Source organism: Phascolarctos cinereus, unplaced genomic scaffold (assembly GCF_003287225.1).
Source record: "Phascolarctos cinereus isolate Bilbo 61053 unplaced genomic scaffold, phaCin_HiC Scaffold_726;HRSCAF=1367, whole genome shotgun sequence".
In the NCBI taxonomy this organism is placed as follows: Eukaryota; Metazoa; Chordata; class Mammalia; order Diprotodontia; family Phascolarctidae; genus Phascolarctos; species Phascolarctos cinereus.
Genome location: NW_027556098.1, coordinates 403,743,162 through 404,031,519, shown reverse-complemented (window position 1 = coordinate 404,031,519; position 288,358 = coordinate 403,743,162). Strand labels below are relative to the sequence as shown.

Below are 288,358 nucleotides of genomic sequence, written 5' to 3'. Positions count from 1 at the left end.
AAAGGTAAAGAAACTGAGGCTTAGACTAATACAGAAGAGGAGTATATACAACAAGCTCACGTATCTGAAATAAACCCCCTAATTATGAGGATTTTTTAAAAAAGCTTTCAATTAATGACCAAATATAAAATAGATGTCCAATGAAACAAAGGATGACATATACTAGCACTGTTATTTTTATGAAATTATAGCAAACTTTTCTACTTTCCCTAAAATTGAAAGTTATAGTGGAGTTACTACACAGATAGTTTTTGTTATACCCAACAGGCATATACTTTATAGCCGCCTTATCCTTTTGCCAAACATGACCTGCTAGGACAAAGCTAGGAAAACACACCCGTATACACCAAAGAAAACAAGGCGCACAATGTAAGCAAGTACAATATGACAAACTTTATAACTCTGAGTGTTCTAGGTTTGGAATGCTTCACATTCTAAGTATTCCCTCAGCTTCAACTAATTCATTTTTTAAGATAAAATAACTCTTTATCAATGGTAGGGCAGTTTCAGATGTATATTCAATAATGCCTCAGAGAAACTTGATTCTGCCTTTTAAATCAATAGGATTTTACAAATAAGTCTTACTAAAAATGAATATTTTAGCTACTTACAAAAAAAAAAAAATTAAGAACACTGTCTTGATCACTGTGGCACCTAATGGTGGAGACACTGCTTACAGGACAGCTCAAAGCTTTTTAAAAAAGCTTTTAATATTCTACTAATCTGTGGCTGACTCAAATTTCGACAAATTGCCTGTATCTCTAAAATGAGGCTTTGCTACTAAGCAAAACTCAGCTCTTAAATCCTATCCCTTGTCCAAAACCAGTGAATGTGAAGCTGTACTTTGGAGAAGATTTTAATTTCAGTGACTTTTAAAAACCAGAAAGTTCTCTTGGGTGAATTAGAGACACTCCTTTGAACCAAGGTCTGTCATGACTTTTTTCTAAAGCCTAGAATCACGGACACAAATACTTGATGATTCCTATCGGCATATATTATACTTTCTGATCTGTCAATGCCCCATATCTGTCTACTCGAAGCAATATCAAAAGAAACCAACACCAGTTTTCTAAGAGTAAAAAGTCAAAAAATGGCATGGTCGTCTAACACTAATTCAGCTGTATGACCACAGGATTTTTGCTTTTAGTCTGGTCAAAATTTAACTAGTGCTAAAGGCTTTAAAACAATATGGCATGCCATATGGCCAAACCTAGATATTAATACTGAGAATATCAATTACCAATCCACTAAAGCTGAAAAGCTAAGAGTCCACTGTCAGTAAGAATTTAATCCAATTTAGAGGCCAACATGAGCCAAGCTCATCAGGGGAGGAAAAAACCAATCATTTGAAGATGACTATATAATGCCAATACTGTAATACTAAAATAAAATATCAGCATTACTCATTAAGATATAGAGTGTCTTAAAAAGTCAACTTAATTACATAACTTGGACAGACATGGTGTCACTCTATGAGATATCTTGGAGCTAACCTTTTTCCAAAAGAAAATAATACCCATTAAGAGAAGTAAAAAGAATAACTTTTACAAAACATTACAATGTTTGAGAAACTATAAATGTATAACAATTTCTAAATTTAGATGAAAGCCTTAAAAACATTAAACACCTACTAAAGCAAGGCATGGTGATGCATGGCCATTGTAATACAAAGTTACATTGCCCATACAGAACAATCTGACCAACGTGAATTTATCAGACAGGCTCAGACCTGCAATTCAGCAAGAATCTACGATCATAAGAAAAGATGGAAAAAAGTTGTAAAATCAGATACTGCATAAACAGGGATACTTCCTTCAAGGCTATAACATTTCATCAGTGTCTACGAAAGCAGAGAAAAACCTCTCTATACTTTAGTAGCTGGTCCCCCCCAAAATCCATCACTTGGTAGCCAACCTTCTGGTGATGAGCCTCCAAATTTAGCAATGCTGGTCCTCAGATGGCAGACATACAGAATATTGCTGGGTTCAAATCCTTTGTAGGCTGGTAGACCTGTCACAGCTTATGTTCCACTGGTATACTCATGCAGTTTTGCTAAATAGGTATGTACACAGAAGAAGGCAGCTAGGTGGCAGCAGTGGATTAGAGCACTGGGTCTAGAGTCAAGATGACTCTGAGTTCAAATCTGCCCTCAGACATGTTCTAGCTGTATGACCCTGGGCAAGTCACTTCCCCCTGTCTGCCTCCGTTTCCTCATCTGTAAAATGAGCTGGAGAAGGAAATGATGAACCAATCTAGTATCTCTGCCAAGAAAACCCTAAATGGGGTCATAAAGAGTCAACTATGACAGAAATGACAATGATACAACAACAAGAAATAAGAAACTGTTAATACTTCAAGCATTAAACTAAAGGGTCAGGGCCAATTTCCTCAACAGAAAGGCATGATTTGATTCCAGCAAAATATCAATGAACTTTGAACGCTGGGTATTAGATTTCAAAACCAAGATGCTATACGCCAATCTATGAGTCGGTATTAGTAAGCAAAGATAAATGAGGCGGTTTTAGCCGAAAAGACAGAATGCTACTTTGCTCTTCCAAAGTCTTACCTTCAGAGAATTCCTACATAGCTAGAATCACAATCATCTTGGCAAGAAGAGATCTTGGAAACCATCTAGTTTAGAAGAATCAAACTCACAGCGGGCAGGATCTGCTCCAAACTCCCAAGTCTGGTCAGAACCAGATTAAAGTTAACTGGGAAATGTGTAACAAAATAAATTCAAAACATACATAATGTTAATTTGTGGTTTTCTAAACCAACGAGCAGCTGCAGGGATCCATTTCTATTGGAGTTTGACACCACGGATTGAGTTCAGCCCCTTGTCTAATTCAATCTATGTAACAGAAACACGGGATTCTTCAGCTTCAGAAGGAACGTTAGAGATCTTCCAATATAACCCCTTCGTTTTGAAGAGAAAGATTTGCCTGAGGCTCTCTATCCCTGAACAATGGGTGTCTAAGTCACAAAGACAGCCCCCATTCTATTTGGGGGACACTCTAATTCTTGGAAAATTCTTATACTGAGTCAAAATCTGGCTGCCTGGAGCCTCCTCCCCTCCACCCCACTGATCCTGATTCTGTCCTTTGGAGCAATACAGCCCAGATCAACTTCAAGCAATTTCATCCCCATCAACACACAAAATGCTAGTGTTAAAACGGAGCGATGCCCCCTCCAAAAAATTTACTCATAAACGCTAGTTCATCTTAAAGATCCCTATAACCCCACCTCTGTACATACTATGCCTTTCATAAGTTGCACTCTAAATCCTTACTCTCAAACAAGGGGCTGGGGCTATCTCACCCACTCATGCCAGAAAAGATACTGTATTCCATCATGCACTATGAACCAATGTAACATAAGCAATGAAAAATAAAGAGAATAAATCAGGTAGTAGGGGTCAACCTGAACATTTCATAATTGTGAAAATGTTCAAAACTATTCTCAGTTACTTTAACAATAAAGTTGATAAACAAGGCTGTTTTATTACCCAACGCTATTTCAGATTACTGAATGTCATATTCCTTTGCTGGGTATAGAAAAATTCATGACGTGCTCCCAAAATATAAACAATTACCATTTTCCTTCACTGAATGAAAACTATCCACAGAAACATGTTTGTTCAACCACAATTTTAAGGCTTTTATAAAGTTTCCCAAAAGATGAGCGACAGAGTACTAGCAACAAGTAGATTAGGTGGAAATAATTCCATTTTTGTGCTGTTAACAAATTTAGTATGGTTGAGCTCTGAGCTAATAAAGTATTTTAAGAGCTAATGTGAACAAAACAATCAGATATTATATAAAGAAAATCGTCTAAATAATACAGCGGGAGGTAAAAATTCGTATCATCAGATCTTCTAGTTACCACCTAGGTGGAATTTTCAATTGAACTATTTACTCCTCCCACTGGTCTTCAGTTTGAAGAGAAGCCCTTCAAAAAATAGGAAGAAACCTAGTCACTTCCCTTCTACCCTCCCTCTTTTGAAGTCTCCTCAAACAATGCAAATGAAAACTAACAAATGCAAAATACAAACAAATCCTCAGAGCATAATTTAGTAAAGCGGGGATAAGAAGGGAGCTTTTTGAAAAAGAGAAAGCTACTGCCTAGGTGGAAACGCCATCTTGTAGCAGTTACTGGGCCCAGGCACAGAAGGACCCATTCATTCACAGCAAGGGTGAGGGGGAAAACTCTCACACATTCACTCTGCCGAGGCAATCTGCACTGGGCAGAACAACTGTCCCGTTATGACTGCCCCCCAGACTAACCCTGGTGTCTATCAGTTAGCATGGAGAATGAGATCCAAACCTTTTTTAAGTGTTCAAAGTTCTATCCTTTTAAACCTCAGACCTCACGAGATAACATTGTATTCTGAATCAGCTCTATGCTTAGCAGAAAACCCAAATGATGTGGGATAAATTTTTCACTAGGTTAAAAACACTACTGCCACAAAATGTTATTTCTTGACTTGTCCAAGTTCTTTTGTTTCTGTTTTAAATCCCCTCCCTTCATTTTAGTCAGCTGCCTTAAAACACACACACACACACACACACACACACACACACACACACACAGAGTTTACTAGGTTCTCAGCTTCCTCATTTTATTCTTCCTCTCTTCTTTAAATATGCATTCAGTATCTAAAAATTGTAATGTGGAAGTCATAGGTAAAGGAAAAATGCATCTTAAAGTAAGCGTTTTGTGTCCCAAGTGATGTTGTTACAAAAATTTTAAAGCCACATCTGCTAAAATCTCAACGAATCCCGTACAAGTGACAAACTGGCATCCTGAAATAACCTCTATTAAAAAAAAAAGGAGGGGGAGGTGGGGAGAAGATAAGGTCTTGTTAAAGAAACGTTATTCCCAAGTATTTACTGCTTTCTATGCCTTTGTTTACTGACTTAAAATCAGAATAACATTTCTGATATAGAAAAACCTCACTTTCTAAAAAGAATCTTGAACTTTTCACAATAGGCTGTTTGGGTATTTTTAACTCCATATTCTAGCAATGATTTCCATGGAGACTTGCTCCCTTACTCTGTACTGGCACACATCCTCCATGATCTTACATATTCCACTTACATGCACCCAAAAAAAAAAATGCACCACCCTACCAGATGCAGAAGGAAGAAATTCACAGAAATGCATATGGTACCAAATCCTTTAAGCATGCTTTCTGATAAAATACAGTCATTTCCCCCTTCGGTAAACATCAGTTTCATCCCAAATCTACCTAAGTGCTTCTTTTTCTGGGTTAGGGTTTGGCAACAGCAGATAACCCCCTTTTTATTAATCTATTCTCCACCATCACACTACACACAACAGCAGTCTTGAAAATCCCTTTAACTCTCCTCTTTTGGGATTAATTTTCAAGTCCTTCTCTCTTCTTGTTCACAGTTAAAAACATCACACACTACCTATTTCAAGACAGTCTAAGTGAAATTACGATCAAGAATGGAACCCCACAATAATCAGTACTGACCCTCCAAATGTACCCAAGAAAACACTCCCTCTTCTCATTCTCCTCCTTTTCCTCCCCAGCCGCGTAAGCACAAACCCACCCACTTTTTAGGGGGTAGAGAGATTTGAACGGGGTGGGGGGTGAAGTGCTGAAATCGAATTTCACCTCTGTATGTGTCTATTTTTACCGAGAAAGAGGCAAAATGCAGCTCTACCTATGTGCAAGGGTGGCCGCACACGACCCCCTCCACTGGCTGCAGGTCCAGCCAGCTGGGGAGAGCCCAGGGAGGACGCCTCGGGGCCCCAGCGCCAGGGAAAGGAGGGGGAGGAAAGGGAGGAAGGAAGGAAAAAAACAGGGGGACACTGGGGAAGGATGTTGGGGGCAGGAAGAGAGGAAAATGAGGCAGAGGGCAGGGAGGGAGAGAAAGAGGAAACATGGAGACAAGGATGCTGGAGGACCCGAAGGAGGGCGAGGACTCGGCTGCTGGGGGGGGCAGGATTCCGAGGGCCTGGATGGGGAGGGGGCGGGAGGAGGGCTCCAGGCAAGCAGGGATGCCGGGGGTCCAGAGCGAGCAAGGAGAGAGACAGGGAGGGGGAGGCCTGGGACAGGGAGATGCAAAGAAAGGAGGGGCCGGGGAGGAGGCGCCGAGGCGGGGCCGGGCTGGGGGTCAGGAGCCCCCGGCTCGGGATGGGGGGCTGGGGTCGGATCGAGAGGAGCCCACGAGGCTCGAGAGAAGGGTTGGGAAGCCCCGGGGAGGGGGGGGACGAGGGGCCTGCGCGAGAGCGTGTGGAAAGGGGTACAGGATGGGGGGGCACGCGAGACGTCGGGCGCCGAGCAGACGGGGGGGCTCCCAGAGACAAGGTGGGGTGCAGACATGAGGAGCACGGGGGTCTGGAAGGGAAGCCGAGCAGACGAGCGGGTGGCCATGAGCCGGTGAGGGATGGGGGAGGGGAGCTGGGCAGACCGTGCGGGGTGCAGGGCGGGGGGCCTGCGAAGGGGCCCGGGCAGGGCGGGGCGCTCACCTCGACGGGGCCGCTCATGAACGGGCGGGGGCCTCCTCCTGCTCCCGGGCTCGGGCCGCCGCCGCCGCCGCTGCGGGGGCCTGGGCCTCCTCCTCCTCCGCCGCCGCCGCCGCCGCCGGGGCTGGGCTGGGCCGGGCCGGCCGGGCTCCCGCGGGCCGGGCAGGGGCTCCCGCCGTCGGCGTCGGTCAGTCAGTCGGTCCGCCGGCCGGCCGCAGGGTCCGCGGCGGGTGTCTCGAGGCCGCTGCTCCGCCGCCGCCGCCGCCGCCGCTCCCCCGCCCCGGCTCGCGCCGCTGCCCCGGCCCTCGCGCTCCCGCTCCCGCTCGCGCTCTCGCGCTCGTCCTCTCGCGTCCGCCCTCGCGCCCCCGGCCTCGCGCGCCCGGCCTGGCTCCCGCCGCTGCAGCCGCCGCCTCCGTCCGCCCCTCAGATCCCTCCAGCCATCGGGGATGGGCGCGGCGGGGGCCCCTGCCCGCAGCCTCGGGAAACCCCACGCACCGCCCTGCCCGCCCCCGCCCACCGGCCCCCTCCCCTCCCCCTCCGCGCGCCACCGCCCCCGCCCGCCCGCCCCGCCGCAGGGCGCATGCGCCGCGCGCCAGCCAGCCAGCCAGCCGTCCTGCCTCCTGCCTGCCGGCGAGGGAGCCAGCGCTCTTGGGCTGCTGCTCCTCGTCCATTCTACGTCTTCGGCCCGCCCGGGAGCCCCTTCGGCCATCGCCCCGGGCTCGGGGAGGAGGAGAGGCAGGGCACCTGCTGGGACACCCAGCCCTTCCTCTCTTTTGTTCCATACGGTGCAATCCAACCGGCGTTTACGAGGCACTTCCTCTCTTCTGTTCCATACAATCCCACCAGCATTTATTAAGCACCTTCTCTCTTCTGTTCCGTACAATGCAATCCAACAGGCATTTACGAGGCACCTCTTCTGTCCTGTTCCACACAGTCTAACCAGCATTTATTAAGCACATGCTCTCTTGGGTTCCGTACAATGCCATCCAACAGGCATTTATTAAGCACCTACGGTCTTCTGTTCCACACAACGCCGTCCAACTGGCAGTAATTAAGCACCTACTCTCTTCAGTCCCATTCAATCCAACAAACTTCTGTTAGTATGTTAGTCAATGCACATTTATTAAACTATTGTATGCCAGGCTCTGTGCTAAGCTGTGGAGACAAAGAAAGACAAAAACACTCCCTTCTTTCAAGGAGCCCTCAGTTTTAAGGGGAGAGAGAAGATGCCAGCAAGTCTGAAAAAACAGGATATATATGCAGGATGATACGGAGGTGATCGTTAGAGGGAATGCAGGCACATTGTGGGTGACCACGAAAGACTCCTTGTAGAGATTTGAGCTGGTACTGGGAGGGAGCCAGGAGGCAGAGAATTCTGGGCATGGGGGAAGAGCCAGAGAAAGTGCCCTGGGAATGATAACTGTAGTTATTCGGTCAAGTCAGGCTCTTCCTGAGAGTGAATGTTGCAAAATTATAAAGAAGGAGGGCCAACGGGAAGAAAAGATAGGAGAAAACATCTATCCACTCCCTTTTGCACGTGTGGTAGGTCCACAGGTGCGGAACATGGCATGTATTTTCGGACTTTTTCAATATGTTGATTCTTTTTTTGCTGATTTTTTTCCTTCTTCATCTTTAAAAAAAATTATTTATGTGGAGGCTCTGAGAGAGGAAAGGAAGAGATAAAGGGACAAATTTAAGCAATGTAAAAACAAAATATATCAATAAAAATTTATTTATTTGGGAAAAAAAAAGATTGGTTGGAACCAGATTCTGAAGGTGTTTTTTTTGTTTTGTTTTTGTGAGGCAATTGGGGTTAAGTGACTTGCCCAGGGTCACACAGTCAAGTGTCTGAGGCTGGATTTGAACTCAGGTCCTCCTGACTCCAGGGCTGGCGCTCTATCCATCGCACCTCCTAGCTGCCCCTATGAAGACTTTAAACACTGAACAAGAATCAGGATTTTCTTTGAGGTGGGTTAGTAGAGCTGCTTTGCCTGGAGACAGGAAAAACTGAGTTCAGTCTTAGCTAGCTATGTGACCCTGGGCAAGTCACTTAACTTCTACCTCAGTTTCTTCAACTATAAAATAGAGATTATAATAGCACTTGTCATCTAGGGTTGTTCTGAGGATCAAATGAGATAATATGTATAAAGCACTTAGCATAGTACCTGATCCACATATAAATGCTAGCTATTATTATTATCATCATTATTTGTTGTTGTTATCTACATGTTCCTAAGGATTAGCTTTTCCTTGCCCAATTCTCACTTGATCAATTTGGGAGAACTATTTTATTCTGTCAAAAAATACTAGTTCCACAAAGACAAAAAGAAGTCATATGATTCTAGGTGATGGAGCTGGGAAGGGCCTTGGAGGATGTCTATTCCAAATCTCCCATTTTACAAAGGAGGAGACTTAGGCCCAAAGAGGAGAAAGGGCTTGTTCAAGATTACATGCAGAGAGTGGCTGAACTAAGGCAAGAACATAAGTCTCTAACCCCAGCCCTTGGCTTTTCAGATTCTACTGGACTATATTTTCTGGGCCTTTGTCTTGGACTTAGAGGAACCCAGTGTTTTTTTTCTTTCTGTGTGGACAAGAAAGGGCCCCGTTATCAGTTCCCCAGAGCCCTCTGGGCCTAAGAAAGGATGTGCTCGAAATGTATCCAATGTAGGGCAGTCTAGCCATACCAGATCTCAAAGTGTATTATAAGGCAGTGATTATCGAAATGATCTGGTACTGGCTAAGAAATAGAGTGATGGATCAGTGGAATAGGTTAGGTACAAGTTACATTATAGTAAATGACCACAGTAATCTAGTATAAGATAAACCCAAAGATCCAAGCTTTTGGAACAAAATTTCATTATTTCACAAAAACTGTTGGGAAAACTGGAAAATGGTATGGCAGAAACTAGGTATATAGACCAGCATATCACACAGTATACCAAGATAAGGTCAAAATGGGTACAGGATTTACACATAAAGTATGATACCATAAGTAAATTAGGAGAGCATAGAATAGTTTATCTGTCAGATATAAGAATAAGGGAAGAATTTATGACCCAACAAGAGATTGAGAGCATTATAAAATGTAAAAATAGGTAATTTTGATTATATAAAATTAAAAAGTTTTTGCACAAATAAAACCAATGCAACCAAAACTATAAAGAAAGCAGGAAACTGGGGGAAAATTTTTTGCAAGAAGTATCTCTGATAAAGGCCTCATTTCTCAAATATATAGAGAATTGAATCTAACTTATAAAAATACAAGTCATTCCCCAATGGATAAATGGTCAAAGCGTATGAATAGGCAGTTTTCAGACAAAGAAATTGAAGCTATCTATAGTCTTATGAAAAAATGCTCTAAATCACTATTGATCAGAGAAATGCAAATACTTATTGGATTGGCTAATATGACAAAAAGAAAAATGATGGATGTTGGAAGGGATGTGGGAAAACTGGGACACTAATGCACTATTGGTGGAGCTGTAAACTGATCCAACCGTTCTGGAGAGCAATTTGGAACGATGCCCAAAGGGCTATAAAACTGTGCATACCCTTTGATCCAGCAATACCACTGCTAGATCTATATCCCAAAGACATCCCCCAAAATACCTATATGTACAAAAATATTTATAGCAGCTCTTTTTGTGGTGGGTAAGAGCTGGAACTGAGGGGACACCTATCAATTGGGGAATGGCTAAGGAAGCTGTGGTATATGATTGTACTATAAGATGAATATTATTGTGCTATAAGAAATGATGAGCAGGTGGATTTCAGAAAAACCTAGAAAGACTTACATGAACTGATGCTGAGTGAAGTGAATAGAACCAAGAGAACATTGTACATAGTAACAGCAATATTGTTCTATGAAGAATTGTGAATGACTTAGCTCTCCTCAGCAATCCAATGATCCAAGACAATCCCAAGGGTCTAATGATGAAGCATGTTATCTGCTTCCAGAGAAAGAACTGATAGTGTTTTAATACAGATTGAAGCATGCTATTTTTCTTTCTTTCTTTCTTTCTTTCTTTCTTTCTTTCTTTCTTTCTTTCTTTCTTTCTTTCTTTCTTTCTTTCTTTCTTTCTTTCTTTCTTTCTTTTTCTTTTATTTAAGTCTTTTTCTACAAAATGGCTAATATGGAAACGTAGATGACTGCATATGTATAACCTATATCTGACTGCTTACTGTCTAGGGGAGGGAGGAGGCAAGGAAGGGAGGGAGGGAAGAATAGAATTTGGAACTCAAACCTTAAAAAAATTTTTTTTAATTGTTTTAATATGTAATTGGGAAAAAAATAAAGTATATTTAAAAAGAAAGAAAGAAATCCAGAGAAACAGAGAAACATCTTGGAAGCAGAGAATCAGAAAACTCAACTAGTTTGACTAAGACATCAAACACAGTGTGGTTCAACTAAGCTTAGCATTGCAAGCATCAGTACAGAAGCAACCCTCTAGGAACTTTAATGGGTAGCTCCTGAGAGAGAAAGATGGCACCAAACTTGATACTTCCAGAATTGTAAGTTGCCCTAAATACATGCGTTTTCCATATTCATATGCTTCCCTGCCAGGTTTCTAAATGAGCATTCCCACTCTTCTTCTCTACTGATCCGAAAGTGTCACCCAGGTTTGTGTGTATAATATTTATTCTTCCTGCATGTTCCTTATTGGAGGATCTGTGACGTTATTGCTTTCACCTTATTGTTGAGTAAGTGGTTATGTTTACACTCTGATGTATTATTATTTAAAAGAAATATACCCCCTGTGCAGAGTTGGGGAAAGGTCACCCCTCCCGAGCCCCTCATGGGAAGCCACCTGAAGAATGTAAGGAAGAATAGATGGGGTCGATTCACCCCCTTTAAAAGGTCCACTGACTCAGTGGCTCTTCTTGCTTAGTGGCTAAAATGGGGTCTGCTTCATTATCTCAAAGCACTAAGCCATTTCAAAATGAAGTCATGTGTGTCCCTGGAGCATTCAGACTTTCCAGAGGAAACCTAGAGCACATTTCCATGGGTGGCCCATATAAGTCCATTCCTATGCATCCTCCATACATCACAACTTCTGATAGATACAAACTACTTTAAAAAGTATGTGTAATATATACTTAATACGGAATAATAGATCATATGTGATATATAATATACAATTATAAATGTACAATGTATCATATATAACATGTGCTACATGCTATCTTATAACATAATCATACCATATATTATGTAGCACATAGTGTTATTATGTAATTACATACCCTAATTATATAATATACTATGTAACATTATATAGCACAGAGGTATCAAACATGTGGAGCTTGAAACAGATTAAAATGCAACTGTGAAATACTTAACAAAATAAATGAAAATATAATGGAACATAGATGATGTTAATATGTGATTTTCTAAGTCTGTATTTGGCCTACGGGGATCCTTATACATGGTTTGGTGGCCCTCATTTCTATTTGAGTTTGACTCCACTAATATAGCCCATAATAATACAAAAATGTAAATATAATATAAAAATTAAATATGATATCATAAATATACTAATAAAAAAATTTATAAAAAGTAATATAATACATCATATACTATCTATATACACAGCTATATAGAAGTATCTACATAGATATCCACACTCATATGTATCTACATACACACATATATTACAAATGATTTATCGGTTCTCTGTGTTTGCTCCCTCTTAGAGACAGCTAGGTGATATAGTCAGCCTGGAGTCAGGAAGACTTGAATTGAAAACTGGTCTCAGACCCTGACTGTATGAGCTTTGATAAGTCACTTACCTCTGATTCAGTTTCATCAACTATAAAATAGAGATCGTAATAGGACCTATTTCAAAGGGTTGTTGTGAAGAATAACTCAGGTAGTAGTAACAAAGTATTTAATACAATACCTGGCACATGTCTGTTGTTCAGTTGTGTCTGATTCTTCATGACCCCAGTTGGGGTTTTCTTGGCAAAGATACTGGAGTGGTTTGCCATTTCTTTCTCTAGCTCATTTTACAGATGAGGAAGCTGAGTTAAAAAGGATTAAGAGACTTGCCCAGGGTCACACAGCTGGGAAGTATCTGAGGCTGGATTTGAACTCAGGAAGATGAGTCTTCCTGACTCTAGGCCTGGTACTCTATCCACTGTGTCACCTAGCTGCCCATACATGGCATACAGTAGGTACTTAATAAATACTTATTTTCTTCTCTTCCCATGCCAATTGCAATGAAATGTCAAGTGTAGATCCCTCCCTTAAAAAAAAAAAAGATAAAACCTACCTCTCCCTCACTTGGAGGAAGCTTCCAAGCTGATGAAATCACATGTTCATTAGCACATTTGAGGCTTTGCAACAGCAATGTGTCATAGAAAACATTGGCTATGATTATCACTGGGACATGATTCCTCATTCCTCCCCATCTGAAAGTTTGCAGAAAGTTTAAGAATTCTGAGCCTTCCCAACTCCACCGAGCCTCCACTAACAGGCAGCTTGACCTGGTAGTTTTCTCCAGGCTGCACTTCTAACTCTCCGGGTTTTCTCTACTAGCCACTGAAATTGTTGCACCCCTGGACTTCTCACACTGGAAGTACCCTGCTGCCTTCCCCTCTGATTGGCTGCTTCCTCCCAGAACATCCCTTTTAAGAAGGATACCCAGGCTAATCTTGTCTTCATTCCTGTCCAAGGCTGTACTCTTAACTCTCAAGACTTTCTCTACCATAACCCCATCCCTTTTCAGCTGCATTTTATGTGTTATCTTTTCTCATTAGCAGTAAGCTTCTTGAGAGCTGGACGATCTTTCTTTTTGCTTTCCATTTGGAATATTTGTATTCCCAGCACCTAGCACAGGGCTTGGCACATACTGAATGTTTAATAAATGATTGTTAACTCGGAAGACCTATATGAACTGATGCAAAATGAAACAAGCAGAACCAGTAGAACATTGTACACAGTAACAGGAATTTTTATACTATGATCAACTGTGCTGTGAATGATGTAGCTACTGTGATCAATACAATGATCCCAAGGCAATTCAGAAGGACTTAGGATGAAAAATGATATCCACCTTCAGAGAAAGAACTGATGGAGTCAGAATGTAGATTGAAGCATAATTTTTTCACTTTATTTTTAGGGTTGGTTTTTTTTTTTTGGCCACATGGCTAACATGGAAACATGTTTTTCATAATTTCACATGTATAATTGATATTTCTTGCCTTCACAAAGAATGAGAGAGGGGTGAGAGGGAGGGAGAGAATCTGGAACTCAAAAATTTAAAAAATAAATATTAAAAATAAATGAATAAATAAATGAATGAGTGAATGAATTGATAAATAAATATACAGAGATAGCAAGTTTTTATAAATACTTGCTGATTTGAGAGAGACCTCTGGATTTGGATCTGTTCAGCAGACATGGCTTTGTGTCTCAGCTCTGACCCCTCCCCTTTTCTGGGCCTCGGTCTTTTCTTCTGTAAAATGAAGGCTTTGAAAAAATAACAGTTCCCTCCACTCCCGCCCCCACCATTTCCAAGGACCCTCCCTGCTCTGGATCTCAGGGAGGTTTCTCCAGCTCCAGTCCAAGTTCACATTTCTATGGGACTGGCAGCTATCAGTGTTTAGGTTGATGTCTTGCCCTTCCAGACTTTATTGGACTCTCTGGAAGTTAAAAATGCTAGGCATTTAATACTTTAAATCTTTTTTTTGGGTCTGATTCTAAGCTGGCAATTTGCAGGGCTGGCCTGGGCCTAAAAGGGGGAGCCTGGAAAGAGTATGGCCCATGAAGGGATGAATTGGTTGAAATTCTAGGGGAAACTTGGGGGTGTAACTCAAAAGTGTGAAGGGGGAGGTTTAATCCAGTTTGGTCAGCTGAGTCTTAACACAAAATTTCTTTATCTCCCTCGTTAGAATGTAAGCTCCTTGAGGGCAGGGACTATCTTTACTTTTTCTTTGTATCTTCAGACTTTAGCACAAAGTCAGGCCCTTAATAAAGCTGTTAAAAAACTTTTGGCCTTGGGCCCAATTTACATACCAGGATCAGTCCTATAGGTACAAAGTCCCTATCTTTCCAGCAGGCTCAAGAACTGGTTCCCCCTAATCTGGTGATCTCTTTTCACCCTGTAGAGTCTTCTTCCATCCCTCTGCCGATCTTTGTTGTTGTTGAGTCGTTTTAGTCATGTGTGACGCTTCGTGACCCCATTGGGGGTTTTCTTGGCACAGACACTGGAGTGGTCTGTCATTTCCTTCTCCAGCCCATTTTACAGATGAGGAAACTGAGGCAAACAGGGTGAAGTGACTTGCCCAGGGTCACACAGCTAGTCAGTGTCTGAGGTCAGTTTTCAACTAGGCCAGGCGATCTATTCACTCTGCCGGATAGCTGTTGCCTTCCTCTCCCCTGACTGCCACAATGTTTAGTGATTAAACAAAATCATTTTTTTTTTAAAATAATCAAAGTTTTATTGCTGTCTTCTGTTTTCACATTGCAGTCATTTCCAGATATATCCCAGTTAGTACCCCACACCACCTACACAGTGATCCTCTGTTGGGAGCAAGGTAAAACAGTTAAAAAAACCCAAACTGATTCAGAAGCAATTTCTGGCAGCATATGCCACATTCTGAATCCCTAGTCCCCCCAGCTCTTCAAGGATAGGAGGAAGATTCATTGCAGCATTTCTGTTCTGGGGCCAAGATTAATCACTGTAGTTTCATAGCATTGACCTTCTCAAGAAACAAATTCAACAAACATTTATTTGAGTGCCTACTGCAGAAATGTGCCTTGAACATTGTAGGTGCTTAATGGAGACACTCTTTATGGGCTTTATACTCTTCAGTCCTCAACCTCTCCCTATCTGTTGGCTCATTCTCCCCTGCCCACAAACATGCCCGAGTCTTCCTAGCCTCAAAAAACAGCCAGTAAGTGTTTGAGGCTAGACTTGAACACTGGTCTTCCTGACTGTAGGCTGGGCGCTCTATCCACTACACCACCTAGCTCCCCTCATTCTCCTCTTAACTCTCTACAGTTTGGCTCCTGACATCATCTTTCAACAGAAACTGTTCTCTCCTGTTAATAAGAATCTCTTAATTGCCAGATCTAATGGCCTTTTCTCAATCCTCACCCTTGACTTTTCTGCAGCCTTTGATACTGTCCCTTTATACTCTGTTTACTCCAGGTTTTAGGGAACACTGAATCTCTTCTGGTTCTTCTCATTGTCTGACTGCTCCTCAGTCTACTTTGCTAGATCTTCGTCCAGTTCACACTCCTCTACACTACTTCACTTGGTGATCTTGTTAGCTTCCCCGGATTTAATTATCGTCACTCTGCAGGTGGTTGTCCAACATTAACCTCTCATCCCTAACTGTGTCTAATATGTGTCTTAAACTCCATATATCCAAAACATAACTTATCTTTCCCTCCAAACCATTCACCCTTCCAATTTTTTCCTATTACTGTAAATAGTGCCACCATCCTTCCAATCTCTCAAACTCACAACCTAGGAGTCAACTAATATGGTGCTAAAGCCTGTCACATCTGCAGCATCTCCCCAGTGTGCCCTGTCTCTCCTCTGACACTGCCCCCGCCCTGGCGCAAGCCCTCATCATATCATACCAGTACTATTGTAATAGCTACCATGGGATCTGCCTGTCTCAAGTCTCTTCCCAGTCCAATCGACCCTTCATTCAGCCAACCAAAGTAATTTTCCTAAAGCCCACGTCTGACCATGTCACCTTGTACTCAATAAATCCCAGTGGCTCCCTATCGCCTCCAGAATAAACATAAAATCATCTTTGGCATTTCTAGTCCTTCATAACTGGCCCCCTTCTATCTTTCCAGGCTTTATATTTTCTTCCTTTCCCAGTACTCTTTGATTCATAAGGTCTCCTCCACAAGATCCACCATCTCCCAACTCAGGGTGTTTTCTCTGGCTGTCCCCCATGCTTGGAATGCTCTCACTCTGCCACTCTGCCTCCTGGCTTCCCTGGCTTCTTTTGGTCCCAGCTAAGATCCCACCTTCTGCAGGAAGCCTTTTCCAGACTCCCTCAATGTGAGTGCATTGAGTACGATTTCCTATTAATCTTGCCTACAGGTTGCTTATACACAGTAGTTGCATGCTGTCTCTTTCTGTTAGACCAGGGGTGGGGAACCTGTGGCCTCCAGACTACTGGTTCTCCACCCCTGTGTTAGACCATGACTTCCTTGATACTAGGACTGTCTTTTGCCTTTGTTTATATGCCAGCACTTAACACAGTGTCTGGCCAATGGTAGGTGCTTAATAAATGTTTGACTAAGTAGAATACTATTATACCAAAAGAAATGATGAAAAGGATTGCTTCAGTGGAAGCTGGGAGACTTGTATGAACTGATGCAGAATGAAATGAACAGAACCAGGAGAATAATTTATACAATAACAACACTGTAAAACAAACAAACAAAATGAGGCCTTGCAAAAATGGTAAGACTTAGGACTTCTATTATTAATGCGAAGATCCGTCATGACTCTAGAAGACTGATGATGGTACTCACTATTCACAAAAGCTGTTTTTCCTTTTTTCTCTTTTTTCCCCGCAGTGGTGGGGAGGGGAAGGTGGGAAGAAAGAAAATATATTTTTCTTCATTGAAAAAAATAAAATTTAATTTAAGAAAAAATAATATTGGGAGAGAGAGCCCTACCAATTGGGGGAGATCAGGGAGGTCTTATGTATGAAGTAGTACCTGAGTGGGACCTTGAAAGATGCTAAGGAGGGTAAGAGGAAAAGGGGAAGAGGGAGTATATTCTAAGCATGGGGGACAGACAGCCTGTGCAAAGGGAACACTTAGTAGGTCAGTTTAGCTAAGACATAGAACCTATGGAGGGGAGGAATAGGAAATAAATCTGGAAAGGCTGGCAGAAGCCATACTATGGAGAGCATTAAGTCCTAAACCATGAAGATTGTTGTTTATCCTAGAGGCAATCAGGGGCCCGTGAAGATTTTTACTGAAAAGAGTGACACCGTCAGAACTATGCTTTAGGAATATTAATTATTTAAATCAACAATTAATTAAATCAATCTATTTAATTAATTAAATTGCAACTGTGTAGAAAATAAAAAGGAGAGAAACTGGAGGCAGGAAGGCCAATTTGGAGGCTATTGCAATGGGAAGAAGGTGATGAAAGCTTAAATTGGGGTAGTGGCCATGCAATGAAGAGAAGGGGACTGATGTGAGGAACGGGAAGATAAAAGCAATAAGGCCTGCCCACTGATTGACTATGGAGAGTGAGGGAGGGGAAAGTCAGGGGTGACCTTCACCTCTCTCTACATCACTATTGACCAGCCTCTCCTCCTGGATAATTCTCCTACCCATAAGACTACTCCTTAATAATTCTTTGCTGAACATCATCTCAATCTTGTCGCCTCCCCGTGAGTGTCCCTGAAAGGCTTTTTCCAGGCTCTCCTCTCTTTCTCTGTTTCTGTCTCTCTCCCTCATTCTCTTTCTCTTTCTCCCTCTCCCATTCTCTCTTTCTAACTTTTCTAACTCGCTCTCTCTTTCTCTCTCTCCTCCCTTCCTCCCTCTCTCTCTGTCATCTCTCTCTTTTTCTCTCTCATCTCTCTGTTTCTCTGTCTCTCTGTCTTTCACTTCCCTCTCTCCCTATCTCCACCACCCCCTTCTCTGTATCTCTCTGTCTCAGTCCTCTCTCTCTCTCTCTCTCTCTCTCTCTCTCTCTCTCTCTCTCTCTCTCTCTCTCTGTCATCTCTCTGTTTTTTTTGTCTCTCTCCCTACCTCCATCATCCCTTTCTATGTGTTTCAATCCTCTGTCTCCGTCTCTTCTTCTCTCTGAGAAGATTAAATAGATCCTGCATCATTTTTAGTTGATCCTATTTACAATTAATTGATTTTGTCCTGTAACTGCCTAAATCATGGTTCTCTGTCTCTGAATTTAATTCAGAATTCAGCTGGCATGGAATGGGTTAAGTTTAGAAATCTAGTTCTCTTGCTAATATTTACTGTTCTATTCCTTCCCCAAGGACTTCTGCTAACTTGAGAGGATGTGGCTTGCCATAAAGGAGTTGGGCCTAATATCTTTCCACCACTAAGCTATCCTTCAAGGATGTCTGGTTTGTTCTGCAAAGACATCTGGGCCACTATCTTGCAGGCAGACTCAAACAACGATGCTTCTTAGTCACAGGAGGAAAGGAGGGGATTGTTCCTAGCCCCCATTACCAACTTCTAATCAATTGTGCTCCTCATGCCTCAGCTACAAAACCAATCATATTGTCCTCAACCCCATGATGTCTCCTACCCTGTTCTGTTCTTTGATACCCAAAACGTATGAAAGGGGAGCTGTTCTTCTGCCCAGGGTCTTTGGCTAGAAACTGAGGTGGCCATTGACCCTTTTATTGGCAGGTAGCATGACGCTGTTAATAAAATATCTTGCTCAGAGAATCATGCCTTCATTTGCCTTTTTGTTAAATTTCACTTGTGACTTTTCTTTCCCTCTCCTCTTCCTTCTTTTTTTTCTCTCTCTCTCTGACCTCTTCAGTTCCTATGGGTGCAATTAATATCTCTATACAGATGACTCTCAAAGCCATATATCTAACCCCAGTCTCTTTTTTGGTTTCCAGTCTCTCGTCACCAACCGCCCATTGGATATTTTGAGCTGTATGTTCCATAGACATCTCAAATTCAGTGTCTAAAACAAAACTCATTATTTCCCCCCTAAGCCTAACCTATAGAGAGGGTGCCATATTCAGTCATCCTGATCTATATCTTGCCACTGGACCCAGATGGCTCCAGAGGAGAAAGTGAAGCTGGTGACCTTGCACAGCCTTCCCTCACTTAAATCCAATTCACTTGCAAAAATCATGACATCACCTCCCTGATGTAAAGGACAGATTGCAACCTATGGAGAAGGAAATGGCGAACCATTCCAGTATCTCTGCCAAGAAAACGCTGGATGGGGTCATGAAGAGTCAGACATGACTGAAACAACTCAACAACGATAATAACAACAAGCCTATCCCCCTTCTGAAATGAGCTATTCTGTTGTGGACACCACCATTGTCTTAGCCTCACGTTATTTGTGACTTTGTTGGCAGATGTAAGCCACTGACTTTCACTTACCTCATACATCCTGTTAGTTTCTAAATCTTGTCATTTCTGTGTCCCAGCATCTCTTGCATCCATCCCCTTCTCTTCACGAGCACAATCAGCACTCCAATTCTGGGCTTTATCATCTCTTGCCTAGGTTATTGCAGTGGCTCCCCTAATTCATCTCCCTGCCTTGTTTCCCTCCTCTCTAAATTCAACCAGCCACTAAAGTGACATTACCAATTCACAGGTCTGACTATGTCACTGCCCCATTCCATAAACTTCAGTAACCTCTAAGATCAAATGCAAACTCAAATCCTTCAAAACCTGGTTCCAACCTACCTGTCCCTCCACCTATTCTGTGGTTCAAGGCCTTTATATATATTAACTTATTTGATTCTTGTAGCAACCTTCTCTGGTAGGTTCTAATCACACACATACACACACACACACACACACACACACACACACACACACACACACCCTTTACAGATAAAGAAACTGAGGCAATCAAAGGTTAAGTGACTTGTCCAGGGTCACATGGCTAGTGATGGTCTGAGGTAGGATTTGAACTCAGATCTCCCTAATTCTGAGTCCTGTGCTCTATCTACTGCACCACCTAGCTACCTACAACCTGTTACAAGAGACTTTTCCTGCTCCTCTCTTCTGGGAGTGACTTCCTCTCTAGGGTTGCCTTCCCTCTACTGTCTATGTGTCTTGTATTTGTGTATTTAGTGAGATTCTGGATTTATGCTTTTAACTCAGACTAGCATGAGTAGGTCAGGTTCTAGAGCAGGAATACCACATCTCCCCCATGGGGTTCTAGAGTTACCACTGATGGGGGGTGGGGTGTTTTCTATAATGCTATTAGTTTAAACCCCCCATTCTGGTGAGATAATATTTGTAAAACATTTAGAACAGTGTCTGGAACATAGTAGGTACTTAATAAATACCTGTCTTCCTTTGCTTGTTCCTTCCCCGATATTGGTCACCCCATTGGTTACTACCCCAATATCATTTAACTCATTGACATCAGCTAGTTTTTATGAAATAATACTTGCTGAAAAGATATAACCAAAACAGAAATATGTACACATAGACACACACACACACCTCTGAAGCTAGAGGCACACTCACTGCCACCTTGACCGTTAAAGAAAGAGTGGACTCACACTTCAAGGGTTGCCACAAAGCATTTGGCTACCACAATTCACTTTTGGATATGACATAGAAGCTGGAAGAGACTGCCTGCTTCCTAGTTATGGAACACGGAGTCTTGGCTACCGGGTCCTCGGTTAATCCACCACCGAACTGGGTAAAGCAGATAGCTCTTCAAGGTTGTGCTGGTCCACTGGGCTCAGCTGCCAGCACATGCTGGTATAGTCTCCCACCCTGAAACATGGTCATCTACCAAGGCCCTTTATGAAAGGAAGGAAGACACAGATAAGAAATACCCCTATTTGAAACATATGGGCTTGCCAAGGAGGCTCTGCACCTATAGACCAGCCCTCAGGTGGTCAGAGACCCATTTTTATACTTTTCAACCAACAGGAAGGAAAGAGAAAGTGTGTTTCCTCTATCTGATCCGTTCAAAATGTATTAATTGCCTATGATATACCAAGCGCTATGCTTAGCACTTAGAATACAATTAATTAAAAAAAGAAAAAAAGGTGGTCTCTACCCTCAATAAGCTCACAATCCAAAAACGGTGATAACACACAGAAGACAAGAAAGGGGAGTTGGGCCAGGGCATCACATCGGTAGAGTTGAAACCAGGTAGGGTAGCAGATGTGAGGTGGAATGACCTCAGAGTCCAGTTTCTTCCTTTGATGAAGGAAGGCATTGAGAGGAGTTTGATACTCTCTCCTCCCTCCCCGCCCCCCTCCATGCACAGAGAGAGAGGAGGCTTGAGCTGGCAGCATGGTGGTGAATCCAGAAGTGATGATCTTATCCTGGCAGGGACATCTTGTCCGGGAGAGTTGAAACTCTGCAATATGGCGTGGGGCCTTGTTGTATGCATTCCCATTTCATCTCAGCAGACAACCAAAAGGCCTTTTTCTTCCCCAAGAAGCAAATAGACAGGAAACAGACACTAAAAGTAGCGAGCCTGGTCGCCGAATTCTACTTCATTGCAAACTCCCAGAAGTCAGTTCACCAAAAGCTCATTCTCCCACGACGAAACCCACTTGGGCATCTCCCTTCCAGTGATCCATGTCACACTCATTTGAACAGAAGCTTCTTGAGGGAAAAGGCTATTTTTTGCTCTTTGTATGCCCAGCACCCACTGCAGCCCATGTTGTTCAGTTGTATCTGACTCTTTGTGACCTTGTGGACTATAGCACATCAATACTATCCGTGGGGTTTTCTTGGCAAGGATGCTGGGGTGGTTTACTGTTTCCTTCTCCAGTGGATTAAGGCAAGAGGTGAAGTGACTTGCCCAGGGTCACACAGCTAGTAAGTGTCATATCATCCTGACTCCAGGTCCGGTGTTCTGTCTGTTGAACCACCTAGCTGCCTCAAAATAAAAAAAGGTCTGATAACCAAGATATATAGACAACTAACAGAATATATAAGAACAAAAGCTTTTACCCAATAGAGGTCAAAGGGTATGAATGTTAGTTTGCAATTCTTTTGAGTACTGTATGAAATCTCATGCTTCTAATCACTAACGATACATGAACTGCATATCAAAGCACCCCCAAGTGTCTGAGGCCAGATTTGAACTCAAGTCTTGGTGGTGCAGTTGGACAGAGTATGGGCCCCAAGTCAGGGAGACTCATCTTCCTGAATTCAAATCTGGCCTCAGACACTTACTAGCTGTGTGACCCTGGACAAGTTACTTACCCCTGTTTCCTTATTTGTAAAATAAGCTGGAGAAGGAAATGGCAAACTACTCTAATATCTTTGCCAAGAAAATCCCAAATGGGGTCATGAAGAGTCAGACACGACTGAAATTACTCAACAACAAACTTCTTGACTCCAGGCCCAGAGCTCTACCCACTGAGCCACTTAGGTACCTCTAGGGCAAACAGAGGTTAAGTGACTTGCCCAGGGTCACACAACTAGTAAGTGTCTGAGGTTGGATTTGAACTTAGGTCTTTATGAGTTCAGGCCCAACCCTCTATCCGCTGAACCATCTAGGTAACGCCAAAGAGTTTAAGTGACTTGCCCAGGGTCACACAGCTAGTAAGTGTCTGAGGCTGGATTTGAGCTTAGGTCTTTCTGACTCCAGTCCCAGAGCTCTGTGCACTACAGTGCCATCTAGCTGCCTAGCACAGTCCATAAGAAGTGCTTAATCCACGCTTGGTAATTGATTTTTGTCTTTGTATTCCTAGAACCTAGCATGGTTCCTGGCACACAGTAGGCACTTAGTAGATGCTTAATGATTGATTGATGACTGAGATTGCAAGCCTTTGTAAATGGAAGGATGATGGTGTACTTAACAGAAATACAGGGGGTCTGGAGGAAGGCCAGGTTTAGGGGAGGAGGAAAATAATGAGTTCCATTTTCAATGTATTGGATTTGAGATGTCAGTGGGATATACAGATGGAAGTATCTAGCAGCTATGCAGTATTATAGCACAGGAGAGGCATAGGGGCTGGTTATATGGATCCATCTGGAAGTCTAAATGCATCAAGCTATCATCAGCATCAAGATGGTAACTGAGCTCATGGGAGTCAATGAGATCTCAGTGAGAGAAGACAGAGAGAGGCTGGTGAAGTCCCAGCACAGAGCCTTGGTGAGTACCCCTAGTCAGTGGATGCTGGGCCAGCACAGATCACTGAGAAGAAATTGAAAGTAGAATGCCCCAAGAATAGTCACACAGAATGTTCCAAGCAATGGAAATACAAATACCAGCAAAAAGAAAAACTGTCCTTGCCCTCAGGAGGTTTATATTCTAACAGAGGCAGATGACTCATAAAAGAAAGCGGAGAATTAGGAAGGACAGGCACAGGGCACAGATAGAAAGATCTGGAGGAACAGAAGGGAACATGGCACTTCCTCAGACGGAGATTCCAGGAAGTAACTTACCAATCAGAGAAGGGAGCTTTTGGAGTGGAGGCAGCTCCCATGGGAGAATGGGGCCAGGGAAGAGTTGAAAGAGTCCAGAGAGTCAGGAGCTGAACCAGGTTAGAAGGAAGTGACCAAAGAGGGCTGAGGGAAAGCAGTGTCTCTGAAGCCAAGGAAGGTGAGCTTCTCCAGATCTACAGTGTCAAAAGAAGGCAAGGAGGTAGAAAGAGGTATACTTAGTAGCTTTGGGAAGAGCCATTTCAATGGAGGCATGAGGTGAGACACCAGGCTGTATGGAAAGAGGGGAAAGAGGGAGAGGGGAACAGGTGTTAAGTCTACACAAGTCTTTCAAGGAATTTGGACTGAAAAGGAGAACGCATATGTGACAGTTGTTTGAGGGGATGACAAATTCAAGTAAAAACGTCCTCCTTTGAGCTCCTGTTACAATTATAAATCTTTTGGTTAGTTGCTGCCTTCTGGTGCTAATTAAATACAGGATAATGAATGTTCTTGTTTCCGGATTGGATTGGAGTGTAGTGTAAAAAATGCTGCACCTGGTGTCTTGATCTTGGATGGGAATCGTTCCCCTGGTACTGCCTTCTTGCCCCCACTTAGAAACCCTGACTTTCTTCAAGAGTATATGACCATTGATGAGGTATTTGCGCTTTCTTATTAACCTCTTCTGTTAGGAAGATTAGATAAGATAATTGATGTAAAACTCTTTGTAAATCATAAAGGCTTTGTTCATACACATAAACTATTTGAGATATTTTAATTTTTTGACCTAACTGCTTAATAAAAGGTATTTCTTTTGGCTTAGAGATGCTGTGATAAAATTGTTGTTTTATTGTTCAGTTGTTTCAGTTGTGTCTGACTTTGTGACCCATTTGGGGGTTTTCTTGGCAGAAATGCAGCAGTTTGCCATTTCCTTCTCCAGCTCCTTTTACAGATGAGGAAATTGAGGCCAACACGGTTAAGTGACTTGCCCAGGGTCACACAGCTAGTAAATGTCTGAGGCTGGATTTGGACTCAGGAAGATGAGTCTTCCTGACTCCAGGCCTAATGCTTGATCCACTGTGAACCAAGAATGTTTGGGATCCTCTGCCTTAAAGTCTTACATCTGCCACTTATTACTATAATTAGCCTCTTCAAGGGACTTTAGAAAACATCTACACTGATCCCCTTATTTTATAAATGGGACAACTAAGGCCCTGAACAGAGAAGACACTTTCCCAAGGATCTGCCATGATAAAAAACAGAGAGCTAGGATTTGAACCCAGGTTCTGTGACTCCAAACTTAGCTCCTAGTACACCGTATCTCTTTGCATATATATATCTACGTATATAGATATATATATCTTTATATGTCCCAGCACTCAGCATACATAGTAAATGCTCACTGAATATTTGTAAACGATACTACCCAAATTTGGCATTTTATCTTCCATTTCCAAGCCTTTACCCAGGATGCTCTACCACTGCACTTCGAAGCTTTCTTTGGGACTTAGCTGAGACACCATCTGCTATAGGAACATTTCCTGATTCCTCTAGTTGTTAGTAATTATTCTGTATGCACTTACCTGTGAACAGGCGATATGTTGCTATTAGAATGTAATCTCCTAGAAGACATAGACATCAAAGAAAACTTGCCAGCAACTCCAAGAGTGACTTGTGTATAGCAGGTGATTAATTAGTATTTGTTGAATTGAATTGAGCTCAATTTCAGGATCGACTGGAGCTAATAGTGAAGCCACTATCGTGCCTCATGGTAGATGCTTAACAAGTGTTTATGGATGCTGCTGATGCAGTATGGTACAACAGAAAGAGTGTTAAACCAGAACCCTAGGACCTGGATTCAAATCCTGTTTCTGCCACTTCTGAGCTGTGTGAACATGGGCAAGTCACTTTCCCTCGCTAGACGTTGGTTTCCTCATCTATAAGATGAAAGGGTTGGGCTACACAAATTTGAAGCTGAAGCTCTCTTCCAGGGCTGGATCCTATAATCCTCTGGATGAGATGTGTATGGGACATCCACATTCAGCATAAAAGAATCTCAGAGGATGCACAGGTATGCTGTGACTATTTGTCTCCTCACTGTGGTGAGGTCAAAAGACTGGCTTCTGAGCCAAAAGTTGGTGCATGCATAACATTTATTAAATACCTACTATATGCCAGACACTGTGCTAAGCACTTTAGGAATCTTACCTTACCTTATCTTATCCTCACAAGAACCCTGAAAAGTAGGTGTTGTTATTATCCCCATTTTACATTTGAGGAAATTGGCAAACAGTGGTTAAGATCTTGCCTAGGGGCATAAACCTAGTAAATGTCTAAGGCTGGATTCAAACTCAGGTCTGACTGGGGTCCAGTGCTCTATCTACTGTGCTACCTAATTGTCTTCTTTCCCTTGGTACGTGCTTTTGTGAGACTTTGAAAGGTTGTAGAAACAGAAGTTCAATGACAGGAGTCTAGGACAGAGCTGGCTGGCAGCTAAGTCCAGCGAGGATTGGCTGGCTTGACCCGGGGTAGCATTGGACTGATGGCATTCACAAGGGAGGCTCAGCCCTAGTTATGCTATGTTTGGAAGTTAATTTTGGGGAGGGGGCTATTGCTTTGTAGAAATTGCTTTAGGTTTCTACAATCTACAATCTACAACAAACCCTCTCTCTCTAGTACCTAGAGGGGTTTAGGGAGAGTGTGAACTCCCAGGTGTTGACAGGGAGTGCTTTGTAACTTCTCTTCTCATCCAGCATAGTCACCAGAAGAAACTCTCCTCTGAGGCAGGATGTGTCTTGGCTGCTATAGAGTCATTGCCAGTCTGGGTTGAGCTGGCTACTGGTGCCTCACCAGGCTCTGCCACCAGCAAACTCTGGAACGGACATAGGTTCCTAGACCTCTGGTAGGTCTGTCTTCCAACCTTTCAAAGCTCACAAGGGCGAAACCATTTCCAATATTCCTTCACCTAAGAATGGTATACAACAGATGCAACAAAGACAGAAACAACAGCAGAATCAGATACTCACATCTTCCTATCCACTGGATGAGAGAATTCAAGGTCCCTCCCCTACCTAGAGGCTTACAACTGTTCCTCTCACTCCAACAACACAGCCAGAGAGGGAAGAGATTGTAGAACTCACCCACCCAAGTCTTTTGTAGGCACATTCAGTTCTGTTTTAGAGCCAAAGAAAATGCCTTTCACACCATAGATGCTCCTGAAATGGGGCACAGGGTACTTTCAGAAGCAAGTTAACAAGGTCTTCCCTTCCTGCCCTACACATGGATGGACTAGCACTGGACAGAGCATGCTGTGCAGGTTATGAGAACTGGGCTCCCACTGGCCAATCCCCCTTTATGGAGGTAAATACATAAGAGCGATCTAGGCAAACCACTAGAAATATGAGGAAGGAAGGACCCCAACTACCTGGTGACAATGGGGAGGTTGTCAGGTGAGGCCTCATGGAGGAGGTGGTAACTGTGCTGAGCCTTGAAAGGATGGAAGTACAGACTTCAACAAATAGAGAAATGGGTCTTCAAAAGCTAGGGTTTCCAAATGACACATAGATATAACCAATCTTTTCCCCTCCCGATTTTCCCCATTTGTTCTAGCCTGAAGTTATGCACTGTGAGCTAAAACTCATGACTCTCCAACGGCAATTAAGATACATAGAACAACTTTAACCAAATCTATGCTTCTCCATCTCTGTCCTGGGTGCAGTGGAGTCTTGGGCCCAGGTGGACAGCTACTAGTACAGGGTGTCCAGCTGTGCTCCTGCTTCCTTTCCTCCCAGGTCAAAAGAGACGAGGTGAGGATTCCTCTGTGAACTCGTGCTAGGGAAATAGGCAGGAATTCCTCCCTGCTTCCCCAAACAGGAAATCCCATCTCTGGTTCCTTTCCTAATTGAACATAGAAACCACTGCCCTTGGGTCTAGTAACTGAAATCATTCTTTCTCTCTCTGCTGTTACATTGTTCCTGCTTAGGTCAGATACTATATTGTGACATACATTACACAAAATTACAACAACCGGTTTAAGCTTTCTTCCTGTCTTCTTTCCTTCCCTTCTCTCTCTCTCCTCGTCTTTCTTCCTCTTCTCCCTCTCTGTTTCTCTCCTCTCATACTCTTTCAGTCCCTTCTCCCCTTCCCCCTTTCTTTTTTCTTTCTTTCTCTCTTTTTATCTTTCTTCCTCTTTTTCTTTCTCTTTTTAATTCATCATTCTTCCTTTTTTCTTTCTCCACTTTCTTTTTAATTCATTTTTTCCTCTCCCTTTTTAATTTATTTTCTTTCCCTTTTTAATTCATCTTTCTTCCTCCCTTCCTTTCTCCTTTCTTTCCCTTTTTAATTCATCTTTCTTCCTCTCTTCCTTTCTCTTTCTTTATTTCTCTTTTTAATTCATTTCTTCCTCTCTTTCTTCCTTTTTTTAAATTCATCTTTCTTCCTCTCTTTCTTTTTCTTTTTAAAAACAACTGTTCAAGTAAAGGATATTGAGTTTACTTTTACAGCTGCCCAGGCCAGCCAGTTCTGTTACATCCTCTAGCTGGCCCGGATATCATATGACTGCCTGCCAAATGACTTGTACAGAATCTGTGCTGTTCCCGAGCACATCCATTTTTATCCATTCTGCTCACATGAGCAGAAATTTCTTAAGGTGTCTCCAACAGAAACTTCTGGTTAGCAAGCTTATGCAAAAACGAATTGTCTCAATGTGGTTTTCAGAATACCTCTGGCCCTTTCGGTCCCTGTATCCAGGGCTGCTTGGGAAATTGGTGGTGTCTTAAATATTTTAAAACTGCCATTGCTTTTTAGCAACCGGATCTGGGTTTGCATGCTGTTTTCTGGCTGAGTGTCCTTGGTGGAAGGAGGGAGGGACGTAATCTTGGGAGGGACTCGTGTGTCACTGGGACAAACCACAGCCTGGCTGGCTTGAGACTTTCTCTGCCCACACAGCAAGCTTATAGTAGGGGAGAGGTCACAGGAAGTGGCTTGACCAGGGTCTGTGCCTTGGAGTTTGAGCCAGTGCTTCTGACTAGCTAAACAATGAAGCAAGGGCCTAGGGAATGACAGAAGCACTCATTCCCATCTGATGATCCCACCAAGGCAGGCCAGGAGCTAAAATGTGCACTCTCCAGAAGGGGCCAGAAGGAAAGACAACATGGTACACACACATCTTCAGTCCTTCCAGTGATAGAAGGGGAGGCATGGTCTGGCTCCATAAGCATCTTATTCTGACTATGGACAGAAAGGAGGAAAGCAGGATGAATGGAAATCTCTGGGGTTGTCTTCAGGTTACTGAACATTCAAGAACCCCTGACTGGACCTCTTTGATGGACTCCCTGCAAAGAACATCAAGTCTACTGTTTGTCGGCCTTCTCTCCTCTTGTTATCCTTGGGCAGACAACATGGTATGGTGACCTCTGAATTCTGAATCAGAGGACCTAGGTTCAGTTTCCAGCTCTGATAACTCACTACCTGTGTGACCTTTGGCAAACAACTTAACCTCTCATGGCCTCAGTTTCCTCATGTGTAAAGTACAATTAGGTGTTCTTCGATCCTTCCGGTTTTAAATCTACACTCTTACCATCCATGAATTTATATTATATTTATCTCTGTATAAGTCTTAACCTCACTCCTACTAAATTCTAAGTTTTTTGAGGGCAGACTCCTTTGTTGTGGATCCTCTTTCAGGACCCACAATCAAAGACAGAATATTGACATATTTTCAATCATGCCAAAATTGATGGGGACAGCCATTTGACAGTGGGAGAGAAAGTGGCAGTAGCCCCTATGCCTAGGGTAGACACATGTATAGTTATGCTTATGAGGATGGGATCTAGACCCCAAAAAGGAAAAACTCTGGACTTTCCCACATGGCTAAATCTTTGGGTTCGCCTGAGGCTATAATCCCATCAACTGGCCTTTCATTGTGGCTATGCCCAATCTCTGTTACCCTTAACCTAGCCTGGCCCTCCATTGTCTTACCTCTCCATGGCACCCCACCCCCCCTTCCCTCCCTTAATCCTATCTAGGCTCCATTCTCCCTTGGTCACCCCTGAAGTTCTATTACCTCATAGACTACTTGACCACTCCTAGACCTCTCTCATAGTCTTTCTGTGTATAAGGTCCATCTCATCTCCATTAAGATGCTCGGATTCTTATAATCTAGCCTTGGCTCAGATTCCTAAAATCTAGCCACTGCCGGGATTCTTATAATTTAGCCATGGCTCAGATTCCTAAAATCTAGCCACTGCTGGGATTCTTATAATCTAGCCGTGGCTTACTCTTGTTCAGACTCCTTAAGAGTCTGCCCAATATGACGGAGGATCTAATAAACCTTGTCTTTGGCTGAAAGAAGGCTTGGGTTGAATTCTTTCAGACAGGAACCACATGATGTGATTTTGGGGTCCCAGGACCCCTAAACCCCTAAACCCCATCAGTGCCATTTTGGAGGGAAGGCATGGTAACCTAAGCCCAGCTGCATGGGCCAGCTGGGCACTGGAATGGTGAATCACTGTGGGAGGAAAGCACACCTTGCTGAATGTCAGCATCCAGGGGCAAAGCCCCATTTGCCAAGTGCTAGTTACTACTCTGCCTTTCAGTGTGTTATGCAAAGTGCTTCATGAATATTGGTTGAATAAATGAATAGTCTTTTGGCTTTCTGACTATTTTTTCCCCCAATCTTAAACCACTCCTCCGATCATTTAAATCAGGCTCGCACAAGAATCTTCAGTATCAGACTTGTATGGACTGATTCAGAATGAAGTCAACAAAACCCAGGCAATGATAACAATGTCAATGAAAATAACACTAAAAATCATAAGAACTCAAATGAATCGAAGTGACTAATTCTGGAGAACAGATGATGTAACACGCTTTATTTGCTCAGTTAAGAGGCGAAGGGCTGTGTGTGTGAAATGTCATATATATTGTTTGCATTTTATAGAGCTGTGAGCCTGAATATATATATGTGAGCAAATGACTAGCATAAAAAACAAGACCATTAAAAAACTTGAAAAAAATCCCAAATGATTTTTTGGTAGAGATTCCTGATCCTGACAATCAAGACCCAGTCCCCCCACAATCTGAATTTGGTGTATCCATCTCATACTATTTCTTTAGAAAAAATCAATCAATCAATAAACATTTATTAAACTCCTATTACGTGCCAGGCATTGTACTAAGTGCTGGGGATACAAAAAGAGGCAAAAGATAGTCCCTGCCCTCAAGGAGCTCCCAATCTAATAGAGGAGGCAACATGCAAACAAATATAGACAAAGCAAGTTATATACAGGATAAATAGGAAATAATTAAAAGAGTGAAGGGGTGGGGAAGGCTTCCTCTAGAAGGACTGCACCCTTTTGTGTACTCTTTTTCAGCAGAACTGGGCTACTACCCCCATTTTCTTTTCTTTTCCTGCCCTCTCCTGTCCTTGTGCCTTAACTCTAAAATGGACTCCTCTCATCTCCATCTGTTGAAGATTCTTGCTTCCTTCAAGGCCCAACTCAGATGGCACCTCCTGCAGGATGCCCTCTCTGACTTCCCCATGATTCCTTGACGAAAGTAATCTCTCTCTTCCCACATTTTTCACAGGCCCTTTCCTGGATTGCTCCTTTGTGCTTGTATCAGAGTTATTAGTATACTTACCCTTTCTGTCTCTCCTCATTAGACTGTACACCCCTTGAAAGCAGGACCTGTACCATATGTAGTTTTGCATCTCCAGCACAAGGCCTTGCAATGCGTATTCATAGACATAGATGTGCTGGTAAATGGTAAAAGACTGAGTCTCCAAGAAATGTGCACAGGACATGCTCTGAAGTTTAATGATTAGCTTTTCAAGCATTTAATTATTTTGTCTATTTAATTATTAGCTCAGCATTATTAACATTTTTCTCCATCACTTTCTTAAGCCTAGACAATCAACAAAACAATAAATCAAGCCCTGATTTGCATAATTTGCTAGAGTCTGAGGTGCAAATGCTCACCCTGAAAATTTAACATTAGGTTCCAGGGAGGGGAGCACTCCTGATTACCCTCATTACACAGGTAATAAGTAAATGAGGCAGGATTCTAATCCAGGTCATATGACTCCAAATTCTGTCTTCTTTTCATCCCTCCAGACCACCTCCTCCAACTAAACTTTGCTACAAATCCTAATCTGGTGAATTGGACTGAATGCTTTGCCTGAAGCATCCAAGAATGAGAGTCATTGGTGTGGGAGTTGGTAATGCAGAAGAGTAGGTAATGGAAGAGAGAAATGGCCAACAGTGTTGGAAGAACTATGGAAAGACAGGCACCCTCCCTCCTACATGGCCAGGTGGAGTGGTGTATTCATCATCCTTTCTAGAAAACAATGTGGGATTAAGTCACAATTAAGGTTTCTGTCCTTGGACCCAAAGATCCCACTCCTGGACATTTACACCAGGAATGTACCAAAACTGTGGCCCTTTCTGTGGTAGCTGAGAACCGAAAACAAAGTTGGTCCCTTTTGATTGGGAAATGGCTGAACAAAATGTGGCTTATGTGTGATGGAATATTATGGTGCCCTAAGAAATGACAAATTTGAGGGATTCAGAGGAACTTGAGAAGGTTTCTAAGAATGGGTGAGGAGTGAAGAGAGCAAAAACAAGGGGAAAAAAACTGTGTAGAGTGAGTTCTAATGCTGTAAATGGAAAGAACAATGACAACAAAATACTGAGAATGACCAATGTTGGTCCTCCCCTCCTGAAAAACCACAAACCAAACCAAAAAAAAATGACAAGAAGATGCCCCCTCTTGCTTTTTTGCAGAAATGGAAGACACCATGGGCATGGGATATTATATGTATACAATGTCTGACTTTCTTGATATGTTGGTTAATTCTGATGAATTTTCCCCTCTTTCTTTATAATAAGAGATGCCTCTCAGGGAGGGGATAGTGGTGGAGGGATACAGTGAGAAATCTAAGTGGCTGTTAAAGATGTCATTAAAAATTTATTTACGACATGCATGATGGCTGTAGTATCATGAAAGAACAGAACCAAGCATGAAACCTAACTCTGAGGGATTATGATGACCACTCTCGGCCCTGGACAAGAGATGATGCCGTGCATCTCCCTCCTTTATGTAGAGAGGTAGGGTGGGGGGAAGGGGCTGCTGTGGATTGTCTTTGTGTGGCTTCCACTCATTTAAGTTCTTTGAGACATATTTAGAGGGGATTTGTATTCAGGTACTAGGAGCTGTCCAACTAGGGTCCACGGACCATAGATTTCATAGATTTCAAGGGGTTCGTGAACTTGGATGAAAGAAAAAAAAGACATCACTTCAACTAAACACTAACTGAAATGTAGCTTTTCTTTCCATTGTGAATGTAGGCAACACATATGATTCTGAGAAGGGGTCTGTGGACTTCAATTCCTGCTGACTGCCCAAGGGGTCTCGGACACAGAAAAGGTGAAGAACCCCCTGGACTTCCAAATGTAGGATTCTGTGGTCTTCTGAAGGGAGAATACTTATTGGATTGGGGGGAAGTGGGTCCATCTGGGGTGTAAAAAATAAAGACCTCAATAAAGAAAATTGAAAATAAACACTGATGCCCACCTGATGCTCCAATGGTTGCCCCAGTGGTTGGGGTGCACAGGCCACCACATGTGCTTGGGTCCCAGTTCTCTGTCCCTAGCCTGTCCCTATTTAGAAGCTCCCAGTCCCATGGGCCCTTGCTCCCCACACTCTCATTCTCACACAGCCAATGGAGCTGTGAAAATCATTGTTTCCAACGTCCTCAGCACAAAAAAAAAAGGCCCTTTGTGTGGAATACAAAAGGCCTCCTTGTTCAAATGAGGAATATTCAACATAATATCGCAGCCTCAGACTTTCTCAAAGAGGGGAACAATGGCTCCTGTGCTGTTTTGTTTGTCAATCTAGCCTCAAAATCCAAGGCCATTCTAGTTCAGCCTTGGCTGGGGGTAGGGAGGGGGCAGCTCCACACACTTGGAAGGAGGCTGAGCTGCCTCCAGCCTCCCGCCTCCCACCCACCTTCTGCTCTGGCCTCTGGAAGGGAATTTTGGGCTCCTGTATTGCCCCAAGACGTGGATTCTAATCCTGGCTCTGACACCTACCCCCTGGGTGAGTTTGGGCAAATCACATCACCTCTTTCAGCCTCAGTTTCCTCATCTGTAAAAGGAGAGGGGTTGAATTCACTGGGCTCTTAAGGCCTTGCTGATCATGATCCTAACACTTAGCTTCCCTTCCTCATCTGCAGAAAGATTGGGTTGGACTAGATGGTATCTGAGGTCCCTTTCAGGTCTATATTAAGACTGTATGTTTCTTCCCCATCCAGAATGCTGTTGTTTCTCCTGAACAGAGAGAGGGATGCCATTTCTCAGGTGTTTTCAGAGAATCACAGAATCTCAGAACTGGGAGGGAGATGGCCACCATGGAACCGGACCTGAACTGGAGCAAAAATCCCCACAATAACACACGGACAAGTGTTCGGTCATTCAGCCTGTCCCCACTACCCATGCTCCTGGTCTTGCTCTCTGGGGCCAAGCAGAGCAAGACTCATCCCCCTTCCATGTGTTAAAAACTGGAGCACAGCTGTTTCCCTCCCTTCTCCATCCTAGGCTAAACCTTCTCTGCTTCTGGGGGGGCGTCATAAAGTTAGAGCAGAAAGGGATCTTAGAGATCCCCTAGTACAGGGGTCTGGAACCCAGGGGTGGGAGCCAAAAAAACAAATCACACATTTCTTGGCATGAACCCATAACTAAAATTTTGCATTTCCTTCAGTTATTTAGAGTGATTCTGAGAAGGGGACCCTAGGCAAAGAAAATGAAGAATCCCTTTTGTTGTTTAGTTGTGTGACTCTTTGTGGCCCCATTTTGAGATTTTCTTGGCAGAGGTAGTGGAGTGGTTTGCCATTTCCTTCTCCAGCTCATTTTACAGATGAGGAAACTGAGGTAAACAGGGTGAAGTGACTTGCCCAGAGTCGCACAGCTAGTAAGCATCTGAGGCCAGATTTGAACTTAGGTCTTCCTGACTCCAGGACCAGCTGCACTGCCTAGCTGCCCTGAAAGAGCTTTGGACTTATGCAATGCTAACATTTTATCGCTTATAGCATCATAGACTTAGAGCTGAGAGGTCATGCAGTCTAACTCCCTTATTTTACAGCTGAGGAATCTAGATAACTTGGCCAAGGTCACATAGGTAACCAGTGGCAGAGCTGGGATCTGAATCTAGGCCAGAATCTAAATCTGACTCCAAATCCTGCTGGCTTTTTCCATGCCCTCAATCCTCACCTGGCATAGTCTTGGGACCCTTCACTCTACCGGCTCCCCTCTGCATGATGCAGAGAGGTTAGGTAGGGTAATGTGCTGAAGCAGCTCCTGGACTGGCCTCTCCTCCCTGGCCCCACTTGGGCTGGGTGACCCGGCACAGAAGACTTCTCATCCTCAGATTGCCATGGGTCTGAATTATTCATGTGGCTGAAGTGCTCGGAGATTTCTGAAACCAAGGTACTCAATTTAAGAAGCTGGCCAGTTGAAAGGATGCCGGGAAAGCTCTTATTGACACCAAAGCCGGAAATTTGCCCTGCCTGTGCTCAGTTGACTGGGGAGAGGAAAAACTCCTGAGCCCCACGTTCTCCAGGCCTGGGTGCCCCTATCTCGATATCACATGGTGTAATCAAGCTAGATCTTAATCGCCACGAGGCAGTGTTGGGGCAGCTTGGGGAGGTTGGTGCCAGGTACCAGAGAGGAAGAGGCAATGTGGAGCCGGAGAGTCAAGCTTCCCATTTACTGTGTGCAAATCATTTCTTTTTGAACCTCTGTTTCCTTTTCTGTAAAATGAAGGACTAGATGCCCGCTGTGGGCTCCCTTAATCTATCATCCATGATCCTAAGTTGTAGAGAATTGGCATTCAGCTGAATGAATCAGTGAATAATTATTTATTGAGCACCTACTATGTGCTAGGCACAGTGCTAAGCACTGGGAATACAAAAAGAAGCAAAAGATAGTCCTTGCCCTTGTGAAGCTTACAGTCTAACAGGAGAGACAACAGACAAACACATATGTACGAGGCAAGCTATATGCAGGATAAACAGGAAATAATTAACAGAGGCAAGGCACTGGAATGAAGAAAGGTTGGGTAAGGCATCCTGTGGGAGGTGGGATTTTGGTTGGGAGTACCCTATAACATCTCTGTAATTGTCCTAGCTAGTCTTTTTGTCTCCATTACTTTTGAAACTCTGCTCCAAGGAGGTCTCCCCTCCCTTCTCACTTGGGATAGAAGGGCTGCTCCTGTCCGCAGCCCCACTAGGTAATGAAATAGATTAGTACACAGTAGGCACTTAATAAAATGCTTGTTGACCTGATTAGATCTGCCCTGTTCCTTATTCCCAGAGGTGGCACAGGGGATAGAGTGCCAGGAGTGAAGTCAGGAAGATTGGAGTTCAAATCCAGCCTCAGACCCTTACTAGCTATGTGACCCTGGGCAAGTCGCTTAACCCTGTTTGCCTCATTTGTAAAATGAGCTGGACAAGGAAATGGCAAACAACACCCAAGAAAACCCCAAAGGGCATCATGAAGAGCTGGACATGACTGAACAACAACAAAAGAGTATTCAAATTTGGATTTAAACCCAGAGTCAAGGAATCATAGATTTAGAGCTAGAAGCAACCTTAGAGTCCATAGAAACCCGTCACCTCATTTGACAGATGAGGAAAGTCAGGCAAACAGAGATTAAGTGACTTCTTCAGGGTCACACAGCGAGCAAGTGGCAGGCTGAATTTGAAGCCAGGTTTTACTGACTGCAAGTCCAGTACTCTATTCATAGTGGCCACTGGGCCTGTCAGAGTTCTTTGACTTCAGATTTCTTGAATGTGTCCATCCACTAAGAAGGATACGTAGCCTGACCCCTCCCAGAAAACAGTCTTAGGAACTCCAAAGCCATAATAATAATAGATTACATTTACAATGAGCTTTAAGATTTACAGATCATTCCCAATATGTTCTCTCATTTGAGCCTTACAACAGTTCTCCAAGGCAGGTATTATTAACCCCATATTATCCCCAGTATCTGAGGAAACTGAGGCAAACAAAACTGAAGAATTTTCCGAAGGTCACACAACTAATAATGTCTGTGGTAGGATTTGAGTCTGGAAAGTGTCCATTATATAATCTGGGCGAGCTGTTCTATGGGAAAGATAAAGGCAGATAAGGCAGCACGATGCAGTAGGAAATGGGACATATTTGGAGGATGAAGATCCAAGTTTGAATCCTGACTCTGCTACTTACTACTTATGTGACCTTTGGCAAGTAAGTCCATTCCTCTCTCTGTGCCTTAGTTTCCTCATCTACAAGATGAGGGTGGGCTGGGAATTCTCTAAGGTCTCCTCTAGAGCTAAAGTCATGCAATCTTTTTTCCACTCTTTCCTTTTTCTCATCTCCTCATATCGAACTTATTGCCAAGTCTTGTTGATTGTATTTCTGGGATGTCTCCATATCCATCCCCTTCTCGCCATTCTATCACCACTGCCCTATTTCAGGCCCTCTGGACTATTGCAATAGTCTTCTAATTGATCTTCTTGCTTCTGGTCTCTCTGACCTCTGCACAGCTGCTGAAAAAATAGCCCTAAAGTGTGAGTCTAACCACATTACTCCTTTGCCCAAGAAGTTTCAACAACTTTCTGTTGCCTCTGGGATAAAATACAAACTGCTGCCTGCTCTTAATAACTTGCTCCAACCTTTGCTTCCAGACTCATCACTTATCGGTCCTCTCATACATGTTAAAATGATTACCTTCCTCATAGAATCCTTAGCTTTCTTCAAAGCACAGCTCAGGCGGTATTGTTTCCTGCAGGAGGCTTTTCTTGTCTCTCCAGTGGTTAGTATTCCCCTCCCTCTGGATTACTTTGTATTTTCTTTATATGTATTTCTTTTGCTTCTCTGTGCATGTATTGTTTTCTTGTAAAATTTGAGCTTTTTGAGCACAGATAGGGGTTTTTTTTTGTACTTTTATCTCTTGTCCTCAGCCGAGTGCCAGGCATGGAGAAGGTCCTTAATAGAAGCTTGTCGAATTAATTGAATTGAACTCTGGGTCTTAAGAAATAAGAGGATTCAGTGGACAACGATTACAAAGGAGCCTCAGGCGACCCTGTAAATCCCTAGCTTGACATCCACAGGTAGGGCTATCCTGAGTGAACCTGGAACTCAGGTGGGCTGAGCAGCTCCAATGTCTTGAGGAACTAGGTCCCTTCCTGGGTCAGGAGCCTCAAGAAGCGTATACTTAGAAATAAGCTGGCCTAAAGAGGTCCCTGGAGACAGGGAGCCTTGGAATATTCATGTCCTTCTTCCTTCTCTGAGAGCGAAGTATGGGAGAAATTGTTGGGCACTTTGACTCTGGCCAACAAACTGGTAGAGCAAAGTAAAGATGGGTATGGCAACAACAAACTCACATTTCTTTTTAATAACTTTTTATTGGTATCTCTTATTTTTAAACCAATAAACGCATTTTATAAATATATTTTATTAATTTCTTGTTTTCACATCACTTTCATTTTCCAATACATCTCTCACTTCTCTGCCCAGAGAGCCATTCCTTGTAACAAAGAATAAAAAAACATGGAAACTGCACTCCCCACCCCCCAGTACAACTACCTTAACACATTAAAAAATTTGACATTATATGCAGTGTTCCACACCCATAGGCCACCTCCCCCAACACTGAAAAAAAAAGGGAGGGGTAACTTCTCATTTCTTTTCTTTGGGGCTAAGCTTAGTCATAATTTCACAACATTCAGTTTCAATTGCTTTGTTCAATTAACAAACATTTATTAAGGCCCTGTTTTAGGCACAGATGATGAGGGCAGTGCCTGCCCTCTAGGAGTTTACAGTCTTTTGGGGGGACACAATATGTACGCATATGAATAATACAAAATAGACATAAGGTAGTTTTGTCAGAGAGGAAGGAAATAAGCATTTATATAGTGCCTATTTCGTGCCTGGCACTGTGCTAAGCACTTTACAAATATTATCTCATATGATCCTCACAGCAATCCTGGGAGATAAGAGCTATTATTATCCTCATTTTACAATTGAGGAAACTGAGGCAAATAAGGGTTAAGTGACTTGCCCAGGGTCACACAGCTAGTAAGTTTTTGAGGTTGTATTTGAACTCAGGTCTTCCTGAGAAATGGAGAATGGAGGCGAATGGGTAAAGGCTCTCCCCATTTAACTTTGTAGGGGATGGGGACTACACCTGGGCTTTCATTGCTATGGGGAATTCCTAGGTGAGGAAACTCCTTTTGCCAATGCATCTCAACACTCAGCCTTAGAGAGCTGCCATTGAGAGAAGAGCCAAGAGCAAACATGTTAAACTCAAATAGAAAAGGGGAAGCCAAGGGCAATAAGGATCCCAGCAGGCCACGTATTGACCTAGAAAGCCACAAATTAACATTATCTATGTTTTACTGCATTTTTATTTATCTCATTAATTACATCTTCATTACTTAATTAATTACATCTTCATTACTTAATTAATTGCATCTTAATCTGAGTTGTCACCAAATGTTTGAAGGTTGTGGCCTAGAGCACAGAGATGGTTAGGATGGTGGGGTGGAGAGGTCACGCAGTCAGTGTATGTCAGAGGTGGGTCTTAAGCCCAGCTCATCCTGGAGCCAAAGCCAGCTCTCTCTCCTGTTGCCATAATGCCTCCCTTGTGACAGAAAATCAAAAAGAAAAATAGTTCAGCAAAACCATCCAGCATGTCAGCTGAGTCTAAAGGTACTTGCCAAGTTACACAGCCAGAGGGGGGTGCACACTCCTCAGCTGCTCTTGGGAATAAGCTTGGGCATTGTGATAACCCACCCCTCTCAGGTTCACACTTTTGTTCCTTCTATTGACATTATCGCCTTCATTGTGTGTCTTATTTTCCTGGTTCTACAGAATTCACGTTTGGGTCAGTTTGTGTGAGTTTCCCATGCTTCTCTGAATTCTTCATATACCACTCCATTTACCCATGGCTCCCATTTGCATCTGTCTGTTCATTCTATTATCTATCTATCGTTCTATTACCTACTCACTGTATTATCTTCTAGCTATCATCTATCTGCTGATCTATCTCTCTATCTATCATCTATTCATTGTATTATCTATCCACCTATTGATATACCCATCCACTCATCCATCCATCCATCCGTCTGTCTATCTCTGTCTGTCTGTCTGTCTGTCTGTCTGTCTGTCTGTCTGTCTATCTATCTATCTATCTATCTGTCTGTCTATCTATCTATGTATCTATCTATGTATCTATCTATCTATCTATGTATCTGTGTATCTATCTATGTATCTATGTATCTATGTATCTATGTATCTATGCATCTATGTATGTATGTATGTATGTATGTATGTATGTATGTATGTATGTATGTATCTATCTATCTATCCACTGGACCACTTTCTCCCAATGTCTCTGTGAGAGGCAGGTCATGAAGGTCTTAAGACCACCATCTTCCAATAGAGGAATGACTTGTGGAGATTTATACAGCAAGTATCTGAGTATCTAAGCATCTGAGGCCAGATCTGAACCCATAATAACACCGTAGGGTCATATTTCTAGAGCTGGAAGGCATCTCCAAGGCCACCCAGTCCAACCCTGTCATTTTTTTGATGAGAAAACTGAGGCCCATGGAGGTTAAGTCACTTGCCCAAAGTCATACATCTACTAAGTGTGCAAGGTGGGATTCAAGGCTAGGTCTTCCTGACTCCATTGTCTAGAGGAAGGTAAGTGGTGCAGTGGGTAGAGTGCCGGGCCTGGAGTTGGGAAAAATCTGACCTCAGACTCTTATTAGCTGTGTGACTCGAGACAAGTGTCTTACCCTCTCTCTGTCCCAGTTTCCTCACCTGTAAAATGAGGATAGTAACAGCACATACCTCCCATAGTTGTTGAGAAGATCAAATGAGACGATATTTGTGAAATGCCTGGCACATGGTAGGTGATATATAAATCCTTATTCTCTTCCCCTTCTGTAGGAAATGATGAAATGTCCAGTTTCAGAAGAAAGTGGGAGATCTCTATGAGCTGATACAGAGCAAGGTGAGTAGAACCAGGAGAACAATTTATATAAGGACAACAACATTACAGAGAAAAAATAACCAATGAAAGGATAAGCTCTGAGTTCAGCAGACTGAAGATAAAGCATGCCACCCACTTCCTACCCAGGCAGGGGATGGATTTAAAAATACAGAAAGATAGACATTTTTGGCCGTGGCCAGCATGGGAATTATTTTGCTGGGCTCTGCACATTTGTCATGAGGGCTTTCTTTTTTCTTTCATTTTTTATATTCGACTGGGGGAGGACAGTGGTAGGGACAAAGAATAAAGACTTTAAAAAACAAATAGTTAAACCAATCAGTACATTTAAAAGAAATGTTTGTAAAACACTTCTCATTATAATATTAACTGGAATTTATATGAGACTTTGGTATTTGCAAAATGCCTTATATTTATCCTCTTTGAGCCTTACAACAATCCTATGAAGTAGGTCCTAAAGGTATGATAATTATAGCTAATATTTATGCTTCATTTTTAGGTCTGCAATTGATCATATAGATGATGAAGCAGAATTTTACAGTAGTTATGGCTTGCCTGTGGTCACCCAGCTAATAAATGTCAGAGGGAAGACTGGAACCCAGCCATTCCTGACACCAGCTCCAGTACTCTCCTAGAGGTATTTTTATTCCCACTTTACAGATGAGAAAAGTGGGGCTCAGAGAGCTTAAGCGATTTGCTCACAGTCACACAAACAGCAAGTGTTGAAGGTTGGATTTGAACTCAGGCTGCTAAAGTCTACTAATCTTAGAAGAGGGAGCCCAAAGACAGAGGGAAGATCTCAGACACTAGCAGGAGTATATTATCACTACTACTACTAATAATTGCAGGTTGTATTCTAATTGTAAAGTGCAAAACACTTTACATATGCTGTCTCTCTTATTTGATCCTCACAACAACCCTTGGAGTGCTATTATTATCCCCATTTTACAGATGAGGAAGCTAGGCCTTAGGCTAATGACTTGCCCAGGGTCACACAGCTAGGCACTGCAATGATCAGGCACTAGCCCCTGATGTTAGTTCCCTGAGACCAACCTATATTGGCCCTGTGCTAGTTCGTCCCTACTTTTGTTAATAGCTCTGCTTGCAGACTTCTCCTCTGCTTGAGGGTCAGTGGAGTCTTTGAGATGAACTCAATGCTGTTTGGGTCCAGGCCTTTTCTTCCTGCCTACCCCACCCACTTCAAGACTAGTCTTTGGGGAGCTAGACAAGGCATGGAAGATGAGACCCTCTGTGAACCTTGCAGGGTGTGGTTTGGAAAATTCCCCTCCAGACACCAGAAAGAAACCCTGAAGAGCAAAAGCGAGGCCAGAGCCCAGTTCCCATGAAGAGAAAGAAAGGGTGACTCTCATGCCCCCTGATTAATTCCTTCCTCAAACTGGAATCCCTGGTGTGTGGACATGATCTCGTTTCCTTTCCCAAACCAGCAGCCAGCAAACATCCAGGGCCTCACTCTAGTCCCCGTCCCCCTCCTCCCCCCCGCAACCTGGGCCTGATGCGCCCAGCCTGGACTTTCTCCCATCATCAATGAAAGATAATAAAATGCCCCTTGTACTTTGTCTCTTCTCAAGCCTGAAGCATGGCAGGCTGTGGCTGAACTTTGATCTTCCTTATAAAAGATGTTCCAGCCCTGGACATCTGGGAAACAGAGTCTTGAAACCATGACATGGGTGGGGAATTAGAGTTCGTCTAAGATCACTGGCCTTGGAGTCGGAAAGACCTGGGTTCAAATCCAACCTCTGATGCTTCCTGCTTGTGTCACCCTGGGTAAGTCACTTAACCTCCGTCTGCCTCAGTTTCCTCATCTCTAAAATGGGGATAATAAGAATGATACCTACCTTCTAGGGTTGTTGTAAGGAGATCAAATGAGATAATATTTCTAAAGTGCTTTGCAAACCTTAAAGCTTTATATAACTGTTAGCTATGGTTATTGCTGTTATTATCAGCAGCAGCAAAATAAAGGAGTTAGACTGCATTGCCTCCAAAGTGACTTTCTGCTCTAGTCATTGGGTAGGTTGCTTTCTCAACTCGACTGACTTCATGCTACATTAGATAGGCCTTCCATCTCTAAATCTATGATGCTATAATCTCCAAATTATAGAACTGTAGATTTAGAGTTGGAAATTACCTTAGAGGTCATAGTACAGCTCCTTTGTTTTAATTAGAATAATAATAAAGGTAATAATAATAATAATAGCTCTAACATTCATTGGCATAGCACTTTGCTCGTTTTCCCATTTTCCCTCCACAACAACCTTGGGAAGGAGGCTCTATTATTTCCATTTTACAGATGGGGAAATTGAGGCAGACAGATGTGAAGTGACTTCCTGAGGGTCACATAGCTAGTTAGTGTCAGAGGCTGGATTTGAACTCAGGTCTTTCCTACTTTAGGTCCAAAGCACTGTCCATTGTACCACTGAATAGAAGAGAAAACTATCTAGTATAAGCCTTTTATGCCGTAGATGAGGAAACTGAGACCCAGTAGGGTACATGGAACATCACAGCAGGAAAGGCCCTTAGAATCCAAAAGGAGAGTCTGTGAGCCATCTTTCCACTTGAGTAGCTTTATTCTCTTGATTTTAGAGTGAGGATACGGGATTGGTACAACTTTATTCCTCCAGAACGTCAGAAGCAGCCCCTTGGGGGACATTTCCAAGCATTTCTGTTGTGAGCTGTGGAGTCAGAGGATATGGGCTGAAACCCTGGCATTGCTTCATGCTACTTTTGTGGTCCTGGAGAGGTCACTTAACCTCAGGGCCAGAGTTTTCTCATCTGTAAAATAAGAGGACTGGGTGAGGGGACATCTAAGATCCCTTCCTATGGTCCTGTGAATATAAAATAGCAAAGCTGGGAGGGCCCTTAAAACAGGGAGTGTCAGAGCTGGGAGGGCCCTGGGAAGAGGGAATGTTAGAGCTGGGAGGGCCCTGGGAAGAGGGAATGTTAGAGCTAGAAGAAACTTTAAAATGTGGAACGACAGAGCTGAAAGGGCCCATATTCCATAGCTTTCAGGGGGCTTTATGAACTCAGATGGGAACATACATACATATATACATACATACATACACACATATAATTTAATATATATTATTTAACACATATATCACTTATTTAAAAACATGATTGGGGGCAGCTAGGTGGCGCAGTGGATAGAGCGCCGGTCCTTGATTCAGAAGAACCTGAGTTCAAATCCTGCCTCAGACACATAACACTTACTAGCTGTGTGACCCTAGGCAAGTCACTTAACCCCACTGCTTAGCCAAAACACAAAACAAAAACAATAAAAACATGATTTGATTCCTAAGTAGGGATCCCTAGCCTTCACCAGACTTCCAGATGGCTTAGGACACAAAGGAGGTTAAAAAGTCCTGTTCTAATCTAATCTAGAAGTGGCACCATAGTGGATAGAGTGCTGGGCCTGGAGTCAGGAAGACCGGACTTAAAATCTGGCCTTAGACACTTACTAGCTGTGTGACCCTAGATAAGTCACTTTACCTGTTGTTTCCTCATCTGTAAAATGAGTTGGAGAAGGAAATGGCAAACTGCTCCAGTATCTCTGCCAAGAAAACCCCAAATGGGGTAAATGATCTCACATAAAAAAGCTTTTATAGTAGAGGAGAACAGGGGGAAGGTGTGGAGGGGAGTGTATTAACCTTGCTGTCATCAGAATTGGCTCAAGGAGGGAATAACATACACCCACAATTGGGTATAGAAGTCTATCTTACTGCTGAGTGAAGTGAGTAGAACCAGGAGAACATTGTACATAGTAACAGCCACACTGTGCGATAGTCAACTTTGATAGACTTTGCTCTTCTCAGCAATGCAATGATCTTAGGCAATTCCAAAAGATTCATGATGGAAAATGCTATCCACATCCAGAGAAACAACTATGGAGTCAAACCATACTATTTTCTCTTTTTTTTTTCTTTCTCAGGATTTTTCCCTTTTCCTTTTTGTTTTAATTCTTCCTTCACAACACGAGTAATGTCGAGATATGTTTAATATGATTGTGCATGTATACCCTATATCAGATTGCTTGCTGTCTTGGGGAGGGAGAAAAATTTGGAACTTGAAATGTTATAAAAGTGAATGTTAAAAACTAAAAATAAATAAAAAACCTAATAAAAATGAATGTTAAAAACTAAAAATAAATAAAAAACCTAAATAAGTACAGTAAAATAATAATAATAAAAAAGAAATCTGTCTTACCCTACAGTAAAGTAGGAGGGGAAGGGGATAGGAGAAGAGGGTGGGGTGATAGAAGGGAAGGCAGATTGGGGGAGAAGGTAGTCAGAAGCAAAATACTTTTGAAGAGGGACAGGGTGAAAGGAGACAGGGAATAGAATAAACATGGGGGAATAGGATGGAAGGAAATACAGTTAGCAACAGTAACTGTGAAAAAAAATTTGAAGCAAGTTTCTCTGATAAAGGCCTCATTTTTCAAACATATAGAGAAATTACTCAAATTTATAAAAATAAGAGCCATTCCTCAATTGATAAATGATCAAAAGATATAATCAGTTTTCAGATGAAGTAATCAAAGGTATCTATAGCCATATGAAAAAATGCTCTAACTTGCTATTAATCAGAGAAATGAAAATTAAAACAATTCTGAGGTACTACCTCATACCTATTAGATTGGCTAATAGGACAGAAAAGGTAAATGACAAATGTTGGAGGGGATGTGGGAAAAACGAGACTTTAATGCACTGTTGGTGGAATTGTGCACTGATTCAACCTTTCTGGAGAGCATTTTGGAACTATGCCCAAAGGGCTATAAAAACCGTGCATACCCTTTGACCTAGCAATACCACTACCAGGTCTGTATCCCAAAAGAGATAAAAAACAAAAAGGAAAATTACCTATGTACAAAAATATTTATAACAGCTCTCTTCTGGGAGCAAAGAATTAGAAATTGAGGGGATGCCCATCAATTGGGGAATGGCTGAACGAGTTGTGGTATGTGATTATGATGGAAATTTATTGTGCTATAATAAATGATGAGCATGATGCTCTCAGAAAAACCTGGAAATACTTGCATGGGCTGATGTAAAGTGAAATGTACTGTGTACAAAGTAACAGCAATATTGTAAGGTGATCAGCTATGAATGACTTAGCTATTCTCAGCAATACAAGCTATTCTTGACAATCCAACACAAGTCCAAAGGACTTATGATGAAAGACACTATCCATCCTTGGAGAAAGAACTGATGGTGTCTGAATACAGATTGAAACATACTTTTTTGCCTTATCTTTCTTGAGGTTTTTTTTTTGGTCTGTTTTCTTTCACAACATGACTACTATAGAAATGTTTTGCATAACTACATATGTATAACCTATATTGAATTGCTTGCCTTCTCAATGAGGTGAGGTGAGGAGGGAGGAAGGGAGAGAATTTGAAACTCAGAAGTTTTAAAAACAAAAGTTAAAAATTGTTTTTACATGTAACTGGGGGGAAAATAAATACTAAATAAATTTTAAAAAAGAAAAGAAAACCCCAAATGGGATCATGGAAAGTTGGACATGACTGAAATGACCCAGCAAAACAACAGCTCGCGTCTAACCAGATTTGATAAAATTTGATAAAATAATCATAGCAAATAATTGATAGTTACAACATGATCTTATTTATTCTTTCCTTTCTTCCTTCCTTCCTCCTTTCCTCCCTCTCTCCCTTCCTTCCTTCCTTCCTTCCTTCCTTCCTTCCTTTTCCTTCCTTCCTTCCTTCCTTCCTTCCTTCCTCCCTTCTCCTATCTCTTTCTTTCTTTTCCCTTTCCAGTTTCTTTCTCTCTCTTTTTTTTTTTATCTCTTTTTAAAATTTCTTTGTGTGACAACTATGCTTTGGCCTTACAGGGTTAGGCTTGCTACATCTTCCCTTCAGGATGCTAGGGAGTATTGTAAGGTGCCCCTTTTCTCTGCCATCAGCTTGAGCCTTCCCTAGCTATGTCCCACCTCCCCCCACCCAAGTTGTTAGGAGCTGTGACTAGCACCCCAGCTGTATTTCATCACTTAACGTCAACAATCCAAAGGATGTCTACTTCAAAGATACAGCAAGAACAAATGTACCAACAGTTCTCCTGGTACCTCTGCGCCATATTCTCTGCAATACCTCTACGGTCTCTGGGGAAGTAGGCTCAAAATTCAGCTTAGGCGCTGCACAGCACGTTCCCATCCAAAGGAGGCATGAGTGTTGAGTACTTCTGCTGAGCCAGAGTCTTTAACTCCTGGGCATACCAATGCTTCACTGGTTATGGCTGCCACACTTGGCCCGGATTCTCCCTTCCGGATTTAGTGGGTCTTCATCCTGACAAGGATTGGAGACCACTCCTTTCAGCTAGAATGGAGAAGGACAAACCAAAATGCCGAAGAAGCCCCATTTTTGGTGGGCCACATGGCCTCAGAGGTAGTAAGCACTGTTCCCTTAAAACGTGGTCTCTCATTGGACACCATGAAAGAGTCACCAAGCTCCCTCGGATGCAAATGAAGCAAAGAGAGCTTGCTGAAATTGAATGAGGCTGATGCTCTGGTTATGGAGCCAGTGGAAAAAGGTTCTTTCTAACCATGTAGTAGCCACTCAGGGCAGGGACTGTCTTTTGCCTTTTTTTGTATTCCTAGCACTTAGCACAGTACCTAGCATACAGCAAGTGCTTAATAAATGTTTATTGATTGGTTACTACAGCATATCTAGACTCTCCACAGACTCTCCAAAATACTTTCTTTATACGTGATTGGTATTTTGGGAGCCATCTACCTAGTATCTTCCATGTGGAAAGATTGTATCAACTGGACTATGGATGGGCCAGACTTCCATTACACTATCCTTCCTGTCTGAAAAACTTTCAGTAACAGGTAGAGGTGCATTCTGAATGCGTGGTCCAGGCGCCGGGTCTAGGATGGTCTTCTCTGGGGAGGCATGAGCATTGTCCTTTCAGTGGCTTCTCCCGTGCAATACATAAAACAGCCTCAAAACAGTAGATGCAGCCAGATTTTATACCGTGTCATGTGTATGGGGGAAAATCACAATTGTCTCCAGAGACAAAGTTTTCAGATTCAACAAACAAGGAATATGTCACAAAATTTGCTGAAGGTTACTGTTTCTTTCTCCACGATTTCCCAACAGCCTTCTCAGTCTGGAAGATGCCTTCATTCACACTAGCTTTCTCGCCGTGGGAGATCCCACAGCTCCTGTGGCCCCTTCCTTTGACTGCTCAGTTCTTCCTGGAGCCTCCGTTTGAAGAAAGTACCCAGGCCTTCCACGTTCCCTACTCCATTCTTCTATTGGCTCTACTCTTGACTTCCTGGATGATTTCTCTACCATAATTCCATTAGGGCGCTTTTGCCTTAGACTGTAAGCTCCTTGAGGGTAGGGACTGCCTTTTTGCCTGTATTTGTATTCCCAGAGCTTAGCACAGTGCCTGGCATGTAGTAGGTGCTTAATAAATGCTTGTTGACTTTACTGGTGCTTAAATGACCTTCCTCAACCCCAAATTAAACCGCAAGAAAAAGCAATGAAAACTGACTTCCTATCTCTGAAGGAAGCCTGGTCCACACAGAGTTTTCCAGATCAGGTGGAGCTGCCTATACAAGGGTTTAGGATCTGGGGGAAATTAAGCACAACCTCCTCACTCTCAGATGAGAAACTAAACCAACTTGACTTGGTACCCATAGACCTCCTCAGGGGAGGTGTATGCTGCTAAACGTTTAACAACCAGCTCTCCAGAAAAAAAAATGTACACACAATGCACTTTTAGGTTTAATCTGCGTTATTATAATTTTCTCCATCACTTTCTTAACTTTAGCCATAGGTTCCCAAAGTGAACGATACTGCCCCCTGAGACTTGCTGGAACATCCAGGGGGCAGTAGTACCCTCAGGGGCAATTGGGGGGTATTGAATAAAAATAAGGGGGGAGGGTGGAAGTATAAGGAAAGAAGAGAAGAAAAATTTGAAAAACCATTCATATATGTTCTACCTGTTGTATGACAGAGTTAAAGCTGTAGTGATTACATTATTTTCCAAATAAACACAAAATGCAGGTTATAACCAATCAGTGGTCAAGTCTGCTGATGGGTTTTAACAGACAAGTGTTGGCAGGTGAGCATTGTTGGAAACTGCAGCATGCATTGGCAGGATTATGTGCGTGTCATGACTTGTTTACAAATACATTACTATACGGTTACATGATGCAATATTGCATCATCAAAATTTCAATGCAAGAAAAAACCCACAAATTTACACTAAATTATTAAATTTAAGATGCATCATTTAAAAAATACATATTTTTTGAAACGATGCAAATTTTTAAAAAACCTGCTAAAGAGTTAAAGAAAGTAGATTTCCAAGGGGGGCATTGAATAATTTTTTTTTTTGAAAAGGGGGCGGTAGGCCAAATAAGTTTGGGAACTTCTGATTTAGACAATCAGTAAAACAATAAATCAAGTCCTGATTTGTAGCATTTGCCAATTTTTGAGGTCTACATGTGCACACTGAAAATTTAGTAATTGATTCTTGCCAGCTTGTGGGAACTGGTTCCAGTATACCCCTGCCTCAAGCACCATGGACCCACAATGTTAAGAGTGAGGCCTGAGCAGACACATTACATGTGGGACCTTGTCTTTGATAAAATTGGGCCCTTTGAGGAACCCCTAAAGAGAATCTCTACCAGGAACCTTAAATTTTGGATGATCCAGCTTGAGGGATCATAGGGAAAGTAGGTATATATGTGTGTGTGTATATAAATATATGTATATGCATATAATGTATATACATATATATGCACATTGTTATTGTTTAGTTGTTTTTTAGTCATGTCCGACTCTTCCTGACCTCATTTGGGGTTTTCTTGGCAGAGACACTGGAGCGGTTTTGCCATTTCCTTCTCCAGTTCATTTTACAGATGAGGAAACTGAGGCAAACAAGGTTAAGTGACTTGCCCAGGGTCACACAGCCAGTAAGGCCAGATTTGAACTTAGGTCTTCCTGACTCTAGGCCCAGCACTCTATCCTGACGTGTATAAGCTATAGTTATGCAGCATGTTCCCTCAGTGATTCCACTGAGATTATCTTGCAGACTGCTGAATTTGATTTGTTGAATGTATAAATAGAACATTTGCTGTATTACTGAATCTTCATTGATATTGAGTCTAATGTTCAAATCTACCATCAGACACTTAATGGCCATGTGACCCTGAGCAAATCACTTTACTTCAGTCTGCCTCAGTTTCCAAATCTGTAAAATGGGGATAATAGTAGCAGCTTCCTCCCAGGGTTGTGGTGAGGATCAAGTAAGATATTTGTAAAATGCTTCGCAAGCCTTGAAGTGCTGGATAAATGCTAGCTAGTATTATTATTAGCTAGCTATTATTAATGTGAAGAAAAATGAAGTTTGCATCGTGAGAATAATAATAACATAAAAATATCTAGCAGTTATATAACACCTACTATGTGCCAGTAACTACGCTAATATTATCTCATTTGATTCTCACAACAAGCCTTTGAGGGAGGTATTGTTATTAGGTAGCACAGTGCATAGAGCACTGGGTCTGGAGTCAGGATGGCTCACCTCCCTGAGTTCAAATCTGGCCTCAGACACTAGCTGTGTGACCCTGGGCAAGTCACTTCACTCTATTTACCTCAGGTTCCTCATCTGTCAAATGAGCTGGAGAAGGAAATGGCAAACCACTCCAGGATCTCTGCCAAAAAAACCCAAAATGGGGTCACAAAGAGTCAGATACGACTGAAAACAATTGAACAACATTATTATGAACCTCATTTTACAGTTGAGGAAACTGAGGCAGACACAGGCTAAGTGACTTGCCCAGGGTCACACAGCTAGTAAGCGTCTAAGATGGGATTTACATTCAAGTCAGAATGCTGGTGCCTAATTGAGAAATGTTCATGTTTTTCTTTTTTGTGTAAACAGACCTAGCTAGAGTGCTTGCCTTACTGTGAGATCCTTCTACTCTGCAAATTTATGGGGCAGAGCTTGCTTGTGTGCCTAGAAACTCTAAGTAAACAATGTCTAGTGCCTAATTCCTTTTCTTGGGACCCTTATCTATTTGGGGCTTAGCTGACCTCATTTTGGCTATTTTTCTTCCTGAACCTGTCCTGTCAGGTGAGTTTGCAATTCCATCTGGACTACCCTTACAGCAACAAGGATCTATTGAGAAACATTTGGAAGTGTCCTTTGGAATGAGGACCCAGAGGAAATTTCCATCTAGTGGAACTAGGAGAGGGTAACTTCTGTGACTTCAACTCAGCAAAAGGACTCATCTGGCAATCACGCCCCATCTGGGCATGAACTTGGGTGAGGCAATGCTGTGTTGGGACAGAGCTAAATTTCAAATCTATTTCCCTAGAGACTGAGGTGGTATAAGGGAATGCATGCCCTGGAAGTACTGGGGGAAATGCCTGCATTTTTGTTCTTTCTATATCTTTGAAGTCAGTATCAGACTCAGTTTCCTCATCTGTAAATCTGTAAAATGAGGATAATGATGGCACCTACCTTACACAGTTTTTTTTTTGGAGGGGCTAGGCAATGGGGTTAAGTGACATGCCCAGGGTCACGCAGCTAGTAAGTGTTAAGTGTCTGAGATAGGATTTGAACTCAGGTCCTCCTGACTCCAGGGCTGGTGCTCTATCCACTGTGCCACCTAGCTGCCCCCACAGTTGTTTTGAAGATCTAATGAAACAACACATATAAAGAGCTTTACAAATCTTAAAGCATTATATAAGTGCTATTATTGTTATTTATTGTCATTATTATTCTTTTGTAAAAGCCAGTTGACATTAAATGGAACTGGAGTGCTAGACATAGGCTCTTAACAAATAGCAGGGAACACAGCCAAGACTCACAGAGACACCCCAGAACCTGGGAAGGCTCCTCTGCAACCCTGAGGGGACATGGAGCAGGTCCTGACTGGGGTTTGTTTGTTTGTTTCACCTGAATTCTCCTGATTGGCTCTCCTCCTCTCCAGAATTCATCAGGTAAATGCAATCCTCACTTCCTTCTGACTAGGGCAGAGATCATAGCTCACATGTCACTTTCAGCCTCTATGAAGGGAATGCTCTTTGTGCCCAGGGGAACATTGCAGGTTCCCAAGGGAAGAGAGACAGAACTTTTTAGCTGGTGAATCTCATTACCCAAGCGGTCTTAATCCATCTGAAGTGAGCTGTCTACCCAGGGGTGGGCTGACAATGTACAGACTTGTTTGACTTTTAAAATTCAATCCCTAGTAAAATAGGGACCTGACTCTCTCCATCAAAATAAGCAAAAGTGAGAAGGAGTGAGATTAGAGTTTTGGGGGACAGGGAATTTATGCAAGCCAGCCATTTGTTGTTCAGTGGTGCCCAACTCTTCATGACCCCCTTTTGGGGTTTTCTTGGCAGAGACACTGGGGTGGTTTGCACTTTCCTTTTCTAGCTCATTTTACAGATGAGGAAACCGAGCCAAACAGGGTGAAGTGACTTGCCCAGGGTCACAAAGCTAGTGTCTGGGGCTCTCTATCCACTGTGCCACTTAGCTGACCCATCTAGCCATTGGAAAATCCTTAATTAGTTCCTGAAGTTGATGATTCTTTTTTAAATTAATTTATTTTAATTTATCAATAATCACTTCCATAAGCTTTTGAGTTTAAAATTTTTCTCCTCCTCCCTCCCCACCTCCCTCCCCAAGATGGTGTGCAATCTGGTATAGGTTATACATATACATTTCTATTAATCATATTTTCACATTAGTCATATTGTAAGGAAGAATTAGAACCAATAGGAGGAACCACAAGAAAGAGGAAATAAAACAAAACAGAAGGAAAAAACTTGCAAGTAGTATGCTTCGATCTGCATTCAGACTCCATAGTTCTTTCTCTGGATGTGGATAGCATTTTCCATCAAGAGACTTTTGGAGAGGCCTTAGATTCTTGCATTGCTGAGAATGGCTCAGTCTATCAAAGTTAGTCATCACACAACGTGGCTGTTAACTGTGTACAATGTTCTCCCGGTTCTGCTCGTTTCATTCAGCATCAGTCTATACAAGTCTTTCCAGGTTTTTCTGCTCATTATTTCTTATAGAACAATAGCATTCTATTACATTCATATACCACAGCCATTCCCCAACTGATGGGCATCCCCTCAATTTCCAATTTTTTTTTTGCCACCACAAAAAGAGCTGCTATAAATATTTTTGTACATGTGGGTCCTTTTCCCATTTTTATGGTCTCTTTGGGATGAAGTTGATGATTCTTGGAAAGGACTTGTTTTACCTGTGGTATTGAGGGCCTTAAATTCAGGCTAAAGAATGTGTATTTTATTGTAGAAGCTATGGGGGCTGTTAGGGGTTTATAATGAGATGATCAGGCTTGTGTATTATTAGGAAGATTTCTTTTTTAATTAGTTACGTGATGAATAAGTTGGAAAGGAGAAGACACCTTTCTTTCAATAGACAGTTGGGTAGCACAGTGGGTAGAGTCCTGGGCCTGGCATTAGGAAGCTGTTGTTCAGTTGTTTTTACTCGTCTGACTCTGTGACCCCACTGGGAGTTTTCTTGGTAAGATACTACAGTGGTTTGCCATTTCCTTCTCTGGGTCATTTTACAGATGAGGAAACTGAGGCAAACAGGGTGAAGTGACTTGTCCAGGATCACACAGCTGGTAAGTGACTAAGGCCGGGTTTGACCTTATGCAGATGAATCTACCTGGTACTCTATCCACTGTACCACCTAGCTGGCCTGGAGTCAAGAAGACCTGAGTTCAACTTTTGACACCTACTAGCTGTGTGACCTTGGGTAAGTCACTTAATCTCTATCTGTCTTAGTTTCCTCAACTGTAATATGGGGATAATAACAGCATTTACCTCCCAGGGTTGTTGTGAGAATCAAGTGAAATGAATATTCTTATTTATTTTTAGTTTTCAACATTCACTTTTATAAGATTTTGAGTTTTAAATTTTACCCCAAGACAGCTTGCAATGTGATATAGGATACACATGTACAATCACATAAAATATAGTGAAATAATATTCTTATTATTTAGGTTATTATTATTATTGGTTGCTTAACATGGTACCCGCCACATAGGAGGTGCTGCATAAATGCTATATGTTATCATTACCCTTTCTCAGTATTGGAGAGGGGATGTGCCTTTTTGAGGGAATTAGAGATTACAGAATCTCAGAATTGGGAGGAACCTTAGAGTCCATTTCTCCTAAATCATTGCTGGAAAAAGGATTTCTTCTCTAACAAAGGGGTCATCTAATGTACAGATCTCAAATGAAAGGGAACCCATTATGTCTCCAGGTGGTCATTCCCAATTCTAGACAGCCCTAATGGTCAATAAATTTTTGCTGACATCGATCCCCAAACCTCTGTCTCTTAGTTGTGCCCTCTGGGACCAGATCAGGCTAATTCTCCTTCCAAAAGCCAATCCTTCATCTGCCTCCTGGCATTGAACTATGGCCTGAACACCCTCAGGAGCCTAGCCAGAGGATAAATCACCCTCCAAGTCAGGACGGATTGAAGAGCTCACAGAGGGTGAAGTCAGCAGAACCAGGCGAACAATTTATACCGTAACAACGCTGAAAAACTGAACAATTTTCACAGATGCAAGAAATCTGATCAACCCAATGATCACCTATGCTTCCAGAGAGCTGAGGAGGAAGAAAGATGATGAAGAACGTTGCCCATCTCCTGCCAGAGTCGTAATGGACTAAATATATAGAATGACATACATATTTTGGGATGTGGCCAATTGGAGAATTTGTTCTGCTTGGCTACGCACGTTTGCCTAGTAAGCATACTCTGGGGTACTCTCCCAGAGACAGGCTGGCGACATTTCTGTCTCAGGTTGTTGGGGTATCCCAAAGGTACTGGGGAACTGGGGAAGGTTTTACTGCCATTGACTTGAACACCCATGGAATGTGTTCCTCTCATTGTTAGGGGCTAGAGACTACCATCTCAGTTCTATTTAGCCATTTAATATCAGCTGGTTTTTTATGAAGGAATAGTTACTTCAAAGACATAGCAAGAACTGAGCACAGAATAGCAAGGACATTTACTCCCGACGTCTTGGGGGCATACTCTCCCTTACACCAGCTTGGTGTCTGTGGAGAGTAGGCTCAACCTAATTCAATGCCTCCATAGCCTTGCCACCACCGTTCTTGTTGAGATGTGTCATGACCACTAAACGAGCCCAACTCTCAACAGCCACTGTTCCGGGGCCTTGAATGTTGTTTTTGAAGGTCAGTCCTTACAGTTGGGAGCATCCTGGCCTGGTTGCAAACTGGAGGACTCTGGAACTTTGAGATACCAAAGCACCCTCTGTATCTTTCAAACTCATAGTCTTGGAGACTCCACTCTTTAAAGCTAGAGAAAGAAACAAAAACCAAAAAGCAACCCAGATGCAGAGGCCTCAGAAGGGAGAAGACCCTAAGCTCTTTATAGCATGGTTTCTCACCGAGGTCCCCCAAGAGCAAATGAGGAAGTGGCAGAGGGGGATAGTCCCTTTTGAATGTCCCAACTGAAGCCAACTGAAAAGCTTCCTTTTTAAAACTGATCAGAAACACAGAACGCCCACGAATGGTCCAGGGTACTCTTCAGAGTAGTCCCCTTATATCCTGTCAGGTTCCTTGTTACTTCCAATATATAGAAAACTCTCTGTTTGGCTTGTAAAGTCTTTTATAACTTAACCTCTTGCTACATTTCTAGTCTTCTGGCACTTTACTGCCCTCAGTGTTTCTGGCCATGAGGGTCTTCCTCTCAGTTTAATTTTTTTTTTTTTATTAAAGGGACCATCCCTCGGCTCACTTCTTAAAACAGCCCTAATCACTGAATGAGCATTGCCTCAAAGTGAGAACTTGGAAGGGCCTTAGCTTAAAAAGGCCAAGGTTTCCCACTGCATCTGGGACCATCTCCAGTCGTGCTGATCTGTATCTGGCCACTGGACCCAGCTGGCTCTGGAGGAGAAAGTGAAGCTGGTAATTTTGCTCAGCCCTCCCTCACTGTAATCCAATTCACTTGCAAGTCATGGCATCATCTTCCTGATGTCATGGTCCTTTCGAGAGCGAAGGACAAACCACAGAAGCCCTCTGTCTACATTGTGATCCTGTTAGACTGTAAGTTCCTTGAGGGCAGGGACTGTCTTTTGTCTCTTTTTCTGTCCTCAGTGCTTAGCACAGTATTTGGTGCATAGCAGGTGCTTCATAATGTTTATTTGTTTACTGATTTTTATTGATCCAGTGACCTGGCCACGTGCTGTTCCTCAGACATCACCATCATAATCATAATGACGATGATGATGATATTAATGTTTATAAAACTCTTAATATGTGCCAAGCACCATGCTAAGTGTTTTATAATTATGATCTCATGTGATCCTCACAGCAGTGCTGGAAGGTAGGTGCCATTATTATCCTTATTTTACAAATGGGGAAACTGAGGCAAACAGATTTGCCTAGAGTCACATAGATGGTCACACCTCTCACTGACTCTAGGCATTTTCACTGTCTGCCACCCCATGCCTAGAATGTTCTTCCTCCTCATTTCCATCTCCTGGCTTTCCTAGCTTCCTTCAAATCCCAGCTGATGCCTAACCTTCTGCCAGAAGCCTAGTTCTCCTTAATCTTAGTGCCTTTCTACTGAGACTGCTTTCAACATATCCCTTCCATATCTCACTTGTACACAGTTATTTGCATGTTGTCTCTTTTCCTAATAGACTGTGAACCCTTTGAGGGCAGGGGCTGTCTTTTGCCTTTTTTTTTTGTATCCCCAGCACTTACCATAAGGCCTGGCACATAGTAGGTGCTTAATAAATGCTTGTTGACTTGTCAGGGCCCAGCTGCTCCACATAGAGAATTATATCAGCTGAGCAAGTTGACAAGGCCTTCACATGTTCCAGACCCCAGTTATATTTGTTACATGGGTTTTGGTGTGGTTTTGGTTGTTTTTTGTTTCTAGGGGTGGGGAAGGAGGGATGTGGGAGAGAGAGAAAAGAAATGCTAGTTAATTGAAAAGAAAATGATTGTTTAAAAGAGTGCTGATAGAATCACAGAATCGCTGAATTAGAAGGGACATCAGATGCCATCTTGTTCTACCTGCATCTGAACAAGTGACCTTCCTACAACATGCCTGCTGAGTCTGGTCTTCCACCAAACCCGAAAGAGTATATGACATTTCCTGACTTAAAGATGCTACAACTACATTGGGAAATCAAAACATGTTTAGGAAAATTTATTGCATGTCACAAGGCAGTGTATCTGATGATTTGATTCAATTTAAGCATTTATTAAACGTTTATTTTTGCTTTGTTTTCAAGAATGGGTCTCTCTATCTCCACCTGCCTGAAAGTGCAGTGGCCACTCATGGGCCCAATCCTAGTACTGATCACCATGAAAGCTCTGATCTGCTCCTTTTCTGACCCAGCCCTCTTCACCCCTCCTTCAGTGGTTTGGTTGACCTCTGCCTTCAAGGGCTCCCAATATCGGGGCCAGATTGAGGGCAGCTGCCCAATTAGCTTGGCTTACTCCAGCTCAGAAGTCCAGAACAAAAGCGACCCATCATCCTCAGCCTTCTTAGCATGCACAAGCACAGGTGTGGACATCCACACCTGGCTTAAGGACCTATCGTAAGTATTTCTCAATGCAGACAAAGGTTCCATGTTTAAAGAAGACATGATTCCTGCCAGCATGGAAATGACAGACTAATAGAGATCATGGCATCATAGCCATAGAGATGAAAGTGACCTACTGACTGTCTAGTACAACTTTCTTATTTTACATTTAAGGAAACTGAAGAGAAAAGTAGTATCAGAAGTGAATATTTGAACATTTATTCTGTCTATACACCTATGTGTTGCCTGCCCCATTAGAATGTAAGGTAGATAGTACATTGGAGAGAGTCACTAAGTCTTGATTTCAAAGCCAGCCTCAGATACTTCCTAGCTTATCACCTTGGGCAAGTCACTTAACCTCTGTTTGCTTCAGTTTCCTCATCTGTAAAACAGGAATAACAAGAGCACCTATACCTCCCAGGGTTTTTGCAAAGATAAAATGAAATAATATTTGTGCAGTGCTTTGCAAACCCTAAAGTACTATACAAATGCTAGCTACTATTATTCCATATAGGGATTGTTTCATCCTTTGTTTTTGTAACCCAAGCATCTAACATAGCTCCTGGTACACAGTAGGTACTTAATAAATGCTTGTTGATTGATTGAACTCAGGTCCTCTGACTAGAGCCAGTGTTCTTTCCAAGAATTTTGATCTCATCCATGTGGAAGTCCTGTCTATCTATATAGATTTCCAATCCCAATCCCAATCTTGATTCCAGCGAGTTTGAGAAATTGATCAACCCTCCAGTGACATGTTTCCTTACTATAAACTAGGCTAGTCCTTGGAAAGGGCAGCTAGATGGTGCAGTGGATAGAGTGCCAAGCCTGGAGTCAGGAAGATGTGATTTCAAATCTGGCTTCAGACACTTACTAGCTGTGTGACCCTGGCTAAGTCACTTCACCCTATTTGTCTCAGTTTCCTGATCTATCAGATGAGCTGGAGGAGGAAATGAAAAACCGATCCAGTATCTTTGCCAAGAAAACCCCAAACGGGCTCATGAAAAGTTGGACACGACTGAACAAAAACAAAGTCCCTGGACAGTTGAAGCTGCCCTTCAATAGGCAATGGGATCATTAATTTAGAGCCGGAAAGGACCGTGGAGGGTGTGACCTGAACCCTTTCCAGGTAATGATGATGATGATGACGATGATGATGATGATAAATAATAATGATTGACATAAAACACTTCAAGGCAAGAAAGCCATTTAGTAGCCTACTCCAATAGCCAAAATAAGGAAGAATAAGAAGTGAAGAGTAGGGGATGGATATAGGAGATGTTGTGGAGGCAGAATCAGCACTCAGTCACTTGGATGATCAAGGAGTCAACAACTAGAATCCTTCCAGTAAGATGGAGAACCTCCAGCCTTCCCATCTGCCTGCCATGTCACCATGAAGACCTTCGGGCAATCTGACCTGCTGGTGTACTCCAAGTACCCGATGGTCTTGCCGTCTGCCCCACATCTGAATCCTGAAAACTTCTGGGCCCTTCCATCCAGTCTGCAACCGAAGCCTTCCTATGTATTGGCTCCTACAATTAGAGTATAAGCTTCTTGAAAGACCTTTTCTCCACTGTGCATAGTAAATGCTTACTAGGTGTTCATTCATTCATTGAACACGATTCATCATCTGATTGAATGGAGAGAAACAGAAAGAGAAGGAGAGGGAGAGAGAGAGAGAAAGAGAGAGAAGAAGAGGAGAGAAGAAGGAGGAGAGAAGAAAGAGGAGAAGAAAGAGAGAGGGAGAGAGAGAGAGAGGAGAGGAGAGAGAGAGAGAGAGAGAGAGAGAGAAGAGAGAAGAGAGAAGAGAGAGAAAGAAGGAGGGAGAGAGAGAAAGAGGGAGAAAGAGGGAGAGAGAAAGAGTGAGGGAGAGAGAGAGAGAGAGAGAGAGAGAGAGAGAATGAAGGAGGACTCCAAGGCCACAAAAAATTGATGAATCAATCTATCAATTGACAAATATTACTAAAGACCAGCTATGTGACAGACATCATACCAGGTGTTGGGCATACAAAGATAAAAATAAAACAGATTTTGCCCTCAAAGAGCTTGCATTATTTAGGGGGAGCTCATGGTGGTGATAATCTCAACAGAAATAGGAAAGTTTGGGGGAGGAAATATTCGGGGCAGGAAAATGGTGATAAGTTCAGTCTTGGATATGTTGAATTTGAGATGCCAATGGGCCGTCCAGATGGAGATCTCCAGAGGGCAGTAGGAAAGGTGAGACTGGAGTACAGGAGAGAAATAAGGGTTAGATATGTTGATCTGGAAGTTGGAGAAATGATATTTTAAATCCATGAAAATGGATAAGGTCTAAGAGAAAGTGTTGAGAGAAAAAAGGAGAGAATTCACAGCAAGCTGTTGGAGACATTCATGTTTTGTAGGAAGGAAGGAAGCTACGGGACCTGTGAGATAGAACAGGAAGCAGTTAGGCAGGTAGGAGGAGAGCCAGGTGACAAGAGTATCATGGAAGTCAAGAAAGCAGTAAGTTGGTGCATTAGGTGGCACAGTGGGTAGACCTCTGGCCCTAGAGTCAGGAGGACCTGAATTCAAATTCAGCCTTAGACGCTTACTAGCTGTGTGACTGTGGGCAAGTCATTTAACCCCCAATTGCCTCAAATGTTCTTCATTCACGCAGCCACCACCTTGATGCAGGCCCTTATCACCTCAAACCTGGACTATTGCAACAGCCTTAGAATGGCTCTCCCAGCTCAAGTCTCTCTCCTCTCCAATCCATCCTCCACTCGGCTTCCCAAAGTGATCTTACTGAAGCAGAGGTGTATCCCGATCACCCCCCACCCTTCCTTACTTCATAAACACCAGTGGCTCCCTATTATGTCCAGGATCAAATAGAAAATCCTTCCTAAGCTGGTCCTTTCCTCCCTTCCCAGTCTTCTTCCCAATGCTCCCCTTCAAGTAGCCCATGATCCAGGGACGCTCTCTTGCTATTCCTCCAACATGACTCTATTTTCCACCTCGGTACCTTTTCACTGGCTGCCTTCAGGGTTCCGTGCCTGGAATGCTCTTCCTCCTCACCTCACCTCTGCCTTCCTTCAAGACTCTGCCCAGGTGTTCTAGTCTCCCATCTTCTAGGACCTTCCCTCTGAGATTATCCTTCCAATTACCCTGTCTTACCTTGTATATACATAGCTGGCTGTGTGCTATCATCTCCTGGATAGAAGGAGCTCCTTGAGGGCAGGGATAATTGTTTTTTTTTTTAATTTTCTTGGTATTTCCAGCACAGCTTTTGGCTTGTTGACGGACTGGTCAGCAGTGCAGAATGCAGCCAAAAAGTCACTGGGGGTGAGGATTGAGAAAAGACCATGAGAGTTAGCAGCTCCTGACTTTTGAGAGGGGCTTCAGGAAAGTAGGTCAGAAAACAGACTGTATGGGGTCAAGGAGTGAATGTGGGATGGGGAAATAGAGACAGCTAGTGATGACTGTTCTTTCTAGGATTTTCTTGGGAAACAGAAGAGAGCTACAGACTCTTGAGGGAAATAGAGAGTGAGTGGAACAAAGAGAATTAGAGAAAGGGGAAAAAACAGTGGAGCAGATTCCAGGTGGACCAAGGTGGGATCCTGGGCATGGAATGGCCAGGTTAGACTTAACAAGGGGACCGGCAATCCCATATTCTTAAACTAGAGCAAAGAAGGAGAGGATAAGAGAAGACGCAGAGAAGTGTTTGAGGTGCGTGGGAGGGAAGCCGAGGGAGTGCATAATAATGGCCTCCGTCTTTTCAGTGGAATACTGGAGGAGCAGAGAGAATCTGCATACAGGGGAGGCAGGGATGGAGCTGGGGACTTGAAGAGAAAAACTTTGGAATGGCTGTTATTGGAAGTGTAGACGCCAACCAGAACCGAGGTAAAGGATTGCTGTGTGCTACTGGGGGTTCATTTGAGGTTAGATCACATCAATTTGTAGTGGGCCCAGAACATAGAATTCCTCAGCTATCCAAAAGAAAGAGCAGGTAAAGAGGAGGGTAGGAGTGAGCCAGAGCTGGGTGAACCAGCTCTGGAGTCAAGAGGACTTGACTTCAAATCCAGCCTCAGATACCAGATGTGTGACCCTGGGCAAGTCACTTAACCTCCATTTGCCTTCAAAAAAAAAAGAAAAGAAAAAGAAAAAAGAAAAGCAATTGAAGCAGATGACATGGGGAAGCTGGAAAGTATTTGTAGAGGCTTATTAAAACAGCAGGGGCAGCTAGGTGGTGCAGTCGATACAGCACCAAGCCTGGAGTCAGCAAGATCCAAATTCAAATCTGGCCCCAGTTGTGTGACCCTGGACAAGTCACTTAACCCCTATTTTGCCTCAGTTCCTCATCTGCAAAATGGGAACACACTGGAGAAGAAAGTGGAAAATCACTCCAGTATCTTTGCCACATAGAGTTGGACACAACTGAATAACAACTTAAATGCTTAAAAAAACCCAACAGTGCAAACAATGAAACGACTAGAGGTCAGGGGGTTCAAAGGTGGTGGATCCCACCTCGTTGAACTGGTGAAGGGAAGAAGATGAGGTTCTAACAGAAGGGATGAACTGTGGGACCAAGAAAATGGTTAGGATAAATGAGGGAGAGATGGAAGATGGCAGAATATTGAATATCACGTATGATTAATATCAACTGCCCCAGCTTCCTTCGGCTCCCAATTCAAATCCCACCTTTTCTGGGAAGCCCTCCCCAGACCCTGTTCATTCAGTGTCAGCTCTGTTAATTATTTCCTACTTATCCTGTATATAGCTGTTTGCATGTTGTCTTCCCCGTTAGATTGCAAGCTCCTTGAGGGCAAGGCTATCTTTTGCCTCTTTCTGTAAACCAGTTTAGCAGAATGCCTGTCATGTAGTAGGCACTTACTAAATGTTTATCGATTAAGTGATTGCCGGAACCTAGAGCAAGTGGAGAGGAGCGACATGCCGCAGACCTGGAAGGGAAGGCAGGAGCCAGACGGGCAAGGGCTTCGCATCAGTAATTGTGTGTTTGTTCTGAGGGACCATTCTGTGGGGACCACAGAAGTTGGCCAGGGGAAGTCTGAGCATCTATCCGGGAATGATCGGTGTAAAAAGCAAAACAAAAAGAAAACTTTGAAACTAGGAAACCCACAGCTGCACGGCCTCCTCCAGATGTGTTCTGACCAAGGCAGGATAACAGGATGAGGATGACTTTCCCTGATCTGGGCCCCACATTTCCTCTAGTACAGCCCAAGATTACATTAACTCTAGTGGTAATAGTGCACCTGTCCCCATTAAAGAAGACCATAGGTCTGGCTTTGTCGTTGCTGTTTTTTAATAGAAAACATTAGAAATAATAGAAAACAGGATCCATGTTCTCAACAGCCAATGTTATCTTATCCTCCTGGAGTCAATGTTGAAAGACATGCAAATCATGGAGATATATACATAGTCAGTCAGTCAGTCTGTCACTAATCATTTGTTCCGCACCTACTATGTTCCAAGAACTGTGTGGAGTGCTTTACAAACATCTCATTTGACATAACGAGACTAATAAACAAGCATTATTGTCCAACTCTTTGTGACCCCATTTGGGGTTTTCTTGGCGAAGATACTGGAGTGGTTTGCCATTTCCTACTCCAGCTCATTTTGCAGATGAGGAAACTGAGGCCAACAGGGTTAAGTGACTTGCCCAGGGTCACCCAGCTACTAAGTGTCTGAAGCCAAATTTAAACCCAGGAAGATGAGTCTTTCTGATCCCAGGCCCAGTGCTTTATGCACTGTACCTACTATGGGCTTTCTATGTGCCAAGCACCATGGGAAGAGCTTTAGAAACATCATCTCATTGTAGATAGTGAGAACTAACAAACAGCCTTTATTGTGTGCCTACTACATGCCAGGCAGTGTGGGAAGTGCTGTAGAAACGTCATCTCACCATAGATAGTGAGAAGTAATAAATAGCTTTTTTTACGTGCCTATCATGTGCCAGTAGGAAGTGCCAGGGATGCCAAGAAAGGCAAAACCATGGTCCCTTTTCCTGAGGAGCTCATCTTCTAATGGGGGAGACAACATGCAAATAACTATGTGTCTATAAGTTATACACAGTGTAAATGGGAAGTGATCACAGAGGGAAGGCATTGGCAGTGGGGGAGGGGGAGGTGATTGGTAGAACCTTTTACAGAAGATGAGATTTGCCCTGAGTCGTGACAAAAGCCAGGGGAGTTGAGATAAGGAGGGGAAGCACTCCAGGCATTGAAGACATCCAGTGAAAAGACTCAGAATTGGGTGGTAGAGGGCTGTGTGCAGAGAATAGCAGAAGGCCAGATTATTGAGGTAGAGCATGTGTGGAGAGGAATAAAGTGTGAAAGGACTGGAAGGCTGTGGCTAGGTGAGGAAGGGCTTAGAAAGCCAAACAGGATTTTATGTTTTATTCTGGAGATCATAAGGGCCACCGGAGTTTAGGGGAGGATTACATGGTCAGACCTGTGCTTTAGGAAGATGGTTTTGGTAGCTGAGTGATGGATAGACTGGAGTGTGGGGGGGTGACGAGGTGGGGAGGAGGGTGACAAGGCAGGGACACCAATCAGACCGCCATTTGCAGTGGTTCAGGTGTGGGGTGATGAGGGTCTGCACTAAGGTAGTGGCTAAGCGAGGAGAAAAGAGGAGACATATACGACCAATGCCATGAAGGTAGAATCTACAATATTTGACAACAGATTGAATTTGTGCTGTGTGTGAGAGTAAGGAGTCAAGGATGCTGAGGTGCTGAACTTGGGAGACTGAAAATATGGTGGCTTGATGGCTGTAGGAAACTTGGAAAGAGGAAGGGTTTGGATATAAAGATGAGTTCTGTTTTGGACATGTTGTGTATGAGATAACTATGAGATATCCAATTCAAGATGTACTAAAGGCTGTTGGTGAGGGGAGACTTTAGCTCAGGAGAGAGATATGAGCTGGATAAATAGATCTGCAAATCAGCTGCACAGAGATGATAATGGAACCCAGTGGGAATTGATATGATCACTAAATGAGATAGTATAGAAGAAGAGAGGAGGGCCTAAGACAGAACCCTGAGGGACACCTATGGTCAGAGGGCATGATTTGGAAAAGAATCCAACAAAAGAGACAGAGAAGGGATGGTCAGAGAGGTAGGAGTAGACCGGGGGGGGGAAGAGAGAGACAGAGACAGAGAGACAGAGAGAGAGAGAGAGAGAGAGAAGAAGAAGAAGAAGAAGAAGGAAAAGGAGGAGGAGGAGGAGAAGAAGAAGAAGAAGAAAAGAGATGGAGAGAAAAAAGAGAAGAGAGAGGGGAAAGGAGTGAGGGAGAGTGACTTTCCCAGGGTCATGCAGCTCATATGTGTCAGGGATAGAACTTGAACCCACGTCTCCTTGGCTGGCTCTTTATCCACTATGTCTCAATGTCTCACTTGGAATCTTCCAACAAGAGGAAGCAGGGAGATGGAGGTGGGATAGTTCCATGGCTTCCTGTAGCAAAGGGTTCATGAGGGGGCATAAGAACAGCTGACATTCTGATGCTTCAAGTTTTTGTAGTTTTTATATGGATAGAGAAAATGCCTGTATTAAATGCTTACTCTATGTTCAACACTGTGCTAAGTGCTGGGAATGAAAATATAAGCAAAAAAAAACCTGTGTCTACAAAATAATCAGTGCCTGCCCCCAAGGAGCTTACATTCTAATGGGGGAAGACACACATAAAAGGGAGATGGAAGGAGATATTTTGCACAGGGGCAAAATGGAAAAGTTTAGAGAGTCAGGAGCTTAGAGGAGACAAGTGAGGATGGATGGCCTGGGTACTTCCTTAAATGGTGGAATCAATGGATCCATTGGTGGTCCCCAATGGTGGTCCCCTTAGATCCACCAGTTGAATAAGGGAGTCATAAGAGTGGAGGCATCTCCATGGAGAGAAGGCTGCTGGAACAGAGGTGGAAAAGTCAGGAGATTCAAGAGCAAAGCAGGGAGAGAAGTGAGTGTACACACACATTTCACATTACTATAAAATATCTCATGTTTTCTTCTATTTTTTCAGTCTTTTGACTTTGTTTTCATGTATTGGATAGAGCGCTGGACTTGGAGACAGGAAAGGCCTGGGTTCAAATCCTATCTGTGTGCTGGTATGGTAAATTACCATATTTCTCTGTAAAATTAGAAGGTTGGGCTCAAAGTCTTCTGAGGTCCTTTGCTACCTAAATCTTCCATCATTTGAGCCTCAAAACAACCCTACGAGGGAGGCAAAACAGGTGGTTTTATTCCCATTTTACAGAAGAAGGAAAGTGAGGTTAGAGCGGCAAGGTGGTCCCACAGATTAGCAGCTCCAGAGTCAGGACTTGAACCCTGCTCCGTGAAAGCTGAGGAGCTGGGGCACTTTCCATGCCCATCCCTGACACTCATGGGATCGTGGAGCCAGCAGAGAGACATTTTTTCTTTTTTTCTTTTTTTCTTTTCTTCTCTCTCTCTCTCTCTCTCTCTCTCTCTCTCTCTCTCTCTCTCTCTCTCTCTCTCTCTCTCTCTCTCTCTCTCTCTCTCTCTCTCTCTCTCTCTCTCTCTCTCTCTCTCTCTCTCTCTCTCTCTCTCTCTCTCTCTCTCTCTCTTTCTGTCTCTCTCTTTTTGCATATGGCCACAGTTGGATTAAGTCAGAAGCTGTGGGAGTGCCTAGCCTCACCTGCCCAGGCTGTTAGCTCTGCCAGCAGGCTCCAAGAGCAGCTGGCCATGCACACTCTCCTGTCGATAGGTCAGGATTAGCACCCCAGGCTTGCAGATTCCAGCTTCCCCTAGTGCCAAGCTCAGGCCGGGGATGAGTTAGCAGCACCGCTCACGGCTCACGGCTCACTGCTGCCCCAGTAGCAGCCTGGCTCCCCTGCATTTTCTAAAAGGAGCCTCATCCTTCCCTCCGAGCATCCCTTTGACTGGGTAATTGTTTCATCGTGAAATTCTGGCTTCAAGCATCTGGAGAGACAAAAGACCTGAGCACCAGCTCCCGGCGCAGGCTCTTCACAAAGACTTCAATTAGACACTTTGAAACTTCATTACCCTGGAAGGTGTTAGACAACTTTCATTTAAAATGTGTCCCTTTTTAATGAAGTGGGTGGCAGGAGAACAGAAGAGTAATCACGATAAGGAAATGAAGATTTTCCACCAGCTATAAGGTTACATTAGCTAGGGGCATGTGTTTTCTCAAGGGTTCCTTCATGTGCTCACATATCCACACACGTGTACCCATCTACCTGCTCATATATGCTTATGCCTCCGGCATAGTATATATCTTTATGTGTGTTCTTATATGTTCATACACATGTAATCCATACATGCTCACACAGGATCATAGATTTCTGGCTGGAAGGGACCTTAGAGGCTGTCTTGTTCAATTTTACAGATGAGGAAACTGAGGTCCAGGAAGTGAAGTGACATTCTAGGTTACATAGGTAGGAAGTGACAGAGGTAAATTTTGAACCCAGACCCTTTGGCTGCAAAATCAAGGAGTGTTTTGGTTTTATCACTTTACCTCAACATGGACACATGTACTTACACATAGTAATCTTTATAGTGTACTTAGAAACAGCCATACATCTACACGTATGCACATGTGTATTTACATATCTATCTATCTATCTATCTATCTATCTATCTATCTATCTATCTATCCATCCATCCATCCATCCATCCATCCATCCATCCATCCATCCATCCATCCATCTATCTATCTATCTATCTATCTATCTATCTATCTATCTATCTATCTATCTATCTATCTATCTATCTATCTTTCTATTATATGTCTATATATCTCTATGCATTTAAATACACATGTTCAACCAAGCATTTATCAGGGGCTGCTAGGTGGCTTAGTAAATACAATTCTGGACTGGAAGTAAGGAAAGTCTCAGTTCAGATCCTGCCTCATACCAGTTGTATGACCCTGGGCATGTCACTTAACCTCTGTTTGCCTCAGTTTTCCCATTCGTAAAATGGTGATAATAATAGCATCTACCTCTCAGGGCTATTGCGAGGATGGAATGAGATAATGTTTGTAAAGTACTTTGCAAACCTTAAAGCAAAAAGTAAATGCTAGCAATTATTATTTCTATTATTATTAGAAACAATAATAACATCACTTATTATCTGCCAGGCATTTAGTACATCAGAGTCAGAGGAAGGGAACGTCAAAGATACCTATTTGTATAGCACATATTAAAACATCTACACCAAACGTATTTATACATTTATACACGTATTTTGATGTATGAGTGTATACTCAAGCAATGCATTTCTATACACATTAATGTATTACTGCGTGCATAATTACATGTGTGTTTACACATCTACTCAATGTACTTAGTTACACACAGGTGTACCTTCACATATATTTACATATGTACTTACCCATAGGGGAGGTAAGATAGTGCAATGGAAAGAGCTCTGGCTTTGAAGTCAGAGGCAAGGCCTGGGTTCCAGTCCTGTCTCTGCCTCGTGCTAACTGTGTGACCTTCAGCAAGTCATTTCCCTTCCTCATCTGTATAATGAGGGAGTTGGACTCAGTAGCCTCTGAGATCCCATCTACTTGTGATTTACACACAGGTACCTGTGTACCTGCATCACCTTCTCACACAAACACATTAATCAATGTGTTATCAATGAACACACATTAAGTTAATCAATAACATTTATTTAGCACTTTTTATGTAACAGGTTTTGTCGTTCAGCTGATTCAGTATCTGATTCTTTGAGACACCATTTGGGGTTTTCTTGGCAAAGACACTGGAGTGGTTGGCCATTTCCTTCTCTGGCTCAGAAGCAATTGGAAATATATGACTGTGGCTCAGGAGAGAGACAAGGACTGGATATATAGATCTGGGAATCAATCATTTGCACAAGGATGAAAATGGAACCCATGGAAGCTATTGAGATACCCAAGTGGGACCGTATGGAAAGAGCCTTGAGGAATGCCGTAGTCAGTGAGTGTAAAATAACCAGCAAGGAAGAAGAGAGGGAGTAGTCACAGAGGCAGGAGTAGAATCAGGAGAAGGCACTGTCATGAAAAGCTAGGGAAGAGAGACTCTTCAGGAGAAGGGGATCAACAGAGCCAAACTGAGAAAAGGCCACTGGATTGGGCAATTAAGTAAGAGCTCATTGGTCGCTTCGGCGGAGAGGCCAGCATCAGTCTGAATGCTGCAGTCAGAAGCCAGGCTGCAGAGAATTTGGAAGGGGTGGAGAGGAGAGAAAGTGGAGACGTCTAATCAGTGTAGACAGCTTTCTAAAGAAGTTTATTTGAGAGGGGGAGGAGAGATCTAGGACCGTGAGCAGTGGGAAGAGTAGAATCAAGCGAGGATTTTTATTTGCAGGGGAGATAGAGGCATGTTTGTAGGCAGCAGGGAATGAGGAGAAGAGAGAGAGAGAGAGAGAGAGAGAGAGAGAGAGAGAGAGAGAGAGAGAGAGACAGAGACAGAGAGAGAGACAGAGACACACATGAAAGATTCTTGATAGAGTGGAGGTGAGGAAGGGGGCAATTTGCTGGAGAAGAGGAGGAAGGGTGGGTTCAAGGGTGTATGTAGAGGGGTTGGCTAAAGATAGAAAGCTGGCTAATATTTGCCATTAAGGGACAACTAAGCAGTCAGCACATGCCTTCTTTGTTCACCCACACGTCAATTGCCAGGATTAACTGCTGGTTTAAGTCACGTCTTTGCTTTGAATACAGCTGTCAGACCCAGGACATGTTTAATAAGCCTGGATTCCTGATGTGAAACACAAAACTCAAGGACATGCAAATCCCTTTTGTTTGCTAAGGGTCAGGATGAAGGCAGAATACTTCCTTGAGTTAAAAAAAAAATAGACTTTGGGGCAGAAATACAATTCCTGCATGCTCTAATTATTCTTCCCTGCTCTGACCTTTGGCTATTAGCAGGAGTTTGGTCTGACCTAGAGAAAGCCTCATCACAGCCTAAGTCCAGCCCCCCCCCCCCAAGTCCTCCCTGTCTTGGGGGAGCCTGGGAATTTTCTATTCCTTCCTCCTTGGTGAAGGGGAGGAGGGAGGAGGGGAGAAAGGGCTCTAGCCCCTTGGATCTCCTTGCCTCTCTCCTGGTACAGTGGAAAGAGCAGAACACAGCTTCTGGAGGTAGAGAACCTGGGTTCAATACTGCCTCTGACACTTGTGACTTTGGGCAAATCACTTCCCCCTCCTTGGGCCTCGGTTTTCTCATTTGTAACAAGGAGGGAGATTGAACTAGTTGGTTTCTGGGGTGCCTCCCAGCTCTAGAACGAGTCCTAGCATCCTTCCCCTCCCCCACTGCCACCCATAGCACCCACTGCTCTGTCTTTCACGTTCCTCCTTTCCCTGCTTAGTCTCAGCGGGGTGCCTGGCAGAGTGGAAGGGGATGGATGGGGGTGGAGAGGGGAGAGGGAGGTGGAGACAAGCCGGAGGGGCAGAGCCGGCTCCCCGAGCATTTGCCTCTCTATTGATCGGGCTCCATCTGCTCCGCGAGACCACTACCTGTGTGCAGAACAATACACCAGCGGGCCCTCCCTGAGCCCCAGATGGCATCGGTCCAAGGCACCATTTCGGAGCCCTTCTGAGAAGAGGGGCCGAGGAGCTTGTTGGCACAGGCCCCCAGCGTCCTCCAGATGGTGTCGGGGAGGTGTGGGTCTCCCGGCCCGCCTCTCCCTCCCGGCTTCCTACCCCACCTCTCTCCCGTTTCCCCTCCCTCTCTATCCCTGTAAGAAGGAGGACGTCTGAGGCATCAGCGCCAACTTGAAATAACCCAGCTCCTCCGCAGGGAAGGGCTCGCATTTCCTGCCCAGGGCTTGCCAGAGACTCCCACAAGGGGCGGCTCTCTTGGCCCAGGAGCAGACAATTGTTTGGGACCGGGGGCTGTACTTCCTTTGTCCAGTCTCTGCAGAAGGCCGGGGGCCAGCAGGGGCCCATTTTCCCATCCTTCCCACTGCTTCCCTGGGGCCCAAGCAAGGTGGGGGCTGGGCAAGCTCTGTTTCCAAAGCCTGGCCAGACTAGCAGCCTTGTCCGGTGAAGAGTGGGGGAGGGGAAGGCTGACATCCCCTCCTCCTCCTGGAAGAATCTCTGAGAAGGGCAGGGCAGGGCAGGTGGGTGTCAAAGCCTCAGGTCTCCTTAGTTACCCTGGAAGTTATTACAGGTTGCCTTCTTCTGGTGGAACAAAGGAGCTATTTTAGAAGCTCCCTGAAAATAGAAAATTCAGTTCAGGAGGAGGGGGGCTGGTCCTGATGCCTTTTTCCTTCTTCCTTCTGCCTTCTTCCCGCGGATGGGGCTGGGTCCAGGTGAGGAGAGAGCAGGGGTGGGGGTAGGGGACTATGCAAAATGGTATGTTGGATTTGTAGAGTGACTTAATGTCAGGAGGACCCTAGTGGGAAGCCTATCCTCAGATGCTTACTAGCTTGTGTGACCCTGGGCGGGTCACTTAACCTGCTAAACCTCAGTGTTCTTATTCATAAAATGGGGATAATGACAGCACCTACCTCCCAGGGTTGTGGAGAATCAAATGAACTTACATATGTAAAACCCTTTGCAAACTTTGAAGTGCTATGTAAATATTAGCTGTTAATCGTTGGGCCTGGGCATGGATCTCTTTTTATTAACCAAAGAGTCTCTCTTCCTTCTCTTGACCTCCAGAGTTCCTCCGTTCTTCCCTATCTGTCCTCTTCTCACCTTGAACCTGGGATGGCCAGGACAGAGCCTTGGGGGAAGCCCTCAGCTAGTGAGTTAATGGGTATGATACGGATGATTCATCAGCAAAGGAGATGGAGAAAGAGTAGGGGGTAAAGATAAGCATCTCCTAGGGACCCGATGAATTTTTATGTGAGACATCAAGTACAGGGCTTTCTTGGGGTACTACTCTTTCTTGGACTTCTGATTTCTTCTTCTGAACTTCTACTTCCCGCTGAGGAATACTCCCACATGCCAACCAACCCGACACGAGCAATGGGGCTTGTATCCGGGACATAAAAGAAAGCTGCCCACGAATGGTCATAGTGTCTTCACATGTGGAGCTATAACTAGGGTAGGGTGAATGAGGCTTTACCCCAGGCTCTGACATTCAGGGTGGGTCTCTTCCCGCTCACAGCGACTATGGTTCCTCCCTCTCATCTCAAGGTCTTCTGCTGTCTGGCCACCCCCAGGTTCTCATCATCATGGTGCCCCTCTCCTTGGACCCACCAAAAGAGGAAGTCTGGTGTAATAATGATAAGAAGAGCTAGTGGGGATTGTTTCCTTCTTTGTTTTCACATCCCTAGAACTTAGCACAGTGCCTGGCACGCAGAGGACATTTAATAGAAGTTTTTTGTTATTATTGCAAACACTATATAATGTATTGGAGATACAAAGAAAAAAAAATCCTCAATCCCTGCCCTCAATGAGTTTGCATTCTACTAAGAGGTTACAACATATGCTTTTTTGTTGCTGGGCAACAACCAGAGGGCCGCTAGGGGAGCGCCAAAGTACATAGAGCGCAAGGCCTGGGGTCATGAAGACTCATCTTCCTGAGTTCAAATCCAGCCTCGGACACTTACTGGCTGTGCCACCCTGGGCAAGTCACTTCATTCTGTTGGCCTCAGTTTCCTCATCTGTAAAGTGAGCTGGAGAAGGAATTATCTTTGCCAAGAAAACCCTAAACGGGGTTACGAAGAGTTGGACAGAACTGAAATGACTAAACAATGTGCCAGGCCCTGGGCTCAGTGCTGGGGTGCAAGGAAAATCAAAAAACAGCCCCTGACCTGTTGAGTTCTCAGTGATGGAGGAAGCGACCTGGAAATAATTACGTACAAACATGCTATACCTGGGATAAATGAGAATAGAGGGTGTTTAGTCTGCAGAAGAGCCAACTGCAGGAGAACGTGACAGCCGAGAGCCTGTACTTAGAATCCTTAGGAATAAAAGGCACAGTCACATAGTGAAAAAAAAAAACAGGTTTTTTTTTTTTTTTGGTGAGGCAATCAGGGTTAAGTGACTTGCCCAAGGTCACACAGCTGGTAAGTATAAAGTGTCTGAGGCTGGATTTAAACTCAGGTCCTCTGACTCCAAGGCTGGAGCTCTATCCACTGCGCCACCTAGCTGCCCCCCTTTTTTTATAAGGATGGGTTTTTGAGGCAGGGAGTAGTTTTCTATGATTGGAAGAATCCATTTTATGCCTTGCAATTAAGGATGAGAGATTTTTTTTTAAAAAAACAGTCATTTCTGTGGGTGCATCTCTCAGGGACACTTGCGCCAAATTAACATGTACATGGTGGATGCCCAGTTGGACAAAGGGTCTTCAAGGACCAAGAGGCGATAAATACAATGAGCCTTGGGATTCCTTCCACCTCTCAGTCACTTACGTTCAAGATGGTAGAATCGAAGACTTAGAGAATGTTAGAACATAGAACGAAGGACTTTTGAACATAGAATATTAGACCAGGAAAGGATCTTAGAGCGTGGGACGTTGGGACACAGAACACAGTGTCAAAGTGAGAAGGGCCTCAGGACATGGGATATTGGGCAACTTCAAAACTTGACCCTAAAGCCAAATGGTATCAGAGTTGGCCACTGGGCATGGCTGAATACAAAAGACAAGGGAAGAAGCATCTTTCTCTTGAAATCAGGACCCTCTAGGAAAGGCTATGAAGTGTGCAATTCTTTTTGCTAAAACTTTTCTTGCTGAATTTTCGGAGCTTTCATCCCTGTTGAAGGGAAAGCAGACTGACACCCTGACCTCTTTCCTTTCTAATCCTGCCAAGCCTTTTCAACCTCCCTCAACCTTTAGTACTCTTTAATATGGCATGACTTTTTATTTACTTAATAATAATAGCAAATATTTGCATAGTGCTTTAAGGTTTGCAAAGAACTTTATTTATTATAAATGTATTAGTATCTGATTTAAGCCTCACAGCAACCCTGGGAGATAGCTGCTATTATTATCCCCATTTTACAGATGAGGAAACTGAGGCAGAGATTGAGTGACTTGCCCAGGGTTATACAGCTAAGTAAGAATTCCAGTCTGGATTTTAACTCAGATCTTCCTGACTCCAGCCATATGACTCTATCAGCTGTCGAAGTCACAGTTTTAGGATGATAAAGGGGCCTTAGAGATCCTGTAGTACTCGTCCCTTGTTTTATAGAGGAAGATGCTGAATTCAAGGAAGGTTAAGTGACTTGTCTAAAGTCACACACAGGTTGCAATAGACAGAATCAATACTTGAACACAGGCGCTCTCGCTCCTTACAGTGGATAAAGTGCTAGGTTTGGAGTCAGGAAGACTTAAATTCAAATCCAGCCTCAGACACTTACTAGCTGTGTGACCTTAGGCAAGTCACTTAACCTTCCTTGAACTCCATATCCTCATGTGTAAAATGAGCTGGAGAAGGAAATGGCAAACCACACCAGTATCTTCGTCAAGAAAATCCCCAAAGGAGTCATAAAGAATTGGACTCAACCCGAAACAACTGAACAACAAAAGTCACCTGCAGAGAAAGGATAATTAAACCTTTGGGAGGTGATGAGATCTCTAAGGCAGAGAGTGTAGAGAGGAGAGAAGAGGGTATAGGAAAGAGCCCTGGGGAACAGGTATGCTTAAAAGACAGAAGGATGATGAATCAGTGAAAGAGACTGATACATATGTAGTGACCAGGATGGTGGGAGGAGAACCAGGAAAGGCAGTGACAGGGAAGTCAAAGGCGGATGAATCATTAAAGAAAATACCCATCGGTCACTTTGAGCAAGCATGAGTTCATTAAGAATTGGGCAGGGCAGACTAACCTCATAATCTGATTTAATGGTGTTCCAGATCAATAGCTCAGGGGAATGCGGGAGCTGGATTTTAGAGAAGTATTTGATGATATAACTAATGAAATCTTCATGAACAAAAGTGGAGGGCAGCTAGGTGGTGCAGTGGTTACAGCACTGGGCCTAGAGGCAAGAAAACCTGAGTTCCAATCTGGCACTTAATAGCTGTGTGACCCAGGGTAAGTCACTTCATCGCCGTCTACCTCAATTTCTTCAACTGTAAAATGGAGACCATAGTAGCACCCACCTCTCGGGGTTGTTGTAAGGACCAAATGAGGTCGTATTTGCAAAACTCTTAGCACATTGCCTGGCACATTTGTTCAGTTATTTTTCATCATGTCTTTCTCTTCGTGACCCCACTGGGGATTTTCTTGGCAAAGGTACAGGAGTGGTTTACCATTTCCTTCTCCAGCTCATTTTACAGATGAGGAAACTGAGGCAAACAAGATGAAGTGACTTGCCCAGGGTTACTCAGCTAATAAGTATCTGAGTCTGGATTTGAACTCAGAAAGATGAGTCTTTCTGAGTCCAGAGACTGTGCTCTATCCACTTTAACACCTGGCTGCCTGGCACATAGTAGGCACTTGATAACTGTTAGCTGTTGCTGATGGTGCTGCTACTACTATTACTACTACTACTACTGCTACTGCTGCTGCTACTACTACTACTACTACTATTAGAGATGATGGTGCAGTTAGGGATTGAATTGAATATTCTCCAATAATGGACTGATATCAACTTTAATAGAGGTCTAAATGTATCACGTCCTAGGGATCTGTCATGTGCCCTGTGCCAGTCAGCCTTTTTTTTTTTTTTATCACTAACTCAGATAAGAGGATAGGTAGCCTACCCATCACATTTGTAGATGCCACAAAGCTGGGAAGGATAGCCAATACATTGTCCAGTAAAGTCAGAATCTAAAAAGTTCTCATTAGACTAGAACGATGGGGCAGGAAGCTGAATAGGAAGAAATGTAAAGTCCCATGCTTGGGTTCAAAAAATCAATTACCCAAGGACAAGCGTTCATGTGAAAATGTATAAGCTCAACAAGACCCAGCTGTGGGATGGGGTAGCCAGGAAAGCTCACTTGATCCTCATTTTCCCTAATACAGGCATGGTATCTAGGCAACATCCGTTTGAAGTAACGAATTCAGTTCCAGGTACCATATTTTAGGTACCATAGTTTTGGTCAGGACATAGACAAATCCTGAATGAGGCAACAAAAATGTTGAAGAGGCAGGGAATCTGGGGACTGTTTAAAGGAGCTGGAGGACAGAAGACTTAGCAGGGGCAATGTGCTAACTTCAGGTACAGGATGACCTCAAAGTCCTAGTTTTAGGTTATAAGACTTTGGGGACACCCTGTATTAGAAGGGCTCTCACATAGAAGAAGAGGCCGCTAGTTTGTGTAGCAGATAGAACGCTGGTCCTGGAGTCAGGAAAACCTGAGCTCAAATCTGGCCTCGGACTAGCTGTGTGAAACCTGGGCAAGTCACTTCACCCTATTTGCCTCAGTTTCCTCATTTGTAAAATGAGCTGGAGAAGGAAATGACAAACCACTCCAGTATCTCTGCCAAGAAAATCCCAAATGGGGTCATGAAGAGTCAGACATGATTGAAACGATTTAACAACAACAATACATGAAAGAAGGGCCAGACTTTTCCTTGGCTTTTATGGGCAGAAGTAGAAGCCATAGATGGAAGTAGATTTAGGTTCTGTTAGGTTTAGCCACTAAAGCTATCCCAGAGTGGCCTGGGCTGCCTCAGAAGGCAGTGAGCTGCCCTTCACTGGCGGTCTTCAGGCACAAGATGGATGGCCACTTAGCGAGGATATCACAGGGGGATTCTTCTTTGAGTACAGGTTAGATTAGATGACTTCTGGGGCTCCTTTCAGTGGACTCCCATCCATCAGCCTCCATGTTTAGGGTCCTATGCCATCCCTGCTAGGGAGATGCCAATAGGCAGAATAGGGCAGTCCTTACCCTCAGGGGAGACAAGACAGGGACCTGAGATAACCTTGGTTCGAGACAGGGTGTGATGTATGCCCTAGGACAGGTGCAGACATAGTGCTGCAGAGAGTAGAGTGTGGCATGGTGGAAGGAGAATTGGGTCTTGGGTCAGAGGTGCTAGGTTCAAATCCTGCCACTGTCACTTATACCACCAATTTGACTTCACTTCTAAGGGCCTCAGTTTCTCCATCTGTAAAATGATGGCCTCTTTGGTCCTTTCCCACTTTAAATCTCTGGTCCTCCTTCTGACTAGGGACAGGGGGAGATCAGGGAAGGCTTCATGGAGTGTTTGAGTGTTTGAGATGGTGTTTGAGCTAGCACTCAGGATGCCCTGGTTCAAATCCTAGGCTCAGTGTGTGTGTGTGTGTGTGTGTGTGTGAATGTAAGACAATGACTGAGCTAACACTCAGGACACCTGGGTTCAAATCCTAGTGGGCCATCTGATCAGCGCTGTGACTTTGAACAAGTCTTTTCTCCAGGACTCTTTTATAAGATGAGGGGCCTCGTCGAGCTGGTTTCTGAGAGGTTTTTTTCCAGCTCAAAATTTACGGACAAACATCTCCCACCTGAGAAACTCCAGAGGTGACATGGAACAGCTCAGCCTCCAACATTTACAGGATGTCAAACAAGCCTCCCGGCTCAGTGATGTTTCCCAGGCTGCCTCAGGGGCTGGAGGAGGGCAGCACTGTCCCTTCCCCCCAAAGCTTTGAAGGCCTGGGGGCTGTCTTTCCCTTCTCTGGTCATTTGTTCTTCTTCTTGAAAGGCTTCTAAGCTCTGGGAAGATTTTCCTGGGCCTCTGGGCTGCAGGATCCCAGAATGTGAGAGTGGGGAGGGACTTTAGAAGGCCAGGCTCCAACTGGCCCCTTCCCATCTTTCTAGTCTTCTTACCCATTTCTTCCCTCCAGGAACGTGGTTGATCTGTGGTCCAGCTGCCCTGGCCTCATCCATGCTTCTCCCATCTCCCTGCCTTTGCACTGGCTATCCCTGATGCCCGGAATGCCCTCCCTCTTCGTGTCCATCTCTTAGAATCCCTGGTTTCCTTGCCACCTTCTATAAGAGGTCTTTCCTTCTAATACTACCTTTTATCTACTCTATGTCTGTCTTATAGAACGTAAGCTCCCTGGGGGCAGGGATAGCTTGTGCTTTGTGTTTGTGTCTCCTGCTTAGTACAGTGCATGGCATGTAGCAGGTGCTTAATAAATGCATGTTGCTGATGATAAAGGGTCATCCAGCCTCAGCATGAAGGTCCTCTCATCTCTCTCCTTACTCCTCTCTCTTCCCAGGTCCATTCCATTTGGGACAACTCAGAATGTTAGAAAGCTTTTCCTTCCAGCAAACCTGTTGCTTCTAGGCCTACCCTTAGATATTTGAAGGCAGCCATCATACCCGCCTTGGTTTTTTCTTTTTCCAGACTGAACATCTATAATTTAAAAAACATTTTTTTTTGAGACTAGGTCTTCCTACATCTCTCAGATGGGTAGGCGCTGAATCTCTGGCCTCCTCCTTTTCTGATCTGGGCCAGTCCAAGTCTCTCCATTCCTGGGGGCTCGCCCTCTTGGTGCCAGATTTAGTGAGAACACCTAATGAGCTTCAGCCCTCCTGCAGCTCAGAACTCCTGAGCTCAAGCAAGCCTGTAGACAGCCTTTCCAGTAGCGGGGACTGTACATGTGAGCTACCATGCCCAGCTTCAATTCTTTTTTTTTTTTTTACATATCCTCTTATGGCATGATCTTAGGACCCTTCATGATCCTGGCTGCTCTCCTTTGTATGTTTTCTAGTTTATTGACACCCTTCCTAAAATGTACAGAGCTGTAAACAATCCTCTACCTGTGGTCTGACCTGGGCAGAGCTGAGAGGGACTTCTCTCTTCCTTATTCCTGAAGAGGACACATTTCCTAATGCAATTTACATTGCTTTAGTTTTTGTGGGGCTACTTCATCACACAGCTGAATCCTACTGAGCATGGGGTCTGCTGAAACCTCAAGATCCTTTTCAGGCAGAGTTCACTAACCAAGTATCTCTCATATTGTTACTAGGTGGCTTCTGGTCCCTGCCAGCTCTGGATGTTCCAAACATCAGCCTCTCTTCCCTGGGGTGTGAGACTCAAGGGCGGGAGGCCCTTGTGATTGCTTGGGTTACCACAGTGGCTGGGCCCAGGAGATGGGGGAGAGGGGTGGGGAATCTGTGTGACTTCAGCAAAACAATCCCAAGATTCATGAGACAGCTGTTGTCTCAGCCCCAGCCTGGCCCTGGGAGCTCTGGAGACCTGCTGTTGCATCAGCAGAAGATTGTTTTGGGAACACCCCTTCATCACACCATTTAGTGGCTTGATCCCGCGGGACACATGGATTATGCTGATCTGCAGGGGGTCCTCAGCCTCCCTGGCTCTGTAAGGGCTCCTCTGCCCCTTCCAAAGCCTAAGACTCCATTCCTGTTGTTGTTCAGCTGTGTCTGACTCTCTGTGACCCCGTTTGGGGTTTTCTTGGCAAAGATCCTGGAGTAGTTTGCCATTTCTTTCTCCAACTTATTTTACAGGTGGGGAAACTGAGGCAAATAAGCAACTTGCCCAGGGTCACACAGAATTTGGTGTTGAGTTGCTTCAGCTGTGTCTGACTCTCTGTGACCCTGTCTGGGGTTTTCTTGGCAAAGATCCTAGAGTGGTTTGCTAGTTTCTTCTCCAAAGGCTCCACTCTGGTGGGAAAGAAAGGAAGGGGAAGGAAGAGAAGGAAAGACAAGGGAAAGGAAGGAGCTTCCAGGGGCATCTGACATGATCTTGGACTTTAGAGTTAGAAGTCATTGACACCAATCAACCCTTTTTTTTGACAGAAGAGGAAGCCCAGAGAAGGAAGTGACTCTGCCCCACAGGGCCAAGTTGGGATTCAAACCTACATCCTTCCATAATTGTCTCATTCTAGATCTGCCTCCACCTGGCCCCCATCTACTGGGGAAGGCCAGGCAATGCAGTGGAATGAAGCTGGGTTTGTATTCTAGCTCTGCTACATGCTACCTCTGTAACCTTGGGCAAACCATTTCCCTCTCTGGGCCTCAGTTTCCCCATCTGTAAAATAGGGGGTTATCCTAGCTAGACTCAGAGGTCCCTTCCAGCTCTAAAGCTATGGCCCACTTGTTCCTAGTCTTGGCCCACCATCTCTTATTTCCCTTGCCTTGGCTCTACTTCTGCTCCCCACCCTCCATTCAAGTGAAAGTGGTCCCTCTTTCCACCAGTTTCTCAATGTTATCTCTGCTACGCTGGAAGCTTCTTGAGGGCAGGTTCATTAATCTTTGTACACCTAGTGCCCAGCAGGGTTACTGGAACACAACAGACACCATGTTTGTGAAATGTAACTGACCTTTCACTGACTGCTCCCAAGTCTGGGCTGAATGATCAGAACAGAAGTCCCCTGACTTCCTGTCCAGGAGGGCTTATTCCAGAGTCTGGGTGTGGACAGACTGTGGGAAGGAGGGAGAAAAGGGGGGGGGGCAGAAGAGATGGAGAGACAGAGAGAGGGAGGAAGGGAGACAAATAGACAGAGACATAGAAAGAGGGGCTGTGAAGGATGGGGTCTAGAGACACAGACAGAGACAGAGATTGAGAGAAAGACAGAGACAGAAAGAGACATAGTGAGAAGGGCAGTGGGGGGTGGAGAGAGAAAGAGATAGACACTGAGAGAGAGAGAGAGAGAGAGAGAGAGAAAGAGAGAGAGAGAAAGAAAGAAAGAAAGAAAGAAAGAAAGAAAGAAAGAAAGAAAGAAAGAAAGAAAGAAAGAAAGAAAGAAAGAAAGAGAAAGACAGAGTCAGACTGGGGGTGGGGTGGGAAGCAAAGTAGCCTCAGAATGAATGAATGGATGCAAAGGCATTTATTAAGGGCTTATTGTGCAGTGAGCTGGAGATACAAAAATAAAATATGGTCCCTGCCCTCCTGGAGTTTACATTCTAGTGAGGGTGAGGCAACCCTAGAAGGGTATCTGAATTTTCAACAGATATTCTTGTTTCCTTGCTAGATTTCAGGGGATGAGGATCCCAGTTTTTCTTCTCCCTGCTCCCTCCCCTATGCTAGCTCTGGGTTAGCCCGCTCATCTGGAAGATCTCCCTCATCTCCCTCCTCCTCCCAGACTCCTCTTTGGGGTCACAGATTGTTAGAGCTGACAAGGGTCCTTAGATCCCCCTCCCTCCATTACCTTTTACAAAAGGGAAAATGGAGCCTTGGAAAAGTGAAAGGACAAGGCTAAAGTCCCAACCACAGAAGCAAGTCATGGCAGGGGTGGGGGGTGGGGGTGGGACTGGGATGGGGACTGGAGAACTCTGGGCTACGGATCCCCTTTGTCTGTCCCCCCCCCCATCCATTCTCTAGCACCTCTCGAGTTCTCAAACACCTTCTGAGCCCCAGGGCTCACCAATTAGAACACAGAACCCTATATTTCCTGAAACACAGAAGAGGAAGGGCCCAGAAAAGCATCTCCCCTCAACTCCTACATAAACACCGTCCAATTGATGGAGCCCTTCCAGGAGGAGGAAGCAGGGCTTTCCTAGAGAAAGGGGTCTTTAGGGGTCAGGAGAATGGGGAGGGGTCTCGGTCCTTAGGTTATTTCTAGACCTAGTAGCCCTGCTCCCTGGGAGCTGGCTCAGTCCTCTGGTCCTTGGCGAAATCTAGAAGGAGCAGGCATCCCCACAGGCTGCAGTCTGCTTTTGTAAAGAGAGTCTTTCCCTGAAGGTAGGGCCCAGGTGATGCAACCTTCGCCTGATTCCTGAAATGGAAGAGGCTAGAAGAAGGGCTTCCAGCTCAGAATTGTTGAGTCCTGCAGACCTCCCCAAGCCTTCCAGCGCTCCAGCTCCAACACAACTATGAGCTGTGCCACCGTGAACTGGTCACAGCACCTCTTCTGTAAAGTGAGGATAAGAATGCTTGAACCAGGGGCAGCTAGGTGGCATGGTGGATACAGCACAGGCCCTGGAGTCAGGAGGACCTGAGTTCAAATGTGGCCTCAGACACTTGACACTTACTAGCTGCGTGACCCTAGGAAAGTCACTTAACCCCATTGCCTAGCCAAAAAAAAAAAAAAAGAATGCTTGAACCACCTCCCATGTAGAATAAGGTGGGAGGAAAGAGCTTTGAAAGCTCAAGTCCCATCTTGGGTTCTCAAGAGCATTGCCTACCGAGCCTGAACACTGGCAAGTTCTACCAAATTTTAACAATCCTGGATTTAGAATTTAGGACATTAGAGGCCATGGAATCTACCCTGAACCCCTTTTACAGATGAGGAAACAGCCCAGCCAGACTTAGGTACTGACAATGAGCATGAGAGGCAATCTTTGAACCCAAATCGCTGGACTTGGAATCTGGGAGAGAGCTAGGTTTGAATCCTACCTCGGCTCTTTACTGGGTCTGTGACCCTGGGCAAGTAACTCAATCATTCTCATCTGAGAAGCGGGGATAGTAACAGCACCTACTTCTTATTGCAGACATGGTGGCTAGAGGCCTGTGGCCCTGAAGGCAAGAACAGCTGGGTTCATGTCTTGCCTCTGACACACACTGGCTGGGTGACCCTGGGAAGTCACTTAACCTCTCAGTGCTCAAATGTTCCTTCAGATTCTAAACTGCAGAGAAGTCGCTAACCTGCATCTGTGGGGGGAATTTCCTTGTCCGGGAGTTCTCAATACTAATGAAATCACAGACCCCATCCTTACTGTTACTACTATGACACTATACTTACTGCCTCTCACAAAAGCCATCCCCTGAAGAGGTCTAGATCAGCGTCAGTGAGGGAAACAGACACTCAGATAAAATCACCGATTCTTGAAATATTGAAGTCTAAAATATTTTTAGACATGGCCAATACAGGAATTTTGGGGGGGATTTATTTATTTGTTTATTATTATTTGTTATTATTATTATTTGTTTCAAGGGTTTTATTTTTCTTTTTAGGGGGAGGGTAGGGAAGACTAAAAAATAAAATTTTTGATAATAGAAAAAATAACTAAAATTTAAAATTATTGAAGTCAATTGCTTGCCTTTCAATGAGGGAAGAGAGAATTTGGAACTCAAAATAAAAAAAAGTGTCAAAAACTGTTTTTACATGCAATTGTAAACAAATATTAAAAATTTTTTAAAATGAAGTCTGTTATTCCTAGTAGCAGCTGATTGGGCTTGGATCTGGGGGATGCAGTCAGGGAACCCCTGACAGTTCAGGCCAGAATCCCAGGGTATCTGCCCAGTGTCAAGGGGCCAAGGTCCCTATGGCCAGAACCATAGCTAGGGACTTGGGCCCAGACTGAAATACGCCTTCAACAAACAATGACCTCTCCAATCAGCTTCATGATGAGGCTGTAAAAAAGAATATAAGAATAGATTCAGATAAATTCAGTTGGGCAGAAGGGAGGATTGTTTCTCTAAGGGCTTCTAGCTACTGAAGAAATACATGGGTTAAATTTTTGCATCCTCTAATTGTGGTGCCCTGGGGAAAATGCTCTGATTGCCCCTCCCTAGTTTCAGCTGTGCCTGCTGCTTTTTCTCCTCTTGCAGAGAGAGAGAGGCCCATGAAGCAGTATCCCCGGGGAAGGAGGGAGCCAGTGGGTAGGAGAAGGAAGGAGACTTGGAGCCAGGTTGTGGGGGGTGGTGGTGGGGAGGCTGGGATGCTGGCTGTTCCTCATTCAAGTCACCTTTTTACTGCCTGAACACATTTACTGAGGCAATTAAGGAGCTGCAGGAGGTGGTGAATGAGACCAGGCATGGGGTGGTCGGTCCAGCTGCTTCATATTGAAGACAATGTTGGTCAGCTGCCAGGACCTGTCAGAAACCATTGAGCTCAACCAGCAGGCTGTGGCCAGGCTGCATGACCTTGCTGTTTATCTTCTCTGGGCTTCTATCTACACCCCCTGCCCCTGCCATGGACCGGGGTGAAAGGTTTGCCCCGCACCTCCACTTTTCCCATCTCCTAAGTGAGCTGGGGATAAAACATCAGCTTACAAATGGGGCATTGTTTTGGAAACTGACGCTCTATGCCAACATGGAAGCCGTGGGGCTAGATGGGATCCCTGGTGGGCCAAGAGTACCCAGTAGCCTCTCTGGGTGACGTCTATGAGAGTTGCAGGCCTGGCCCCGTGGGCTCTTCAGGTAGACCACTGGGAGTATCTGCCCTCATGGGTCATGAGTGATGGAATTATGCCCCATAGAGGCTTAGGTTTAATGGGACCACAGAGGCAATTGAGTCTAACCTTCTCATTTTACAGAGCGGGAAACTGGGGGCTGAGAGAGATGAAGTGATCTGCATAGGGTCACATAGCTAGTGAGTGTCTATGGTGAGATCTGAACCAAGAGTTCCCTGGTTCCAATGTTAAAGCCTTATATTCTACGCCATTTGGGCATCTCTCTCTTCCAGCCCTATTAACAGTACCCTTATTACCCACCAGGTGGACTGTTCATTGGTTGCTAATCTAGCCTCTACATAGCTTTGTTAGACGGTTGACAAAATAGACTTGCTATGGCCAGTCTGACCAGGTCACTTCCCTCCTCAAAAACCATCTGCTCCATGTGGCTAGTATGAAAATATATTTTGCATGACTTCACATGTATAATTGATGCCATAATGCTTGCCTTCTTGAGGGATGGAGGGAGAGAATTTGGAAATCAATATTAAAAAAAATGAAAGTTAAAAATTTTTTTAAAAATGTAATTGGTAAATATTTAACATGGACAGCTAGGTGGCACAGTGGATAGAGTACTATGCTTGGAGTTAGGAAGACCTGAGTTCAAATCCAGCCTCAGATACTTACTATCTGGGTAAATCACTTCATCTCACTTGGCCCTCAGTTTCCTCATCTGTAAAATGAGCTGGAGAGGGAAATGGCAAACCACTCCAGTATCTCTGCCAAGAAAACCTCACATGAGGTCACAGAGAGTCATACATGACTGAAATGGCTGAACAACAAAAACAACAAAATTAATTAAATTTCTTTTAAAAAATCTGCTCCCTTAACCTCCACCTCTTGGTTCCTGGACTTTATTCAAGATCCAGCTCTAATCTCACCTCCTACATGTTCTGGTACCTCCTGGTGCCTCTCTTTTTCCTAGCTTCTATCTACTCTGTGTGTGTATGTACATATGTATATATATATATACACATATATATCATATATACCTAATTATTTACATGTTGTCTTCCTTATCAGACTATGAACTCCTTGAGGGTAGATACTATCTTTTGCCTTTCTTTGTATTTCTGGTGCTTAACACTGTACCTGGTACACAGTAAATTCTTAATAATAAATGCTAGTTGATTATTGGCTGACTAAAATTACATAGTTCTTTAACTTGATACAGAAGGTCCTCTGTGGTTGCCTGATGCCAGCCTCCCCAGTCTTGTTGCCCATTATTCTACTCTGTACCCTAGGGGGCAGCAGAGTGGATCAGGTGACTGGAACCAGAAAAAACAGGGGTTCAAGTCTCACCCCAATGCATACTGGCTGTGTGACCTTGGACAAGTCACTTGGAGTGCTCCAGGCAGGTCTCTATGACTATAGGTTGCAGAAGATGCCCATTGGCATTGCTAGAAGAAATCTCCCTGTAGCAATGAAATCATGAGTTTAGCTCCTTTACATTCCAGCCAGATGGATCTCTGGCCCTTAATTTAGCCTTATCCCTTCTGACCTTCAGGGTCCTCACCTGGAGCACTCTCTTACCTTATCTCAACCTGTTTTAGCCTTTTTTCCCTTTGCTGCCACGTCTTCCAAGAAGCCTTCTCCGATCCCCTCCCTGAGTTCAAAGTGATCTCTCCTCCTCCAATTTTTCCCCATCTTTTTGTCTAGATTTCCTCACTGGCTGCCTACCATGTATTATACTTATCTGTATATATAGTGTGGACTTCCTTCTCTCCCTTCCTGCAGTAGATTGTAAGGTCCTTGAGGACAGGCACTGTCATTTTTCAACTTTGCATCCTCAGCCCTGAGCACAGTGCTCTGAACATTTTGATCCTGACCTTCGAGAAGCAATGTGGCATGGTGGAGAGAGGGCCAGTCCTAGAGCCAGGAAGACCTGGGTTCAAGTGTCTCCTCTGACATGTACTGGTTGGGTCACGGTAGCTCGGGTATTTAACCTCTTCATACCCCTACATGACTCTAGCACCAGAGCAGGGAGGTGCAGACCTATACTGATGGAGGGAGTTCCATAGATTTAGGAAATCACAGGGCTGGGCCCTCAATCTGGGAAGCTCTCAGTTAATGCTGATTAAATTAAAATGAATCAGGGGCCTTCCCTCTTCCTTGGTTCAGATGCTGTTCTTGGAAATTCTGTTCTTTGGACCACTGTAGGGCATCTGGATTGGGCATCAGAGGATATGAGCTTCAATCCCAGTTCATACATGGACTGCCTGTGTGACCTTCCCTTATCTGTAAAGGTCTAGACAGGCTAGATGACCAGCTCTAAATCTAGAATCCTGGGGTGGGGGATGGGAGACTTTGCTGGGGAAAAGGAGATTGCTGGTCTGAGCCCTGAGACATTGGGTGTCAAAGTCCAGCTTCCTGAGACCTGACAGTCTGGCTGGGTCTTCAGAGGTTTGCTGACCCTGATCCTAGCTCTCCCACCATTCTGCTCCTGTAGCCATTCTCAGAACACAGGTCATTGGTAAGCGTTCAGTCCAGGATTCAGGAAGCTCAGCCCTGGCACTTGGCATCCATACCAGCAGAAGGGGGTGTGTAAAATGTTTGCAGTTGTCTATGCCTGCCCCATTGTCCCATTGAGACCCAGGGGGCAACCCTGAATCAGGGGCTAAGTTTGAAAGAGGCCTCTAGGAACGTGCATAGGGAGAACTCAGGGCCCAGCCAAGGAGCAGCAAAGGGGATTTGCTAGAATGTGAGTTTATGGAAGGTCTGAGCCTGGAGTCAGGGCTGTGAACCTATGGAAGGAGTCGGGGAGAGGGCAGGTGGAGAGACGTGTAACTAGCAAGGTCTCTTTTCCCCCATCCCAACCACAACCCTAGCCCTTGCTTTTTTGCTTAATCTCCCTCACCCAGTATCCAAATGAGCATGAAAACATAGGGAAGTATTTGGCTGCAGGTATCAGAGGGTGCGGGCAGTGCCAGGATCATATTGTGGGCATCTGGTAGTGGTGGTTTGTCTAGTCCCCTCACCCAGGCCAGCCCATCCCTGCAAGCTCTCCTCTGGCCCTCCTCTGTGCCCACCTCTCTTTGTCTACCTTTTTCTCTGTCCACCCCTCTCTATATCTCCTAGAGAATGTCTCCACCCACCTCACTCTACTTCTCTCCATCCATTCTATTTCCTTTTGTTTACTTTCCTCTACCCACATCTACCCATCCATCTCCCTCTGCCCACCTCACTGTGTCCACCTCCCTTTGACTACATCCCCTTGTCCACTCCCCTCTGCCTACCTCCTTCTACCTCCCTCTCTCTCCTCACTTCCCTGTGCCCACTCTTCCATATATCTTTGTTCTTTCTCACTATGCAGCCCCTCTCTATCTCTCTCCATGGGGCAAATCACTTAATCTCTCTGGGTCTTAGTTTCCTTATCTGTAAAATGAGATTGTGGGAGTAGATCAGAGGTTCTTAAAGTATTGTGTGTGTGTGGGGGGGGGAAGTGTAGCACACCCATGTTACCATGAACCCCTGGGGCAGTGTCTGGTGAAGCTTATGGATCCTTCCTTAACATCATGTTTCTAGATGCATAAAAGAAAACCCATAGGATTACAGAGGAAACCCATTGTAATGAAATACAGTTATCAAGATATTTTTAAAAAACAGGCTCTTAGCCCCGGTGAAGAGCTCCTAGATTAGAGGGTCTCTGAGGTGTCAGTGATCTCTGGCTGTGATCTGGGTCTCTCTGTGTATGTCTTCCTCCCCTTCCCCTTTTCAGATTTTCCTGCCTTGCTAGGCATGCAATTCTGCATGGGCGCTGCTGCTGACCCAGAACCTGGTCTCTCAGAAAGAAGCCAGGGTTGCAAGATTGGGACCCGGGAGCCCCCGTAGCCTGACATTCCCATCAGAGCCCCTGAGGCTGTCAGGCCCTCTGAGCTCAGGTGTAGTATCCCTCTGTAAATGACACTGAATCATGGGATTATAGATTCAGACCTGGAGGAGACCTCAGAGGACATCTAGTCCAGTCCTCCTCATTTTACTGGCAAGAAGGAGCCCGGAGAATCTAAGTATCTTTCTCAAGGTCACACATTGGGGAATTGTAGGATCACAGACTCAGAGCTGGGTGGGACCTCAGGGGGCCATCTGGCTCAAACCCCTTATTTTACAGATGAGGAGATGGAGGTCCAGAGAAATTAGGTGACTTCCCCAAGGTCATCTAGGTACTAAGTGGCAAAGCTGAGTGGTTTAGGCTCAGGTCTACTGCTTGCAGGTATCCTGGAGAATTCCATGGGGCTTATTGAGTACTTGTGTAGGGGAGAAAGGGAGAGAAAGACAGAGAGAGACAGAGAGAGACGGAGGGACAGAGACAGAGGAGAGAGAGGCAGAAAGACACAGAGAGAGACAGACAGAGACACAGAGAGAGAAAGGAGAGAGAAAGAGAGAGACAAGAGAAGAGACAGAGACAGAGTCAGAGAGAGAGAGAGACAGAAGATTGAGTCATAGAGACAGAGGAAAGAAAGAGAGAGAGAGAGAAGAGGAGAGACAGGGACAGAGACAGAGAGGAAGAAGGAGAGGAGAGACAGGGAGAGATGGAGAGCCAGAAACAGAAAGAGAGAGAGAGAGAGAGAGAGAAGAGGAGAGGAGGGAAGGGAAGAAAAGGAGGGGAGAGGGAGAAGAAAGGGAAATGAGGGAGAAGAGGGAGAAGGAGAAGAGGAGAAGGAGAGAGACATCTATTCTCCGAGCTCCTGAGGAAAGTGTTCCACTAAACTCTGGGGGTTGGATGGAAGAGGGGAGGCCAAGGACAAAATGGATCCTAGTATCATAGATTTAGGGCTAGAAGGTATGTTAGATGATGACTGGCATCACCTAAATCACTGCTTCATTTTACATGTGAGGAAACTGGGTCCTACAGAGGTCAAATGACTTTCCCAGAGTCCCACAGCTAGTGAGTATCTGAGCAAGGATTTGAACTCAGGTCTTCCTGCCGTCACATCCCCTACTCTAACCAGCGCACCTCACTGCCTGTCAAGGATGTCACACCCAGCAGCCCAGGCCTCCATACCCACTTTCCTCAAGGGTCTGGGCTTCCTAATTTAATGCCTTTAAAGAGACAGGAGGAGAGAAGGACTTGGCCAAATGGAGAGAGTCTCCCTCGGGCCTCTAAATGGAGCAGAACAGGCAGAAGAAAAGCAGCTGCAGGTGCAAAGTGTATACAAAGCATATGCAAATCTATGCAAATCACCTAAAGCAGTCCAGCGGTTTTGACTAGCAAATTACTTCCATCCCCACCCTGTTTGTACTGGGGCAGGAACCCTCTTAAGAGGGGCGTGAAGGTAAATAAGGGGGTTATCCTTATTTGGACCCTCAAGATTTCTTTTTTAACCCTTTTATACCCAGCCAGCAGCATGGGATAGAGAGAGCCTAGGAAATAGGGCTTCAAATCCCGTTGGTGGCACCAGTTGGTTGTGTGACCCTGGGCAAGTCACTTAACTTCTCAGCTGACTTAGAAGCAATTCCCTAAGACAATAAATAGTCATTGTAGGGAGGGTGCTGACCCATACTGGAAGAGGGACTTTCCTCACCAGGTGCTTTCCAAGGCCAGGGAAATCACATGTCCAGGCCTTTTATTCCTAATTATGCTCACGTTACCTTTTGATCATCAGGAAAATCCCAGGATGGAGACCAGGTTGTTTTCTCATCCTGGACTGGGGAGAGGGGGCTGCCTCATTACTGCCTGCTCTTAATAGCGCTGTTTACCTCTCTCTATTCATCTCCATGGAGGCATTATAATACAGTGGAAAGAGTGCTTCATGTTGAGTGAAAGGCCCTGGGTTCAAATCTTGATGCTGCTGCTTGCCACTTGGGTGACTTTAGGCAAAAGAAAAGCAGAAACACAGTCCTAGCTCTCAAGCCACTCACATTTTATTGGGGGAGACAACACACAAATAGCTAGGCATACAACATTGATAGATCTATCTATCTGTGTGTGTCTATCTATGACTGTTTGTCTGTCTGTCTGTTTATCTATTTCTGCCTGTCTGTGTCTGTCTAGCTATCTATTTCTCTCTATCTATCCAACTGTCTGTGTGTCTGTCTGTGTCTGTGTGTCTATCTATCTACCTACATGTCTGTCTGTCTGTCTATCTATCTATCTATCTATCTATCTATCTATCTATGTCTATCTATCTGTCTGTGTCTGTGTATCTGTCTATCTATCTATCTGTCTCTGTGTGTGTGTCTCTCTGTGTCTGTGTGTCTGTCTATCTCTCTACATTTATTTCTGTCTATCTGTCTATCTATCTGTCTGTCTATCTACCCATCTATCTAGTATATATACACACACATACGTATGTGTATCTGTATATATACATACATGGTAATATATAAAATATATCAAAATATAATATATAAAATATATACATATATAACATGCATATGTAGTATAACTCATTTTGAGGCTGGGGGAAATTTAATGGTTCCTAAGGTTTCTTACTTTAAAGTACTAAGGAATTTAATTTAGACAAACAGTCACAAGTTCAGTCATGATTACTCTGAGCCCCCAGTCAGGAAAATTCCTGACATTTAGGCAGAGGTGGGCTTTCTGTCTCCCATTACACTTCTATTATCTCTAGTTAACCCCTGGCCTCTTTGTGGTTGAGGCATAATTCAGTTTACTGGAAATGTTTAGGTAATGAAACAGCAGATTTCATTACAGTTTCTGTGGATAGATAGGCACCAGGAGGGGAAGTTAGGGGAAAGAGTTGGTCTTTTTGGGGACTTCCCCTAGTCTGTGTCTTCTGCTCTAAGTTGCCTCCAGAGACCCTCCTCAATTTATACTCCTTGTTTGCCACAGCTCTGTCTGCCTTTGCATCTTAAAGCTGTCAGTCAATGAAGCAGCCAATCAGTGTCTTTTACGTGCATCAGGCACTACGCCGAATGCTGAGGATACGAAAAGATAGTGCCTGACCTCAAGGAGCTCCCAGTCTAATGGTGTGCTGGAAAGCCACATGCTCTAATTTCTGGAATTACTTCTCATTCTGTGCTTATATACAGGACCCAGAGGTCCTGTATATAATAACATCTTCCAGCCAGTCACCCTGTCCAGTGTCTTTCAAAGACTTTTCATATTTAGTCTGAAGTCTTTTGATCTGTAGATCCTTGTTCTCTCACACAGAAAGGGATGGGAGTGCTTTTTACTCCGCCATCTTGGCTCTGCCCCAATGGGAGTGGTTTTTAACCCCAGTCTAACCTAAGGTAATCTCAGAGAGAAGTAGACTAGCAGTGAGAAGGTCCAAGAGAAGACTCAGGCAGAATTTGGGATTTGAGGGCCAAGTGGAATGCAATCAGACCCTCTTCCAGTAGCTAAGGGCTCTTCAATACTTGAAGAAAACTATTATATCCTCCCACCAAACTAAAACCCCCAGTTCCTTTAGCCCCTCTTCATATGGCAAGATTTCAAGGCGCTTTCCCATCTAGGATATGCTTCACTGGATACTTGCCGGCTTATTAACATAAAATGTGGCATCCAGCACTCTTGACAAAGAGCAGAAGAGGGAAGGGGTATGGCCTTCCTACTTCTGGACGTTTTGCCTCTCTTTAATTCAGCTTATCCCATAAGCTTTCCTGGCCTCCCTCATGTGGAGTTTGTGGTCCACTAAAACCTCCAGATCTTTTTTTTTTTAAGACAAGTCCCCTCTGCCCCCATTTTGTAATTTTAAAGTGATTTTTTTTTAACTTGTATAAAACTTTGTGCTTGGTCCTGCTGGATCTAGCCCAATGAGATCATTTCAGATCCTGATTCTGTCATCTGCAAGTGTTAACTTTGCCTCTCCACTTAGGGTTAGCAGGAAATTGGATGAGTATACTTTCTAGGCCTTTATGCATTGATAAAATGTCGACAGACACCTGGCCAAGCACAGGTCCCTGAGGCTTTGCAGCACTGAGCACTTCCTTCTAAATGGACATCTAACCATTAGCAAATACTCTTTGGGTCTTTGGGGATGGCCATCTGACTACTTCTGAATCTACCTAATTGTGGCATCATTAGCCTGAATCACTCCATCTTGTATGGAAGATAAGCTCTAGAGGCTTCGTGAAACGCTTTGCTAAAAACCAAGGTGAACCCATCTGCAGCATTTGCAATCTACCCATCTAGTTACTCTGTCCAAAAAGAAAAAAAAAGCAGGTTAGTTTGGCACAGGGGTATGCTTATAAATATTTAACAACCAGCTCTCCAGGAAAAAAAAGTGTGCACAACACACTTTTAAGTTTAATCTGCATTACTAACATGTTTTCTTGTGTCCAACTTGTTGTGACCTCATTTTGGGGTTTTCTTGGCAAAGACACTGGAATGGTTTGCCATTTTCTTCTCCAGCTCATTTTACAGATGAGGAAACTAAGACCAACAGGGTTAAGTGACTTGCTCAGGGTCACACAGCTAGTCAGTTTCTGAGACTAAATTTGAACTCAGGAAGATGAGTCTTCCTACTCATCTTCCTGAGTTCAAGTCTGGCCTCAGACGTTTACTCAGACTCCAAGCCCAGTGTTCTATCCACTGTACCACCTAGCTGCTAACATGCTCTCTATTGCTTTTTAAAGTCTAGATCAGTCGTGCCTAACTCAAACAGAAATAGCCACTAAACCATATATAAGCATCCCTCTGGGTCATGTATTGAGTTAGTTTTTAAATGTTATATTATCTATGTTTCATTGGATTTTTGTTTATTTTTGTTAGACTGTTCCTGATTATATTTTAATCTGGTTCAGCCGCATTTGGGGAGTGTTGTGGACTCCCATCTCCCCTGGCCCTGTGTTTGATGCCTCTGGTCTAGACAACCTAAAAAAATAATGAATCAAGCTCTGATCTGCAGTATTTGCCAATTTCTGATTGAAAACTTCACAAACATACCTTTGCTCATGATCTGTTCTTTTAAAAAAAATTTTATTGATACCATTTTTTATATCACCTATATCTTCCCATATATTTATCTCCCCTCCCAAAAGGCCATCCCTTGTAACAAGGAATTTTTTTTTTGAAGGAGACCAGGGACTTCCCCCCCCCCCCCACCACCATTAGTCATATTGTAAAGAAGAATTAGAACCAATGGGAGGAACCACAAGAAAGAAGAAACAAAACAAAACAACAATAACAAGAAAAAAGAGAGAGCAAATAATGTGCTTCTATCTGTGTTCAGACTCCATAGTTCTTTCTCTGGATGTGAATAGCATTTTCCATCATGAGTCTTTTGGAGTTGACTTAGGTCCTGGCATTGCTAAGAGCAAAGTCTATGAAAGTTAGTTGTCGCACAATGTGGCTGTTACTGTGTACAACATTCTCCTGGTTCTGCTCACTTCACTCAGCATCAGTCCATACAAGTCTTTCCAGGTTTTTCTGAAGTCTGCCTGCTCATCATTTCTTATAGCGCAATAATATTCCATTACATTCAGATACCACAACTTCTTCAGCCATTCCCCAATTGATGGGCATCCCCTCAATTTCCAATTCTTTGTCACCACAGAAAGAGCTGCTGTAAATATTTTTGTACCTGTGGGTCCTTTCCCCATTTTTATGATCTCTCTGGGCTACAGCCCTAGAAGTGCTGTTGCTGGTCATGATTTATTCTTGAGGAAGCCAGGTTGGATCTGTGATCCCTCCTTCCTTCTCTAGGTGTCCACTAAGAACTGTTAATAATGCCTTTCACAATTTCTCAGGGCATCAGATTTGAGCTCACTGGCCTATAGTCTGCAGTCTCTTTCTTCTTTACCCTCTCCCCCTCCCCTTTTTGAAAATCCAGATAAGGTTTGCCCTTCTCTGATCTCCAGGATTTTTCAAAGACTGCTGACTGGGGCTCAACCATCACATCTTCCAGGTCTTTCAATATTGGAGAATGTAGTTCATTGGGCCAGAGGACTTGAATTCATAAAGGTAATCTCTTAACTATCATTCTCTTGATCCTGAGTTTCAACTTCCAAGTACCCCCTTCCCCCTATTCTTTCTAGTCCAAAGATCAATCTACTTGGCAGAGAAAATGGAACCCAAGTAAGACTGGAGCAGGCTGTCTTCTCTCTTTGATCAGTTAGCACCCTCCCATCAACCTCTAGCAGTGGTCCCATCCCTACCCTGATCCTCCCTTCCCTTCTTTGCCATAACCCCCAAATCCACTGCTATCTGGCCTTAGACTCCCTTTCCATGCCCAGCTCATTCCGACATTATCCTACCCAAAATGGCTCCAGGCTACTGTACTCATCTTCTGTTCCCTCCCTTTGCTTTCATCTTCTGTGCATTTGGAAACAAATTTGAGTCCATTAGTGAAGTTTCCTGCGCACCCACATTTGTTTCTTTAGGCAATGCTCCTCTTCCAACTCCTCCTAGTTGTTTTTCTAAGTATCTTTAGAATTTCATTCTGGAGAGGTTCCTAGTACCTCAATTCGAGGGACTGTGTTAGCCTGCTTTTCTTCCCTCCATCCCAGATTCTAAGATGGAATGGCTGTTCCTCTCCTTCCCCTTCTTTTCCTTCTTCCCTTGGGGTCTCTGGCAGCCTGTTCTTTCTTCTTAGTGAGAGTCAGATGAAGAATAGTTGGCTCCTCCACCTTTTTCAAGAACAATGTGATAATTAAGGACAGTCAAGAAGTTATTTTCTACTCTGCTTTGGATAGAGGGATGAGAACCTCCCATTTTGACTATACCATACCTCTGTGGTCTTCCCCCAAACTCTTTTACTTAACATTTTGTTTATCCTCTGCTAATGTGTCATATAATGTTACGTATTACAGTTAGCTGTATGCATCGTATTCAGGGATGTGCTGGAGAAAGTTTGCAAGCACGTGCAACTCAGAAGTTGAGAAACACTATTAATAGGGGCTTGACTGATTACCTAAACTTAAGAAAGTGATGGAGAAAATATTAATCATTTAGATCCCACTTTGAAATGTCTCACACATACAACTTTTTTTGAGAGCTGGTTATTAAATATTCACTAGCACACTGCTGAATTGCTATCTGTCAGGAGGTTGTGGATTCTGGGAGGTCAGTGTCTTATCTAAATTTTATATCTCCCCCAGCCACTAGCAGAGTTGGCTTGAAATAAACACTTGTTGGATTGAATTGGATTGAGGACCAGAAAGGATATCTCGTAGTTTTCTAGAATGTCACAGCTGGATGCACATTTAGAAATTGTCAAACTCAATCCCTCTCCTTACATAGGTGAGGAAACTGAGACCCAGAAAATGAGATAAACAGGATAGTAAGGCTACATGGGAAGCCAGTGTCAGAGCCAGGCCTGGGACCCGTAGCCTCAAACCCTTCTGGCCCTTCAAGAATTGGCAAATGAAGACGTGCCAAGGTGGCAGGGTGCCACCAAGGGCTAGGGTGAGACTCCTGACACTCTCAGACTCTTGGTTATTGGACCTGCCCTCCCGGAGCCTCCTCAACACCTAGCAGCCTTGAGGTGCCTCACCCTGGGCTTCTGTTCCCTAGTTCCTGCTGGGCTGGGTGTTCTCACCAATAGGTGAGGAGGGGCTTTCTTCAATTGCCGTTTTTCTTTCTGCCTAGTTAACTCTAGGCTATGGCTAAGGCACACCAGTGACATCTCGTGGTATCGGTTTGGAACTGCAGCCTGGCTGGTGCCCTACAGCCTCAGACCAAGAATGAAGAGGATGGGGGGTAGGGAAAAGCTGATCTGGTGGGCTCTTTTTCCAGCGCTCCATTCCATGATCACCAGGGACCTAGGGACATGGACCCATAGACTGTTAGAACCAGAAGAGGTGTTAGGGTTTTATTTTGGTTTTTTTTTCCTTAAAAAAGTAATTTATGTTCTCTTTTCCCCCATCGCGAGGAAACACCTTGGTGGCTTTTTGGGCCAAGCTTTCATTTTGCAGTTGAGAAAACTTTCAATAGATTTCTCTCTCCCAAGGGTGTGCTGGAGTCAGCTCCAAATGGAGAGCTGATTATTAAATGTTCAGCGTGAGCTGAAAATTGGCAAATGCTACAAATTAGGTCTTGACTTATTATTTTTTTTACTTGAATAGACTGAAGAAAGTGATGGAAAAGATGTTAGTTAAACTTAAAAGTGTGTTGTGAATGCATTTTTTCAGAGCCGGCTGTTAACCATTTCCCAGCATACCCCTGGCTTCTCCTCTTCCTACCAACAGAGACCTTGTAATACAGAACAGAATAAAAAAAAAAGAGGGGAAAAAGCGTTTCAGCAAAGCTCATTAATACATAAGCAGCATGGTACTTCAGAAATATCAATGGTTTTGGAGTCAGAGGTGGTGTCCTTGAGTTATTTCAATTGTGTCTGACTCGTAGTGACCCTATTTGGGGTTTTCTTGGTAAAGACACCACCATGTTCTTCTCCAGTTCATTTTACAGATGAGGAAACTGAGGCAGACAGAGGTAAGTGACTTGTCCAAGGTCACATAGCTAGTAAGTTTCTGAGGCTGGATTTGAACTCAGGTTTTCCTGACTCCAGGCCTGGCACTCTATCTACTGCACCACCTAGCTGCCCCTAAAACCCTATATAAAGGCTAATTATTATTATCCCCAGTGCTCAGAACATAGTAAGTGGCTTAATAATTGCTTGTGGGATAAATGAATGAATGAATGAATCTAGTTCAAACCATTCCTTTTATAGAGGGGGTAACTTAGGTCCAGAGTGAGAAGGGACTTCTCCAGGGCCACTTAGAATAGTGGAAGGCTATGATAATCAGTATATCAATCAATAAATTTTTATTAAAGTGCCATTGGATTTTTATTATTGTCTCATTATTTATTTATTTATTAGTAAAGACCATATTGTAGGCACTGTGCTTCGTGGTGGAGGGACCAGGTAAAAATGAAATGAGGGGGAATCAACCTCCCCTTCCCCTCAGCCTGCTGACTTTCTCCCTCGGACCCTTTCCAACTCCCCAGCTTCTTGCCAGCTACGAAAGTCGGGGGATAAAGTGTCTGCAGTCATATTGAAAGCCGCCTCTTCTGAGAGGCCCTTAGCCTGGGTAAGGGGCCAGACTGACCACTTTCCCAGCCCTGCTAGATAAAGGCACCATCTGGAGGAATTGGGGGAGGGGCCATCCCCCTGGGGGATGCTTGGACCCCAGCTGGAACCCCTCTCCTCCTGAATGACTTATATTGTTTTCATTTCCCAGCACAGTTTCTGGGATCTTATTAGTATAAATTTCCTGCATCAAGGCTGAGCTGGACAGTGTCTCAGGAGGCCAGACAGGAGGCCTGCAGCCCCTCCCTCCTCTTCGTTCTGTCCCCCCTCCCAGTTTCAATTTGGACACTGCTGCCTGCTGAGCCCGGGAAGGGGAGCTATGATTTTTCCGCTAGGCTTGGCGGAAAATTGATGCCTGGCCCCCAGTCTGGGCTGGAAGGGACGCTAGGGAGGGTCAGCTCCTAAAGTTTCCCTGGCACAGGGACCTTGAAGCGGCTGCCTCCAGCTGGATGAGGGCAGGGTTGGCCAACTGGGCCAAGGCAGGGAGGAATAGAGTAGAGAGAGGGGAAGAGAAGGGATAGATCAAAGCTCTCTGCTCTCCTATCCCCGCTGACCCTGGGGTTAGGGGCTGAGCCCCTTGGAATCAGCTTATGTCAGAGCTGGGAGAGCTCTTAGAACACAGAATGTCAGAGCTGGGAGGGCCCTTAGAACACAGAATGTCAGAGCTGGGAGGGCCCTTAGAACAAAGAATGTCAGGGCTGGGAGGGCCCTTAGAACACAGAATGTCAGAGCTGGGAGGGCCCTTAGAACCCAGAATGTCAGAGCTGGGAAGGCCCTTAGAACAGAGAATGTCAGGGCTGGGAGGGGGACTTAGAACAGGTTATGTTAAAGCTGGGAGGAATCTTAGATTAGGAAATGATAGATTATATAGCATTGAATATTATAATTTTGAGGTACCTTTGAAATCATCCATCTAAATCCCTCATTTTACAAGAGAGGAAACTGAGGCCCAGTCAAGTTAATAGCTAATAGCTAACATCTAGTACCCACTATGTGCTAAGCATTACATGAAATGTTTCACAATCCTATTATAATTCTAGGAGGCAGGTGTTATTATTTATCCTCAATTTTACAGCTGAGGAAACTGAGGCAGGCATTAATGCAGGGACTTGCCCAGCTGTGGAAGCCAAGGGATAAACTTACTAGCTATGTGAACATCCACGGATGGATTTGAACTAGACTTTTCGGATTCTCTAAGCCTTCACCTCTCTACATGAGTGTATATGCATATAGTCACGTACGTACCCCAATTCAGTGAAATCAACACTTGATGGGTGCTTACTACAGGAAAGGTGCTCTATAAAGTCCTCTTCCATGGAGGTGACCCTGGATTTGGAAGGCCGTGCTAGCTGGGGATGGGCTCTGGCAGATTCTGCCGAGCTGGAGGAGCATCTGGGACACTTTGGTCAACGACTCTGCCTCTATCTGAGGAGCATCCTAGCTGTGTGCTGGGAGGTCACTGCAGTGGATGATAGGAGGGGATAGCAACAGTACCTGCCCTCAAGGAGCTTACACTCTCCTGGGGGGTACAACTTGTCCCCAGATAAATAAATTCCAAACAGCTTGAGGAACAGGAGAGTATTAACAACTGGGGGAACAGAAGAGGGAAATCATAGTAGGTGGTATATGAACTGAGCTTTAAAGGACCCTCAGGACTCTTAGATGCAGAAGCCAGGAGAGAGGGTGCTCCAGGCTTGAGAAACAGCTTGTGCAAAGGCAAGGAGGTGGGAGATGAGTTGTAAAGTAAGGAAGAAGAAGCAAGTTGGCCAATTTGGCTGAAATGTAGAGTGTGTGAAGGGGAGTAATGTGAGAGAAGGTTGACGTTAGGTTCAGGAGTTTGTATTTTTTTAGAAACAGGGAACCAAAGAAGATTCTTAAGAGGAGAATGACTGGGTCAGACCTGTGCCTTGGGAAGATTATTTTGGTGATCGTGCGGAGAACAGTTTGGAAAGAGGATAGACTGAATACAGGCAGGCCAGTTAGGAGACTCTCACAATAGTCTAGGAGAAAAGAGATGTGGGACCGAGCTGGGGACAAGTTGTGTGAGTGAAGAGGATCCCGGGCTGGACTTGAAGTCAGGAAGACCTGAGTTCAAATCCAGCCTTAGACACCTACTAACTGTGTGACTTTGGGCAAGTCTGCCTCAGTTTCCTCAACTGTAAAATGGAGATAATATTTGTAAAATGTGCTTAGCACATAGAAGCCATATAAATGTTAGTTATAATATTCTTATACTGGGACCCAAGAGATTAAAAAGATATTTGAAATTTCAGAGGAGTGACAGAAATCTCTGTGGCCTGTGCTGGGGTGGGGTGGGAATCAGGAAAGGAGGTGGTAGCTGGGCTAGGCTTTGCCGAATGGGTAGGATGGACCCCAATGTGACATTCCACTCCTGGCCCTCTGGAGATCTTCAAGCACAGCCCCACTCACCCATGAAGGATTTCCACACCTGTGAACACGGGCACACAGAGAACACAGGTACAAACATATATGTATAGACATGTTGGGCAGGGGCTGGGATCAGGCCTGGGTGAGTGGAGCTGGTACCATCTTGTATTCCTGCACTGATCACACTGCTGTCCCTGTAGGGCCTTGGCTTCCTCCCAACTTAGCCTCTCTTGGGGCTTAGGGGCCTGCTCCATCCTCCCCCTTACTTAGGTTTCTGACCCTGGGGATGTTGGTGTCCTACTTTGGAGATGGCTCATTTATTTGTTCATTCAACGTGTCTGAGCTCACACTTTCACAGGTGCAAAAGGGGCTAGGAAGACATTCCTCAGGGAAGTTTTCAGTCTAACAGGGAGCCTGGGAGGGTGGCACAAGACAGACTGGGACCAAAGGAGGGGGAAAGAAATTTGGAAGTTCCAAGGGGGCTGTGGGCTAGAAGAAGAATCTGGAAAGGATGCAGTGGAGGAGGCAGTGGTCACCTGAGCTAGGCCTAAGGGATGGCTAAGATTTCACTAGGAGGAGATGGAGGGAGAGAGGACATTCCAGGCAAGGGCTGAAGAATGTTCACTGCTCCCCCCTCCCCCTGACCCCATTAGTGCTAACGCTTTCTGCATCAGCAGGTTTCAGCCTTGGGCCAATGGTCAAGTGAATAAGCGTCTTAGCAGCTTTTTATATCCCTAGTGGAGAGTAAGGCCTGCTCCCCTTATATGGGGACAAGAGGCCTCACCTGTCATGTCAATAGCCCCAGAGCCCAAGGCGACCAGAACAGATATCCAGCCCCATTCTCTTCACCCCCATCTGTCATTCCTTTCTTTTTTCCTCCCTTACTGTCCATCCAAACACTTTAGAGAGCCTAGGGTCTAAGAAATCAATGCTGGGTGCCTGTGTGTGTGTGGGGGGGGTAGGTTAATCTGTGAGCCTTTTATCCTGGACACAGACCCCTTGCTTCCCCCTGGCCATAGGGAGTGGGGCAGTCAGTGTCTGAACCTGTTTTTCCAGGAGGGCTGGGAGCTGTGGTCTGGAAAGAAGAGGGGAGGAGGAACTGTCTTCTACTACCAAACTCTGAGTCACAGCTCTGGAAATGGCCTCCCCTCCTCCAAAAAACCAAAACAAATCCCCAAACCCCAAAACAATACCTGCTTCTTTTCTTTTCTCATCAGACACAGGTGTGTGGGGAGCCCCAAAACACTGAGGGAAGGGAGATCTGAATTCTGGCTCAAGGCCGACAGGACTGGAGGCAGATATCTCTCCATCCTTGGTTGGGGAAACTGAGGCCAGCAGCCCTGTGGATGGGGGAGGGAAAAAATTAGTCCTTCCTGCAGAAGGGAAGAGCTGTCGTTCTCTCTCTGTCACTAAAAATGGGGGCAGCTAGATGACGCAGTGGATAGAGTGTCAGGCCTGGAGTCAGGGAGACTCATCATCTTCCTGAGTTCAAATCCGGCTTCAGATACTTACCAGCTGTGTGACCCTGGACAAGTCACTTAACCTTGTTTGCCTCTGTTTCCTCATCTATAAAATGAGTTGGAGAAGGAAATGACAAACCACTCCGATTTCTCTGCCAAGAAAACCCCAACACTAAAAATTCTACTTCTAGGGAAAGAGAAGGGGTGCAGATGAGCACAGAGTGTGGAGGTATCCTTATATGTGTTGAAATTAGTGTATGAATTTCACCTTCTGTATCTGAGCGAGTGTGTCTTTGAGCACGTGGTCTGAGTGTGAGTCTGTGTGGGATCTCCATGACCAGGCCAAGAACCTCAGCTGCTACTGGGACTCATTCCTGGTCCTCAGAATTCAAAAGGAAAGATCAGCTTTCCAGGAGAAAACCCAGAATAGCTTGGGACTGACAGCCCTAGGGAGCAGCTCTGGTTCAGATGACTGCCAGGATGGAGCCCCTGGGCCTTGGGGAGCTGGGGCCCCACCTGTCTCCTCCTATAGAGGATTTTCCTAGTCCCCTCCTCTCCTTCCTCTCTCTCACTCACCTTAGGCCAGGGCTTTGAGTCACTTAGAGGCCAGGGCTCTGAGTTACTCAGGAGCCAACCCTCCAACAGAAGGGGAGCGGTCCTTTTACAGGAGGGCCTGTGGGGTGGTAGTAGTGGGAGCCTCCCCTGATCTCCGGTGTAAGGGGCACTGCTCCCTGATGCCTCCCCATGCCGAAGGCTTAGCCTGGAGAATAGAGAGGCTAGATTTTCCTTGGGGCTATAGGAGGGGGAGTACACACAGTTTCTGGGTCAGTATCCTAGTTTCAAATCCTGAGGAATTCCCACCATTCTCTCAGGCTGGACCCCTGGGAGAACTTGTAGCTCTTAGCTACCCACATCTAATCATTTCCCTAGACCTGGTCATTCTGCCTTCTACCTGTTCACTCTAAAATATGTCCCATTGTCATTGCCTCTATTCTCCATCTTTATGCCCCCACTTTAAGTCAGCCCTTCATCTCATCCATTCATCCATCCTTCCTTTCTCTTTCCCCCTTTCCTTCCTTCCTTCCTTCCTACCTTCCTTCCTTCCTTCCTTCCTTCCTTCCTTCCTTTCTTCTTTCCATCTAACTCTATCCATCATTTTATTATCTATCTATCCATCCATCCTATCATCTATTGATCATTCTTCTTCATTTCCATCCACCTGTTTATCTCCCTATCCATTTATCATTCTATCTATCATCTACCTATCCATCCACACTTCTCTCTATCATCTATCTCTTTATCCATCCATCCATCCATCCATCCACCCATCCATCCATTTAACAAGTATTAATCTCTTCTTGTCTAGGCTATTATAATAGCCTCTTAACTAGCTTCTGATCTCTTTCCTTCTAATCTTTCTCATAGAGCCTGCCAGATTAAATTTCCTAATGATCAGTTCATTTCAACCAACACTTATTAATCACCTACTGTATGCAGGATCTTGTGCTCAATTGGGAGCATGAAGATGACAGTAAAAGCCTTCCCTTCTAAGAACTTATCATCTAGTGGCGGAAAGATGCATCCATGTCCAAGTATGATAAAAGATAGGCTATGATGGGGGAAATTAAATTCCAGTCAATGAACATTTATTAAGTAGCTGCTGTGTGCTAGGCACTGGGGAAGATTAAAATAAGGAACAGTACTTAACCTCAAGAAGTTTGCATATGACTTGGTAGAGAGAAGCAAGATATTATGTATCCAGAAAAGCAAATACAAATACAGGGATCTGGGCAAGACCTACAGTCACATCGCTAATGCATGTTGGAGTCTTCTCTGAGACTCAGTCTTGGGGCACTGAGAGGGCGGGTCATTTGCCCAGGGTCACACACAGCTTATAACTAAGGTAGGAATTGAAAGCATTTAACATTTGCAGAATACTTCACAAATATGATCTCGTTTGAGATTCATAACAACCCTGGGAGGTGGGGGTTTTAATTAATCTCATTTCACAGATGAGGAAACTGAGCGAGACAGAAGGTAAGCGAGTTGGCAGCCATGTGCTATGAGGGATCCTGCAGTCAGGAAGATCTGAGTTCAAATGTGACTGCAAAACCCTCACTGAGTAACCCTGGGCAAGTTACTGTACTTCTGCCTGACTTAGTTTTTTCATCTTAAAATGAGGATAATAATAGTACCTACCTCCCAGGGTTGTTATAAGGATAAACTGAGATAATATTTGTAAAGTGCTTTGCAAACCTTAAAGTGCTATATAAATGTTATGTATTATTATTACTAATTATTATTACTCAAAGTTACAAACAGCTAGTGTCTGGAACAGGATTTGAACTATGGTTTTCCCAACTCCAAGCCCAATGCTCTGTGTACTGTGGCACCCCCTAGAGGCCTCCTGCCTGAACTGCCCTTTGATTCTTTGCCTTGGTGTCTGTATATTCAAAGAAAACTCAAGAAGAAGACAGCACGAATAACTGGGGTGGGGAATGAATCAGGAAGGGCCTCTAAGAAACATGGCAGGTGAGCTGTGCTTGGGAGGAAGTTTGGGATCAAAGAGGGGGAGGGGAGGATGGAGGTGGATAAAGGCAGGAGATGAAATGTTGTAGAAGTGGAACAATCGAGTTGGCCAACTAGAGGGGATTGAATAATGGGCAAAAACGATTAGACGTTTGAGTGGGGGCAGATCACTTTCACCTGGCAGAGAGTGGAGGGAGAAGGATGTGAGAAGTTTTATAAAAGAACTAGCTAGGTCCTGGAGGAAGGAAGAGGGGAAGAAAAGAAGGGAAGGAGTAAAGAAAGGAGGGAAGAAGGGAAGGAGGAAAGAAGGAAGGGAAGAAAAAAGGGATGTAAGGAGGAGAGGAGGGAGGGAGAATGGGAGGAAGAAAAGGAAGGGGGAAAGGAGGGATGGAGGGAGGAAGGAAGAGAGGGAGGAAGAAAGGAAAGAAAGAAGAAAAGGAGGAAGAAAGAGATGGAGGGAGGAAGAAAGGAGGAAGGAAGGATAGAGGAAGAAAAGAAAGGAAGGAAAGAAGGATAGAGGGATAGAAGGAAGGAGAGAAGGGAAGAAAGAAGGAAGGATGGAGGAAGAAAAGAAAGAAGGAAGGAAAGAAGGATAGAGGGATAGAAGGAAGGAGAAAAGGGAAGAAAGGAGGAAGGATGGAGGAAAGAAGAAGGGAAGGAAGGAAGAAGGAAGGAGGGAGGGATAAATGGACTCTACATGGAGATGGCCAGGGAGAGACAGAATGGTTGGGCAGAGCAGGGAGAAGGCAGGGAAAGCACAGGAGCAGAGTTTGGTACAATGTGCCAATGTCTGCTATTTCTATGGCACTTTAATATTTGCAAACATATCAACTCATCTGAGCCTCACAAGAACCCCTATCAGATGTATTGTCTTCAATCAATCAATCAATAAGCATTTATTAAGAGCCTACTACATGCTGAGCACTTTTACAAATAGGGAAATTGATACTCAGAGAAGTAGGTAGTGTTTTGCCCATGGTCTCGCAGCTAGTGGGTGTCAGAGGAGGGATGTGAACCCTGGTCCAGTTGACTTCTAAGTCCAGTGCTTTCTCCACATTGCCTCCTGGGAGCTAGAGCGCTCTTGAGATAAGGCTATAAGGGTACCTGGAACCAAATTGTGGAGGAAGCACATTGAATACCAGGGTCGGGTGTTTATACATTAGTCTGACTTATCTAGAGGCCAAAGTCTAGACTCCACAGGAGTCTCCTGCATTCCTCTTAGCATTTTCCAAGTGTTTAGTCTCCCCAGACTCCATTTGACAGATGGAGAAACTGAGACACAGGGAGCATCAGAGATAGGATTTGAACCCAGGTCCTCTGACTCCAAGTGAGCCCATGGACTGTCTGTCCTGGAGGTCTGCTCCTCTTCTCCCTTCCCCTTTGGCTTCCCTATCTTTCCTGTCCCATACCCCAGACTCATTCCTGCTGGCATCACTCCCCCTGCTCAGCCACATCCTAATCCTCCTTTCAGCCTTCCAGCTCTCAGAGGGTTCCTCATTTGCCAAAACTTAGGGCACCACCCAGCTAAGCACTTCATTCTAACCAATGTGGCACAGAGAGAAAGGACAGTGCAGTGGAAAAAGCACTGGCAAAAATATTCCCCCAAAGAGAAGAAAGTTCAGAAGGAGATCCTCATAGGCAGGGCAACTTTGTTACTACCATGTCAAACTGAACGTATCCTGTAAAAAACCAAATTGTTCATGACAGACATTCACAGTTTCATATACAACTCTTTATTCTTTGCGTATTGAAACATCTATTTTAAAAAAAGTTTATGACAAAAAGATTTAAAAAACAAAAGCACTGGCTATATTATCTGGAGAAACCTGAGTTCGAATCCTTACTCTGACTCTTGGACTTTTACTATTAATAATAGCTGATGCTTAGATAGCAACTTATATACATAGATGGCAGAGGGGGGAGAGTGTGTTTGTGTATATATGTATATGTATACATATGCACACACACATAAAGAGAGAGTATATATACACATATATACTCTCTATATATAATTTATTCATAGTTTTATGGCCTCTAGATAAGTCATACTAATGTGTAAATAATCTTCTTTGACCCTCATAATAGCAGGTGAAATGGGTACAAGTGCCCCTAATTTACAGATGAGGAAATTGAGGCTCAGAAGGGCTAAATAATTTGCCCACAGTCGCATAACCAATAAGCATCAGAGGCAATTTTTGAACCCAAGTCTTTCTTCACTCGGAATCCAATGCACCTTTTGCTACATCAGATTGCCTTCTCAACCAACTGTATGACCAGGACCATTACATTTTTTTAATCTGAGCCTCAGTTTGTTCTCCTATAAAATGGAGGCCCACTAATCTCTGTAGGGGCCACCTCATGGTCTTATTGGAGTGGCCAGGTGATGCAGTGGATAGAGTGCTGGGTCTGGAGTCATCTTCCTGAGTTCAAATCTGGCCTCAGACATTTACTAGTTGCGTGGCTCTGGGCAAGTCACTTAACCCTGTTGGCCTCAGTTTCCTCATCTGTAAAATGAGCTGGAGAAGGAAATGGAAAACCACTCTAGTATCTTTACCAAGTCAACATGAGATAAATAAACACAAAATGAAGCCACAAGGGGATACCACAGTGCACAAAGTACTGGGCCTGGAGTCAGGAAGAGCTGAGTTCAAATCCAGCGCCAGACACTTCCTAGCTGTGCAACCCTGGACAAGACACTTTACCCTTTGGGTGCCTCAGTTTCTTCATCTGTAAAATGGGGATAATAATAGCCTTTCCTCCACAGGGTTATGGTGATGATAAAATGAAATAATATTTGTAAAGCATTTTGGAAAAGTTTAAGTGCTATATATGGCAGTTATTATTATAATTACAATATATGTAAACTTTATGATTAAAGTGCTTTGCAAACCTCAGGGTCACATAAATGGATTATTCATTATTTTCTTTATCATTATTATTACTCTGGGTGTTGCTCTATAATTGTTTCCTATGTATGAATTTGTGTCCATAATCAGACTGTAGGTTCCTTGAGGACAAGGGCCCTCCAGAACCACCTTAGAAGTCAGAGGAACTTTTACCTCACTTCATCTTCATTCAAGGCTCAGCTGAGCTGCCACCTCCTGAAGGAAGTCTTCCCTGATCTCCAGGTTGTCAGTGCTCTCTCTTTCCTTCAATAACCTCATATTTACTTCCCTGTCTACATGTTGTATCCCTATAATTCTACTGGAGTGTCAGCTTCTTGAGGGCAGGGGAACATTTTGTTTTGGTGTGTCTTTGTATTCCCCTACAAGGTAGCCAGTTTGATAGCCAAGGGTTACATTTTCAGTATGAATATAGATATCTTGGAAATTGGCAAACACTACAAATTATGGTTTGATTTATAGTTTTGTTGCATATCTCTAGACTTAAGAAAATGATAGAGAAATATGAATAACACAGATTAAACTTGAAAGCATTATTTGCACGTACCTTGCCCCCTCCTCCCTCCCGCCCGGCTTTGAACTGAATAGATATTTAAAAAATGTTTGTTGCTGAATCAAACTGAAACATCACTAGCTTTAGGTGGGGAAACCGAGGCTGGAGGGGATAGAGAAATGTTCCTGGATAGGACAGGGCTGCCCAGAAGTTCATGAAGTCCTGTCCTATGGGTGTCTGGGGACCTGAACCCTGAGCCACAGACAGGAAAGGAAGATACTGACCGACTTCCAACCTGAGAATTCGCTGTTGTTTCTCCTTTGTTCTCAAAGAAGACCATGACATCAGGAAGGTGATGCCATGACTTGCAAGTGAATTGGATTGAAGTGAGGCAGGGCTATGCAAAGTCATCAGCCTTACTCCTTCCTCTGCAGCCATCTGGGTCCAGTGGCAAGATATAGATCATGGTTATGTCTTGGTGGTAGGAAGGGAACAGACAGGGGCAGCCCCAAGAAGTGTCCAAAAATAGGGCCCCGTCTTACTGCTGCCCAAACCATAAATGGCTTCTTGAAGCCCCAGCCCCAGGGGAGTGAATGGGGCGGACAGTGCCCAGCTCCAGGCTGGGATTAAAACACAGCTCTGTGCTCCTGCTCAAACCTGAGCCTGACTGACCTGAGAGCAGCCCCACGTAACTCAGCTGCACCATGGTGAGTACAGCTGAACGCAGTGATCCTCTCCAGAGTGAACCCACGTGGCAGTGACCCTTAGGCTGGGGCAGAGGAAGAAGCCAGAGCTGGGGCTCCTAGGGCCGGGACAAAGGTATGCAGAATGGGAATAAGGTCAGAATTCTAAGCGAAGGAACCCATGACAGCCAGCTCTGCATTGGCAGTACTGGAGAGAGGGCTGACTTCAGAAGCAAAAGACCTGGGTTCAAGTCCTACCTTTGTGTGATCCTGGGGACAAGAACAGAAAGGGCAGAATAATTGCTGGTCTCATCTCCATTGGCAGAGAGAGCTTCGGTAGGGGGCGATTCCCTATTCCCAAGAAATCACAGAGTATGTCCTCCCCCCACCCCTGCCAAATCTAACCAAACCAACAAGCATTTATTAAACACCTACTAGGTGCAAGGCACTATTTGATGGGAAAACAATGACAAAACTGAACAATTCTTGTCCTCAGGAAACTTACATTCTATTTGGGGGGAGGGGCATGCTCAAACAACAATGACTAATAGATTAATTATATGCAAGAGAATTTGTGGAGGAAGGACAGAAAAGAACTAGGGGGATCAAGAAAGGCTTCTTATACCAGATGGTGAGCAAGCAGAAACTTGAAGGAGGCCAAGGTGAGGAGAGAGGACATTCCTGATGTGGGGACCAGCCTGATGAGGGGCACAGAGGTGGTAGATAGAATGTTCTCCCACCTTTAAGGGAGCAGTAAGGGATTTAAGAGAGCAGTAAACAGGGCAGGTTGACTGGGCTGTAGAGGATGTAGAGGGGGATCATGGGTAACAAGACTGAAAAGGTAGGACAGAGCCAGAATGTGAAACAGGAGAGTTTATAATTTATCTCAGAGGCAAAAAGAAGCCGCAGAATTTTTTGTGTAGGGAAGCGACATGATCAGAGTGGTAGGAAGATCATTTTGGAAGCTATGTGGAAAAGGCAGTAGAGAAGGAAAAGGCTAGAAACTGGGAGTTCAATTAGGAGGTTGCTGCAATTAGTATGGGCAGAGGGATGAGATCCAGTGGAGAGACGGGGATGGGGGCAAAGGGCATTGTGGGGATAGACTTGGCAAGACCAGACCACTGATTAGTTATAGGAAAAGGAACAGTTAGGAATAAGCATTTATTAAGCTCTTACTAAGCGCCAGGCACATAGCTTTACAAGTGTCCCTTTTGAAAGTCACACAGCTGGTAAGTGTCTGAGTTGGGATTTGAATTCAGGTCTTCCTCATTCCAGGCCCAGGGCTCTCTTCTTAGCTACCTCTGTTTAAGAAGGGATACCAGGGATATGAGGCACTGGGGAGAGGGAAGAATGGTGAGTAGCATTTCTGAATTAGCACCTGGATGCCTGGAAGGATTGTGCTACCTTCAATAGAAATAGGGGAAACAGAAAGAGGAAGAATTTGGTCGGGGCGGGGGGGGGGAGGTAATGAGTTCTGTTTTGGCCACCTTGAGTTGCCAATCTGTATGGGACACCCAGTTGGAAATATTTGACAAGCAGCTAATTGATGACGTGAGTCTAGAGCTCAGCGAGATTGGGACTGGCCATATTTATAGATCTGGAAGTCATCGACATAGAGATGGTAATGAAGCCCATTGGTAGCTGATGAGAGAACCTAGAGAGAGAGTGGAGAGAGAAGAGGGAAGGAAGTGGAAGACAACATTTGCCGCATATGCCCAAACCAGGCATTAACCCAGAAGCTTAGTCTCGGGGATGGATCTGCCATCTCCAGAAAAGGTCTTGGGTTGGTTTGTCTTCTTGGAGCTCATTCTGCTTGGAAGTGGAGATGGGTCTAGCACAGGGAAGGGGAACCTGCAGCCTCAAGGCCACGTGTGGCCTTCTAGGTCCTCAAGTGTGGCCCTTTGACTGAATCCAAACTTCATAGAATAAATCCCCTTAATAAAAGGATTTGTTCTGTCTGACTTGGACTCAGTCAAAAGGCCACACCTAAGGACCTAGAAGACCACACGTGGCCTTGAGGCTGCAGGTTCCCCACCCCTGGTCTAGCAGATGAGCAGGTATAGGAGGAGCTGGTGTGAGCTGTAGGTAACCCAGAGCTGGCTGAGTTTCTTAATCTGGGAGTTCTTGGAACCAGGACTATGCTCGGAATCTAAGATCTGTAAGAAGGTTCCATCTCCTTCTCGGGTGGGGGTAATGTCTCTATCTTCCTCTCTGTTTTAGTCCCCACTCCCCTTTAGAGAAAGTCATCAGGGTTTCTGGGAAGAGGAGGGGAGAGAGAAATGAAGACATGAACTGATCCAGAGAAGGGTATGGGGAGTGGAGACGGCAGCTTCCTTCTCTCTGCAAGGTTCTCATCCGTGCCTTTGGAACCTGGTGCTGTTTCCCTAGGTGGCGCCGTAGTGCACAGCGTGCCCAGCCTGGAGTCAGGAAAACACATATCCCTGAGTTGAAATCTGGCCTCACATACTTCCTAGCTGTGTGACCCTGGGCAAGTCACTTACCCCAGTTTGCCTCAGTTTCCTCATCTGTAAAATGAGCTGGAGAAGGCAATGGCAAACCACTCTAGTATCTTTGCCAAGAAAACCCTAACTGTGGTCACAAAGAGTCGGATATGACTGAAAACGACTGAAGCACAACTAAGCCGCTTACCCGGACGCGTTTAGACATGGGTTTGAATCATGGCTTTGCCACTTGCTACCAGCGTCCTTGGGCAAGCCGTTCTTGTGCTCTGGGCCTCAGTTTCCCCATGTGTAAAATTATAAGGTTGGACTAGATAATTTCTAAGGCCTTTTCAGCTCTCAGAGGTTATGAATCTATGAATGGGACCCAGAGAGTAAATACATGGAAGTAGTGGGTGGGTTTCCTATGTGGAAGTCTTGCCTAGGGCCCCTGTAGGTTTCATCCAGGTATGCCTGGCTCCACCATAGGGCAGGACAAATAGGATGAAGCTGTAGTGACAGAGACAGAGGAAACTGTAATGTAAGACTCTCCTTGAGGATCTTTATACCTAGCACAGTGACTGGCATATAGTAGAAGCTTAAAAAACACTTCTTGTTTAATTGAATTTAGATGGGAAGCAGCATTTCCTGATAGGGAGGATAATGAACCCTTGAGATGGTGCCCAGAGAAATTCCCAGCCCCAGAAAGGAGGCTGGAACCCTAGCCCTTGACCTTGACCCTGACCCTGGGCTAAAGAAGCCTCAAAGGTGGGGAAATGGATTCCATGAGTGTGGACATGTTCATGGGTCTGGTGTTCTGTAGACCGACAGACTGTCAGCCGATCAGATCAAGGAATACAAAGGAGTCTTAGAGATGTTTGATGAGGAGGGCAATGGATTGGTAAAGACAACTGAGCTGGAACAGCTAATGACCCTACTGGGCATCAACCCCAGTAAGAGCGAACTAGGGACAATGGCCAAGGAAGTGGACAAAGATAGTGAGGACACTGAGCTGGATACCCACTGGCCCTCTCATTCCTATCCCATTAACTGACCAGTCTGAGAGGGGGAAGATAGCTCCCATTCTGAAGGGAGGAGACAGACTTTGCACTCAGGGAGTTCCCAATGGGGAGGAAGGAGGCAGGGGACACACAGCTCCTACCCTCAGGGGGTCTCCAGTCTGGTCGGGGAGGAGACAACCCCTGATCTCAGTGAGCCCCTTATCTGAGGAGGGAGACACAGTCCTCACCCTCAGGGATCCCATGGTCTGGGGGAGAGGGAGGGAGGCAGTCCTTGTTTTCAGAGAGATGGGAGCTCTGGGGCTTCCTCATTGAGCACAGACCCCTGAAGCTGCCTTGTATCCACATCTGGGAAACTGATTTTTCCTTTCAGACAAAGGTACCTTTAACTGTGATGGCTGCTTGTCACCGATGGCCATTTATCATGAGAAAGCCAAAAATCAGTTTGTTGAGCTGAGGGCAGAGTTCAAGGTCTTTGACAAGGAGGCCAAAGGTTACATAGACTGGGACACTCTCAAGTAAGACACCTGTGTGTGTGTGGGGGGGGGGGCGAAGGGGAGATCCTGCATGGGAATGCGGGGCAGGGGGCAGCAGAATATTCTGAGCTCAGTCTCACTAGTACTGGGGATGAAGGTCTGGGAGGAGGAAATCAAATGGGAAACCCCCACCCCACGCTGACAGGGAGACACACCCCTGTCTTCAGGGAGCCCACAAACATGACTCTGGAGGGTGGGGCGCAGTCTAAGTCAGTCTTTACTGTTGGGAAACCCCTCGTCTGAGGGCTGAACTGTGGGCAATAGTAAAGGTCAGCCCTGTTTGGCCACTAGGAGTGCAGCAGAGGGGGGAGGGGAGGACAGCAAGGGAGTCTTCCTAGAGGAAACCTGGTTCAGTTTTGTGGGGCTTGGGGGATTCTCTGTGCAAGGTACGTGCTCATGAATGCAGGGGAACCTCTTAATGAGGTGGAAGCTGAGCAGATGATGAAAGAGGCTGACAAAGATGGGGACAGAACGATTGATTATGAAGGTAAGGATACGCCCCACCCCCCCACTGTCCCCAAGACCCGGCCCCGCCCCCTCCTCGGTCCATTGGTTAGACTCTCCCAACCCAAGGGGACCCTAGATCCGTCTCCTGCCCCTCCCCAACCGAGTGCCCAGAGCCGTCCCACCACCTCTCAACCTGTAGCGTGGGCAGGGGCAGGGAGGCTGCCCTTCACTAGCCTAGCAGCAGGGGGCAGTGAAGGCTCAGGAAGGGCCAGGCCCCGGGGTACGAGGGAGCCGGCTCCTGGGAGTGGGAGCAGGTGGGGAGGCAGGGATGCTGCAGCCCCCTTCCCTCTGCGGGTCTGCCTCTCTGCCCCAATGCAGCAGCCCCAGCTGGGGAAGGACAGCTCAGCCCCGTTCTCTTCCTACTTGCACCTTCCCTTCCTTTCTCATCTACCCATCTCTGTCTGCACCTCTTTCTTTGTGCCTGTCTCTCCACCCCGGTTCTGTTTCTGACTCGGCCCCCATAGCACTCTCCTCCTTTCCCCGTTTCCCTCCTTGTCTGCGACTCTCCTGCCTTTGCCCCCATCTCTCCTGGTCCCTTCCTGTCTGTCTCTGTCTTTGTCCTTTGTCTATCCTCTCTGTATCCCGTGTTTTCTCTGCCTTTGTCTTTCCGCTTGTCCCAGGCGCTGCTGTCTCTGCCTCTGCTCCCCATCTCTCCTCACGCCCGTCAGCCTCTGTCCTTGTCCACAGTCCCTCTCTGCTCTCTATCTCCATCTCTTTCCTTTCTGTCTCTGCTCGCCCCTCCCTCCTTTCCTTGTCCCTCTCTCCTCTCTATCTCTGCCTGTCCCCTCCCTTCTCTCCTTGTCCTGTCGTCTGCCTTTGTCCCTCTGTCCCGGTCCTTCTCTTCCCCCCTCCTCTCTGTCTGCATCTCTGAGAGGTCTGGGCTGCAAGACACTCTTTCCTCCTGGCTTCCTCAGTGGTGGAATATGGAGGGAAGTTTTGGGACGGAGCTGAGCTCCAGGCTTGGCTGGCTGTGCTCCCCTCCCTCTCCTCTCCCTTGGCGTCGGGGTGGAGAGGATTGAGACAGCAGCTACCTTTCAGGGCTGTTCTTGGGGTGCATTGAAGGGGATTTCCCAGTTAGATCTCAGACCCAAATAAAATACCCGTCTGAAGGGGGACAGTCCACTGGGCCTTGGTCATTCAATTATTGTGGGTGGGCTTCCTTTGCTACTCTAGATAAGGAACACACTCAGCTCTTCATGCTTGGAGTAGATTATCCAGGTCTGGGCAGCTCCCTGTCCTGCCCCCCTCACAATGTTGCCACTGGGAATGAGTGGGGAGGATTTGGGGTTCAGAGGACTGTTGCCTCTTCTGGGGGTGGGAATGATCTCTGACTCCCAAATTCATGCCCTCAGAGTTTGTGGCCATGATGACTGGAGAATCTTTTAAGGTCGTCCAGTAGGGATGGATGCACGGCCCTGATTGGTCAACACAGTACCCCTCCCCTGCAAGCCCCTCTTTAATAAATTTTCTTTATAAAGACCTTCTTTTGAGCCTCAGAAATCCCCTGCTGCACCCCACTCCTTCCTCAGATCTGACTACCACCCCCCTTCCCCCAATCTGTTAACGGCTTCTCTGTAGGCTCAGCTCTGGAGGAACCAGGCAGAAGCTCCAGTGGGTGTCACAGGTGCTGGTGCAACTGCTCCCTGCCCCCATTCTATCCCCAGGATTCCATCAGCTTTGAAGTCTTGCCACACTCCCCTCCCCCAAGGCCTTCTCTTCCCCCTCCTTCTGCCTCCCCCAATGGGGAGGGATGAGGAAAAACCAAAATTCTGGGCCCAGGGCTCAGGGATGGGGAGGGAAGGCAAAGCTAAACGGAAAGCCCTCTGGCCACTAGCTCCAAGGTAGCAGAGCACCCTGGTCACTGGAGTCCAAGGGCCTGAGCTCCCGCACCTCCTCTGGAAAATGAAGGGGTTACAGAAGCACGGATGTGGGTGGGCTTGATAGTTGCTGAGGCAGATTTCGGCTTGATAGGAAGAACTCCCTCTTCCCTGGAGGCCTGAAGGCCTTCAGGCAGGGGCTGAATGACCAGTTGTTGGGTCAGGCTGCAGAGGTTTCTGGTCAGGTATGGGGTGGACAAGATGGTATCATTGGTCACTTCCAGTAATCTTCACATTCCAGCTCTGTAATTTCCTCGGTGACCTGGAGTAGGTCACACTTCCCCCTAGACACCTTACTTTGCTCATCCATACAGCGGGGAGTTTGGAGCAGGTGGAATCATATACATTTATAGTGGAAGGTCCCTGAAAGGCCACCTGGTCCAGCCTGGGGAATGGTTGGTTTAGCACACATGGTAAATGGATGAGGTGATATAACTCACCATTCCTCCTGGTAGGAAGGATAGAGCTGGGTGTTCACCCAAGATCCCCTTTCCCTTCAACTGCAGATGCCCCCTCCAGGGGCAAGAAGGGACCCCTTCTGGGGGGTTGCTAGAGAGACAGATGCACAGCATGTCCATCAGTATCAAAGGCAGGACTGATAATAATAATTATAATAGCTAACACGTAGCGCTTACTATGGGCTAGGCACCGTGCTAAGTGCTCTATGAATATTATCTCCTTTGAACCTCACAACAACCCTGGGAGATAGGTGCTATTATGATCCCCATTTTACAGACAAGGAAACAGAAGCAAACAGAGGTTAAGTGACTTGCACAGGGTCATACAGCTCATGAATGTCTGAGGCTGCATGTGAACTCAGGTCTTCCTGACTCCAGGCCCTGTGATCTACCCCCTGCACCACGTCAAGGGCCCTTCTGGTATGTCTCCCTCCCCCCTCTCCCATTGCATAGTCACAGATCAGAAAGTTAGGGTTCCAGATTCATAGCTGGGAGAGGGAAAAGCCCTGGATTCAAATTCTACCTTTGTCATTTACTATCAGGGTATGCTTGAGCTACTGGTTGTGAGCTCAAATGAGATAGTACCTGGCATACAGTAAGTGCTAATAAATGCTCTGTCCATTTATCTACGTCAGTGGGAGAAGAACGGACAGGACAGAGAATGCTCGCTCAATGCCCCAACACATTTGCTCTCCTTCCCCAGGCTAGGCCAAGGCCCACCACCACTTACTCTAGACTCAATTAGCGCAGGAAAAAAATCCTCAAAACTTTACTTTTTCCCCAAAGAAAAAAAACATAGAAATCAAAGCAGACTAAAATGGAGCAGTTAATTCAACCATGAGACATAAGGAACTCCTTCCTCCCTTTCCCCACCCCCAGGTCCTCTCTCCGGTCCTCCCTGCAGCCCCACCTCCCCCGCTGTGCTGGATAGCATCAGGCCCAGTCAGCCAAGCAAGGGCCCAGAGGAGGGCAGTCAGAATGGTGAAGGGTCCTGGGTCCATCCCACGGGAGGATGGCTATCAAAGGAAAAAGGAGTCTTTTAGCCTGGAGAAGGGCACTCTGGGATGGGGAGGGGAGGCTGTGGGAACTTCCCCAAGTACCTGAATCGCTATCACATGGAAGGGTGATGACATTTGCCCTGTTTGGCCTGCAGAGCTATAGGGAGAAGTTACAAAAAGGCAAAAATTTAGGCTTAATGCAAAGAAAATCTTCCTGTCACTTAATGGGTGATTTGCAGAGGGAATGAGTTCTTTCCATGCTCTCACTGAAGGCCAGATGACCATCTGTCGGATCCACTGTAGGGGAAAGTCCTGTTTAGGCCTGGGTCAGAGTAAATGGTGTCTAAGGGTCCTGCTGGCTCTGAGATCCTGTGGAGGGGGGCTAGGACCCAGACTCTACATTCCCCCACCCCACTACACACACATCTGGTCATCTTGGGAGGGGGTGAAGGATGCCCCTCTCCATTCTATCAAAGGAAGTCTCTGCTGGTGTCCACAGAGTCCTCGAGCCCCCTGAGAGGGCTTGGGCCCTTCCCCTTTGGGCGATCTTCACCTTCCCAGTCTCTGCAGATTGACCATCACATGGCCAGTGGTTACAGCCACAGGATTCCTAGATGACTCTTGCAGAGAGTGAGGATGCAGAGGGACAGGCCCTCCTCCCCCTCTTTGGCCTGGCTTGACCTGACCAGAACGGAGAGCCCCCAGGTGGGGGGCCCGAGTGCCGTTTTCCTTCCCGATGACGTCAGGCGAGTGGAGCCCAGGACATTTTGTTCCTCGCCCTGGGCAGGGAGGCCTGGACTGGTCAGGGCCATCTGCTATTTTTACCGGCCTGCTCCACGGGTGTCACTAGATCCCCTTCTGAGTGAAGGTCGCTGAGCTGGCTCCAAGCCAGAGGTGGGGACATCAAGGACGGCGTCCACCAAGCCCCCATCTTGGCTGCTCCTCAGGGTTCCTGGGGCTGCTCCTTCCAAAACCCCTCTTGCCCTCAGGCTATGGCTGGGGCTCTGCAGGGTCTGGGGAGGGGGTTGGGTTTGGCCCTGGCTCTTGCCTGGGCTGGACGTCCCCACAGGGCTCAGGCTGTTCTGGGCTCAGGCTGGCTTTCTGGGAGGGCGGAGCCCCTTCCAAGCCTGGCTTGGCCATCTTAATGGCTTCTTCATAGGATGGGGGCAGCTCCAAGGCATAGAGGCTGTAGGCTGGAGGGGACACGGTGCCTGGCTCCATGTCCCGAAATGCCAGTGGCAGAGGTGGGCCCAGGGGGTTCTGCACAGAGCTGTAAGCTGGAGAAAAGAGCAAAGGAAGTTAGAGACATCCTGAGCGGGTCAGGATGGGGCACAAGCCAGACTCTGACAATGGTGTCTGAACAGACTTCAGCCAGCATAACCTTCCCCAGCCCAGAGACCTCTGATGGCTTGGCTTGAAGCTCACCTCACGCAGGAAATCTGTCTTGGGTAATCCCATTTCACTCTGGCTACCTAAGAGGAGAAAAGGCTAAGAACTTGGAATCAGAGGATCTGGGTTCAAATCTTCCAATACTTCATTACCTGTGACCTCTCACCTCAGACAAATCACTTAGACTCCTTGGGTCTCAAAGTTTCTCATCTGTAAAATGGGGATGTTGGACTAAAGACTTCTAGCACCTCAAGATTTGCTCTAAGCCAGCCCTGCCATCCTCTCAGGGTCAGGGATGAGCACCAGGGTTGGCAACCTGATACGGAAGCAAGAGTGATGATTTTAAATCCTGGGTCAGAATCTTGCTATCTGCGTGAACTCTAGGCAAGTCATTCAATTTCTCTGGTTAATAGACCTTGTTTTCTTCTTCAGTAAAATGGGAAAAAGACTTGCAATTCTCTAATCTTCCACGGCTCTCTGCTGCCAGCCAAGTCAACATCTAACTAATCTAGAAACCTGAAATTCAAGGTCCTTCTCCCATTCCTGTCCCAACACAGCGATGTTTCCAGACTTCTCATGTTACTTCATACCCTCCATCAACTCCACATTCCAGCCAAACTGTACAGGGCCGCACTCTCCCCTCTTGAATAAGGCCTGTGATCTCCTGCCACCATGCCTTTGTCCACCAGCTGTTCTCTGTGTCCAGAATGCTTCCTACCCTTTGTTGGCTGCTGAATTCCTACCCACACTTAAAGCCAGTAGAATACAAGATTCTCAAGGGCAAGCCCTTCTCATTTTGGGTCTTTGTATTCCCAGTACATAGTAGGGTACCATGCACATAGTATGTGCTCCATAAATGCCTATTCCTTCATTTAAACATTTATTATATACCTACTATGTTAACAAGGCAACAAGCCTTTATTGAGCATAACTGTCAGTCACTGGGCTAAGTGCTAGGGATAAAAATAGAAGCCAAAAGAAAGACAGCCCCTGCTCTCAAGGAGTTTTCACTCTCATGTGGCAAGACAACACATAAAAGAGCCAGTGATGTGGTGGGTGGAGAGCAGGCCTTGGAGCCAAGCTGAGCCTTGTTCAAGCCCAGTCTCTGACACACACTGGCAGTGTGACCCTGGACAAGTCACTGTGCTTTTCATGTCCCCCCCAAAAAAACTAAATATTACTGAAGGCAGTTCCTCACCAGGACTTCCTTACATTGAGGAAATTATAGGTCAAAGCAAAGAAGAAAAATTGAAAAATAGTTGGAGTAATTTGAAAGGTAGCGTGGTGCCGTGGGGAAGAAAGCACTGTCTTGAAGTCCTGTTCAGCTACTTGGTGTCTGTGTGATTCAACTTCTCTGGGAGTCAGTTTCCTTCTCTGCAAAATGAGGGGGTCCTTTCCGGTGCTAAAACACATTATGACTAATTTCAGGGCAGGGGTTGGGGAATCAGCATAGGCCATGTGCAAGTGGCCCCTGAGCTGACCTTTCAAGGAAACTAGCTATTCTAAGACGGAAGAAGAGCCCAAATCCAAGGACACCTCCACCATGAGGCCTTGTCTGATACCAGGCTCCTCAAAAACTGTAAGAACTTTCTCTTTTGACTGTCACTGGGCATTTCAACCCTGCCCCCCCCCCCATATGCACTTGTCATAGCCCATTATACAATTATAGCTGCCTAGGCCACACGCTAGCTAGCCTTATCCCTCTCCTAGATTATAATCCAAGGTCCATGGTTAGGGGTGGGGGCAATAAGGGGAGCCTTGACTAACTTTTCCATCTCCTCTATTACTCAGCTCCTGGCTCCAAACAGTGAAAGCTTAATAAATGTTTGTTTAGCCCTGAGGCATTGGCCAAGTCACACAATCCCAGCTCAGATACTGAGGACCTGGGGTAAATCAGTTCCCTTTTCTCAGCCTCAGTTTCCTCAGCTGTCAAATAGAGGTTGGAAATGGATTAGATGAGCTCTGAGACTTCTTCCTGTGTTAAAACTACAACCATTTGACAGAATCACACAGTTAGTAAGTGTCAAAGGTAGGATTTGAACTCAAGTCTTGCCAGCTTCAGGCCTCAGCTGCCTCTAACCCACTATATAATCCTAGGATCATAAGATTAAAGCTAGAGCAACCTCGAAGATTATTTAGTCACTTTACAGAAGAGAGTCCAAATCCCATAGTTTTCCCCTTCTGAGAAATAATAATAATAATAATTGATAATAGTAATAGTTTTCATGTAGACAGCACCTCAAGATTTGCAAAGCAGGGGCGGCTAGGTGGTGCAGTGGATAGAGCACTGGCCCTGGAGTCAGGACCTGAGTTCAAATCTGGCCTCAGACACATAACACCCGCGAGCTGTGTGACCCTGGGCAAATCACTTAATCCCATTGCCTAGCCAAAAAAAAAAAAAGATTTGTGAAGCACTTTCCAAAAATTATCTCATTTGAGCCTCAACATCCCTAAGGGCTAGGTGCTATTATTCCCATTTGGCAGATGAGGCAGCTGAGGTATAGAGGGGTGAAGTGATTTGCCCAGGGTCACAAACTACTATGTGTCTGAGTCTGAATTTGAACTCAGGTCTTCCTGACTGCATGTCCAGGGCTTTCTCCCAGATCACTTAGCTGCCTCTAAAAGATAAGAATATTAGACTAGATGTAGTCTAAGGTCTTGTAAACAACACATAATTAGAGTTGGGAAAGACCTTAGAGGTCAGCTAGGGGGATGGGGACGTGTGAAGAGACTTTCCTAAGGTCACACAGGTATTAGTGAGGAGTAGTGTTAGGATTTGAACCCAGGTTCTCTGACTCCAAATAAAGTGCTCTTTCCATTAACAGTGAACATTCAAGAGCAGCTGAAGGTCTGCAAAGCACTTTATAAGTTTTAACTCACTTGATCCTCACAGGTAGGTGCTATTATTAGCCCTATTTTACAGATGAGGAAACTGAGGCAAACAGAGGTGAAGTGACTTGCCCAGGGTCACACAGCTAGCAAGAACCCAAGGCGGGATTGGAACTTAGGCCAGCCTGACTCCAGTCCCTGGCTCTAGCTACTGAGCCACCTCGCTGACTTGGTGTCAGGAAGACCTGGATTTGAATCTCACTTGTAATACTTCCTAGCTTTGCAGTCACGGGCAATTCACTTAACCTCTTTGCCTCAGTTTCTTTGTCTGTAAAGTGGGTACCTATGGGTACCTTCCTTGCAGGGTGGTTTTAAGGTTCAAATGAGGTTACAAAATAACCAACAGTTGGTTATTATTATTATTTATTCCCTTAGAAGACTACGTAAGGCATCCTAGTTTCATAGTTAGAGCCTAGGCTTGGGGTCAGGAAGTCCTGTGACAACAGACAAGTCACTTTTCAGTATCTCCAGAATTCTAAATTATATTCTAGGGGCTACCCTGTGTTGGTAAGGGGGAGTTTGCCTCTATAAATGGAACCCCAGTTCCTGTCCTTAGAGGACTGTCATAAGCTCACCAGGGACAGTGACTTTATGCCAAATCTTCGCCCCAGCACCTGGCTTAGTATATTTGTTGTTGATGTTCAGTTGTGTCCAACTCTTTGTGACCCCATTTGGGGTTTTCTTAGGGGTCTGACATTTCCTTCTCCAGCTCATTTTACAGATGAGGAAACTGAGGCAAACAGGTTTAAGTGACTAGTCCAGAGTCACACAGTTCATAAATGTCTGAGGCAGGATTTGAATGCAGGCCTGATACTCTAGGCGCTAGGGTGCCACCTAACTGCCCTAGCTTAGTACATAGCAGACTCTTCATAAACATCTGTGGTACCTCTTTCATCAGCCAGGAAAGGGTTTTGGAAAATGAGAAAAATAGGCATTGTAATTCTCACTAATTATTATCCAGGAAGAACAATGGGGCTTGGTATCTCTAGATCGCTTTGACATTAAGGATTTAAGGCCAGAAAAGAACCAGAGAGAGAATGGCCACCTTTGACTCCCCTCCCCCCCCACCGCCCATGCTGGGAATCCAGATCTAGAGGCTCCCATTGGAGTGGTAAAAAAGAGGCTTCCCTTCCGGCACTGTAGTATTAAATGCTAGAAGGACCTTGGAAGTCACTTAATCCAACTCTCATTCTAGAGATAAGGAAACTGAGACCCAGAGAAAGGGAAGCGATCAGGGTGACTAGTTAAGAGTCTGAGGTGGGATTTGAACTCGGGTCTAATGGATCCAATTCCAGATTTCTATCTACAAAGCCAAGCTGCCTCTCCGAACTTAAAGATTAAGTGAAAGGAAGTCCAGCCTTGCCCACAGGAAGGAAGATCTGTATCTCCAGCCCCGACCAGGCGGGAAACAGAAACAGCTTCAAAAACAGGATCAGAGTGGGTTCAGGGAGAAGATCTAATAGGGGCCCATTCTAGACTCTTTGACTGGTGTGCAGGGGTGGGGAACCTGTGGCCTCGAGGTCCTCTAGGCCCTCAAGTGCGGCCCTTTGATGGAATCCAAGTTTGGACGTCAGGCCTTCATCCCACGACCCTGAGATCCTCCCAGTGCCTCTGGCCTTGCCCCTCCCACCAGCATGTGCTGGCACTCACAGGTGACAGTGCTGTGGATGGTGCTGTCACTGTCCACAGTGATGACCGTCAGGTCGTAGGGCCGCCTGGGGAGGGGGAACGTCGTCTGCGCGGGCGGCCGCTTCCTCTGGCAGCAGAACTTGATGCAGCTGGCCAGGATGCCGCAGAGAAGCAGCGTGAACACGGTCAACAGGATTAGCCTGTGAGTTGGGGGGAGACAAGAGGGTGGGGCTGGAAAAGTTTCCGCACCAAGAGTAATGGTCACTCGGCCTTAGCTAGATTGCTATTACTATAGCTTCTCCATCTCCATGAGTTTCTTCCAGCCTTACCAGAGGCATCAGGATGCAGCTGTAAAGGAGGAAGCAATCAGGGACTGTGCTAAGCGCTTTACAGATATCATCTCATTTCTTCCTCACAACAACCCTGGGAAGTGGAGGCTGTTACTATCCCCATTTAACAGATGAGGTAAACAGAGGTTAAATGACTTGCCCAGGGTCACACAGCTACTAAGTCTCCTGAGGCTGGATTTGAACTCAAATCTTCCTAACTTCAGGGCCAGGGCTGCATCCACTGCCCCACCTAGCAGCCTGAGAGTAAGAGTATTAGCTCTGGGTTGCCAGATCTGCTATAACTACCTACAGCACCTTAAATGGGTCTCAACCTCCTGGGCCTCAGTTTCCTCATCTGTCAAATGAGGGGGTGGCCTCTGAGGCTTCTTCTGGTTCTTATTTTGTCATCCTGTAGTTATTTCTTCAAACTTCAAGGACTGATCACACAAACAGCCCTGGAGGAAGCAGAAGATCTGGTTGTGAATGTCCGGGCCCTTCCTTTGCTGATGGGGTCCAAAGGGAGTCCTGTTCCCTTCACTGGGTACCTAAACCGCCAGCTTTCTTGTACTTTTAGTGCACGGGTCTGAACAGCGTCTAACATTTAAAAAGGTCTTTAAGGTGTGTGAAGCCCATTTTCATTAATTATCTCATGTGACTCTCTGAGCCACTGGAAGGCACTTTCAGGTGGTGTCTTGGTCTCAGTAACTGAGATGATGACAAAACTTCCTGGAATCTGCTTATCCTTCATAGCCAAATGGGAAATAGTCTTACTCCTTTCCAGTATCCTTCAAAGGCTTTCCTCATTGACAGGATTACAGAGGCACTCAAGCCCACACCCTGTTTCAGTTATTGAGGTTAGGGCAAATTTGGCGTGGGCCCTTCTTCAAAAGTAGCCTGGTATAGTTAAAGAGCTCAGACTGGGAAGTAGGAAAACCTGAGTCAAAATTCCCCTTCTCTTCCTCAGGTTTAGAGATTTAGAGCTGGAAGGACCCTTGGAGGCCATTGACCCCCTCATTGAAGGCTGACAGGGTGTTAAGTGATTTATCCAGGGTCCCACCATTAGTATTTGATACATGACTTGAATTTGGGTCTTCCTGATTCCAAGCACAGCACTCTATCCCCCTGCACCATTAAGTGACTTAAATGTTTCTAGAGACTTCATATATATAATGGGGATCGTATTTCTTGCTTTCTCAATGGGTAGGGGAGAAAGTGAAGAGAGGGAGAAAATTTGGAACTTAAATTTAAAATTTAATTTTTAAAAATAGGTTAAATGGGGGCAGTTAGGTGGCACAGTGGATAGAGCATTGGCCCTGGAGTCAGGACGACCTGAGTTCAAATCTGGCCTCAGACACATAACACTCACTAGGTGTGTGATCCCCATTGTCTCCAAAATAATTTAAAGAATAGGTTAAGTGACTAGTCCAAGTTCATACAGGAACTAACAGAGGCAAGATTTGAATCCAGGTCATCTGGATGAGAAACTCTGTTAAGCCTCAGTTCCCCCATTTCTAAAACCAGAATAATACATAACTGACTTTGCAGGGGGTATCCTGAGGACAAAGTGCTCTATAAACGAGAGCAGCTGCCACAGGGTCTTTGCCCTGGCTTGAAAGGAGTTGACTTTTCCTAGGAGAGATGGGGAGGGACAGCTGTCTCCAGGCTTCATTTATGACCTCAAGCCTTGCTCACAGGATCCCTTCAGGAACAAGATGTGCCCTGGAATCAATTGCAAAATTGACTGGCATGGCTGGGCACAGGCTGCCTGCCATGCCCTAAGGGAGATGCAGAGTTTGGTGACCTAGAGTCAGAGGGAGATATAGAAAGGAGGTGACAGAGCCAGGAGGAGCAGAGGACTTTGGAGTTTAGCAGTTATTTGGACACCACTGACTGATCCCAGGGGAAGGAGATGCTCTGGGATAGGGTCCTCTTTACCTGTAGCTGGAGAAAGGAGAGACCACTTTGGAACAGAAAACTTGTCCCACTGTGTCCCAGCAGCTTTATTTTTTATTTTTTAGGAGGCCACCCTAGGGCTTTCCCCCCCCCCCCGGGAATAAATGTGAGCAAGCCTGCATGGACCATAGAGGGTTGTCTTGGGACATCACTTCAGGTTTGCCAGCTAAGGTCCACTACTGGGGTGGGGGGAGGGGAGAGATGGGGCAATGGAAAGGTTAGCCTAGGAGAAGCCAGGCATCAGCTCTGTGCCCTGAATGCCAGGTGATCCTGCCAGCACTGGGCTCCTAGTGTCTCACTGTATTTATGGAGACCTGGCCCCTTCTAATCTGATCTGGTGCTGGCTTCCTTGGGTGGGAGGAGCCCAACTTTAGCCTCCCCAAGAGCCTCTTCCGGTCTCTCTCTACTTCTTAGCAAGGAAGATAAAACCCCCAGGGCAGGGGTGGGGAGGAAATTAGAGAGGTTGGTCAGGTCTTCAGGAATGAGCAATGCCACCCTTGCCTGACACTCGTTAAGATGGAAATAACATTGGATAAAAAAAAAAAGTTAGGAGACATGGGTTCTAGTCTTGATTTAGCTGTCTCCAAAATCTGTGTGAACCTTCTTATCTGTAAAATGAGAAAGTTATGGTCTATGATGTCTAAATGTAATGGAAAGGACCCTGAATTTAGTCAGAGGACTTGGGATTAAAATTCGGCTCTGTTGCTTTCTAGGGTGTGTGACCCTGGGTAAGAGAATTCTCTGAGCCTCAGTTTTCACATCTGTAAAATGAGGACAGCCCTGCCTGCCCCACAGAGTTGTTCAAGCTGCTGGATTCTAAACTCATGTTTGGTTCGTACCCCAGTACTAGCTGGGTGCCTACCGCTCACAAAACTGCTAACTGCTAGCTTGAAGCATCTAGATTCGACAAGTAGGGATGAGCTTTGCAACTGTGTATACAATAACCTGGGGCTGGGATTAAGTCCCCAGATGAGGAGATAGGCATCTCTGTCTATCTTCAGCTAGCTAGCAGAGGCTGTTCTAGGCTGTCAGCTGATGCTCAGCAGCTAGTTGCCTTCGGGATGGGTTGAATCAACTCCCTGCCACTTGGGGGCTGCATCAAGGTGAGACCTCCCCATTTAGCTCTATTTCAGGAAGCTCAAAGTTTCCAGGTAGATCCCCTCTGTTGGGCTGGGCCAGGCCAGCAGAAGTGTTCCTCCCTGGGCAAACCAGTCCAACCGGCCAGGGAAGCTGAGGGCTTAGGCCGGTCCTTCTGCCTCTGTGGAGGGCTCCTTGCCCAGCTTCGCACTTACCAGACATACCACAGGCTGGTCCAGCTGGCACTAGATCGGCACCTGGAAGGGCAGAGAGAAGGGGAATTAGAGCCCCAGCCTGTGGTGGGGAGGGGGATTGGGAAACCTTCTAGGACCCCACCCTAGGCCCTGGAAGGAGAAGCCTGGGCCCTTACGAGCTGGGGCAAGTCCCTTCAAAAGAGGAGAAGCTGGCTGGGCCGCTGGGGTGGGTTGGGTTTCCATACAACTGATGTATTTGGGAGGGGATTTCCAGGAGCTTCCAGAGCAGCCTTTCAAGCCGACAGGGCAGCTGCTTCCTTTCATTAGACTTCCCCCCTTGATTCCCTTGCACCGCCTCCCCCAGGGGCCCACATATCACAGCCTCTCCCAACACCAGATCGTGGTTCTGTAACCCCCTCCCCTAAATAAACCCACACGCAGCCAAAGCTGTTTTCTCTTTCTCAGTCCAAAGGGAAGGGGTGTGTGTGTGTGTGTGTGTGTGTGTGTGTGTGTGTGTGAGAGAGAGAGAGAGAGAGAGAGAGAGAGAGAGAGAGAGAGAGAGAGAGAGAGAGAGAGAGAGCGAGAGAGCGAGAGCAGGGAAGGGACCTGGGAAGGGGCCACTGCTTTCAGACTGTTTATTTTTTGTTGCTCCTGTAGGGATAAACAGCTGTGGAGTTTGGTGGACCTGCCTGCTACCGTGGGGTTGGGTGGGGTGGGGGTGGGGGGGTAATCCCGGAGGGCTTTTCCAACTCTGAGTCCAGAAAGGGGGCGGTGTATGATGAGAAGCAGAGCGGACAGCCCAGTCCAGTTCAGTGGATGGGGAGGGGGCGGTGTAGGGAGACGCTCCCCCTCCCGCCGGGCCGTCCTTCAGACTTACTGGTCAGCGAGGTCACAGCTGCCATCTGCGCTGTCCAGTGCCACCTGCAAGGTGGGGGGAGAAGGGAGGAGGAGCTGAGGGGACAGTGGCGGCCTTCTTCATCAGTGCCCCCAGTCCCGCCTCCCAGATCGTAGGAGTAAGGGTTATAATAAAGACTCCGGAGCGATCTCCCGGTCAGAGGAAGAAGGGGGCGGGCAGTTATAGGCATAGGAATCATCCCTCCCCCAGCTCCGCGTGTCTCCCCTGGAACAAAGAGGTGTACCCAAATCCCAGCTAGACCGCTCACCTGCAGCAGGAGGATGAGCAGAGTGAGGACCCCGTGGCTGCAGCCGCCCCGCACCCCAGTGGCAGTGATCGTGACCGTGGCCATGGTCCCCCCCCACGCGAGGACCCAGTCGCCACAGCAATGGCCAGGAACCTCTGGCCGGGGATCCGGGACCGCCTTTATGGCCGCCCTGTCCCTGCTCTTAGCTCCCCTCCCCTCCTAGAATGCCACGCCCACCCACCCTTAGGACCCACCCCTCTGCCAATGCCTCGCCCAAATCCCCGGACCCCCCCTGAGAGGCCACGGGACACTCCCAAACATCCTGCCCCTCTGTGGAAGCTCTGCCCACCATCTAGCCCTGCCCTCCCGGATTCACGCACGTGCCCATTCCTTCGGGTGGGACAGGGGAGGGCTGAGTTGCTGAGGGCTCGGGTTTAAACGCGACCCGCCCAGGCTTCCCCAGGATTAGGTTTGCAGTCTGCTCCTCAGTCAGACATTCCATAACCCTCCAACCTAGCCTTACAGTCCTGGCTCCGTTTTCCATATGGGGAAACTGAGGCCCAGAGGAAGGAGCCTAGTTTTCCCCCAAGGGGGTGAAGCTGGGTGAAAACAGAATGCTGAAGTGGGGTTCAGGTGTCCTGGAACGCCAGAAAGAGCTCTGAGGCTCCAGCTCCCTGGGACAATAATTTTCCACACTGGCGTTTGTAGTCCCTTGTAATCTCGTACCCTAGCTGTTAGATTCAGAACTCGGAGAGAAATCAGAGGTCCTTCCCACTTTTTTTACCGAGGAGGACCAGAGGCGAAATGGCCTGTCCGAAATCCTGAGACTGAGCCGGGCTTTGAGCCTAAGACTGAGGGTTTGGACTCTCCAAATGCAGCACCTTTCCCATTGTACAACATTGCTTGGAGAAATGGTTTGAATCCTGCCTCCAATATATACTGCTCGTGTGGTTTTGGGTCTCTCTGGACCTCAGTTTCCCCACCTGTGGAATGAAGGGCTTTGAACTAACCTCCAAGGTCCTCTACATGTCTAACATCCTCGGCTTCTCCTAACCTCGTGATGATTCTAGGTGTGAGGATCCCATTCTGACCTGTCCCTCATTTGGTTTGGGAAAATCTCCTCAAAGAGGCTTGGTCCTCAGTAATCCAAGTGATTCAGCCCTTCTGACATCATCACCCACCCATCAAGTGTCCCGGATAAATCCTGCCTGGGCTGTCTGCTCAGCCTCCTCAGGCAGCCAACCGGGGACCCTTCTAATTCATAACTTTACTCGTCTCCTGTCATACCAGCCCAGTCTACCTAGTTCTGGAAGTACAGAACCCCAGAGCTAGCCTGTGGTGGACATCCCTGGGGTGGTTCAGAGAGGAGGTGGAGTGAGCTTTACTTGAACGTTCTGAGTAATGGGGAATGAATGGTCCCAAGACAAGCTAAGGGACAGCTCTGATACAAATAGGGATGTGATGGAAAGAGCTGATTGTTAAATGTTCAGTGTGAACATTTTTACACCTCAAAAACTGACAAATACTACAAATCAGGGCTTGATTTATTGTTTGTCTAGACTTAAGAAAGTGATGGAGAAAATGTTATTGTGTAGGTTAAATTCTAAAATGTGTTGACCATACATGCCCCCCATCCCTTCCCAAGAGCTGGTTGTTAAATATTTACCACCACACTCCTAGTTACACAGTTCTTTCTTACATCTCTTGTGGCTTCCACCTTCTGCTCCTCTGGGGCCAAACAGAACAAATTTTGTTCTCTTTCCCCACTACAACCCTCCAAATACTTGAAGGTAGTTATGGTGTTCCTCCTAATCTTCTCTTCTCCTGACTTCTTTGTTGTTTCAGTTTCATCTGAACCCATTTGGCAAAGACCCTGGATTGGTTTGCCAAGTCCTTCTGCAGCTCATTTTAAAGATGGGGAAATGAGGCAAACAGGGTGAAAAGACTTGCCCAGAGTTGCACAGGTAGGAAGTGTTTGAAGTTGGACTTGAACTCAGGTCTCCCTGACTCCAGACACCACCTAGCTTTTTATATCCAGGCTATGATTTAATTTCTAGGGGAGGTGGTGCTCTGTGGTGGAGAAAGTGTCAATTTGATGAGGGTTTTCTCTTTCCTTCTTTTTATTGTTCAGTGAAAGGGAGGGGAAGTGGAAGGGACAGAAAATAAATATCAGTTGGGAAAAGTAATAAAAATAAATTTTAAAAATTAAAAAAAGGGAACATTTCAGGCAGGGGTTATTATCTAGATACATACATATGTACATATGTCAGTAGTTTTTGAAAATAAAATTATCCGCCTTGGTGATTCTATCTCTCACCCCCCCCCCCAAATAAAAAGAAAGAAAGAGAAGAACAAATTGTGATTGTATTTGTAGTTAGAGGGCCTAGGTTTGAATACAGGCTCTCTTATGAGGTCCTTTCCTATTTCTGGGTCTCAGTTTCCTTTTCTGTAAAATGAGGATTTTTGGATTAGGATGATCTATAAAGTTCCCACCATCTCTAAGTCCAATTAAGCTTTCACAACCCCAGTTGTTCTTCTCTGAATACTTGTCAGTCTCACTCCTACAAAGTGGTATCTGGAGCTGGGTATGACACCCTTAGAGCCTAGATTTAGAGAGCTGAAAGGGTCCTTCAAGTCCATACAGTCTCATTCACCTTATCTTACAAAGGAGGGGGCTGCAGCACAGAGAACACAAATGAACAAATACTTCTATATGTATGGTGCTCCAGATACAGCCTACAGTGCCCAGGTCTGGGTTCTATACTCCAGAGAGAATCTACAGTGTCCAAGTTGGGTTCTGTGCTCCACATAGAGTCTATGGTGCTCAGGTCTGGGTTCTATACTCCAGAGAGAATCTACAGTGTCCAAGTTGGGTTCTGTGCTCCACATAGAGTCTATGGTGCTCAGGTCTGGGTTTTATGCTCCAGATAGAGTCTACAGTGTCCAAGTTGGGTTCTACACTCCAGATAGAGTCAATGGTGCCCAGGTCTGGGTTCTGTACTCCAGACAGAATCTGAGCAAATCTAGCTTTAAAAGAGCCAGAATGAAAATGAACACATTATGAAATGAACACAAAGTGCTTCATGGTCATGGATCCCCTGTCCTCCCTGCTCTTATACCACTGACTAAGGAGCCTCCATGGGTCTGGCTATGGTGTCTGGAGCCTGGTGGGAAGTGGGGGAGGGGAGAGGTTTCCCTGATGGAACTGGGAAGGCAGCTTGCTATTGGCTGGCCAAAGATTGGCCACATTCCTGGTGGCCTTTAAAAAGCTAAGCTCAAAAGAATTGGAAATTGAGGGGATGCCCATCAATTGGGGAATGGCTGACCAAATTGTGGTATATGTATGTAATGGAATACTATTGCTCTATAAGAAATGATGAGCAGGTGGATTTCAGAAAAACCTGGAAAGACTTGCATGAACTGATGCTGAATGAAGTGAGCAGAACCAGGAGAACATTGTACACAGTAATAGCAACATTGTTCAGTGACCGACTTTGTTAAGACAACTCTTCTCAAGCAATGCCATAATATAAGACAATTCCAAAAGACTCATGATGGAAAATGCTATCCATATTCAGAAAAGGAACTATGGAGTCTGAATGCAGATTGAAGCATACTTGTTTCTCTCTCTGTCTCTCTCTGTCTCTCTGTCTCTCTCTCCTTTCTCATGGTTTCCCCCTTTTGTTCTGATTCTTCTTGCATAACATGACTAATGTGGAAATATGTTTAATATGATGACACATGTGTAGCCTATATCAGATTGCTTGGGGAGAGGAGTGGGGAGGGAGTGGGCAAATGTAGAACTCAAAATCTTATAAAAGTGAATGTTGAAAGCTAAAAATAAATAAATTAATAAAAAACAGAAAAGCTAAGCTCAGACACATCAGAGGCAATTAGCAGCTCTGGAGAGTGTGAGCCCCTCTGTACCTTATCCAAGGGCTGCGGGTGAGGAGAAAAGTCCTGTTTTCCCAACCCCCATTGGCCATACGGGATTATGTAAATAACATCTTAGTATTATCATGAAAATAGTTTTGATATCATGGATCCTTTGAAAGGGTCTCAGGGACTCCTAAGGGTTCTTACACTTTGATGAACTTTAAGATAATGATCATGATGATGATAGCTAGCGTTTATATAATACTCTAAAGTTTGCAAAACACGTTACATCTATTAACTCATTTGATGATCCTCACAATAATCCTGGAAAGTAACTGTTAATATCCCCATTTCACAGATGAGGAAACTGAGGCAAACAGAGATGAAGTGACTTGCCCAGGGTCCACATAGCTAAGTGTCTGAGATAGGCTTTGAACTCAGATCACTCCAAGTCTAGGGCTCTTACCCATTGCAACAACTAGTTGCTGAATAGCCTACTAGCCTATGTGTTTGCGTAGGGCTTACTCTGTGGTAACAATTAGTCAATCAAGCCACTGTCTAATTCTGAAAGCCTACTATGTACTCTGTGTTGACCTGGGCCATACTGTGGTTGAGCTCAGAGGACAAAGCCCAGATTGGGCCCCAGACCCTCTGACTCCAATCCAGAGTGCTTCCTTGTGTGTCCAAATCATTCTACACTCAAGTACACATCTAATTGATGGGAATTTCCCCCGCATATATTTAACCCACATGCCTAAAATTTCCACCATCTCTTTTTAATTGACCTCCCGAGAGCTACCAGGAGGGCAGACTAGTGTCATGGTTAGCCTTGGTCCTAGCTTGAAAGAAGATAAAAATCAGACTGAGTTTTACCTGCAGACACCGCACCAGCCTGGAGGCAGTTTCGTTAAGGTCTCTTTCACCCCCCATTAGTGGTTCTCTCTCGCCCCCCCACCCCCATATGGGTGTACTTGAAGGCTCCACTTGGAGCTTCTAATTAAGGAACTTGGGATGCTCAGACTAACATCGATTAGGAAGTAAGCTGAGTCCAGTGCTTAGCACATTGGTGGCACATAAGGTAAATGCTTGCTGGTCAATCGATAGATCAGGAAAGATTTGAGAGAACGTGCCAGTGGTCTTCAGGCACTTGAAAGGTCAGTCCAGCTTTAGAGAAATCAGCCTTGCTCTGCTTGGCCCCAGAGGGCAGAACAGTTGGTGCCCGTAGCCTGTAGAAAGGTAGACCGAGGTGGAGGGTCAGGAAAAAGACTCTTCACAATTAGAAAAGAGGAATGTGCTGCTTCACAAGGTAAGGGATTCTCCCTCAGTGCAGATCTTCCCTTCCTCAACCCTCTGGGGGTAAATGACCCCTACTCACATCTCCTTCGGCAATTTGGGGGTGCCTCTCCAATCATACAGTAGTAACACGATTGTTTAATGACAACATCATATCCATCTGTGCTGTCTGGCTTCCCCCTGCTGGAGGGACTGCGAGTTCCTGGAGGGCAGAGGTAAGCAAAATCATAATGGAACGAATGCCACAGTCAGCAGCTGTTGCTGCTCTGTCATGTCCAACTCTCCATGACCCCATTTGGGGGTTTCTTTGGCAAAGATACTGGACTGAGTTGCTCCAGCTCTTCTCCAGCTCATCTTACAGATGAGGAAACTGACGTCAACAGGGTAAAGTGACTTGTCCAGAGTCACCCAGCTAGTGAGTGTCTGAGGCTGGATTTGAATTCAGGTGTTCCTGACTCCCGGCCCAGTATTTTATCCACTGTGCCACCTAGCTGCCCCCAGAGTCAAGCTAACCCAGGTTCAAATCCCACCTTTGGGTCCCACTGTCTGTGAGACGTTGGACAAGACATTTAAGACCGTTGCTGGGTCTTCAAATTCCTCATTTGTAGAAGGAAGTGTTGGTCCAGAAGGCTTTCCAGCTGTGGTCTAGAATCTTATCATCTTCCATTGGCTAGCCCAGGACTCTTCACTTAGTGGTCTTTTAACCAGTGTTGAAGGAGAAGAGTAAAGTGTACATATAAGTACACTATCTCTCCTCTGCCCTCTCCCTCTCTCTCTCTGTCTCTCTGTCTGTCTCTCTCCCTCTCTCTGTCTCTCTGTCTCTGTCTCTCTTTTCCTCTCTCTGTCTGTCTGTCTCTGTCTCTGTATCTGGCTTTCTGCCTCTCTCTCTCTCTCTCTCTCTCTCTCTCTTTCTCTCTGCCTTTCTCTCTTTTTCTCTCCCTCCCTCCCTCCTTTCCTTTCTGTCTGTCTCTCTCCCCCTCCTCCTTCCCTTCCTCTCTTTCTCTCTCTCTTCCCCCTCCTAGAGGAATGGTTCCAGTCAGAAGATGGGAACTTCTGACGACAACACAGGCTATGGTATCTCTTTTGCATATGAAGGACAACACACACACACACACACACACACACACACGCATGCATGCATATACTCACACACACATGCCCCAGGTAAATGCATCTTGTCAGACCTGTAAAACTGTCTCGTAGTTAGTGATAGGAAAGCAGAGATTTACTGCTTAGATCTGGTTAGCAGCTGACTCCACTGATCTAGAGACAGATGGTCTATGTACCATCTAGCATCACCTGAAGACTTGGATTTAATAAGATGGGTTTTTAGATCAGGGAGGGGCAGCTAGGTGGTACAGTAAACAGAGCATCAAGCCTGGGGTCAGCAAAACCTGAGTTCAAATCTGGCTTCAGACACTAGATATGTGACCTTGGGCAGGCCACTTAACCCTGTTTGCCTCAGTTTCTTCATCTGTAAAATGAGCTTGAGAAGGGAATGGTAAACCAGTCAAGTATTTTTGTCAAGAAAACCTCAAATGGGGCCACAGAGAGTCAGACATGACTGAAATGATTCAACAACAACTGAATCAAGGAGAAGCAGGGTCTAAATATGATCCAAACGAATCTTCCCCCCCCCAATTTCGTCATCCTGTACTCAGCCCAATATCTGTTTGCATGGCCTGACCAACATATTATCTTAACAGACAGTTGTTCTCCTCCCAACTCCATGATGAGGTAGAGAGAGTGTTGGGTTTAGATCCAGAGGCAGACAGACAGGCAACAAGCATTTATTAATACAAATACAAGCCAAAACAAAGTCCCTGCCCTCGAGAAGCTTAATTCTAATGGGGAGGATAACAAAAAACGGGAAGCTAACAGAGCGGGAAGGGTACTTGGAGGGAAGTTGCCTTTGTCAGGGCAAAGGATGGTCAGCCTAGGTCCCTTCCTGACATGGAGGCACTGGGAGAAGGGGGCTCAATGTTTCCAGGTGAGAAAGCCACAGAATTGTTCCAGAGCAAAGAAGCAGCTCAAATTCTGGCCCTCCCACTTGCTACCTAGATGACCTCGGGAGTCACTAAAATTCTCTGGGCCTTAGGATCCTCCATAAATTGAGAAGGGTTAGATCAAATGGTCTCTGAGGTCCTTTCCAACTCAGTGAACTCTATGATCTCAGTGGATTGTTTCCAAGTTCAGACAATAGGTACTTTTTTTTTTAACATGTGAAATACAGAAAACTAATGTCCATATTAGCCGTGTTGCAAAAGAAAATACAGACAAAAAAAAATAGAAACCAAGAAAAATAGAGAAAGTAAGGGAAAAAAGTCTCCTTCAACCAGCACTCAGAGTTCATCAGTTCTGGGGTGGATAACATTTTTCATCATGGGCCCTTTGGAATTGTCTTGGATCACCCTGTTGAGCAGAGCAGCTAAGACTTTCACGGTTGGTCATTCATACAAAGTTGCTGTTACTGTGTGCACTTTACATGTATCAGTTCATGTAACTCTTTCCAAGTTTTTTCAAAATCATCCTGCTTTTCTTTTCTCATAATACAATAATAGTCCATCACTCTTCTGCATAGGGTGACCACCTCCTCCCAGGGATGTGTTGGCAAATGTTTAACAACCAGCTCTCTAGAAGAAAAATGTACACAGGCTATACTTTCAACTTTAATCAGCATTTTTAACATTTCCTCCATCACTTTCTTAAGTTTAGACAAGAAAAATACCACAATAAATCAAGCCCTGATTTGTAGCATTTGCTGACTTTCAAAGTGCAAATACTTTCACTGAAAATTTAATAGTCATCTCTTGTGGGCTCAGAATCTACTTCCTAAGCCTACTTCCCCCTTCCCCTGCAGTGGTGCTCTCCATTGGCAAATACACATGTAAATGTTGTGCTTTGCATCAAACTGTTAACCAGAGGATGGTGGAACTGAAGTTTCTCCAGTTGCATTTTTCAAAGTATCTTACATGATCTTAATGTAAGCACAGGAGAAATCTGGTTGGGAGGGGGGGAACTTTAAGATGGAAATTCTGCTCTCCAAAATCAATCCCTACTTTATCCATAACAAATAATTAACAGGGATCCCCCCCCAGCCATATAGCTTAAAACAAACAATCAATGAAACAAACAAATGCCCCATACTAAAACTTTCCATTATTCACAGTTTGCCTTGCCAGTCTCTGCTCATTCTGAGTTTAGGCATCAGTGACACTTTTCTTACAGGACTTTCCCATTCTGTAATATTCCTCTATTGTTACCTGACTTTGTTTCCATCTTTCATTTATTACAATTTCTTCCATTAATTACATTAAAAAAAATCTAAGTTGGTTAATGAATTCCTGAGCATTCATACACATCTCTTTGCACAACCCCCATTTTTCCTTTCCAAAAGAATTGTTTCTCTATTTTCAGAGAAAGAGCTTGTGCTTGTGCTGACTTTCCCTGAAGAATTTAACCCCAGGGGTTCTGTCATTTCTGATAGATAGATAGACAGACAGACAGACAGATAGATAAACAGGAGAATGGATGGTTGGATAGATGGATAGATAAATGGATGGATGGACTGATAGACAGATAGAAGAATGCATAGATGGACGGATGGATAGATAGATAGAAGGATGGATGGATGGATAGAAGAATGGCTGGCTGGCTGGCTAGATTTATTTAAGAATTTATTAGGGAGGAAAGAGATCAAACAAACGGGAAAAGGACCCATATGTACAAAAATGTTCATAGCAGCTCTTTTTGTGGTGGCAAAGAATTGGAAATTGAGAGGATGCCCATCAATTAAGGAATGGCTGAGTAAGTTGTGGTACATGAATGTAATGGAATACTATTGTGCTATAAGAAATGATGAACAGGCTGACTTCAGAAAAACCTGGAAAGGCTTATATGGTCTGATGCTGAGTGAAGTAAGCAGGACCAAGAGGACTTTGTACACAATAACAGCCACATTATACAACGACTAATATTGTTAAACTGAGCCCTTCTTAGCATTACAAGGATCTAAGACATTTCCAGAGGCCTCGGGATGGAAAATGCTATACACATCCAAAGAAAGAACTATGGAAATCGAATCATTATCACTTATTTTACCTTCTGTTGAGTTTTGTTTCATCTTTCTGATGGTTCCTTCTATTGGTTTTAATTTTTACTTACAATTTCACTAATGTGAAAATATGTTTAATGGGTATGTAAATGTAAAGCCTATATCAGATTGTGTCCCGTCTTGGGGAGGGTGGGGGGAGGGAAGGGGGAGAAAAATTTTCAACTCAAAAGCATATGGAAGTGATTGTTAATAAATCAAAATAAAATTAAAATTAAAAAAAGGAAAAAGAGAATTTATTAGGGAGGTATAGAATTTGGAACTCAAAACTTTTAAAAATGTTTAAAAAATTGTTTTAATATATAATTGGGTAAAACAAAATATTATATTAAATTTTTTTTCAAAGTTTTTATTAAGCACTTGCTATGTGCCAGCACCATACTAAATGCTAAGGATACAAGTAAAAGAAAACAAGATTTCATTTTGAAGGAGATTACATTCTAATAAGGGAAGAGAAAACATAAAGGAGAGCTGGAAATCAAGGTGGGAGGGCAGGGATGAGGAGATCTACATAGGAGCAAGGCAGGTGGTGGGGAGGTGGGCAGGAGAGTGAGTTGAACTGGGAATGAAGGGAGCAGCGCAGCTGAGGCTCCTAAAAAAGTGGTGATCTTGGGTGTGTAGCAAGAACATGATGGCAACTGGAGGCAGTGAGGTAATGTAGGGGAAACTGCCTTGCCACTGGTTTTCCCCAAAGAGTTTGAAAGAGCAGAAACTCTTCTCAATTCAGAAGTCCACATGCTTCTAGAACGTTAAAAATAGAATTGCAAATGCAGAGGATGAACAGGAACTCTCAGAGGTTTTCATGAAAACTTTAAATCGCAACACTCATTTTTGTCATTTTTAAAACAGGAAGAGCATCGCTACTATTAGGAGTTTGTTCCCTCAGAAAAAAAAAGGTCTGTGAGTTGACTTGGCCTGTCTGGCGACTCTGTGTGCTGAGACAGCCGAAGAGGTGAAGGCTCTGATTCCAAACCTGAACAGCTATTTGAAGGTGAGGGTTTGCAACAGATTTTTGGTGATCTCCAGACCAAGAGCAGCTTCCTGTATTATAATGTACCAGCAACCCCGCCTTTCAGTGATGACAGAAAAGGATATTTCCCGAAATTCCTCTGCATTTCAGAAGACCTCAGACTCCCTCCAGAGTAAATACTGAAATTTAGCCACAGAAGCTCATCCAGTCTCCTGGGGACAAGGTAATGCAGAGCAGTCTTGGATTAACAACTCACTTGTGACCAGTTAGGTTTCTGATGGCTCTTTGAATATTTGAGATGTAGGAAAGGCCAGGAATGTCACGAAATCTTAAAGAGCCTTTGGAATGATTTTCTTTAATGATGGGTTTCCCAAGAAAGCAGTGAACCCAGCAACTAGATGTTTGCACAATCCTCTCCATCCTTTTTTTTTTTTTTAAAGGGAAATGGTTAAGAAGTGAGGGGCAATTTAGCCAGTAAGTAACTATGGCATGCTACCGACTAGCTCTTATCACTGTATTTGACATTTAGTTTATAATCATATTTCTGGTTTGAATTTCAAGTTATTGTGAATGTTATTAACCCAGATTCAGTCAGTCATTTTTCAGTTATGTCTGCCTCATCGTGACTCCATCTGGGGTTTTCTTGGCAGAAATACTGCAGTGGTTTGCCATTTCCTTCTCCAGTTCATCTGACAGATGAGGAAACTAAGGCCAACAGGTTAAGTGACTTGCCCAGAATCACCCAGCTAGTAAGTGTCTAAGGCCAGATTTGAACTTGTAAAGATGAATCTTCCTTACTCCAGGTTTGGCCGTCTATCCACTGTGCCACCTAGCTGCCCACAAGTTATTGTGAAATATTATTAACCTAGATTAGAAAAACAAATAAATAAAAAGAAAGTTGAGTCTCATGTGAATAATGGAAGAAAAAATCAAAGTGAACTTATGCCTGAATGTTTGAAATTCATAAGGAGTAGAAAAGCTAGCAGTTCAGAATTTTGGAATCACCATGCTGCCAATTTGATCAAGAAGCTCAAAGGAGGGCAGCTAGGTGGTGCAGTGGATAAACTCCGGCCTTGGAGTCAGGAGGACCTGAGTTCAAATCTGGCCTCAGACACATGACACTTGCTATCTGTGTGACCCTGGGCAAGTCACTTAACCCCTATTGCCTCACCAAAAGGAAAAAAGAAAAAAAAGGAGAAGCCCAGAGGAGAGGAGATAGAGAAAAATCTGGCAGTCTTAGGGCATTCCTGAATATCATCAGTTCAAAAGACTCTTGATTTAAGAGGCTCTGGCTGGCCCTTGCTATATCTTCAAGGCTGTAAGGTTCTGGAGTAGGAGGGAATTTGTGAGATTTACTCTGTTTGACGACTGCCTTGGGAAAGGGTCCTCTCTAAGCTTAAGCTAGTCCTGAAGATACATAGGATCCTGGATTCTGATACCAAATGCCATCAATTTAATATGGGCTAGCTATATCACAAGAAGACATTGAAGATGCCAAGGTACATACTCGGCCATTACGAATCGTCTTGACTTTTGTTTTCCACTGGACTTTGATGGGTCTGGGAGAGTGAGGCTGACGACTTTGTGTAATTCTGCCTCATTGAAATCCAATTCACAAGCAAGTCAAAACATCACCCATGATGTCATTGGTCCTTTTTGAACAACAACATGACAAGAAAGCACAGTATTGGGGAAAACCAAAGAAAAATGAGATTTGATTCTGGTTGGATCAGCCCAAGGAACTAAGTTTGGGGTAGCTTTCTTTTCTAGCCATAAATTCCAGTATTGATTTCTGAAAGGTTATGTAAACATCTTTTACAATTGCTTCTCCCACTCCCTAAATTGTGTTACTGTAACTTGATCTAATAATAGAAAGAAAATCTGTTTTCACTTTCTACCCTCAACTCACAGCACACCCCAAAGCAGACTTTCTTAGAGATGGGAGCTGGAACATGAGACTAAAGGTCAGGGGAGGCATTATGGTCAGGGCTTCACACACAGGAAGGTTTTTTCTTTCTTTTCATGTGGAAATTCATTTATTCAAAAGGTAAGTAGTTGCAAAATGAGTTTATGAACATAGATAATTAAAAGTCTAAGTCATTGGTTTCCTCACTCCTATTCCTCAAATGGACTAAAATACAAGGAATTACAACATGTCCAAGTTAAAAAAAAATTACTTAGGTGGCACAGCAGATAGAGTCCTAGGCCTGGAGGCAGGAAGACTTATCTTCCTGAGTTCAAATCCGGCCTCAGACATTTACTATCTGTGTGACCCTGGACAAGTCACTTAATCTGGTTTGCCTCAGTTTTCTCATCTGCAAAATGGGCTGGAGAAGGAAATGCCAAATCACTCCAGTTTCTTTGCCAAAAAAACCCCCAAATGGGGTCACAAAGAGTCAGACCCAACTGAAAAACAACTGAGCAGCAGCATCAGCAGTAAGAACAATAGCAAAGGTTAAAAACAAGCAAACAAAAAACCAAAACTCCAAGCCACTTTAACCCTGTTCTAGAAACAAAGGCCAGGTATGAACATCTCATCTCATACTTACCATGATCCTGCTCCACCACCACTAGCAGTCCCCCCAAGAAAGAAAACTGCATGCTGGAAGGCTTTTGAATTCACCAACACTGCTCAGAGAATGGATATAGCCATTGAGATAAGAGTGGCACAGAAGAGTCTAAATCTAAGAGCTTCTTGCAGCTGTAGGCCAGGCTGGGTCTACCCTTGCCTGCCTCCTAGGGATAGGAAGCCAGTTTACTAGCTCTTTCTCCACTTTCATATCACTCACACGCACATTTTCTCAGAACAGGGTATTTGGCCATCCAGCTAAAATGAGATTAAAATCACCCACCAACTCTACTGACTTAGCATGGCCTTTAAAGTGGTTAAACAGATTTGGTCATTTATTTAGGGTATCTAGGGAGCCCAAGATAATGGGAAAGAAGTTATTTGTTTGATGTATGAATTAAAAATGGAGGCCATCTGAATTCTTGACTGTAATTATGTTCACATGGGCCTGTGAATGTTGTGATTTCTGTCATGTTTGGATCAGAAATAATATTTCTTCTAAAATATTCAAGGTTAAGCCCTGATCTTAGAAGGTACTGGTTCTTTTGGAATGAATTGGACATCCAGCTAATTGTATAATTCTTTTTTTTGCATATTTTATTAATTTATTTTGATTTATCAACAATCACTTCCATATGCTTTTGAGTTTAAAATTTTTCTCCCCCTTCCTCCTTACCTCCCTCCCCAAAATGGTGCACAATCTGATATAGGCTATACATTTACATTTCTATTAAACATATTTTCACATTAGTGAAGTTATAGTTAAAATTAAACCAATAGGAGGAACCATCAGAAAGAAGAAACAAAACTCAACAGAAGAGAAAAAAAAAGATAGCTATTCAACTTTCACAGTTATGATTACTATCTGTGTCTTTTTCTCCATCCTTTCCCCCCCTTTTATGCTTTTCTTTCTCCTCTCTCCCTTTCTCCCCTCACCAGTACTTTGCTTTTGACCACCGCCTCCTTCAATCTCTTCTCCCTTCTATTCCCCCCCCTTCCCCTTCACCTCCACTGCTTCTTCCCTCCCTTCCATCCCTCCTCCCTTTTCTTTCCTCTTTTCCCTCCTACTGCCCATAGGGCAAGTTAGATTTCCATACCTAACTGATTGTGTTATTCCCTTCTTGAGCCAAATCTGATGAGAGCAAGGTTCAAACAATGCTCACTCCCCTCCCTTCTTTCCCTCTGCTATAATAGGATTTTCTGTCTTTTCCTGTAATGCAATTTACCCTTGTCTGCGTCCTCCTTTCTCAGTATATTTTCTAAGATCAAACTAATCCACTTACTTGGATCCACCCCCTTTATGTATACTCCTTTAACATGCTGTAATAACAACACAGTTCTCAAGAATTGCAAGTGTCATCTTCCCTTGTAGAGATGTGAACAGTCTGCCCTTATTAACAACATTTTGTATCTTTCTGTCCCATTTACCTTTTTATGTCTTTCTTGAATCTTGGGACTTGAAGATCAAATTTTTTGTTGAGCTCTGGTCTTTTTATGAAGAAGGTTTGGAAGTCCCCTATTTCATTGAATATCCATCTTCTCCCTTGAAAAATCATGCTCATTTTTGCAGGGTAGTTGATCCTTGGCGGCAATCCAAGCTCCTTTGCCTTACAGAATATCATGTTCCACCTTGCGGTCTTTTAATGGAGAAGCTACAAGGTCCTGTGTAATCCTGACTCTGGTTCCATGATATTTAAATTGTTTCCTTCTGGCTGCTTGCAGCACCTTCTCTTTCATCTGGTAATTTTGGAATTTTGCTATTATATTCCTTGGCATTGTCAATTTGGGACCTCTTTCAGGTGGTGAGCAGTGTATTCTTTCTATGGTTATTTTACCTTCTGGTTCTAGGACTTCAGGGCAGTTTTCCTTTATGATTTCCTGAAAGCTCTTTTTTTCATCATGATTTTCAGGTAGTCCAATAATTTTAAAATTGTCTTTCCTGAAGCAATTTTCAAGGTCGGTTGTTTTACCAATGAGGTATTTTAAGTTTTCATCCATTTTTTCATTTTTTTGTTTCTGTTTGACTGATTCTTGCTCTCTCATAGAGTCATTAGTTTCCATTTGTCCACTTCTAGTTTTTAACAGATTGTTTTTTTCTGTTGTTTTTGTACTTTCTTCTTCAATTGGCCAATTGTATTTTTAAGGGATTTGTTTTTTTCAGTGTTCTTTTTTTCCAATTGGCCAATTGTATTTTTTAAGGACTCTTCTACCTCTCTCATTAGACTTTTAAAATCCTTCTTGAGCTCTTCCAAGAAGGCTTTTTAGGCTTCAGACTAGTTCATATTCCCTTTTGATGTTGCAGATGTGGGTTTGTTGATAATGCTGTCCTCTTCAGAATTTCTGTCTTGATCTCCACTCTTCTCATGATATGAATCTATGGTACATTTCTTTTTACTCATGGTTTCTTTATTCCCTGGCCTTTAAAGGGAATGAGCTCTCCTGCTGGGGAACAGAGGGCACTGACCCAAGCTTCTTGTGTTGGGAGCCTGGGTCTTAGTCACTGGCTTTGTGAGCTGGGGCCTCTGATGTTAGCAATTGGAGGCTGTAGGGTTTTGGCAGCTTACCTTATGTTGGGCTGGAATCAGCAAGGCTGGAACTTTTAGGCAATTCTGGGGTTGCCTGCTTTTCCTTTCCTTTAGCTTTCTTCAGCTCCTTTTAGATGGGTGCTGCAGGGTGTTTATCTGCCTGGGGCCTCCTTGCAATGCTGCCTCCCTCATTTCTGCTAATGCACTGGGAGATTCCTTTGTGGTAGAGTGCTGAGGCACCTGGTGTTTTTCTGAGCTGGTTTCCACCAGTTCCCCCACCCTCACTGAGGCACTCGAAGGTCCAGGTGTTGGTGTTTGCCTACTCTACCACCTGGGCTTCAGTATCTCTTCCTGGTTGACAGTTGAAGGTTCTGACAGCTTACCTGGCATTGGGCTGGAATCAGCAAGGCTTGGACTTTAGGAAGACTTTAGGTTGCTTTCTTCAGCCCCTTTCAGATGAATGCTGCAGGGTACTTATCTGCCTGGGTCCTTTTGTAGTGCTGCTTCCCTTATTTTTGCTGAGGAAGTGGGAGACCTGTTTGCTGGGCTGCTGCACTGCTGCTCCCCGTCTTTCTTCTAGTTCAGGTGTTTCAGGGTTTTTTTCTGGGGTGATATTTTCTGGGTTTTTAGAGGTTGGTAGGGGAGAGTGAGAGCGACTACCTTTTTACTGCACCATCTTGGCTCCCAGAAGTGGAAGTCCTAATTGTGTAATTCTTAAGAAGTAGACTTACTCCAGGAAATAAAATTACTTTTCAACAAAAAAAAATATGGTAATCTCTGAAAGAGACTCAACAATCAGTAAATAGTCTTCTGGATAGAGTCTCTGAGCCCTTTGAATTATAATTTCCCAAAATCTAGGATATATAGCCAGGCTATAATCAGTTGTCTTCTCTTATATCCTAAGACAGAATAGCCACTTCCAAATTGTTTTCCTTCGGTGGTGAGAATCAGAACCAGTATGGAATGCCCTTCCATTGGTTACTCCACCTTTTAAAAAATGTGTACATTTTAAAAATAAATTTTATCAGTGTCTCTTGTTTTATATCACAGTCATTTCTGGATATATTTTCCCCTTCCCTTTCTCTTTCCTCTTCCTTCTTCATTGAGTTCTCTCTTGTAACAAAGAAAAACAGTTAAGCAAATACAATGGATACAGTGGCTGCATTTGACAATGTATACAACATTCTGTCCTCCTGGTACCTTACTCTCTGTTGAGAGAAGAGTTCATTCACATTGTGAAGAATTAAATCATCATGAAGCCATGTCAGGACATTAGCTGCCCTGCTTTTGGCAGACAGTTTGACAGATGCCTCTCTAATTCAAATCCCCCACCACTACTATATAGCATGACCCTTGTGCTAAGTTTGTGGACATTTCAGGAACTCTTCATCTATGCCCTCTTTCTGTCCAGGTGGTCTATAGCAGTAGTATCAAACTCAAATAGAGGGGGGGGGCACCAAACCATACATGAGGATCTCTGGAGGTGCACAGTGACTTAGATAACCACATATTAACATTGTTTATGTAGAGAGGACAGTGGATAGAGTGCCAGGCCTGGAATCAGGAAGACTCATCTTCCTGAGTGCAAATCTGGCCTTTTTTTTTAAACTAGCTGTGAGATCCTGGGCAAGTCACTTCACCCTGTTTGCCTCAGTTTCCTCATCTGTCAAATGAGATGAGGAAGGACATGGCAAACCACTCCAATGTCTCTGCCAAGAAAACCCCAAATGGGGTCATGAAGAGTTGGACAAAACTGAAAAATGACTAAACAACAACATGTTTTATTGTATTTTTACTTATTTTGCTAAATATTTCCCAATTACCTTGTAATCTGGCTGGGGCTGAACTAGGGCACTTAGGAGTGTTGCAAGCTACAGAGGGTCAGAGGACAGTGTGTTTGACACTTCTGGTCTAGAGCATAGGTCAATGATGATATAATATCTGTTTCTGCTTCTTTGAGCCTTCATCCAAATGCTTTCTGCTGTGCTTTCCCCTTCTGGCTCTTGGATTTCCTCAGGGTTTATCTCTCCTTTGTCTTTTTTTTTAATTCAATTTTATTTTTTTTAATTAGCAAACATATCCACCTACCTTTTCTCTCTCTCACCGCCCACCTCTTCCCCTTCCCACCCCAATTGAGAATTAAAGGAAAACAAACCTGTTGTTACAAACATTCATAGCTAAGCAAAACAAATTTCTACTTTGCCTGCCCCCCAAAAAGTCTCATTCTGCACTCTGAATCTTCTTTCTTTCTTTTTTAAATTTTGAGGCAATCAGGGTTAAATGACTTGCCCAGGGTCACACAGCTAGTAAGTATCAGAGGCCAGATTTGAACTCAGGTAAATAAGTCTTCCTGGCTTCAGGTATGGCACTCTATCCACTGTGACACCTAAATGCCCCAAGTATGTGGAATAATTTCCCCTAACCTTTCTTTTCGTCCTCTTCTAGTGTATTTCTTTCCCCTTCTTTTTCCACTCTTCTCTTAAGAATATCAAGACTACTCCCAGACATTGTATGTAATTAGATTCCCTCTATGACCCTTGATGATGATGGGGTTCAGTGAGGACACATAGATCATCTCCCCACATTTGGGTGTAAGCAGTTTAGCCTTGTTTAGTCCTTTATCAGTTCATTCATGTTTTTCTCAGCTCCTGTGTTTGAAGGTCAAAGTATCTCCACAGCTCTGGAATTCATGGAAGTCTTCTATTTAATTAAATCTCCATTTTTACTCCTATAGAATTACAATTTTTCTGAATATGTCATTCTTGGCTATAAGCCTTTATCTTCTGGAATCCGGTATTCTGAGCTCTCTGCTTCTTGCTAGTGGTGGCTGCTAAATTGTGTGGGATCCTGACTATGGCTTCTCAGTACTTGAATTCTTTCTTTCTGGCTGCTTGCAGTTTATTATGATTATTTTTTTACCTACAAGTTCTGGATTTTGGCTATGATTTTCTTGGAGGTTTTCATTTGATAATTTCCTTCAGAAAGTGACTGATAGATTCTTTCTTTTTCCATTTTGCCCTCTGGTTCTAAGAGCACTGGGCAGCTTTCTTTTCTTTTCTTTTCTTTTCTTTTCTTTTTTCTTTTCTTTTCTTTTCTTTTCTTTTTTTGGTGAGGCAATAGGGGTTAAGTGACTTGCCCAGGGTCACACAGCTGGTAAGTGTCACGTGTCTGAGACTGGATTTGAGCTTAGGTCCTTCTGACTCCAAGGCCAGAGCTCTATCCGCTGCACCACCTAGCTGCCCCAAAATAGGTAAACTGTTAGTCTGATTTTTTACATTTTTTTTTTGTGTGAGGCAATCGGGTTAAGTGACTTGCCCAGGGTCACACAGCTGGTAAGTGTCAAGTGTCTGAGTCTGGATTTGAACTCAGGTCCTCCTGACTCCAAGGCTGGAGCTCTATCTGCTGCACCACCTAGCTGCCCCCTTGGGCAGTTTTCTTTTAAGATTTCTTAAAATATGATGTCTAGACTTCTGTTTTTGTCATGTCATTCAGGTAGTACAATGATTCTTGAATTTTCTCTCCTTCATCTGTTTTCCAGGTTAGTTGTTTTTGCTGTGAGATATCTTAAATTTTCTTCTATTTTCTCAGTCTTTGACTTTGTTTTAATATTTCTTGTTGTCTCATGAAGTCATTGGTGTCTATTTAGTTATTTCTGATGTTTAGGAAGTTTGTTGTTTGGGCAAAGTTTTTTTTAAACTTTGCCTTTCCAATTCTTTCTTCCCTAGCTCTCATTTCTCTCCCATTTTCCCTCTAGTGCTTTTATTCACAGGTAATTTTTATATATTTTGTTTATTTCATTAAATATTCCCCACTGACATTAACTTTTTTATTAACATTCATTTTTTTAAAAATGTCGAGTTCCAAATTCTCTCCCTCTCTCTCTTGCCTCTCTCTCACCTTTTGAGAAGGCAAGCAATATGATACTGATTCTACATGTGGTCACACAAAAGATTTTTCCATATTAGTCATGTTGCAAAAGAAAATGTACAAAATATCCCCTTAAAAATAAAGAAAAAAATTAAAAGTCTGCTTAAACTTTCACTCAGAGTTCATCAGTTCTCTCTCTGGAGGTGGCTAGAATTTTTCATCATGAGTCCTTTGGAATTGTCTTGGATCATTGTATTGATCAGAGTAGCTAAGGCTTTCACAGTTGATCATCCACACGAAATTGTTGTCACTGTGTACAATGTTCTCCTGGTTTTGCTCACTTTACATTGTATCAGTTCGTGTAACTCTTTCCAGGTTTTCTCAGAACCATGCGGCTCTTCTTTTCTCATAGTACAGTAATAGCCCATCACAATTGTAGGCCATTACTTGTTCAGTCACCCTGCAAGTGATGGGCATCCTCTCAATCCCCAATTCTTTGCCACCACTAAAAGAGCTGCTGTAAATATTTTTGCACATATATGTCCTTTTCTCTTTTCTTTGATCTCTTTGGGATACAGACCTAGTAGTGTATTGTTGGGTCAAAAGGTGTATGCAGTTTGATTGCCCTGAAATTGTTCTTCAGAATGATTGGCTCAGTTTACCATTCCACCAACAGAGTATTAGTGTCTCAATTTGTCTACATCCCCTCTAGCATGACGATAAACATCCTTGACCCAGTTAGCTTTTCCTGTGTGAGTTGTCAGGCTAATCTCTTCTGAGTGGTTGTTCATGTCCAGGGGTGCAGGTGCTTCTACGGTGTTAGCTGAGCACAGTTTGGAGTCAGGGGATCTGGGTTCAAATGTCCCTTCCTCTCTCTGGGTCTCAGTTTCCTCCTTTGCAAAATGAGATGATTGGAGCAGAGGGCCTTTGAGGTCCCTTTTACCAACAACAACAACAACAAGAGATATGATCCAGTGACCTCTGATGATCTCCAAGGTATCCTCTAGCTCCAAAACTATGGTTGTGGAAAATGAATGGGGAGCAGCTGGAAAGAATCACTCTTCTGCACAGGGTGACCACCTCCTCCCAGGAGTGTGTTGGCCAATGTTTAACAACCAGCTCTCTAGAAGAAAAATGTATACAGGATACACTTTCAAGTTTAACCAGGCCTTCACAGTTGATATCCTTACAATATTGCTGTTACTGTCTATAATGTTCTCCTGGTTTTGCTTACTTCACTTTGCATCAGTTCATTTAAGACTTCCCAAGTTTTTCTGAAACCATACTGTCATCATTTCTTATAGCACAATAGTAATTCCACCACAATCGTAGACCACACTTTGTTCAGTCTCTCCTCAATTTCCAATTCTTTGCCACCACAAAAAGAGGTGATATAAACAGACAAAAATCCTTTAACTTTTTTTTTCAGCTTTTGCTTCATTTCTCCCAGGAATTCCAGTTGAATTTGTGCCCACCTTCTGTTTTTGTTTGAGATTTTGCTTGTAGATCATTCATTTCTTCTAGGTTTGTGTTCTAAGCATCCCTGTCATCATGATGCCTCTTTACGGTAGGATTCTTTTTTTGTTTTCTCATTCTTCCATCCAACTTTCCGACTTTGGATTTGATATTAGGGACAGACTCTGGACACTTCTGTAGGGAAGGTCTCGGTTGTTTCTGTTGCTGTTTTCTTGGGATACTGAGTCTTGAATTGTTCCAGGATCTCAGGGACAGCTCTGGCTAGGGACCTGCAAGCTTTCAGTGCTCCCAAAATTATCTGATCCAAGGCAAAGTCTGATTGCTATCCCCTGGTCTGAGCTCTGCAAATTCCAGACCTAGGTTTGGGTCTGAGCAACATTAGGCTGCTTCTGGGCTCTGCCACTATTAGTCAGCTGGAGATCTCTGATAGCTCAGAGTGACCCAAATGCAGGCTTTATTGGCTTTGGGGTTGCTGCCCTGCTTATTCTTCTGCAAGTTCAAAGCCTCTCGGTTGCTGTTGGTTCCGAATTGGCTCCTTTCTCTGTATGTTGCTCAGGACCTCCCTATCTAGGAACACCACCCTCAGGCTCAGGTCCTTGAGTCGGCCCTCTGTGGATCTGTAACCTGGAACTGGCTAGGAAGCAACAAAGCTGCCATTTGTCCCCCATCTCCATTAACTTCCTGGTGTGGACTACTAGGTCTGTATCCCAAAGAAATCATAAAAAAAGGGAAAAGAAAAAAAAAAGGAAAAACACATACAAAAATATTTATGGCAGCTCTTTTTGTGGTGGCAAAGGATTGGAAATTGAGAGAATGCCCATCATTTGGGGAATGGTTAAACAAATTGTGGTATATGGATGTAATGGAATACTATTGTATTACAGGAAATGATGAACAGGCAGACCAGAAAAACCTAGGAAGTCTTAAATGAACTGATGTAAAGTGAAGTGAGCAGAACCAAAGGAACATTGTACATAGTAACAGCAACACTGTGTGATGATCAGCTATGATTGAGTTAGCTCTTCTCAGCAATACAATGATCTAAGACAATTCCTAAAAACTCATAATAGAAAATTCTATCCACATCTAGAAAAAGAACCTGTCTATATGAAAGTTGAAGTGTACTATTTTCACTTTATTGTTTTTCATATTTTTTCCTTTTGTTCTGTTTCTTCTTTTATAACATGACTAAAATGGAAACATGTTTTACATGATGGCATATATATAACCTGTATCAAATTGCTTACTATCTTAGGGAGAGGGAGAAAAGAGAGGAAGGGAGAAAATTTGAAACTCAAAATTTTGTAAAAAAAAAAGTTAAAAATTGTCTTTGATTGTGATTGGAAAAAATGAAATACTATTTTAAAACAAGGTACCTGGTATGGGACTGGGGGTGTTTCAATATGGGTCTCTGGCTGTAGGTTTGGGTCCAACCCTATTCATAGCCTCCCCCTACTCACTGGAGTACTTCTAACCAGACTCCATCCCTGGAGTTTACAGACCTATCTCTCTATAGTGACCTGGGCTGGAAAAATGACTCATTGTCACTTGTTTTGACTTTTCCCATCATGATTTGGTCTCTGGTGCATTTTCTAGATCTGTTTGGAGAAATTTTTCCCTGCCATGGTGGAGAAGGGGGCATAGTATATTCCTTCCATCTATTCTGCCATCTTGGTCTACATTTGGTATATCTTTTCAATATATAAGGCTACTCTACCCCCACTTGTACCTATCTTGTTTCTTTTAAATAAGGTATTTCTTTACAGAGTCTGATTTCTCTTACAGGTCTCATAAACCGAGTGTCATTGAAACCTATGATGTTGAATCTCTTTCCTTACATTAGGCTCTCCCATGCATCTTGTTTGTTATCTGCCCTTGAGAATGCGTATATGAGGCCATGGATGCTTATTGTTGGCTTCTTCCGTAGACTTTGTCTTTTGTGAACTTGCATCTCTTGTATCTCCACTCTTATTCTTCCCATACGGTAATAATTTTATATCATACCTATATCTGCACACATGTATAAAATATAAAATTGTATAAACATATCTACACATATGTGTGTGTCTGTATGTTTATGTACGTACATATAAACTTTAATAGCTACACCAAGAATATGGGACTCTATCTATCTACCAAATACACATATTTGTTATTGTTCAGTCCTTTCAATCATGTCTGATTCTGTGACCCCATTTGGGGTTTTCTTGGCAAAGACACTAGAGAGATTTGCCGTTTCTTTCTCCTGCTCATTTTACAATTGAGGAAATTGAGGCCAACAGGGTTAAGTGACTTACCTAGGGTCATATAGCTAGTAAGAGTCTGAGAATGGATTTGCACTCAGGTCTTTCTGATTTCAGGCCTGATGCTCTATTCATTGTATCACCTGGCTGCCCTAATATACATGTAGTTATTTATATCTATATGTAGTTATCTATCTGCATAATATGTATGCATGAATATTTGTAATGCATAGAGTGCTTGTATATAAACAATAGTATCTTTGTACGCGTACATGCATCTTTATATATGCGTGTGTATGTGGACATATGTGTGTGTGTATATATATATATATATAATATGGATATAGATATGGATATACAATTTCTCCTTCCCCCTTCCTTATCATTTTAAAGCCCTTTTGATTATATTTACAAGACCTAGGTAAGCACATTCTTATCAGGCCCGGCTTAAATGTACTCTGCCCCTGGCCAAGATCCTCTCTTTGAAGCTGTGGCATAGAAAGCCAAAGCCCATTATCAGATGCCCTCTTCTCACTCAGCCCTCTGTTTCCCTAAGCCATCCTTTCCCTTCTGAATTGTGTGCTTTCAATGTGCAGCAGGACTGAAAGCTGTCCCAGCACCTCTCCAGCCTCCATCCTTTGGACAATCCTTTCTAGGCGTCTCCTGGCAGTAATATTTCCCACAGGTGAATCATCAGGCAGGCAGGGCAGTCACTTGTTTTGACAAGTCTTGAGAGGTTCAGGTATCTTGGATACATACCCCAGAAAGTTATTGGGTCAACAGGTAGCTACCCCCACCCCTTTTATGGGATGTTCTTTTACCTAATAGCACCAAAGAGCACTATTTCTGGGCTCAAGAGGACCTGTATTCATATCCTAACCCCTTTTTTGACAGATGGGCCAGAGAGAAGGGCCAGCTCAAGGTCACACAGATGGTAGGTGCCTAAGGCAAGGGCTTGGCACATAAACACGCATAAGCATACCTGTTACATTACATATGTATATACTTGTATACATACATATATTTATGTAACATGTATGAGCTGAGCCAGGTCTTCTACATTATCCTTCAGAGTTCCAGGGTGCCCTGAAATGTTTGTAGGGTGTTGCTTTCTTCTTCCCCCAAATGTATTCTTCCCATCCTTAGGGGGCCAGGGGCAGGTAGGTAGCATAATGAATACAGCTCTTGGCCCAGAATCAGGAAAACCTGAGTTCAAATCTGACCTCAGACACTTACTAGCTGTGTGACTCTGGGCAACTCACTTTGTGCTGTTGGCCTCAGTTTCCCCATCTGTAAAATGAGCTGGGAAAGGAAATGTCAAACCACTCCAGGATCTTTGCCAAGAAAACCCTAAATGGGGTCAAGAAGAGTCAGACATGACTGACAACAATTAGCACCTTAGTTTAACCTATCGACTTAACATCCAATGGCTTTTACAGAAGGATATTTATTTTGAAGATATAGGGAGAACAAACATCAAACATTTTCCCCAACAACCGAGGCATGATCGTTGCCTCCTCCTCCACATCTCACCTCGGCTCCTACATAACACACGGAACCCACCAACTTCACGTGGGAAGGTGATATTGCTGCTGACAAGCCTGAAGGTTACTCCAGGGAATTTGCCTCTCGCTTTTCAGACTGCTGATGCTCTACTTCATGCCTGGAAAACCCAGCCTGGAGAGTGACTTTTGGCCTTTGAAAATCCCAGGGTCAGAGACTCCACTCCCTAAAGCTAGCATGGAAAAAAAACAAATTAAAAAAAAAAAGGTCAGAGTCCCATGCCTGTTTCTCAGGGGCTATAAGGTTTTGGAAGGATAAAGGAGGCCTGAAGGGCCTCTCCCTTCTGGAATGGTCTCCTCAGATACCATAAGTGAAGGTGCCATCTTATTATCCCAGATGTGAACACAGCAAAGAGGTGATTGAGGCCTTTCTGAAGATGCCTCGAAGTCCAGCTTTTTAGCCAATGGAAGAAGGCTGCTCCTGGCCTTGTGGGAGGCCAATGAGTAGAACATGATCTAGTCATTATGATCTCCCAGAAACAGCTCCTCCATATGAAGGTTCCATCTTGATGAGATCTGCACATGTGCCAGATACTAATATACATTAATGCATGGGTATATATATGCATACATGCATCTTGATGGAATCTGCACACGTGTCAGATACTAATACACACATCAATGCATGGATATATAAATACATACACACATACACATACATGCATCTTGATGGAATCTGCACACGTGTCAGATACTAATACATACATCAATGCATGGATATATACATACACACACATACAGCATCTTGATGGAATCTGCACACGTGTCAGATACTAATACACACATCAATGCATGGATATATACATACATACACACATACACATATATGCTTCTTGATGGGATCTGCACACATGCCAGACATTCACTACACACACACCCATGTATACATACATACATGTGTATACATGCATGCATCTTGATGCAATCTGCATGTGTGTCAGATATGTGTGTGCACAACACATGTATGTGCATGTATATATTTATAACAGAGGCAAGCATTGCAAAGAGTGCATTAATGTGATACAAATTCCCCTTGTCAAGAGGTTGAGAAACCTATTTCCAAGAGAGCTGTGAAGACAGGAGGGACTTGAGCAGGTGTAGACAGCTGGTTCTGGTTTGCTGACCCAGGAGTAGAAGAAGCCTTTTCTATTGGCCAGGGAGCCAGAGCTGGCAGCATCTTCAAAACGTCCCGAGGCAGCCTCTGTTTGGTGTCTTCTAGCCATCTTCCAGTCATCTTCTCTTTGGCTGTGTGTTTAGGAGATCTTTTGAACTTTTGATGGAATCCAGTGAGAGATTACGCTGGACTGGGGATAAGGGGAGAGGTCTTGGGCCCTCCAGACTGAGGCCACCACAGGGCCTTGTGAATACAGGCCTGAGGGTTTGTTTTGGGTGAGGGGAGAGCTGGGTCTTTGATGGAAATATCCCTTTGTAAAAGTTAATTGGTATTAAATGAAAATGGGGCGCTGGTCAATATCCCTTTGTAAGAGCTTTTTGCTGTTTTTCATTCATATCCGACTCTCCGACTCTCCGTAACCCCATTTGAAGTTTTCTTGGCAGAGATGCTGGAGTGGTTTGCCATTTCCTTCTCCAGCTCACTTTACAGATGAGGAAACTGAAGCCAACAGGGTCAAACAGCTAGTAAGTGTCTAAGGCTGGATTTGAACTCACAAAGACAGGTCTTCCTGATTCTAAGCTCAGTGCTCTATCCACTGCACCACTTAGCTGCCCCTTTGTAAAAGCTAGTTAGTATTAAATGATTGAATGGGAGTGGGGTGCTAGTCAATAAATTTCACCTAGCAGTGGAGGAAGCAGAGTCACAAAGGGGTTCAAGCCAACAGCATTAGAGAAGAGACAGGTCACCCCCTCAGAGTCCCTTTAGAAGCTTGAGGGGATCTGCACAGCTTGGCTCCTAGAGAGTGAGCCAGTGTGCTTCTCATGCATCCATTCTTTCCCTCTGAGAATCCCTGTATATATCTCATACGTGGGCAGTTAGGTGGTGCAGTGGATAGAGCAACTGGGCTTGGAATCAGGAGGACATGAGTTCAAATCTGGTCTCAGGTATTTACTAGCTTGTGTGACCCTGGGCAAATCACTTCACCCAGTTGGCCTCAGTTTCCTCATCTGTAAAAGGAGCTGGAGAAGGAAATGGCAAACCATTCCAGTATCTCTGCCAAGAAAACCCCGCATGGGGTCACAGAGAGTCAGAAATGACTCAGCAGCCTCCACAGTTCTCTGCTTGTTGTCTCCCCATAGAGTGTGAGCTCCTTGAGAACTGGGACTGTTTTTGCCTTTCTCTGTAGCCCTAGCACTTGGCACAGCGCCTAACGCATAGTGGATGCTCAGTAACTGGCTTATTGCTTGACTGACACACATGTCTTTTAAAGGTTCTGATGAATGTTTTCAGGGTCCTGAGGTCAGTCAGCCCCTTACTCTTAACATCAGAAAGCTCTGATGGGAGCTCCCAGGATCACAGAATTATACAATCTCTGAATTGGGAGGGAGAGGGGAACTTCAGAGCTCTTCCAGTCCAATCCATCCTGAAAAAGGGTCTCCTGTCCTGCATGCCCCCACAATGTCCCATCCATCTTCTGCTTAAACACCTGCAGGGAAGGGGAGCTCACTACCTCCTGATATAGCCAGGGCCACTCAGAGATAACTCCAACGGTTATGGAATTTTTCCTAAAATCACGTTTTATCTGTTGTCCCTAGTTCTGACCTCTGGGGTCAAATGGAAAAAAGTGTGACAGTCTTTAACTATTCCAAGATAGGGATCCTGCTGTGGCTTCTCTGATCTTGTCTTGACCTCTCTCCTGCCTCCTGCATTTACTCAGGCCCTCACCTGCCCAGCCACCACCTACTGCCCTCAGCCTGTGGCAGTCCTTCTCTCCCTTTGAGGTCCAGCTTAGATGGATCTTGACCATTCCATCTGATGCCACAGGACTCAATTCATCAAGCACTGCCTCCATGTCTGCTATGTGAAAGAGCCAAGTTTATCCAAACTGGGCATTGAGCAATGTTGCCGTTGCTGTGTACAACGTGCAGTGACCAACTCTGATAGACCTAGCTCTTCTCAGCAATGCAATGATCTAAGACAATTCCAAGGGACTCATGATGGAAAATGCTATTCTTATCCAGAGAAAGAATGTAGATTGAAGCATACTATTTTCTCTTTCTTTTTTTTTTCTTTCTCGTGGTTTTCCCCTTTTGTTCTGATTCTTCTTTCCCAACATGACTAATGTGGAAATATGTTTAATATGATTATACGTGACTGGGTTTGAATTCAGTCTGCCTGACACCAGGCCTGCCACTCTAATCCACTATGCCACCTCACTGCCCTTAGGCAGGGGCTGGACAAGACAGCTACTGAGGACCCTTTAAGCTCTAAAAATTCTGAGAAAGATTAGGGTTAGATATCTAGATCCCAGAGTCATCTGTGTAGAAGCAATAATTGAAACCATGGGAGTTGATGAGATGACAGTGTGTGTAAGGAGAGAAGAAGAGACAGTCTAAGAAGGATGGGTGACAGCCAAGACAAGAGCACAGCATTATGTGATGCAAAAGAGGAGAGGATATCGATGAGGAGCAGGACAGTCCATAATGTTAAACACTGCCGTGAAGTTAAGGCATATGAGGATTCTGAAAAGAACATTGGAACCAGCAGCTGAGACCCCTCTGGTAATCTTGGCAAGAACAGGTTCCATTGAGCCATGGAGCTGGAAGCTGGATTGAGAGGGCTTGAAAAGGGAGTGGGAGAAAACTGAGGCAATGAGTGTAGAGGATTCTCTAAAGACCCTCTAGAATGGCTATGGAAAGGAAGAGACCTAGCATGATGATTTAAGGAATGGAAAGGGGCAGGAGGCAGATTTGTAAGGATAGGGGAGATCTGGTCATGTTGGTACGTATTAGAATGTGCCTCCACAGGGCATGTGGTCACTTCCTGTGTGCCATCTGTGTGGGCTGGGTCATTTCCCATTGCGTGAGTGACTCTCCCTGGTGATGCAGCTTTATTGAAGACTCCTCTTTTTCCTCTTCTTCCTCCTCTACCTCTTTCTCCTCCCCTTCCTCCTTTCCTCCTCCTCCTTGTCTTCCTACTCTTCTTTTCCTCCTTCTCTTCCTCCTCTCCCATTCCTGTCCCCCTCTTCCTTCATAGAGGAGAGCACCCAGAGATTGCTGCTATCTCAAGATGCCAAGTCAGTCAGTCAACAAGGGCTTAATCTGTTCTAGGCACTGAGCCAACCAAGACTTTCAGTACTGAGCACATGTGTCCCTGGGTGCAGTGGCCACTGTGTAGGCTGGATATTAGAAGGATCTTAGCTCTAGGATAAGAGACCTCAGAGGCCAGCTTAATCCAACCCCTTCATTTGACAGAGGAGGAAACTGATATCTAAAAAGGTCTTGTTCAAGGTCACAAAGTTAGAGACAGACTTGGGATTTGAACTTGGGTCCGTCAAACACACTGCTAATGTACCACGTTGCTTCTATGAGAAGTGCTCCATTATGACTGACCAAAATCCAAGCCAGTCTGTCTGGGATGGTCCTATAACATACCAGGCATTGGAGGAGCTGAGGGTTAAGGAGAGATTGAGGAGTTGAGAGTTGGAGGGAATGATACATGGGTCAAGCTCCCAGAGGTGTTAGATCAAGGACTCAAGGAGAGGATGTGTTTATGTAGCATTGGTGAGGAGAAAGGCTTTAGGAGCCTGGAATAAAGAAGCCGAGAATGGGGGATGACTTGGGAGGAGGTTGTCAAGTCAACAAACATTTGTGAAGCACCTACTATGAGCCAGGCACTGCTAGGAGCTGGAGATACAAAGAAATGAAAAGCTAGTCCTTGCCCTAGAGGAGCTGACAGTCCTGATGGCTGTGTGTTTGTACAGTCAGAAGATCACAGACTCAGAGCAGGGAAGGATGTTAGAGGTCATTGAGTTCAGTGAGGAGGGGAGGGGGGAGGACTGGGTCAAGCTCAGGCAGGATTGCTGATTTTTCAAAGTGAGCACTCCCACCTCAGAAATCTGAAAAAGCTACAAATCCCTGCTGAGTCATTTCAGTCGTGTCCAACTCTTTGTGAGCCCATTTCAGGTTTTGTAGATGAGGAAACTGAGGCAAACAGGGTGAAGTGACTTGCCCAGAGTCACACAGCTAGGAATTGTCTGAGGAAGAATTTGGACTCAGGTTTTCCTGACTCCAGGTCTGGAGATCTATCTGCTTCACCATCTAGATACAAATCAGGGTTTGGTTTACTGTTGTTTTGATTGTCGAGATTTAAGACAGTGATGGAGAAAATGTTAATAATGCAGATTAAACTTAAAAGTGTGTCCTGTACTTCTAGTCTAATCTCCTCCCCTTTTTACAGATGAAAAAACTGGTCTGAGAAGCAACTTGGCCAGGCTCATAGCTTGTACATGACAGAGGCAAGATTTGAACCCAGGTCTTAGCTTTAAGTCCAGTGCTTTCTCCCCAAGGTTGCATTTCCTGCTAATCAGGGAAGAATCCAAGGATTGCTCTGCAGCAGTGAGAGCCCAATCGAGATGAGAGAATGTAAATTTGTGGAGGACAAAATTTCCAGTTTTGTGTTGGAAAGTCAATGTCCAGCAGCATGCCCCTGAGGCCAGAGAGGACATTGGGTAAGGGGAGCCCAGAGTTGGGCTTTGGTAAAGTGTGATTGTCAGTAGGAGGAAGGGAAAACAGACTCAGGAGGAAAGAGAGCGTGCCGCTGAAATGAGCGACCGTAGGGTCAAACCCGTGAAGGGAGTAAAGTGGGGTCAAAGTCAAGGCGACTGACTGGTGGGATGGCGGCAGGGTTAGGAAGAGGGAGGCAGAGGGAGGGTGTCTAGTCAGAGAGGAATTTCAAAATTCAAAATCCTGGCAGTTGAAGAACTCTACTTGATGCTGAGATGTTAGAAGCGACTAGTCCTTTGGGTTTGCCTACGACCCTCCCCTGCTGAAGGCAAGTCAGTGACTCCTTAGTACCCCTGGGATAAAAGCAAAACGAAACAAAACAATTTTCTCACATTGGCCTTTAAAGTCCGTCACGCTCTGACTACAGGACACTTTTCTAGGCTTGTTACACATCACTCCCCTTCCTGTACTCTGTTTCATCCAAACTGACCCGCTGGCAGTTCCTTGAAGGTGCTCCGTCTCTCCTCAGATTTTCCCAAAGTACTTTGTGTCTCTCTGGTCCCATCCTACCTGACAGGTACTTTGTTTGCGACCACATCTTATCTTCCTTTCCACTCCTTTGATTCTAAGGGCCTAGAAATTTCTCCTCTTTCTATCCCTAGGCCTTGCACACAAAATAAGCCTTCATTCACATTTATTGGTGGCGGTAAATCTCCCTTCGAAGTCTCCTTTATCCAAGGAGTTAGCAGATGACTTCAGAATGGACAGAAATCATCGGATTCTGAGCACAGGACCACTGAGGGCTTAGATTGCCTGGGAAAAGATAGTCTTTGGGTAAAGGGGGTTGGCTACCTATCTCTAAAGCTGCTTTCAGCTTCACAGAGCACTTTTGTCAAAACAATCCTGTGAGGGTGCAAGTATAGCATTAGCATGCCCATTTGACTGATGAGAAAACTGAGGCTCGGGGAAATAAAGGGATGGGTCTAAAGTCAAACAGTGAGTGTCAGAGTCAGGACTTGAACCCACCTACCCCAAACCCTGAATCCATTGTTCTGAGATTTCATTAAGACAGAGATCCTGTCTTATCTAATTTCAAAATCTCCCAAAAAAGTCCAGCGTCTCCTACTCAGTACCCACTTAATAAAGGATTGCTGAATTGAATTAGGAGACTGGCAAGATTCTCAGACCCAGGTCTGGGTAGGCTGGGCTTTTCCCCACCTGAAATAGTCTTACCCAGTCCTCTGCCAAGGCTAGATCCTGTTGGGGGAATGTTTTGCTATAGGGAAGACAGGTAGGGGTCTACTGCAGCTTGCTCCAGCCTGAGAGCTGATTGTTAAGTTTTCAGGGTGAGCATTTATACCTCAGAAATAGGGCAACCACAGATTAAGACTTCATTTATTGCTTGCTTGATTGTCTAGGTTTAAGAAAGTGATGGGTGTATCCTGTATGTACACCGAAACTTCCCCCCCCCCCGCAAGAGCTGGTTGTTAAACATTTACCAGCATACCTCTGCAGATAGGGATATCTTCTCCTACTGGCACCACTCGGACCCTGCTTTATCTCAGAGGATCGTAGATTTAGAGTTGGAAGGGACCTTTGAAGCCACCTGGCCCAACCCTCCCCCTCATTTTACTGATGAGGAAACTGAGGCCCAGGCAAGTTAAAAGACTTGACCAACATCACATAGCTAGGATCATGGGGTCATAAATTTAGAGATGAAATGGACCTTAGAGGCAATCAAGTGCACCTTCTTGCCATCTTACAGAAGAAGAAACTGAGGTTCAGAGAGGCTAAAGGATTTACCCAAGGTCACACAAGCAGAATCAACTCAACAGACCTTCAGTAAAGGTACTTTGTGTGTGTGTGCGTGTGTGCATGTGTGTGTGTGTGCGTGTGTGTGTGTGTGTGTGTGTGTGTAATTTCTGCTGGGAATGCCAAGATGAAAATCGGGATGATTCCTGTCTTAAAGGAGCCAGAAGGCCAGATTGCTGGGGGCCAAGGTCCCCAGCCTCCCCCAAGCTTGGTAATTTCTCCATCCTCTGTCCCAAGTCTCTCTAGGCCTGTTGATGCCAGGTAAGGCTCTACCTGGGCACTTGTCATAGCTACATTCTGGTTCCTGCTTCCCCTCCCACCATCATCTGTCACAGGTAGGGCAAGGGGAGGGGCCCTGGGCGTGGGTTGCCCCTGGGCACACAGTTGTACACCCGCAGTGTGAGCTGTGTAGACAGAACCCTGGACAGAACACCCATTCATGGGGCCTCAGCACCTGGTGAAGCTTCCCCCAGAAAGCAGTTACTGCTAGGTTCAAGTTGCATCCTGAGGCCAGAGGAGGAGGGAAAGGGGCTGGTCCAAGGGGCATGGGGAATGCCAAGGAAAGCCTGTGCTGGGGAGAGTCAGCAGCTGCCTGGAGCCTCTGCAGCCCTGGGGCTTCAGTTCTCCTTTGGGGGAAAGGGGATGCCAGGGCCGATAATGACAACAAACATTTCTTCCAGACATGGTGTGATACAATGAACAGAGCCCTGGATCTCGGCTCTGGTCACCTCTGTGACCTTGGGCATCACTTCTCTGGATCTCAGCTTCCTCATCTATAAATGAAGGGGGTTGGACCTGGTGAGCTCTATTGGCCCTTTCAGCTCAAAGTCCTAGGGATGATCAAAGAAGGTTCCATGCCCAGAGTCACATAGCCAGGTCTCAAGCCCAGGGCCTCCTACCTCTACGTCTAGTGTTCATCCCATGCTATAAGGGCGCTGGTAACTGGAAGACCCCCACTGCCTCCCCAAGCCCTAACATTCCTGCTTTACGCGAAAGCTAACAAGGTCTTTTCATACGGATATGTCTTTCTGTGAAGGAGGCAGGCGAGGAATTGCCCCATCTTTCAGATGAGGAGACTGAGGCTGAGAGATGAAAAGTAAGACTGAAGGATTCAGAGCTGGAAGGGATCCTACAGATTGGCTAGTCTAGCCCCAACATTTTGTTTTATTTTATTTTTTTAGGCAATTGGGGTTAAGTGACTTGCCCAGGGTCACAGAGCTAGTAAGTCTCAAGTGTTTGGCCTGAGGCTAGATTTGAACTCAGGTCCTCCTGACTTGAGGGCTGGCGCTCTATCCACTGCACAACTTAGCTGCCCCTACATTTTGAAGGGATTCTTTTTAATAGGCTTGCCCAAGATCACACAGATAGTAGCAGAATAGAGATTTGAACTTGGACTCTCTGATGCCAAATACAATATCTACTTAGGTAGGGGAAGAGGTCCCTGAGGCAGAGCAATGTCCCTACATACTCGGACTGAGGCTCAGTCTCAGTTACAGCTGACCCTGTGGCCCAAGCAGAAATGGAGGTGATGGTGTACAGGCCCTGGAAACCCTCCCCACCCTCTGAACTTCCCCCGGACTTTCCAGTGTGGCCCAGGTCCCAGGCATTCATCTGGGGCACTGGGCCCTTCCCAGTTAATCCTTTTAACTGCCCTTTTTTTATGGACTTAAATGCCTGTACTTGGCCCCACCCTAGACAACCATTCCTTAGTTACCTCCCAGTCACCCCACTCCTTGACCACTGTATATAAGTGTCTATCTTGCCCCCATCAAAGGCTCAAACTCCTTAAGAGTCTGGCCTGCTCCTACTGGGGAAACAATAAACCTGGTCTCTGATTGAAAGAATTCTTGAGTCTAGTTATTTTGAGATAGGACCTGTGCCTTTTGCCCTTGAATTTTGGGGTTCCCAGTACCCCTAGACCTCAACAGAAGGATGGGAAAGAGGATTCTCCAGGCTATTTTTTTTAACCTTGAGTTAGTCACAGCAAAACCCTGAGCAAGGGATTATAAATTCATCACCTGCAGGATCAATGTCAAGGTCAAAGGTCTCAGTTAATCATACAGAGGTGGGAGGGGGAGGGCTGAGAAAGGGAGATTTGAAGCAGTACACAAAAGCCCTCATAGCCCTGGGATAGGGTGGCCACAGGGCCTGTTCTTTGAGGCTGAAGATTGTTCATACTGATGGGATGATGGGACCTGGACCCCTAAAGGGAAAAGACCATGTCTTTGAAAGCAACCTAGTCTCTGAATTTTCTCATATGTTCCGATAGCCCAGGTCCCATTACCTCATCAACACAATGTCAGAACTGAAAGGGAATCTCAGATACCATCTTTGTGTGTGTCTTCCCCCAATTGGGAGAACTCCTTGACATCAGAGGCTATCCTGTTGGTTTCCCCATCGTGGCACACAGTAAACACTTAATAAAGGTTAACCCATTCCATTCCACAGCATCATAGCTTTAGAGATAAAGGGGACCTTAGAGTCCACTTCGTCCAAACCCCTTGTTTTATAGATGAGGAAACTGAGGACCAGAAAGAAATGACTTGTCCAGGGTCAATCAGGTACAACTTCCCCATTTCAGAGCTCATTGGCAAAATCCTCATTTTACAGATAGAGAAACTGAGGCCCAGAGAGGGAGGTGACTTGCCTAGTGTTATTCAGCTAGTACTTGGCAGAGTGAGGATTCAAAGGGAAGGCACCGGTCACTCCAGAGGCAGAATGCTTTTTTTTTTAAAAACTTTATTTTATTTTTAGGCAGTTGGAGTTAAGTGACTTGCCCAGGGTCACACAGCTAGTTGCAGAACGCTTTTCATTGACACATTCTGCCTCCAAGGATGAGTGGAGAGCTAGCTCAGCCCTTTCTGCCTCAAGCTGGCAGAAGATGCCTGCCAGTCGGAGTGTGCAGGCTGCAGAGTGGAATGACCTTCCATTGCATCAGCATCCCTTTCCTTCTTCATGGGTTCACTGCATCCCCAGTGCCTGGCACATCAGTTAGGCTCAGGTCAGCACAGTGCGACTTCTGAAGGGCAGCCAGGACCAGTTAGGGTGAAGCGATTCAATCCCGTCTGACCCCATCCAATAATCATTTGTAGTAGGCACTGTCATGTGTCAGATGTGACAGAGCCGTTAAATGAAGCTGCCCTGCCCTCAGGAAGACAGATCTAATAATTGGGCAGAGATGGGGCTCCTTGACCGTAGAGGCTCCTGGTATCACTAAAAAGGACAAAGGCACGTCCCCAAGTCTCTGGGGAAGAGCTTCAGGAGCTGGGCTGATGGCAGCAGGAGAGGGGCGGGAGGAGCTGGGAGAGGCTCACATTCCAAGCCTATCTAGCTGGAGGACTTTTCCTACCCAGCGGAAAATCAAACAGTTTCACAGCCAGGTATCTGTTCGGTGACCATGCTCTGGAACCTGGAGATAAGTGTCTGTGTGCTTTTCCTGGGCTGGGCCCTAGCTGTTGGTAATCTGATCTCCCTTTGCTCCGAGGTGGGGCTAGAACCCAGTCCAGGCAGCCCAGCCCAGTGAAGTTGCAGGGGACGGGGGTGGGAGGGGTTGGGGGGGGATGGTGTGGGGTGCTCCGAAAGAGGCTGCGGTGCTGGCTGGTTGGGGTGGGGCTTCTGTTGGAAAGGTCTGTCAGGGACGACTCACCGCTCTCACACACACACACACACACACACACACACACACACACACACACACACACACACACACGTCGTTGCAAAGTCGAGCCTGTTTGCCCTGGATACTTCTTGTATGTACGTTGTCTTCCCGCATGGATCCTGTTGTTGCAGACTTTGTATGCCCACAATAACATTTCCATATGATTTTGTTATTCGCAAAGCATTTTACAAATGTTATCTCAGTTGATTCTCCCAACACCCCTGGGAAGTAGGTGCTATTATTATCCCCATTTTACAGATGGAAAAACTGAGACTGAGAGAGGTTAGGTAACTTAGTGTTCAGGAGGCACTTAATGTTTGCTGTTGGACTTGCTGTGGCTCAGAGAGTTAGGCGCTGAGGCAGGATAAGAATTCAGGCCTCCTCGACTCCAATTCCAGCTCTCGCCACCTAGCTGCCTCTACTGGTAAATCAGTTAGCATTTATTAAGTACCCTACTATCTATCTGCAGTGGATAGATAGAATGCCGAGCCTGGAGTCAGGAAAACTCCTCTTTCTGAGTTCAAATCTGGACTCAGACACCAGGGCAAGTCATTTAACCCAGGTTGTCTCAGTTTCCTCATCTGTAAAATGAGTGGGAGAAGGAAATGGCAAACCACTCTGGTATCTCTGCAGAGAAAACCCCAAATGGGGCCACGAGGAGTCAGATATGACTGAACAACAACAAACGTAGAAAATATCTGTGCAAGCCAGACATCTGCTGGACAAATTGGAAGGCGTCTCTGAGAGAATGCACTAAGATTAAGGAGGCAGAGATGGGGAAGGAGAAAATTCTGGGTGTGGTGGACAGCTGGGGAAAAGGCTTTGAGTCAGGAGATGGACTTCGGTGTTTGAGCGACAACTGGCCAGGCTGGGAAGGGCTTTCGAAGTCAGAGGATTTTATATTTGATCCTGGAAGTGATAGGGAGCCATTGCAGTTTCTTGAGTAGCGGGGTGTGGGTGACCTAGTCAGACTTGTGCTTAGTTTGACAGCTGAGTGGAGGTTGGATTTGAGTGTTTATTAAATGCTTGTTGCTTGTCTAATAAAGTCTGAGTTTCCATCTCTCAATATTCCCTCCTTCATCAGTTACTTTTCAATCATTCAGGCTCTTTGTGACTCCATTTGGGATTTTCTTGGCAAAGAGACTGGAGTGGTTTGTTATTTCCTTCTCAGGCTCATTTTACAGATGGGGAAACTGAGGCAAACAGGGTGAAGTGACTTGCCCAGGGTCACACAGTAAGTGTCTGAGGCCACATTTGAACTTGGGTCTTCCTGACTCCAGACCCAGTGCTCTATCCACTGACTCACCTAGCTGCTCCATTTCTCCCTCAACATCCTGTGCAATCAGCCATGCCTGGCCCAGGGGCTCAAGAGGTAGGTCCAATTGTGGTCTTAGTCCCTGTTTCCCTGAGCTCTGGGTTTATGCCTTTATGACAGCTACTGTTATTCCCAGTGGCTTCAAACACCTGGTTTGTCTAGGTCACTCTCCCTGGCTATGGATCCAGGCGGCAGCTTTGCTGTTTCCCTGAAGTTGACTCTCTTAGGAAGCTGGGCTGTAGCTGGGGCAGTTCAGGAGGGGTCTGCTCAGTGGGTGTTATCCATCCGCCCTACCGAGATCAAACTTCCAGAAACCCTGTCAGAAAGCTGGATTCCCTCAACAGTCAAGTCTTGAGGCCTGGGCATTCTTTCCCTTCAGTGCTGCCCAAAGCTCCAATACAGAAGGACACATCAAGTCATCAGAGGATTTGTGGCCGTTTTATTTTTTTTAATGGAGGCACTGATCTTCATGGCAAAGGCCCCTGAGGGAGAGTAATGGTGGGGCTAGACTGAAATGCTTTTTCTGAACCGCAGCTCCTGATCTAGGGACGATGTTCTTTTATTGGCATGGAAGGCTACGTTTGCCACAAGAACTAATTGCAGGAGAAACTTCAGTGGTGACTATTCAGGTCTACTGTTCCTCTGGGCGCTCGCAGGGTCCTTATCCCCTGTTGGACGCCAGTGACCTCGGCAGGGGGGAATAGTCCAGGGCATCTGCACCTCCATTCCTATCTGAGTAAATCGCCCAGAATCCACTCTGAGACCACATGGGCGATGAAGACGAGTCTATAGATCTCCTTCACATCTCCCCGAAGTATCAGGGAGGTGGTGACCACAAGTGGATGATCCGGCTATAGGAAAGACAATGAGAAGAACTAAATTTAGGCTTTGGCTCTGGGGGATGCAGCAGCTTGGGCTGGAGAGACCATAGAGCATTCTTTCAATAAGGGAAATCTTTTAGAATTTAGATTAGGGGTGATGGTAGAGCAGAGCACAGGAAGTACTATGGAAAAAAACATCTTCGGCCCTACACGTTAACAGAGCCAAATTTTAGGTTGCTGCTGTTTTTCTGAACCTGCGTCCCTTCCCCTCTTCCTGCTCTTCCCCAGTCCTCTCCTCCACGACTTGGGTTCTGGCCTGTTGGAATCAAGATCTGGCTTCCATTTGCCCTGCGGACTTCAGTTTGGGGTATGACAGCATTCCCAAAGCAGGCTAAATAACCCTCGATCTTTAATTAAGTCCTCATGGATTGGCTGAGGGGATGCCTCCCCTGCCATCAGCTGAAGTGTGCTCAGGTACTAGCAGCTTGACAAGCAGAATTAGGAAGGCAAATCTGATGTCAATACTGATCCTGCCCCACCCCACCCCCTAGACCTATAATGTCGTTCAAAGCTACTTTAAAATTTTTTGGATTTATATGCTAATTTGGACACTTTATTAGCCTTAAGCCTCAGTTAACTTAACCTGAGCCTCAGTTTCCTTATCTGAAAAATGGGGATTTTTAAATTCTTGAATGATCGATCAACCTCATGGGGTAGCTGTGAGAAAAGTATTTTCTGAACCTTAAAGCAGTATAGGAATGTGAATTGTTTGTTGTTATTTTCATTATTATTATTATTAGATCCTAGTTCTAGAGCTAAAAGGGACCTTGAAGGCCACTGATTCCATTTTACAGATTAGGAAGCTGAGGCCCAGAGTCTAACAGGTCACATAGGAGGTAAACAGCAAAGCTAGGACCTGGCCGTTGGATAACAGTTTTTCCTCACACCATCGTACTTCCTTGGGGATTTCCCTTTCAGCTGGTTCAGCCTGTACTGTGTGGTTTATAGGACTCTTTTTCTTGGCCTTATGCAATGTAGTGAATTATTCTACTGCCTGAGCCTAGGTGTCAGTGTAGGGCACTCTGGACTTAGACCAAATGCTCCATAAACAGTCTTTCAAGATCAGAGTGTAGCCTGAGAGCCCCTGGCGTCAGCTCCCTGTATGATGACCACTCAGTTCGGCCCGACTCTCTGGACCAGTTACTTGGGTTTTTTGGTATCTGAAAGGGGAGCTACATATTCTGAACTGAGTTCAAATGGGGCAAAGGCTGCTTCAGATCTGGCTCTAGAAGCTGGCAGGGAGAAATAGGAGGGTAGCAGAAAGGGAGGGGGGAGGAGAGGAGAAAGAAGGGAAGTGAATAGAGGAGGGGAAGAGAAGAGAAGAGGGGAGGGGAAGAGGGAAGGAGTGAAGAGGAAAGAAGAGAGAAGGAAAGGGGAGGGAAATAGGGGACGTGAAGAGAGGATGACAGAAGGAGGGGAGGAGAAGAGAGGAGAGAAGACAGGAGGTGAGAATGGAGGAGAAGGAAAAGAGGGAGGTAGAGGTAGAGAGAATGGGAAGAGAAGAGAAGGGGAAGGAGGAGGAAGATGGGAAAAAAGGGAAAAAGGGGAAGGGAGGGGAAAAGGGAAGGGGGGAGGGGAGAAAAGAAAAGGGAAGAGAGGAGGGGAGAGAAGAAAGGAGGTGAGAGGAGGAGTGGGGAATGGAGGGGAAGGAAGGAGAGAAGAAAAGAGAGGGGAAGGGGGAAGGGAAGGAAATTAGAGGAGTTGCCCTGACTGGCTCATGGATAAATATAGAAACCCCTTCTGGGTACAACGTGCTTAGGAATGAAAGCAGCCCAGCCCTCGCAGCAGGTCAGACAATGACTGCAGCCACATACGTCAAAGTCAGGCGTGGGCACCCAGGACACGGTGATGGTCTTGGTCTGGCCGCGGTCCACAGTCCCTCTGGAGGGCTCCACCGTAAAGCCTTTGTGCTGAAGGGAGTGGATGCTGTCCAGGCTGAAGTCAATGCTCTACGGAGGCAACGAAAACTCTGGTCCCTAGGGATAACCTTTGTCTTCCATTCTCTCTACCTCTCCTCCCTTCTTTTCCTTATCCATTTTTTTTAAGGCAATTGGGGTTAAGTGACTTGCCCAGGGTCACATAGCTAGAAAGTGTCAAGTGTTTGGTCTGAGGCCTGATTTGAACTCAGGTCCTCCTGACTCCAATGCTGGAACTCTATCTACTGTACCACCTAACTGCCCCTCCTTCTTATTCTTACCTCCTCTCCTCTCCCCCTTCCCCTCCTCCTCCCTCTTCTCTTCACTCATCCCCAGGTGTAGATACTTATCCCTCAGGGTTGGCCCTTGTCCCTAGGGGAGCACTGTGACTCCTCAAGGTTGCACCCCCCTGTCCTGTGGTGCTGGGATGGGGGCTCAGACCCTGGGCGTGGGCATTTTTTTCCTTGGAGGGCAGATATATTTTTCCTCACTTAGGCCCAATAGTCACTGTAACCCCCTGGAGCCCCCCTCCCTCCATCTGTTCTCCGCAGCCCCTTCCTCTTTCCAGGCTTTTATGTTCAGGGGTTTCCACGGGTGCAACCAGTTGTATTCAGTCCATAATTACTAAGCACCCATATTGTGCAAGGCCCAGATTCTGGGCATACAAGGTCAAACCCCACAACAGTCACTGTCCTATGAAGGCTTCCGCTTTACCAGAGCGAGACAGCAGGAGCACAGGTCCATAGAGTACAGGACAGGGAGTGAGGGCCCAAACTAAGGCTCTAGGAGAGTGGAAGGGGGAGGGAGCACTGACATGGGGAGGGAGCATTGACATGGGGGAGCACTGACATGGGGAGGGAGCATTGACATGGGGGAGCACTGACATAGGGAGGGAGCACCTACATGGGGGATCACTGACATGGGGAGGGAGCACCGACATGGGGGAGAGTTATCCAGGAAGGTCTCACAGAGAGGCTGTACCTGAGCTGAATAGAAGAATGGGATGATGAGGCCTGAGCCTGAGGACACAAGTCCTGCTCTGGGCCTGGTGGCATGGCCTATCATCTTCTTAGGGGATGAGGGACTGGGCTAAGTGCTGGGCATCACAGCCGAGCCCTCTCATGTGTGTGTGTGTGTGTGTGTGTGTGTGTGTGTGTGTGTGTGTGTGTGTATGTCCTTTGTCCAAAGCCTGTGGGTATTTGGGGGGATCTTCTGGTGAACCCAGATGGAGAAAAGGGAGCATCGTATCTTCACCCGCCTAAAATGAGTATTTCCTTCAATTATGAATGCTAGGCAGCGTGACATGAGAAGGAGTCTGTGGGTGTCACCAGACTCTCCTTGGGGAGGGGGTGGAGTCCAGGACACCCTAGAATTTACTCTGTCACTTCATGAAATCTTATGGCCAGGTGACCGTGGGAGCCGGGGGCCTGTGGGCCGCTACGGCGCTCTGGGCTGGGCCTGTTACCTTTTTCAGAGTGGGCTGGGAGGTTCGGATGCAGCCTATTCGTAGTTCTCGGGTGGCAGGGGTGGATGCAGAGTCCATCTGGATGTACTCTAGGGTCAGGATAATTGCCTTCGTCTCTTCTGCATCTAGATGGGGGTAGAATGGCCCGGTCATCTGGTCTCTCCTTAGACCAGGGGGCTTCCTCACCCCCTACCTATTGGGGAGGTGGGCTTGGGCAGTGAGGAAAGAGGAGGAGTATAGCTGCGTCAGCTGAGCAAGATTCTGCCCCCTGCCCCTGCTCCCACTCTTTCTTCTCCTTAAATCAGAAGTCTGAGAAAGGGGCTGGGAAACCTTCCAACATTTAGCAGGGGGGAGGGAGCCAGAGAGAAGGAAACCTGAGGCCTCCTTGGTGGTTTAGAAGTGTTTACCAGACCACATTATTTCCTGCTACTGGCAGAGTGGGGGGATGGGCTCTGGCAAAATTTGACCCTGAGCCCAAGGGCCTGGGCAGGCTGCACAGAAGTGGGAGCAGGATAGGGAGGAGGGGAAGGGTGGAGTCCAAGGGGGCATCCTCCCTGGGTTCCCAGAGCCCTGGGAGGGCCAGGCTCCAAAGGGCGGCCAGCCTTCCCCAGGTCTGGGCCCGGGCTTTCCCATCCATTGTGCCTGGAGGTTCAGGCCCGGGATCAGGCGGGGTCTTGGTCACCCCCAACAGCTGCACAGGTACTCACCTTCCCTTCGCTCCTCCTCACTCACAGAAGAGATCACAGCCAGGGACTCCACAGTCACGTCCAGAGGGTCCCCTCCTTCCACAAACATCATATGCTCCCTTGCAGCTCCTTTCAAGAGGATCTGATGGGACACTCTCTGAGACAAGATAAAAGGGCCATGGCCCTGTCACTTACGTATCCCCATCTCTCTTAACCATCCCACTCTCCCCACTCAAAGGGGCATGGGTGTCAGTGAAAAGCCATCACAGCCCACATGGGAGGGGCCTGGGCCTGGGCCTGGCCCACGTTGGGGAGCAGATATTCATGGACCTCACATTCTCCCAATGGAGCCTGTGGAAAAGCAATCTGGCCGCCATGTGTACCCCCAAAGAGAGCCAGGCCTGGGGGGTGGGGCAGTGCAGAAAGCCAATACTCAGAGGCACCAGTGGGTGATGGAGCAAAGGTAGACCCAGAGCGGTGGACCCAAGGGATGGGAAGAGGAGGGAGAGGAGGGAAGCCAGAGAAATAACTTGAACACAGAAATACGGAAAGGCTGGGCTGAATTCAGGGTGCCGCTAGCAGGCCACGGAGGCCTAAGGAAAGAGGCTCAGCTCTCTTCCCACAGCATTCATAAGGGCCCAGAAGATGGCGCTGCTGCCCCATGGTTTCTGGGGGGTGAGGGGTGGGTGCTGGGGAGTAGGCAGGGTTCCAAAATCCAGGTGAAGAGGAGGAGGGAGACCAGAGTCCCACTGATGGCCAAACAAAGGCGTTGGGGCCCTCCCATCATGCCTTTCCAGAGCCCCAGTCCCAGGGGCTGTAGTGTTCACTTGGGTCCTTGCTTTCGGTGGATGGGACCCTTTGGCAAGCAGGTAGTCCAAGGGTGTGCTCCCAAGGGTCCACACTGATGCCAGCTCTTCTCTAACATGTAGAAGTTTGCAAAGCACATTAGTACGGAATCTCATCTGGTCCTCATGGCAACCCTGCAAAGTAGGTGCTGTATATATAAGCCCCACTTTACAGCTGAGGAGACTGAGGCTGAGAGAATGACTTGCCTATAGCCACATAGCTCAAAAGCACCTGAAATAGCATTTGAACTCAGGTCTTCTAGACCCCAGCTAAAGTGCTCTGTCCAAGGCACTAATTAGTTGCAATTAACCACATGATCTGACTGACCCATTGACCAAGTGACCGAGTCACTGACCCAGTGAGCAAGGACCATGACCCTATGAAGGAACCTGCTTTACTATTCATCTGAGTGAGGAGGGAGCCCACGGATGCTGCTTTTCTTTGGCCCGGGGTTTCCACTCTTAGCTGCCCGTGCACCAGGCATCATGCCTGTTATTGTATCAGTCAAGACTGAGCCTCAAAGGGCAGCTAGGTGGTGCAGTGGATAGAGCACTGGCTTGAAGTCAGGAGGACCTGAGTTCAAATGTGACCTTAGACACATAACACTAGCTGCGTGACTCTGGGCAAGTCACTTAACCCCAATTGCCTCACCAAAAAAAAAAAAAAAAAGGAAGACTGAGCCTCAGGCGCTCAACCTCAAGCAGGCCCTGGTGCCCTGGCTAATTGAGTCCGGTCTCCCATACCTGGCTCTTCCTTTAAAGCCAAGAAGATTCAAGGGCCAAAGGTTTGGCTCGCCATCTTTCCCCTTCCCTCCCTGGGTATTCTGGCTCAGTCCTGCCAGTGGGGGACACCAGCCCTTGCTGCACCACCGGGGAAGCCATTTGGGAAATAGCTGAGCTGCCGCCGAGGCTGCTTAGGCATTGTACCCTATTGAACAGCACCACTTGCATCCTGTCAGAAAAGTATAGGCTCTCATGGTCCGGAGTGAAGGTCAGGGTGAAGTCCTGAGTCTTCCCTGGTTCAATGACTCCATCTACTGGGGAGACGCTGAACACACTATGGCCGTTGTAGTTCTGGGTCCCTGCAGGGACAGCGACAGGGATAGGGATGGGGGAATGACATCAGAGCGCCGCACAGAAACCCACTCAGAGGGAATGCCACCTTCCTTTCTTCTCCCTACTCTACCCTGACATCATTATTGTTTTTTCCCTGAAACTCGCGCCTTGTGATTTCTGCTCAGAGTTTATCAACCATGATGGCTCAGTGGCTGGGTCCCTTTGCTACCCATTTCCAGTTCTGTGGAAGAAAATGATAGGAGAGCCTATTTTTGTTCTCAGGGAATCCAACTGATTGATTCATCCTTCATTACAATAAAATTATAGTAGGGGGAAGCAATTCCTGCCCAGTTTTAAACTCTGCATCTCATAGGATTGTAGCTTTAGAGACAGAAGTGTCTTTAGAGGGCATCTAGTCCAACTGCTTTTCATTTTTCAGAGGGAGCAACTGCATCCTAGAGAAGTTGCACAATTCATCCAAGGTCTTGCAGGTAGCAAGGGGTAGATACTTAACTAACCGCAGGGCTCTTTCCATTAGATTAGGCTAGGCTGGGCTGCCTCAGAGCAGAGATGGAGGAAGCCCTAGATAATCCAAACCTTCCTTTTTCCAAAGAAGAAACAGTTGCCCAAAGGGGAATGGATTTGCCCAAGATTGTATGTCCAGTTAGTGTCAGGTCCTGGTCCAGGACCCAGATTTATTAACTCTCTCTGATCTAGGACTCATTTCTACCACCATCCCTCCCCTCACCTGCCTTCCTAGGCAAGATTTCCAAATTGGTACAAACTTTCCTTTTCTGGAAGCAACTGGCTCTTAAAGAGATGGGAGGGGGGTGTGCTCCTGGAGGTATTACCCGAGTCAATATTTACCAATGATATTGGTCCTTCTTTCTGAGTTATTGACAAAACCCGGCATCTGCAGCTGTTCCTTATTTCTCATCAGGGAGAGGCTATCCAGAAAGATGGAACATTTGATTGGGAGTGTCGAGCTGTTATGAAGCTTTAAGAAAGCAGAAATTAGACTCAATTCCTCCATGTGCCTGGGTCACACAGCAGGGCAGAAGCCCCCAGGAAAGTCATCCATCATCTCTAAATGACTGTCTGGGCAGAAGGAATAACTGGGAGAATCCTTCTTTTTCTGGCTGGTCCCATGGAGAAGCAGGAGGCTGGGGGGATGTCTAGGTGACATTTGTGAATGATGAAAACATTTTGAGGGTTTTATTTTTTTTTCAGCAGAGTAAAGCTGATGTGCCAGCCATATCTGATACCATGCATTCTTGGATAGACTATTATCTAAAAATATTTCAGTCTTATTGCTTCTCCCACCATCTGGATTCTCCTTGCCTTCCATCAAAGCAACCAGATATCTACAGATCGAAAATCTAGCTGGGCCAATTCCATGCTGCAAGGTCATGTTTGTGCTAGAGAAGAAAATACTGCAGCCTGAAACACTGGGCTAGAGCTCTCCCTGGGAGGACCACTGCCAGCATCATTCGTTTAAACACTTAGTGAGCACCAAATGTGTGCATAGCATACCTATCTTGGAGGTGCTTACAAGCTAGTAGAGGGGCACATTTACATACATGAAACAGTTTAAAAATTTTACACAGCTACTGTATCTCCTCCTTCCTTGGTGATTTCATCTGCTTTTATTATTTCTATATAGATAACTCCCAAACTCTATGTATGTATGTATCTATCTATCTCTCTTTATCATCTATCTCCATCTTTATCTATCTACCTATTCATCCACCTATCTCTGTCATCGACTTATCTATCCCTATATCTAAGTAGCTCTCTCTCTGTGTCTCTCTGTCTCTCTCACCTGTCTCTCTCTCGTCTCTCTCTCTTTCTGTCTCTCCTCTCTCTCCTCTCATCTCTGCCTGTCTCTGCCTATCTCCTCTCTCTGTCTCTCTGTCTGTTTCTGTCTTTCTGTCTATCTCTGTCTCTCTCCTCTCTCTGTGTGTCTCTCTGTCTCTCTATCTCTGTCTCTGTCTCTTTGCTTCTCTGTCTCTCTCTCTCTGTCTCTGTCTCTCTCTTTCTCTCTCTCTCTCCCTTCCCCCTCCTTCCCTCCCTATCTATTTATCTATCTATCCTAAACTCCAGTCCTGAATCTCCAATGAGATTTAGCATTAAAAATGCTGGCATTGTAAACCCAACCTACCCAAAGTGGAATTCCTCATTGTTTTAAAATATAAATTTATTTATTTGTAGTTTTCAACATTCATTTCCACAAGTTTTTGAGTTCCAAATTTTCAACCCATCTCACCCTCCCCCCACCCCAAGATGGGATGCATTCTGAATATCCCTTCCCCTAGTCTGTCCTCTTTTCTTTCTCCCCCCTTCTCTTATCCCCTTCCCCTTCTATTTTCCTGTAGGGCAGGATAGTCTTCTGTACCCCATTTCCTGTATTTCTTATTTCCCAGTGATAGCATGTGAAAACTTTTTTTTAAACATATGTTTTTAAAACTTTAGGTTTCAAATTTTCTCTCTTCCTCCCTCCCTACCCACCCTCATTGAAAAGGCAAGCAACTCAATATAGTTTGTATATATGCAGTTATGCAAAACACTTCCATAGTAGACATGTTGTGAAAAACTAACTCTATTTCCCTTAATCCTATCCTGCCCTCCCATTTATTCTATTCTTTCTTTTGACCCTGTCCCTCCTCAGAAGTATTTACTTCTGATTACACCCTTTTCCAATCTGCCCTCCTCTCTATCATCCCCCTGCTCTCTTGTCCCCTTCTCCCCCTATTTTCTGTAGGGTAAGACAAATTTCCATACCCAATTGAATGTGTATGTTATTCCCTCCTTAAGCCAAATCCTATGAGAATAAGATTTACTCATTCCCTCTCACCTTCCCCTGCTTCCCTCCACTGTAAGAGACTTTTCTTTTCTGTTTTTTTTTGTGAGATAATTTACCCCATTCTACCTCTCCCTTTCTTCTTCTGAGTATAATCCTCCTCATCCCTTAATTTTATTCTCCAGATATGACCCCTTAATCTTCAACTCACCCTGTGCCTCTATCTATATCTATCTATCTATCTATTGATCTATCTATCTATCTATCTATCTATCTATCTATCTACATACATATAATTTTTTTCCTCCAACTACCCTAATACTGACAAAGGTCTCATGAGTTATAAATATCATCTTTCCATGCAGGAATGTAAACAGTTCAATCTTAATAAGTCTCTTATGATTTCTCTTTCCTGTTTACCTCTTCATGTTCCACTTGAGTCCTGTATTTGAAAGTCAAATTTTCTATTCAGCTCTGGTCTTTTCATCAGGAATGCTTGAAAGTCCTCTATTTCACTGAATGACCATTTTTCCCCTGAAGGATTATACTCAGTTTTGCTGGGTAGGTGATTCTTGGTTGTAATCCTATCTCCTTTGCCCTCTGGAATATTATATTCCATGCCCCGTGGTCCTTTAATGTAGAAGCTGCTAAATCTTGTGTTATCCTGATTGTGTTTCCACAGTACTTGAATTGTTTCCTTCTGGCAGCTTGTAATATTTTCTCCTTGACCTGGGAACTCTGGAATTTGGCTACAATATTCCTAGGAGTTTTCCTTTGGGGATCTCTTTCAGGAGGAGATCTGTGGATTCTTTCAATTTCTATTTTGCCCTCTGGTTCTAATATCAGGGCAGTTTTCCTTGATAATTTCTTGAAAGATGATGTCTAGGCTCTTTTTTTGATCATGGCTTTCAGATAGTCCAATAATTTTTAAATTCTCTCTCCTGGATCTATTTTCCAGGTCAGTTGTTTTTCCAATGAGATATTTCACATTGTTTTCTAATTTTTCATTCTTTTGGATTTGTTTTACAGTGTCTTGATTTCTCATAAAGTCACTAGCTTCCAATTGCTCTATTCTAATTTTTAAGGAAGTATTTTCTTCAGTAATCTTTTGGACTTCCTTTTCCATTTGGCCAATTTTTCTTTTTAGGGCATTTTTCTCCTCATTGGCTTTTTGGACCTCTTTTGCCATTTGGGTTAGGCTATTTTTTAAGGTGTTATTTTCTTCAGTATTTTTTTGGGTCTCCTTTAGCGAGCTGTTGACTTGTTTTTCATGATTTTCTTGCATCACTCTCATTTCTCTTCCAGTTTTTCCTCTACTTCCCTTACTTGCTTCTCAAAATCCCTTTTGAGCTCTTCCAAGGCCTGGGACTGATTCATATTTTTCTTGGAGGCTTTGGATGTAGGAGCTTTGCCTTTGTTGTCTTCTTCTGGTTGTATATTTTGATCTTCTTTGTCACCAAAGTAAGATAATATAGTCTGACTCTTTTTGCGCTGCTTGCTCATGATCCTGGCCAATTACTTGAGTTTTAAACTCTTTGTTAAGGTAAGAGTCGGCTTCCAATGTGGAGAATGTACTGTCTGTTTTCAGAGATACTTGTAGGGACCTCTAAATTTTCAGTTCTTGCAAGGTGGTATGAAAGGGGCGAGGTGTTTACTCCTTTCCTGGCCTGTGACTACATGTATTCCTTTCTGTCTTGTAACTGTGAGGAGGGGTTCCTCTCCACAGCCACTACAAGCTCCACCACTTCCAGAGTTCCTCCTCACCCCAGCACCGCCACCCAGAACTGTGACCCAGATCCACACATGAGCAAAGCAAGAGATTCCTGCCTCCGCACTGGCAAAGAGATCCCTGCAATCCCTCCCTGATCAGCCACTGGATTCCCCCTTAGTCTGTGGGCTGGAAGCTCAGGAAGCAGCTGCCCCCTCCAGGACCACGCTCTTGGGTGAATGAAGCTGAGACCCCGCCTTCCTTTCTCAGCACCAACAGAAACAGACTTTTCCCACTGACCTTCTAAGTTGTCTTTGGCGTTAGTGGGTTGAGAAGTCTGGAAACCTCCACAGCTGCCCCTGATTCAGTCCTCGGAGGCCTGCTCCAGGTTTGCTGTGGCCTGCACTCCCACGCTGCGCTGCACTCCCAGCCCTTCGCGATTCACCTTTCTGATCAATCATCCAGGTTGTCTTGGGCTGGAAATCTGTTTCACTCTGTCTTTTTGTGGGTTCTGCTGCTTCAGAATTTGTTTAGAGCCATTTTTTATGAGTTTTTGGAGGGGTTTGGGGGAAAGCTTAAGCAAGTCACTGCTTTCACTCTGCTATCTTCGCTCCGCCCCCAGAATTCCTCATTTTCCATATACTTGACCCTTCTCTAGGCTTCTCTTTTCCTGTTGCAGGCACTAGGTTTATGACAACAGAGTCAGCCTTGCCTCTCCATTTCTTCACATATCTAGTTGCCTGTTGCCATGTTCTGTTGATACTCTCTCCGCGACAAGTCTTGAGCCCCTTCCCTTCTCTCCACTGACGTGGCCACCATCCTAGTCCAGAACCTTTTAAGTCCTTGCCTGGACTATTGGAATAGCCTCCTGATTTCTGTTTGTAGTCAATTCTCTTGACATTTCTTGCCCATGATGTTGTTCAGTCGTTTTTCAGTTGTTTCTGACTTTCCATGACCCCACTTGGGGTTTTCTTGGCAAAGATACCAGGGTGGTTTGCCATTTCCTTCTCTAGGTCATTTTAAAGATAAGAAAACTGAGGCAAACAGGGCTAAATGATTTGCCCAAGGTCACACAGATAGTGAGTGTCTGAGACCAGATTTGATTGAACTCAGGAAGATGAATCTTCCTGACTCCAGGCCTGGAACTCTGTCCACTGTACCACCTAGCTGCCCCATACAGTTGCCAAAATAATCTACTGAAGGCACATGTCTGACCACATCATTCCCATTCTCAAAAATCTTCAATGGTTCCCTATTTCCTCTCAGATGCAATGTAAACTAGTCTGGCATTGAAGGCCCTGAACAATCTGGCTCTACCCCCTTTTTTTTCTTTTCTAGTCTTCTCTTTCTCCTGTTCATGTTCAATGCTCCTATATTCCAGCCAAATTGACTGACCTGCTGATTTCTGAATTTGGAATTCCATCTCCTATTTCTGAGCATTCACACAAGCTTCCCTCCATCTTGGGAATGCCTGCTCTCTCCTCTCCTCTCCTCTGCCTGTGAGAATCTTCAGCTTCCTTTGAGGTTCAGCGCAGGGATCATCCCCTAAGGAAAGCCTTCTTGGGTCTTAAATTACCTGGAGTTATGTGTATGTATATGTATATGTGTGGGTATATGTATATATACAGACATGTATGTATGTAAGTAGATAGAGGGGTGTGTGTGTGTGTGTGTGTGTGTGTGTGTCTGTGTGTGTGCGCGCGCGCGCGCGCGCATGCTTGTGCCTGGTCTTTCCCTCTTGAGGGCAGGGACTTTCCTTTTTTGTGTTTGTATATTCAAATCCTCAGTGACTAGAATTGTTTGTTGAACTGAATTTCTTGTTTCGTACAAGTACCAAAATTAAAGGGTACTAAAGTAAATGATGTAGCGGAGGAAGAGATTATTCTGGGGTTTCTTTTCCCTCCCCACTCCCCGTCATAGAAAAAGCAATATGGCACAACCCACCACTTGGATAAGCTGGGAGTAACTAGCTACCTCCCTCTTCTGGTGAGATAGAAGACTACCAGTTCTTAGCATCTATTCTGCCATGACCTCCTCCAGACCCACAAAGACTGCGATCTGACCTGGCTATGCACCTTAAGGACCTCTGGGCCCACCCAGTCACCCTGGTTCTGAACACTTAGTCCTTCTCTGCATTGTCATGCTGCTTGTCCTGAAGGTCAACCTCCTCTATGTGTTGTCTCCTCCAATTAGAGTGGAAGCTCCTTGGGAGTAAGAAGTGTTTTTTTTTCTATTTGTATTGTATGTATTAGCAAATAGCAATTCAAAAGAAAGCTTAATAAATGATTTTTCATTTGTTCATCAGAAAAGGCTTCCTGGTGGAGGTGAGACAGCTGGGTCTTGAAGGATGGGAAGATGGAGAAGAAGAAGTTGGCACTTCCAGGCATCGATGAAAGATCCCAGATAGCAGAGGCCAGGTCTATCTCCTTCCTGAAAGCTCTTCTCTCTTCTCTCTACAGCAGGAAACCCAACACTCCAGCATTGGTTTGTAAAAATGTTTTATATTGCCATCTTTTTTTTTTAATGAGGCAATTGGGGTTATGTGACTTGCCTAGAGTCACACAGCTAGTGAGTGTTGTGTGTCTGAGGCTAGATTTGAACTCAGGTCCTCCTGACTCCAGGACCAGTGCTCTATCCATTGTGCCCCCTAGCTACCCCAATATATTACCGTCTTGGCTACTCTCTGGTCATCTTATATAGCTTTCTGTGTTTTTGCTCTAGAACAGTGATTGGGAAGCTGCTGGTCATCTCATATGAGGTCCATGACCTTCTTTAAAAAAAATATACATATATATGTGTATATTGATCACTATATTTCAATACAATTGGCTTCCTTTGGAATTCCATGTGTTTTATGCATTTGAAAAGATTATTCTGTGACAGGATCTGTAAGTTTCACCAGACTGTCCAAGAGGTCCATGACCCCTTGCCCCCAAGAAACCGTTAAGAACCCTGCGTTGAGAGCGTAAATTTTTGGGAATACTAAAGACCACTCTCGGGTTTGGTTTTTTTTTTTTTTGATGTAGTAATTCCTATAACCTGGGCTCTAGAGTGAGTCCAAGTCCTGAGGATAGGATCAATAAATGTTCAGATTTATTGGCTGGCATCTTCTGAAGACTTACGTAGATTGAATGGACTATGGCTGACCCTAAAGAGGCTTACAATTCAGAGGGAATTCAAAGTAATGGAGGGAGAGTTAACTTACTTTAAATGCCGATGTGGCACTTTCTCCAACAATGACATATCCCATATTCAGGACATCTCCTTCGATGGAGCAGGTAATTGTGGATGCCACTCCTTTGCCCATCATGGTCAGGGTGAGCGTACCTCTCTTTGTCATGATATCCAGAGTTTCTAAGAACTAAAAAAAAAAAAGGGAGAGGGATATTAGTAGGCAGAGAAGGTATGTGCAGAGCAAAAGGAAGGCACTGGCTCAGGTAAGAGCTAAGATTGCTTCCAGTTTTAAATTTTGGAATCTTAAGTTTGAAATGAAAATAAATCTAAAGAAAGTTTAAAAGAAAACAGTTTGTCTCAAATTCTTTTCAGTCATCAAATAATATGGTGTCAGTGCTGGGAGCACCCACTGAGCTCATTCAGCCCAACTCTCTCATTTGAAGTGTAATAGGAATCTGGTCCATCAAGTCAGAATGCCCTGGCTACATACGATGGGGAGACATCATCCAGAGGGATGAGAGTAATTCAGTGATGAGCCATCAATGCTAATTAATCCACAGAATATTCCTTAGGGGAGGAAAGAAGGGGAGGAGAGACCACATAGATCAACAAAGTCCTCAGCTGCTATGCTACTATTCTGGCTAGGGTTCTCATATCAGCCCCTGCCCCAGGTCCCCATCTCTAGATGCAGAAGCTTAGCAGAAATGACCTGGGGCCAGTGCTACAAGAAGAGATTTTCCCATAAAAACCTAACCTGAGCAATGGATATGGTATGAGAGGAAACCCACGGTCTACTTCTTGTAGGTCCATAGATTTCCTCTAGTTTCTGGGATTTTAACAAAACCTTCCTTGCTGGACTGGCCCATATGTCTCCCCTGGCAGCAGGAGCATGGGATTTTTAGAGGCCAGTTGGGTAAACCAATCAAAAGGTCACAGTATGAATTCATTAAGCATTTACTCTTTTCTCCCTGAAAAAGGACCAGACTGCAATCTTCCAGCAAAATGGGGGTGTGTCCTCTTCCCCACCAAAGGGCCAGCTGTCTTATTGCCTGATCTTTCTTTTTACTTCCGAATGAGATGTGAGTGCCAAGACTTCATCTGAATACAGACTTGTGAATCTGTCCCTTGACCATAAGAGCTTACCATGTTACTCTCTCGGGGAGAGAATGATACGGCAATGTTTTTGCTCTCTTTAGACTGAAGACCACAGCAAGGTGATAGCAGTATAAAGGGGCCATAGGGATTCAGAATAGAAAACTGCAACTGGGGACAGACTAGTCAAGGAGCCATAGTAATAATAATAATAATAACAATAATAATAGTAATAATGATAATGAGGAGGGTGAGGATAGCAGTGGGCATTCATATAGAGCTTTAAGGCTCATGAAGTGCTTTATGTGTTATTTCGTTTTATCTCCACCACAACCCTGGGAGGTAAGTGCTATCATTGCCCCCTTTTTCAGATGAAGAAATTAAGGGTGGGGGCGGGGGGAATAAACATTTATATAGCACCTACTGTGTGCCAGTCACTGTGCTAAGCACTTTTACAAATATTATTTCATGTTCCTTACAACATCTCTGAGAGGTAGGTGTTATTTTTGAATTTTACAGATGAGGAAACTGAAGGGTGGATAAGCGTTTATAAAGGGCCTGCTATGTGCCAGTTACTCTACTAAACACTTTTATAAATATCACCTCATTTGATCCTCACAACAACCCTGAGAGGTAGGTACTGTTATTATCCTCATTTTACAGTTGAGGAAACTGAGGCAGACCGAGGTTAAGGGACAGCCACAGCTAGTAATTATATGAGGCTGGATTTGAACTTGGGTCTTCCTGACTCCAGGTCCAGCACTTTATTGCCACCACCTTAGGGGCCTTAGCCCAAGGATGAAAAAGAGCGAATACTGGACACCTCCAATTCCTCACAGGTCCACAGGCTTCTTGTGGCTTAATGCTTTAGAAGAAAAAAAAAAGGTCACAGCTGAGGAAAGGTAGGTCATAGGAGCCTAGATTTAGGGCAGGAAGCGATCTCAGAGGTCAGCCCTCTCGCTTGACAGAGATAAAAACAGATGTGGAGAAGCTGAGGGACTTCCCTAGTCACATGGGTAGTTAAGTAGCAGAGGAAGGGCTTGAATCTACTCCCCAAAAAGCCTGATATAAAATCCCTTTCTTAAACAGATAAACAAGGCAGTTCAGCTGCTGGACTGTGTTGGGAACACTCAAGCAGGAGTCCTCTGAAGGATACGTCTAGGTATTCCGGGCACACATTCTCTATTGTGATCTTTTTGATCCCGCGGTGCCCTGAAACAAACAAACAACCAAAAATTAAACACTGTGGTCGCTGCCTGAGGTCTGGGGAGTATGGAACCTGTGGGCCAAGTCAAGTCAGCCAGAATTTGCTAAGTGCCCACCATCTGCCATTGGGAGCGGTTAGCAAAGTTCAACACGAAGAGGGACTATACATTTGTCAGTGCAAATGATGTGTTGGGGGGCACAGGTTGGGGAGGGTGGGGAGAGGGAAAGGGGGGGTCATAAGGAAGGTCATAAGGAAGCGAGAGTGCCAGCATCAGATCTTACCAACTGCAACGTCTCCAAAGTTGAACACGGTTTTCCCGTTGTCCGAAGTAACCACGATAGAGGGAGCCACCGTTGGACAATATAATTCCAGGTACAGTGTGTTATAAGGGCTATGAAGTTGGCAGTGGGGGGAGAGGAGAGGAGAGGGAAGGGGAGGGGAGAAGAGGAGAGGGGAGGGGAGGGGAGGGGAGGGAAGGGGAGGGGAGGAGAGAAGAGGAGAGGAGAGGGGAGGGGAGGGAAGGGGAGGGAAGGGGAGGGGAGGGGAGGAGAGGGGAGGGGAGGGGAGGGGAGGGAAGGGGAGGGGAAGGGAGGAGAGGGGAGGAGAGAAGAGGAGAGGAGAGGGGAGGGGAGGGGAGGGGAGGAGAGGGGTGGGGAGGGGAGGAAGAACAAAATTTTACCCAGGAGAAGAAACAGCACACTTACAATGAAGTTTTCTGTTAGGAATCAGGGTTAGACACTGGGGAATACAGATATGGTTTAGAGACCTGTGCTTAGAGAAGGGGTGGGGAATTTAGGATGGAAAGAAGAGGCTGATCAATGGGAAAAGTGAGGGTCGTTGGGAGCAGAACTGGAGTCACTGTCTCTTCCCTCCTAGTTGCAAGGCAAAGAAGCCAAGGGGCTGAGTGGCCTTAGATTAGCCAGACCCCTGGGGGAGCAACAACTCATTTCTAGGATCAGTTCATTTGGAGGTGGGATGCTAAAGGTAGGAGAAGCAGGATCCTAGCACTGAGAAGTTACACTCTCATGAAGCCCAGAAGACCAAACCCTCTTTTGGACAGAGTTTCTCATGCCCTGTATGAATGGGCAACTGATCTTCCCCCATTAGATCTCTTGGAAATTAGCAGGGCAATCGTGACCACCCTTGGAGTAAGGGACCACACAAGAAAAATCAGAAAGGATTTGGAGCATTTTCCACCTGATTGTTTTCTGCCAGCCCTTCAGCATTTCTTTGGCAACCCGAGTTGCAGAGGCAGGATTTCCTACCTGAAATTCATCGGCACCGTTTCTTTCTTCTCTTTAATGTCTCCACTGGCAATGACACATGGTATCACATATTTATGAAACTCTTCTTGGAAATTCCTAGTCAAGGTGGCTTTTGCAATCAGGTATTCTTCTGAACTAGAACAAAACAATCCAGGCACTTAAGGCAGTCCACAGCAGAGAGCCCCTGGCCCAGGGTGATCAACACTGGAACCTGGCAGGGGATGGGCACTTTGTTTATCTTCATTGACTCTGGTGCTCACGACAAGAGAAAGAACAGAGGTTGTGGCATCCCTTTATTAATGCTCATGCCAAGAGTTCATGGTCATGATGGAGGGAAAGGAGGTAGGGAGAGGGGTGTGGGAAAACAGAGATGATCTATTATTCCAACCAAATTGATCACAAACTGTTTGGCAGGGGTGGGGGGTGAGGAATCTATTAGTTTGTAATGACTATTTAGAAGGTTGTCCGCTGGAAACAATAAGGAGTCTTTGGAGATTTCTGGGCAGGGGAATGCCATGATTGGACCTAAGGAAAATGAGTTTTGGTAGCTGTGTAGAGCATGCATTGCATAGGGGAGAGAGTGAAGACTGAAGAATAATTAGACTACTATGATAGTCCAGGTGGGAGATGTGAGGGGTTGAACTAGGGGGTTGATTGAGTGGAGAGAAAGATGTTGTGCAAGAAAAATTGGAAAGATTTGGGAACTGACTGGATAGAGGAGGGTGAGGAAAAAGGGAAGAGTTGAGGATGACTTCAAGGGTCCTGGCAAGATATTTACACTTCAGTTACTATTCTTTAACTTGCGTCGTCGTCGTTGCCGGGTTGTCTTGGCCATAGCTTCTCAATGAAATAGGACAGCTCCGTCCCGGGGGCTTTTCTTCTTGATCGCTAGCTAGGTGTCAACCAATCAATATTTCAGGGGCTGTGTTGTTTGGAGAAACAACCATCTGCCTATGACCAGTTGAGCTGGCCAGTGTAGATATAGATAAGGAGGTTCTCTGGTCAGGTGGTTTCTTTGGGAAGTGGCCAAAGACATTATCTTCTCCTGTCACCAGTAACTTTTAGTTTTTCATACCCTTCCCAGTTTCCCAAGCTTTTCCAGAAAATCAGTTTGAGCCTTTTAGCCAAGGGTTTTGTGGAGGCCAAAACTGGACATAATGTCACTTCACTCTCTGTCTCCCTTATTAATAACTTGGCCCATGAAAAAGGGCAGAGAGGGAGTGAGCAGTGATGTGGCATCGAATTTCAGCTCTTGTTCTCCCTTTGGGTTCAAAGGCTCACACTACCTTTTGGAGACCACATCTGAAATAAACGATCATCCATAAAGGGTTCATAAACAAAATAACAATAAGATAACTAATAACAAAATAACAATAAAATAACAACTTGTATCATCTCAGTGCAGATGGTTCTTTGGTCTATATATCCAGCGCTAGCATCTCTCCTGAGCTGAAGCTCTTCCCTGGACATTTCAATAGAATCTTTTTTAGCTATGGGAAGGATACACCCTAACAACTGGGCAAGGGAAGCTGAAAGCCAGATGACTGACACATGAGTGTATGATGCCATTCACTCTCGGAGTGTGCACCACTGATAAACTTCAGTAGATGTTGGGTATATGAAATCCAATCCTGAGTCTACCACATTCTACTACAATATTCCCAGGGGAATTTTTCATTGCCCTCCTCCCTAAAGCATTCTTTCAGTTCCAGAGTCACTTAAGTTCCTTAGCATTCTTTCTCCAGTGTAGAATTGGCTATGGCAGAAAACATGCTGATATCATTGGCTGGGGTGCTAGATGTGGAGTCAGGGATACTGGGGTTCAAATCCTGTCTCAGACGCTTATTAGCTGGGTGACTCTGAGCAAGCCACTTCACATTTCTGATCTTCAGTTTCCCTATGTGTAAAACGAGAAGGTTGGACTCTGGGATTTCCAAAATCCCACCCACCTCTAAATCTCATATCCTCTGAACCTGTGAGGACACTTCCAACTCAAAATCCCGGCATACTATGAACTGAGAGCTTTATAAACAACTTTTGATGAAAGGCGATCTCTTTCTGAGCTTGAAGAATGAAAAACTATAGCATAATTAGTAGCTATATATTAGTATAAAGAGCCCAATTTGCTTCTTCCTCCGCTAAGCCAATGGGAACCAGTCATCACCGTCATACACTACGAGGTCACCGATGAGTGCTTAGTTTACTAATAGGCATGGATGGTCTTTTCTCAAAACACCCAAAGTGGGAGCCCAGCTGTGATTGGAGAGGGAAAGAATGGTTGGCTCAATCTTCTGTCTGTTGCCATAGCACTAGCAATGCCTTGCTCTAACATCGGCTGAATAAACATCTGTTGAATTAAATGGAACCCACACCATATGGGAACTTACTCCATTGTTATTTTCTGCTGTTTCCGGCGTTCCTTTTTGTGAGGAGAGCGGGGTTTGAGCCACCGGACGGCTGCCTTCAGGGAAGCAGTAAACATCATTCTCGACCCTTTCTTCGAGGATGCTTCCTTTTTAGACTACAAGCAGATAAAACAATGAGGAAAAGCTCATCTCTTCAGGCTGTCTTCTCTTTGTCGTTAGAGGAAGAACAGATGGAAAAGGGTTTTGACAGTGAAAGGCAAGGGATTGAGAGGGGGAGGTTGGAAGCCAGTGCAGTCCTACACAGGAAGATGGAGCCACTTAACACAGAGGCTCCACCAGCTTTCCAGAGGGTCTCTCCCAAGTCCCTAACTCCAGGGCAGCTAGGTCGAGCATTGGCCCTCGAGTCGGGAGGACCCCAGTTGGAATCTGACCCCAAACACCTACTAGTTGTGTGATCCTGGGCAAGTCACCGAACCCGAATTGCCTAAAAAAAAAAAGTTTAAAAAAAAGTCCCCAAATCCAGAAGTCCTGACACAAATGGGCCAGTCAGCATTCCAGGCTGACATATACAATGATCAATTAGCCTTTTAAATTGCAAAGACATTAAATATTTATACCCAGAAGTCTTACTGGTTGGGATCCTGTAGAATGCTTATCTGTTAGATGTCTGGGCTAGAAAAAAAAATTAACAAGTTGTTGTTCAGTTGTTTTTGACTCTTTTTAACCCTTTGGGGGTTTTCTTGGCAGAGATACTAGAGGGGTTTTGCTATTTCCTTTTCAAGCTCATTTTACAGATGAGGAAACTGAGGCCAACAGGGTTAAGTGACTTGCCCAGGTGTCACACAGCTAGGAAGTGACTAAGGCTGGATTTGAACTCAGGACTTCCTGACTTGAGGCCTGGCACGCTATCCACCATGCCGTGTAGCTGCTGTCAATTAGCAACAATAAAGAACTCATAAATGTGATGTGTCTCTGGCCTTATACTCCTAGGGCTCCCTCCAGTTTGGTTCTTTGCTTGCTTACACTTCTAAGTCAATAAGAACCACCCATTGCAATCACACATTAAAAAGCTGCCCAGCACCAACAAACACTTAGATTGCTAATGAGCCCTGAAGCTCTTCCTTCTCTTTAAAATGACCCTGACTGGGAACCCAGATGTACCGGGAGAAACCTGCCCAGGACAGCCCCTGTTCGTGAGAATTACTCAAGGGATGCTTGTTATCTCTTGAACAAGGTACAAAGATGAATCACACACAGCTGGCCTGGTTCCCAGCAGCTAAATCTGTGGTGCCTTTTCGCGCTGATTCCACCAGGACATTCAAAAATAAGTGGGTTCAAGGCAGGCAGTGTGTGTAAAATATTCCCTATCCAGGGAAACTCCTTCACTTCCCATTCCACTCACTTGAAATATGTGATTATTTACCCAGGGTTTGCAAACAAAGAAGGCCAATGGTAATGTGGATTCGTCTCTATTTTTTTTTTCAGTTGCAATGGGGTTAAGTGACTTGCCCAGGGTCACACAGCTAGTAAGTGTTATGTGCCTGAGGCTGGTTTGAAATCAGGACCTCCTGAATCCAGGGCCGGTGCTCTATCCACTGAGCCACCTAGCTGCACCTGGATTCATTTCTAGATGGATGACTTCCTGGATCTCAATACTGGGCCAAAGCTGTCTCCCAGCCACAGTCCCAGGTCATCAATTACCAATTGGCTATTTCTAATATTGCCTCCTTAAACTTGTGCTCAAAACAGAAATCATCATTTCCTCCTTTCTCTCCCCTTAATCTGTCTCTATTCCTCACTTCCCCTTTCTGCCAATGGTACTCCTCCTGTTTTTAAGCACCTGGGTTCCCAAACTTGGAGTGATCATTGATTCTTCCCTCTCCCCAGTCCCCAATTTCTAATTATTTTTAAATTTTTTTTTATTTATTAGGCAATTGGGGTTAGGTGATGTGCCTAGGGTCACACAGCTAGTAAGTGTCAAATGTTTGGTCTGAAGCTGAATTTGAACTCAGGTCGTCCCGCCTTCAGGGCCAGTGCTGTATCCACTGCGCCACCTCGCTGCCCCCTGATTTCTAATTAGTTCTGAAGTCTTGTCAATTTTGTCTCTGCAACATCTGTTGGATTTGTCTTCTCTCCATTTATGTGCCCATCTCCCTAATTCAGGTCCACATTGTTTCTTGTCTGGACTGTTATGATAGCCTCCTAATTTGCCTCTCTGCCTCAAGTCTGTCTCCTCACCAACCTATTCTGCACAGTTGCCAAAACGATATTCTTTCATCAGGGTCTCCCCTATCTAATTCCCAGGCTCTCAAAGTTCTGATGGCTGCCCCTTGCCTCAAGGATCAAAAACTCTTCCGGTGGGCATTTAAAGCCCCTGGAAATCCGGCTCTGCTGCAGGCTTGTTACAGATGACTCCCACTTACGCACTTCATATTTTAGCCAAACTGCTCTTTCTGTGCCTCACAAACACCATTCCATCTCCTTCCTCTGCACCTTTGCATCGTCTGTGCCCTATGCAGTCATTCCTTCCAGACCAATGTCTCTTAGTATAATGGGGGTAGAGGAGGGGGAGAGTTATCTTTACTTTCACCAGATCATTTGATGGTAATCACAGAAAGTAAGAGTTAAAGTTTTAAATGAAATGCAAAGACATATACATATTACACCCTTGCAAAGCCTTGAGCATTTTCCTAATGGAATTGGAAGGGTCGTCATTGGCTGGCTATGATCCTGGTAGCCTTTAAAAAGTGAAGCTTGCCAGCCCTACAGACAGTCAATAGGATGGATTTCTCTTCCTTCCTTGACTCCATCAGCCATGGGGTCTTGAAGCAGAACAACCCTCTTAGCAGAAGAAGAGGCCATATTCATCAGGGACGGGGAAGAGAGAGAGAGAAAAGGAGGAGGAGGGAGAGGAAGAGGGGGGAAAGAGAAAGAGATACACACAGAGACACGGAGACAGAGAGAGATAGAGACACAGAGTCAGAGAGGGGGGAAAGGGAGAGAGAGAAAGAGAGAGAGACAGAGAGAAAAAGAGAGAGGAAGAAAGAAAGAAAGAGAGAGAGGAAGAAGGAGAGAGTGAGAGAAAGAGGGAGGAGGGAGAGCAGGGGAAGAGAGGTGTGAAGAGAGAAAGGAGACATACCCTAGAAGGGATGCTACACCAGATCCTCTAATCCCTTTCAAAGTTCAGGTCAACAGCCACCTCTCCCTTGAGGTCTGCTGGTGCCCTCATCTCCCAATTCCTTTGTATTGACCTGTATACTTTGTATATACTTATACATACTTTGTAATTTTTTTAATGTGTTTTACCCTATTGAAAATAACCTCCTTAAAAAAAGAAGAAAGTAAACTCCTTGAGAGTAAGGACTTCTTTTTTTTTTTCTTTGTTATTTCCAGTACCTGGCACACAGTAGGAACTGAATAAATGATTTAGATAAAGTTTTCAGTGGCTTCCTATTGCCTAAAGCTTAAATTTAAAAAATTCTTAGCCTGGCATTCAGGGCTTTCCATAACCTGGTAATTTTCCTGCCTTATTATATTGAATACTATATTGACAGCAGCAAAATTGGACTTCTAGCTAGTCTGCAAACTTGACATGCAGTCTCCTTGCATTTTGGTGGGACATGGCTCATACTTGAAATATCTTCCCTCTTTATCCCTGGGTTTAAGAATCTCCCTCTTCCTTTAAGGCTGGGCTCAGATGTCCCCTTCCCCTGGGAAACCTTCTCTAATTCCCTTAGATGAAAGTGATTTTCTCTTCCTCAAATTATCCTGGAGTATCTTGCTTGGACCTTTCCTTTAGCCCCCTCAGACCCTACTTTGTGTGTGTGTGTGTGTGTGTGTGTGTGTGTGTGTGCGCGTGCATGTGTGTGTGTGCGCGTGCATGTGTGTGTGTAGGGTTCAGAGGGGATCAGATAGCAGAGACTCTAAAAATCCTTCTAGAAATAGGGAGGGAAACAGGAGGAGAGATAGTGAATGATGTTTGCTGTTGTTAAGTCATGTTCCACTCTTCGTGACCCTCTTGTACTTGTCCATGGGATTTTCTTTGCAAAGACATTGGGAGTGGTTTGCCATTACCTTCTCCAGAGTGTCCCCATTTTATAGATGAGGAACTGAGGCAAACAGGGGTTAAGTGACTTAAGGGTCACACAGCTAGGAATTGTCAGAGGCCGGATTTGAACTTAGGTCTTCCTGATTCCAAGCCTGGTGCTCTATGCACTATGGCACCACCATGGTCAGGTAGTGGCCAATTTTACTTCTTCTGTGCCACATGCAATAACCTACTAAGCCTAAATCTCTGGGTATCTGAGGAAGTGATTCAAGAAGACAGGGAGTAGGGGCACAGGCAAAATACAAGGAAAGGGATTTCTATAATCGAGTATTTCATTTCATCCTCTAGACTGGAAGAGCTGCAAAGAAGCCTCAGCTTGTGAGCCTTGCTGAGGACCTGGGTGCCCCCTAGTGTCCAGTGGGATATTGTAGTGTATTTAAAAAAATGGTTGCGGAGACAGGCCCAGCCCCAGATTGGGAGAAACAGCTTGGTGGAGTGCTCCCTGGTGGCTAACTCAGATATTACACTCTGAGTTAATTCAAGCAGCAAGGTTTTTTTTTCTTTCCTTCCTTCCTTCCTTCCTTCCTTCCTTCCTTCCTTCCTTCCTCCCTCCCTCCCTCCCTCCCTCCCTCCCTCCCTCCCTCCCTTCCTCCCTTCCTCCCTTCCTCCCTTCCTCCCTCCCTCCCTTCCTCCCTCCCTCCCTCCCTCCCTCCCTCCCTCCCTCCCTTCCTTCCTTCCTTCCTTCCTTCCTTCCTTCCTTCCTTCCTTCCTTCCTTCCTTCCTTCCTTCCTTCCTCCCTCCCTTCCTTCCTTCCTCCCTCCCTTCCTTCCTTCCTTCCTCCCTTCCTTCCTTCCTTCCCTCTTTCCCTCCTTCCTTCCCTCTTTCCCTCCTTCCTTCCTTCCTTCCTTCCTTCCTTCCTTCCTTCCTTCCTTCCTTCCTTCCTTCCTTCCTTCCTTCCTTCCTTCCTTCCTTCCTTCCTTCCCTCCTTCTCTTCCTTCCTTCCCTCCTTCTCTCCTTTAGATAGAGCATTTACAGGCACTCTGCTAAGCCCTGGGGACACAAACAGCAACAAAGAGAATATCCCCTACCCTCAAGGAGCTTACATTTAGTCAGTTAATAAATGTTTATTAATCACCTATAAGAATAAGCAAAAGACAGTTTCAGCCTCAAGGAGCTCCCAGAGGTTTATACAAACAACTGATCACAGAAGTAAGACCAGAGCATTAGTGGCACTGGAAGGAATTTTCTGAATGTGGGGGTCCCACATTCAGTGAAATATTCATGTCTTATTCTGAACAACAGCAATGATAATAATATATGCTAGTATATATAATATACTAGTATACTAGTGTGTATATGTATGTGTGTATCTCTCTCTCTCTCTCTCTCTCTCTCTCTCTCTCTTTCTCTCTCTCTTTCTGTTAGGTGGCACAGTGGGTGGAGTGCTTAAACCTGGAGTCAGGAAGAATCATCTCCCTGAGTCCAAACCTGGCCTCATACACTTACTAGCTGTAAGTCACTTAACCTGTTTGCCTCAGTTTCCTAACCTGTAAAATGAGCTAGATAAGAAAATGGCAAACCACTCCAGTATCTCTGCCAAGAAAACCCCAAATGGGGTCACAAAGAGTTGGACACAACTGAAAAAAAAAGTGTGTATACATGTGTGTATATGTGTATGTATGTGTATATGTGTATGTATATGTATATGTGTGTACATATATACATATACTATATATGTGTGTGTATATATATACATATACTATATATGTGTGTATGCACATATACATATACTATATATGTGTGTGTATATATATACATATACTATATATGTGTGTATGCACATATACATATACTATATATATTTGTGTGTGTATATATATTTACACACATACAATACACATATAGAGTGCTTATTTTGTACCAGGCACCATATTAAGCATTCTACAATTATTATCTTATTTGATTCTTACAATAATCCTGGGAGGTAAGTGCTACTATTAGACCCATTTTATAGATGATAAAGCTGACCTTCCCCGGGGTCACACATCTAGTTAGTGTCTAAGGTTGGACTGGAACTCAGGGTTTAATGCCTCCAAGGGTAGTGCACTATCCACTATGCCATCTAGCTGCCTCATTAGAGAAATTCCTTACAGTAGGCCTGAAGAGCAGCCAGTGCTGCTAGAGGGTTAGTTACAAGTAAAACTCTGTTTCTTTATAAAAGCTTTTTGGAATTTACATTTTTCAGTACTTGGGACTGGCCTTCATCCCCATGAGTATTATTTTATGTGGTTTTACAGCTTAGGTTTTTGTTTGCCATCATACCGATTTTACTCCCAGTTTTATGTTCCTCATTTTCACAACTTCTTTTTTGATTGTAGTCTCTGACAGCACTGGTTTGAAAATCACTTCAATCATGCATTTCTGGGAAAGAATACAGAAACAACAGAAGCCTGTGCTCAGAAGCATGTGGAAGGTAAGGGTCTTTAAAAAGAAAAAAAGGCTTTTTTTCTTCTTTAAAATAAAAATATGAATGGAAACATCAGAGGTTCATCTCTGACCCCCGGCTATCGAAAAGAACACTGAGCTTTGTGGACACTTTTAATCCTTTTCTATTTGGAGATGGGATGATTCACTGAGCCAAACAGGCTAAAAGTGACTCCCACTGGCATGAGCTGTAGAGATGCCTCTATTTCCCCCTCTGTCATTTTCCTGAGGATAATAATCACACTGATTCTGCATGATTATTATTGACCTAAGAAAGCTGACTATAAAACCAACAAAACCCTTTTAAAATTAGGAAAAATATGTTGTAAAGTATTTGTAATCATGTAAAAGTGAGTCTTACAAATGTTCAATGAAAATCATGTCTTTAAAAATAATTAGGAAAAACAAGCCCCAGAAGGATAGAAAGCTATACATAGAGTCAGGAGGCCTGGGGTTGAGTCACTCCTCAGAGATGACTAGTTGTATGAGCTTGGGCAAGGTTAGTCTTCCTGAATCTCAGTTTCCTCATTTGTAAAATGGGGAGATTAATTCTATGTTGTTTACTTCCCATTGGAGGACTTTGTGTGTTGCAAAGCCAGCCAGTTTGAGCTCTTTGAGGGCAAGGATCAGACTGATTGCTTGTCTTTGTATCTTTAGCGCTTTGCATAGTGCTTGGCACAGAGTAAACATTTAATTAAGGCTTGTCATTCTTCATTCGTTCATTCATCCCATTTATTACCATTCTCTTTTAAGTTTTGGGGAGCAAATGGGTGAAAAACAGGTTGGCCTTTGTGCCCAAGCTAAAGAACTTCCCCTTTTTCCTTGTTTAGAGTTCATACTCACCTTTCCTGGTAGCACGGTTCCCACAGAGGGAATGATCATGATGGGGGCCTTGTCTGGCAAAAGGAACTCAAAAGATGTGGGTCCTACAGGCGCGATTTCCCCAGAACCAATGCGGGGCACTGAGTGAGTCAGAGGATTCATGTTTATGTGGGAGTTGATCACATACAGGGTAACCGTTGACATGTCAAATAAAGCAGTGGCTGCAAACTTGACTCGGTAGTGAGACAGCTCCAGAGGGGGGTGGACGCCAATTGCTTTGCACGACAGTGTAAATTCTCTGGAAGGCCAATAGTTAGAAGTCAAGATGCTTGAATGACCCTTTCCAAGTCAACTTTCCTGAAGTGGGCCCCTATGGTAGTCTCCCCCTCCTCACAGGACCCCACCCATGTCTAGTCTTCAGGGCTACCATGGAATGAAACCAGGTCTAGCTGTGGGCAAAGTTGACGGAAATGTTACCAGAGAGAGCAGAAAGATGCTTTACACCTAAAAATGAGAGCAGAGCCCAAACGGCATAGGAAGGAAGGTGGAGAAACATTGTTTCCTCTTGGTAGAGAAGAAAAAGAGGAGCAGTAATGAGGAACAAAGGTGATTTCCGAGCTGGTAAAGTCTTGCAGTTCTGAATTCTCACATACTGTGCTCTCAGCCTGGCACATGTGCCCCACATTATTGGCATAGCAGGGTCTCAGGACTCTAACCCTAACGATTCTGTATTGTAACAAGCAAGATGGGACAACAGCATCAAGGAACATCTGGGACACTTGGAAAGGAATAGGAGGCTCACCAGGGAAGGAGGTTTGGTCACTTCTGTGGGCTCTAAAACACAGGGTCTATTTAAAAGGTTCCTCGGGTCAGAGGATATGATGGCCAATCACTGGAAATATGCTATTTCTCCTGTTGGAGATGGGGAGCTGTCCAAGGGTAGCCCAATTTAATATGCTCATTCACTCCCACCAAGGTTCAGCAAATTCAGGAAATTATTTTCCCCTTGTAAGCTCTACTGGATGCCAGTGCTCTAAAGCCCTTAATGTGTGTGTGTGTGTGTGTGTGTGTGTGTTTTTAAATTTTGTTTTGTTTTGTTTTAGTGAGGCAATCAGGATTAAGTGACTTGCCCAAGGTCATACAGCTAGTAAGTGTCAAGTGTCTGAGGCTGGATTTGACTCAGGTCCTCCTGACTCCAAGGCCAGAGCTCTATCTACTGCACCACCTAGTTGCCCCATGAAGTCCTTAATGTTTTAGCCACAGGCAAAGTGGCTATCCCCATGGACCATGCCCATTTTAAACTGTAGAGTATGAAAATGGAGCGGTACCTCGTGCAGGCAGACAGTGCCTTTCTTAGGACTCCAGGGATACACTCAGGGGCCTGCCCACATTCTAGGGTTCCACTAAGGGGGTGCCCACCTCACCTGTTAATTTCAGAAATGCAAACCAGCTGGAAGTCATATTCCTTCGCTTTGCTGGGTTTAAAGATGACATCGAGAGGCAAAGACTGCAAGGGCAGGATAGTTCCAAACCCGTCATTGGGCTGAATTTCCACATACTTGAAAATAAAAAAGGGTTATTTGATAACGGAAAGGAAGCTGGCAATGACTATTGTCATTCCTCCTGCCCTCCCCTCTTTGTCCTTACCCCTCCCCCCAGGCCCTAAACAGGACCCACGTTGGACGGTGGATGGGATAGGGTGTGAGGGGTACAGGGCTAGGAATATCTGTCACCCCAGAGGACCTTGGGGAGGCATTTAATCCAACCCCTTTACTTTACAAAGGAGGAAACTAGGGGACAGAAATTAAGTGACTTGTCCAAGGTTCCCTGGGTAGTTCAGTAGGAAACTAGGACTTGAACCAGATAGAACTCTGACTCTTCCTACTCCATCACACTCCCTTGAGTCAGCCCAGCCTGTTCTTGACGGTTATAGCCAGCCCACTGCACTATTCTGCCCATGAGCCTGTGTGGGGGTTGAGGGTTGGGTGTGGAGCGCTACCTCAACAGATACTGATGTAGCTTTTGGGAGCCAGTGAGGGAGGGTGGCTTGAGGTCAAGGGCAACCCAAGACCATGGGATATCAGAGCAATTATGGCAGCAATGAGATTCCCACAGACAGTACCTTCGGGGTACTGATGAATCCAAATTCCTGAGGGAGCAGAGATTTATTCGTGAGTGTAACTTTGGTATAAACAGCTTCATAGATAGTACAGTATCCAAAATTCACTTCTTTGGGATCCATTTCCAAATCCGATGTCGTGAGGATGGCATGGACAGTGAACTCTACAGGCCTTTTCTGAAATAGAAGGACACTAGGTTAAGAGGAAGACCAACTTGTGTCTATCAAGCCCCTTCTGTCAGCTTAACTCAATGTTCTTTTTCCACTGAGAATTATTATTTTTATTGTTGTCGTTATTTGTTCAACGGGGGCAGTGGAAGGGATAGATTATAAACTCATATAAGAATAAATGAGTTTATTTTTGAAAACCCAAAGAGGATGGGAAATAATGCCTTCCATTCCAAAGGACCTATCATCTTCTCAGTGGGAGCATCCCCTTCAGTGACAGAGATCACATCCATCCACACTTGTCCCTCCTGCTTGACTCTCGGTCCACTTCCACCCATATGTTTGCCCCAGGGGGACCCTGCTTAATAAGCTTCAGGCCTTCCTCATGTTCTCCTCTTGAAATCAAGGGGATGCTGATGGGTCACTCAGGCTGCCCTCCACTCATCCCTAGCTCTCACTAAGTGACTAGCCCATCTTCTTTTTAAGTCATACATTTGTAGCACTCTGGAGGTAGGGCAAACCTCCAGGGTCTAAATAAAATAAAAAGAAATGAAGGGTTGCATCTCACGGGAAACATCATGCAATCTGAGGAATGGACCGTGCAAGATTTGGCCAATCCAAGGAGTTGGAGAGAAACGAGGGGGTGGTGTGGAATCTAGCAGTGGGGCAGGCAAAGGACAGCAGGAGCTGAGATGCATGGTAGCCCCAGGGAAGCAATTTCCCTTCCTAGGGAGGGCCATGAGGAGAAGAAAGGAAGACAATGACGATGTTATCAGAGAGGTATTAAGAGGATACTCTTCATCCTGGCAGCTCATTTGCATGGCTGAAGCTCTGGTCAGATTGAAGATGCCTAATGAGCAGCATGGAAGAACTCAACTGTCCACCCAACTCTCTTCACAAACTTGATCTTTTCATTAGCAAGGTTTTCATTTGTTATGTCGTTTCTTGTTTTGCCCTTTATATCAGAGGTTCTTAACCTTGATGGGTGGGGGGGGAGGGGAGTGGTTTCTGAACTCGGATGGGACAGAACAAATTACATTTTTATTTTACTAACCTTCTTCGTAATCTGATTCTGAGTAGGGGTCCACAAGCATCACCAGACTGCCATGACACAAAGAAGGTTACGAATTCCTTTTTTGTACTGATTTTTGTTCTTTCTGTATAAAACTTTGGACATCCAAGTGGAGCTTTGACAAAAATGCCTTTAGTTGTGGTATGGAGGTGGGAGAAGGTATTTGGTTGAGTAATACAGGTATATAATATCTAAGTTGATATAATACATATCATGATATTTATATATATATATATGTATATATAAATGATATAAAATATCACTCTCAGCTTTTGGGGGGGGGTCCATGTTCCCTAGGGGCTTAGCAAGCTATTGTTTAGTTTTATTATGGTTCTATAACTCCCAACAAGCATAACTTCAAACCTGAATTTAGGGTTCACTTTCTTTTCCCCTAGAAAAAGCAGAGTTGAGGCTGTCAGAGTGAAAGCCTGATTATGGAGCCCTGAGGCTATAACTCCGCCCTTTTACTGGGAAGGAGAGAGAGTAAGAGTGGATGGTTCTGACTTCAGGTTTTTTTAGAATCTAAGGACCCTTCCTCTATATAGCAACACTTAAGAGTTTACACATTTCTTTAAGACACCCTGTATATACCAGAGAGTCTTAGCTTGTTTTTTCATACTGTGGACCACTTTGAAAGTGAAACATACCCACATATATGACATTAAAGTTTCTCAAAGTCAACCAGTAAAAACAACTGGAAAACCATGTAGGAAGCTACAGAACAGATGTAGAAGATTTACAAATGAAAAATCAAACGAGAGAAAAGAATATCAAGAAGAGACACTATTGAAATGACACATCCCTCGTTTGACTTTTACATATGGACTATGCCTAATTAGCTGTCCTGTCAAACATATGCATTGTTTTGTGGAAAGTTTTTTCCTGTGTAAGTTTAATAAAAGAATCAGAGCTAGAAAAGGAGAAGTGAAGCTCACGGACCCCTTTTCGAAACAATGTTTTAAAACATTCAAAACAAAATGCGTAGGATTACGAAGGAAGCCGATTCTACTGAAACATAGTTATAAAACTATTTTTAAGAACCTCTCCTTCCCACTGCTTTTCCCATGGGAGTCTGGTCATGTGGCGGAATGTTCATGCTCACCGTGGGTCTCTCTCCATTGCCTTTTTGCTGATTCCCAACTTCTGTTTGTTGGAGACTATTGTGCTCCATGTTTTGCATTGCTAGGAGAATATTGGTGGTAACAAGATTTTTCCCTGCTTGGAATCATATAAAGAACTTTGGAATATTCCAAAGGCAATCCAGTTGTCCTCCTTTTTTTTTTTTCCATTCTGGGGCCAGCTCATCGTCCACTTGCAGTGACTGTCCACAATGAGCTATAGGTTGTCCATTCAACTACCTACCATGGTTTGGACAATAGACATACTTTATTCATTCCCAAATTATCTATCTCATTGAGGACGTCCTGCAATGCTCCTGGGTTTGTGCAACACAATCTGCAAACGGGTGTATTTGGAAGACCTCACCATACATCGTGACTCCCTCTTGAACTTGAACCCCGCTGCGAATGTCCTCCGTGATCGTGGTGAACACACATAGCCTTGGCTTATGGCCGCTGAGCCCGGCATCCACGAACACGTGCAGCGTTGCTGATAGAGTTCTCCGTATGGGAGGGGCTGGTGAGCGTGCTTGCAGGAGAGTTCTGATGACGTGAAACGGAAGCGCCTTGGGGACATATGGAGCACGTCGATAGTGTTTGACTGCTAACCACACTACGATTTGGATTGGCTGCACCTGAACAGCCAGCACCGGCCGTCTTGGGTTGGCCCTTCTCTTTGAGGGACTTCTGCTTGTCTGGCAGCATCCATGGCCCTCAACCTCTGAGGACAACATATGGCCCCACACATACCTCATTTCTTTGCCCTAGAGCAGTGGTGTCAAATTCAAATAGAAATGGGGCCCATTGAATCTTACATAAGGGCAGCTAGGTGGTGCCATAGTGCATAGAGGGCCAGTCCTGGAGTCAGGAAGACCCGAGTTCAAATCTGATCTCAGACACTTACTAGCTATGTGACCCTGGGCAGGTCACTTAACCCTCTTGGCCTCTGTTTTCTCATCTGTAAAACGAGCTGGAGAAAGAATGGCAAAGCACTCTGGTATCTTTGCCAAAAAACCCCAAACAAACCCAAATGGGGTTTTCTAATCCATAAAACAGCAACAAAAACCTTACATGAGGATCTCTACAGAGCACCTGGGGGGCACAGTGGCACACACAAAAAACCCCCAACCTCTGTTTGCCTCAGTTTCCTAAACTACAAAATGAGGATAATAACAGCATCTACCTCCCAGAGTGTTAAGAGGATCAAATGGGGGGCTTGTAAAGTGCTTAGCACAGTGCCTGACAGCAGTAGGTACTTAATAAATTGTTATTCTTTTCCCCCTTCCTCCCAAACTAGCTACTTAAACTCACCTCCTGGGGACAAAATGAGGCCGTGCATATTCCTAAGGACGGAGCTGAACTCTCACATTGGGGAACCCAGAACGTCCGGGCTGGAAGGGAGCTTGGAAGGGATAAAGGTCAGCCTCCCTTTTGCAGAGGAGGAAGCTGTCACGGTGGCCAAAGGATGAGGCTGTCCAGGAGTCAGAGCCATGGAGAAAAACCTAAGCAAAGCCTTGCTCAGCCCCAGGATATAATCTCCGGATGCACCCTTAATGACAGTGCTCTCCCTCTTCCTTCCTGACCCTTGCTTGGCAGGAATGGCATCATGTAGGGAATGATTGGAAGGGACCTGGGACTTGGGAGACTCTGTTGCTGCTGAGTGGTTTCAGCTGCATCCCACTCTCCTTGACCCCATCTGGGGTTTTCTTGGCAAAGATACCGGAGTGGTTTGGCATTTCCTTCTCATTTTACAGATGAGGAAACTGAAGCAAACAGGGTGAAGTGACTTGCTTAGGGTCATGAAGCTAGGAGGTGTCTAAGGCTGGATTTGAACTCAGGTCTTCCTGACTCCAGGCCCGGCGCTCTAACCACAGTGCCACCTGTTCATATACTGTATTTAACCCCAAAAGGAAGGTTCTGGGGAAGGGCTTGCGCGGTAGCAAGGAGAGTCAACTGAGAAGTTGTCCAGAGGCATTCGTGACTCAGGGAGGGTGAGGGGAGGCTTTATGTGAGCGCCCCCTCCCTGGGGAGCTGGGGAGCGCCAAGAAGCTCATGTAGACATCAGCTGGGTGAAACACATTTACCTAGCTCCTAAGATGTACTAGGCGCTTTACAAAGACTATCTCACTTGATCCTCCCAACGACCCTGAGGAGACAGGTGGGCTATTGTCTCCATTTTGCAGATGAGGAAACTGAGGCAGTAGAGGTAAAATGACTTGCCGAGGATCACACAGCTAGTTAAGTATTTGAAGCCAGATTTAAACTTGGGTCTTCCTGACTCCAGGCCCAGTCCTCTATCCACTGGGCCACTAGCTGCATTTACAGAAGAGGAAACTGAGGCCAAGAAAATCACAGTGACTTGGTGCAAGTCACACTCCAAGTCCAAAGTGGAAGTCAAAGTCTCCTGACACTTAGTGCCAATGTCCCTCCATTGGCATGCTGTTTCATGGTCTTAGGACTTGTTTTGAAAACATGTCCACAAAAGTGTTAATAAATGCAGATACTCTTTTCTCTGGTTAAGTGCCTTTGGAAATGAACCACAGTTCTACACATTTCCAGCACATTATCATTTTTTTCAATGGAAGACTTCTGTTTTTACTGAAATGTTGTTTGTCCTTCATTTTTGGAGAGATACAATGACACCCGAGGGTGAAGCATTGACTCATTGGTGAATTGGATTTAAGTGAGGCAGAGCCTCACCTTCTCTTCCAGAGTCATCAAAGTCCAGTGGCAGGACAAAAATCAATCGACGGAGATGGTCCAAGATACAGTGGATGGCCTTGGTGTCTTCCCCATCTAATTAAGCTCTAAGTGCTCCATGGTGCCTCTGTGGCTGTTGGAACAAATTGTTCTCATCTGTCCATTCCTCCAGGGGAAGTCTTCACATGTTTGGAGTAGACACCTCCCTAACTCATCGATGGGTCTGAGGCCCATCAGTTACCCTCAACCTTGTTTAGCCTGCTGCTGAGATGGGTTTTTACCAGGGAGTGGCTGCCGCACACGCGACAGCTCCTTGGAGCCACAGACGGGTTGGGTGGCGGGTGGACACCAAAACTGCATGAGCAGCCCTGGAAAGTGTCTGGTAAGCCCTCACACCAGAGGTGCTGGTCCTCCCTGAACATCTCCCATACCTCGTTTACTACAATAATAAGTGAAGGAATGGCCACTCTTAACAGCTTTGATTAAAGAATCTAGAATCACATATGGCTGAGCCTTTGGCCTGTAATGTAGCTGACATCATCAGTCATGCCACTGACCTGATCAGCGACTCTTATTGTCATGGGGGCCTGTAGGACTCTTGTTTCTTTGTCAAAATATTCTCCTGCATCTTCTGGAAGGGAGAGTCTGAAAGAGGGGGGAAAAGAACTTGAATGCATCTTTTCTTTATAGTTATCAACGTCTTAGTGATACAGATGTAAGGCTAGTGATTATACAGTCACAAGTCATTAGCAATATGTTATAGTAGTTACATTATGAAAAAGGATTCTGCTTAGAACTACCTGCCTTCCCGCTACCACCCCAGGCTATGATGCTGCTAAATGGTCCAGCAAATGCATCTGTGGAGTTTTGGGATCATCACAGATCCAATTCTTATCTGATAAGACTATGGTTCTAGGAGGCTAGTAGTCTTCTGGTAGGTATCAGGCACCCACAACGTTTTGAATTGAGTATTTCTAAAATTTCTAATTAAAATCATAATGAAGCTAAATGGTGTATGGATAGATCACTGGGCCCACAGTCAGGATGACCGAGTTCAAATGTGACTTCAGACACTGCCTAGCTATGTGACCCAGGTAAGTTATTTAACCTCTGCCTACCTCAGTTTTCTTAACTGTAAAATGGGGGCTAGTAACAGTCCCTATCTTGCAGGATTGTTGTGAGGATTAAAATGAGATAATCTTTGTAAAGCATTTAGCATAATGCCTGGCACATAGTAGGTGTTTAATAAATGCTTAACCTCTTCTCCTCCCCCATTAATGATATAGAAAACAAGGCACAGGGAGAATCCTTTAGTGACAACTAGAATGTAATTTATCTGTGATATGTTTCCATTGTTAAATATGGCATGAGGCTTTCTTAAATTAAGGTTCACTTGGACAGGGATCAGTTAATCAGTCAACAAACATCTATTAAGCTCTTATTATGTGTCAGGCATTATGCTAAGTGCTGGGAATACAAAGAGAGGAAAAAACAATCATCTTCTTTCTGGGAGGTCTCCTTTCCGGGAGGTCTCCTTTCTAATGGAGGGAACGTGAATGACTAAGTAAGTCTGAGAGATACACAGGGTAAATGGAAGGCAAGCTTGGAGGAAAGGAATGGGGTTGGGGGTTGGGAGGTGCAGTAGGAAGGGGAGGGATTTCCTCCTGCAGAAGGTAGGATTTGGCCAGAGTCTTGAAGGAATCCAGGGAATCCCAGAGACAGAAGTAATAAGGGAGAGCATTCTAGTTACGATGGACAGAGGTACGGAGACTAGAGATGGAGTGTCATATGGGAGACCAGTGTGGTTGGATTATGGAGCACGTAGCGTTAGAAGATTGGAAAGAGCTTTAAATGCAAACAGAGGCTTTTATGTGTCATGTGGGAGGTACTAGGGGGCCACTGGAGTTTACTGAGTGGTAGGTACAGTCAGATCTGTGCTTTAGGAAGACCGTTTTCACAGTTGAATGGAGGATGGATTGGAGTGAGGAGACACCAATGAGAAGATCCTTGGAATTGGTCTAGGAAACAGGCGATGAAGCCCTGCTTCAGGGTAGGCTGAATGAGTGGAGAGAAGGGGATGTACATGGAAGCCGTGTGAGGCTCAAAAGCACAAAATTTGATCACAGGGTGGCTCTAGGGAGCGGGGTGATTGAGACTCAACAGTTGGGGATGACATTGAGATTGTAAGCGTTTGTGAGTAGAAGAATGGTCATGCTCTTAAGAGTAATAAGAAAATTGGGAAGAGGGGAAGGTTTTTTTTTGGGGGGGGAGATGAGTTATTTTGTCAACATGTTGAAGTTGAGATGTTCATAGCAGCTCAATGTTCTGTAAGATGTCCAAGAGGCAGTGATGGAACATGAGAGTTCAGGAAAGAGCTTAGGGATGGATATATAGATAGATCTGGGAGTCATGTGCATAGAAATGATCATTGAATACAGGGGAGTTAATGAAATAATTAAATGAGATAGTAGAGAGTGAGGATTCTTAAACTAGAGTCCATCCATGGATGCCCAAGGGAATTGTGGATCCATTTCAGGAAGTTTGTGAACTCAGATGGGAAGAGGAGGGAAGCATTCACAGAGTGCCTACTATATGCCCAGCACTGTGTTAAGTGCTTTACAAATATATCTCATTTGTTTTGGATGGGAAAAATTACATCTTTATTTCCATTAAACTTTGGTCTCCTTTGTAATCTTATATGCTTTATTTCATGCATTTTAAAATATGATTCTGTGTGATGACCCCATATGACCACATTTGATAGACTTAGCTCTTCTCAGTATTACCATGATCTAAGACAATTCCGAAAGACTCATGATGGAAAATGCTATCCACATCCAGAGATAGAACTATGGGGTCTGAATGTAGACTGAAGCATACTATTTTTTTTCTCTCTCTCTTTTTTTGTTTTTGTTTTTTGTGGTTTTCCCCTTTTGTTCTGTTTCTTCTTTCACAACATGACTAATATGGAAATATGTTTAATATGATTGTACATGTATAGCCTGTGTCAGATTGCATGCCATATTGGAGAGTGGGGAAGGGTAGGGAGGGGGGGAAATTTGGAACTCAAAATCTTATAAAAGTGAATGTTGACTAAAAATTAATTAATTTTTAAAAATAAAATATGATTCTGAAAAGAGAGTCCTCAGGCTTCACCAGACTTCCAAAGGGCTCTATGACACACAAAAAATTGAAAACTCCTGGTAGAGAGGAAGAGGACCCAAGACAGAGCCTTGAGGGACACTCATGCCTAGTAGGAGTAACATGAATGAAGATACAGCAAAAGAGACTGAGAAGGATCATTCAGAGAGGTAGAAAGAAAACCAGGAGAGAAGAGTGTCATGATAACCTGGAGAGGTAAGAGCATCCAGGAAGAGATGGTGATCAACCGTTTTGAAGGCTGCAGAGAGGTCAAGGATAAGGATTGAAAAAAATCCACTAGCTTTGGCATTTAGGAGTTGGGAATTTTATAGAGAGAAGTTTCAGCTGGATGATGAATTTGGAAGCCAGACTGCAGAGAGGTCAGAAGAGTATGATCCTGGGGACATCCAAGGCATGGTTGTAGAAAGCTTTCTCAAGGAGGTTAGCCAAGAAGCAAGAGAGAGCTGTTGAATGGGAGTTATTTGGGATGGTAAGATCAAGAGATCATTTTTTAAACATGAAAGAGATAAGGTTTTTCTTTTTTTTTTAAATTTTTTTTTGGGGGGGGCTAGCCAATGGGGTTAAGTGACTTGCCCAGGATCACACGGCTAGTAAGTGTTATGTGTCTAAGGCTGGATTTGAACTCAGGTACTCCTGAATTCAGGGCTGGTGCTCTATCCACTGTGCCACCTACCTGCCCCTATACAAATATTATTTTATCTTCTTTTTTTTTTTCTTTTTAGGCAATTGGGGTTAAGTGACTTGCCCAGAGTTACACAGCTAGTAAGTGTCAAGTGTTTGGTCTGAGGCTGGATTTGAACTCATGTCCTCCTGATGTCAGGGCCGGTGCTCTCTCCACTGTGCCACCTAGCTGCCCCCAAGATAAGGTTTTTCAATGATGTCAAACACAAACACTCATGGAATTTTCATAGGATCAGGGATTTAGAACTGGAAGGGACATTAAAAGTCATCTAGTCTAAATGCCTCATTTTGCAGATAAAGAAACTGAGCCATAGAGAAGTCAAGTGATTTATCACACAGCTAATCAGTGGCTCAGGTGGGATTTAAACCCAGCTCTTCTTGCCTCCAAGTCCAGTGCCCTATCCAGAACACCCCCACTGTCTCTTCTGCAACTGGGATCTCCCCATTTCACTGACTGTAAATGAGATTAGCTGACACGTGTCAGAAGAAGCCGTGCCTGCAAAGCCAGAGGAAAGTCCTCTCCACTCATACACAGTCTTTACATCAGCAAACACACAATCTTATAATACTTTCATCCAATTCTCTTGTGAGTTGTGGCAAGTTAAACACGTAAAGAAAAATAATACAGCTGTATCTCACTTCAAAAAGGACACGTAATCTTGAACAGCAGCTTGTAAATAAAATAATTTAATTATATGATTTTAACTGTGTCAATTAAATTGAGTTTGCTATTTAAAGGAATCCTACCAAGATTCCCTTTGTTAAAGGAACAGTCACTTCATGACTAACCTATGATGTAAATCTAAATTTTCATAGGTTTTAAACAATCCTTTTGTTGGAGAATGTCCTTGCTGGAATGGGCAGCCTCAGTACCAAGTCAGGGAAATGGGCTTTGATTTGACAAGCCTCCAAAGGGGAGTGCGGATATAAAAGTTGGGGAAAAACACTTAAAGACCATAACAACCTGGCGATCAAGAATGTGTTCACTTGAGCCAGGGACTTGTCCCTGTGGCACAAATTCCTCCTTAAACTACCTTCATAGTATCTATCCATCTATCCATTCTATCTAACTATCTGTCTGTCTATCTATCCATTCATCTATCCATTCATCCATCTATCTAACCCTCCATTCCATTCTATCTATCCATCCATCTATTTCATACATAGACTACATATGTGGCATACACTGTATATAGAAATACACGTGTATGTATGTGCAAATGTTGTATCCCCAGTAGAGTGGAAGCTCTCTGAGAGCGGGGACTATTTTTTTTTTATCCCTAGCATCTCATACAATGTTTGGCACATTTTTTGTTGTGGTTCAATCTTTTCAATTGTGTCTGACTCTTCATGACCCGTTTCGGGATTTTCTTGGCAAAGAATGGTTTGCCATTTCCATCTCCATTTACAGATGAGGAAACTGAGTTAAACAAGGTTAAGTGACTTGTCCAAGGTCACACAGCTAGTAAGTATTTGAGGCTAGATTTGAACTCAGATCTTCCTGACTCCAGACCCAGCACTCCATCCATTGTACCAACTAGCCTATCCTTGGCACATAGTAGAGATTTAGTAAATGCTAGTGATTGATTGAATCAATTTATCCATTGCTATCCCACTTAGTACAATCTGAGGTTTAAGGAGAGGTTACCTTCACTCGCTGGCAAATATTCATATTTCAGTTTAAATGCTTGACTTTTGTTCAGCGCTGCAAAGGTGCATGATTGGGGCATATGAGGTCATCTTTTGGGCATTATTTTTCCAAAAGGCTGCCTTCTACCGATCTGGATAGCTCTCTGAAACTCTCATGTAAGGTCCATGAATAAACTCAGTTGCTTTTACCCTTCTCAGGGAGCCAGAAGATCATAGGGAAGAATATTTATTGACTAAAAGACCAGACTGCAGCAAATGCTAGCTGGAAATGTGATTGATTTTTCTAAACTAACCATCTGGAGCAATTGAACCTAAGTAACCAAACAGAGGCGTATAACTCCAGCACTCTCAGAGAAATAGAGTAAATGAGGCTGTGGGGTTTAAAAAAGGGAACAATTATAATCCTCAAATGAGAAATTATGTTCCTCTGGGAGCCTAAGTTTGGTTCTCAGACACTCATAAATACCTTTGATGATTTTCTGGAATTAAAGTCTGTAGTGGCCAGAAATATCAGTTCTGATCATGAAGGCTTCCGGCTGTCATTCATCAATCTCCGCCCCTCCCCCCGCCCCTCCCCATCTCAGACTCATGAATAAACCCATGACTGGCTCTCTCCTCTCAGAGGTGGAGCTGAATATGCCTCCTGGCCGACTTTGTCAAGGGCAGCTGGGTAGCACAGTAGATAGAGCACCAGGCCTGTAATCAAGAAGACCTGAGTTCTAATCTGGCCTCAGCTGTGTGATCCTGGGCAAGTCACTTAACCGTGTTTGCCTCAGTTTCCTCATCCATAAAATGACTTGGAGAAGGACATGCTGAGAAAACCCCAAATGGGGTCATGAAGAGTCTGAAATGACTGAACAATTTTGTCAATGAGCAAATAAATGAAAAAGTATTTATTAAGTGCTTACTGTATACACAAAACACTGTGTTAAGTGCTAGAGAAGCCAAAAGAAAAATAATACCATCAACAGTATTGAATGACCATAAGGGAACTCTGCTCTCTCTTCTTACTTTAAAAAAAAATCAGGATGACCTGAGTTCAAATTCAGCCTCAGACACATAACACTTACTAGCTGTGTGACCCTGGGCAAGTCACTTAACCCCATTGCCTAGCCAAAAAAAAAAAGTCCTCATGACAAAAGTTTAAACTTCCTATGCCCATCTGTGGTAGAAGACTGAGTCATTTGTCCCTCCTTTTAAGTGTCCCCCCCTTTTTTTTAACTGTTAGCCCCTCTGAGCTAAAAAACACACAAAGACAGTCCCATCAAGCGGGATCTACCCAAGTGGGTAGATCAATGGCATCCTTTCTTACTGCAGACCAAATTGCTTCTTTGTATATAACGTAATGATATCTCAAAGCATTGCTACCAGGGATTTCAGAGATCGTTTGATCTGGTGCCCTCATTTTGAAGTCTAGAAGAGGAAGTGAATTGTTCAAGATCACTGGCCTTTTTTTGTGCTATGCCTGGTACATAGTAAGCCCTTAACAAACGCTGGTTGACCGAATTGACTGACATGGAACGTGAGCAGCTGAACTGGGGTGTGACCCTAGGTCCTCTGACTGCAATTCCGAGATTCTTTCTTCTAAGTGGGTTCCATTTTTCAAAGGCTTTTGGCTATGCTACCAGCAATTCCATTTACACATTTTCAGCTCAGCTCGCTCAAGGCAGGCGTTCACTTAAAATACTGATGTCCTATTTATAACCCCTAGAATTGAAAGCAATGGAAGTAAGTCTCCCCCACACCAATTTCCACAGTGATTTGACTCCCACTGCCTGATTTCTGTGGAAGCTGGAGGCCCTTTATAACTAACTGCATTCAGACTGGCTCCCTTAGCCTCTTGAATGGGATGTCTTTGAAAACAGGGACGGTTGCTATGTATTGTTCCAGTGGAAGTCATTCCCAAGAATAATCGTCAAAGTAAAATTCAGGATGGAGCTGTGACTCTAGCTAGGTGCCCTGGACTTTCTATTACTGAAATTCTATCTCTGAGGGATCTCTTCCATTCCCAACAACCCAAGGGTTCCCAACTTTTTCCTCTGATTTCCAGTGAACCTTCCCATAGTCCCTATTCAAGAAAGGAAATAAATTTTGGAGTTTACCATGAAGATGTGTATAATAAATACAAAAGAGATTCATTCATTTCAATTGGGTGACATACAGTTATTCCTTCCACACTGAGACTTTCCCCATTGCTGTTTTGATATATTGAGGGTAGGCATAAGAAATTAAATGGAAATTTTTGGGGAGTTTTGAGGAAGCCAAAGACAACGTGCAAAGGCTAGCAGATGACACAGAAAAAGTTTAGAAACTCAGAAATGCATAAACATATGCATAGTATTGTATAACATCAACATATTTTATCTTTCATTACCATAATAATTCAGACTTCTCTGGTACTAAGGAAGGGCCAGATAATTTTATGTGGCTTTTCCAGATCTCAGGGACACTGCCCTCTTAATCCCCACAATGTGGAAGGGATAATTATAGCAATTGATCAAATATTCTCTGTACCTCTTGACAAGCTTCTCATACATACCCCATGGGAGTCAGTCAGGCAATAAGGATTTAAGTTACTGCTGTGTGCCAGACGTTGTGCTAAGCACTTGGGGACACAAAGAGAAGCAAAGAAGGTACCTGCCTTCGAGGAGCTCACAGTCTAATGTGAGAGATGACATGCAAATGAGTGTGTACAAACAAGGTATCGGTGAGATAAATAGGAAATAATCAAGGCTTCTTGTAAAAGGTGAGATTTTAGCTGGGACTTGAAGCCAGGGAAGCCAGGAGGGGATGAGGAGGAGGCAGAGTACTCCAGCCAATGAAACCATTCTAGCTTGTCAAATCCAGCCTCTGACACTTACTAGCTGTGTGACCCTGGGCAAGTCACTTCACCCTATTTGCCTTAGTTTCCTTATCTGTAAAATGATCTGGGGAAGGAAATGATGAAACTACTCCAGTACCTCTGCCAAGAACATCTCAAATGGGGCTGCGGACAGTCAGTCAGGACTGAACAACAACTATTATTACAAAGGGTTGAGAAGTGAGTGGGAGGTGAGGAATTGGAAGCAGACTTTCTCCAGGAATTAGGATGATAGCCCGAGGAGATACAAGGGGGGGAGGAAGGCTTGGAAGGAGGAGGGGAGCCCTCTCCAGACTTGTTTCTCTCTTTAGGAGCTCTAACTTGCAGCCAAACTAGGCCAGGCTGCTTGCTCGCCAAACCTGGCTTCCCCAAGGCTGTCCCAGCTCAGCCTAGCTCCTCCTTCCTCCCCTCCACCTCCACGAGGCTGAGCCTAAAGGATCTCTCCTGAGCAAAGCCCTTCCTCTGCCCAGGGTTTTTAGTGTGTTTTCTCACTTCCTTGTTACCTCTAATTAACGTCTCTTTTTACATGCTGTGTTTGTCCCAACAGAATGTAACATGTGATAAGCTGAACCATGAACCATGAAACATGTATGTGCCCAGAGATTGGCACATGGTATGCACATAATGCTTGTTGGATTGCATTGGGTGGCATTTGTGGATTGAGAAAATGCATAATGACAAACAGCTACTAAGAATTTAGTAATGCTTTCAAATTATAATCACATCCACTTTACATTTCAACCAACCAACATTTATTTGCCTCCTTCTGAGTGCTAGGAGGGGCAGCCATAAAGCATAGAGCACCATGTCTGGAGTCAGGAACACCTGAGTTTAATTTCAGCCTCACACACTTACTAGCTTTGTGACCTTGGGCAAGTCACTTAACCCTGTGTGCCTCAGTTTCCTCATCTATAAAATGAGCTAGAGAAGGAAATAACAAACTCCAATATCTTTGCCAAGAAAACCCCAAATGGGGTCACAGAGAGTCAAAGAGGACTGCAAATGATTGAACAGCACCACCAACTGTTACTAGTACAAAGAATGAAACCATGACTAGCATTCCAATGAGAAAGACCACAAGTTCATATATAAATACATTCAGCACAAATGGAAAGCAAATAAATACAAGTACATAAAAAGTAGGTAAATATAAGTTAGTTTGGAAGAGAAGGCACCAGTAATGGGGGAAGAGGGCCCAGGAAAGGCTTCCTGCACAACATGGCGCTTGAACTGAATCTTATAATAGGAAGAGAGGGATTCTATGAGGAGGAGGTGGTAAGAAAGTGTGCCAGGTGTATGGGATGGCCAATGCAAAGGCATGGAGATTGGAGATGACTGCGGTGTGTGAGGAGCTAATGAGTAATGAGTAATGAGAGAGACAGAAAGAGAGAGAGAGAGAGAGAGAGAGAGAGAAAGACAGAGAGAGAGAGGAGAGAGAGAGGAGAGAGATGGGGGAGAGAGAGAGAGCAAGAGAGAAGAGGGAGAGGAAGAAGGAGGGGAGAGGAGGAGAGAGAGAGAGAGAGAGAGAGAGAGAGAAGAGAGAGAGAGAGAGAGAGAGACAGAGAGAGAGAGAGAGAGAGAAATTATTGAGTCTACAGATAGTATGTTTGCTAAATAAAGACAAAAATAATGATTTATACAGGGACTCCTTTCTGCAAAACTCTTCCTCTCCTCCCTCCTTCCCCGCTCCCTGCCCCCCACCCCGAACCCCGGAAGACTGTGGATGATTAATTGGAAACCTGAGCTAGACGATGTCAAGGTTTCTCCTACTTTTGCATTCCATAATCCCAGGATCTGAAGGTCATGGTGCTCTCCTGTTTCGGAGTTCTGAATGATGAGAAACACAAAGTGTTTCTGTCTTTCATCAGGACATGATGGTCTAAGGAAAACTGGGCTATTTTTCCTCCATTAAAGAAAATTCTGGGTCTAAAGGACTCAGCACATGCTTAGTTAATATTTTGATAGAGAATTTATGGGTGGGTCAACCTGATAGACAATGGTTCTACAGAGAAATTCAATCTAGCACTTAACTCTATTAATATTTGATGGATACCTGAGGGGTCAGAGGGACCATGGTGGGTGAGGCAAGCCTAAGGCCAAGGCCAAAGAAATGGAACATCCTTGCCACTTCGGAGAAGAGACTTCAGGGCACTTAGAAATAAAAAAAAAAAACACTGCAAGATAAATCAAGAGGTATTTCTCTTCTGAGGACATGTGACCACATATACTCCCCCAAGTATATTTTTCTTACATTAAAAAATAGATATTTCATAAAACCTGAAGCTTGGGAGATGGTGGCTGTCTATGCAACGGTCCAGAGATAAGTGTTGGCAGAGGAGCTCAGCACATCTCTGGCTGATGTGTGTCCCTGAGTGTTCCTCCTCGAGGGACTCATTTGAAAGTCCTTGAGGACAGATATTGTTTTATGTTTCTCTTTGTATCACCAGGCCCTCGAATAATGCCCTGCCCATAAGGAGATGCTTAGCAAAGGATTATTGAATTGAAGTGGGCACAAGATGGCCCAGGATGATTCACTAACAATAATAATGGCAGTTTCCATTACAGAACGTTTCCAGGCTTACAGAGCTTTCTCCCACCAGAATCCATGTTTGTTACTGTTTGGTTATTTCCGTTGTGTCTGACTCTTTGTGACCCCACTTGGGTTTTTCTTGGCAAAGATACTGGAGTGGTTTGCTATTTCCTTCTCCAGTTCATTGTACAGATGAGGAAAACTGAGGCCCACAGGATGAAATGACTTGACCAGGGTTACGCAGTTAGTATGTGTCTGAGGCTGGATTTGAACTCATACTGATGATAAGACTCGCTGAAATGCTGTTGGAAAATGCCCCGATAGCAGGGGCCATAGGTGGCCCTCAGACCTCAGCTTTGTTTCAAAACCAAGAGGCTGGTACGGTGCCTTACTTGCTCAGGACATTCACATAGGAGCTGGACCACCCGTCCCCATGTGCCTTCCTGTACCATGCTTGTAAAAGAAGGCCCTTGAAACATTCATTCAATAATGGCAAATATTGATTCTCACAGCCTATTGACAAAAATGGAAGATTCCTGCTTTTCCCCTGACAGACACTGAGCTCCTGGAGCATTCTCCCAGGGGCCACCAACAGCCAAAGCACAGATTCTGCTTAGGTTTGAGGACCTCCTGCTGTCCCTGTAGGAAGAGCAGTGGTGCCTTTAAACCCAGGCCAAGCCCACACGTGTGCTGTGTCTTTGACTCATAAGTGACCAAGGGGGATAGGAGATGTAAGAGTACCCAGAGATGGCCTCAAACTGATAAACTGCCCTGTCCAAAGGAGGCCCTTTGTGTTAATGGGGCTTACCTGGGCAAGAACTTGAGCTGAACGCTGTATGAAGACTGGGCTTGAATGTAACCGGTTTCTGGGAGAAGTTCTATGTGCTTTCGCAATTTTTCACATACTTCAAATTTCAGACGCAGGGCAGCTTTCGACCTGAAAAGAGATCAACTGTCAGTGTTTACTGTTGGTTTTGGAACTAGGATTAGTCCTCATCATTCTAAATAGTAATGAGCTTTGGGAGATTTTTTTCTTTTTGGGGGAGGGAAAAGTGTTTCTGACTGTGGGGATGTGATAGGAATGAGAGAGAGAGAAACAGAGAGACAGAGACAGACAGAGAGAGACAGACAGAGAGACAGACAGAGATGGACAGACAGACAGAGACAGGCAGACAATGAGAGACAGAGACAGAGTGAGAGAGAGAGAGAGAGAGAGAGAAAAGAAGAAGAAGAAGAAGAAGAAGAAGAAGAAGGAGGAGGAGGAGGAGGAGGAGGAGGAGGAGGGGAAGGGGGAGGGGGAGGGGGAGGGGGAGGAGGAGCTAAGGGGCCAGCAGGGAGAAGAGGACTTAGATGGGCAGTGTTTGTCCATCCTGCATGGGAAGCCACCACAGAAACATGAGATACATCCTCTACTGGGCCTAGTAGACATCATTACAGAGCACCAAAAGAAGACTGGAATTTGAGGGGAGGGAGGGAGGGAGAGAAAGAGGGATGTGGGGAGAGGAGGGAGAGGGAGGGAGTTTGAAAGGAAGTGTCAGTTTCCTACTCTGTAAAATGGGGATCATGTGCTTTGGAAATCTTCAAGCATTATAAAAGGGAGGGGGCAGGGTACCTTCAGCTGTCTGGAAGAAGCAGACCAAGACAGAAAGGGAGCTCAGTGAGGTGGGAGCTCCCATGATAGGAACCCTTATACTCAGGGCTATAACTCAGGAGATCTAAATACATCTTGGGATTAATAGTCACTCATTCAAGGTTTCAATGTACTTTTCTTTTTTTTAATAAAACTTTTTTTCTGTAATGTATATTGAGTGTTTTTTTTTTTAAGTGGAAAGCTGGTCTCAGGATATACTCCTGGGGGAGGGGTTTCTCTAGGATTTAGGTGTGGGCTGAGTGCCTGAACTAAGAGTACAAATATCAGATGGCAGGTAGGTGGCGCAGTGGATAGAGCACTGGCCCCGAAGTCAGGAGGACCTGAGTTCAAATCCAGACTCAGACCAAACACTTGATACTTACTAGCTGTGTGACCCTGGGCAAGTCACTTAACCCCAATTGTCTAAAAATAAAAAAAAAGAGAACAAATATCCTCTAGAAGTGTTCTTGGGTTCTTCCTGTCATGAGACAACTCCTGTCGTAAGAGTTCCCAAAAGCTGCTTATACGTTGAAGCATGTCAATGTTTGGAGAAATAATTTAGGGCACTAGCAAGCAAACAATTGATAACCGACTTGCCTTCTACATGCCTAGCGCCTAGGATTTAGCTATTAAAGGGTCACCCTTTAAAATCCAGTTTCCTTAAGCTTTACCCTTACCATAGTGCTCTTGAAGTAAATTCATGAGACAAAAACAAAAACAGAGCCAAACAGCCCCAATCAGCATAATTTTCTGGGAAGAACAAAGCCTGTAGTCTGGCATTATCAGATCTCAAATTATACTATAGAGTAGTAATTATCACAATGATCTGGTATTGGATAAAAGAATAGAAAAGTTGTTCAGTAGAATAGACTGGATAAGCAAGACTCATAAGGAAATGCAGAGTAGCCTAAGCTTTGAAAAACTCCTAAGAACATAAAGAAGTGTGGGAAACTTTTTATTCAACTACAACTGCTATAAACAGCAACCAGGAGGGAAATAGTTTTCAACCATCAGAGTATACCATCTACATAATAAATTCCAAATGGACAAAGGATACTGTCACAATATTAAAAATTAAGCAAGAATGAATTAGGGAAGAATTAATAAACTACTGTGATGTAGAAAGTAGTCTTAAAGACAAAAAGCTAACAATTTTTATTTTGGAAAAATAAAAGGCATTTGTACAAATAAAATAAATGTAACCAGGATATAAAGAAAAGATATGGAATGGGGAAAAAAAATCTTTGGGTGAAACTTCTTTGACAAAGACTTGATGTCCAAAATCCTCAAGGAATTGATGCAAATCTCTAAGAGCAATTTCCTAGGAGATAAATGGCCAAAGGATGTGGACAAATAATTCATAAGAGAAGAAACACAAGAAATCAACAGTCACCTTAAACCTTAAAGTTGTAAAATATATCTGAGATATCAACTTTGCCATCAAACTGGCAAAGATAGTAAAAGATAGAAAAATTAAACTTTGGTATATTGGTGGGACATAGAAAACACATACACACACACACTAATTCGTAACTGTTACAACTGTGAATTGGCCCAACTATTTTGGCAAATAATTTGGAATTATGCAAGAAATGTCACAAAAACATTTCTATCCTTTGACCCAATGATCCCATTCTTGGGCTTATAACTCCTAGGGAGGTAGTTGACTACAATAGTAAAATTTCTGTCTCTAAAAAGATGCATAGCAGCCATGTTAATAATAGCAATAGAAAGTATGCCTAGCAACTGGAACCTAACTATACAAATGGTGGTATGTGGATGTAATGAAATATTGCTGTGCCAAAAGGAATGACAAAAGGGAAGAAATTTAAGGAAATATGAGAAAATGTATGAAGTGATGTGGAGTGAACAAAAGAACAAAATACAAAAAGCATTATAAGTGTGCTAAATGAAGAAAACTCCAAATGACAACAGAACTCAGATAAAAATACAACGTACTACCTTTTAAATCATATATGCATTCTTTTAATAAATGGAAAATGACTAAAGTGTTAGGTTATATATTATTGTTCAGTTGTTTCAGTCACATCTGACTCTTTGTGACCCCGTTTGGAGCTTTCTTGGCAGAGATACTGGGGTGGTTTGCCATTTCCTTCTCCAGCTCATTTGACAGATGAGGAAACAGGCAAGTGACTTGCCCAGGGTCACACAGTTAGTAAGTATCTGAGGCCACATTTGAACTCAGGAAAATGAGCCTTCCTGACTCTAAGCCTGGCACTGTAGGCACTATGGAGTCACTTAGTGCCCCGTAGGCTATAGGTAGTCAGTTGTAATTACTCCTATGTTATTTTATTTAAGAATTTTCAGGGGGACAGCTAGGTGGCGTAGTGGATAGAGCACCGGCCCTGGATTCAGGAGGAGCCGAGTTCAAATCTGGCTTCAGACACATAACACTTAACTAGCTGGGTGACCTTGGGCAAGTCACTTAACCCCATTGCCCAGCCCCCCCTCCCAAAAGAATAGAAAAACAATAATAAATATTTTCAGGGACCACACATTCCTGGAAAGTCATCTGGAGGGACACTAGAAGCATGTATAGAGGAAATGTGGCAGAGTGGAAAGAGCTCTGGATCTGGATTCAAATCCCACCTTGTCTCTTACTATCTGTGTGACCTTTGGCAAGTCACTGCCCCTTTCTGGGCCTCAGTTTCTTCATCTGTAAAGTGAGGAGGTGAGAGCTGGACTAGATGAACTCTAAATTTCTTTCTATCTCTAACAAAATGTATCAATAAACTTGATTTTTAAAGTATGAAACTTCTTAGAAAGTCCACTGGGTATGAGACCATAGAAGTAATATGTGATTAGACCAGAGAAGGTTTACTTGCTGACATCTGCTTGGGTTGATTGCTAAGTCTTGAGGCTAAGATGCTCAGTTACTCTCCAAGGGCAAAAATGCACAGGTATGCTTGTGGATTTCATCTTCCCTCTGGCTGCTCTGCATGGATCACTCAGGTAGCCCTAGGCACTCTCTTCCTAATACTGGACTTGGACTGTTTTGATAATATAAGAACAGTTACCTCCATCTCTTGCAAAACCCAGAAAATGGAACTGATAATACATCCCTGCTTAAGCTATGCATGGCCTTACATAATAGTTTGATTGTCACCATACAGCTATGAATGCTTTCTAAGCCTTGCTGTTAGGTTCTAACCTGGTATAGTGAACTGGATTCTTTGATTACAAATAATTCCTTTTGAACTCTACCACTCAGATATATCACCCAAGGCCCCTCCTTTTTTCTTTCTTTTTAATGGGTACTGAAATGAAAATGTCATGGCTACATGGAAATGTGGCATCTGACATCAATGTTTCCTGCAGTGATTAATTAAAGCATACTTTTATATTTATTTTTGCTTTAAAACAAATTCAACTTGCCTTCCCAAAGAAAATGATGGAGTGGCTTTAGCTATAATGTGAATTAATTAACTATCCTGTTTTGGGAAAAAAATGGTAAAAATGCCAATTCCTTAATTTACTTCCTGACTTATTCAGGAGAAACACAGATGCCCTGCCAGAGCAATGAGAGACAGAATCACAGAAGCTCAGAGTTGAAAGGCATCTCACAGGTCACTTGGCCCAACCTAGATCTGACTAGAAGCTTCTTGAGGGCAGACACTTTCATTCTTGTCTTTGAATTTCCAGCATAGCACCTGGCACGTTGGAAATGCTTAATGCTTGTCCAATTTAATTTAATTGATTAGTAATTCTCTCCACTAAAGGCTAGATCACTCACAGTCAGTCAAAAAGGATTTATTAAATACTAAACACAACAAGTGCTAGGGATTCAGAAAGAAGCAAAACAGTCCCTTCCCTCAAGGAGTGACCAAGATGAGGTACCTATTGCCTCCTCAGGGAATCCCTCTGTTTTGTATAATTTCTAATTGTTATTGTTTTTCCTTATATTGAACTGAAATCCATTCTCTCTCCTATTCATTGGTCCTGGTCTTCTCCTCTGGGATCAATGGCACCAGGTATAATTCTTCTTCCAGGATATGTCATAGCAGTTTCTGAATCTCTCCACTTCTCCACTCTGCACCCTCCAGAGTTAAAGCTTCTTAGTTATGGCAACTGATGCTCAGATTGCACAATTCCAGGATCAGTGTCTCCCTCCTTGGGATTCAATCTGGCTCGTCAATGTCATACCCCAGGCCGCCATCTTGAAACCGTCAAATTCCTTCTCTGACTTTTGAGCATGCCTTCATATTTCCCTGGTCCACAGGAATCGGTTGTGTCTCTTAGGGGTGGGAGTCCCTTCAACAAGTTGCTGAGTGGGCTTCTTTCTGGTCTTGGCCTTGCATATTCACAGGTAAATGAGTAGAAAAATGACAGTCATCACATCAACAACTTGGGTCACCAAGTCTGGCTTCTGAGGGTCATAAATGGACATCTTCCTCTCAGATGGCACATTAGAATGGCCCATTTTTAACCAGCAACCATGGTGCTCTGGGAGCTGGGATCTGATTTTCTTTTTTAGACAAAGAGGTTAAATGCTAGGGTATGTCACATAAATGACAAAGAAGTTCTGTTTTGAGTAAAATGACTTTAAAGAGTAGTAGCTCTGGGGGTGGAGCCAAGATGGCAGAATACAAGCACTGACTTGATCTGTCCCCCAAACCCCTCCAAAAACGTATAAAAATGGCTCTAAACAAATTCTAAAGCAGCAGAACCCACAAAAAGACAAAGTGAAACAAATTTCCAGCCCAAGACAACCTGGATGGTTGATTGGAAAGGTATATTGTGCCTGACTGGGAGAGGAATGCAGTTCAGTGTGGGCGCACAGGACACAGCAAACCTGGAGCAGGCCTCAGAGGACTGAATCACAGGCAGCTGTGGTGATTTCAGACTTCTCAACCCACAAACACCAAAAACAACTTAGAAGATCAGTGGGAAAAGTCTGTGTCTGCGGTGAGAGAGAGAAGATTGGTGGTCTTAGCTCCAGTCTCCAAGCTTGGTCCTGGGGCGGCAGCTGCTTCCTGAGCTTCCCACCCACAGACTGAGGGAGAATCAAGTGGCTGATCAAAGGAGGATTGCAGGGATCTCTCTGCTGGTGCAGGATTCTCTTGCTTTGCCCGTGATTAGATCTGGGTCACAGTTCTGGGTGGCAGTCCTGGGGCGAGGAGGAGCATTGGTGTGGTGGAGCTTGCAGTAGTAGTGGAAATCCTCCTCACAGTCCCAAGACAGAAAAGAGTGCTTGTGGTCACTCATAGACCAGAACACAGGCCAGGAAAAGAGTAAACACCTCCCCCCTTGACCATAGCACCTTGGACGAACTGAAAATTTACAGGTTCCTAGAAGTTCCTCTGAAAACAGCTGCACGAAACCCCTGAAGCTTGGGACAGTACATTCTCCACACTGGAAACAGACCCCTACCTTAACAAAGAGTTTATAACTCAAGTAATTGGCTAGGATCATGAGCAAGCAGCACAAAAATAGTCAGACTATATTATCTTATTTTGGTGACAAAGAAGATCAAAACACACAACCAGAAGAAGACAATGAAGCCAAAGCTCCCACATCCAAAGCCTCCAAGAAAAGTATGAATTGGTCCCAGGCCATGGAAGAGCTCAAAAAGGATTTTGAGAAGCAAGTAAGAGAAGTAGAGGAAAAACTGAGAGTGATGCAAGAAAATCATGAAAAACAAGTCAGCAGCTTGCTAAAGGAGACCCAAAAAAATACTGAAGAAAATAACACCTTAAAAAATAGCCTAACCCAAATGTCAGAAGAGGTCCAAAAAGCCAATGAGGAGAAGAATGCCCTAAAAAGCAAAATTGGCTAAATGGAAAAGGAAGTCCAAAAGCTTACTGAAGAAAATACTTCCTTAAAAATTAGAATGGAGCAATTGGAAGGTAGTGACTTTTATGAGAAATTGAGGCACTGTAAGACAAATCCAAAAGAATGAAAAAATTGATGAGAAAAATAACTGACCTGGAAAATAGATCCAGGAGAGACAATTTAAAAATTATTGAAAAAAAAAAAGAATCCTAGCTCTGAAGCTGGAAGGGACCCCAGAAACCCTCTGGTCCAACACCCTCATTTGTCAGATGAGAAAACTGAGACCGAGGTATGTGAAGTGACTTGTCTAAGGTTATACAGGTAGTGGCAGTCATCTATGCCCCTCTAAGAAATACACCTAGGGCATCTTGATAGAGTGCCTGTCCTAGCTTCAGAAAGACTTGAGTTCAAATTTGGCCTCAGACACTTACTAGCCATGTGACACTGGGCAAGTCACTTAACCCTGTTAGCCTCAGTTTCCTCATCTGTAAAATGAGCTGGAGAAGGGAATGGCAACCCCCTCCTCCTCAGTATCTGCCAAGAAAACCCCAAATGGGTCATGAAGAGTCAGACATGACTAATCGATTAAACAATAAGAAATACAGAATAGGAAATAAGAAATATTAAGAACTGGATGTGTTGTGCTCTCTGGCTTTTTATTTTTTGGAAGGTTTGTGAGTAGTTGGGAACCTTCCAGCCCTAGAAAGAAAAAGCATTCCATCATTGATCAACAAACATATATTAAGCACCTATTCTATGAAGAGCATTGTAGGAAAGAGAAAAATAGCTCCCCTCCCCCCAAAAAGTGAAAAACAGCTCCCCCCTCAAGTGAAAAATAGCTCCCCCTCTCCCCTTCTCAGGTCCTCTGAGCAGGAGGAAGGCTGCTGGAGGCTGTATCCAAAGAGATGGGAGCCTGTGTAATTATCGATATGAACTCATATTTTCCTCTGGAACAAAAATAAATACTGTGGCTGCTAAAAACGCTCTGAGCATGCCAACTTGAAGCCAATTTTAGTTCTTCAGCATTACCTTTCAGAGAAGATAGGATGTGGATGTACTTTGGCTTGAAAGGAAACTCAGCTTTCTCTTTCAGGTTTTTTCAGATGAAGCTGGCCACTGTTAGTCTTTCCACAGGCAATGTGGTGGCATTTTACAAGCACGCCTGCTAGATTACTCAATTTACAAGCACGCCTGCTAGGTTACTCAACTTACACGATATATCGTAATGTACTTTATTTTTTCTTCTATTATTTAAAAAAATCCCAAAAATGTACTCATCAACAAGGCAGCGATGATGGTTTTGAAACTGGAAAAAAATCTATTAATTGGCAAAGTGTGACAATAACATAATGAAACTGATTTTTTTTAACTCAGTGACTTGAATTTTTTCATTCCAATCGTGTAGTCTGCTTCAAAGTGGTCACCTCAGGAGGCTCCAGACTTAGGAGAAATGTAGAAAGAGCAATTGAGTTCTTAGAGCCCCTGGTCTGTCCCTTTCTCATTGTATGACCATGGCAAAATCAGTTCCCTCATCCATAAAATGGGGATTATTCGTTGTTGTGGTTCAGTCATGTCCGACTCTTTGTGACCCTATTTGGGGTTTTCTTGGCAAAGATACTGGAGTGGCTTGACATTTCGTTCTCTAGCTCATTTTATAGATGAGGGAATTAAGTTCAACAGGGTGAAGTGACTTGCCCAGGGACCCATAGCTAGTAAATGTTTGAGACCAGATTTGAACTCAGGAAGATGTATTCCTGACTCCAGGGCCACAACACCTAGCTTCTCTGTAAAATAGGGATAAGAATATTCAAACTCTTACTGTTGAATCATTTTCTGTCCTGTCTGAGTCTTCACTCTCCATGACCACATTTGGTTTGTTTTTTTTTTTTTTTGGCAGAGATACTGGAGTGGTTTGCCATTTGCTTCTCCAGCTCATTTGACAGATGAGGAAACTGAGGCAGAGTTAAGTGACTTGCCCAGGGTCACACAGCTAGCAAGTGCCTGAGGCTGGATTTGAACTCAGTTCTTCCTAACTCCAGGCCCGGGGCTCTGTTGACTTTGCCACTTAGGAAGGAGCATGTTTAGTAAATCTTAAAAGTACTACATATGTTTAAGCTATTGTTCAAGTTATATACTTTTTTCCCCTAATGATTGGCCAGCATTTGAAAAAATTTTGAATGGGAACTATCTTCAGAGCTAGTTATGAGTCATACAAAAAAAAAAAAAAGAAATCATGCTTCTTTGTAGTCAGTCACACCTCAGTTATTATACCAAAATAACAGTGCTCAACTCAATCAACTCCCAGTCTGGAAAAGCTTAGAGCTGCTGCCAAAGGTTAGATGTGCCCTCAGAGTACCAAAGCAACCTGCCACTGAGGAGATTCAAAAGGATGCATGTCCACAAAGTCTGAAGCTAGTAAGGAGACAGAAGGCTCAGAAGTGTTTCTTGTGATATCTGTCTTATAGGAAGATGCATGCAACTGAATAAGGTGACAATATCTATGGCATGGATAACTAGAATGGAAACTAGCCCTCACTGGGTAGCAGGTGGGTGGTGCTGTGGAGTCAGGAAGACTCGTCTTTGTGATGGAAATGAGTAACTTGGGTAGAGTGTTCCATTCTATCCCCAGTGGGTGGCTCACCTGGTTTGAATGATGACAGCATCTTGATATAATCGATCATACATACAGATGTTCAGGTCCACATTTGGTTTTGGAACCCAGACAGGCACAATAATAGCAACCCCAATAGCTGTGAAACATAACTGGGTTCAAAAACACAAAATCAACAAAATTTATATCATGGGTCAGTTCATCAGTAAATTTATTAAGTCCATTTATCAAATGAGAGGAACTTCAATGGACCCTTCTCCCAAACCCCCAGAGTTCCTCTTCAGTCTGCCCTTTCCTCCAATAATCCACTCAACATTGGAGCAAATCCTGAAATAGAGCTGGCCTGACTGGTGACCGCAAGGTGAATACCTGAATGTACCTGATGCCTTTATAACCAGGCAAGCCCCAGGACTCCACCAAACCTTGCCTTGACCATCAGCCCTCTAGCTGCCTCCACGTAGACTCCCAGCCCCACTTCCATCCCCCAATCTGCTTTCTACTTCCTGCTCAGAGACTGATCATCAAATCAATGTTACTATTGCTCATTTTGAAGAGTGTAACCATTGCCTTAAACTAAGTCACTGACTGCCTGGGTAAAAGCTGCCTTCCCTAGCCACCATTTTCCCCCACCTCAAACTAGTCGTATTTGAGACATCTGTCCCAACGTCCTCTCTTACTGTGCCCTACTCTTCTGTTGTGCCCTCTGAAATGCTTTTTCTATTAATAACAACTTCCCTTCGTCTTAAAACTATCTTTCCACCAGAAATTACTTTGTAGCTATTTTCTATATAATTTTCTATATACATGATCAAGGAATTTTATCTTTGTTATCTCCAGTGCCTAGGGTGGGGTCTGGAGCATAGCAGATGCTTAATGAATGCTCATTGAATTGAATTGGCCAGAAATGACTGAAGAATGGTCAATAAGCATTTATTAAGCACCTACTATGTGCCAAGCACTGAGTTAAGGGCTGGGGATATAAAAAAAGGCAAAAGACAGTCCTTGCCCTTCACGAGCTCACAATCTAATGGGGGAGACAACATGCAAGCAAATATATAAAAAGTCAGCTAGATACAGGATAAATAGAAAATAATTAACAGTTAAATAAATTAACAATTTAATAGTTGAATAATTAACACTGGCATTAAGAAGATTTAAAGAAGGCTTCCCATAGAAGGTGGGGTTTTAGTTGAGACTTAAAGGAAGCCAAGGGGGTCAGAAAGGAATGGAGGAAGGAGAGTGTCCAGGCATGGAGGACAGACAAAGAAAATGTCTGAAGCTGAGGAGCAGAGTGTCTTGTTTGAGGAATGGCCAGGAGACCAGTGTCTTTGGATTGAAGTATGTGGTGAGAAGTAAAGTATAAAAGAAAGTAGATTTTATTTTTAATCCTGCAGGTGATAAGGAGTGACTGGGATTTACTGAGGAGGGAGTGACATGGTCAGACCTGTGCTTTAGGAAAATCACTTTAGTGGCTGAATAGAGGATAGACTGGAGTAGGGAGAAACTGGAGGCAGGCAGACCCACCAGGTGCTATTGCAACAGTCCAGGTGTGAGGTGATGAGGGCCTGCATCAGAGGGGCAACAGTGTCAGAGGAGAGAAGGGGAAGGGGGTTATTCAAGAGATTCTGCAAAGGCAAAATTGAACAGGCCTTGGCATTATATCGGACACGGGAGGGTGAGGAAAAAGTGAAGAATAGAGGAAGACACTTAGGTTGCAAACCTGGGGGATGGAGAGGATGGTGGGGAAGATAATGAGCTCAGTTATGGACATGGCTGATTGAACATGGTCTATTAGATGTGGCGCTAAGATGTCTGACAGGCAGTTGGAGATGTGAGAGTAGATGTCAGCAGAGAGGTTAGGGCCAGATAGGTAGATTTGAGAATCACCAGCATAGAGGTGATAATTAAATTCATGATGAGGTCACCAAGTGAAATAATTTAGAGGGAGAAGGGAAGAAGATCCAGGACAGAGCCCTGTGGGACACTCAGAATTAGTGGGAAAAGACTCAGTAAGGAAGACTGAGAAGAAGCAAATGAACAGATAGTAGGAGAACCAGGAGAGAGTGGTGTCTCAAAAGCCAAGTCATGTTTCAGTCATGTTTGACTCTCTGTTGACCCCATTTGGGGTTTCCTCAGCAAAGATACTGCAGCGGTTCGTCATTTCCTTCTCTAGCTCATTTTACAGATGAAGAAACTGAGGCAAACAGGGATAAGTAACTTGCCCAGGGAGAGCATTTATCAGCTAATAAAAACCTGACACTTGAAAAATGTCCAAAGGAGGCAAACTTAGTTCTCCTCAGGAGCTTCTCAGCTTTAAAGATCAGATCCAGCCATGGGACAAGAACAAAGAAAACTTTTGTCCTCAATCAACAATGGTTCCTATGGAAGGAGCACAAAATGAGAGAAAGCAGTGCCACCATGTACTCCTGTAACTTTTAGGCCAGGGAATGAGGAAGACTTTTGGTGTTATTGACTTTGTGAGCAAAACACATACATGGTGAGCTGAGTGCCTTCCACATGTATGGCATGGTGCTAAATTAATTAACCAATCAATCAGCAAGCCCTTGTTGAGCACCTACTATGTGCCAGGCATCATGCTAGTTGGGATGCAAAGATGAGCACCTACTGTGTGCCAGGCGTCATGCTAGTTGGGATGCAAAGATGAGCACCTACTGTGTGCCAGGCACCATGCTAGCTGTTGGGGATACAAAGATGTAGAATATAATAACCTCTGCCCTTAAGAAGCTTCCATTCTAACAGGAGACCAAATGTACATATATACCTATGTACAGAATAAATACAAAATAATTAAATACAAGATGGTTGGGGAGAGAGGAAGGGCACCAAACTTTTTTGGGGGGGGGGTGGGGGATCAGAAAGGCTTTCTCCAAATGATGGCATTTGAGCTGTAACTTGAAAGAGGTAAGGGATTCTATGAGGTTAGAGGTGAGAGAGCAGAGCATTCTAGGCATGGGGGATGGCCAAGGCAAAGCCACAGAGACGGGAAATGGAGTGTCATGTGCAAACAACTGCTGGATTGTAGAATACAGGAAGGGGAGTGATGTGTGATGAGCTAGAAAGATAGGTTGGGGTGAGGTTGCAAAGGGTTTTAAAGGATTAACAGAGGACTTTGTAAGTTCATATTTCATTTTTGAGGAAAAAGAGAGACATTAGAGTTTATTGACTATGGGAGTGAGTGACGTGATCAGATCTGTGCATGAGGAAAATCACTTTGATGGCAATATGGAAGATGAAGGAGAGGCTTGAGACCAAGGTGATGAAGGCTTGAGGCAAAGTGGTAGCTTTATGAGTAGAGAGAAGGGCTTGGATGTGAGATGTTGCAGAGACAGACATTTGACAACTGATTAGATTCATGGGATGAGGGAGGATAAGGAGTTTAGGAAAATGATGAGGGTCTGAACTTGGAAAACTAGAATGATAAGGCCGTTGATGGAAATCGGGAAGTTTGGGGAAAGGGTGGATTTTGGAGGAGAGAATGATTTCTGTTTCAAACACATTGATTCTCCAGTTTGAAATGTCTAGTAGGCAGCTGATGATGCAAGACTAAACTGGGGAAAGATAGATAGATCTGCGGGTCAGCTGTGCACAGAGATGATAATTGAGAGCATGGGAGCAGATGAGGACACCAGGAGAAAGTGTATAGAGAAAGAAGAGAAGAGGGCTGAGGACAGGAAGATGGGCAACACTCACGACTGGATGATGAAGCCAGCAAAAGAGACTGAGAAGGAGGAGACAGACAGGTAAAGGGAGAACCAAGAGAATTATACCTGGGAATAAAAAAACCAGCTTCTAAAACATTATGTATTTTTAAAAAAGCAACAACTTGTAAATGAATGGGAGAGCATCTGTTTTTAAATCTCTTATGATAGATCTATGGATATTTGCTCCAAAAAATGGAAATTTTGGAGAAGGGGGTAGCTATGATCTTGATGAAAGAGATCCGGTGGCTCACTGCTCTCTATAAATTAAAAGACGGTCCTTTACGGCCTCTCCTTTTTCTCTAAGAGACTTACAGTGACAGGAGGACCCATTCCTCATATTTCCTCTGGCTGCTCAGCCCTGGTGCCTCTCCTACCTATTTTATGAGGTTTTTGAGCACTCTGTGGCTCAGTTCCTTGACATTTATTGTACTCCCTCCCCACCCCCACCACCACTTCCCCCACTGTTCCCCCACCCCTGCCCCCACCCCCGACATCCTAGACCAAGAGTTGTCCATTCTGCAGGAAAGCATGTATATGAAGAACAAAACAGAGGGCACTGGAACACTTACTGGTTGGCAATCAGGATTCTTAAATGTGAGTTGAAACTTGGCTTCCGAAGGTCCTGGGATCATTGGGGTGAAGATTATGGGAATTTTGACAGAGCTGAAGGGTCCAATTTCATTGGTTGTTACCTACACAGAGAAAGCCAAGAGGAGTTAGCCGATCTTGGGAGAGGGGGGGGTTGTCTTTCCCTGGATCCCCAGTGCTGAGCACAGTGCCTGGAGGATGTCATTGTTCAGTTGCGTCTAACTCTTCATGACCCCATGTGGGGTTTTCTTGGCAGAGATACTGGAGTGGTTTGCTATTTCCTTCTCCAGTTCATTTGACAGATGAGGAAACTGAAGCAAATAGGGTTAAGTGACTTGCCCAGGGTCACACAGCTAGAAAGTGTCTGAGGCTGTATTTGAACTCAGGAAGATCAGCTTTCCTGACTCCAGGTCTGACGCTATCTAGTGTACTACCTAGCAGTTTTTGTTTTTTTGTTTTTAGGCAATTGGGGTTAAGTGACTTGCCCAGGGTCACACAGCTAGTAAGTGTCAAGTGTCTGGTCTGAGACCGGATTTGAACTCAGATCCTCCTGACTCCAGGGCCAGTGCTCTATCCACTGCACCACCTTGCTGCCCCTGTCCATGTTTTTAAGTAGATAAAAGAAAATGGGATTACAAAGGAAGGGGAAAGGAAGAGAACACACACTTATTAAGGACCAGCTATGTACCAGGCACTGTGCTGAGCACTTTATAAACATTATGTCATTAACCCTGGGAGGGAGGTGCCAGTATTATTTACAGCTGAGGAAACTGAGGCAGATAGCAGTTAAGTGACTTGCTCAGGGTCACACAGTTACTAGGTGTCTGAGGTCGGATTTGAATGTGAGTTTTTTCTGAAACCAATTATGTTTGTGATAAGGAAATGGACGTGATCAATATCACGGTCAGGGTCCCCTGAGCCCCACATCATGCAAGCCATGTGATTTCTGTGAAGTTCTCAAGGTCAAAGGTGACCACACCTGTACTGTACTGTCTTTGGGTCACTGCAACAGAAAGAGAGCCCCTCAGTCCCAGGAAGCCAGAGTTATATCAGCACCCAAGGAGTTGTGCTAGAATCAAACTCGCTTTGGGAATACAAGGATTCAACTGCCTTTTTCTCGTTTAAAATTTGGTCAGATTTGATGGTCAAATCTAGATGGCCCAGTGGATAGAGCACTGGGCCTAGAGTCAGGAAGACTTGAATTCAAATCCAGCCTCAGACATGTATTAGCTGTGTGACCCTGGACAAGTCACTTAACCCTGTCTGCCTCAGTTTTCTCACCTGTAAAATGAGCTGGGGAAAGAAATGGCAAACAGCTCCAGTATCTCTGCCAAGAAGACCCCAAATAGGGCCATGAAGAGACAGACGCAATGGAAATGACTGAACAACAACATAGTTGTTAGCAGTGAAATGGTCTTGCATAAACAGTTTGGGGCTGCCGAAGGATGCATTGTCACTTCAGACTCTCTGCCTTGGGTCTGCCTGTTTACAGGACAATATTAGCGAGCTGGGGGCCTGCACTTTGGGATGTTCTTTACCTCTCCCAGTTTGATTTCTGCTTGGCTTTCAGCAGAGTTAATTTCTGCTCCCTCAGATGTGGGTCCTTCGATTGTAATGACAGCATGTTCTTGGTATGGTTCTGGAAACAGAGGCAGAAAGACTGAGATCCTGGAAGTCAGAGACCCCAGTTTCTCCCCTCATCACTCCAGCAGCATCACATCGTACAACGCTGGGCGCCCAGTGGGTAGGTGTGCCTAAGGTATGCTGGTTGTATTGGACGTAAATTTTTAAAAGTTCTCTTAATGTCCTAATGAATAAGAGGGGAAAGTCTGGCTGATGACTCCTCTTCTCAACATAAAGGTCTCATCTACCTAGGCACCAGTGGTTACACAACACAATTGTCAAAGAGGGTATGACTCAGACCCCCATGAGCAGAGAAGAGTCTCACTTCCAGCTTCCAGCACAGACTGAAGCCTGTAAAGGAATAACCAGTCCAGGATTTATTGACCTAGGGGAAGCCTGCAGTATTGTAATTTCAAATGAGTACAGCTTCCCCACTATTTGATTGGGACATAGTCCAGCAGCAGTCTACCGCTGCTCAGACCCAGACCTAGATCAGGACCTTGCAGAGCTGCAGGGGGCCAGCAATCAGATTTTGCTCTGGATCATACCCCTTTGGGAGCATTGAAAGCTTGCAGGTCCCCAGTCTGGGTTGTCTGTGAGGTCCTGGAATAACACAGCTCTCAATATCCCAAGCAACAAACAGCAGGACCAGCTCAGACTTTCCTGAGCCCAGCCCTAAGATCAAGCCCAAGTCAAGAGGTAAGATGGAAGAATGAGGAAAAAAAAAAGAATCCATCATGAAAAGTTATTATGGTAGAAGGGATTCTCAAGCCATAAGGCTAGAAGAAGAGAATGACTCACAAACATCTATAAACAAAGACTCAAGTTAAAATGCAGCCTGGGCATGAATTAAACTAGAATTTCTGGAAGAGATGAAACAAAAGTCAAAAAATATTTTTGATCAATGAAATGAGAATGCTTGATTAAAAAAAATGGTGAAGAAATGAGAGCTATGGAAGAAAGAATTAGAAAGGAAATTAACAGCTTAGCATGAGGTACAAAACCTTGCCCAAGCAACAAACTACCTGAAAATTAGAACAGACCAAATAGAAGCCAATGACTCCATGAGATGATAAGAAATTTTTTAAAAAATCAAAATACTGGAAAAAATTGAAGAAAATGTAAGGTATCTCAGCAAAAACAATTGGCCTGGAATAAAAAAGAATAGAAGAGAAAAAAATTCAAGACTCATTGGATTACCTAAACATAATGATCAAAATTAAGAGATTAGACATCATATTTCAAGAAATTATAAAGTTAAGTAGGCATAAAAATATTTATAGCTCTTTCTGAGGTAGCAAAGAATGGTAATCAGAAGGAGTGGCCACTGTTTAGGGGATGGCAGAACAAGTTATGGTATATAAATTTGATGGAGTATTATTGTGCTATAAGAAATGACGATTGAAAACTAAAAATTAATTAATTTAAAAAATGAAGACTTCAATCGAGAAAAAAAAGAAATGATGAAGGAGGTGGTTTTAGTGGAAAGACTCATATTAATAGATGCAGAGTGAAGGAACAGAGTCAGCAGGACATTTTATACAATGAAAGCAATATGGCAAAGATAAATTACTTTGAAAGAGTTGGCAACTCTGGTTACGTCATCCAGAGGACTCAAGATGAACCGTGACAACCACCTCCTAACAGAGAGATAAAGGACTGAGAGGGCAGAATGAGGCACATGCTTTTTTGGACATGGAATGTCCAATATGGAAATGTGTTTTACTGGACTATACGCGTGTATAATAGGGACTTTGTTTTTCTTTCGTTCTGAGTTGTGTGTGTGAGGTAGGAGGGAGATAAGATGGAATTTTACAGATTTGAAAAATATAATTTAGAAAATAAAATTATATAGGGGTCCTTGAAATATTTAACAATAACTACAACTGAGTTGAATCCCTCTCTGCCTTCAATTTAACCCAACTCCATTTCTTCCAGGCTTTGTGAGAGGCTACATCAGGTTGATATGAGAAACAAAGGCAGTGTTCCAGGATGGGACCATCTGATAGAAAAGTTGGGGGCTCTATAGATCTTCGCACTGATAGGGAATGGCTTCTTAACCTTCTTTATGTCATGCACCCCTTTGGTAATCTTGAGAAGCCTCTGAGCCTTTTAGAATGTTTTCAAATGTATAAAATAAAACACATAGGATTACAAGGGAAATTGATTATACAGTGAGTCCTAAAAGGCTTAATGGAATTTCAAGCTTTAATAGAATAATAAAATGTTATTTATTGTTTATGTATTATTATTTAAAAGATTATTATTTAAACTATTAAAACTTAAAATTCCACTATGACTTTTGGGACACCCTCTAATGAAATACACTTATTAAAATATTTGTTAAAACAAATTCATGGACCCTGGATTAGGACTTTCTGGTCTGGGATCTCCTGAGCAGAGAACTTAGTAGCAACGCATACTCCATCTAAACCAGTGGTCTTACCTTCAGAGAGGGTGGCTGAGACTCTAGAGCTTATGCCTGGAATGGTATCTAGGGTGGGAGGACAATAGACCTCACTCTGGGCATCCAGGAGGTGGGTGGTGTTTTTCTCCTCCGTAACTTTATCATCCAATGAATATAAAGTGCTCTAAAAGGCAGATGGATTAAAAAAACCCAACAAAAACAACAACTTCACTTGATTTTCAAATATATAATTATATGCTCAACTGAATGCAAACACTTTGTGAAGAGTGATGCTTTTCATTCTTTGTGTTTGTTATCAGCAGTATCTAGCACCTCACATGACACGCAGTAGGAATTTAATAAATACTATCATTTTTTAGGAGCCCATATTCAGCCTGCAGACCCATGACTGTAGGACACCAAGCCAGGGAACAGGCTTTGTTGGGCCAAAGTGCTGCTTAGCCCGTGTGGACCTAGTTATTTTGCGTGTTGTCTCCCTCATTCGAATGGAAGCTCCCTGAGGATAGGGGCTGACTTTGCCTGTCTTTCTATCACCAGTGCTTAGCATTGTGCCTGCCACAAAGTAAGTGCCCAATAAATGTTTGTTGACTGAATGGCCCACTAACTGATGAAGTAATTACTATTTAGCTGATACCCTACAGAAGGCAGCATCGGGATGTCCACCAAGCAGACCCTTTCAACATCCATTATGTGTTGACCATTCCCTTCATATGGACTATTTGTGTCATACCTGTGGTAGAGCCTCCTGAGCTCACATTGTTCTGATTGGCCATAATCTGACCCACTGTACCTTGACCCCAACATAGTGATGTCATTTTGGTCCTCTTCAAGAATGAAGGACAAAATCAAATCTGTTGATCATTCCCTTCATGCAGATTAATACTTGACTCCAGAAATCCCAAAGGGTTCTCCCAGCTCTTCAAGGCTATACTAGTTTCTTTCTTTTTAAAGAAAATTATGTATTTTTAACATTAATAAAACTGAGTTCTGAATTCTTTCCCTCCCACTTGCCCTTCCCCTTCCTGTTGAGAAGGCAAAGAAAGGTGATATCAATCATACATGTGAAATTGTGCAAAACATATTTCCATAATAACCATGTTGCAAAAAAAAAAAGGAAAATAAAGAAAGTGAAAAAATTATACTTCAATCTGCACTCAGACTCCATCAGTTCTCTCTTTGGAGGTAGATAGCATTTTTCATCATAAGTACTTCAGAATTGTCTTGGATCATTTCATTGATCGCAATAGCCAAGTTATTTATAATCGATCATTGCACAAAAATTGTTGTTACTGTGTACAATGTTCTCTTGGTTCTGCTCACTTCACTTTACATCACTTTGTAAAAGTCTTCCCATATAAGTCTTCAGAAACCATCCTTCTTGTCTTTTCTTATAGCACAATAGTATTCCATTACATTTATATACCACAGCTTGTTCAGCCATTCCCCAGTTGGTGGGCATCTCCTCAATTTCCAATTCTTTGCCGCCACAAAAAGTGTTGTTACAAATATTTTTATTTTTGTCCTGCCTTTAGGAATTCTTGTTGGACTTGCCTCCAATTAACATTTTTTCCCTTTGAGGCTTTGCTTTTGGCTGTTATGATATCATCATCCTCTTCTGAGTCTGTATCTTAATCTTCCCTGTCACCACAGTAGCTTTTTGTGGTCAGGTTGTTTTTTCATTTTCATTTTTATTTTTCTTGTTGTTTTACTCATTTTTTCAGCCTGTTTCTTGACTTTTAACTTTACGTTAAAATTGGGCTCTGTGGGAGGTAGGTGGAGGAGAGGCACTGTCCCAAGCTTCAGGTTTTTTTGCTGCTATTCTCAGAACTAGTTCTTGGGATTTGTAAGCTTTTGGTGCTTCCAAGGGGGTATGATCCACGGAGAGGTATGGTTACTGCTCTCCTGGCCTCTGCTCTGGTCTTTACCCAGGAAGGGTCCTTATTCTCCTGCAGCTGCAAGTGCTAGTGCTTTCCACCCTGGAACTGTGACTCGGAACTGGGTATGGGCAATGAATGCAACAGGGTCCTGCACCCAGTGCCAGCAACGAGTTCCCTGTAATCTTTTTTTTTTTTTGGTTGGGCGATGGGGGTTCAGTGACTTGTCCAGGGTCACACAGCTAGTGTTATGTGTCTGAGGCCGTATTTGAACTCAGGTCCTCCTGAGTCCAGGGCCAGTGTTCTATCCACTGCGCCACCCGGCTGCCCCCTCTTTGTAATCTTTCTGACCAACTGTCTGACTCCCTTACCAGCTCTGGGCAGAGAGCCCCAAAAGGTGCTGCTTCTTGTGGTGCTTCTTCCCACCCTCCCCCAACCTTCATACACTTCAGGCTGGCCCCCACCCCAGTGCCCCAAACTTCTCCTAAGTTGTCTTAGGTTGGAAAAAACATCTCACCCCAACCTTTTGTTGGCTCTGCCACTCCAGAATTCTGTTTGAGGTGTTACTTTAAGTTGTATGTACAGGAATGTTGAGAGAGTTCATTTGAGTCCCTGCCTCTACTCCACCATCCAAGCTGTACTACTTTCACCCAATAATCTTATACTAAATTTGCTGCCTTTATGAAACCCTGGGATTAGTAGGTTCCTTCTCCATCCCCCATTTCAAGTCCCAGGCTAAGAAAGTACTTAGATTCTTTCCAAATCTCACATACTTTGGAAGACTTAACCAAAACCCAATTTCCTTCAAACCTGATGCGTAGGCTGGGGTGTATTAGCTTTCTACAAGCCTACTTTCTTTACTGCACATACTGTACTTTCCTCATTCTTCCGGCTCAACATAGAGTAGGGGTTGGTCTGCTCAGAAAGGGCACCCAAAGAGAAATTTCTGAAAAGGAGCCATCATATTCATCATATTGATGAGTTGCTGCTAGGAACTGGCATTAGGAATGTCTGCCCTACAAAGATAAAATCATAAGGCTGAACCAAAAAATAAAAATAAAGAAAATATTACAGAAAATAGTTATCAGGGTTATCTTATTTTCCTAGAAGACTCTTTTATGGAAGAAACTTTCTGTCTCTTCCGGCACCTGGCATAGTTATCTGAATACAGTAGGTGCTTAACAAATTTTTGTTTGCGGTTGGAAGGAAGGTCCCATATATCTCAAAATACTTATAGTAGCACTTTTCCTGGGAACAAAGTTGATGCTTATTGATTAAGGAATGTCTAAACAAATTGTGGCCCATAAATACAATGGCATATTACTATGCTATAAGAAACAAGGAATACAGTGTATACAGAGAAGCCTGGGGAGATTTAAATGAATCAATGCTAAGTGAAGTAAGCAGACCTAGAGAAACAATATACACAACGACTACAACCCTGTAAATGGAAAGAATGACAACAATATAATAACAAAAACAATTGAAACGGAAGGCAGGGATGTTAAAATGATTAAGCTAAAATAGATATGAAAAGGTATTTTTCCCTACTTCTTTGTAGGAGTGGGGGACTACAGCTGCGGGACACCCAATATGACATCATGGGTTTTTTTGTATATGTTTTATATGCTAGTTAGTTTTCTTCCTTTTTTTCTTCTTCGTTATAAGACATGGCTCTCTGGAAAGGGACAGGGGAGAAATACATTGGGAAATATAGGTAATGAAAAAATAAAAGATACCAAAATTTATTTTAAACATAAATATTTCTGCTATTGGCTATAGCAGAGGTGTAGGACGTGTTGTCCACTGGTGGGGCAACAATCCTGAGTGTGGTAAACCAGATTAAAATATAATTGGGAGGTGCTTGACAAAATAAATAAAAATTCAATGACATATAAGTAGCACTACATTTTAAAATGAAATCAACATGCTTCCTTAAGGGATTTTTATGTATGGCTTGGGCAGTGAGGTGGCACCAAGGTGCACAGAGCGCCTAGGCTAGAGTCAGGAAAACTCCTCTTCCTGAGTTCAAATCTGGCCTCAGACATTTACTAGCTGTGTGACTCTGATAAGTCACTTAATGCTGTTTGCCTCAGTCTCCTCATCTGTCAAATGAGCTGGAGAAGCAATTGGCAAGCCATTCCAGTATCTTTGCCAAGAAAACCTCAAACAGAATCACAGAGTCAGATATGACTGAACAACAACTACAAATGTATGACTTAGTGGTCCTCCTGTTTGTATTTGAGTTTGATACCCTTCAGCTAGCACATGCCACTTTTCTATCCCAAAATTTAAGCTTCTCTTCGAGGCAGGTTTTTCTTGTTTGCTACACCAAGTCCACAGCTCACACCGATGGGAGCTCAATGCAACATCCATGAAAAATGGATTTAAGCCTGATGTTCTATTCTCTTTGAGGTAAACAGAATAGCTCTGATCCTCTGAAGTCTGTTACAGCCCGTTAAATTTGAATGGAGAGAAAGAAGATGGAAGGTCGAGCTGCTGGAGTGGGGGTGGGGGGCAGAGATGCTCTCTAACTCTGAGGTGTCAAATGCACACTGAGAGCCGACTCCCCTGGTAGGGCCTAAACCAGATTAAAATGTAATTGGAAAATATTTAACAAAATGAATAAAAATATACTAGGGCATAGATAATGTTAATATGTGATTTTCTAAGTCAATCTGTGGCAGCAGAGACCCAGTTTCTATTTGCGTTTGATGCTGTGGCTCTAGCATCACCTGACTTTAGAAAAATCACAGTGTCAAAGATAAAGGGAGAAGTAGGACCCCAATTAAAAGCTCAGGCATGATATTTCCAATAAAGACGGATAGTAATTCCCATTCAGTTCTAACTCTGTTTCTGCAACCCTGGGGAAAAGTGAAAGGGCAGGTTCTCAGCCCCCAAGTAAATGATTTTCAAATAAAAGGAAGATAACCTAAAGAGGATAGCTAAATAGCCCCACCTCCTCCCCCTTCCCACCAACTCTGACTGTAAACATTCTAAATGGAATAGCCAAGTGGGTCTGAATGAAATGGACTTCAAATATCCTGGAGAATGAGATTTTGTGAGAAACAGTAGACACCTGAACTCCAGTCAGCCAGCCAAGAAGCATTGGACTATTTGTGCCCTTCCTGGGGCAGAACCTTCCAAGCTCACATTGGTCTAATAAGCCACAGTCAGACACACTATACCTTGACCCCAACATAGCGATGTCATCTAGGTCCTCTTTGAGAATGAAGGACAACAACCTTTAAATGGCAACTGTGTGCCAGGTATTGTGATAAGCTCTGGGGATACAAAAAAAGGCAAAAGATGGTCCTGCCCTTAAGGAGCTTACATTCTAATGAGGAAGACAATATCTGAACAGCGAAGGTGAAACAAAGGTAAATTGCAGATATTCAACAGAGGGAAGGCACCAGACTTGGGAAGAATCAGGAAAGGCTTTCTGTAGAAGTGGAATTTTAGCTGAGACTCCAAGGAAGGCAGGCAATCCAGGAGGCAGAGATGAGGAGGGAGAGAATTCCAGTAATGGGGGCCAACCAGGGAAAACCCTTACAGCTGGGAGATGGAAGGTCTTGTGTGAGGATGCAATGTCACTGGATTGGAGAGTGTGTGTGTGAAAGGGGAAGGTATAAGGTATAGGAGATGGAAAGTTAGAGGGGCCAGGTTGTGAAGGGCTTTGAACACTAAACAGAAAGTTTTTATATTTGATTCTGGAGAGGATAGGAAGCCACTGGAGTTTATTGAATAGGTGGTAGGGTAGGGTGACATGGTTATGCCGGCTCTTTAGGAAAATCACTTTGGTGGATGAATGGAGGGTGGACTGGAGTGGGGAGAGACTTAAGGCAGGCAGACCCCACCCCTACCCCACAGGTAAAGTACAATAGTCCAGGTGTGAGGTGATGAAGACCTGCACCAGGGTGGGGGCAATGTCAAAGTAGAAAAGGGGGCATATAAGAGAGATGCTATGAAGATAAAATGAACACAATTTGGCAACAGACTGGATATGGGAGTGGGCTGAGGGTGAAGAGTTGAGGATGAAATCAGGGTTATGAGTCTAGATGAGTGAGAGGAGGGTAGTATCACTGACAATAATAAGGAATTCAAGGAGAGGAGAGGATTTGAAGACAAAGACAATGAGTTCACTTTTAGACACGTTGAGTTTAAGATGCCTATGTGACATCCAGTTTAAGATGTCCAATAGGCAGATGGAGTTGGGAGACTGGAGGTCAGCAGAGAGGTTAAAGCTGGACAAGTAGATTTGAGAATCATCAGCAGAGAGATAACTGAGTCCATGGGAGCTCATGAGATCACCAAGTGAAATAGTATAGAGGAAGAGAAGAGAGCTCAAGCCAGAGCCTTGTGGGGCACCTACAGTTAGAAGACATGATCTGGGTGAAGATTTAGCAAAAGAGACTGAGAATGAGTGGCAGGAGGAGAGGGAGGGAGGGAGGAGGAGAAGCAGAAGAGAGTATTGAGGAGGAGACGGTGATCTATAGTGTCAAAGGCTTCAGAGAATTTGAGAAGGATGAGGACTGAGAAAAGGCCACTCCATTTGGAGATTAAGAGATCCTAGGTAAGCTTGGGCAGATCGATTGAAGTTGGAAGCCAAATTGTAGAGAGTCAGGAAAGTGTAGACAGCCTTTTCAAGGAGTTTAGTTACAAAAGGCAGAAGAGGACTAGGACAACAGTTAATGAGGATAGAAGGATAAAGTGAGAGGTTTTTATGTTTTTGTTTTTTCAGGAAGAGAGACATGGGCATGTTTGCAGGCAAAAGGGAAGCAGCCAATAGCCAGAGAGAGACTGAAGTGAGAGAATGGGGATAATAGAGGTGGGGAACTGGAGAAGATGGGATGAATGGAATGGGACCACTGGTGCATGTAAAGGAATTTATGTTGGCAAGGAGAAGGGCCACCTCTTTGTGTGAGAAAGGGATGAAGAAGGAGACAATGGTGGAAGGCATCTAAGAGATGAGAAGGAGGAGATACAAGAGAGCTCTTAGCAAATGGCCTCAATTTTTTCAGTGAAATATGAGGCCAAGATTCTAGCTGAGAGGGTTGGGGGATGGGGAAATGGTTATTGGAGAGGTCTGAGAAGAGTTGGAAGAGCTGTTGTGGTGAAGTGGGATAGTAAATTGACTAGGGATATTTAAAAGGATTGCCTTGCTGCAGTGAGGCCCAGTTGAGATTATTTAACATAAATTTGTAGTGGCTTAAGGCAGTACTTCAGAGTGAAAAGTCATCAAGAAATGACATGGTGAGTCCCATAAAGAAAGGAGAGGAGAAAGAGTTTTGTGAGGTCTTTTCAAAAGGCTGGGACATTTCCTTGATTCAAGAAGAATGGCAACTTTAGACTGGTGAAAAGGGTCTTAGAATGGCCAGGGAGGAAAAATCATCCAGTCTTTGGTTAAGGTCTACATTGATATTTTCTAGGTATTTGTCATGAATTGGAATTGGAACATTGCTTACATTCATGGAGTTCAGGTAAATCTCTTTTCCAAAGTCACAGCACATAACTGACAACCAACACTTCCTTTAAGAGTACCAAATTTGGGACGAATAGGTGTTAAAAATGACTACTACAACTGGTCCATGGTGGATTGTGCCTTCACCTATGTCCTCAAGTTTAGGAGTAGTTTAGGACAGGTTATTTGTACAATTTCCTCCTTCCCAAATGGACCAACCCATTTGGAAGATTTTTCTAAGCCCATCAAGTGTAGACTTGTCAGACATACTCACATCTGTTGTGTTGAGGGATTTGGCTTCGTAATCACATTTCTCAGCCTCTGTGTGAACCTGAAATTTTGTACCCAGGGCTCCATGGTTTTCCAGGGTGATGGTCCTTGAAACAATCTCTCCTACCACATATGTGCCAAAATCAATGAGATTTTTATCCAGGGACAGCTGCAAAGAGATAAACCGTAATTACCCCTGCCCTGGAAAATCAGTAACATCAATGAAATAAACATCTACCATTTCAAGCAGAAAAACTTACATACTTATTATCATGTCCAAGAAAATGTCCACGGATTATAATTATTGTCTTTGACATTTAAAGCCAAATTCTTGGACAATAGTTTTGCCATAGGTAGCAACTTGGCTATCAGCCTTAATTCAACATTTTTGAAAATGACATTGGTAGAACCTTATTTGACTGACTTCTTCCTCCTCATTGGAGAGATTCCATTTACAGGAATTGCAGTGGAAGGTCAATCAAGTCTTCCTTCCAGCCTAGCACCCACTCATTGCCTGTAAGACCCATTAAGAAGCCTTCTCATGCAGGCTAATCCTGAATGTTTCAGGGATGGTGGTCCTTCTACTCTACAACATTCCTTTTTTTACAATTTCTCTCCAGCTGCCTTGCAGACAGTGTTTAGTTCTTCAAGCTGCTTTATCTGGATTTCTCGTAGGTATATTCCAGCCCATGCTTCTCCCTCTCATCCCCTCAGTCCCAAATAAAGCCATTCCTTTCTATCCTGAGCATTTAGATCTTTCATAAACCTTTCAATAGCTCAATCTTACCTTCTGTAGGAAACCTTTCTCAATCTCCCTGCCTTCCAACACTCCCCTTTAGTCTTTTCCTTCTGAAATGATCTTACAACACATACATACATATGTATATTAAACACATATCTTTATATATATCCTATATGTATGTACATAATTATTTGCATGTTATTTCCCCCATTAGAAGGTGAGATCTTGAGAGCAAGGACTGAGATTTTGCCTTTCTTCACATTCCCATACCTTGGCACAGTGCCTAACACACAGTAAGGGCTTAAGAAATGATTGTTGACTATATTTAAGGTTCACTTAGATTAGGGATTCTGCCCACAGATCCCAAAGGGGCCCATGAATAGATTCCAAGGGGTCCATGAACTTGGATGTGAAAAAAAAAACCTTTTAATTTCAATATAATTTATTTCCTTTGTAATCCTAGTTTTAAAAATGATATATTTAAAAACATTATTCTGAGAAGGGTCTATAGGCTTCACTAGACTGTCAAAGGAACCCAAGGCACAGAAAAGGCTAAAAATCCTGATTTGGGTAGTTTTGTTCTATTGGTTTTATTCCTTTTCTTTAGACACATTGCCGTGCTCTGTGCTCAAATCCAGATTCGATGATGTTCTCCATTGGGTGGAGGGGGCAGGGTGGGTGGTAGTGGGGGAGAAAGGCTGGAGGCTTTTAAGAGGTAATTGGAAGGCCCAATCTTGGTACAAAGCCAGGAAGGCCCAACCCAACCTTTGAGACAGAAGTTTCCAAGAGCACCGGGAAGGGTATCATCTCAGAGAAATAATCCCTCTTAAACAAAAGACTGAGCTCAGGGGCAAACAGTGTTTTCTGCCTGGAGCTCCTGTTTCTGCTCCAGTCCCTTGTAGTTACCAACAGTGGAGTGGAGGGGCCAGAAACCTGAGAGCTGAGGCTATCTTTGCCCCTTCCACACACATCCTCTTCAGTGATAGCCACGGGCAGGACACATAAGAATTTGTAGGAAGCATTATGGACAAGTCTCATTCTCTTTCTCATCCTACGCCCCCAAACTCCCACCAGCTTTCAAATGTCTCTCCAGGCTGGATTTGGAGAAAGGATTTGGTCTGTGGCACAAGAGAACTTGGGGAGAGGGGGCGGGGCATTTCTAGACAAGAGACAAATGGAAAACGCTTCTCTAGCTGAGCATCAATTCTTCCAATCAGTCATGGAGACTGAAAGACAAAGAGCATTTTTCTTTGAAAAGAACTTGCTCTCCCCTTGAAGGGCTTAGAAAATCTTCCAAATGGATTGGTCCATTTAGGAAGGAAGAAATTATACAAATAACCTGTCCTTTACTTTTAAACTTGAGGACATAAGTGAAGGCACAATCCACCATGGGCCAGTTATAATAGTCATTTTTAAACATCTTTTATTCCTGTAACCACCAAATTTGGTACCCTCGAAGAAAGTATTGGTCCTTAGTCATTGGCTGTGACTCTGGCCAAGAAATTTACCTCAACCCAATGGATGCAAATCAATTTTCTAATGCCTGTATGTGACCCATGCCTAGTTGGTGCATTTAAGAACTCTTCTACATTACAAAGTATTCTGTGAAATGAAAAATGTGCTAGCAGCTCCAGTGGGCTAGAAAATAATTGGACTTGGGAGAATAAGGAAGTGAGTGTTCACTCTTCTTTCAGGTCTATTATGTATGTAGGACTCAAAGGCTAAACTGGAGATGATTCATTGATTTTACTGGAAATTTGCTCCAGATCCCAGCAGGAAATTTAGTCTTGCGCCATTCATGAATTCCTACCTATACTCAAGTCTTTCCTTTTTCATACAGCCTGAATGTATACAAATGTGTGTGTGTACACACACTCACACACACATATTCCTATTTAAAAATAGGACTATATCTTAAGTTGGGAGAAATGACCCTGGGATGAAAGGCCTTCCAAAGATGACCAAAACACTCAGGAAAAAGGGATTGTTTGATTCTCCCGGGCCCCTGCTGACTGCTCCAGGCACTGCAGTGTTGGCTTCATTGGCCACTGGGGTGACATACCCGAAAAGATGGTATCTAAAGAGACTGAGGAGGCAAATGCCCACTGTTCAGGGCTGTTTGCACAAAATGGAAAGACAACTGGAAAATTCAGGCTTTCCTTACAATATCTTTTTCTCCCAAAGCTGGGAGGGTTTTGGGGGGTGGTGGTGGGGAGAGAGGGTAATCCAGAAAATAGATTAATTTCTTCACTTTTCTTTATCAACATAGAGTAAGGAAAAGGTTCCTTATAAACTGGCATGGAGGACAAGGAGGTCAAATTTAAGAATCCCAGGTATCTGGGAAGAGGCTTAATTTTGCTAGCTTTTCATCGATTTGATCAATTTTTTAAAAAAAATCTGGGGCTGAACCTGTGATTTCAGGTGTATAGAGAAGTTCTTCCCTGAGAAGAACTCCCTTTCGGAAGGCAGGTGGGCATCCCCTCTTCAACTTCAATGTTTAAAGAGCTGTCTGGGAGCACCACGAGGTTAAATGAGACAGCTGAGAAGTATCAGAAGCAGAACTTGAATCCAGATCTTCCTGACTCTGAGGCATGGCTTCCTTCTACTACTCCACACCATCTCTTAGTTTGATTGGGAGTCAATCAATTTCACTCATTAGGAATTTACAACAATATCTAATCCACAAATACCCATCAGGGGAAGGCTTCCAACAGGTTTGAATCAGAGACAGAATTAGATTGTGAGGAAAAGGGCAACTCTAGGGAACAGGCTCTGGGCTTAGGAGATGAGGAGGCTCAGTGGCCAGACAGCTCGGTGGATTTGGACATGGCCCTTAGACACTCTTCACTCTTGGGCCAGACATTTGCTTGTTTTAACTCCAAGAACATTTCTCAACCAAGAAAACCTTGGGGGAAAAGTAGATTGTGTAAATTCTTTTACTTACAGCACATTTCTTTGTGGTACATTTCAGTGGGATAGAAAATGAACCTGTCTGAGCCAAAAATGTGATGTTGCCTTCAAGTTCTTTATTTATCTTTAAAAAACAAAACAAAACAAAACAAAACAAATATAACCATTATGAACCTTCCTCCTTCCCTTTTCTTTCCTTCTTTCCTCCCTCCCTCCTTCCCTTAATTCCTCTTCCCTTCTTTTCTCTTTCCTTCCTTCCCTCCCTCCCTTTCTTCTTTCCTTCTTTCTTCCTTCCTTCTTTCCCCTCCTTCCTTCCTTTGGGCCTCAGTTTCCTCATCTGTAAAAGGAGGGAGACAGATTCAAAAGCCTGTGAGGCCCCTTACGACTCTGGATCTATGACCCTTGGATTCCTATGGAGCAGCAAAGCACCTGTTAGGGGGCCAACACACCCACCCACCACTTGAGCCTGTGACTGCCTTCCCCAGAAGGACATCTCCCAGAATCACTTGCGGCACCACCAAGGGACATGGGATTAGCAAACTCAGATTTCACAACTGAGCCTTTGCAAGCTTCTCAAGAACCTTAGCAGACTGTTCATTCCCATGTTCTTCCACACCTGCCACCCTGTAAAAAGATGGGTCAATCTGACAATGGTATGCTGACCCAGAAGGCCATGGAGAGCTAACTTAAATACCTTCCCTCTCCCTCAACCAGGTGTGGGTAGAGCTCTGGAGGCTCATCTCCTCATCTAGGTTTCCCTTCCTCTTCACCCATCACTAACAATGACAATAAATCAATATACTTTCATTTCTTTCAGCAGAAATCAAGACAAGAAACACTACACACCCGAGGAGTGACTTTAGCAGGCTTAACCCACCCCTGTTGCTTCCATGTGGTCCTTGGATCAAAAACACTTACCATGGGCTTGAAGGTGATGAAGACCTCACAGGAAATTCCAGCTGACATTGGACCTGGAGGATCAAAGCTGCAGGCAGAACAAAGAGCTTAATCAGACTGATAAGGAAACAGGCTGCCATTTTTAGAGCTTTGGGCCAGAAGTATCCAGGTTGCTCAAGTTCATTGCTGGGACCAAAAGGGGCTTTGGGGAGGAAGTAGATGAACACAATTTGCTGCTGTCAGTCATGTCTGACTCTTCGTGACTCCATTTGTTTTTTGGTTTTGTTTTGGCAAAGATACTGGAGTGCCATTTCCTCCTCCAGCTCATTTTGCAAGTGAGGAAACTGAGGCAAACAAGATGAATGATTTACTTAGGGTCACCCAGCTAGTAAGTGTCTGAGGCCATATCTGAACTTAGGAAGATGAGTCTTCCTGACTCCAGGCCTTACACTCTATCCACTGGGCCACCTTATTGTTCCATTGCTGAATGCAATAAGGCTTTCTTAATAATAATAATAATAGCTAACATTCATAGCATCTACTATGTGCCCACCATCTCCCTTACCCTGGAATCAGGACTGACACCTCCCAGGCAGAATGGGGCAGAGGCAAGGTTGCTTCTAGGGAGCTTCAAGCCCTGTGGTTTGGGAGCCGTAGTAGTGGTGGTGGTGATGATGGTAATGGTGATGGTGGTGGTGGTGGTGACATGTAACCTTCAGATGGCACTGTTGGCTGGCTGATCTGCCCCAGTGTCTGAAATACATCAGTTACTATTCTGGCTTAAGACACCGAGACTCCCCATTAAAAAATGTAATCTGGGAGGAAGCCATTACCAGCTCCTAACACCTTATACCTTAGCACACATTCAGGTGCAGTACATTAGCTCCCTAGATGCTGAGGGGATGCAGCTCAAGTCAATCTAGATGTTGGAAGGGGGTGAACTCCCACAGTTCTTTCTTGAGGATCCTCTCTGGTTGTCCTGATCTACATCTGGCTAGGTGGCTCTGGAGGAGAAAGTGAGGCTGGTGACATAGCACAGCCTTGCCTCACTTAAATCCAATTCATTTGCAAGTCACAGCATCACCTTCCTGATGTCATGATCTTCTTCAAGAATGAAAGACAAAACAAGACTCCCTAATAAATGAATGGTATTTGTACAGCCTTGAAATGTGGCTGGTGGCGGCTGGTGGCGATTCTCCACCACCTAGGCATGGAGAGCTCTGCTCCAATACTCTCTCAGGTCCAATAAGCTTCGACTGGGTTCTCAAGAGACTTCTCTCCAATTGGTGAGTTTGGTAACCTGATTGGGGTAGGGGTGGGGGGTTTGAAACAGGCACAGTGGGATCAGGACCCGATGTCCCAAAGGAATGCTTCTGTCCCACTCCCTTCCTCAGAGGACTGGAGAAGGACAGAGCCCTCTGACCTTGTCCTAGCATTTCCAGACTCATTTATATGCTTGGAGAAGAACAGCAGCGTTCTCAAGTACAAAGGACAAGGCTCAAAATAGGACTTGGAATGTAAAGGGAAATTCACTAGGCCAGGAGCTGCCAGAGAGGGAGCTTTAGACAATGGGTAGTAGCTGGCTCCATATGGAATTGTTTAGGTTCCAACAGGCTGCGGTAGGGGCTGGTGGGGGATCAGTGCCACAGCTTTCTAGTGGATGGAGCAGCCAAAATTTCAGAGTGCATCTCGGCTTAGCAAAGTGGCAGATGGCATTGAGCTATGAGATGGAATCTTTGAAGGATGAAACCAGCAAATGGAAGATATGGCCTATTGATTTGAGTGAACAGCCTAGAATGTTAACTCACCAATATCAAACTGGGCTCTTTTGACTAGCCCAGTGAAAGGCCTCTGACTATTTGGGATGGACCCATCCAATCTCTAAATTCTAAGCTTGGATATCTTGTGATCTTGTCACCAACAACAGTCACTATTTCTGATTTGTCAGTAATCTGTTGCCTTAATCAGGGATGGCTTCAGCTAGAAGTATGACACCAGCCTTCTTACCCTCAGTCGGGAGCCTTTCCCCTCTCATGGCCCTTTCCCATCTCTGATGCCCAAGATCTTTATGATGACCAGGCGTCTCCTCTGCAGTACCAGCTCCCCCGTGGAAAACACTTGCTTAGCAATTGTTAGATTTTTAGTAAAAGGCGTACAGATATAGGGGAGCCACCACATGGGTGCACCCCCAAGGAGAGCACATGTCAGGGGGAGGGAGGTACAGAACATCACCATAAAGTGCAAAAACATGAAGAAGGAGGTGGGAGTTCACCCCCTTCCAACATCTGGATTGACTTGAGCTGTGTCCCCTCAGCATCTGGGGAGCTAATGTACTACACCTGAATGTATGCTAAGGTATAAGATATTAGGAGGTCCTCCCAGATTATATTTTTAATGGGGAGTCTCAGTATCTTGAGCCAGAGAAGTAACTGGTGTTAGTATTTCAGACATTGTGGCAGATCAGCCAGCCAATAGTGCTAGCTGAAGGTTACATCATTACTACCACCACCACATCACCATTCCTACCACTATTACCACCACCATCATCATCATCATCATCATCATCATCATCATCACTGTCACCACCGCCACCATCATAGCTAGTATTTATATAGCATGCTTTCCATATGTTAACCCATTTGATCCTCACAACTGGGGAGGGGGGTCAGTGTTAACATACAGAGACTCATGGTTGCTATTACAGGAGACTAGGGATTATAACCCCTGCTAGCTAGGTGGGGCAGTGGATAGAGCACCGGGCAACAAATCGAGCAGATCTGAATTCAAATCCTGCCTCACATACTTACTAGCTGTGTGGCTTTGGGCAAATTGCTTAACCTCTCTGAGCCTCAGCTTCCTGAAAGGGTTGGATTCAATGGCCTTCCAGATCTAAATCTCCTATGATTACTAGGGACAAGGTAAAAGTGATGTTGGACAGGCTGGGTTGCTCACCACCGTAAGTATAATATAATCTAGTAAGATGGTGCAGAGAGGTATTGTCCAAGAAGCCCATAAGGCACCAGTAGGGACTAAGGTCAGCAGTCGAGGCAACAACATTCCCTGGAGATAGAAGGCACTGTCTCTTCCCAAGTTCCTTGCCAGTGTCCTCCTCCAGAGATCCCACCTTTGTTGGGAATGATAGGTGGGAATAAGAGAGATCCAAATGCCTTCAGGAGCTCAGGAGCAACTGAGGACCCCAGCCAATTCTTGTAAGAAACTATGTATGCTTTAGTTTAAAAAAAGCAAATGTATCTGGGACACTGTGATTTCCTTTGGGCTCGATTCAAAGTTCATTAAACGCCTAATGGTGGGAGTCAATGCATGCTCAGTTGACTTAGTGAATCTGAGTTGAATCAGAAGACTGGGAGAACGCTGAATTCCCAGGTCCGTGAGACATGTGGCTAAGTCCCCAAATTTAGGTTTTCAGAATTGATCCTTCTTAGCTCTGTGTACTTACTGGATGGTAATGAAATCCTTGAGATGATCCTCCACTCCCACCAGCTTGCAGTAGTTAATTGTGTAAGATGCGTTGATTAATGTCATCTTTTTTTTATATGTTTTACCAACATCAAAGTTCTAGAAATATCAAAGAATAAGACACTCTTCAAAAGAGAGTTGGCATCGGCTTCATAGATTTGTCACGGAAGAAATGAAGCAATCTATGTTGAAGAAGCTCAGATACACACAAAGTGGCTTTTCCTTTCATTAACCATGTTTGTTTGAGATTCATATTGTCAATGCACTTGAGAGTTCTGCTTGACTATAGTAATAACAAACTTCTCAACAATTTATGCTATGAATGATCGCCAAATCAATTTCTTTTTTTAATTCAATTTTATTTTGTTATTTGCTCTGAATTCGGTTCCTTCCATCTCCTTCCCCACCAATCAATTTCAATTGAATTGAACAAGCAATGACTATGCCCAAGGCATTATGCTAGGCACCAAGAACAGAAAGCTGAAAAAAAGATGGTCCCCCCCCCCCTTAAGTGTTCATTCTCATTTGTGTTACAAAGGTTTATTTTTGTGTATATCTAACCCCATTATGTGATAAATGAGTGAAAAATGGTCAAATACAGAGGGATGAGAGTTTGAAGAGAAAGGGTTTATTTGTAACTTGCAGTAGGAGGGGGTTTGGTGGCATCTAAAGTTAGTGTATCAGTTAAATTGTTTCCAAGGTAATGTTGGGGTTTTTTTTCCTTCCTTGGAAAGAAAGAAAGAAAGAAAGAAAGAAAGAAAGAAAGAAAGAAAGAAAGAAAGAAAGAAAGAAAGAAAGAAAGAAAGAAAGAAAGAAAGAAAGAAAGAAAGAGGGAGGGAGGGAGGGAGGGAGGGAGGGAAGGAAGGAAGGAAGGAAGGAAGGAAGGAAGGAAGGAAGGAAGGAAGGAAGGAAGGGAGGGAGGAAAGAAAGAAAGAAAGAAAGAAAGAAAGAAAGAAAGAAAAAAGAAAGAAAGAAAGAAAGAAAAGAAAGAAAAAGAAAGAGGGAAGGAAGGAAGGAAGAAGGAAGGAAGAAAGGAAGGAAGGAAGGAATAGAAAGAAAGAAAAATTAATTTAAGATCAGTTCCAAATGAAAACACTTGTTATGAAAAAAACTGCATGTGAGCTTAGGGTGTAGACTGCTTGATCCAGAATTTCTAAGCAAAAACTCTCCTAATAAGTGGCTAATACATTAGACGCTCAGGTCAAAAACAAACCTATCACAGGAGGCAAGTCCGTGTTTCAGGTATGATATCAGAATCAACCCATCAACAAGCATTAATTAAGTACCTTCTATATGTGCCAACCACCATTCTCTTAAGCACAGAATATTCAAAAGAAGGGCAAAATAATAGTAGTCCCGGCCCTTTAAAGGGGCATAGTATGTACTGTCTTCTCTTTTAGAATGCAAACTCTTAGGCATCCTGGGAGCAATTTTATGCCTCCTGTCAGATAAGCCAAATCAGTGAGCTCCTCCCTCCCTCCTTCCCATCTTGTTAAGAGACTATGAAAGTTTGAGTTTGGCTCTTGTGAGAGATACAAAACTTTTTCTGGAGCACCGTTTCTTTAATTGACCTTTATGATCAATTTCTGACCTCTCTGAAAGGATTTATTCCTTTAAAAAAAATCAGACACATTGCAAGATCTCATAAAGATGGCAGCTAATTTGTTTTATACATTCATTTCTTCCTCTCATAGTCATCAGAGAATATTAATAAGTCTTTTTTTTTAAGATCCAGACCAAAAGATGGATGTTGGATTATCCAAGTAAGTAAATTGTTTTTAATGCTTTTATTTCCTAGGTCCCTTATGAAAACCCACCTTAAAGTGAATGAGATCAGGCTTGCTATAGAAGGGGCAGCCCTTAAATTCACGCCCAGACACCACTTGTTTGTGGACCATCCCGCTCCGGAGCTTCTCCAGTGTGTTTGCCAAGATGTCTTGTTCCATCTTTGTCCCGCCCACAGGCTTGCGTTTCACTTCATCTTTTGGCACCTTGGAATTTAATAAAGAATGGAAAAAGTACTAATAATAAATCTACACCAGGATGTCACTTCACCAACAGGAAATAGGTTTTGTAAAAGAATAAAAGGTCAAAGATTTGATATGTTAACAAAGGACATGGGTTCATCATATCTCTTTTTTCAGGTCTACAGAATTTCATGATTATCTAGTCAAACCCGTATTTGAATTCCCACACAACAGACCTATCAACCTGTGATCTAAAACCCTTCCTTGATGAGAAGGGGCGTCCAATGGGCTCCTAAGGCAGTTCATTCTACTTTAGGATGGCTACAGTTGGGTTTTTTTATTTTTAACATTTATTTTAAAAAAATTTTGAGGTCCAAATTTGCTCCTCCCCCACCCATTGAGAAGGCAAACAATGTGATATTAATTATACCTGTGAAAAATGCAAAACATACTTCCATACAAAGATGGCTGCAATTATTAGGAAGTTTTTGCTTCAAGTAAATTCGCTTCTTTTCAATGTCTACCTTTTAGTTCTTCTACCCTCAGGGCCAAATGAGAACAAATCTGAGTCTTCCACATAATGGCCCTTCAGATACTTGAAGACGGCTACCATGCTTTGCCTCACCTTTCCAAACCTAAGTAACCTTGTCTCTAGGCTAAGAGTTAACAATTCCTTTGCTCTATCTAAATAGGAGCTGCTCCACTGGGGACCCAAGTGGAACTGGCCATGGGTAACACAGCTCTTTTTTTTTCTTCTTTCCTTCCTTCCTTCCTTCCTTCCTTCCTTCCTTCCTTCCTTCCTTCCTTCCTTCCTCTCTTTCTTTCTTTCTTTCTTTCTTTCTTTCTTTCTTTCTGTCTGTCTTTCTCTCTCTCTTTCTCTCTTTCTTTCTTTCTTTCTTTCTGTCTGTCTGTCTGTCTGTCTGTCTTTCTTTCTTTCTTTCTTTCTTTTTCTTTCTTTCTTTCTTTCTTTCTCCCTTCCCTCTTGTCCACATAGGGTATCGTACCCTTACCTACAGATGCTCTGCCCAAAGGAATGTAAATTTTGATCACTGAAACCTTGTTTTCTTAAAGATCAGTCCTTAAACCCAAATCACTCTGGCTCTCATTGGTTGGCCAAGAGCAGGTTTCCAATCTCCACTTGGTCATTGTTTGGGCCCTGATTGGCTCAGGGTGAATGTAAATAGCAATTGTTTCTGTTTTGGCCAGAAACTCTGAGGGTCCTCCCTTCTCAGACTATGTTTTTTTTCTTTTTGTACTAGGTGAAGAGGCTATTTTTTACCTCATTTCTTACCTAGCCTTAATCAATGAATGGGCTTTGCCTCAGTCAAACTGAGACCTGGGAAAGACCTTAGCTTAAAAATCCTATGGTCTCCCACTGTATCTGGGGCAATCTCCAGTTGTCCTGATCTATATCTGGCCTCTAGACCCAGATATCTCCAGAGGTGAAAGTGAGGCTGGTGACTTTGCACAGGCCTCCCTCCCTTAAATCCAATTCACTTGCATGTCATGGTATCACCTCCCCGATGTCATGGTCCTTTTTGAGAATGAAGGGCAAATAACAACAACTCTGTCTGCATATAACATGAAGTACAGGCTTGTCAACATCCTGGTTGCCCTCTTAACAGTCTTCAGCTTCTCACCGACCCCTAGAATAAACACAGTACTCCCAATGTGGTCCAGCCAGAGCAGAGTACAGTAGGGTTATCACTTCCTTGTTTCTGGATGTTATGCCTGCCTCTCACAATACATCAGCATTTTGGCCGTTAAATTATTACAGATTAGATAAGCAAGACTTAGAAGGAAAAGGATAGAATTGTCTAGACTTTGATAAACACAAGAACAGAAAGCACTGGGTAAACTGCTCTTAACAGGAACTTTGGGGAAATTTTTTTTATAAAAGTCATGAGAAAAATGGGTTTAGACTAGCATCTTGCACCACAGAGCACAATGAATTCCAAATAGATAAAGGAACCAAAGACGGCACATTATTAAAAAGTTAGAGGAGACTGGAAGGCCATAGGTCTTGCAGCTGTGGATGAGAGATGAATTTATAACTAACATGACATAGAGAATATTATAAAAGACAAAACAGATTACTTTAATTAAAAAAATAAACTTTTATGAAATAATTATAGTTAGAATAAGAATAGAAACAGAATAGAAAAAAAATCTCTCCATAAAACATCTCTGTAGCTTTCCTTGGTGTGATTCCTGAGTGGAGCCCCTTGGGAGCCAGAGCTGTTCTGTCCGACCACCTAGCTGCTCTCCTCTCAGCACTGCTCTGCTCTCCTCAGTACCGCTGCTCAAATGGAGGACTCAATGGAAACGGATGTGAGCCCCCTCCAGCCCCAGAATTTCCTCTTCGGTTGTGAACTAAGGCTGGCAAAGATTATCATTTTAAGGTAGATAATGATGAAAATGAACACCAGTTGTCATTGAGGATTGTGAGTTTAGGAGCTGGTGCAAAGGACGAATTGCATATTGTTGAAGCAGAGGCGCTGAACTACGAAGGCAATCCAATTAAAGTAACACTGGCATCTTTGAAAATGTCTGTGCAGCCTACAATTTCTCTAGGAGGCTTCGAGATTACACCACCAGTAGTTTTGCAGTTGAAATGTGGTTCGGGGTCTGTACATGTGAGTGGCCAGCACCTAGTAGCGCTGGAGGAAGATGCAGAATCAGATGATGAAGAGGAAGATGATATGAAACTCTTAAATATGTCTGGCAAACGATCTGCTCCTGGAGTTGCGAGCAAGGTTCCACAGAAAAAGGTAAAACTGTCTGAAGAAGATGAAGATGATGATGATGATGAAGATGATGATGATGAAAAAGATGATGATGAAGAAGAAGATGATGATGATGATGATGAAGATGATGATGATGATGACTTTGAAGATGAGGGAAGTGAAGAAAAGACCCCTCCAGTGAAGAAATCTGTTTGTGATGCTGCAGCAAAAAAATGCACAAAAATCAAACCAGAACGGGAAAGATTCAAAGCCGTCCACACCAAAGTCAAAAGGTCGAGAATCCTTCAGAAAGTCCCAAGACTCCCAAAGGACCCACTTCTCTAGAGGATATTAAAGCAAAAATGCAGGCAAGCATTGGAAAGGGTGGTTCCCTCCCCAAAGTGGAAGGCAAAGTCATCACCTAGGTAAAGAATTGCTTCCGGATGTCTGACCAGGAGGCTATTCAAGATCTCTGGCTGCGGAGGAAATCTCTTTAAGAAGATGAGTTTGAACAGTTTGTCAAAATTTTCCATCTTATTTCTGTAACAGTTGATATCTGGCTGTCCTTTTTATAATGCAGAGTGAGAACTTTCCCTACCGTGTCTGATAAATGCCGTCCAGATTACTTTGCCAAGAACATGTTGTCCAAAATGCCTGTTTAGTTTTCAAAGCTGGAACTCCACCCTTTGCTTCATTTAAGTATGTATGGAATGTTATGATAGGGCATAGTAGTAGTGGTGGTCAGACAAATGGAAATGGTGGGGAGACAAAGTATACATGTGAAATAAATTCAGTATTTTAATAAAGTAAAAAAAAAATCTCTGTAAAAGTCTGACATCCAAAATTTATGGGAAACTGACACAAATCTATGATTAAGAGCCATTCCATAATAGATAAATCATCAAAGAAAATGAATAAATGGTTCTGAAACGAAGAAAGGCAAGCTCTCAAAAACCATAGATTGAAATTGCTCATAATCTGAGAAATGCAAATGAGACTCATAAGCTCACATCAATCAAACTGGTACAGGTGATTAAAGACTGAAAAATTCAGTGAGACGGCTTACTACTGGTGGGGCGTAAATTATTCCAACCACTGTGGAAAACAACTTGGAATTTTAAAACTCAATAAGCATTTATTTGGTACATGTTATATAGCTCTGCGCTAGGCATTAAGGAGAAAAATGAGAAAAAAATAAAACATTCTTTGACCTCAAGAAGGTTATGTCCTGTTGGGGGGAGGGGAGGAGAATAATGTACACAAATTAGTAAGTACAATAGTTTTAATAGCTTTAAATGGCATTAAGACTTTTGGGACATCCGGTATATAAAGTAAATTGGGGGGAGGTTAGTCAAATGGGTCCTCCTGAAGGTTAAGGCATAAGAGGTGAACCTTTAAGGGAAGTTAGGGACTCCAATAGGTGAAATGGAGTGATGACAGACAAAGAAGCAGAGGTGGGAGATGAAATACTGTGTATGGAGAATAGCAAGGAAGACAATTTGTGATTTACTTGACATAAAGAAAACTTCCTAACAATTGCAGCCATCCTAATATGGAAATATATTTTGCATGATTTACATGTATAATTAATGTGACATTGCTTGATTGTGAAGGCTTCAAATGTCAGAGAAGTCTGCATTTATCCTAGAGGCAAAAGAGAGCTACTGTGAGCAGGGGGTGTCATGGTTGGACCTGTACTTCATGAATCTCAGTTGGCTGTTCAGAGGATGGATTGGAAAGAGGAGAGGCTAGATGCAGGGAGATAAATTAGAAGGCTTCTAGTCTAGAAAGAGGTGATGAGTACCTGAACTCCATGGTAGTGAAGAGAAGGAAGAAATGCTATGTTGGTAGGAAGACTAGGCAATTGACTGCACATATGAAGGATGAATGAGAAGGGAAAGAAACTGAGGCTAGCTCAGAGCTAGTAAATATGTGGGTGACTGGAAGGGTGGTGTTGGCCTTGACAAAAATAGACAAGTGAGGAAGAGGACTGGATTTCAAGGAGAAGATAATGATTGCCATTTTGATCAGATTGATTCTGAGATGCCTACAAGATGTCTAGAAAATATCTTGAAAGCAGCTGGTGATGAACTGAAACTCAGTAGAGAAGGATGAGCATATGGTATGTGGATTTGGGAGCCATCTACAAGAAAGAGATTGTAGAGAGAAAAGGGACTAATTCCTAAAAAAAAAAAAGAGTCAAGTCAAGAAGCATTATTAAGTGCCTACTACATGCTGGGCACATATGTTAAGTGCTGGGGATCCAAAGAAAGACAAAGAAAGTCCCTGCTATCAATCAGCTCACGGTCTAATGGGGTAGACAGCATGCAAACAACTATGTGCAAATGAAATATATAGGATAAATAGGAAATGATGTAGTGAAAAACGAACACAGATTGGGAAAGGCTTCTTGTAGAAAGTAGAATTTAGATGGGACCTGAAGAAAGCTAGGGATGTCAGGAGACAGAGATGAGGAGGAAGAGAATTGCAGGCATGGGACATAACCTGGGAAAATGTCTGGAATTAGGGTCAAATCCCCTTTGACCCACCGACCCCACTTCTTGGTTTCTATTCAAGGTGGTTAGTAACAACAAGATTTCTCTGTATGAAAATATTTGTAACCCCAGCTTCAGACCTAGAATACTTGCAAAAGACTCTCCTCATTGGTGGATAGAATGATGATTCAGTGAAGCATGACTGTGTGATGGGGAAAGTTATTCTCAGAGCTTTGGAGAGAGGAGACATTCTTTTTCCTTCCTGAATTGAGAAAGGACACATGGTTCTAAGCTTTCTTTAGAGGAGAGACCCATAGAAATAGAAAAGACTGTGGAAGCAAACATGTAAGGAAAAGCAGACATGTCCCTGATTTTCAGCTGGCCTCCCCAGCTGAATTCTTTGGGGAATTTCCCTTTGGGTGAGATTAAGGCTTCTCTCTCAGGTACAGCTGAGATCATCTCACTCCCAGTAGTGGAGCTAATTCACTCTGTGTGTTCTTATATCTCTGATTCCTGTTTGTTATTTGCTTGGATAAATGGATCTACTTTCAATTCACTATTTGTGATAGTCTTTGTGTAACTGGTATTTGGCAAGGAGTCGAGTATGCAGATGTAAGCTTGGGGTACCTCTTCCCCTTTAAGCAACAGCAACCAGGAAAGTGGCTTGAACCTAAAAAAAAATCATTTCTCTAGGCTAACAATGTTTGGGGAGGTGGACAGATATAATTATAGTTCTTCAATACCCCTCTTTCTCAGAGGAGAACAGCACAATCAGCCTCTCATTCCCCAGGTCAACACCTCCTTGAGTTGCTTGCTTTCAAAGCTTCCACCTTGGTCAGGGAACCCTGGCAGTGAAATCATATATATAGAGGAATATTTTCCCACAGCACTTTAGAAACTATTAAAAACTTTCGTATTTCCTAGTTAGGTATGAAGGACTGCATATACTGGGCAAGATGGTCAGCCACCAACAGAATGTGGCTCATGGTAGTTCTGTCTTTCCAGAGATAGAGATTCAATGCACAGAAGTTCCAGAGGTCTGCTGATCCTTCTGACCTCCACATATGCAGCATGGGTTGGCAGCCCTTTCCACTGGACATGTCAGAGACAAGTCCCATTCTTATTACCATCTGTTGCCATCTTGGGCCAGCAGAATCTGTGTCTTACTAAATCGAGTGTCCTTTCTCCATCCAAATGTCCAAAGTCATCGTACAGGGCAGTCAAGGCACTCAAGTGAACATTTTGGGTTGCACCAGCTGCTTCCTGGTACCAAATATGGTGGGATTATCTATAGTCTCCCATAACATGCCAGGACACAGTTCCAACTTTCATCGCATCTTCAGCTCATCTACACACATTATGGTCTTCCCAGTTTGATAATAGAAATCAAACTCACAGTTGGCTAGAACCATCTTGAATAAGTGGCTTTTAACTTGGTGCTGTCCCTGGATGGCTGCCCAGCACAGCTAGTAAGTGTCTGAGGCTGGATTTGAACTCAGGTCTTCTTGATCCAAGGCCCAGCACTCTATCCACCATACCGTCTAGCTGCCTTTGTAGTAGACAGCTTGTATGCATTACAAAATCCCCTTTACGTTGAAAGGTAGTAGGTAGTATTAAAAAACAGAAAAACTTCCTCTCTGATTTTTTTCAGTGTTGACCTTTACAGGCTCAGATTTAGGTTTTGCTGATAAGCACCAAGAGAGAGCTACATCTGAAGTATATAATTATTCATTTGGAAATCTAAGAGATAGAATCGATTAAAGGCCAGGATGCCAATTTGTAGAGCTACGTAATTTAAACAAACAAGTGAAAGCTCTTACCTTGTAGGGCTTATACTTTTCACTCCAGAGCCCCATAATTTCTGGCTCTGTTAGTGTTTCTTCTTCCTGAATATTAAGGAATTCATCATCAGTAGAGCCAATGCTCGAGCAGTACTTTTGTTCAGATATGGCAGCATATTTGTGACTGTCCTGTAATCAGAGATAGAAAACACTCAGCACTGTATGTTGGATAGGGGCTCAGTGCTATTTAACTATCATGTCTTCATTTGACACTGGAATGACAAAATGCTTACTTAAAAAATGCATATGGGGCAGCTAGGTGGTGCAGTGGAGAGCAGCTAGGTGGCACAGTGGATAGAGCACCGGTCCTGGACTCAGGAGGACCTGAGTTCAAATTTGACCTCAGACACATGACACTTACTAGCTGTGTGACCCTGGGCAAGTCACTCACCCCGATTGCTTCATTAAAAAGCAAAAAAAAAATGCATATAATTTTTTTTATTGATTTCTTGCCATCAAATATTGCCAACCAGCATTTCTTCCATTCATACACCATTAAAAACAAAAGGATAACTCTTTGGGTATTTTTTTAAATGACACATAACATTTTAATACAGCAGGCAGAAAGTTAAAATGTATGGTATACTCAGATTAGTTACATAGAAAAGGAGAAGGGAAGGGAATAAATATTTATATAGAGTCTACTATGTGCCAGGCCCTGTGCTAAGCTCTTTACAAATATTATCTCATTTGATTCTCATAATAACCTTGGGAGGTAGGTGCTATTATTATCCCCATTTTACAGTTGAAGAAACTGAGGCAGACAGCAGTTAAATGATTTGCCCAGGGCTACACAGCTAGTGTCTGAGGCCAGATTTGGACTTGGCCTTCCTGACTCTAGGCCCAGCACTCTATCCACCGTACCCCCTAGGTGCTTCACGGTTTTCCCTTTTTGCTGTGTTGATGGCATGATTTCCTCTCCCTTACCACCTCTTAACCCTTTATAACCTTCCACTTCATTCTTCCTAAGACCTTGCAGAATAATTTTGGGAGTTCCTGAAGAGCAAGAAAAACACAAAGAATAAGGGAGGAAGAGAGGGATTGAAATATCCTTGGCTTTCCTTGTATCTGCTGTTGAGGGGATGGGGAAAGCTTCCTGTAGAAGGTGGGATTTTAGTTGGGACTTAGAGGAAGCCAGGAGGCAGAGATGAGGAGGAAGAGCATTCCAGGAATGGGGGACAGTCAGGGAAAATTCCAGGAGCAGAGAGACGGAGGGTCTCGTTCATGGAACAGCCAATACGCCAGAGTCACTGGATCAAAGAGCAGAAGGTGTAAGAAGACGAGAAAGGTGGGAGGGGGCTTAGCTATGAAGGGCATTGAATGCCAAACAGAGGGTTTCGTACTTGATCCCGAAGGCAATAGGGAGCCATGCCAGTTTATCAAATAACTTTTCTGATTTTGTATCCCAGCTCCTAGCACAAAAGCATGGATATTTAATAAAATTCCAACATTTGATTTTTTTTTTCATTTAGGCAACTGGGGTTAAGTGACTTGCCCAGGATCACACAGCTAGTACGTGTCAAGTGTTTGGTCTGAGTCTGGATTTGAACTCAGGTCCTCCTGACTTCAGGGCCGGTGCTCTATCCACTTGACACAGAGGTGAGACCTAAAGCCAAGGGAGAAATGGCTTTCCCTAGTTTTAGTGGTATTCTCATTCCAACGACAAAGGGCCCTTGGCTTACCACCACACTGGTACAAGCCTGGCTTTTTTCTTCATAGACTTTCATAAAATGCTGCCATCTCTTCTCCTTCAGGCTTGGGAGCTTCTTGGCTTTGATCATCCATCGCTTTCCATTTTCCAGGTCCAACTGTCTTTGTTTCCTTTTCTCATCATCGGCCTCTTCCTTCAGAAGTCGACTGACAATTTCACATTTGCGAATTTTTTGCTCTTCTTCAAAGAGTCTAAATCAAAAATATTGACACCAAAGCAAACGTTTACCTAATTCAATGGTATACAATCAACAAACAAATATTGATTGAGCACCTACATATGAGGCACTGTGCAAGGTACTGATGGCACAAGTACAAAGAATGAAATGATCCCTATTCACAATAAGCTTACTTTCTAGCAGGAGAGACAAGTGCATATAAAAATATATATGGCGAAAAATATTAAGTTAATAAATTTATGGGGGATCAAGAAAGATCTGATGGAGAAGATGGTATCTGAGCTGCATCTAAAAGGAAGAGGTTAAAAAAACAAGAATGAAATAAAATCAAATAAAAGGAAGAGGTTGAGGTGAGGATGGAGTACATAGCAGGCAATGAGGATGGTTGATGTAAAGGCAGGAGATGGGAGACGTAGTGGTGTTTGTGAGGAACAGAGACAAGGCCAAGTTGACTGGATTATAGAACACAGGATAGAGAATAATGTCCTGTAAGTTTAGACATATAAGCTGGGGCAAGACTGTAAAGGACTTTGAAAGTCCAGCAGAGCTTTTTATAGTTTATCCCAGAGATCACAGGAGCTCACTGGAGTAAAGGGGTTTCGTGGTCAGATGTGGCTTTAAGGAAAATGACTTTGGCCATAGTATAGAGGCTGGACTGGGTCAGGAGGGACTTGAGTCAGGGAGCCCAATGAGGAGGCTGTTACGGTAATCAAGGTAGTAGCTGTGTGAGTGGAGAGAATGAGTCACCTAGGCAAGGTGAGAAGATAGAATTGACAAAACTGGGCATGTGTGGGGTGAAGGAAAGAGAGGAGCTCAGTGCTTGGTCTTCCTGGTTCTTGGCATGAAAGAGCCTGAGGCTAGAGGCAAGGAGCCTGGTTTCCAAACCACACTTTGCATTAGAATTGTAATTTGGCCTAGAGCAGTGGGATTCTGCCCATAAAAACAAACAAACAAACAAATAAACAAAAAGATGTAGCCATTTCCCCTTCTTTTACCAGGAGATTCCATAGCTGAAATAGTTACTCTTCAGGAGGAAGAAGGAGTTATATAAATTTAGGGCATTATTCTGAAATTACACACCATTAAGAGAGAAGTCACTCTGTGAAAGCAGCACACAGTGACAGTTCTACCCATGTAAGGATGGAAAAGTCCTGTGGTTCTCATGCCAGCATGAACTTGGGACCCCCCGAAAGAGAGATGTATTACATGAAACTGTAATACAGAACGTTATTTTGCCATTTAGGTAGTAGGTCCCTTTAAGCCATGGAAAGCAAAAGTTGGTGCTTAATCTTGCCCCAGACCTCTTTCCTCCTAAATCTAAACAATAGTGAAATGTACTCTTGCATAGCTCAGCTTAGCCCGTACCTCCAACGCAAATGGATAAGAAAGCCTGCAATATAATTGCTTTAGATAATTATGTTTATACCAGAGACCAGGACACCTGGTCTGGTTTGTGTGATGTCTGACCCGTAATAATGGGGTGCTTGGGTGCTTGTGCTTGTACTTGTGCCCCAATTTCTCCCTAGCCTCAGAAACACTGTCTCTGACAACCACTCCCCAGCCCAAGGACACTGCCTAGCAGTTATTCATGCATGGGCCTCAGCATGACCCTTACCTCTCTTTCCCTGGTACAGCTACACAGAGCTGGGCTGCTCAGGCCCCAGCCCTCAGATCATGTCTCTGGAAGCCTCCCAATTCCTCAGTAAGTTCCTGTGTTGTGAGAAAGCTTTCCCTTGTTGCAGAGCATTATCTCATCAAGACAGAGGGAGAGGGGTGTCCTTGGCGAGCCCAAGGACTCTTCCTCTTGCCAGACTTCAAAGATCCATCCCCCTCCCTGTCCTATATACTCCCTGTACTTTCCCACCCATAGCCCCAAAGACACCTGCATCTTTGGATTACCTCATCAATGTTCCTCACATTTCTTTCCCATGCTTTTTTATATATAAACCTTAGCTCAACCCCTGATGGGGGCTGCTTGATTTGGATGTGAATATCCCTGGCAGCTGCGTGCTAATAAAGTCCACAATTTAAATTAGCCTAGGTGGTCAACTCGCTAATTTTCGGTATAACAAAACTATGCAGGTTGATGTGAAGGTTGGTGTCTGAGAGACACCAGGGCAGTTGACAACACAGATCCCATCCTCCTGTCTTTCCCCCCTGCCCCAGTTATATTAATACTTGATTGTTCTGATATCTCAACATAGGATAGAAGCAGCCCTGTGATCTTGGAGCCCGTGAAAGCCAAGTCCCAACTCTCACAAGTGCTACCCACCTGGAAAGATTAGAAGCAGGGGCAGCCAGGTGGCACGGTGGATAGAACACCAGCCCTGGAATCTGGATGACCTGAGTTCAGAACTGATCTCAGATACTTACTAGCTGTGTGACCCTGGGTAAGTCATTTAACCCTGATTGCCTCTCCCACTCAATAAAAAAAAAATGTGTGTACATGAGTACTGGCCCCTCTGTCATTCAAGGACCCAGCTAACTTCAGAGAGGTTCAGAGCCAGAAAGTTGGCCACCAGGCAGTAAATGGCCGTTGCCCATAGCAACTCACAAAGACCAAGTCCTGAGACAGAGGACTGTGATTTGCCCTGAGGTAGGGAAGGAATGCCCATGCTGTTAAAATCATCGTGGCTACTAAAAGTAAGACGCAAATCTGAGATTCCTTATCATGGAAGAAAAGATGTCAAATTCCCAAAGCTGTAGCTGGGGGACAGGAGAGGGATTGTGTTCTACTTAGCTCCTGAATGCAGCAGATAGGGGAGGTGACAAACACATTTGTGTACCACCGAGTAGGTGGAGGTTGAGCAGGGTAGAAGGGTAGCCCCATCCAGCGATGGCAAGCCACCCTCCAACATTAAGAAGCCACATAGAGTCTTGACTCATAAAGCCCAAATTCTGAACTAAAAGCATTGGGACATCATCCTTGGGACCACATCTCGCATGGCTGGCTCCACTATATTACGTCACTCATGTTCACTTTGCGGTAGGAAGGCTCAGCTTCTGAGTCCACATCCTTACTGTCTCCGGATGTCTAGTTCCATATTTCGCTTTTCGTGTAAAGTCTGCTTGATAGCATCCCCTCCCTGGGCTGCTATGCCCTCCTTCTCAGCCTCTTCCTTCTCTTTAACCAAGTGAGCCCTGGCTTTTTCCCAGGCCCTAAGTTTCTGGAGGGTGTCCTAGGAAACAGAGAAACACATTGTTAGCATGTACAATTTTTGACAGAAAGGAGACCCTGTGCCTCCTTGCCTGGCGGTGAACCTCCTGTTACCTAGACTCATTGGTATGGAACCCTGATATCCTGCTTAGGACCTTTGCATCTGGGCTCTGATGGTCTTGACCAGAATCCTGGTGTCTTATGTCCCAGACTCTGATTCCGACACCTGTCTGCCTAGACCTAGTACAACTGCATAGTCCTCCCCACTTTGGCAGATGGTTCAAGACTTGGTCTCTTGTTCCCTGGACCTGTGTCATATCTGCCTGCTCTTCCTCCCTTTAGCTGAGCTCTCTGAACTTGACCTCTGGGTCACTTGATTAACTGTTTTTCAATGATCTCTAATGTCCTGTTATCAAGTATCTTCTCACACTTCCTCATCAAACCTTTGTAATTTCCTATTGCATTCAAATCCAGCCATGACACACTGAAAAAGTCAGCTGTTTGCTTGGTCTATACAATTATACAACTACCTTTTTTTTTTTTAGCTGACTGATCAAATTTCCTGGTTATATTGGTGTTATCTGGGGATAATATGATGTCTATAAAGAATGGAGGTGATCTGGATTTCAGGATGTGACCTTGGTGTCTGGCACCCACAGTAAGAACTCAACCTGAATTCAGGGCCATTAGGAACTTTTTCATATGTCCAAAGGATACTGGGATTGCACCATGATGAGCAAATTCCCAGTCTGTTTTTCATCAAAACAGCAAATTTCTAGACACAAGTCCAGAACAAGGAATTTCTAGACACAGTGAAACAGTTAAGTTGCATGATTTAGTGGACATAAAGCTTGTCTAGAAGCTAGGAAGACTTGGGTTCAAGTCCCAGCACTGACACATCCCGATTGTGTGACCTTGGGCAAGTCACTTCTCGGACTAACAACCATAGAGAAGGAACCAATCTATGTTGTTAGAAGGAGTTGCCTCATGTGGGACTTCCCAATGGAATCATGGGTCCTGTCCTATCCCTAACGTCGTTTAACTGATTGTTTTGACAATATTTTTTTATGATTCTGACACTATCTTGAGAAACCCTCATATCCTTGGTGAACTCTCTTCCAGAAAAAAACCCATGTACTTTACAACTAGGAGAGGAAAGAATGCATGGTCCAGTCAAGGACATGGTACCCGATTTGTGGTGATGTTGTTCTTCAGGGCTATGATAGCATCCATTCTTCTCTTCATGTATTCTTGTGATTTCTTTTCCTCACTGGCTTCTTTCTTGCGAACCCTATTGGAAAGAAGCATTTTTAAGCAACCAGCATGGCTGAATAACATTAAGCATCTGAAAGGTCAACGGTGGAAGGTGGGGAAGGGGAGAGGAGGTAATGATCAAGTTTCAGCAGGGCCGTATTTTTTTTTAAAGGTGGCAAATGGGTGAAACTCTTAGGGAAGCTTGAACGCTTCTTTCCTTTCTCACGTTTTCCTAGAGCACTTTCTCTGGGTGCCTCTTTGGCCACTGTCACACCTGAGCTTGTATTACATTTACTTATTTGCATGTTACCTCCCTACCTCCCCATATGACCTAAACTCCCTCAGAGTAAGGATTGGGCCATTTCCCATCTTTGTGTTCACACTGATTAACATGGTGCTTGGCACACATTCAGCACTTAATGAATGTTTGTTATTGTATGTTATCTTATATAGGGGAAAAAATATTTGCCACTTCAGTAGGGATGAGCAAAATTTATGTAATTCCATCCTCTGGCCATGACTAAGAAAGAGGATTCAGGTCCCAGAGAAGAATAATTAATAGCTAACATTTCTGCAGCACCCTGAGGTTTGCAAGCACTCTCCAAAGATTAACTCGTGTGGTCATGTGGATCACAGTAACCCTGAGAGGTAGGTGCTGTTATCATCCCCATTTTACAGTTGAGGAAACTGAGGTAGACAGAGGCAAAGTGACTTGCCCAGGGTCACACAGCTAGCAAGTGTCTGAGGCTGGATTTGAACTCAGGTCTTCTTGACTCTGGGTTCTATGCACTGAGCCTCCCAGTTGCTTACTGCTACTTGATAAGACCTGAGCCACTTCCAACACTGACAACAGAGTTGTTTCATTTCAACACGGAAGTTCAGGGAACCTCATCTCCAGGTTTTCTGGGCAGGCTCATGAAAAGAAAGGACCAGAAAAGGGGAAAAACACAAGGAATACTTTGCCAAGGTGGTTCTTAGGAACTGGACTGCTATCTTATGATTCTTCTTGGCCTCAGAGATCATTTTTTGGTGGTGGAGTTCATAACTCTTTTCCCTTTCCATTGCTTTCCTAGTGAAAAAGATCAAGATAAACACGTATCACGTGTAAGTTTCAAAAAAACCAACTATACAAGCATCTTTTCCCTTTTTTTCTTTAAATCACCAGCTTCTAGCATTGTGTTTTGTACACAGTGGTGCATAATTAATGTTTATTGAATTGAATCTTAGGTACCCTTCCCCAACCCCTCTTAATTCCAGTGCCTTCCCTCTGCTAATTATTTTCCATTTATCTTGTATATATTTTCTATTTATTCTCCCTTGAGTGTAACTGTATGCATATATTTTGCTTTTTGGTCTCCCCCATTAGATGGTCAGCTCTTTGAGGGTAAGAACTATCTTTTGCCTCTTTTTGTATCCCCAGTGCTTAACACAACGCCTGGCATACAGAAGATGTTTAATAAATGCTTATTGATTGATTTGAAGGCCAGTTCCTTTCTTGGATTCTGTCTCCTACAATTTTTTTTTTTAGGCAACTGGGGGTTAAGTGACTTGCCCAGAGTCACACAGCTAGTAAGTGTCAAGTGTTTGCTCTGAGGCCAGATTTGAACTCAGGTCCTCCTGACTTCAGAGCCAGTGCTCTATCCAATGTGCCACCTAGCTGCCCCTGTCTCCTACAAATTTTTAGGGACTAGAGCTGTGATTTATTTCATCATTATAGGGAACTCCCAAGTGTGGAAATTCCTTTCACCAATGAAGGTTGGTACCTCCTTTACAAGTTTTCATGTGATAGAGTTGCCTGTGGTATTGAGAAGAGGCAGCTGAGCTTCAAGGCAGGCTCTCTCTATCCATTATGCCAGGCTGTCTTTAAGGCATGGTGGTAGGAAGTAAAAATCTCAGACAACGGAGGCATTGATATACTCCCCTGTTTAACAGGCTCTCTGTCCTACGGGGATTCATTTTCTACAGAAATGGATCATACAGTGAGGACAGCTATAGACTTAGAAGAGACAACACACACGTGTGATGTCATTACAAAGTTGGCCTTTCAAATGAGGATATTCAAAATGTTTTCTGCTCGTGTTATTTAAATAGTAAAATCTGCTTCAAGACAAATTTTGGCAGATTGTTTCTAAACAGTACATCTCCATCCTTCCAGTATTATAAAAACTCATGCAACGGATCCACAAATATAAGGCTCCTTTCCAAAAAATCATTGTCCCAAGTAAAATAGCTGAGGTTTGGGTGGAGGTGGGGGGAAGAAATCAGACTTAGGACGTTTCTCCAGCTTTGGTAAACTTGAATGACATGAGTAAAAATGAGCTGATTAAGCTGAGGGGCCAGAGGAATGACTCCCCCACCCCCCAAAGGTCCCCTCACCCCCAAATATCTAGACTCCATTGTCCCAACCCTGGTTCCTACTTCTTACCTTGCCCAATAATGTCCCACACAGAAAACAGAGAAGGGGACGTAACTGCCTGAAGCTACTTTTCTCTTTCCTGCCCTTAATCCTCTGGGACCCTAGGCAATATTCTGGACTCCCATACCATCTCTCTTCCCTGACATTCTGGAAAATGTCCAAGCTTCTTGCCTCAAGTCTAACACACATGGGTGTTTCTTTCTAGGGTCTAACTCAAAAAACACAGAAACAAAAACAAAAAATGGAAAGAGTATTTATACTCATTTCCCAATGCTTCCTATAGTAAAAATCCTTAGAAAACCATGAAAAACAGATCAGTTGTAAGTTACAAGAATGCATTCTGTGCCACAGCTGACCACGGAAAGGAGAGATCACAGCCAGAAACAAAAGGCGGTCCCAGTCACAAAGGACACATGCAGGCTGATGACGTCTGGGGCCCTTCTTTCCTGACCTGGCCATCTGTTAGCATTTCTCCCACTCTGAAAAATTACTTTGTATTAACTTGTTGATGTATACATTGTTTCCTCTGAAGTGGAATGTAAACTCTCTGAAGGCAGGGACTCTTGTTATTTTTTTTGTCTTTGTATCACCAATGCCTAGCAGAATGCTTGTCACACATGAACACCTGTGCAAAGAATGAAATAAAAGAAAGGAGATGACAGGGAACTGGGCCATAATAAAAAAAAGAAAAGTGTTGCTCTTGGAGGTTGATGCTGGTAGGAAACTTCAGTGCCCCACTTCCCCAACTCCCAACCCACTGACCCGGATGAATTCCAGTCTTTGCCCTTTATTACTGCCGTTACCCTTCACCTCTTCCTGCCAGACCCCTTACCCCAGGCATCACTGCTACTAAGTGGCTTGAAGGTAGGGAGTCCAGTTTTTCTACTGTTTGGTAGACGGGAAGAGAGAGAACCCTCCATCCTGTTTCCAAGGGTGAAGAGGGAGGTGAGAATGGGAGAAGAAAGAGATGAGTTTCGGACATACCCCAGAGTCAGTGTTGTATGTTGTATTTAGGGTGTAGAGTAGTATCTAGACCATATTTGGGATCCGAGCTCTAGGGCCAGAAGAGACCTTAAAGGTCATTAAGCCCAGCCCCCCTCATTATACAGATGAGGCTTAGAGACATTAAGTGACTTGCCCAAAGCCACATAGGCTGTAAGTGACAGGGTCAGGATTTGAACCCATGCCTTCTAACTTCCAAGCCCAAACCCTTTCCATTATACCATGCCTCTTTCCCATCCTTCCTACATGACAAGGGTCAAGGAATCACCGTGGCTTACATTTCCGTAACTCCTCAAGGCTTATAAAGTTTATGCCCCACAATCACTCATGAAGGAGATAGAATATCATCAGAGATTAAGTGACTTCCTATGGTCAGAAAGCTAAGAACCCAGAACTCTCCTGACCCTGGTTTTTTCATGGTATTATTAGGCTGTCTCTCAAATAAAACATTGCTTCCATGAGGAAAAATAAGTTCTAAGTTACAGATAGCTTCCCTGACTTCCTTGATAGATTCCACCAGCTTCTTTTAAGTCCTAAATAAAATCCTACCTTCTTCAGGAAGCCTTTCCTAACCCTTAATTCTAGCACCCTCCATGAATTATTTTCTATTTTTCCTGTATACAGTTTGCTTCATATACATTTGTTTGCATGTTCTCTCCCCTATTAGATTGTAAGCTCCTTGAGGACAGGGACTATTTTTTGCCTCTTTTTGTATCCCCAGTGCTTAATATAGTATCTGACACATAGTAAGCATTTAATAAATATTAATTGAATAAATGAAAATAATCGACTTCTCCATGAAGTCATTATAAATGACCTTATTATTTTCAACTGATTTTTTAAAAACTGGGGGAAAAGTTATGTTTTAAAATGTTCTCATAATATATTGCTGTAAAAAAACACACACACACACAAAAAGAAAAAAAAACCCACCAACTAATTAGCTATCTCTCTGGTATTCCATAAGGACAGCAAAACCTGGAGTACAGACAGTATTTCAAATTCAAAGTTGCCACATATTGAGTAAAATGCATTTCCAGTTGGTTCTGATTCTGTTTATCAGGGTGAGCATTAACATAGGCAAAATGATCATTTTGCTTGTAGGTAGGATTGCTGGCCCAGGCCTCACCATGTGGGATTGCCTAGCCCTGTGTTTGAAGCAGCAGGGACAGCTTATTTGGGCCCTTCCTCCCTCTCCACACCCTCACAATGGATGTGAGGTTGGCCCAGCCACTCATAGAAGGGAATGACCCAGAGAGTCAAGGGATGGTCCAGGTGGGGACCTAGTACTAACAGTTCACACTGATAAAGCTCTGTTACAAGTACAAAGTGGTTTCTTCACAAAAATAACATTGAAGTGAGTTGTGTAGATCCCACAATTTCCATTTGACAAATAGGGAAACTGAGGCTGAGGTGAAAACACTTGCCTAACACCACATAGCTGAGTCAGGACTCAAACCCAGGGCTCCTTCTACCACACCCCACTCCCTTCTCAGCAGAGGGAGAGAGCCATCATCAAGAGCATCACTTACTGGAGTTGGAGGGTTTTTTTGCGGTCTATACTGACAGCCGCCATCTTTGCCTGAATAAGCCTCTCTTCCGCCTGCCCTTGGAGAAGTTGTGCTAATTTTGCCTCTTCTACTTCAAGATTCTCCCGGAGAACACTGAATTTTCCCTCGTTGATTTCAATGTGCCGCATGTTTTCCCTTTAAAATAAAAATTTTTTATAAGTATGTGTCATTCTCTGAGTAAAGAACCTGACATCAGCTGGCTTGGCTATATCCATTTCAAAATAATAAGAAAAATAACAATGAGAATAGACCACAGATTCACCAACTTAGAGCTGGAAAGTGATGTTGGAAGTGATCTAGTACAACCCCTTATATTTTATTGATGAGGAAACCGAGGGCCAGGTACCAGAGTCAGGATTCAAACTGAGACTCCAGGCTTCCCTTGGGCTGGGCCATTGATCCAAAGTCCAGCTCCTCTATCACTTTAGAAGAGGCCCTTTGAGAGAGGAGAGGGCAGAAAGACCCATTCCCCTTCAGTGAGACTGGAGAAGAGTATCTGCAAACAGTCTGGCTGGTTTCTGGGTGACAAGCATTCAGTTCATCACCAGACCTGCTCTTAAAACCTGTCCAGCTCGGTGATACCAGCCAGCACTCACACACTGTTGTCACAGCCTTTGAGGGTCCCCGAGTGGAGGCAACAGGGTGATAGAGCTTTAGTGGAGGTGTAATAATGACACTGAAAGTAGTATCTGCTGGGATGGCTTGATGCTTTAAAGGTTTCAAAGACATATGCATAAAACTAAGGATCTGGCAAATGAAATCAGCTCAAAACCTTGAGAATTTAACTCTCTTGGGTTGGGTCTACCGACTCCTCCAGCCCCAGAAAAGAGTCAGGTTCCTAGGATATGTCTGAAAGAGGTGTGTGTGTGTGTGTGTGTGTGTGTGTGTGTGTGTGTGTGTGTGTGTGTGTGTGTGTGTGTGTGCGCACAGAGGTAAATGAGAGATAATAAATCCCAAATAAACTAGAAAAAATTCTCCCCCCCCCGTAGACGCAGTAATGACCATAAGAGAGAAACTGAAAGAATTCATAAGATAATTCTTACAGAACAAATTATTGAAGACCAGCCCAATGTCCCTTTGCTTCTAGGGCTCTGGCCCCCAGTGCCCTCAACCCAACCACTGTGGCCCCACTATCCCACATTGTGCTTTGAAAGGCTATAATTTGAAGCACTGAATTTTGGAATAAACCCTTTGGCAGTGGCAGGAAGGGGGCACTCTCAGGGTACATGGAAACCAGATGAGCCGGATCATCCTGGAGGTTTGAGAGGAATGAAAGGGGGAAGTGGTGGAGGAGTATGGAGCCCAGGGGGAAGAAGATAGTAGAGGGAGGGGTCAAAAAACGCAGTGTTGGCTACAACTATTTAATAGTATAGAGGAAGGGACAGTCAGCCTGAAAAAGGAATAAGGGAAAAGTAGAGAAGAGACCCAGCTGAAAAGGTTTCTTGGAGTCTCCCTTCAGCAGTGTCTTTTTCTTTTTTTCTGCTTTTTGGTGATGCAATCAGGGTTAAGTGACTTGCCCAGGGTCACACAGCTAGTCAGTGTCAAGTGTCTGAGGCCAGATTTGCACTCAGGTCCTCCTGACTCCAGGGCCAGTGCTCTATCCTCTGCACCACCTAGCTGCCCCGAGTTGGATTTAAGTGAGGCAGAGCTGCACAAAGTCAGCAACTTCACTCTGTCTTCCTCAGTCATTGCAGTGACACAAGTCAAGATGGCTGGTGATGGTGTGGGATGCACTGGACATCGGTGTCTGTGATGTCTGACCAAGCTCTAAGCGCTCCACAGCATCTGTTTCAGCCGCCTTCTTGGCCATTGGAATCTGGCCAAACCCACATACTTGGGGTACACACCCCCAACTCACCTGTTGGTTACCCTCAAACTGCCTTAGCCCGCCTGCCAAGACAGTTTTACCAGGGTGTGGCTGCTCTGCATGCTACAGCTTCTTGAAGCCGTCAGTGAGAGCTGGGTGACAAGTGGTCACCAAAGATGGATGAGCAGCCCCGAAAAGGACTTGGCAAGCCAGAGGGGCTAGTTCTCCCTGAGCGCTCCATACACCCCATACATGTGTGCATAGATGTATATGATGTGATCTGGACTCATGATTTCACTGGCACATGGAACTTCCGTATGAGGAAATCCCCTCCATCAATGCAGATTGCCACCCATTCTGCATTGACAGTCTTGGGGAAGGTAGGTGACCAGTAAATATCAGAGACAGGCTGTGAACAGCAGTCTCTCTACCACCTTTCACGCACATACATTCACAAACACATCCAGGGAGCACTCCCTCTTGAACTGCTCCTAGTCTATTATATTATATTATTTTAATTATTGTATTATGTTTTATTATTTTATTTATTATTATATATTATATGTATCATATATTTCACATGCACACATTGACAGACACATCTAGAGAACACCCCTCTTGAACTGGTCCTAGTCTGGAGTATTATGTATTCTACCTAGTCTAGTACGTTCACAAATCAGCTGTTTGGAATGTGAAATTCACTTTCCTATTGGAGTAATGTAATGGATAATGATCAGGTCTGTTTAAACAATAATGTAACTGAACTATGTTATTACAAATGTTAACTTCCATTATGGGCATGGCAATAGGGGGCCAGGGGGCAGCTGGCTGGTGCAGTGGAAAGTGCTGGGCCTGATGTCAGGAGACTCCTCTTTCTGAGTTCAAACCAGGCCTCAGACATTTAATAGTTGTGTGACCCTGGGCAAGTCACTTCACCCTGTTTGCCTCAGTTTCCTTCTCTGTAAAATGAGCTGGAGAGGGAAATAGTAAACCACTCCAGTAAAAGAAAACCCCAAATGGGGTCAGACACGACTGAAATGACTGACAATGGAGGGGTGTGTGTGTGTGTGTGGGTGTGTGGGTGTGGGTGTGGGTGTGTGTATGTATGTGTCTGGGGGGTCGGGGTGGAGATGGGGCAGGAAACTTCCCTAGGGAAACCGTTGAAATACACTTAGTGTGTCTTTGCCTCTTCCCATCCTGCTTTCCGTAGCTATGTTTGCTTTGCCTAACTCAAGCTGGAAGGGGCCCTAGAGGGCCTAGAGTAGCCTAACTCTCCCATTTGCCAGAGAAGGAAACTGAGGGCCAGAGAACGGAAGCCACCTGCCCAGGGTGGCAGGGGTTGAACTTGAACCATGCTCTCTGGAATACAGATCCAACCCTCTTCTTACTGTTTCATACCGTAGTCCCCTCCCACTCACTACCCTCCTCCCTCCTGCTTTTCAGTTAGTTTTCAGTCATCTCCTACTCTTCATGACCCCATTTGGGGTTTTCTTGGCAAAGACCCTGGAGTGGTTTGCCATTTCCTTCTCCAGCCCATTTTACAGAGGATGAAACTGAGGCACACAGGGTGAAGTGACTTGCCCAGGGTCACACAGCTGGTGTCTGACACCAGATTTGAACTGAGGAAGATGCATCATGCTGGCTCTATGCCCAGCGCTCTGTACACTGCGGCGCCATCTAGCTGTTCATCCCTCCTGCTGCGCCTTCCCCAAGTCTGCCCTGCATTCTAAATGTTATTCTGAGAGATGGGCCATAAACGACTTTTTAAGACTCCTTCTATTAGCCTGCTAGGTAGTTTGGTTTGGGATCAAATAGACTTACGAAGAGTACCCAGTATCAGCAGAGGCCTTAGATAGCATTCTGTCTCTCCCAAAACGCTCTAGGCACCATTTTTACAATATTGGATTTTTAATCCGTCCTATCATTTGGGGGGTAGGGAGGGAAGTCTGGAGGTTCTGTGAGCATCTCATCTGTCCTCCTGTCTTCTTTCCTCCACGTGTCCCCACTGCTCCCCTCCCCCAGGCCCAATATCTATTTCTTCTTACTAAAACCTCATTAACCACACAAGGCTGGCCCATAACGTAATACGATTTTATATCTTTTCCCTAAGTTCTCTCAAAGCAATGAGCTAGAAATATTCCTTCTGGGAATGTGCTAAACATTTTACAGAACCGTGCATAGAAGAACGCAAATCAGTAAGAAAGGAAAATCAATTTGAATGCTTTGGAGTCAGTATAAGAAAAATGGGCAACCTGAAAAACCCTGTGGGCCCAGCTATAAAGTAGCCTTATTAACTTTTCCATTAGCTCTGAGTGTTCGATTAGTTTTCTGTTGTTACTAGCTTTGTTGTTATTGTTCAGTCATTTCAGTTGTGTCCGGCTTTTTGGGACCCCATCTGGGGTTTTCTTGGCAGAGATACTGTGGTGGTTTAACATTTCCTTCTCTAATGAGTCCCCATTTTACAGATGAGGAAACTAAGGCAAACAGCATGAAGTGACTTGCCCAGGGCCACTCAATGGGTAAGTGTCTGAGGCTGGATTTGAACACAAGAAGATGAGGCCCAGCACTCTGCACTATGGCGCCACCCAGCTGCCCTGTTAGCCAGTTAGCTAACAGAGCACTTTACAGTTAGTATCTCATTTGGTTCTCACAACAGTCCTGTGAAATCGGTGCTATTATTGGCCCCATTTTATGGATGAGGAAACTGAGGCTCAGAGAGATTAAGGGACTTGCTCAGTCTTAAAAGTGTCTGGAGCAGGATTTGAACTTGGGTCTTCCTGACTCGAAGTCCACTGCTCCCATTTACAAACTGTTTTTTTTTCTCCTTCAAATGAATTAATAAGAGGCTTTAGCCCTTAGAGTGTGCAGCCCTGCTGATTAACAGAAGGCTGCAGTGAACCCCAAGCCCTTCCGTCCCATCCCATTTCTGAACTTACTCTTTTTCTTTTAGAATCGAAGAAATTTTCACCTCCAGTTCTTTCTCATGCTCCAGTTCGGTGCACAGACGTCGGAGCATTGCTTGTAGACGAAACACAGCTGCACTGCATGGCCAAATCAGAGGAAGGAAGGAAGACGTTGGGAACGTTGAATGGGAAAATCTCACACGCTAAATGGAGAAATAATCCCCAAGCCTTCAGGCTGAGATGCACATTGGAAATGTTTCCCAATTTATGTTAACGTAATGGCTTTCAATCAGATTGCCCAAATTCTCGGTCCCAGCAAAGATGCCAACTGTACTACACCATCACTTACACAACGTCATGGGACATCAGGAATGGAAGGGGTCTCGGTAATTATCTAATTCATCCCCTCATTTTACAGAAGTGAAAATGCAGGGCCAGAGGGGAAAGTGACTTTCTGCCAATCGAATGGTATCATTCCACTCTTCTCATCAACGAGATAAGTGACTAAATCAGGACTGGAAAACAGACCTCTTGAGCCCTGGTTTGGGGCTCTTTCCATGACCCCAAGCAGCCTTGCTAAATGAAAATTCCCCATAGAGGTGCACTAAGTGTTCTTTTTGCGGATCAATAACCGTAGGAAGGATGGTTTACATTCCCGTTAGGCTCCTGAGAGCTGCCATGCTCTAGCTATTCTCAGGGGTCAGCAGTCTAATGCTAACTCCAAGGTCCCCCCAAAAGAACATGCTGGGATTTTTTTTGTCTTAACAAAAATGACTAGGTTATCAGCTGCTGACCTACAACTTATACAACTTGATGGATAAACACATGTTTTATTTCTTCCGATGCTATCGAGCATCTCCTGAAGAAAGAACAAGGTGGCTGTTGCTTCGTAGGCCTTCGTCGCCACTGATTCCTTCATGAGGAGTCAGGCAGAGTGAGCATCTCTACGCACCTGTTGTGGGCCTCTTTCTCCATCTGTATTTCAGTCTCCACTTGAACTTTCTGCTTCTGAATCGATTCTATCCGCTGCAAAGACGCATCCAGATCCTGTCTGGAATGGAAGTCAAAGATTTAGCTTGCTGTTTGAGCTTCTTCTTCTTGTTGGAGGGAGAGGCCCCTTGGGGAGAGGAGGAAAGGGAGGGAGGATGGCATTTCTACTTGCACGCAGGAAAGGAAGGGCAGGAGAGAAATGGTGGTGGATGGTGCTGAAATTGGGTGTTTTGCTTTTGGGTTTGTTTGGGTTTTTTTTTTTTGGCTCAGACCTGTGATTTTATTGGTGTCAGGAACTCCCAAAAAGGAATCTCCCTCTACTATTGTAGCTTAGAAACTTCTCTGCAGTTGACAGTCTTAGAGATTTGCCTAGAGCACAGAGATGTTAATTGACTTGCCCAGGGTTACACAGCCAGTAAGGTATCAGAGGAAGATTTGAACCCAGGTCTTTCTTGATGCCAAGACCAGCTCTCTATCCACCCTGGGAAGCCAGGGGTACTGCGACAAATCAAACTATAGATGTCTCCTGCCAATCATCTCTTGTCCTCTCTGATGGCTCAGAAACTCTTCCTCCACTCACAGACCCAGGGGGCTATATTGCTGACTATGCTGTCTGGCTCACAGAGTGCTCCCCAGAAGCTCCACCTGACATGATCCAGGTGGCACCAGAAAACACTCCTGGGATCTTGGAGCCACTAAAACTTCTCTGAAAGGGACATGTTGTTCAATGTGCTAAGAATTATACAGCTTCACTTACTCCTTTGTGTGTTTCACCACTCAGCATCATACATGGAATTAGGACTGTCTTTGGGGCCACCACCGCCACCCCGGACCTGAGCCTCAAAGCTGTTGTCCATGGGAGTATCATTGCTGCAGAAACGTGCCCTGAGAAGTGCTCTGCAGGTGTGGCAGCCCCTGAGCCCTTGGCAGCCACAGCTACCAAAGACATGGAAAAGAGAGCTCATGCCACCAAACAGCTGGGTACTACCAAGTGGTCCGACATCAGGAAAGGAGAGGCTCTTATCAATGGAAATGACACTGACAGAGATTCATCACCCTCTGCTTTACCTGTGGGACCTTTCCATTTGCCCTGCAGCGACACCCTCCTATTATTGTCATCTCCCCCCTAAAATTCAAGTGCCTTGAGAACAGAGACTCTTGCTTTCATATTTCCATCTTCAGCACTAGCACAGTGGTGAAGACATAGTAGGTGCTAGATAAATACTCCTTCCTTTCTCCCTCCCCCACCCCTTCCCTCCCTTCCTTCCTTACTTCCTTCATCACATAGCTATCCTTAGCACTTAGCACAGTGGTAAGTATATGAGGTGCTAAATGAATGCTCCTTTCTTCCTTCCTTTCTCCCTCCTTCCCGCTTACTTCCTTCCCTCCCTTCTTCCTTCCCTCTCTCTTTCCTTTCTTCTTTCTTTCCCTTTATTATTTGGCTGTCCTAAGCACTTAACACAATAAGCACATAATAGATGCTAGATAAATGCTCCTTCCTTCCTTTCTTCCTTCTTTCCTTCCTTCCTTCCTTCTTTCCCTCCCTCCCTTCATCTCTGGGTGCTTTGGACAAGGAGGATTCTGGGCCACACAGTTACAGGCAGAGAGAGAAAAGCTCTAACCTGTTAGAGTTTCATGGCCCAGAAGCTCTCTTTTATGAGTCTTCTTGCCCCCACACACATAGCTCAGTGTACCTAAAAGAGGTAGAATTTGGGGACTGCCAAACAACAGAGAATGAGCTTGATTTTTCTAGTCTCTCCTTCTCACTTGCTGCTTTAGAAATAAAATTTTAACATCTTTGAGGTTTGTATGCTAACATTACTTTCAAGTCATTTGCTCCATGATTCCCAGGGAAATATCAGAGAAGCCACTCCACCAACACGGCCTGTGGAAAGGCTGGTCTCTTCAGAGTCCCCCTAATCGCTGCTATGCTGGGTATTTTTTTTTTTTGTCTCCAGGCACATATCCCTGGCAACAATCAGCATTCAGCATCCCTTTATACTATTCTTAATGGACTAATTATGCCCTCTGAGTCTGACAAGGAGGAGAAGGTTTAAATAAACTTAGCTTTAGGCTGTTGGGTAGAGAGTTGGAGAATACGGCTTACCTTCCTTCCTCCCTATTTTAGAGGCCTCCTGATAAGAGGGATTTTTTCCAGTTTGAGGAATGGGTGGGGAAAAAAGCCATATGGTGGTGTGGTGGGGGAATGGGAGGGGAGAAGTAAGAAGGGACTATTTTATGGAGCCTATCCTCATCACAAAAAACAGGGTCTCTGAGAGAGAGAGAGAGAGAGAGAGAGAGAGAGAGAGAGAGAGAGAGAGAGAGAGGATCCACAATTCTAGAATTCTCATTATCATCCCCCCAAAGTCTTCCCCTACTCCTCAAAGCAATGTGTCACAACAGGAGCTCATAATTTCCCATGGGCTTATAGCTGAGCCCCTGCTAGAGAGAACCTTAATAGTACTGATTGCAATATTCCCTCATCCCTGTACATCGGCTGTCTCCACTGGGACACTGCAAAGCAGTGGCAGGTGGGAATGAGCCCTCTAAGTCCTTTGGGTGCTTAGAGCAGACTTTCTCAGAGCAAACCTCCAGTCCCTTCCTGAAGTTTTCCTCACTAAAAGACACTCACTTGGTTTTCAAAAGGAAAAATTTCTTTTCCTCATGTATTCTATCCAGTTTATTTATGTTTCTTCGCAGATGTAAGGTGCGAACTCTGTCTTTGTAAGTGACTTTCTTCTTCCTGTTTGTTGGGACATTCTTTTTCTTATATTTCCTTAAAATGAAAGAAAAATATCTTCAGTTATGGGTGATAGGTTGGGCATGGTTAGCAATGCTGGTGATTCACACGATTAAGAAGGAAATCAAATGATGACTCTGTTATTTGCTGCCTACGGACCTGGGGGCAAACGGTCCCTGCTCTTGGCTTCTATTTTTTTCATCCATAAAATGAAGAGATGGCACTAGAACATTTGAAGGTACCTTCTACCTCTAAACGCTATGAGCCAATGAATTCTATAGTTGGGGATGTTCTTTAGCTAAATCCCCACGGATTAATTGTTCATCAGGTACTTGTGAGGCAGGGGAAGGGCAGTATTTTTCAAACATCCTCAACCCTGTTGTCTACGACCCTTTTCCACCCTACCACATTTCCACTTCTAGGATTCTAGGAAAAGATCACATTGGAGAAGAATCTGTGATGTTAGATTTGATCATTAGGACAAATCATGAGTAAAGTCCCCTCTTCCCACAATTCATTTGTCAATTATGATAACAAATTTTTAAAAGTTAACAGCTTCAGAGATAATAATCAAATATATTAGTCGTGGAAGAGGAATCAGGAAATGTGAGTTTTAATCTTATGTCCTCCACAAATCTTGGCCAAATCCATGAATCTTTCTAAATTTCAGTTTCTTCCCCTATAAAATGAGTATAATAAAGTGTGGGGCAGCTAGGTGGTGCCATAGTGTATACAGCACTGGCCTGGAGTCAGGAAAACTCATCTTCCTGAGTTCAAATCTGGCCTCAGATACTTTGTAGCTGTGTCACTCAACCCTGTTTACCTCAGTTTCCTCATCTGTAAAAATGAGTTGGAAAAGGAAATGGCAAACTGCTCCAGTATCTCTGCCAAGAAAACCCCAAATAGGCTCCCAGAGAGTCGGACAATAACTGAGAAAAATGACTGAACAATAACGATAACAACATAATAAAGTCTTCTTTTAGCTATCTCCCAAAGTCACTGTGAGATTCAAATAAGATGATAGATATTAATACTATACAAGCTCAAATGGTCTTATTTTTATTAGCCCCAAATAAGCATGTTTCCTTTACCAAAGGAGCAATGCTCTTGGTTGATGACTCGAAAGTGAATAATTATAATCATAAAGATATTTTTACAGATAGTATGCAAGAGGTTCACCTAGTCCTTTACACACACTATCTTGTTTCACCACTCTCTGTGGAAGGTGCTCCAGGTATGACTGTTCCTATTTTATAGATAAGATATAGATGAGGGATATAGATAACACATTTTATTGATAACACATGGAACAGCTACAAGATTTATGCACATGGTCTCACAAGCACTGGGGGCACAAGCACTGGGGGAAGGATTTGAACCCAGGTCTTTCTGGTTTCAAATCTAACATTCTTCCACTGTTAGCCCTCCCCACAAAACTCAACCTCACAATGGGCACACAACGTCCAGGTCAATGTTACTAGATAATGTCATATTCCATGAGCTTCAGAATAGCATAAACCAAATCACTCCCTCTTAAAAAAAAAAAGGAAGATGTATTCAGTAGTGTGCTGTTAAATATTTCACAACCAGCCTTAAGTTTAAACTGAGTTAGTGACATTTTCTTCATCATTTTCTTAAATCTAGGCAATCAACAAAACAATAAGGCAAGCTCTGATCTGTAGTGAGTACTGATTTCCAAGGTGTAAATGTTTATTATTGATGTTTACTTGTGTCTGACCCCTGTGACCCCATCTGGGGTTTTCCTGCCAAAGATATGGGGGGGGGGGCTGACATTTCCTTCTGTGGCTCATTTTACATAAGAGGAAACTGAGGAACAGGCTGAAATGACTTGCCCAGGTTCACACAACTAGGAAGTATCTGAGGTCAAATTTGAACTCAGGTTTTTCTTGCTTTAGGACCTGTGCTCTATTCAATGTGCACCTAGCTGCCCAAGGTACAAATGCTCCCATTGAAAATTCAATAGCTGGCTCCAGCAGACCTCTAGTACCTTGTAATGACAACAACAGTCATTAAAAAATGGGTAGTAGTAATGTGAAAATATGTTTAATGGGTATGTAAATGTAAAGCCTATATCAGATTGTGCACCGTCTTGGGGAGGGTGGGGGCAGGGAGGAAAAGGGAGAAAAATTTTCAACTCAAAAGCATATGGAAAAAATAAAAAAAATTTTAATTAAAAAAAGGGGGAAAAAATGGGTAGTAGTATGTATCAGGTCAATTACCATCCAAAGTCAAAGGAAGCTTTCTTGTCGGTCTTCTTGGAAATGATATCGCTTTCCTTCTCACCTGGTAAGTCACCAAATCCATCTGTTTTTAGAAGTGAAAGTATAGGGAACATTAAAATGTGAAACTCTAGTATCTAATTTTATTTAGCAGAGATCTATTAAGTGCCTACTACGTGCAGGGCTCTGTGCTAGAAGATGGGACCCAAATACACACACGCATATAATACCTGCCTTCAAGGAGCTTATGATCTACTGGTGGGGAGAAGATGTGTCCACAAATAATTTTTTAAAAAGTTAGGACGTGATTAAGTACATCGGAGAGGTCAAAGAGATTGAAAGAAGGAGGGATTGAAAGGAGGAGAGACCAATAGAAGGAGGGATCACTTCAGGTTGGGTAGAAAAGGAGAGGCTTCATAGCAGAGGTGCCAGAGGAGTGAATCCACCTCAGGAAGGGAAAAATATCAAGAGACGGAGAAGAGAAGGGAGTCAGTTCCTGAAATGGGGGAAAGGAGCATGGCCAACATCACGTTTTGGGAGGTAGGAGAGGACCAACAGGTCAAAATGCAGAAAACTCAAAGAAATGACATTGTCAAAGCTTCATTTCTGCATAGAACAAAAATTCCTTGTTATTAGGCACAGATGAGCCATTTTCCTCTTGGGAAGGGAAAGAGACAACGCTCTCTACCTCTTCATACAGCTGCCACGGGCCAATCAAATACAAGCACTAAGAGCATGTGGTTTATATTAGACAGGTCTGCCAGTCCACTGATAATTCTGGGGCACATAGCACAAGAAAACCTTTTCCACTGCTGGCATGTAAGAATAAGTATTGTTTATTCACACAACTTGCAACATAAAAAATATATCAGGATATTTTCACTAAATATTTCTGAGGAGAGGCAGCACGGTCTTTTCATGGATTGAAGGCTGGCTTGAGTCAGATAGACCTGTGTTCAAATCCTTCCTCTCATACATACAGGCCATACACTAGGCAACTCTCAAGATCAGGAGGGGCAGAATTACACTGATAAGAGCTCCCTTCTCTAGCTACCTTTTACTACCATGATGGCAGGTAGGTGGTGCCACAATGCTTGGAGCAACAAGCCAAGAAGACTCATCTTGAGTTCAAATCCAGCCTCAGACACTTCCTAGCTGGGTGACCCTGGGCATGTCACTTAACCTTGTCAGTCTCAGTTTCCTCATCTGTGAAATGAGCTGGAGGAGGGAATGGCAAACTGCTCCAGTATCCTTGCCAAGAGAACCCCAAATAGGGTCATGAAGAGTTGGATAGGACTGAAATGACTGAACACAACCAGCGTGACAAAAGATGGAAACAAATACAATTTCTGGGCATTTTCTTTGACTGTTCCCCTTGCCTAGAATGCTCTTTATCTCCTGCTCCCCTTACTGGCCTCCCTGGCTTCCTTGAAGTTCCAATTAAAATCCCATCTTTTGCTGGAAGCCTTCCCCAACCTCTCTTAATTACAGAGCCTTTCCTCCATTAATCATTTCTTCTTTATCTGGTATATTGCTTGCTTTCTATATATTTGTTTGCATGTTGTCTTCCCCATTAGATTGTAAGCTCCCTGAGGGCACAGACTGTCTTTTGTCTCTTTTTGTACCCCTAGGCTTAGCATAGTACCTGGCACACAGTCATGTCATATTCAGTTGTTTCAGTCCTGTCTGACTCTTTGTGACCCCATTCGGGGTTTTCTTAGCAAAGCTACTGGAGTGGGTCTCTATTTCCTTCTTCAGCTCATTTTACAGATAAGGAACTGAGGCCAACAGGGGTTGAGGGACTTGCCCAGGGTCATACAGCAAGGAAGTGTCTGAGGCTAAGATAAGTCTTCCTGATTCCAGGCCCAGAGCTCTACCCCCTGTAGATGCATAATAAATGTTTATTGATTGATTAATTATTGGGCCCTCCCTCCAATCAATTCATCAGGTCATAGAGTTAGAGCTTGGAGGGACTTTAGAAGTCTTCTGGTCAGACTCCATCAAAGAAACAGAGGCACAAAGAGGTTGTGATTTGTTTGGAGATCACACAGCTAGAGAGTTATCTGAGGTGGGATTTGAACCTAGGTCTTTCTGACTCCAAGTCCAGTATTCTATCCATTGTAACACACTGCCTCTCTAATTCCTTTTTCTATGGCTCATCATGGTGTAGAGACAAGTCCAAGTATCTTGAAAGCTATACTAGTGGAATGCTGGTTCTGGATCTAGTGATAAGATTGTCTGCCTGGCATCTAAGGTCCAGTCTAGCTAAATCATTAGCAGGGAAGTCATAGTGGATGAGCTTTCTAGACACAGTAATTCTCAAACACTGTCCAGTGGATCATAAAGTGGTTATGACCTGTCCTAGTAAGGAAGAGGTGCCCATGTCAGCATTACACATATTTAAAACATTGAAGTGTTAATAAGGCATTAGAACCTAGGGAGGAAAAAACAAACATTGCATGGAAGACTTAGGTCCAAATCCTAGCTTTGCTACTTACTAATCCTGTGACCTTGGGCAAGTCACTTCCCCCTGGGGCCCAGTTTCCTCTTCTGCCAAATGATGGGGTTGGACTGAATTACCCCTAAGTTCCCCTCCAGCTATAATATTCCGTGGCTCTCATCTGTGAGTGTGGGATGCCCAAAGAAGAGTTCTGTGGGTGCAGACAGCATCCTGCTATGTCTATAAACAGGATGGGAGTGGGGCAGATAGACAGACAGCCCCAGGGTTAAGATCGGCTCTGGGCTCACCATTCCTATAACAAAGACTGACTGAGTCTCTACTACGGGCAATGATGGTTAGAAGGAGAAACAACCAGCAGTTAGGGTTAGAATAGCCCACACCCAACTCCACATACGTGTATTCTCCAAAAAGCCAAGTTGATAGCCACTTTGATCAATACAAAGACAGTTTGGAAGGACTCATCATGGAAAATGCTATCCACCTCCAGAGAAAAAGCTGATGAACTCTGATTGCAGATTGAAGCATAATTTTCTCACTTTATTCTTCATGCTTTTATATTGGTGATATGACCAATATGGAAAAATGTTTTGCATGATATCACCTGTATAACTGATTTCATACTGCCTGCCTGCCTTGTCAGTGGGTGGGAGAGGGGCTGGAGGAGAGAGGATTTGGAATTCAGCACTTTTTTTAATGTAAAAAATAAATTAATAATAAAATTTTAAAAGAAAGCCAAGTTGAAATGTTGAATTCAAACTGTTAGTGAAGCCTGTCTCCCATCTCTTAGAAGAGACAACTGATGGACTGTGGGCATGTAATGAGTAACTGTGTGACCCTGAGAAACTTTCTTTTTTTTATTTTTAGGCAATTGGGGTTAAGTGACTTGCCCAGGGTCACACAGCTACTAAGTGTCAAGTGTTTTGGTCTGAGGTCAGATTTGAACTCAGGTCCTCCTGACTTCAGGGCTGGGTGCTCTATCCACTGTGCTACCTAGCTGCCCTGAGAAACTTACTTTAAAAAAAAACTTTCTGTGCCTCAGTTTCCTCATTTATAAAATGAATAAATTGTACTCAATGGTGTCTAAGGTCCCTTTCAGCATTACAGATCTGGCTGGCCAATGGGTTGATTTGTTTTGCTTGACTTTGTCATATGAGAAAGTTCTGTGGGGATGGGCAAGATGGAGGGAGAGGAGAGGAGAATCAGTGGGAAGTGACAATGATTTAAAAAGAAGAAGAAACAATAAGGCCTTAAAAAATAGGACTATAGAACCATAATTAGATGGCCTCTGAGGTCCCTTCCAATTCCCAATCTACAAGCCTATAAATTACCTACACGTTTGAGAGCCAAACTCTGACCTTAATGGGAATTATTCAGGAAACTCTCTGTCCCTTAGATAGCCTGACCCAATTCTTGTTTATGATGATTTTTAGAAACCAAATGGATCAACCAAAGCATGTTATAAAAATGGGAGACCAGGCAGAGAAAGGGAAATCCCCTCCCCACTGTCACATTACCCATGGCTACCAACATCCAAGTCCAAGGGTGGATTCTCAAAGAGCGTTGAGTGACAAGTGGTGTAGATCATGTAACTCAACTTGATAAATACCTGGTACGTGAATTAAAATTATCTTCCTGGTTGGCAAGTAGGCAGCACAGTAGAGAAGAGTGCTGGACTAGGAGCAACAGTTTTCTCATCTGTGAAATAGGGATAATACTACCTAGGGTTACTATATAGCTCACCTCAGGCACCACCTCCTAAGAGAAACTTTTACTAATTTTTACAGGGGGGCTGAACTTTGAGTCAGGAAGGCCCAAATGTGACCCTGGGCAAATTACTTAACCTCTCTGTTCCTCAGTTTCCTCATTGCAAAATGAGGGGGTCAGACTCAATGTCATCTAAGATCCCTATCACCCTATAATTTACTATGGAAAATTGGAAAGAGATAGAAACAGGGGCATAGGGCCCAAGTATTCTTCTTCTATATCTTCTCCAACAGAACAAGTTGCACACTTATTGATATGCATCTTTCGTTTGAATTTATAATTAGTAAATCATTTCAGACTCCACCTCTCTTGAATTCTTCCAGATTTGAAATGATTTCTGTTAAATCATCTTTGTCCTGAAAACGGAAATCAGCCATCTGTTCCTCTGGGAATAATCCAGTACCTTCTGTGTTGGTAAGTCAGAAATAAACTAGGAAAAGAAAAAATGAATATTTAGTACATCTTCCTCATGCCATATTTTCAGTACTAATCAAATGGATTAAGAAGACCACATGCATAGGAAGAAGACAGCCACAGTTGGGCAATCATCATACACATTATAGGTTGGGATTTTTAATGATGCCTTGGAAGGGAAAAACCCTTTTTCTTCCATCAAGAAACTGATTGGAACTGATTCACCTGCTGTCTTGGAATTGGCAGTGCGTTAGTAGGATTTTTACAAACTGTTAGGATAAGTTAAGAAATTAGAAGACAGTTTCCAATCAAAGATTCAATGGGTAAACAGAGCTTTAGAAAGAGACCTTACACATCTGTTTCATTTAAAACAATGATGTCAAAACACATTGTAAGAGGAGCTCATTTTAATAAAAAGAAAACAGCATTTAAAATTCATCAGACTAAAAAAGTTCCATTAATTTATCATTTGGTATTAAAGAAAAACCTACTGAGTAATGAGCTTCCTAATAACCATTTATATTCAAAGCTTACAAATCATGGTGGGGCAGGGGAGGATGATAATGGGGCAGAGATGGGGCAGAAGAGGGCTGGTTCTTAATGCTGTCCTCTAAGCCATAAAGGAAAGATGTCCAGTTCATCTTTGAGATAACACCGAATTCCTATTGCACTCCAACCAAATTGAGTTTCTCTTCTCATTCTATAATGGGTAATGTCTTGAATATTAATCTCCTAAGTTTGGGCATTTTCCCAAGACTTTTAATGGTCAATCTACTTGGTCCTGGGTTATTTAGTATACAAGGTAGGCATAAATCAGGACAGTCTCAGAGAATCTTGAAACACAAGACCTAAAGTGAACACGATGACAAATAGCTTGAGAAAATGGACTCTAATGTAGCAAGTGAAGGAGAAGGAGCTAAGATCTATTCTTTACATTAAAGGCCCACATAAAATTTCATAATATATTTTCTACCTATTTCATACGGTTGTTGCAAGGGAAAGCCCTTTGTAAACCCTGAAGCATTCTACAAATGTGAGTTATGACTATTATTGCTTGTGCTTACTTTTTATTCAATGTACCTTTTTCCCTTTGCTTGCCATTCATTTTGACAGCTACCTTAGTCTAGTATTAACAGGGCTTCCACTATATCATTTCCCAATTAATTTCCCAAGACTTCCATTATGATGGCTGCATTGTTCTTTCTAGCACTGATGCATTTTTTTTGTGAATATCATAAATCACCTTGCTGGTGATTTGAGGTGCACCTTAAAAACTGTCCCCAATATAAAATTGTCCCCCACACACATTTCATCTTAAGGTGACTAAATGAAACCATTTAGCTCACTATTTTGATGCCCTTGAAAAAAATCTCTTCTTAAAATAGTAGTAACAATGACAATAATTGGCACTTGTATAAAATTTTAAATTTCACGAAGTGCTTTAAAAGTCTTATAACAACGCATGAGATGAGTATTGTAGTTGTTATTATCTCCATTTTATAGATGGGGAAACTGTGACCCAAAGAATTTAAGTGTCTTGACCATGGTCACACACTAGTAAGTGCTGGAAGTGTTCCAGCAACAAGCATTTATTAAGCACTCACCTTTAGGATCAAACACGAACCACTGTGTCTGACATTCAAAACCCTTCACAAACTTATACAACCTACCTTTCCAGACTTATTACACATTACACTCTCCAATGTAACCAAACAGGTCTACTCCCATAGTACTGCAGCACATGTAGGCTCTCTAGCTACTTTCCCAACTGCCCAGTCACCCTGGTAGGCTGGTGTCCCCACAGCTCAGATGGATGCCTCTTATTGCCTCAGAATCTAGCACTGAAGGGTTGTAATGTTTTTTCTTTTTTCCTAGAGCTACTGCTCATGAGCCCCCACCAGTGTGCTTCCTTCATGATTATGATTTGATATCAATTGGTCAGCCAGACTTTATTCACTTTTAGAAGGGGGCAATTGGTAAGATGATATAGTGAGAACAGTTGGTACAAAACATCCCACCAAAAGTCTGTTGCCTCGCTCTTCCCTAAGAATATGCAGAGTCCAAGAGAAAGTCGTCTCAAGCTCAGAGTGCACATGTAGCAAAGGGCTCTTGGTTTCTAGAAGTCCTTTTCTCCCTCTTGTGGGGTATTTACTCATACCCCTTAGGTACAATGTGGCTTTTCTGTTTGGTTCATTGTAGAATAATGAAACCTTAGTGTTTCTAGCTTTCACTTTACTCCCAATACAGCTGCTGTGGGCAGCCATTGTGCCAGGTATGCCAAAGGGACCCGTGTTCTACAATGCCAAAGAAAGAGTCCAAATCCTCTGAACCCTTCAAAGCTTACAATATCTTCAATCCGTGATTGAGGTTGGGATTCTTCTCTTCCCCAAGTGATTCCTTCCTTCTCTTTGGCTTGGCTCTCTCTCCTCTTAGACACATATATCCTCCAGTTCTGAATTGGTCTGCTATTTTATACAAAACCCACAAGGTATGGCAGAGTCTCTTCAACCAGTACAAACATAATTTACGTGCAATGTCACATCGGTTCATCCAATGGCTTTCAAGGATCTCTAAAGGAATTGGGGACTTTGTAATACTTTGTTGGAATGCCTTTGATTGATTCCACTCAAATAAGAGCTGTTCTCACCTGATTAAGAAATCAGGTTATGGCATTGTATAGTTTACTTTAGGTGGGGTGATTTGATTGATTGATTTAACCAAACCCCAGCCCTACCTTCTGTTCCGTGATAAATCTCTGTGGTTCTGCTTGGGTTCTTTTCCATGCCTGTAGTGCTCTCTTCCTCACCTCTGCCTCTTAGAACCTCTATATTTCTTAAAAGTGTCCAAATGAAGTCTCTCCTTATCCTCCCATGGCTGCTAGTTCCCTGTCCCATTAAACAAATCACTTCATATTTATTTTGTTTTCATGTGTATGTGTTGTAAGCTCCTTGAGTGGCTGTTTCATGCTAATCTATGTATCCCCAGACCTATCAGTCAATAAATATTTATTAAGAGCCTACTATGTGTCAGGCATTGTGCTAAGCACTGGGGCTACCAAAAAAAAAAAGGCAAAAGACAGGTCTCATCCCTAAGGAGCTCACAAACTAAAGGGGAGACAACATACAAATAAACATGTACAAAGCAAACTTGATTCAGGATAAACAGGAAATAAGTAACAGAGAGAAGGTACTAGGATTAAGAGGGGTTAAGGAAGGCTTCCTGTAAAAGGTGGGTTTTTAGTTGGGACTCAAAGAAAGTCAAGGAGGTCAGTGGTCCAAGCAGGCATGGAGGGTATCCAGAAAAAATGCCAGAAGCCAAGAAATGGATTGTCTTGTTTGTAGAGCAGCCAGGAGGCCAGTGACCCTGGATCAAAGATCTGAACTCAAGGTCCAGGCATCTATCTTTTGCAGCACCCTAGCTGCCTCTGTAAAATCAGCAAAAGTTTCCCTTAGGTGACATCTGAGTTGAGCTGCATAACAACCCTGTGAGACAGGTACTGTGGATATTATTTTTCTCATTTTACAGATGAGGAGACTGAGCCCCAGAAAAGCTAGATGACTTGCCCATTGTTACACAGTTTGTGTCTGAGGCCACATTTGAACTCAGGTCTTCCTGATTACAGGCCCAGCACTCTAACCAATGTGCTATCAACTGCCTCAGATATGTTAACTTTCTTCTAAAGTTTTTCAATTTTTGAAATCATAATGATCTGGTTTCTCTTTTATACTTGCTTCTATCCCTCGTTTGGTTAAGAATACATCTCCTGCCCCTAATTGTGAAAGGTATATGTTCTGCTTTTCTTTTAATTTTTGTGGTATCAGCTTTCATATTTACATCACAGATCTATTTTGAATTTATCATGTAACACGGTGTAAGATGTTTGTCTAAGCCTAATTTCTGCCAGACTGCTTTCTAAGTGCAATAGCCTTCTAATTGGCCTCCCTATCTTAAGCCCTTCCCCATCTTTAATCCATCCTTCCCATAGATGCCAAAATGATCTTCCTAAAGTACAGGTCTGACTAGGTCACCTCTCTGCTCAATAAACTCCTACAAGATCAAATATAAAATCTGTCCCAGGGACCTCTGGAGGTCAAACAAACATTCCACACCTTAGAAAGGGTGGGAGACTTGAGCAGTTCCAATGCATTTGAAGGGGCCGCTAAAAATAACAAACTTGCCTGAGGGAACAAAACCCATTGTACTGTGGTCCTAAGGTTCTCCTGTGCATAAAAACTCCACAAGGAGTCTGGGAAGTGTTAAGTGGCTGAATTAGCAGTGATCATGGTAAGCCAAGGAAGCATCCCTGGCTGAGGGAATTAACCCTGAACTAGGAAGGGCTGTCAAATGGAAGAGACTAGACCTCTATCACCTCCTGCCTGGAGGTGACACACTTCACAGCAGAGACCCAAAGAGGAATGAGGACAGCCTGCATTCGGATGAGGGCCATGTGAGTAGAGAGATGGGGAAGGATTTGAAATAGGCAGAGGGAAAACTGGCAAGGTGTCATACCCAAATAGCTATGGGGAGAGCAGGAGGGAGGAAGGATTCTGACATTGGGTGCCTGGAAGGATGGTGATGGCCAGGACAGAAAAAGTTTACCTAAATGGAGGGGAGGAAGAAAAAAACAAGCATTTATTAAGTGCCTGATCAAGCAGCCAGGTGGCGCTGTGGAGACAGCCCTGGGCTTGGAGTCAGCAACACCTGAGTTCAAATCCAGCCTCAGAAACTTCTGAGCTGTGTGACGATGGTTGAGTCACTTAACTTCTGTTTGCCGTTGGAGAAGGGAATGGCATACCACTCCAGTGGTTTCTGTGCCAAGCAAACCCCATGGACAGAGATCCATGGAGTCACAAAGAGTCAAACGTGATTGAAATGAGTGACCAACAAATATGCCAGGTACTCTGCGAGGCACTTCACAAATATCTCATTTGATCCCCAGAACAGCCCTGGGAGGTCGCTGGTACCATTATTATGCCCATTCTTCTGTTGAGGAAACTAAGGCAAATAGTTAAGTGACTTTCTCAGGGGTACATAGCTAGTAAGTGTCTGAGGCTGGATTTGAATTCAGATCTTCCTGACTCCAGGTCCAGGGCTCTCTCTGCTGTGCCACCTGGCTGCCTCTGGGTAAGAAGGGGTGGAATGAGTGTTCAGGGGAAAGATCCTGGGTTCCGTTCCGGACATGTGGAGTTAGAGTTGCCTACCAGAGACCCAGACAATATGATTCATTAAGCAGGGATCCTGTCATGTGTATATTTGCATTTTTTATATTTACTGATATGTACATATGTGGTTTCTTCCAGAAGAATGTCACTCCTTGAAGACAGGAACTGTTTTGATTTTGTCTCTATGTTCCTAGCTCCTAACACAATGCTTGGTAAACAGTAGGCACTTAATGCTTGTGGGTGAATAGGTTTCTCCAAGGCCTCAATTAGGCAAGTCCCGTGATCATCCTTCTGGGAGTGACACTTATAATATGTAGGTAATTGTACGGCTTGTCATGGTAGCCGAACAGTCATGCAAAGTTCTTATTACTTGAGGTCAATAAGAGGATTGACTGAGACCACAGAATCAGAGGACCATGGATTTAAAACCAGAAAGGACCTGACAAGCCTCCTCATTTGACAAATGAGGAAACTGAGGTTCAGAGAGGTTGGATTGTTTGCCAAGGGGGCATACCATCAGTCAGTCAATAAGCATTTATTAAGCACCTACTGTGTGCTAGGTACTATGCTAAGCTCTGTCTTAAGGACCTCACAGTTTAATGGGGGAGAGAACAAGCAAAGAAATATGTGCCAATAAACTATATACAGGATAAATAGGACATGATGAAAAGGAGGGCACTAGAATTGAGGGCTTAGGGGATGCTTCCTGTGGAAGGTGGAATTTTGGTTGAGACTTAAAGAAAGTTGGCGAGAATGGTAATCAGAGCGGAGAGCACATTCCAGGCATGGGGCACAGCCAGAGAGTATGCCCGGAGCCCAGAGACAGAGGGCCTTGCTCATGCAACACTCAGAAGACACAGCTATTTTTGTATTCCCAGCACTGAGCACAGCGTCTGGTACATACTAGGTGCTTAATAAGTGTTTATTGCTTGGGGCAGTTAGGTGGTGCAGTGGATAGAGCACCAGCCCTGGAGTCTGGAGGACCTGAGTTCAAATCCAGGCCCAGACACTTGACACTAGCTGTGTGACCCTGGGCAGGCCGTTTAACCCCAACTGCCTCACACACACACACACACACACACACACACACACACAATGTTTGTTGCTTTGACTGATGATCTATTAAGTGTTAGGAGTGGGATTTGTGCCAGATTTTCCTGACTCCAAGCCTAGCGCTCTAACCATTATACCATCCTGCCTCCTTATCTCTACCACCTCAACCCACCCATCCTCCAAAGTTCTCTGTTGTTTCTATTGAGAACTCCCATTCCCCTTAGAGTCACCCAGGCTCGCAATTTGTTTCTTCCTTAACACTTTCCTAATTCTCAGAAAACCACCCCCATCACTCCATCAAAGCTGTTGCCAAGTCTCAGCGATTCTGACTTCTCAGCACATTATGCATCCGTCTTCTCTCCTCCCCACTCACATTATCCCCATTCAAATTCATCACTTTGTGCCTGGACTATTGCAACAGCTTCCTAAATAGACTCTTGGCTTCCAGGCTCTCTCTGTAATTCATACTTCATTTATCTATTTTGAGGTGTGATCCAGGTCTGTGAACCTGTGGCTTCCTTAGACCAAGAGATATGCTGACTACTTATATGACATTTTTAGGATGGCAGTTCCATGAATTTCTGAGTGACATGTTTTGTCACAGAAATCTAGAATCTGCAGAGATTTAGGCATCTTGGGACCATTCTGTCTACATGTTTTGATTTACAAGGGACTGCATAAAATTTCTCTCTTAAAGAAGCCATTACACAAAGTGGAAAAATTTTTTTTAAAGAACCTTTCTTCTGCCTTTATTGGTGTTTAGTAATTGCCGTCATATCTGACACTTTGTGCCCCCATTTGGGGTTTTCTTGGCAAGGATACTGGAGTGGTTTGCCATTTCCTTCTGTAGCTCATTTTACAGATGAGGAAACTGAGGCAAACAGGGTTAACAGGCAAACAGACTTGCCTAGGGTCACATAGCTAGAAGTGTCTGAGGCTGGATTGGAACTCAGATCTCCCTAACTCTAGCTCCATGCTCCATCCATTGTGCCACCTAGCTGTCCTCTCTTCTGCCTTACTAAGCAACTATTGGTAGCACTATCAATCCCTGCCTTGTTAACCTTTCCTTCCTTCCTTCCTTCCTTCCTTCCTTCCTTCCTTCCTTCCTTCCTTCCTTCCTTCCTTCCTTCCTTCTTTCTTCTGCCTCTCTCTCCTTTCCTTCATCTTTCCCTCCCTCCTTTCCTTCTTTCTTTCCTCCCTCCCTCTCTCCCTTTTTCTGTCCCTCTCTCCTTTCCTTCCTTGCTCTTTCCCTCCCTCTTTTCCTTCCTTCCTTCCTTTTTCCCTTCCTCCCTCCCTTCCTCTGTCTGTCTCCTTTCCTTAATTTCTCCTTTTCTCCCTCTCTCCTTTCCTTCTTTCCTTCCTCTGTCTCTCTCTCCTTTCCTTCCTTTCTCTTTCCCTCCCTCCTTTCCTTCCTCCCTCCATCCTTTCCTTTCTTCCTTGCTTCCTTCCTCCCTCCCTCCTTTCTTTCCCTCTTTCCTTTTCTAACCTTGGCTTTCCTATTTTCTTTTTCCTACTTCTCTCCTCCTTATACCTTAGGTCTCTTGATCAGGATCCTTCCTTTCCCCACCCCAGCCCTGCTTTAAGTCCCTGGTGCTGCCCCTCAGGCATAAACTAGGCTGCAGTTCTCTGGCCCATACCGTGCTCGGCAATTCACTGAATGTAGTTATGTAAGTCACTGTGTTAGTGCAGGGGGGCACAGACAGAGAGGGCCCATGTGCAGCCTCATCCTAACTCTCAAGAAATCTACACTGTCCAGTCTGTTGCTCACAGTTGATGTAACAACCTTGGGCAGTTCACTTAGCTTCAGGGCCTGAATTTCTAAGATGTAGGGGTGGGTCTAGAAGATTAAAGTCTCTTACCCCTGGAAATCCTATTATACCAATGGCAGAAGGAAAAATAGGATGCATGAAAGAGCTGGATGTATGCAAGGGACAAGTCCAGAAAAGTCAAGGGTGGCTTCATGTTCTTTAAACCGGGCCTTGAAGGATGGGAAGGAGTGGGGGGATGTGAGAATGCAGGGGCACAATCCATTTCTAGCGCACAAAAAGGCATGAGCAAGAACAGAGAGAAGGGGATGGCAGAAGATAAGCTGAAAAGGAGGGAAGAGAGAGGAATCCAATTTCACTATAAGGGAGAATATGGGAAGAAAATAATAATAACAGCTAACATTTGCATAGCACCTGCTATGTGCTAAGAGCTTTACAAGAATTATCTCATTTGATTCTCCCAACAGCCTTGGGAGGTAGGTGCTATTATTTATTATCCCCATTTTATGGTGGAAGAAACTGAGGCAGACAGAGGTGAAATGACTTGCCCAGGGTCATGCAGCTGTGTCGCAGTGTCTAACACAAGATATGAACTCAAGTTTTCCAGATTCCAGGCCCAGTGCTCCATCCATAGGGCCACTTAATGCTCTTGGCTAGAAAGGTAGATTTTGGAGGATTGTGAATGCCAGTGTTAAGAGTTTATACTTTATTTGGAGGATCACTGAAGTTTTCTTGGATCAGACCAGTTTGGCGGGAAAATTACTGGGAACAGTGATGTGGAACTGGAGAAATCTGGAAGTAGGAGGAACAATTGGGGTGATGGCATGACAGGGCAGGGAGTGGGTCTTAGGGACTCAAACTAGATAAGCTAGACCTGGGTCTAGCAGGAATGGAGAGGGGGGATCCCACAGAACTAATGGGACCTGGTCATTGCTTGGAAGTGGAACAAGGAGAGAAGAGTCCTTTGTGACCCCATTTGGGGTTTTCTTGGCAAAGATACCAGAATGATTTGCCATTTCCTTCTCTAGCTTATTTTACAGATGAGGAAACTGAGGCCAACAGGGTGAAGTGACTTGCCCAGGGTCACACAGCTAGAGGCCAGATTTGAACTAAGGGAAATGAATCTTCCTGATTCTAAGTCCAGTGCTCTATCCAATATGGTGGCACAGAAGGCTACCAGGGTCCTTTCCAACTCTCACTTTCTCAAATTATAAGGACAGCTAGGTGGCACAGTGGATAGTGATAAAGAATTGGACGTGACCCAATAAGGACAACAACAGCAAAAGCCCAATGTAAGAGCTTAATCTGTGTTTGTTGATTGACTGAGTGCCCTTCTGGGCTGAAGGAACCCAGGTAGAGCAGCCTAGTGCAATGGGGAAAGCTCTGTATCACAGAATCACAGAAACTGGATTCAAATATCACCAATGCCCTTTGCTTCCTGCATGTCTGTGACCTCTATAAAACGGAAATGATTATAACTCAAGGCTTACCTCCAAGAGCTGTTATGAGGTTCAACTGATATCATAGATGTAAAGTGCTTTTTAAAAAAAAGCGCCACCCCTCTGTGCCTCAGTTTCTCCATCTGCAAAACGCGGATACCTATAGGCTTACTACACAGGGTTGTCGTGAAACTCAGCTGGGATCATGGGAGTAGCACTCTCGTTTAACTTCTCGAGAAATGCCTCGGTTTCCCCATCTGTAAAACGAGAGGCTTGTCCTCGATGACCCTCTTAGTCCCTCCCGGCTCTAGATCTCTTCGATCGTGGATCTATTCCCAACACACCCACCTGGCACAGACAAGCCAGCACCTGGGGGTCCTTCCGAAAGGAGCTGGGCGGGAGGCCACGCGTGACAGCTGTGTCCGCAACTGTGGCCAAAGAAAGGACAGTTATGAAGAGTCACCTTTCGCGTCCACGAGACCGTCCCCCAGAGCCAGCCACGGAGCTCAGAGACAGCGGGCGCGAGACACTTACCTGGCCCACGCTCACAAGTTGCCTGCCGGCCCCAGTTTGTTGTAGGCGGAGCCATGGCAACGGAAGGCTCCACTGGCGACGGCGGGGGTGGGGGCCGGAGTAGGTGGGGAGAGGGGGAGAGAGGAGAACAATCCCTCCTTTATAAGCCAATGGCACATTCCATCCAGCGTCCTTGGTCCTGCTGGGAGAGATTCCACACTGCTGGGGTTGGGGGCGGGGGCGTCACGTTGTCAGGGACCCAAGAAAGAGTCTGATTACGAGCTACAGCTCCCACTCCTTCGTTGCTAGCCTCATTCCCTGACCTCATCCTTCTTCCAGGTGAACGGGGCCTCCTGGGCGCCAATGACTTCAGTGTTATGTGGCTTTGATGTCAGGGTGTGCGGTGTGACGTCAAGGTACCTGGATGTGATGTCACCACATCCTGATGTGATGTCCTGGTGTGTTCATAGGATCTTTGCTGGAGGGGAGACCCCAGGGGCCAGCTAGCCCAAACCCTTTTTTTGTTTGTTTTTGTTTGTTTGCTAAGCAATGGGGTTTAGTGACTCACCCAGGGTCACCCAGCTAATGAGTGTTTTGTGTCTGAGCCCGGATTTTAACTCAGGTCCTCCTGAGCTCCAGGGACAGTGCTCTATCCACTGTGCCATCTAGCTGCCCCCAAACCCTTCTTTTTATAGAGGAGGAAACCAGGGCTCTGGGAGAGGTTAAGTGGGAATATTAGCTTCCTGAGGAGAGATCACTTCATTCTTTGTATCTCCAGTTATGTTTGTTGCTCTGTCGGCTAACTGAATAATAATAATACAGCTAGCCTCAGTTTCCTCATCTGTAGAATGAGAATTACAATAACGTTTACACTGCAGGGTTGTGAGGATCAAAAGGGAGATAACACAAGTAAAACCTGTGCAAAACAAATCACTTTATATACATATCTATCTATCTCTACCCCTACATATTATTATTTACACAATGCTTTAAATCACTTTCCATATATTAATTATCTCACTTAATCCCCACAACAACCCTGCAAGGAGAGTTTTACTGTTATTTAC

The 288,358-nt window shown here is 44.2% G+C and overlaps 3 protein-coding genes and 2 pseudogenes across 6 annotated transcripts; 3 read left to right on the top strand and 2 right to left on the bottom strand.

The window, feature by feature from the left end:
• The first annotated feature begins 109,756 nt into the window (after positions 1–109,756).
• Positions 109,757–112,388, top strand: CALML6 (calmodulin like 6). Its single transcript, XM_020971847.2, has 4 exons — positions 109,757–109,925; positions 110,320–110,464; positions 110,869–110,969; positions 112,342–112,388. Exons 1-4 carry the CDS (start codon positions 109,802–109,804, stop codon positions 112,386–112,388), a joined length of 417 nt encoding a protein of 138 aa, XP_020827506.2. The 5' UTR covers positions 109,757–109,801.
• Positions 112,389–114,065: 1,677 nt separating this feature from the next.
• Positions 114,066–125,123, bottom strand: TMEM52 (transmembrane protein 52). The gene is made up of 5 exons (XM_020975968.2): positions 124,946–125,123; positions 124,660–124,703; positions 123,804–123,845; positions 120,251–120,429; positions 114,066–115,599 (listed from the first exon to the last, which is right to left on the bottom strand). Exons 1-5 carry the CDS (start codon positions 125,027–125,029, stop codon positions 115,313–115,315), a joined length of 636 nt encoding a protein of 211 aa, XP_020831627.1. The 5' UTR covers positions 125,030–125,123; the 3' UTR covers positions 114,066–115,312.
• A 6,950-nt stretch (positions 125,124–132,073) lies between these two features.
• On the top strand, positions 132,074–135,665 carry LOC110197779 (DNA-directed RNA polymerase II subunit RPB4 pseudogene; annotated as a pseudogene).
• A 26,578-nt stretch (positions 135,666–162,243) lies between these two features.
• Positions 162,244–287,597, bottom strand: CFAP74 (cilia and flagella associated protein 74). 4 transcript variants are annotated; one of them, XM_020975933.2, is made up of 40 exons: positions 287,313–287,597; positions 287,127–287,206; positions 277,249–277,374; positions 272,720–272,804; positions 270,372–270,515; positions 267,702–267,800; positions 266,783–266,887; positions 262,001–262,174; positions 258,009–258,119; positions 256,985–257,087; positions 255,661–255,818; positions 252,433–252,652; positions 250,730–250,879; positions 243,539–243,712; positions 241,702–241,820; positions 238,266–238,332; positions 237,382–237,471; positions 233,700–233,864; positions 226,109–226,253; positions 223,578–223,678; positions 222,021–222,143; positions 217,760–217,881; positions 208,504–208,632; positions 197,370–197,457; positions 191,758–191,931; positions 191,060–191,193; positions 189,657–189,933; positions 188,652–188,750; positions 182,303–182,436; positions 179,916–180,050; positions 178,932–179,041; positions 178,600–178,655; positions 177,495–177,614; positions 176,383–176,538; positions 169,537–169,666; positions 168,541–168,695; positions 166,790–166,925; positions 166,083–166,207; positions 164,516–164,650; positions 162,244–162,671 (listed from the first exon to the last, which is right to left on the bottom strand). In XM_020975933.2, the coding sequence occupies exons 3-40, from the start codon at positions 277,319–277,321 to the stop codon at positions 162,549–162,551; spliced, it is 4,944 nt and encodes a 1,647-aa protein (XP_020831592.1). In that variant the 5' UTR covers positions 277,322–277,374; positions 287,127–287,206; positions 287,313–287,597; the 3' UTR covers positions 162,244–162,548. The 4 variants fall into 4 exon arrangements, with proteins under 4 accessions (XP_020831592.1, XP_020831600.1, XP_020831585.1 ...); XM_020975941.1 differs by lacking the exon at positions 287,127–287,206 and having other exon boundaries at positions 287,313–287,365; XM_020975926.2 differs by lacking the exon at positions 287,313–287,597 and having other exon boundaries at positions 287,127–287,303.
• Positions 245,910–247,232, top strand: LOC110200588 (nucleophosmin pseudogene; annotated as a pseudogene).
• Positions 287,598–288,358: the final 761 nt, after the last annotated feature.

Coding starts and splice junctions, on each gene's coding strand:
- CALML6 (XM_020971847.2), top strand. CDS start 109,802: ATGTTTGATGAGGAGGGCAATGGATTGGTAAAGACAACTGAGCTGGAA. Junction 109,926..110,319: donor CAAGGAAGTGGACAAAGATA/GTGAGGACACTG, acceptor TTTTCCTTTCAG/ACAAAGGTACCTTTAACTGT. Junction 110,970..112,341: donor CAGAACGATTGATTATGAAG/GTAAGGATACGC, acceptor TCATGCCCTCAG/AGTTTGTGGCCATGATGACT.
- TMEM52 (XM_020975968.2), bottom strand. CDS start 125,029: ATGGCCACGGTCACGATCACTGCCACTGGGGTGCGGGGCGGCTGCAGC. Junction 124,704..124,945: donor TGCTCATCCTCCTGCTGCAG/GTGAGCGGTCTA, acceptor CCCACCTTGCAG/GTGGCACTGGACAGCGCAGA. Junction 115,600..120,250: donor CATCCACAGCACTGTCACCT/GTGAGTGCCAGC, acceptor TCTTTTCTCCAG/CTTACAGCTCTGTGCAGAAC.
- CFAP74 (XM_020975933.2), bottom strand. CDS start 277,321: ATGGCTGATTTCCGTTTTCAGGACAAAGATGATTTAACAGAAATCATT. Junction 233,865..237,381: donor GTACCACAAAGAAATGTGCT/GTAAGTAAAAGA, acceptor ATCTCTTTGCAG/CTGTCCCTGGATAAAAATCT. Junction 166,926..168,540: donor AAGTGGTGCTGTTCAATAGG/GTACAATGCCTA, acceptor ATCTTGTCTCAG/AGAGTGTCCCATCAGATCCT.